The sequence below is a fragment of the Aquarana catesbeiana genome, linkage group LG05 (genome assembly GCF_042186555.1).
Source record: "Aquarana catesbeiana isolate 2022-GZ linkage group LG05, ASM4218655v1, whole genome shotgun sequence".
Taxonomy (NCBI): Eukaryota; Metazoa; Chordata; class Amphibia; order Anura; family Ranidae; genus Aquarana; species Aquarana catesbeiana.
In genome coordinates this window covers 155234107-155522464 of record NC_133328.1, presented here as the reverse complement: position 1 = coordinate 155522464, position 288358 = coordinate 155234107, and positions in this window count along the sequence as shown.

Here is a 288358-nt window from a genome sequence, read left to right as displayed (position 1 = left end):
AAAGTCATCCATATCGCTATGAACAAAACGCATTACAAATCGCAGGAGCACTTGTGGATCAGCAGGGCACAGACTCATTGGTGATCTACCTGTCACCTGCCGGAGGTCGACGCAATAGACCATACATTCTGAACAGAAACTGGTATATAAGGGTTGTGTACAGATAAGTGTATATATAACCCCAAATGTTTAGTGCTGCAACCAATAGGGGAATCCCCAGAACCACCAAAGAGCGGGAAGAAGGCAAAAATGTTATTGGAAAGGAGCCTCTTGATGGGCGGCCTTAAACCTAACAAATTATAAACAGCAATACTTAGTATTGCAAAAATATAAGCGAAGAAATATAGTAAAGATTTGAGGTGGAAATGAGGACAAGCCACTAGTAAACCAGAAGGGGGGCGTGACTTACATAAACTGTATCAAAGATTTAGAAGTCACATGCCAAAAGGGGTAGGCCCCCTTCCTAGATGAACATCAGCCGCATAAAGCCGACCCAAAAATTGCCCAGACCATAATAACAAATATCCTCAATCCTACATCCCAGGCAGCTCAAGAGTAACAGACATAGCATAAATACTAACAAGGAAGGGAACCATGATACTGCCTAAGTATGTGGCAAAATAGGTAAAAGTAAAAGCTGGTACATATGCCAAAATGCAGTCCCACCAACAACCAGAGCAGTTTAGACATTACCTCATACCAAGCCCCCTTATATGCCAACAAGATGGCCACCAAAACAAGGCTCCACCTTACGACTGCTGATGCCAACTTCCAGCATCAGCTTGTAGCAAGTGGGTATGCCTCTGAGCATGCGCGACAATAGGAGCAGCGCATGCCCAAAGGTGGACGGGCGGGGTCAAGACACAGTGGCATACAAGCAAGCTAAACCGGCTTAAACTGGAAGTGATACATGGGATGCGTGCCATCAAACATCCACCCATAGACACCACAGCGAAACCAACAACATCTGCCCAGCCTACAGCCACAAAAAATAAATCAATCAGCACACATTCCAACACATAAACCAAACCTCATTCATACAAATTTAAGATTGTGTGTTCTTCTTTTTTATGGGGTTGTGTTTGTCTCTATTTTTTTTCTTTTTTCTTGTTTAAGTATATATATATATATATATATATATATATATATATATATATATATATATATATATATATATATATATATATACTTAATAAAAAATGTATATATAGTTGATTTACTAAATGAATTGAGAAACTTCAGTTACCCAAGCAAACCTATGTAATCTTCACTAGGGATGAGCCGAACACCCCCCGGTTCGGTTCGCACCAGAACCTGTGAACGGACCGAAAATTCGCACAAACGTTAGAACCTCATTGACGTCTATGGGACTCGAACGTCCGAAATCAAAAGTGCTAATTTTAAAGGCTAATTTGCATGGTATTGTCCTAAAAGGGTTTGGGGACCCGGGTCCTGCCCCAGTGGACATATATCAATGCAAAAAAGAGTTTTAAAAATGGCCGTTTCAGTGATTTTAATGATGCTTAAAGTAAGAAAAAAAAAAAAGTGAAATATTCCTTTAAATATCGTACCTGGGGGGTGTCTATAGTATGCCTGTAAAGTGGCGCGTGTTTCCCGTGCTTAGAACAGTCCCTGCACAAAATGATATTTTTAAAGGAATAAAAGTCATTTAAAACTGCTTGCGGTTTTAATGTAATGTTGGGTCCTGGCAATATGGATGAAAATCATTGAGACAAATGGCATGAGTACCCCCCAGTCCATTACAAGATGTGGTGCAATTTGGATTCCATATCATTTGGTTGGGAGACCCCACTTCACTGCCTATTGGCAATACAAGCTTTACTGACTCATGAGACATATGTTTGTATGAGTCCAACTGTTCTGGTAAGCCTGCAATGCTTCTACGCGGGGGACCCATTATACCTGTGTCACTTCTTTACCAGCTATCCACGTGGTGAACAACACTATCATGTCTATGGGACTTTTACCCTTTTTCAAAATCTTGTTTTTATAGATGCCTATTAGAGTATCTCACATCAATATTTGTGATATATGCAGTCATTTGTGTTTTTTGTGTATGCATTTTTTTGTGTATGCATTTTTTTAAATTTAAAAATCTTTGTAATTTAAGTTAGCGCTACACTATATATGCACTTCTACATTTGTTTTGCTGTCTGTGCTCCTCTTCAGAAGATTTCACCTCACTTTTTGTCCCAATGACAAATGTTTTTTGAAAATTTGGGGCTTTTAGTGAAAAAAGGATTGGTGATAAAGCATCAGTGGAAAGGAGAAACGTTTTTCCCATATTAACTCTTACAGAAGAGAATGTCCCTTCCTAGGGGTAGATTTCATCTCACTTCCTGTTGTCTCCTTCCGTTTGCAAGTAAGAGTCGTTTGTAAGTTAGATGTTTGAAAGTAGGGGCCTGCCCTATATACTCAGAAGAAATTTGGGCCTTAGGTGTTGGTGTTGCCACAACACTGTAAGCCCTCACAGGGCCCTGCTGTGAAATATTAGATCAAGAATTGTAATTGCATGCCCCTTTTGAACAGGGGCAGAAAAATTGGGCCTTTGGTGATGGTAGTGGTGGTGCTGGTGCCACAACATTGTAAGTCCTCACAGTTACTCTTGGTGGGCGCAGAAACGGGCCCTGCTGTGAAATATTAGATCAAGAATTTTAATTACTCGCCCCTGTTAAACAGGGGCTGAAAAATTGGCCTTAGGCACTGGTGCCACAATACTGCAACCCCTCACAGATACTCTAGTTGGAGCACAGGAACTAGCCCTGCTGCAAATAATTGCATCAAAAATTGTAATTACACGCCCCTGTTAAACAGGGACTGAAAAATTGGGCCTTAGGCACTGGTGGCGGCGCCCAGAACCAAAAATGTTCTTACAAGCTATCAGCATGATCATTGAGGAGGAAGAGGATAATTACTCAGCATAACAGGATAGTCACTCAGCATCAGCATAGGCAGTCTTTGAAGGGATCTGACATTTAAAAAAAAATTATTTGGTTACATCAGCATCAGGTGCTTGGTAGCTGGTGCTGAGCCAAGACTGATTCATTTTTATGAAGGTCAGTCGATCGACCAAGTCAGTGGACAGACGCACCCTGTGATCGGTTACAAAGCCTCCAGCAGCACTGAATGTGCGTTCTGAAAGAACGCTGGATGCAGGACAGGCCAGTAGCTCAGTTGCATACTGTGCAAGCTCTGGCCAGTGATCCATTCTCAAGACCCAGTAACCCAGAGGATTTTCGGTGGGAAAGGTGTCCAAGTCAGATCTTGCCCCTACATATTCCTGCACCATGTAAAACAGATGCTGGCGATGGTTGCTGGAACCGATCATACCTTGGGGCTGCAGACTAAAAAATTGTCTGAACGCATCGGTCAGACGGCCACCTTCTCCACCGTTCCTTCTTTGACTGACCGAAGCCTCAGCAACACGTTGTCCAGGAACAGGAGTTTGTAACCTCCCAGTCTCTGGGAACGCGTTGCACAGACCTTTCTACAAGGCCTCCCGAAGATGTTTCATCCTCTGCTCCCTCTGCGATGGCAAGATAAGGTCCGCAACCTTACCCTTGTAACATGAATCAAGGAGGGTTGCCAACCAGTATTGATCCCTCTCCTTGATACCACGAATACAAGGATCCTTCCGCAGGCTTTGCAGGATCAGGGAGGCCATGCAACATAGGTTTGCTGAGGCATTCTGTCAGGAGTCCTCTGGGTCACTAAGGACGACATGATCCGCAGCCACCTCCTCCCAGCCACGTACAAGTCCATGGGTTTCTTGGGACTGTAAATGATCCCTTAAAGACTGCTGCTGATGCTGAGTGCCAGGCTCCACCTCCATGCTGACACAATCCTCCTCCTCCTCCTTGTCCTCTTCCTGTGTGATCGGCGGGCACGCAGGAACACTGTCTGGATATTATTATTATTCCACACAGCGTGTGCTCCAACAGGTGGACAAGGGGGACAGTGTCACTGATGCATGCACTGTCACTGCTCACCATCCTCGTGGCCTACTCAAATGGTGACAGGACAGTGCATGCATCTCTGATCATGGCCCACTGGCGTGGGGAAAAAAATACAAGCTCCCCTGACCCTGTCCTGGTGCCATAGTCGCACAGGTACTCATTGATGGCCCTCTCCTGCGTGTGCAGCCGCTGCAGCATGGCCAACGTTGAGTTCAACCTGGTGGGCATGTCACAAATTAGGCGGGTCTTGGGCAGGTTAAATTCCTTTTGGAGGTCTTCCAGCCGAGCACTGGCATTATATGACCGGCGGAAATGCACACAGACTTTCCTGGCCTGCCTCAGGACATCCTGTACCTGCCCAAGAACCACTGCACCACCAAGTTAAGGACGTGAGCCAAACAGGGCACATGAGTAATTTGTCCCTGTCGGAGGGCAGAGAGGAGGTTGGTGCCATTGTCGCAAACCACCATTCCTGCCTTAGTTTGGTGTGGCATCAACCACCTCTGAACTTGCCCCTGCAGAGCTGACAGAACCTCTGCCCCAGTGTGGCTCCTGTCTCCCAAGCACACCAGCTCAAGCACCGCATGGCAACTTTTGGCCTGCGTACTTGCGTAGCCCCTTGAATGCCTACGGAGCACTGCTGGTTCCGAGGACAAAGCACAGGAAGAGGCCATGGAGGAAGAAGAAGAGGAGGGGTGGAGGAGAGAGGTGTGTCAGAATCACCAGTTGTGGTATTTTGGAGGCGTGGTGGCGGAACAACCTCCAACATTACTGCACCTTGTCCTGCATCCTTCCCAGCTTCCCAATGCGCCTTGAAACTTAGGTAACATCCCTGTCCATGCCTGCTGGACCATGAGTCAGCGATAATATGCACCTTACCGCTGACCTCTCTGTCCAGCGAGGCCAAGACATTGCCTTCCACATGCCGGTAGAGAGCCAGAATCGCCTTCCATGAGAAAAAGTGGCGTTTGGGAACCTGCCACTGAGGAACTGCACATTCCAAAAACTCACGGAAGGGGGCAGAGTCTACCAATTGAAAAGGTAGCAGTTGAAGTGCTAGCAATTTTGCCAAGCTAGCAGTCAACCGCTGGGCATGTGGATAGCTGGGAACGAACTTCTTTCTGCGGTGCAGCAGCTGGGGCAGGGAAATTTGCTTGGTTTGCCTGGTCTGGTCAGTGCAGGTCTCAGAGAGGACTGAAGGTATAGTGGGGTTGGAGATCCCAGCTGATGAGGAGCAAGGAGAGGTCCTCTTTGTTCTTTGGTATGGGTCTTTTAGGTATGCTTGCCAACGAACTGCATGGCAGGTCAACATATGTCTATTCAAGCATGTGGTGCCCAAGCAGGAGATATTTTGGCCACGTGAGATACGCTTGAGACATATGTTGCAAATAGCAGCGGTGCGATCTGATGCACTCATCTCAAAAAAGGCCCACACCACAGAACTATTGGAATAACACACAGAGACAGCAGCGCCCTGCACATGCGGAACTCTGAGGTGTGATGCAGTCAGTGTGCTGCTCTTAGGCTGGCCCCTGGAGGGCATCCTGCCTCATTGGTGATGTGCCTCCTCTTCCTCTCTCCTATCAGGCACCCACGTTGAGTCAGTGACCTCATCATCCCCTCCCTCCTCATCACTGGAACAAACCTGGCAGTATGCTGCAGCAGGGGGAACATGACTGCCAGATTGCTGTCCTTCTTGGGCACCCCTCTGTCTGTGCTCATGTTACTGCCTTCATCTAGCTCAGTATCATCATCAGAGCCTTCAAAATGCTGGGCATCCTCCTGGAGCATATACCCAACACTGTGGTCAAACAGTTTGAGGGACTCCTCAGGAGGACATGGTGGGGCTAGGGAAGGAGTCACTGATGCCATTGAGGCGAGGGAAGAGGCCGCGTTGGCAGCTGCTTTGCCAGACAAAGTACCCTGAGCCTGGGTGAGAGAGGATGAGGAGGATGAGGACGGCTTGGTCATCCACTCGACCAAGTCTTCCACATGTTGCGGCTCAACACGGCCAGCAGCCGAAAAAAAGGCCAAGCGTGTCCCACGGCCACGTGCTGATGAGAATGCACCGTGTCCATGACCAGCATTGTTGTCTCTAGCCACTTCCCGCCCGCCAACCATCATAAGACGTCCTGGGCTTTGGGCGGGTATATCTGAATGATGCCTGTAGTTACAGACATCATTCAGATATTGCCAGTTTCAGCCGGCGAATCTCTACACCATAGGAATGATCATAGCGGCCGTTACGCCGCTTGATCGTTCCTATGGGAGGCGAGAGGGGACGTCCCCCCTCCCGCCGCCCTCCGGTGCTTGTTCCGATTCACCGTTACGATCGGTGAGGTGGAGAGCGGATCCGCCAGCGCCGGATGTATATCATAGAGATTTCCAGCAGACTCGGAGGCCGGGCGCGATGTTATGACGTCACGCCCGGCCTCTCCATTCAAAAAGACGGCGCCGCTTCGGCTGGGAAGTGGTGATAGTTTTATTTTATTTTTTATTTCAGGCTTCCCAGCCTAGTGGTGAGATATAGGGTCTTATTGACCCCATATCTCACTATTAAGAGCACCTTGTAATAGGAATAAAAGTGATCACATTTTTTTTTTTCAAAAAAGTGTCAAAATAAAAAAAAGAAAATATAATTAACAATAAGAAAAAAAAAAATTTAAAGCGCCGCTGTCCCCGTATGCTCGCACACAGAAGCGAACGCATATGTAAGTCCCACCCACATATGAAAACGGTGTTCAAACCATACATGTGAGGTATCGCCGTGAACGTTGGAGCGAGAGCAATCATTTTGTCCCTAGACCTCTTCTGTAACTCAAAACATGTAACCAGTAAAAAAATTTCAAGCGTTGCCTATGGGGATTTTTAAGTACCGAACATTGGCGCCATTCCACGAGCGTGTGCAATTTTGAAGCATGACATGTTAGGTATCTATTTACTCGGAGTAACTTCATCTTTCACAAAATGCAAAAACATTGGGCTAACTTTACTGTTTTGGTTTTTTTAAAACACAAAACTGTTTTTTTCCCCCCAAAAAAGCGTTCAAAAAATTCCTGCGCAAATACTGTGTGAGATAAAAAGTTGCAACAACCGCCATTGTATTTTCTTGGGTCTTTGCTAAAAAAACATATATAATGTTTGGGAGTTCTATGTAATTTTCTAGCAAAAAAATTATGATTTTTGCATGTAGGAGAGAAATGTTAGAATTGGCCTGGTAGGGAAGTGGCTAGACACAGAGCCTGCTTGTCCTCTTTTATTGGCTTGTGACTGTCTGCCATTCCCATATTTTGCATAACCTGAACTTCCGATCACTAAGGTCAGTTCATGCAAGTCTGTGTAAACTATACTTATTGAGGCTCTCCATTAGGATTTGTGCTGCTTATCTATACATTGTGAGGAATGGCATTTATGCTAGGAGAAGATACAGACCGCGAGATAAGGACTGCCTTCCAGAGTGATACACCCCAAGTCTTTAACCAGGATGATGAAATTAAAAATAAGTTTAAAGAACATAAAAACTGCTGGTTAAACACCTCAATAGACGATGAGATGTATCAGCCCTGGAGACGTATATCTCACACCGAATAGTGCCCAGAGGCCTAAGGGATAGAATTATACCCGCCGAACATCTACACACTGATCCTTTCTTACTCAAATGGAAGGAACTTTGTGTGAATCATGGCCTAGCAGTTATGAGGTTGATTGTGGAGGAGGAAAGAATTCAGCTAAATTTACTTCAGGAACAGATTGAGGAAAGTGCACAAGGTTTGGAAATGTTTAACCACTTGCCACCCGCCATATAGCAGAATGACGTCGGCAAAGTGGTTTCAATATCCTGACTGGACGTCATATGACGTCCTCAGGATATTGAGCCGCTGCGCGCCCCCGGGGGCGTGCATCGCGGTGATCGTTGTTGCGGGGTGTCAGTCTGACACCCCGCAACACCGATCTAGGTAAAGAGTCTCTGACGGAGACTCTTTACCACGTGATCAGCCATGTCCAATCACGGCTGATCACGATGTAAATAGGAAGAGCCGGTGATCGGCTTTTCCTCACTCGCGTCTGACAGATGCGAGTAGAGGAGAGCCGATCGGCTGCTCTCCTGACAGGGGGGGTCTGTGCTGATTGTTTATCAGCACAGCCCCCCCTCAGATCCTACCCAGGACCACCAGGGAAGCCGCCCAGGACCACCAGGGAAGCCGCCAAGGACCACCAGGGAAACCAGCCACACTGGAACACCAGGTATGCCCCCTAGACCCCCAGGGAAATAATGATCCTTGCAAAGGCAGCTGCCAATCAATGCCCAGGCAGCTGCCAATCAGTGCCCACTCCCATGCCTACCACTGCCAGTGCCACCAGGGATGCCCATCAGTGCCGCGTATCAGTGCCCATCAGTGCCATGTACAGTGCCCATCAGTGCCCATCAGTGCCACGTATCAATGCCCATCAGTGCTGCCTATCAGTGCCCAGCAGTGCCGCCTATCAGTGCCCATCAGTTCCACCCATAAGAACCCATCTGTGCAGCCTTTCAGTGCCCATAGGTGTTGCCTAACAGTGCCCATCAGTGCCCACCAGTGCCACCCAGTGCCACCCATAAGTGCCCATCAGTGCCGCCTATCAATGCCCATCAGTGCTGCATATCAGTGCCACCCATCAGTGCCGCCTACCAGTGCCCATCAGTGCCGCATATCAGTGCCCATCGTCAGTGCCCGTCAGTGCCCGCTCATTGGTGCCACCTCATTGCTGCCGCCTTATCAGTGCCCGTCAGTGCCGCCTTATCAGTGCCCATCAGTGAAGGAGAAAACTTACTTATTTACAAAATTTTTAAACAAAAACAAAAGCAAAACTTTTATTTTTTTCAGGATTTTCGGTCTTTTTTTATCTGTTTCGCAAAAAATAAAAACCGCAAAGGTGATCAAATACCACCAAAAGAAAGTTCTATTTGTGGGAACAAAATGATAAAAATTTAGTTTGGGTACAGTGTTGGATGACCGCGCAATTGTCATTCAAACTGCGACAGCACTGAAAGCTGAAAATTGGTCTGGGCAGGAAGGTGTCTAAGTGCCCTGTATTGAAGTGGTTAAGGATAAGGAAGAATTCATCAAACAGAATGATAACTTGAAAAAGGAAATTGAGAAAGTCCAACTTAACCTTAACATAACCAAACAAAGCATATTTAAACGAGACACACTCGACTTTGAGAAAGATGAGGCCTTTGACCTGACAATCCGACGTGGACGTAGCAGATCAAAAAGTCGAGGACGGGGTCAACAATCTAGACAGGGCAGACATAAATCCCAAAGTGATTCAGAAGACGAGACAGCTAAAACAGTGACTTTTTTAGACCAGGAGGGGCCGGAGCCGATCAACCATCAGGCACCGTCCCCTATAATCAAACCTGCTGCAAAAACCAACAAACAGTCAAAAACAACCAAAGAAAGGACAAGCACCAGGAGTCAAAAACGAAAGTGACACAGCCATCACAACCACTGACTACCCACCCAAAGATTGAAATGAAGGTAGTAAATCTGTCCGACTTTGAGACGACCCCTGACCATATAAACCTGCTACAGAAAGGCCTGTCCTTCTCACCTGTTTCCAATATGGATGAATTTACGGTTTACATAGTACTGTTTCTGAGGAAAGTCTTTCTAAAATCTTTGTACACAGATAGTGACACCTCTACAGAAACAACTTTATCTTCCAACACCGAAGACCAACAGGTACTTGATATCCTGAACTCTCTTCTTCAAGAGAATGAAGGATTAACCCAAAGGGAAGCCCCGATTAGAAGGAAGGCCAACCTACGAATCCGGTCCCAGAAAATGGCCCCTCTTTCTAAGAATAAATGGCTACAAATCTTCCTAGAATTAGTTCAGACTGACCTCGAGAAGATCAACTGGTCCCAAAAGTTTACTGACAATCTAACTATTGATGAACGACAAGCACTTAATGACCTTCAGAAAAATCGTAACATCATTATTAAAAAGAGTGACAAAGGTGGTAACGTGGTTTTGCTGAATCAGCAATACTACGAACAAGAAGTAAAGCGTTTATTGAGTGACAAATCCACCTATAGGAAACTTGATAGTAACCCGTTCCCTCACCTTGTCAGGGAACTAAATACCAAACTGACGTGGGCCTAAGACGAGGGCCTGCTGACACAACGTGAATTTGAACATCTCTTTGTTCGGGAGTTCAATGTACCTACCTTCTACATCATTCCTAAGATTCATAAGAACCTACACAATCCACCAGGAAGGCCGATAGTATCAGCATGCCAAGGCCCATTAGAGAAAGTGGGTAGGTACTTGGACTCCCTGTTGAAAGACATGGTCACTAATCTAAAATCCTATGTACAGGACACTCGACATGTCCTGGCTAGGATTTCTGAACTGGCAACTCTGGAACAGCTTGTTGAAGTCCTATTGGTCGGGATCGATGTTGAGTCCCTGTATACTTCGATTCCACATGCCTGTGGAATCAATGCTGTTAAGAACTTCCTGGAACAATGCTATCCAGAATCAGGACCACAGAATGAATTTCTACTTGAAATACTGGACTTTGCACTACTTAACAACTACTTTCAATTCCTGACCACTTACTACCAGCAAATTCTGGGGACCTCCATGGGGGCAGCATGGGCTCCGGCCTACGCTTGCCTCCATCTTGGTCTCTGGGAAGAGGAGGACGTTTACCCTTCGCCCATGTACCGCGGCCACGCTCACACCTGGCTGCGGTACATCGATGATGTCTGTATGATCTGGACAGGCACTACTGATGATTTGCATACCTTTATGACTAAACACCAATCAACGCAATATAAGGTTGACTTATGACTTTGACCGGACCAGCTTGCCCTTTCTCGATCTATTGATCACGTTCCAAAATGGCCGCCTATCCACCTGCACGTTCCGTAAAGAAACGTCTGCAAACACCCTTTTAAGTGCCACCAGCCACCGTCCACACTGGCTAAAGAATGGTATTCCGGTGGGGCAATTCTTATGAATAAAAAGAAACTGCACTAAGACCAGTGATTACAGAAGAGAATCTCTAGAACTCTATGCGAGGTTCCGCGAACACGGTTACTCGCATAGACAAATTAGAAAAGCGAGACAAAAAGCAGCAGCTAGGGATCGTGACAGCTTACTGGTGCTACATCCACTTGACTCCACTGTTTCCAAACGGACAGCATGTGACCAAACCAGGATAATCACCACTTTTGGCCCCCAATGGATGGAGGTTCGCTCCATCCTAGAAAAAGACTGGGGGGTTCTTACCAACTCACCAGCGTTGCTCAATATAGTTGGCACTTCACCCAAGTTGGTAGCCCGACGGGCAAAAAACCTGGGAGACATGCTGGTTAAATCTGAGTTTACTAAAACTTCAGACTCTACTTGGCTAGCTGATTACCCACGAAGTAGAGGGATGTTTCCCTGCAATAAATGCCAGATCTGCCCTCTAGTACATAGAACAGCTACTTTTTCTGATTCCCTGGGACGAAAACATTACAAAATACGAGATCTGATCAATTGCTCTACGTCCAGAGTTATGTATATGATAACCTGCCCTTGCCAAAAAATCTATGTGGGAAAGACAAAGAGGCCTCTTAAAGTACGTATCGGTGAGCACTTAAGAGAGATCAAAGACAGGGAAAAAATTCCCTACAAACCACTAGCCAAACACTTTGCATTGAAACATGGCAGAAGTACTAAGGGAATGCAGGTTAAGGGCATATACGCGCTAAAGCTATCTAGTCGACGAGGCGACTTTGATCGAGTGCTCCTACAAAAAGAGAAGTGGTTGGTGTACCGATTAAAGTCCCTCATCCCCCTAGGCCTAAACACTGAATTGAATTTATAGGCCTTTTTAGAAAGTTAGACTCAATGACTATTTATCTGGAAAGTGATCTCATCCATAAACATAAAAGATCTCCATTTGATTAAATCATGCGAACACATTAGCGTAGGTTGGAGTCTGAAATATTGAACTAATGATTTCAACCCCTTAAAAGTGATTCTATGTCTTAATGTTGTTCCTACTGCTCCGCAGTACTGTCCTCTCTCTGTGACCCTATGTACTTCCCCCCCCCCCTCCCCTAGATAGGCAGTAACCAGTACTCGTTTTTTACATCTCTCCATATATAATGCATATTATGCAAAATGATCTGCAAAGGACTCTATAGAGCTGCAGATGTATCGGTTAATTTCATGTTTTTGTTTTATCTGAATTTGAAGGTAATTGTCAATTACGAGTGGACCGTATGCTTTAGAGTGCTTTATAGCTAGAGACAATGTTTACTGTTGAATTACACAGCTGATTGGATACACGGCTGTCAAAGCACATAATATAAAGGTGTGCGCCAGCCTCACCAATCACACGTCCAGGATGAAGCTATGCTAATAAGCTACATCGAAACGCGTTGACGTCATCAACGGCGCCGTCACGATCCATCGAGCAGGTTGTGATTGGCGAGTGGAACCGCTGAGAGGAACCAAGTGAGTGGAACAGCTGAGAGGCACCAGCCGAACGCCAAAGCACATGCGGACATTGATCCGAGCTATCTTGGTGAACGGGAAGGAGCTAGGCGCTTACACATCACCAGTTACCCGTTAAATGTCTTGATTGCTATAGTTAGCAGCCGGCACTCTGCCGCTTTACATGCCCGTTGGATCCCGTCACTTATCCAGAGGACCCGATTCCAGATTAGCCTCCCAGATCTACGAAGGGCGGTAATGTATGAGCGATCCTAGAAAGCATTCACTTTGCTAAATGCATATACCTACATGCTATGATATACCGCCCTCATTGCTGCAAAATACACCGGTTTAAAGCATAATTTATATGCCTGCATTCAGTGCCTAACTTAAGAGGCTGCCCAAGTTTGCCACGAACTGTGATGTTTATCTTTCTCAGCATATTATCATCAGATCACCTTGAATAATCAGCGCCTTTGATATCTTATGCTCCGATCACCAACTTTTGAATGCATTCATAGTCTTACCGCTGTTGAACATCTCAAGCTTGTGTCCACGTTAACCGCCCACCCACCATCAGCGGGCTGCTAGGCAACCACCCCCGGCGACCACCATTAGTTCCCTCTCCTATTCCCTGCCCGCTCCCACCATATGCTCCTCGGCAGCATATTTTATCCAACATTTACTATATCATATGGCTGCAACACTATTGGGTGATTGCCTTAGACTAATTTGATCTATTAGCTGCCGAGTAGCATATTAAGTCCGGACCGTGTTGGTGCTGTTGTATGTGTGTATGTTTTACCTTTTAATTTTTGTCTTGTCTTTAGCATTACTATTTGATATTTGATGTCCTTTCCATTACCCACACTGTTAGCATCACCTTGATTGCCTCAATATACTCTATGGATTTTAACATTGTTTAATAAAGTGGTAATTTTATGATACTATTCTTAGGTCACTTATTGCTGACGTAATCGCTTTCCCACTTGATATCCTTTATATCGAGAGTCCCCTCCCCGTTCCTTCCCCCTTTTCCATGTATTTCTATATTGGTCATGGGTTACAGCAATAACACCCCAATCGGTGCGTGATCAGATATTGATCAGTCCATCGACTGAGCAATTGTCTACACAGAACCTGCCTTTTGTCCCTTTCCCCCATTCCCATATTTTGCATATCTGAATGATGCCTGTAGTTACAGACATCATTCAGATATTGCCAGTTTCAGCCGGCGAATCTTTACACCATAGGAATGATCATAGCGGCCGTTCCGCCGCTTGATCGTTCCTATGGGAGGTGAGAGGGGACATCCCCCCCTCCTGCCGCCCTCCGGTGCTTGTTCCGACTCACCGTTACGATCGGTGAGGTGGAGAGCGGATCCGCCAGCGCCGGATGTATATCATAGAGATTTCCGGCGGACTCTATGATCATCGGAGGCCGGGCCCGATGTTATGACGTCACGCCCGGTCTCTCCATTCAAAAAAATTGCGCCGCTTCGGCTGGGAAGCAGTGATCGTTTTATTTATTTTTTTTATTTCAGGCTTCCCAGCCTAGTGGTGAGATATAGGGTCTTATTGACCCCATATCTCACTATTAAGAGCACCTTGTAATAGGAATAAAAGTGATCGATTTTTTTTTTTTTTCAAAAAAGTGTCAAAATAAAAAAAGAAAATATAATTAACAATAAGAAAAAAAAAAATGTAAAGCGCCGCTGTTCCCGTGTGCTCGCACGCAGAAGCGAACGCATATGTAAGTCCCACCCACATATGAAAACGGTGTTCAAACCATACATGTGAGGTATCGCCGTGAACGTTGGAGCGAGAGCAATCATTTTGTCCCTAGACCTCTTCTGTAACTCAAAACATGTAACCAGTAAAAAAATTTCAAGCGTTGCCTATGGGGATTTTTAAGTACCGAACATTGGCGCCATTCCACGAGCGTGTGCAATTTTGAAGCGTGACATGTTAGGTATCTATTTACTCGGAGTAACTTCATCTTTCACAAAATGCAAAAACATTGGGCTAACTTTACTGTTTTGGTTTTTTTAAAACACAAAACTGTTTTTTTTCCCCCCAAAAAAGCGTTCAAAAAATTCCTGAGCAAATACTGTGTGAGATAAAAAGTTGCAACAACCGCCATTGTATTCTCTAGGGTCTTTGCTAAAAAAACATATATAATGTTTGGGGGTTCTATGTAATTTTCTAGCAAAAAAATTATGATTTTTACATGTAGGAGAGAAATGTTAGAATTGGCCTGGTAGGGAAGTGGCTAGACACAGAGCCTGCTTGTCCTCTTTTATTGGCTTGTGACTGTCTGCCTCTCCTTGTTGGCCTTCCAGACATACTATTGGTCTGCAGTGAGCTGCACAAAACTGGGATATATATATATATATATATATATATATATATATATATATATATATATATATATATATAAATATATATATATACCGATTATACTGCAGCTAGCAGAATCAACTGCCTGTAGTATTTTTAGTATGATAACCCCTGCACTTGTCTTCAGGTAGCTATACTGTAGGTGAGACTGTGCAGGGTACACAGTACAGTAACTGGAAATACGTCAAGAGCCTACACAAGCACCTGGCTGCAGGTAGCTATACTGTAGGTGAGACTGTGCGAGGTACACAGTACAGTAACTGGAAATACTTCAGTGAGCCTACACAAGCACCTGGCTGCAGGTAGCTATACTGTAGGTGAGACTGTACGGGGTACACAGTACATTAACTGGAAATACTTCAATGAGCCTACACAAGCACCTGGCTGCAGGTAGCTTTACTGTAGGTGAGACTGTGCAGGGTACACAGTACAGTAGCTGGAAACACTTCAATGTTCAATGAGCCTACACAAGCACCTGGCTGCAGGTTGCTATACTGTAGGTGAGACTGTGCAGGGTACACAGTACAGTAGCTGGAAATACTTCAATGAGCCTACACAAGCACCTGGCTGCAGGTAGCTTTACTGTAGGTAAGACTGTGCAGGGTACACAGTACAGTAGCTGGAAATATTTCAATGAGCCTACACAAGCACCTGGCTGCAGGTTGCTATACTGTAGGTGAGACTGTGCAGGGTACACAGTACAGTAGCTGGAAATACTTCAATGAGCCTACACAAGCACCTGGCTGCCGGTTGCTATACTGTAGGTGAGACTGTGCAAGGTACACAGTACAGTAGCCGGAAATACTTCAATGAGCCTACACAAGCACCTGGCTGCAGGTTGCTATACTGTAGGAGAGACTGTGCAGGGTACACAGTACAGTAGCCGGAAATATTTCAATGAGCCTACACAAGCACCTGGCTGCAGGTAGCTTTACTGTAGGTGAGACTGTGCAGGGTACATAGTACAGTAGCTGGAAATACTTCAATGAGCCTACACAAGCACCTGGCTGCAGGTTGCTATACTGTAGCTGAGACTGTGCAGGGTACACAGTACAGTAGCTGAAAATACTTCAATGAGCCTACACAAGCACCTGGCTGCAGGTTGCTATACTGTAGGTGAGACTGTGCAGGGTACACAGTGCAGTAGTTGTAAATACTTCAATGAGCCTACACAAGCACCTGGCTGCAGGTTGCTATACTGTAGGTGAGACTGTGAAGGGTACACAGTACAGTAGCTGGAAATACTTCAATGAGCCTACACAAGCACCTGGCTGCAGATTGCTATACTGTAGGTGAGACTGTGCAGGGTACACAGTACAGTAGCTGAAAATACTTCAATGAGCCTACACAAGCACCTGGCTGCAGGTTGCTATACTGTAGGTGAGACTGTGCAGGGTACACAGTGCAGTAGCTGTAAATACTTCAATGAGCCTACACAAGCATTTGGCTGCAGGTTGCTATACTGTAGGTGAGACTGTGCAGGGTACACAGTACGGTAGTTGGAAATACTTCAATGAGCCTACACAAGCACCTGGTTGCAGGTTGCTATACTGTAGGTGAGACTGTGCAGGGTACACAGTACAGTAGCTGGAAATATTTCAATGAGCCTACACAAGCACCTGGCTGCAGGTTGCTATACTGTAGGTGAGACTGTGCAGGGTACACAGTACAGTAGCTGGAAATACTTCAATGAGCCTACACAAGCACCTGGCTGCAGGTTGCTATACTGTAGGTGAGACTGTGCAAGGTACACAGTACAGTAGCCGGAAATACTTCAATGAGCCTACACAAGCACCTGGCTGCAGGTTGCTATACTGTAGGAGAGACTGTGCAGGGTACACAGTACAGTAGCCGGAAATATTTCAATGAGCCTACACAAGCACCTGGCTGCAGGTAGCTTTACTGTAGGTGAGACTGTGCAGGGTACATAGTACAGTAGCTGGAAATACTTCAATGAGCCTACACAAGCACCTGGCTGCAGGTTGCTATACTGTAGCTGAGACTGTGCAGGGTACACAGTACAGTAGCTGAAAATACTTCAATGAGCCTACACAAGCACCTGGCTGCAGGTTGCTATACTGTAGGTGAGACTGTGCAGGGTACACAGTGCAGTAGTTGTAAATACTTCAATGAGCCTACACAAGCACCTGGCTGCAGGTTGCTATACTGTAGGTGAGACTGTGAAGGGTACACAGTACAGTAGCTGGAAATACTTCAATGAGCCTACACAAGCACCTGGCTGCAGATTGCTATACTGTAGGTGAGACTGTGCAGGGTACACAGTACAGTAGCTGAAAATACTTCAATGAGCCTACACAAGCACCTGGCTGCAGGTTGCTATACTGTAGGTGAGACTGTGCAGGGTACACAGTGCAGTAGCTGTAAATACTTCAATGAGCCTACACAAGCATTTGGCTGCAGGTTGCTATACTGTAGGTGAGACTGTGCAGGGTACACAGTACGGTAGTTGGAAATACTTCAATGAGCCTACACAAGCACCTGGTTGCAGGTTGCTATACTGTAGGTGAGACTGTGCAGGGTACACAGTACAGTAACTGGAAATACTTAAATGAGCCTACACAAGCACCTGGCTGCAGGTTGCTATACTGTAGGTGAGACTGTGCAGGGTACACAGTACAGTAGCTGGGAATACTTCAGTGAGCCTACACAAGCACCTGGCTGCAGGTTGCTATACTGTAGGTGAGACTGTGCAGGGTACACAGTACAGTAGCTGGAAATACTTCAATGAGCCTACACAAGCACCTGACTGCAGGTTGCTATACTGTAGGTGAGACTGTGCGAGGTACACAGTACAGTAACTGGAAATACTTCAGTGAGCCTACACAAGCACCTGGCTGCAGGTAGCTATACTGTAGGTGAGACTGTACGGGGTACACAGTACATTAACTGGAAATACTTCAATGAGCCTACACAAGCACCTGGCTGCAGGTAGCTTTACTGTAGGTGAGACTGTGCAGGGTACACAGTACAGTAGCTGGAAACACTTCAATGTTCAATGAGCCTACACAAGCACCTGGCTGCAGGTTGCTATACTGTAGGTGAGACTGTGCAGGGTACACAGTACAGTAGCTGGAAATACTTCAATGAGCCTACACAAGCACCTGGCTGCAGGTAGCTTTACTGTAGGTAAGACTGTGCAGGGTACACAGTACAGTAGCTGGAAATATTTCAATGAGCCTACACAAGCACCTGGCTATACTGTAGGTGAGACTGTGCAGGGTACACAGTACAGTAGCTGGAAATACTTCAATGAGCCTACACAAGCACCTGGCTGCCGGTTGCTATACTGTAGGTGAGACTGTGCAAGGTACACAGTACAGTAGCCGGAAATACTTCAATGAGCCTACACAAGCACCTGGCTGCAGGTTGCTATACTGTAGGAGAGACTGTGCAGGGTACACAGTACAGTAGCTGGAAATATTTCAATGAGCCTACACAAGCACCTGGCTGCAGGTAGCTTTACTGTAGGTGAGACTGTGCAGGGTACATAGTACAGTAGCTGGAAATACTTCAATGAGCCTACACAAGCACCTGGCTGCAGGTTGCTATACTGTAGCTGAGACTGTGCAGGGTACACAGTACAGTAGCTGAAAATACTTCAATGAGCCTACACAAGCACCTGGCTGCAGGTTGCTATACTGTAGGTGAGACTGTGCAGGGTACACAGTGCAGTAGTTGTAAATACTTCAATGAGCCTACACAAGCACCTGGCTGCAGGTTGCTATACTGTAGGTGAGACTGTGAAGGGTACACAGTACAGTAGCTGGAAATACTTCAATGAGCCTACACAAGCACCTGGCTGCAGATTGCTATACTGTAGGTGAGACTGTGCAGGGTACACAGTACAGTAGCTGAAAATACTTCAATGAGACTACACAAGCACCTGGCTGCAGGTTGCTATACTGTAGGTGAGACTGTGCAGGGTACACAGTGCAGTAGCTGTAAATACTTCAATGAGCCTACACAAGCATTTGGCTGCAGGTTGCTATACTGTAGGTGAGACTGTGCAGGGTACACAGTACGGTAGTTGGAAATACTTCAATGAGCCTACACAAGCACCTGGTTGCAGGTTGCTATACTGTAGGTGAGACTGTGCAGGGTACACAGTACAGTAGCTGGAAATATTTCAATGAGCCTACACAAGCACCTGTCGGCAGGTTGCTATACTGTAGGTGAGACTGTGCAGGGTACACAGTACAGTAGCTGGAAATACTTCAATGAGCCTACACAAGCACCTGGCTGCAGGTTGCTATACTGTAGGTGAGACTGTGCAAGGTACACAGTACAGTAGCCGGAAATACTTCAATGAGCCTACACAAGCACCTGGCTGCAGGTTGCTATACTGTAGGAGAGACTGTGCAGGGTACACAGTACAGTAGCCGGAAATATTTCAATGAGCCTACACAAGCACCTGGCTGCAGGTAGCTTTACTGTAGGTGAGACTGTGCAGGGTACATAGTACAGTAGCTGGAAATACTTCAATGAGCCTACACAAGCACCTGGCTGCAGGTTGCTATACTGTAGCTGAGACTGTGCAGGGTACACAGTACAGTAGCTGAAAATACTTCAATGAGCCTACACAAGCACCTGGCTGCAGGTTGCTATACTGTAGGTGAGACTGTGCAGGGTACACAGTGCAGTAGTTGTAAATACTTCAATGAGCCTACACAAGCACCTGGCTGCAGGTTGCTATACTGTAGGTGAGACTGTGAAGGGTACACAGTACAGTAGCTGGAAATACTTCAATGAGCCTACACAAGCACCTGGCTGCAGATTGCTATACTGTAGGTGAGACTGTGCAGGGTACACAGTACAGTAGCTGAAAATACTTCAATGAGCCTACACAAGCACCTGGCTGCAGGTTGCTATACTGTAGGTGAGACTGTGCAGGGTACACAGTGCAGTAGCTGTAAATACTTCAATGAGCCTACACAAGCATTTGGCTGCAGGTTGCTATACTGTAGGTGAGACTGTGCAGGGTACACAGTACGGTAGTTGGAAATACTTCAATGAGCCTACACAAGCACCTGGTTGCAGGTTGCTATAATGTAGGTGAGACTGTGCAGGGTACACAGTACAGTAACTGGAAATACTTAAATGAGCCTACACAAGCACCTGGCTGCAGGTTGCTATACTGTAGGTGAGACTGTGCAGGGTACACAGTACAGTAGCTGGGAATACTTCAGTGAGCCTACACAAGCACCTGGCTGCAGGTTGCTATACTGTAGGTGAGACTGTGCAGGGTACACAGTACAGTAGCTGGAAATACTTCAATGAGCCTACGCAAGCACCTGACTGCAGGTTGCTATACTGTAGGTGAGACTGTGCAGGTACACAGTACAGTAGCTGAAATAATTCAATGAGCCTACGCAAGCACCTGGCTGTAGGTTGCTATAATGTAGGCGAGACTGTGCAGGGTACACAGTACAGTAGCTGGAAATACTTCAATGAGCCTACACAAGCACCTGGCTGCAGGTTGCTATACTGTAGGTGAGACTGTGCAGGGTACACAGTACAGTAGCTGGAAATACTGTAAAAACACCTGCCTGCCTGTCAGTATATTAGGAAGAGAAGAGCAGGATCTAGCTAAACTGAATATAGTGTGTGTGTATATATATATATATATATATATATATATATATATATATACAACACCTGGGATGCATATATATACACAATACACTGTAACTGCAGCTGACTCGACCTGCCTACTCTAAGTTAAATCAAATAACACTGTCTGTCTCTCTCTCTCTATCTCTCTATCTGAACGCCGGAACACACTACACAGGGCCGCCGTGCAGGCGGCCTTATATAGTGTGGGGCGTGTATTAAACCCCCTGAGCCATAATTGGCCAAAGCCTCCTTGGCTTTGGCCAATTACGGCTCTCTGTTCAGACGGCGCTGTGATTGGCCAAGCAAGCAGGTCATAGTGCATGCTTGGCCAATCATCAGCCAGCAATGCACTGCGATGCCGCAGTGAATTATGGGTGGTGACGCGCCACTCAATTTGGCGCGAACGGCCCATATCGTGAATGACCGAACACACGATGTTCGAGTCGAACATGGGTTCGACTCGAACACGAAGCTCATCCCTAATCTTCACTTGATTGGGTAACTTATTTAGTAAATCATCTCAAAGGCTATAAGCCATGCTTTAAGAGCTACTAGTTCACCTACTGTATGTGCATCCCTTCATATCACTTTGAGAAAATAAGGAATAAATTACCCTTATTTTAAACTATATTCATTATGCAAATTAGGCCAAACAATTCCCTTGTAATATGTATATCAATCTATACTTTATCAACTGCATATTTTATTAGTCATTAGGAAATGATAATGATGATTACACAGCATAATAACTAAATGGTTTGATAAACATTGATAAATTCTTCAAGTAGTTTTAACAAGTATACACTTTGCAGCCTTGGCAACATGTTAAACTTCCCTGCATATTCTTTTATTGCAGCCTAATCAAATGCAAATGCAGCAATTTTCTCTACTGTAATTGATAACAGTAGATTCAATTATGCCTACTGGTTTCCTAATTCATTCTTATTTTTTAATTTACTGCTGGAAACACTCTCTGTGGAGGCCATAATTATTAAGTAGATAAAACTATAAGGGATATTCACTGAACTCATGTGACTCTTATTATCATTTAATCGTATGGGCTTTTCTATGATTACGTTGTTGGTATCGGCATTCAATTTATTGATCATGTTTTTTTTTCTGCTGCATTAAACTTTATAAGCATGCAATAGTTTATTGAGGGAATTGAATGATCAAAGATTAACTTGATATCAGGCTACTGTCAGGAACTGGGTGAAATGGAGTGAACCAGACCTTATCCTGGCTATGACTGAGTTTACTGAGTAGCAGAGTCTAACGGACAGGCAATGTTCATCAGGGGTCAGGGTTTGTATTCGGCTGCTCCTACCATCAGGTTGCTTCCCCAGATATGCTAGATGTAGCATGTGATATTTCCACTATTTGTGTGGAAACAGAAGAGCTGGTGGGAGCACCAACAAGAAATGCTTAATTGTGCCTGGCTGCAAGGGTTTGGAGAAGCAGAGTTTGGCAAATATAGCATACAAGGAGTTGCTGTGCCCAGCTGTAAGAGCTCAGAGGAGCAGGATTTGGCAAATGGAGTATACAGGTGTAGCTGTGCCCAGCTGCAAGAGCATAGAGGAGTAAAGTTTGGCAAACAAAATGCACCAACAGTCTCAGCCGCTATTAGTGACAGGTGGGGCATACCAGCAACAATGCCAGCAACCAGGAGCAACAAATAGAGCACAATAGGAACAGTGTAATTGGCAGCTAAACCTGCAAAGGGATTGCAGTGAAATTGAATAAACATGAGAAGATAGGTAGGGAAGGGTACATGAGGGTTAGATAAGGAATTTGTCTGATCCAGGTGCAAATTAATTTGATTAAGAAAGAATGGTTATTAAGAGCAAGGGTCTCATTTGAGTCAACTGATTAAGGGTTTGGATGTGGTTATCATAATAAAGATATTTCCGTTCCAGCCGGATGTCATGTCCTCTTGTGCAGCTGCTGAATTTTAAAAAAAATGTTTGTGGCTGGAACTCCGCTTTAATTATTTTTCACACTTAATCCCTTTTATTGTAATGTTGCTTATGTCTATTTTGGAAATGTTTTCTAAATAAAGAAGTATTGGGTGGAGCGAAGAGGACTGTTTAGGTAATATTTTGAGATGAGACTGGTGATGTAGCTTGGGCAGAGTTGTGGATTGCTTGGTATGTTGTAGTTATTATTTTGAATTTTATGAGTTAGGTGAGCAGAAGCCAGTGGAAGATTGTAAGAGAGTAACGAGTCTGGCAGCAGATGAGTCTTGCAGAGATGAAAGTTATAAGACTGTAAACTGTAGACGTGACAGAGAGACATACTTTCATCCAAAGTTGCAGAGGATGGAGTGAAGTTTTTGGAGCGATCTCTGGCAGGCTGCACATTGGGCAGCTTTCCTGAATGGCAGAGAACCCAGATATGTGCAAACAAACAGCGATGTGTTGGAACACAATGGATCAATAGACAGCAATCAATAGATGGAGTGCAGGGACTCATAAGCCATCATCTAATGTTTACTCAAAGGGGCCTCTCTGGGATGATTGTTGGTGTTCTGGTCCTTCCCTGTGGTCACCTCTTTCGTCAATGGGATGTTGGGCTGCAGGTGTCCAGAGGAGGGAGGGAAAAGAGCCTCTGATGTCTCCCTTTACATGGGATCTGTGGCTCCCCAGCTAGGACTTTAGCAGTGTGTGCGTCAGTGCCCAGGATGAGTGTCGGGAGCTGGGCAGAAGCCAGTTCCAGGCCAGGCTGGTCCCTGTATTTTTTGTAGGAGGGGAGCACAGTGTCGGCTCATTCCCATACACACCAGCACAACTCTGGCTGCCAGATACGTCTCTGTTCAATGTATAAATAGGGCCCTGTTGTGTCTTCCTAGGGTTAAAATGTTCTCAGTTTAGTCACAATCGGAGAGCTTCTATCAATAATTTGCCGCTTATTAAAATGCTCCAGTGACCGAGCCATGCCGTCTCCACACTCCTCCCCCTCCTTCGTGTTTGCCTGTCCTGTCAGACTGAGACACCCGGCTCCACCCACAATGCTGTTGTCTTCTCCACACCAGAGAGCTGTGTACACAGCAGCCGTGGTTGCGCCCTAGGTGGTAGTGCACCCTAGGCAGCTGCCTAGTTTGAGTAGTGGTAGCACTAGCCCTATTTTTTTATAAAAAAAAAGTTAGTTGCCTCTACTAGGTGTGTATGTAAAGATTATATGCTCAGTTTACTTACAACAGTGATGATTAGTCGGTATACTTTTGCTAAGATTGTCCTGCAAACTGGACACATCTCTGTGCAGATTGAGGTAGAGTGTGTAATACATCACATTCTGGTTGCAGCTGAGATCTGAGATTTGAGATGTGAGAAAGCTCAAAAGTTCCTAAAATGGCAAGCAATTCAGTCAATTTGCGGAAGATGGGGTTCTTGCCATTAACTGTAAGCTATAGGTTGAAAGGGGATCCTCCATCTATACTTTATTTGCAATAGGGCTTAAATAGAGTTAAACAGAAATTTGAACAGAATAGAACAAAATGTCATCTTATGTTTTATCTGCCTGGATAATTTCCTCTTTCAACCTGTAATAATGGAAGCTACAAATAACATCTCTTGAGTTAGTGGATTAGAGTTCCTGGGGCCTAGACCTTTGTGCGCTTTTTCAAGTTTGATAGAGTCATCTTTGGGTTTCTTAAACAATTGGTTGAATAACTAGCTTACCACTAAGTATTTATTTTCTGTGGCATCAGGCAGACCTCTGATTCTAATAATGTTTCTACAGTTTCTGTTCTAGGAATCATCCTGCTAGAATAGTGATGGTGAATAAGGGTTGTGTGCTCAATAAGGATATCATTGTGGGTTTGGATTTTAGCATAAAAATCCAAACCCACAATAAATCGTAGGTTTTTTAATTCTTCTTTGTCCTTCACCTAAACTTTTTTCAGATCAGCAATTTATAAACGTGTTCCAATCTTGTCAAAGTAATTTGCTATATGCAAGGATTTAATGTAGGATTCTATATGCCATTTTTTATGTGTGCTATGTGAGCTGTAGCATTTCTTAAGTGAAAGGAAAGGCAATCTGACCCTGTAGGAAAGGGTGAAGCATTGAGGAGGCAGAGTAGGTAGAAAGCATAAATCAAGCAAAACTGAAAAATATATACATGGCCTTGTACTGTATATATTTTTCAGTTTTGCTTGATTTATGCAAGTTTTTATTTATTTAGCATTTTCTTGTTTCATATGTGATTTTATATGTGATTTATGCAAGTTTTTGGCAGTATTTAGCATTTTCTTGTTTATATGTCATTTATGGCAACACTGTTCACATTATATGGTCACTAATTTGCACCTTTTTGTAAGTTATGCCCAACAACATATATTTTAGCGTTGCACTTTTTTTTACACATTTATTCTGTGCCTCATATCTGGGTTATAGCGTTCAGCTGCTGCATGCTGTTTTTTTACCAAGTACGGATATTACCCCCTTTTTTAATTTTTTTTCTTTAACACTGATGTACAGCGGTTTACCTGCTCCTCACCTGACCTCAATCTTCACTTCTTCCTCAGGATTCCTGCAGCTGGCTGGTACTGCTGGTGGTTACTGCTGACAGGTGCTGGTACTGCTGGCTGGTACTGCTAGTGGGTACTATTGGCTGGTACTGGTACTGCTGGCTGGTACTGGTACTGCTGACTGGTACTGCAGGCTAGTACTGCTGGCGGTACTGGTACTGCTGGCTGGTACTGGTACTACTGGTGGGTACTGCTGACTGGTACTGCTGGTGGGTACTGGTACTGCTGGCTGGTACTGGTACTGCTGGTGGGTACTGCTGACTGGTACTGCTGGTGGGTATTGGTACTGCTGGGTGGTACTGGTACTGATGACTGGTACTGCTGGTGGGTACTGGTACTGCTGGTGGGTACTGCTGGCTGGTACTGGTACTGCTGGTTTATACTGCTGGCTGGTACTGATGACTGGTATGGATGGTGGGTACTGGTACTGCTGGCAGGTACTTCTGGCTGATACTACTGGTTTATACTGCTGGCTGGTACTGATGACTGGTACAGATGGTGGGTACTGGTACTGCTGGCGGGTACTTCTGGCTGGTACTGGTACTGCTGGTTTATACTGCTGGCTGGTACTGATGACTGGTATGGATGGTGAGTACTGGTACTGCTGGCGGGTAATTCTGGTGGGTACTGGTACTGATGACTGGTACTACTGGCTGGTACTGGTACTGCTGGTTGGTACTGGTACTGTTGGCTGGTACTGGTACTGCTGGCTGGTACTGGTACTGATAGTAGTGGCTGGTACTGATACTAGTGGCTGGTACTGCTGACTGCTGTCCCAGATTGCGGGTTCCTGTGTCCCGACCCGCCATCCCCGAGCATAATTGTGACAGAAGCATGCAGTTGCACTAGAGAACAGAGCCAATGCTTCCTGTCACAGACGCCATTTAGTATCACTCCGCTTGTGAAGGAGTCGGCGCTATACAGGAAACATCGGCTCTGCTTTCTCTAGCGGCGGCACCATTCTTCGCATTATGTTCGGAGATGGCTTATCCATTTTTTGTCAAAAAATAGCTTAAGACTATATACTGCATATGGTGTATATACATTTCAGTAGAAGAGGATGCCCTTGTTAACATGCCATAATAACCTTATGCTCATCTTTCAACACTCATTGCAGCTTTAGGGATAAAGAAGAAAAAGAATTGCGTCTAATTAGATGATTGAAAATAGCAGGTTTACTAATCTTTGAGACATTAATCCTTTCTAGAAATGAACAAATACTTGCAAGTGAGCTCTGCTGTTTTCCCATCTGCTCTAGTAATTTAATGTTGATATTGGGCCAGCACATATAAAAGGTGGTTCCCCTTTGAACCCATTACCTTAGTTTTAACCCAATGCTAGTGACTGTGTAAAAGAAACATTGGCATTGTTGAACGAAAATTTCAATAGTCTATTAAGAGAGTAGAAACTCACCTTCCCATAACCGCCCCAAATTCCCAAACCATCTATTGGGGCATCATTAGTTTGGAAGAGTCCAGGGCAAGCAGCAAACTAGTTTTTTGTGAGGGGGCACACAGTTTTTTAAATCCCCCCCCCCCCGCATCCTCTTAAAGCATCTGCTTGATGCTAGACAGCACATAAAATAGTATTAACATATCAGTAAGGGGTCTCATACAATTGTATCACCCTCTGCACCTATCATGTTGAGCTGGCATCAATAGGGAGGGGAGCTTGCATTTATGACTAAAACATTAGAAAAGCCAAAAAATCTGTAGATTGGGAAATCAAACATGATTCAACCTACAATGTATATCCCCAGCTGCAAGACAGATCGGTCAACCATTTTTTAAACTAAAACGTCTTTTTGCCAAGATTTTGAAGCAATTCTGCCTTTTTTGAGTTCTATCATCCTTGCAAACATTTCCCTGTGTAATTCAACCTTGTCTCATTGTGAAGTTTCCTTCCTTAGTATTAACCACTTGGCACCTACGCTATAGCCGAAAGATGGGTACAGCGTGGGCTTAAAATTCTGAGAAGGCATACATGGACGTCTTCCCGTTCTTGCGCTGCCCAGAGGGTGCACGTGGCCAATGCACTCTGTGATCGCCAAGTCCTTGGAACTCGGTTGATCCTCGAATTGAGTTAAAGGGCCAATGACAGCTGATCGCAGAAGTAAACAGAATTCCGTTATCAGCTTTTTTTTTCTTCACGCTGACGTTGACCGTCTTCTGTTAAAGGAACATCGGTCCCCTTAGTGCCCATCAGTGCTGCTAATAAGTGCCCTCCAGTGCTGCTAATATGAAAAATTGCATAAGAGTATTTTAATTTGCATATTTTGCAACCAGTGTGTGAACATTTTGTTTCCTTTTCATGTTTTCCAGGCTCTCTGTTTGATCTCTGATGATAATGCCCATTTACTGAATTCAATAGCTTAAGCTGCATTTTACACGTTTAAAACTCATCAGTAGTAACCTATCCTCAGATAGTTCAGTCTGCGGTTAAAATTGGAAGTAGCTTTCAGGCTGTCTCCGCTGTACTGTCTGGTTTATTAACTTATAGTGCTTTGTAAACAAGGATTTTTAAGGAATAGTAGTAAAAAAAATTAAATTAAATCAATAACCGATAATTGTTTTGCTCATTCTTCTTGAGTTGTTTGCTGTAAAACCTTTGCAAGAAATTATCTTACATTTCTGTTATTTTCAGTTTGTTAGTTATACTATTTTTTCTATTTGTCTTATCTTATTTGATGAAAAGGTAAGCCTTATATGTTTCTAATGTTTATATATGCATATAATAATAGTAACAGATAAATATATATACACACACAAGTAAAGGGGAATACCAAGATCATAAACAGAGCCAGGCCAGGGTCGTCAACGGGAGGTCAGCAGCTGGGGAAGGGAAACAAATAGGACAATGAGAGGATGGATGGATCACAGGAGGGACGGGTCAGATACAAGGCTCAGGGTCCAGGGTTCAGGTAACAGACAGGGAACAGGATAAACAGGTCCCAAGGGTCAGGTTACAGGTTCAGGAATCAGGTTTCAGGATCAGAGTAACAGGATGCAGGCTGCAGGTCATGGCTCAAAGACAACACCAAGGCAAGATGTGTGTGCACTTGCCAGGTATTTATACTGCAGCTGCTAATTAAAGTCAGGTGATGCCTGTCTGCAAAGGGTAATACCTGCTCCATACTGCCAGGATCCCTCCGCTGGTGGACGCCAGTACTGCGGCCCAAAGGTGATGAAATACCAGCAGAAAAAGCTCTCCCGATAGCTCCAAACTGCCAGGAGACACCTGCTGGTGGACCTCAGTACTGCACACCAAATGATCGATATTACCAGCGGAGGGGAACTTTCCTGACAGTATCCCCCCTCGAAGGAGCGACCTCTGCACACTCCAACTAGCCTTTGCTGGGGAAAGTCCATGGCGTCCAGCCGGGCAGTGGGCACTTCAAGCTGGGCAGCGGGCACTTCAAGCAGGGCAGCAGACAGTGGCACATCAGGCTGGGTAGCGGACAGGAACACACCAGGCTGGGCAGCAGACATGAACACATCAGGCTGGGCAGCAGACAGGGACACATCAGGCTGGGCAGCAGACAGGAACACATCAGGCTGGGCAGTGGACAGGAACACACCAAGCTGGGCAGCGGACAGGAACACACCAAGCTGGGCAGCGGACAGGAACACACCAAGCTGGGCAGCGGACAGGAACACATCAGGCTGGGCAGCAGACAGGAACACACCAAGCTGGGCAGCGGACGGGAACACATCAGGCTGGGCAGGGGACAGAAACACGTCAGGCTGGGCAGCAGACAAGAACATATCAGGCTGGGCAGCGGACAGGAACACACCAAGCTAGGCAGCGGACGGGAACACATCAGGTTGGGCAGCGGACAGGAACACGTCAGGCTGGGCAGCAGACAAGAACATATCAGGCTGGGCAGCAGACAGGAACACATCAGGCTGGGCAGCAGACAGGAACACATTAGGCTGGGCAGTGGACAGGAACACACCAAGCTGGGCAGCGGACAGGAACACACCAAGCTGGGCAGTGGACAGAACACACCAAGCTGGGCTGCGGACAGAAACACACCAAGCTGGGCAGCGGACAGGAACACATCAGGCTGGGCAGCAGACAGGAACACACCAAGCTGGGCAGCAGACAGGAACACGTCAGACTGGGCAGCGGACAGGAACACGTCAGGCTGGGCAGCAGACAGGAACACATCAGGCTGGGCAGCAGACAGGAACACACCAAGCTGGGCAGCAGACAGGAACACACCAAGCTGGGCAGCGGACAGGAACACGTCAGGCTGGGCAGCGGACAGGAACACATCAGGCTGGGCAGCAGAAAGGAACAGGTCAGGCTGGGCAGCGGATAGGAACACGTCAGGCTGGACAGCAGACAGTAGCACGTCAGGCTGAGCAGCTGACAGGAACACATCAGGCTGGGCAGCGGACAGGAACACATCAGGCTGGGCAGCAGACAGGAACACACCAAGCTAGGCAGCGGACAGGAACACATCAAGTTGGGCAGCAGACAGGAACACATCAGGCTGGGCAGCGGACAGGAACACATCAGGCTAGGCAGCGGACAGGAACACATCAAGCTGGGCAGCGGACAGGAAGACATCAGGCTGGGCAGCAGACAGGAACACATCAGGCTGGGCAGCGGACAGGAACACATCAGACTGGGCAGCGGACAGGAAGACATCAGGCTGGGCAGCGGACAGGAACACATCAGGCTGGGCAGCAGATTCCAGGTCATCGAGCTGAGCAGCAGGAATTGAGACATCAGATTGGAAAGCGGGCACATCAGGCTGGGAAGCAGGAACGTTAGGCTGGAAAGCAGGCACATCAGGCTGGAAGGTGGGCACATCAGGCTGGAAAGCGGGCACATCAGGCTGGAAAGCGGACAGGAACACGCCAGGCTGGGCAGCGGACAGGAACACATCAGGCTGGGCAGCGGACAGGAACATGTCAGGCTGGGCTGCGGACAGGAACACATCAGGCTGGGCAGTGGACAGAAACACATCAAGCTGGGCAGCAGACAGGAACACATCAGGCTGGGCAGCGGACAGGAACACATCAGGCTGGGCAGTGGACAGGAACACATCAAGCTTGGCCGCGGACAGGAGCACAGCAGGCTGGGCAGTGGACAGGAACACATCAGGCTGGGCAGCAGATTTCAGGTTGTTGAGCTGAGCAGCAGGCAATGAGACATCAGATTGGAAAGCGGGCACATCAGGCTGGGAAGCAGGCACATCAGGCTGGAAAGCAGGCACATCAGGCTGGAAAGCAGGCACATCAGGCTGGAAAGTGGGCACATCAGACTGGAAGGTGGGCACATCAGGCTGGAAAGCGGGCACATCAGGCTGGAAGGCGGGCACATCAGACTGGAAGGTAGGCACTGGCTCTTCAGGCTGGAACACTGGCACCTCTGGCTGGAACACTGGTGGCACCTCCAGCTGGAACACTGGCACCTCCAGCTCGAAAACCGGCACCTCTGGGTGGAACACCGGCACCTCTGGCTGGAACCCTGGCACCTCAGGCTGGAACCCTGGTGCTTCAGGCTGGAACTCTGGCACTTCAGGTTGGAAGGTGGGTACCAGGACATCAGGCTGGAAAGCGGACATCAGGACATCGGACTGGATAAAAGGCACTGGGACATCAGACTGGGTAGGAAGCACTGGGACGTCAGACTGAGTAGCAAGCACTGGGACGTCAGACTGGGTAGCAAGCACTGGGACGTCAAACTGGGTAGCAAGCACTGGGACGTCAGACTTAGTAGCAAGCACTGGGATGTCAGACTGGATTGGATTAGCTGGTGCGGAGGCAGGTTGGGTTACTGGCAGGATCAAATGGGTAGGAAAGAATTTCCATCTCTTTTTAGATTTAGCTACTGGAGTCCTATAGGTAACTGCAGGACTGTAGGTAGGGAATGAAGCAGACTGGAGAGGAGGGTTGGAATATGGCAGGGGGGAGGTAACAGTAGCTGGGAGAAGTTCTTGAGGGATTGCAGGCAGCCGAGAAGAGGCAGGTGGGTTAAAAGCAGGATAGGTGCAGGGAGTAGAAACTGGGTATTGATATTTGGTTGGAAGCAAGGTGTACTGAGCTGCGACTGAGGTTGTCATGGGTGAAGGGGAAGAAGGCCTTTGGGCTGTCAGGTGTCTGATGGCAGAGGTGGTTGGTAGTGGATTGGCTGGGGCTGATTGCAGCATATCAGACCATGCTAGAAGTATTGGTTGCACAAATTGTAGTTTACATTCTGCCTGTCTGATCAGAGACTGAACAGACTCAACGCACTCTGTGATCATTTGTTGTGAGCAGGATGAATAGTGTTCACAAAAGTATGTGGGATCATCCTCCAAAAGCCATACCAGGTATACAACTTGATTAATATTAAAAGGTGGAGAAAAGTCATCACGGCCTTTGGGAATACTGGGCAGGGCCAGCTCTGTACATATGCGAATTAAAGGCTGCACATCCCCAAATAGCAAGCAACCCTGATCCACCAGAGAGTGAGCTAAATGCATGATTTCAAACAACTGGTCACTCGTCCACTCCTTAAGTGTCTGGCGGAGGTATTCCCCACTCTCAGACGCGAGCAGAGCATAGTAACTAATCACATCCAAATTAATTTTACCTGAAGTAAACAGAACCTAGATGGTTCCTCTGTGCAGCCACTTCTGGTCAGGAATGGCCTTGGTATTCTGTCATGTAACAGGTGTGACCAGAGCTGTGTGGACAGCAACAGAGAAACAAACACAGGTAAGGTGGAAATATGTGATTTATTAAAGATAAATGAATAAATATAAATACAACCACCTCCTATATCACTCAGTACACAACAAACAATACCAAACAGAAACCCACAAACAATAATAGTAACAGATATATATATATACAAGTAAAGGGGAATACCAAGATCATAAACAGAGCCAAGCCAGGGTCGTCAATGGGAGGTCAGCAGCTGGGGGAGGTAAACAAACAGGACAATGAGAGGATGGATGGATCACAGGAGGGACGAATCAGATACAAGGCTCAGGGTCCAGGTAACAGACAGGGAACAGGATAAACAGGTTCCAAGGGTCAGGTTACAGGATCAGATTAACAGGATGCAGGTCAGGGCTCAAGGACAACACCAAGCCAAGATGTGTGTGCACTTGCCGGGTATTTATACTGCAGCTGCTAAATAAAGTCAGGTGACGCCTGTCTGCAAAGGGTAATACCTGTTCCATACTGCCAGAATCCCTCCGCTGGTGGACGCCAGTACTCGGGCCCAAAGGTGATAAAATACCAGCAGGAAAAAGCTCTGCCGACAGCTCCAAACTGCCAGGAGACACCTGCTGGTGGACCTCAGTACCGCATGCCAAACGATCAATATTACCAGCAGAGGGGACCTTTCCTGACAGATCTGCAGTCACTTATGAATAAAAAATGTGCACATACAGTAGCTAATCATGGCCAGTCACATGTAATGGCTCATGGAGTGATCACATGACTGCCTGCATCCGGGACTGATCACTCACATGTGATCGCTGCATGATCGATTGCATGGGAGTGGCTGCAATTAGATGTGAGAGTCAGCAGTCAGCAATCAGCTCCACCTGGCCACACCTGCTGGGAGGGTACTTAAATTTCACTTCCTCTATAGCTTCACGCGATCAGAATTTCCATCAGAAAAAACTTGGATGGTTTTTCCAATGGAATTCTGCTCAAGCTTGCCTTGCATACACACGGCACACAAAAGTTCTCTGAACTTTCGACCGTCAAGAACGTGGTGATGTACAACACTACGACGAGCCGAGACAATGAAGTTCAATGCTTCCGAGCATGCGTCGAATTGTTTCCGAGCATACGTCGAATTGTTTCCGAGCATACGTCGTTTTTTGCGCGTCCGAATTGCATACAGATGATTGCATTTTCGAATAGGAACTTTTCCCAACCGAAAAATAGAGAACATGCTCCCAATCTTTTGCTGGCTGGAATTCCGTCAGCAAAAGACCAATGGAGCATACACACGGTTGCATTTTCTGACAAAAAGTTCTCATCTGAGTTTTGCTGGTGGCATTTCCGATCATGTGTACACGGCCATGTGTAGCATAAGGGGTTGCAGGGGTCAAAATCTCAACCCTGCCCCTAGCTCCAGGGGGCCCCTGCAGCCTCCCTGTCATATTATCAAATCCTCCACAAAGTCCAGCTCAGATCTGCCCTAGAGCCCCACAGCCATGCTCCAGTACTGGGCTTCCACTTTGCCTTCCACAGTCCACACCCCTCTGTTCTCATTGGTTGGGGAAAAGCTGTGAGTCATTTCCTGAATTGAGAGGAGCATGGGGTGAGAACAGCCCAGGATGGGAAAGTGTCTGTGCTGTGTGCTGGTAACATGGAATGATAACCGGCGCTCAGCAAGTTAAGAGAAGGAGAGTACCGCCCTGTAGCCACAATGGGACCAATGTCACTGGTGAGGTAAGACACCGCTCAGTGTCATCTAGTCACTAGTTTGGATTCTCTGTAACCCCCTCCCACCTGGGGATGTCCGCTTACCACACTTCCCTGACAACTGGGGAAAAGACCTTTCCCCAACACCTGCCAACACTAACAAAGAAACCTTCAGAAATTGCTAAAACAAATCCCTTAACACCTCCTGAGGGGCCCCTGAGGTGCTGCAGGCTCCAGAGTTCATGTCACGTGGCTTTGCCCCCCCAGATCTAAGTTTTCCCCTCCGCCCTGGATGCTATGCCCACTGCTGAGCTTCTTTCCCATTACAGCACTCTATATTGCTCCTCCTTCGCAGGGCTGAAATCACATTCCTTTACAACATAGCCAGTCAGCCATGATCTGCACAGGGTGTATTTTCCTACTGCAACTACACTGCCGTTTCGACCAGGGGATTTCACAGGTCAGAACAGCAAAATAAAAGCCAGATACACCCTGTGAAGTCTGTGAAGTGTGTAAAAGAATGTGATTTCAGCCCTGTGAATTTTGGGGGGGGGTTGAGCTGTATACAGTGCTGGAATGGGAAAGAAGCTCTGCCAAACCCCCGCCGGGGGTCCCTGTCCTCTGATTCCCCAGCAGTGATCCCGTCCTCTGATTCTCCAGGGGTGATCTCTGTCCTCTAATGTAAGGAGGAACTCTGGGAACTCTAAACTCTTAAGCCACTTTGAGTATCTTGGCGTGCAGTGGGTGTATCTACACACACGGTGGAAGTGGTGGGTGGTAGTTGGGGGGGCCCAGGTCAACTTTTGCATCGGGGCCCACAAGCTTCATCTCAATATGTTTTTATTTTAAAACAGCTCAAGATATAGTCAAAACATTAAGATGGCCCAACAAAGGCCCAGATAATGGTTTTACATACAAACATGAGCATAATTTAGTTATAATCAGCAACACGGAACATCTCATGGATCAGTGAAACTTAAATCTTACAGTGGATTGGGTCAAAGTGTATTCAGATCTTGTACTATGCATTGGCTGGGATAAGTAGTGAACTTTCTGAAAAGTAGTACCTGCAGATAAAGGGGGATCACCTGACCCAGGCACCCCTAATGGGATCTTCCTGTGCCCCAGCAGGGTCCCCCCCCGCTCCCCCTCATCTTTGGCTACGCCCCACCCTAGAGCTGAACAAGGATGACCCCTGTTTGTCACAGATAGAGTGTCACTTGTCCAGACAGATTTTTATTGTTGCCAAATTAGCTCATAAAAAATCAACCACTGTTAAGACCTTTTGTCTAACTGTACCTAAAAAGATTATAGAAAAAGAGGGGAAAGAAAGGAGAGAGAGGAATAGGATGGGAGAGGGGGAGGGGAAGTGACGGAGACACATGCTTGACTTTAGCTGGAATTTACAGGTGTGTCATGGGGAACCCCAGCCTCTAAGGGTATTCCACAATATGCTGCCCAAGGTGACCACATGGATTCAAATTTGTGGGGCGTGTCTGACAGGATGCTGGCTAATTTTTCTTGGGTCATTATCCATGAAATCTTGCGCTGTATAGCTAGAAAGGATACCTTTGGTTGTTTCCAAGCTCTGGCTATGGTGAGTTTCGCACCAGTGAGCATGAAGTGGATCAACTTACGGTTAGATTTAGAGATATGGGGGATATGGGCATTTAGAAGGGCTACCGATGCAGACCCGGGGACTTCGCATTTAGTGACTTTGTAAATTAGGTTAAAGAATTTCTTCCAGATTGGTCTGATTCTAGGGCATTCCCACCAGATGTGTACCATCGATCCCAGGAGTTGGCAGCCCCTGAAACAACTGGGGTCGGCTGTGGGGTAAATAGCTGCGAGTCTGGTGGGGGTCATGTACCACCTCATGAGAACTTTTAAATTCGCTTCTATTAGTGAAGTGTTTATAATGCCTTGAAAGGCTCTAGAGCACGCCATCTGCCAGGTCCCCAGGTCCCACTCATGTTGGAGGTCAGCCTCCCAGGCCGTCATATAAGTAGATTTCTCTGTCAGAAGGGTGAGTGACGAGTAGATGATTGATATGCCACCCCTCTGCCCCATGGCCTGTCCACACCAGAGCTCATATTCTGTAAATTTGGGGGGGAGTGGTTTATCCACCCAGAGTTTGCGTAGAAAGTGTGAGATCTGTCCGAATCTGAATTTCTCCAAATTTGGGAGATCCAGGGTGTTTATACAATGGCTGAGGGTGAACGGGCCTTTGGCTGTGAAAAAATGACCTATGCGGTAAAGGCCTTTGTCAAGCCACCATTTAAAGGCTTTAATATCTAGTCCAGGAGGGAAGTTTGGGTTATGGAAAATGTGGGCTAGGGGTTTGCTAGGAAGATTGCGGATACCATCCCATAGTTTGAAGAATTGGGAGAGGGAAGGTGACAAAATTGGTGGTCTTTGTTTTTGGGGGCACCAGAGAAGATAATCAAGTGTGTGTAGGGATGTAGCTTGCCTTTCTATCTGGACCCAGTCAGGTTTTTCAAGACTTGTGTATACTGTAGAGAGTTGGGCCAGTCTGGCTGCTAGGAAATATTTGTAGAGATGCGGCAAACCCACTTCCCCCTTTCTTCTATGAAGATATAGAGTGTGTTGGGGAATTCTGTATTCTGAGTTGTCCCATTTCAGGATTTTACTTTGTAAAGATCGCAAGTGGTCTTTTCGGATTGAGATGGGGAGAGATCTAAAAAAGTACAGGATTCTAGGCAAAAGTGTCATTTTAATAGAATTTATTCTACCCATCCAGGAGAGTTCACTTCTAGTCCAGGTTTTCAGGTCTGCTTCCAATTTTTTTTATAAGGGAGGGTAGTTGTTAGCGTAAAGGGATTCTATTCGAGCTGTGAGGGTGACCCCTAGGTATTTGATAGAGTTGGGGCTCCATGTGGATAGTGGAAGGGATATGTTTAGGGCCTGAGATTTAGAATAGTTTACCGAGAGCCCAGAGATTTTAGAGAATTCCGCTAGAGTTTTATGTAGGTTTGGTAGTGAGGTGACGGGAGAGGTCAAGAACAGGAGGATATCATCTGCGAATAATCCGCATTTGTGGGTCCGGTCCCCGCATGTCACCCCCTGAATGTCCTGTTGGATAGATGCAGCTAGGGTCTCTATTGCTATGGCGAATATAATGGGGGAAAGCAGACAGCCTTGTCTAGTACCTCTAGCTATATTAATCGGGGTTGAGTAGTAGCCTTGTAAGCGAATTAGGGCTTTGGGAAGAGAGTATAGGGCTTGCAGCACCCCCATGAAGCGTGGGCCAAAGCCCCACCTTTCGAGGAGAGAAAATATATATGGCCAGGACACGGAGTCAAAAGCCTTTTGTAGGTCAAGGGCCAGGATAAAGCCTTGTTGATTAGGACCCCCCTCCCAATTGGATTGTAGTATGGATATAATGTCCATTGCTCTTCTCACCTGGTCTGGGCCTTGTCTGCCTGGTATAAATCCCACCTGGTCCCTGTGTATATATTTGCTTATAAATTAGGAAAGACGATCTGCTAAAATTTTAGTTAGTATTTTGAGATCATTATTGATAAGAGAAATGGGACGGTAGCTACCAACTTCTTCTGGGTTTTTGTCTGGTTTTGGTATGACCGTAATATATGCGGTATTGAGCTGAGCCTCTAAGGGGTCACCTTGTACTTTGGAGTTGAAAAACTTAGTCATATGCAGGGTGAGAGTGTCTAAAAAGGCTTTGTAATAATGGGACCGATAGGCCATCAGGCCCCGGTGCAGAGCCCGTGCGAAGGCCCTTGATAACCACCGCCACCTCTTCCTCCTGAAAGGGAGCTTCGAGGATGTCTCTAGGGGTTCTAGGGATGGGATATTTATGCCATCTAAGAATTCGGATACCTCGTTCTCAGGTGGCTTTGGGGGGGAGCTATAAAGGTCAGAGTAAAAATTCTGGAAAGCCTCCAATATTTTGGCCGGATTAGCAGTGGGGTCCTGGCCTGCAATGCGTATCTTGGGGAAAGCAAAAATCCGTGGTTTAGGGGAAAGTTTGGCTGCCAGCATTGAGCTGATCTTATCCTTTTGTGTGTAGAAGTTATTACTACTCCAGCGGAGCGATTTTTCTGCTGTCGTTGTGAGGGCGAGATTGAGCTCTAATCGGAGCTTTTCTACTTGGGCTAGCAAAGCTGGGGATGGAGTCTTTTTGTGTTGTGTCTTCATGGTATGACCTCTCCAGGCGCTCTACGTCCGCTTTGTGTTCTCTTTTAGTTTGCGTTGTATGTTGTATAATCCTGACTCTGATGAAGGCTTTGTGCGCTGCCCAAAGGGTCTCAGCGGATGTGCCCTCCACATTATTAATTGAGAAATATTCTCGATGCTCTCTATTTAGTATTGTTTTGTGAATAGGATTAGAAAGGATGGATTCTTTGAGATGTCAATGTCCCCTATTCGCCTTAATATGACTCGAGCGGATATATACCAGCACCAGAGAGTGGTCAGACAGAACCGTGTCTCTGATTTGTGACTTGAGGACTGCTGGGAGAGTGTTTGGGGGGACCAGAATGTGGTCGATCCTTGCACAGGTATTGTGCGGGTGGGAGAAGTGTGTGTAGTCTTTTTTCGAGGGGTTAGATTCTCGCCAGACATCTGCCAGACCCCTCTCATGGAGAAGCTTAGCGATTTTAAGGCTTACCCTGGTGGGTCTGGTAGATTGGGCCGATGGGGGTTTAGATTTGTCTAAACCCTGGTCGAATGCTACATTGGAGTCTCCCCCCCCAGATGACTGTGCCCTCCAATAGGGGGGTAAGGGTGTCTAAGATGAGTCGGAAAAATTTTTCTTGCCCTTTATTGGGACAGTAGTATGAGACTAGTGAGTACAAGTGTCCTCCTATTTTTCCCTTGACTAGGAGGAACCTCCCATCCGGGTCCTTAAGGTCTGAGAGGAATTCAAAATTACAGGATTTGGACAGAAGTATAGCGATGCCTCTGGTCTTATTGTCTGTGTTAGTGAGGTGAAAATGGGGGGTATTGTGAGTGGACAAACTTTGGGTTGTATTGCCTAGGGAAGTGGGTCTCCTGGAGCATAAGAATGCCGAGTTTAAGGGACTTGTAATAGTTAAATATTTTCTTTCTTTTTATGGGGGAATTAAGCCCTTGTACATTATGTTTGGCTATTTTGAGGGAGCTCTGTGTGGGGTCAGCCATGGGACCAAGGATAGGCTTTATACTCGTGTCTCCTGTCACTCACCCTTCGACGTTTTCTGACCGTCAGGTCAAAGTGGTTCCCCATAAGTTTCTTCAGCTTCCAGCAGTTTCCCCTTCTTGTAATGATGATGTGAACTGCAAAAAATAACCATACGATATGCATGTGGGTTAGGTAGGGTTGGGAGATAGGTAGGAGGGTATAGAAAGAGGGAGGAAAGGTCTCTTAGTAAAGAGGAACTGTTCCCGGGGGGGGGAGCCCCCCAAGAACCACTACCTAATTTTGACAGGTAGGGCCTGTTCCGTAAGGAAGCAGGCAACCCGTCCCCCAGAAACCAGCCGGAGTCTGAGGGAGAGGTGTTGACGCATGGGGCCCACCCCAGCCAGGGCGCCCCCGATGAATGAGGAAATTTAGTAAACCGCAGCAACCGGAAACGATAAACTTAGGTTGTGTGGTAATTGCCAGGGACCGGTTTCGAAACACTTGGCCCTCCGCCTTCCCTCCTAAGTGGAGTCAAGGAGGGATGGCCCATAAGTGGATGGTGTAGGGTCCCACCTTCACAGGGGAAAACCCCACCCTTGCTCGTTTAAAAATTTTAAAAGACACATCTGAATAGGAACTTGGTATATAAAGGAGAAGTAGTTCAGTCCCCTGGCCCAGAAAGGATCTGGGTTCAAACTCAGGTGGATCAAAACGAAGTTTGTGTTGTCCCGTCGATGATCAGGGGGGACCGTTGTCTTTAGCCTTCTTGGTCTTCGTCCCATTCCACAGGGGGGATTGGGGGCTGGTAGGGGTCGGTCTCTTGGACGATCCGGGGTTGCTGTGGGAAGTGTCCATAGCTGCTTCATGCGAGATGAAATGTAGACGTAGGAGTAGTCTTTCGCCCTCAGGGAAGTTGGAGAATGAGTTGGAGAATGAGTAATTTTTCCCATTATCCGAGAACTTCACGGCGAAAGGGAAGGCCCACTTGTATTTAATATCCCTTTGTGACAGGGCTAGGAGTAGCGGTTTAAGAGACCGCCTGCGTTGCATAATGGAGGTCTGCATATATTTGGACAGGGTGCCCTTGACACAGCACCTTGGGAGCAGACCGGGCCTGTCTCATTACCTTATCTTTAACTGCGTAGAAGTGGGGTTTAGCGATAATGTCTCTCGGCGTTCTGTCCTTTCTATGGGGTCCTAGAGCTCTGTGGGCCCTGTCCAGCTCCGGGCGCTGTTGTGAGATATTTGGAATCAGGTTCTGGATCACATTTTGTACAGCTGCATGGACGTCATTAATGGATTCAGGGAGGCCTCTAATCCTGATGTTATACCTTCTTGATCGGTTTTCCAAATCATCGATCCTAGACATGGCCACATCTAGTTGATCCTGAAGTGTGTGCAAGTGATCCGAGTTTTGATTGGTATTAGCGATCGTTTGTTCCAGCTTATATTCAATGGCTTCTATTCTAGAGCCAAGATTCTGAAAGTTTGCCTTTAAATCTCCTGTGATCTTAGCAGCAGTTTGGGATAAACCCCTATCAAGGAGCTCTGATAGTTTTTGATATAAGTCAGCTACTGAGAAGGCCGGTGCTGCAACCAGGGGATCAGCATGGAGTGTGTCTGCATGTCTGGCCGTGTTAGGCCCCATGGGAGAGAGGGCAAAGTTCCCCATGGAGCGGTGTAGCAGCGATTCTGTGGAGGCTGGGGACGGAGTCAGGGCTTGTGGGTTACTCACATGAGTCAGGGGGGTGTATGGTAAAGTAGGGGGGTTGATCGATGGCCTCCCATTTGCTGAGTCCTCAGCGCTGTGGACATTAGGTTTCAGTGCGGCCGCCATTTTAGATCCGCCTGCCGGATCAATAACGTTAAATTCCGGGCCAAGGTTCCTCCGTACTGCGGTACCAGGCATAGTGGGGGTTCCGGATTGTTCGGGGATGCTGCGGTGCTCTATAGTACCGTTCCCGGAGCGCTGTGTGCGGATTTATGAGCGCCGCTGAGCTGGGGTGGTGAGGAGCTCCTGGCTTAAGCCGCCATCTTCCAGGCTCTGCACATGCACCTGTCAGGGCCCACAAGCTTCAAGCTACGCCTCTGTACACAGCATAAGTGTTTTGGCTACTCCTGCCTTGTTCCCTGTTTGCTGTGTTGCTGCCAGACTCTGTTGCAATTTACCCTTGATCTTGCCCTGTATCCAGTACCCTGTTGCCTTGTTCCTTTCTCAGTAGGGATGAGCCGAACACCCCCCTGTTCAGTTCGCACCAGAACATGCGAACAGGCAAAAAATTTGTTCGAACACACGAACACCGTCAAAGTCTATGGGACTCAAACATGAATAATCAAAAGTGCTAATTTTAAAGGCTTATATGCAAGTTATTGTCATAAAAAGTGTTTGGGGACCTGGGTCCTGCACCAGGGGACATGGATCAATGCAAAAAAAAGTTTTAAAAACGGCCGTTTTTTCGGGAGCAGTGATTTTAATAATGCTTAAAGTGAAACAATAAAAGTGTAATATTTCTTTAAAAATTTCATACCTGGGGGGTGTCATAGTATGCCTGTAAAGGGGCGCATGTTTCCCGTGTTTAGAACAGTCTGATAGCAAAATGACATTTCAAAGGAAAAAAGTCATTTAAAACTACTTGCGGCTATTAATGAATTGTCACCTGTTACGTAACCGGGTGACCCCACCCCCTCTGATGTCACGGGGAAACCCATAGGGAAGTCCCCGTCAAGTCCCCGTGCGTCAGAGGGGGTGGGGCCACTGGGTGGCACCGCCCTACATTATTTAAGAAGTGTCAGAAGACGAGAAGCGTCACACAGCGGGAGCCTTCCATCATGGATGCGGAGCAACCCGAGAAAGAAGAAGGGAAGAAGACGCAGCGGAGGAAGATGCCGGACGAGAACACCAGAGCAAGAAGCAGAGGATCGGAGGAAGAATCAGAGGAAGAAGAAGATGGAGGAAGAAACCGAAGGAAGATAGAAGAAAGAAGATAGAAGAAAGAAGATGGAAAGAAGACTTTAAATAAAGGAATTGTCAAAAACTGTCTCTTGTCATTTTTAAGTTTTTTTACACTTTTTTTGTGAAATGGTAGGGATACTTTTTGTACCCCCTTACCATTGCACACGGGGGGGTGGGATCTGGGGGTCCCCTTGTTAAAGGGGCTTCCAGATTCTGATAAGCCCCCTGTCCACAGACCCCCACAACCACCAGGCAAGGGTTGTGGGGATGAGGCCCTTGTCCCCATCAACATAGGGACAAGGTGCATTGGGGGGGACCCCAAAGCACCCTCCCAATGTTGAGGGCATGTGGCCTGGTATGGTTTAGGAGGGGGGTGCTCTCTCGTCCCCCCCTCTTTTCCTACGGCCTGCCAGGTTGCGTGCTTGGATAAGGGTTTGGTATGGATTTTGAGGGGGACCCCCACGCCATTTTTTTTTTAAATTTTAGCGCGGGGGTTCCCCTTAATATCCATACCAGACCTGAAGGGCCTGGTATGGAATTTAGGGGGTCCCCCACGCCATTTTTTTTTAAATTTTGGTTTGGGGTTCCCCTGTGGGGAAATCCCATGCCGTTTTTATCAATGAACTTCTATGTGTATTGTCAGACCAACAATTCATTAATAGCCGCATGTAGTTTTTAAATGACTTTTTTTCCTTTGAAAAAAATGTTGCTGTCAGACTGTTCTAAACACGGGAAACATGCGCCCCTTTACATGCATACTATAGACACCCCCCAGGTACGAAATTTAAAGGAATATTACACTTTTATTGTTTCACTTTAAGCATTATTAAAATCGCTGCTCCCGAAAAAACGGCCGTTTTTAAAACTTTTTGTTGCATTGATCCATGTCCCCTGGGGCAGGACCCAGGTCCCCAAACACTTTTTATGATAATACCATGCATATAAGCCTTTAAAATTAGCACTTTTGATTTCTCCCATAGACTTTTAAAGGCTTTTGAATTTGCCGCGAACACCCCAAATGGTTCGCTGTTCGGCGAACAGGCGAGCAGCCGACATGAGTTTGACTCAAACTCAAAGCTCATCCTTATTTCTCGGCCTTGTTTTCCTTCTTCCCATCAGCTCCCCCAGTTGTCTCCCTGCCCTGTATATTTCCTGCGTATATATTTGTATATTTATTAGTTGTTAAGTTTCTGCATTTTGGTTGTTCAGTTTTGATTTTCATGTGTTCTCATGTTTATTGCTGTTGGTGTGTGATTATTGTTCACTGTAAATAAAACTAATTTCAAACATACACATACATGGCCTGGTCCCAGTTTCTGTGTGTAGCTACATACAATGCCTTGAAAAATTATTCATACCCCTTGAAATTTTCCACATTTTGTCATGTTACAATCACAAATGTAAATGTATTTTATTGGGATTTTATGTGATAGACCAACACAAAGTGGAACATAATTGTGAAGTGGAAGGAAAATGATAAATGGTTTTCAAAATTTCTTACAAATAAAATACTATTTTGGTTGCAATATGACAAAATGTGGAAAATTTCAAGGGGTATGAATACTTATTCAAGGCACTGTATATCTGGTCTCCCAGCTGCTGAGTCCTGACAGCAGGTCTGAATGCACCCTAATGGGACACAATGGGAAAATAATTTCAAAACCAACTTTTATGAGGCCAAAAAATAAAACACTTTCACCTAGTTAATTTAATTGTTTTCAATTTCAAATATAAAAAAAATATTATCACACAGAGAAAAAAAAACAATATATGCATCCATTTTATTTTTGTCTGCCTTATTTTTTTCTTGCTGCAATCTGCTTCATTTGTACTATTATTGATAATACTCTTGCCTACACATGATGTTCATTACAAGATTTATTAACAGCATGTATAAAATTTTAATATGCTATCAGTACAGTTTTATGATGAGTCTTTACACTGCATTTAAGATTGGCAAGAGATACTGTAAAAAAAAAAAAAATTGCCTGGAAAATTAACTTTGTTTAAAGACTCCTTAGGTTTAGGTAATTACACACATTTTTTAAAGAATGTGTTAAACCACTTCAGCCCCAGAAGGATTTGGCCCCTTAATGACCAGGCCATTTTTTGTGATACGGCACTGCGTCGCTTTAAGTGACAATTGCGCAGTCGTGCGACACTGTACCCAAACAAGATTAATATCTTTTTTTTACCCACAAATAGAGCTTTCTTTTGGTTGTATTTGATCACTTCTGCAGTTTTTATTTTCTGCACTATAAACAATTTTGAAAAAAAAGCAATATTTGTTACTTTTTTGCTATAATAAATATCCCCCATAAAAATATAAAGAAAAAAAAATGTCATCCTCAGTTGAGGCTGATAGGTATTCTTCTACATATTTTTGGTAAAGAAATTTTTTTTTTTAGCGGGACTGCGACACTTTGCGGCAGACAGATAGGACACTTTTGACACTTTTTTGGGACATTGACATTTACTGTATACCGCAATCAGAGCTAAAAATAGCCACTGATTACTGTATAAATGTCATTGGCAGGGAATGGGTTAACACTAGGGGGCGATCAAGGGGTTAAATGTGTGTCCTAGGGAGTAATTCTAACTGTGGGGTTATGGGACTGCCTGGAGGAGGAGACCAATCGCTGTTCATACTTAGTATGAACAGCAGGTCGGTCTCCTCTCACCTGACAGAACGCAGATCTGTCTGTTTACATTGACAGATCTCATTCTGTCTCTCTCAGGAGCGATCGTGGGTACCTGGCAGACATAGCGGGCATCGGCTCCTTCGTCTAATACGCCCCCTAGTGGTCTTAAAACGGCCGACGTACTGCTATGGCAATTTGCCCAGGGGAGCCAACCTGCTGCAGTATAACTGCAGCGACTGGTCCTCAAGTGGTTGAAAAAGGTTTGATCTAACACAAATGTCTGATAAACATATTGTAAACGTTGTTTTTATAGTGTTTATGTGAAAGAATGTCAATCGTATGAATGATGTTTACAAAAAAGAGCTTAATATTCACTAAAATATACCGTAAAATTTTTGGTGAAAATTTTTAGGACTAAAGCTGCGTACACACGAGAGGAATGTCCAAAAGAAAAAGTCAGATGGAAGCTTTTCATCGTATATTCTGATCGTGTGTGTGCCTCATATGACTTTTTTTTTCGAAAATTCTGACGGATCTAGAAATAGAGCATGTTCTAAATATTTCCGACGGAACCAATTCCTATCGGGAAAAACGCTCGTCTGTATGCTGTTCCGACAGACCAAAAACGAAGTATGCTCTGAAGCAAGTACGAGACGGAAGCTATTGGCTATTGAACTTCCTTTTTTCTAGTCCCGTCGTACGTGCTGTACGTCACCGCATTCTGGACGGTCGGACTTTGGTTTGAACGTGTGTAGGCAAGACCGCTTGAATGGAATTTCGTCGGAGTTCCGTCGGAGAAGGGCGGCCCTTCAACACTTTCTCGATTCTGTGGGTGGTGGTGCATATCCGTTCTTAGTTGGTGGAGTGATTTGTCTGGTTAATTCTGATATAGGGCAGCACATTGGTGTAGTGGGTAGCACTCTCGCCTAGCAGTAAAAAGGGTTGCTGGTTCGAATCCCAACCATGACACTACCTGCCTGGAGTTTGCATGTTCTCCCTGTGCCTGCGTGGGTTTCCTCTGGGTACTCCAGTTTCCTCCCACACTCCAAAGACATGCTGGTAGGTTAATTGGCTTCTGTCCAAAATTGGCCATAGTATATGAATGTGAGTTGGGGACCTTGAATTGTGGGCTCCTTGACGGTAGGGACCGATGTGAGTGTGTGATGTATGTGTGGAGCACTGTGTAAATTGACAGCGCTATATGGGTACCTTGAGACACAATGTACAGGGATAGGGACAATTGTAGACACACACACTCAGGTTGAACTGGATGGACTGGTGTCTTTATTCAACCTTACTAACCATGTAACTATGCTGGGCACTGATCAGACTGCATTTGATGGGCACTGGCAAAGATCATTGGATGGGCACTGTTAAGGCTGCATTTGATGGACACTGAGGAGTGAGCGACCCGGGGCTGGGCCACACTTTGCACAATCAATACAGGCAGCCTGGAAAGAGGGGCCCCGGGTTGGCAAGCTCAGCACTCCTGGCATCGCTCTGCACAGACCAGCACATGTGTGCAGACACCTTGGGGCAGGAGGGGCCCCACACATTGGAGCCTGCATAGAAACATAGTGCAGGAGGGGCCCCCAGACCTCAGAAAGACCCTACATAGTGCAGAAAGGGTCTCCTGTCATTGCAACTTGTTTTAGAAATTCTGTGCGAGGGAACCATTATCACACATTGTGGTGTTTTGTTTTTGTTAGTATAGCATACAGGTTAAATTATTTCGTTGTTACATCTGTTCTATATTTATTTGTTTAATGCATATGAATTTTGGAGGTGTCCATGCAAACAGGCACTTTACAATAAATGTTGCACTTTATTTGTTAAAAAAAGGAGTACGGTATATATACGTATACATACACATACACACACACACACACACACACAGTTTTTTATTTTTAAGGTGTGGGGGATCTTGGGTGAGTTCCCAAATTTTTTTTCACAGGATTTGACCCCTGGGTAAAGGACTATAAAGAGATAAAATAGCATGACACTTTACATGGACTTTTCCCTGTTGTTGTATTTTCAATAGCAGAGACAGTCCAATGTCTCTAAAAAAATTTGGAATTTCCAAAAGAAAGGTGGGATTTTTTTTTTTTTTTAAAAGTCTGCTCCTTAACAACCAGCTATTCACAGCTAGGGATGAGCCTGCGGTTGTTCGTTTGTTCTAAAATGAACCGAACATATGGGGCGTTTGCGGGAAAATCGAGTGCCGCGGAACGCCTCATAATGCACTGTAAGATCGCAGTGCATTGCTGTATGATGATTGGCCAAAGCATACACCTGACCTGCCAAAGGCCAATCATGGCTCAGCGGGACTAAGTCCACGCCCCACACTATATAAGGCCCTTATCCAAGCATGCAACCTGGCAGGCTGCAGGAAAAAGGGGGGGAGACTAGAGTGTGCCCCCCTCCTGAACCGTACCGGGCCACATGCCCTCAGCATGTGGAGGGTGCTTTGGGGTCCCCCCAAAGCACCTTGTCCCCATGTTGATGGGGACAAGGGCCTCACCCCATCAACCCTTGCCCGGTGGTTGTGTGGGTCTGCGGGTGGGGGGGCTTATCAGAATCTGGAAGCCCCCTTTAACAAGGCAGCCCCCAGATCCTGGCCCCCCTTATGTGATTGGGTAGGGGTACATTGTACCCCTACCCATTCACCAAAAAAGTGTCAAAAACGACAGAAGACAGTTTTTGACAATTTCATTTATTAAAAAAAGAAAAAAGGTGTCCCGCAATGTCCATCCATCTTCAATCATGGTGCCGATGGTCCCAAAACCACCCCCCAAAAAAACAGAAAAACTCCACCTCCATGGAAGGCGTCCAGTTGACTGCAGTCTTTTTGTGGTTACAGCTGTTATATAGCCACGGGTGGGGCCACCCGGTGATGTAAATGGGTAGTCCTGCCCCTTCTGATGTCATGCGATGTCAGAGGGTGCGGGGTCACCCGTTTACATCACCGTGTGGCCCCGCCCTTGGCTATATAACAGCTGTCAAAGCGAAAAAGAGGGCAGTTGGCAGGGCGCCTCCCATGGTGCGAACCGAATCGGGGGGTGTTCGGCTCATCCCTATTCACAGCCTGTGTTAAGGATGCTGGCTACCGCCTGCGGTAAATTGCTGCAGGCTTTCACTACTAAAATATCACATGACTTCATAAAATAATTAATGCAGTATTTTACTAGCGTTTTTCAGTAAATGCCCAAAAACTTTTTGAAAAATACCAAGATACCGCTTTGTGAATGGAGCCCAATATGACTGTTGTGGCGGTGATTAAGGAGACTGTGACTGGTGTGGCGGAGATTAGGAACACTGTGAGTGGAATGTGGTGATTAGGGACACTGTGAGTGCCATGGGGACAAGATGCTTGGCCAGCAGAAACCCTCATCATGTCAAGGGCATGTGACCTGGTATGGTTAAGGGGACATACTTAGATCAGGTATGGATTTTGGGGGGAGGCAATGCTTTTTTTCTTGATTTTTGCATTGTGTTTCATGTAAAATCCATACCAGATGCCAATAACTATTCAAAGGATCTGAGGAGTAGCGGAGGAGTATGGAAGCATTCAGCGGACCCTCCTTCAGATATAATTTCCAAACTATTTTTAAATTTCCCTATGATCACATGCTACAATCTAAGGGCTAATTCACACTAATACCTTTATCTGATTTTCTTGTGCATTTGTAAAATGCAGCTCAATGCATAGAAACATAAAAAAATTATTGTTCTTTATGATTCTTATTCACACCATAATGGTACGTTGCATTGGATTGCATTGCAATGCTGAGTTACATGTATGCATTTTAACACAACACAATGCATGTAAAAGCATGTAAATGCTTGTCAACGCAACACAAGTAAAGGAAAAAAAAATTGTCTTGTGATTATTTTGTCCTCTTATGCCCCGTACACACGGTCGGATTTTCCGTTGGAAAATGTTCGATGGGAGCTTGTTGTCGGAAATTCCGACCATGTGTAGGCTCCATCGGACATTTTCCATCGGAATTTCTGTCACACAAAATTTGAGATCTGGATCTCAAATTTTCCGACAACAAAATCTGTTGTCGTAAATTCCAGTCGTGTGTACACAATTCAGACGCACAAATCAAGCAAAAGAGCCGCACTGGCTATTGAACTTCCTTTTTCTTGGCTCGTCATACGTGTTGTACATCACTGCGTTCTTGACGTTCAGAATTTCCGTCAAGATTTGTGTGACCGTGTGTATGCAAGACAAGTTTGAGCCAACATCCGTCGGAAAAAATCTATGGATTTTGTTGTCGGAATGTCCGATCGTGTGTACGGGGCATTAGACGCATCCATACCAGCAGCCATCTTTAGGGAAGTAGAGAGTGGGAAAGAGGAGTGTGTTTTCAGAAGTTGCAGAAGAACAGGTGCTTTCTGAGGATAGGCAGCATGTCAGGACTTAGGCCCCTTTCACACTGGGGCGGTTTGCAGGAGTTATTGCGCTAAAAATAGCGCCTGCAAACCAACCTAAAACTGCCGCTACTGTTTCTCCAGTGTGAAAGCCCGAGGGCTTTCACACTGGAGAGGTGCGCTGGCAGGAGAGAAAAAAAACTCCTGCAAACAGCATCTTTGGAGCCGTGAAGGAGAGGTGAATGCACCTCTGAAATCAATGGGGCAGCGCGGCTATACCGCAGGCATAGCGCCGCTGTAGCGGCGCTATGCAAGCGGTTTTAACCCTTTTTTGGCCGCACCGCTAGCGGCCAAATACCGCCACTAAAACGGCGCTAAAAATAGCGCCGTTTTACCGCCGATGCCCCCACCGCCCCAGTGTGAAAGGGGCCTTAGGCTCGATTCACGTCTATGCATGTTGCTTTTGAGCGTTTCTGCAGTGTTTTTTGTGGTGCTTGCCACGTTTTGAGCAGTGTTTTACGGAGTTTTTGCCGCGTTTTGCGTTTTTTTTTTTTTACAGTTTTTTTTAGACTGTATACAGTCTAAAAAAAAAAAAAACGCCAAAAATGCAAAACGCTGCAAAAACGCGGCAAAAGCGCTGTAAAAACACTGCAAAAATGATGTACTTGCGTTTTTGATGCTGGTCCATTGAATTCTATTACATGCAAAATGCTGCATTTTGCATGAAAAAAAGTCCCTGACCCTTTCCAAAAACGCAGAGGTACAAAAATGCATTGATGTGAACATGTTCCATAGGAACCCATGTTAAAAAATTCCCATGCATTTCTGCAAAATGCATCAAAAAACGCGTTAGTGTGAACGGAGCCTAATTGGGCACAGCAATCAAGCAAGCAAAAACAATCTAGCAAGCTAAAACTGGTGAGCACTGTATATATTCCTTCCCATGTCTGACCATTTGCCATACGTTTTGATCAATAGTGCAGAAACATTCTGTAGATATTAGGTTTAAATTAGGGTTAGTATTAGGGTTATGGTTGAATTAGGGTTTGTGTTAGGGTTAATTTATGGTTAGTGTCTGAAATCTATCCTTAAACTGGGAACAGCAATCAAGTTCAATGCAAGTTGCCATTGCTATGTAAACTGTGTGTATTTCTCCCTATGCCTATATAGGAACTTAAAAAACAAACTATTTTATGTAATTTTTTTTATTAATTTTATATATATCCATTTTGTAATACAAACAAAAAGGTGGTACATGGCCGTTCTTAGTTGGTGGAGCGATTAGTCTGGTTAATTCCGATAGCGGGCTTGAATGGAGGAGAAGATTCGGATGCCGCACACCGGATGTAGTCAAAAAATTTTCACTTTATTGAAAAAATAGGATCATCAAAATAACAAGACTGTCATGCAGAAAGTACAGATAAGCTGACGCGTTTCGCACTCAGGACTGAGTGCGAAACGCGTCAGCTTATCTGTACTTTCTGCATGACAGTCTTGTTATTTTGATGATCCCATTTTTTCAATAAAGTGAAAATTTTTTGACTACATCCGGTGTGCGGCATCCGAATCTTCTCCTCCATTCAAGCCTGCTTTGCCTAGCATTCAGCCAGCACCTGGAGCTCTTCTGCTCTGAAACTTCTACTTACACCTGGGTCAGTGTCAGCCTGAGCGGTGGAAATATTTTAATTCCGATAGCGAACGAGACTCCTCCATGCTAACTAGTTACGTGATCCCCGGTGTCCTGAAAAATTGTATGTTAGTGCAAATAAAAAAGTATCACAGACAGTACTCAATTTTCTCTAAAACAAATTACAAATTAAAATCCACTGAAATGTATAGAATCTATTTTGTACATTGTGCCACAAATATATTTTTAATCGATAACATACTGTCAGAATATCAGAGATTTATTTTTTTGTATCCCCAAAAAGAAAAAATTCTGCCAGGGTGCTTGACCAACGGGGGATATGAAGTACCCTGTTTCCCCGAAAATAAGACCTAGCGTGAGTGTCGGTGATGGCTGCAATATAAGCCCTACCCCCCAAATAAGCCCTACCCTGTTTCCCCGAAAATAAGCCCTACCCTGAAAATAAGACCTACAAGGACTTTAACTAGGGCTTATTTGGGGGGTAGGGCTTATATTGCAGTCATCACCGACAATCACGCTAGGTCTTATTTTCGGGGAAACAGGGTAGGTATGATGACAGGCATGAAAAAGAGAGACTCAGTCCTGCAAACAGACAGATAGATCTGCCTATGAAATAGTGCATTCACACAAATATAATAAATTAGCACAACAAGCTTGAATTATTCTATTTAAATAGACAGATAGACTGTGGCAGCCCTGACCACATCCAGGCAATGTAGACCAATTTACTTTTCCTGTTTTGGGGCAGGACAGAGGGAATGAAGAACAATGCCATCCTTAGGATCTAGAAAGTGGTGATCAACTAGTGTCCGAGGAGTTTGGTCCACTGGCTAGTGGTCTCTGGTGTAGCTCAAGGTGTCCACTGGAAAAGAAAGGAGGGAAGCAGGAGAGTCCTCATAGTGTACTTAGTTGGTTCTAAAAGGATAATCTGTTTAGATTAGGGATAAACAAAAGTTCAACTCGAACGTTGGGTGTTCGTCCATTCGCTGAACAGCGAACATTATGGGGCGTTCGCGGAAAATTTGAGCGTTGCGGAATGCCCCATAATGCACTGCGAGATTTGGGGGTAGGGCTTATATTGCAGTCATCACCGATAATCTCGCTAGGTCTTATTTTCGGGGAAACAGGGTAGGTATGATGACAGGCATGAAAAAGAGAGACTCAGTCCTGCAAACAGACAAATAGATCTGCCTATGAAATAGTGCATTCACACAAATATAATAAATTAGCACAACAAGCTTGAATTATTCTATTTAAATAGACAGATAGACTGTGGCAGCCCTGACCACATCCAGGCAATGTAGACCAATTTACTTTTCCTGTTTTGGGGCAGGACAGAGGGAATGAAGAACAATGCCATCCTTAGGATCTAGAAAGTGGTGATCAACTAGTGTCCGAGGAGTTTGGTCCACTGGCTAGTGGTCTCTGGTGTAGCTCAAGGTGTCCACTGGAAAAGAAAGGAGGGAAGCAGGAGAGTCCTCATAGTGTACTTAGTTGGTTCTAAAAGGATAATCTGTTTAGATTAGGGATAAACAAAAGTTCAACTCGAACGTCGGGTGTTCGTCCATTCGCTGAACAGCGAACATTATGGGGCATTCGCGGAAAATTTGAGCGTTGCGGAATGCCCCATAATGCACTACGAGATCGCAGTGTGCCGTTCTAGTCCAGTTGTGATAGCTCAGAACAAACACCAGGCAGGCTGTATATAAGTTCAACCAGGAATATCCTTTATTGCAAAATACAGCCTTTTATACACTCAAAGTGGAGGTGCAGACCTCCTGCTCATATTACTCTAACAATACAGCTGTAACCTAATTAACCTAATTAACATGAGCTAATTAACTAATCCCTTTAGACAGCCTAGATGACTCAGACATGACCATTAGGCCAGACTGGTCGTCTTGTAGTTCAGAAAATCCAATCAACATTATCACAATCAACATAGACTCTTCTTCACACCATAGCAGAGTTAATTAACACAAATAACAATGGGGATCTAATGACTCTTAGATCACATAGTAGACTTATTTACAATACACATTTTAGCAGACAATAGACAGACAGGTGTTGGAATTTACATCAGCATCTCCTAACAGTATCTGTCCCAGCATTATGAATCAGCCACTATTCCAATATGGCAAATCCAGGGTCCCCAGAGTCTGTGTGTCCTGGGGGACCAGGACCCGAATCCACAGTAATACCACCTCAAGGGTCCCCAGGCATACAGCTCACAAAGAGCACCGTTCCCCCAAATGCAAGGGCCCCCGATCGATCGGCAAGAGGCTAGCATACAGTCCCCTCCAAAAGTCTCTTTCCCGGCTAGGTCTGTCACACAGTGCATTGCTGTATGATGATTGGCCAAAGCATGGACCTGACCTGCATGCTTTGGCCAATCACAGTGCGCTTTGCTGAGAAAGCCATAATTGGACAAAGGCTCAGAGGTACCATGAGCCATGGCCACGGCTCTGTCAACGCCCCACACTATATAAGGCTGCTTACAGAGTGGCCGTATCTAGTGTTGTTGGCGTGGACAGAGAGATAGCTTGAGTTAGATAAGGCAGGCAGGTTATTCAGTTAGTGGCAGTGTATTTGATATATATATATATATACTCTGCATTTAGCATAGACTATATATTTAGTGTTTACTCTATATTCAGTCAGTGCAGGCAGTGTATTAATATATATTGTGATATTGGGGGTGTTTAGCTCAAGTGATAGATGCTCTTTTTGTGCAGTGAGTCCACGTCAGACAGGTGTTATGGTTAAGGGCCGGGTAGCCCATGTTTATTAAATGAAAAAAACCAAAGCAAAGGTCCATTCAGGATTCCCACACAGGGGTTCAAACTTCTCTTCAGCACTCAAATAAAAATATACCGAGCCACCTGGCTCTCTTGTCAACAGTTCCTCTGCTTACTCTTAACAGACTTGATTCTTTCCAGCCCCCTGGACTCACTGGCTTCCATAGTCTTCCCGACCCTCAAGGCTGGTCAACCTTTCCCAGTCCCTGGGCAAAGAATCCCCCTTACATAGGCCGCAGTCTCTCACAGGGCAGACAGCTTTCCAGACACAGGTCTTCACACAGCAACAGCAGTAGCAAGCTGCTCACACTCCACCTTCTGCTCTCAACAGCCCCTCGTTATATGGGCCGTGTGCACCTGGGCACACAACCTGCTGGCTATCCACAAGAACCGGACACAGGGTTGGAAATCTTGTCCCACCCAAGACTCTAGGGGATCTCCAAACTACAGAGCCCCATCCGGAAATAGCAAGATCCGGAGAAAGCTGCCAGAGCAGTCTTCTCCATTTCAAATCTACGCTCTGTAGCACTGCAGTCTGCCGATATGCAGACTCTGTGTCCATTTTTGCTCCATTTCCATAGGGACAGGGACTCTCACTATTACAATATATACAGTCTACTATAATATATACCCTGCATCCAGTGTAGCCTATTTCTACAGTGCATTCCATGGTATACTGTTTCTAATACACTTCAGGTGGTGTACACAGTATCTAATACAGTGTGTACAGTATCTACTACACTTCTGGTGGTGTAAACAGTATACAATACAGTGCAGCCATTGTTCAGTTTCTAATACAGTGCAGACGGTGTACACAGTATCTAATACAGTTTGTACAGTTTCTAATACACTTCTGGTGGTGTACACAGTATATAATACAGTGCAGCCATTGTACAGTTGCTAATACAGTGCAGGCAGTGTACACAGTATCTAATACAGTGTGTACAGTTTCTACTACTCTTCTGGTGGTGTACACAGCATATAATACAGTGCAGCCATTGTACAGTTTCTAATACAGTGCAGGCAGTGTACACAGTATCTAATACCGTGTGTACAGTTTCTAATAGACGTCAGGCGGTGTATTTATATATATATATATATATATATATATATATATATATATATATACAGTCTAGTATGTGTATATATATATATATATATATATATATATATATATATATATATATATATATATATACTCTGCATTCAGTGTAGCCTATATATACAGTGCATTTGAGGTGTATACTTTCTAATACAGTTCAGGCGGTGTACACAGTATCTAATACAGTGTGTACAGTTTCTACGATACTTCTGGTGGTGTACACAGTATACAATACAGTGCAGCCCTTGTACAGTTTATAATACAGTGCAGGCGGTGTACACAGTATCTAATACAGTGTGTACAGTTTCTACTACACTTCTGGTGGTGTACACAGTACACAATACAGTGCAGCTGTTGCACACTTTCTAATACACTTCAGGCGGTGTACTCAGTATCTAATACAGTGTAGTGTGGTGTTGCAAAACAAAAAATACATCATGTCCAGGAGGCCAGCAAGGAGAGGCAGATGCTCACAGGCCACTAAAAGAGGGCAAGCAGCCTCTGTGTCTACAGTCATCAGTGGTGGTCATGGACATGGTGCATCCTCTGCAGGTGGCCGTGGGGCACGTTTGTCCTTTTTGCTGCTGTTGGCCATCTTATTGAGCCACAACATGCAGAAGAGTTGGTGGAGTGGATAACAAAGCCGTCCTCATCCTCCTCATCCTCTGTCACCCAGGCTCAGAGTAATTTGCCTTCCAACGCAGCTGCCAAAGCGGCCTATTCCACTGGCTCCTTGTCACTGCTTCTGTAGCCCCACCATCATGCACGGAGGAGTCCCCAGAAATATTCAACCACAGTGTCAGTTATATGCTGCTGGAGGATGTGCAGCGATTTGAAGGCTCCGATGTTGGTTCACAGGTTGAGGAAGGGAGTAACATGAGCCTAGAGAGAGGGGGTGCCACAGAAGGACAATAAAACTGGCAATCATGTTCCCCCAGCTGCAGCATACTAAGTTTGCTCCAGTGACGGAGAGGGAGGGGATGATGAGGTCGCTGACTGTACTTGGATGTTTGAGAGAAGAGAGGAGGAAAATGAGGAGGAGGCATAACTTCAACGAGGCAGGATGTCCTCTAGGGGGCAGCTTAAGGGCAGCCACCCTATTGCATCTCACTGCAAAGCTCTGCAGGTGCAGGGCACTGCTGACTCCCCGCTGATTTTTAAAAGTTCTTTGGTGTGGGTCTTTTTCGACACGTGTGCAGCAGATCACACTGTTGCTGTTTGCAACCTATGTCTGAAGCAGATCAAGCATGGCCAGAACAGCAGCCACTTGGGCACCACATGCTTGACCAGACATATGACGACCTGCCATGCAGTCCGTTGGCAACAGCACTCAAAAGACCCACATCAAAGAAAAAGGTGCACTTCTCCTTGCTCCTCATCTGGGATCTCTAACCATACTTTACCTCCAGTCCTCTAAAAAACCTGCACTGATAGGAATGAAGGTATAGCAATAGGTGTCCCAAGTACATGCAGCCAATCTGCTAGCAGTACACCACCAATTGATTTTAGCAGGCAAATTTCCCTACCCCAGTTGTTAAACCATAAAAAGAAATTTGGTCCCAGCCATCCACATGCTCAGCGTCTAAATACTTGGCCAAATTGCTAACACTGAGACTGCTGCCTTTTCAGCTGGTAGACTCTGCCCCCTTTCGTGAATTTGTGGAATGTGTTGTACCTCAGTGGCAGGTTCCAAAGCACCATTTCTTTTTACGTAAGGCCATTCCGGCTCTCTACCGACATGTGGAAGGCAATGTTTTGGCCTCGTTGGACAGGGCGGTCAACAGTAAGGTTCATATTACCGCTGACTCATGGTCCAGCAAGCATGGGCAGGGACGTTACCTTTCCTTCATGGGTAACCTCTGGGTAAGTCTGCTGGCAGCCAGGAAGGATGCAGGACAGGGTTCAGTGTTGTTGGAGCTTGTGCCGCCACCACACCTCCTCCTCTTCTTCTTCTTCTATGGCCACTTCTGCAGATTTGCCCTCTGAACAAGCGGTGCTCTGTAAGCTTTCAAGGGGCTACACAAGCAGTCAGACTAAAAGATGCCATGCAGTGCTTGAGTTGGTCTGCCTAGGGGGACAGGAGCCACACTGGGGCAGAGATTCTGTCAGCTCTGCAGAAGGTAGTTGATGCCATGCCAGCTTCAGCCAGAAATGGTTGTATGCAACAATGGCACCAACCTGGGACACTTGATCCATGTTTGGCACACGTCCTGAAATTGGTGGTGCAGCGGTTCTTAAGTAGGTACCCATGCTTTCAAGATCTCTTGAAGCAGGCTAGAAAATCTGTGGTCATACAATGCCAGTGCTCAGCCGGCTGACATTCAAAGGGCATGCAACCTGCCCACCAACAGCCTCATTTGTGATATGCCCACCAGGTGGAACTCAATGTTGGCAGCAGAGGGCCATCAATGTTTACCTGTGTGAGTATAGTAATCTAGGATTACCTGTAGGTCGAAGTGGTCTGTAAGGGTTTACAACCACTTTAATATCCATACCAAACCTGAAGGGCCTGGTATGGATTGGGGGGGGGGGCATCCACGCCATTTTTTTTGTATTTTTGGTATTTTTATCTATATTGCGACAATACATTACAGCTGCGAGCAGTTTTAAGTGTCATTTTTTACTTTTAGAAATGTCATTTTGCTGTGGCACTGTTATAAACATGGGAAAGATGTGCTACTTTACAGGCATACTAAGGACACCCCCATTCACGATAATTAAAGGAATATTTCATTTTTTTATTGTTTCTCTTTAAACATTATTAAAATCACTGCTCCTGAAAAACGGCTGTTTTTAAAACTTTTTTTTGATACATGTCCCCTGGAGCAGGACCCGGGTCCCCAAACACTTTTTGTGTCAATAACTTGCATATAAGCCTTTAAAATTAACATTTTTTATTTTTCATGTTTACGTCCCATAGGCTTTAATGGCGTTCGCACAAATTTTTTGCCTGTTCACATGTTCTGCTGCAACCGAACTGGGGGGGGGGGGTTTTCGGCTCATCCCTATTTTAAATATGGTTCAGTAATGCAAAAAAAGAAAAAAACTGAAATATTACTTACAACTGCTGATTCTGCAGTGGTCCTGGGGTGTGGAATCACGCAACCTTCCCAGAGAAAACTGTAGAAAACTGAGTCTCCCTGTAGAATGAAGGTGGTTGCTCTTGGTGCCACGGTTGTCTCGATCTTGGGTCCTCTGTGGCATAGTTTTGCACAGCCTATTGCATTAGGGTGTGCACCTCAAAGCTCAAACACACTAAAACATAGTAAACTGTGTTTACTATGCTTCAGTTTGTGAATGAACACAGTAAGTGAGTGAGTGTGTTCACTGTGTGTTCATTTAGAAAAGGAAGGGGTCAGTAAATGACATATTCACTAGTCTTTCTCCCCCACTCTCCATCCTGAAACATCCGATGCAGCAGCCAAAGGGAGAGGAGGAAAGGGAGAAGCCTGATCAGTAGGGGGAGTCGGCACTACCCAGAGTGATCAGGGTGTGCCAAGGCATACCTGGCACACCCCCTGAGCATGTCTATGCTCTGTGGGTTCTCAGGTGGTTGTGTAAAATCTATATTTTTACTGATGGCTTCTAAACCCTCTATACATTGTATTTCTTAGTACTGTTAGATCCACTGTACGCAATCAATTAATACTTATGCTTTGACTAGTCATATTTTTCTTAAAAGTATATTTTACTACACTTAAAAGGTACATTTTTAATTTATATGGCTTTCAATATACCTTGTGATACGGACACTATATTTAAAGTGGTTGTAAAGGTGAAAAAAATCACTTCCAGCCCTTCTGTACCACGCTATAACACACTGGGGGTTATTTACTAAAGGAAAATCCATTTTGCACTGCAAGTGCACTTGAATGTAAAGTCGCTGTAGATCCGAGGGGGACATGCAAAGAAAATAAAAAACAGCATTTTAGCTTGCACATGATTGGATGATAAAATCAGCAGAGCTTCCACTCATTTCAGATCTACCCCTTAGATTTAGAGCAACTGCACTTGGAAGTGCACTTTCAGTGCACTTTCAAGTGCACTTGCAGTGCAAAGTGGATTTGCCTTTCATAAATGACCCCATCTGTGTACATGTTAGTGTAAAAGGATGCCTGCAATTACCTTATCTCAGATCTCTCTGGTCACGCTCTCCAACCTCCTCCTCCGATCTTAGGGCTACAGTGGGAGGGGCCGAGATCCCCTTTGACATCAGCCGTGAAGGTCACGTGACTGCTGTGCTGGCCGCTCAGCCCCTTTCTGCTATGGCCCTTAGATGGGGGAGGAGAGTGGCACATGACCGGCCAGAAGAGATCTGAGATAGTGTAAAACAAAGGTTTGTAATTACCTTAACATATACACAGTGTTTTTTAGCTTGATAAAAGAGAGGGGCTGGCAACAATCTTCATTTAACTTTACTGCCAGCTACTGATAGCAGCAGGAGCTGAGGGGAGGGGGAGCTCACACACAAGAGCTGACAGGCAGGGGGAGAGGGGGAGAGAGGAGAGCAGCGGAATTACGGGGGCACGTAAACACCACAGTAATCAGGGATCAGCAGTCATGATTACCGTGGTCAGCACACAGAGGGGGACACAGGAATAGGTAGGATCAATTAGTTTTATTTACAGCTTAGGAAGGGGCAGATTAGACAGCACAAGCACTGTGCTGTTTAATCTGCTATAAGGGAACAGGATCACTTTTTTTTTTAGAGTTACAACCACTTTAAGGCTTATTCTAAGGTATATTTTTATCTACGTGACTCTATCAACTTGTACTTGCAGACACCAATGTTATCACCCTGAATTGAGGAAGTGGCAATTTAAAGCCACAAAACACATTTTTATGTTGAAACAAAGAAATGAAATGCTCATTAAAACCAGATGACTCTAACCTATTCTTAGACATATTACTATAGATACCTCTGCCAACTGGACCACTGAAGGGCTTTTTTGCAATCTCCACTGAAGGTCAAATTTATATAAGCAACTTTCTAATGAAAAGTCTTGATTGTTTATTGCAGGTCAAGAGGTTTCTGAAATAGAGTGGATAAGGTAGAAACATGTCCCCTAAGGGTACTCAGGGCCAGATGCTGGCCAAGACCAGACTGAAGAAAGGATGCAATATGATAGATGTGATAGAGTACCCTCCTGTCATCACGCCACGTGCAACTGTTAATCTTGAGTTGGATTTTCTTGCTCTGAATAAGGTGAGGATAACATAGTCAGGTTTATCCCTATCCTTTAGGACTTGGGTTTCAACAGCCATGACATTGAAGTCAGTGACTAGGAGGCAGGATGGAATAGGGGGTGGGGCATTTGGCCAGTGATTCTGGTCTGTTTGGAAGAGACCAGGGTTTGTTTGCCAGAAGTCTGAGTATATCTACATCCCGTGTCCTTTTGGGCCAATTTGATGTTATGTGAAATCACTGGAACCCTTCCTGTTCATGCAGTTATGGGAGGTTCTTCATCAGAATAAAGGCATAAACCAGCTTGAACTGAGTCCAAGGATCAGAGCATCTACTGTGAAGGCTAGAGGATCCCAGGATGTACACATTCTGGTTTTCCCCACCTTTGACATAGATTTTGAAGGATCTCTAGGTGCAGAATCAACTTCTCCAGGTCAAAGCATTGATGGCTTATGAGTAAGCCCCTTCATTTGGAACGCATTAGAGGAGAGATGCCAATGGTGGGGACACCCATAGTGATTGTTGACGTCAAATAAATTGGAATCTGTGTGATCTCTTTGGTGTGCAGAGAGTTCCTTTCCTCTCTTCACGTGATGGAGAGTGGACTGCTCAATGATCATCTGCACCTAGCACAGAGGACACAGCCTCTTTTAAGAGGCTGTTGATTTGGAAGATGGTAGCTCAATGGTTTTAATGACCTTCACCTGGATAGGGTCAGATAGTGTCAGACCCAAGGTGGATAGTGGTCTGCTAACCGCTTGTGTAATGCCATTAATTCTTTACAACTACCTAAATAAAAGTCTTCCAGTTTCCCCCTTATAGATTGAATTAACCATTTAGGCATCATTTACATGGCCACTTCACCCACAGTCCTTTAATGGGCCGTGTCTTTTATTTTATTTTATTTAAAGATGTTATTTATTGATTTGCAAATTATACAAATACAAAATAATAAAGCTCCTATAAACCTTTCAGTCCGTGTCCTGTGTAGCTAAAAATACACATTCATGAAGTAATGAAGCCCAGTTGTATAGTACAAAATCAGAGATATCAAGACAGAGTGTGGTTAATGAAAACATGGTGTATCTGGAATCCAGTGTTAAACAGATTGCTCATCCCTATTTGACAGCCGTGCAGGTAGGTTGCCCCAAATGGTGGCCCTGAATGCACACTGCCTGCGTTTAGGTCCACTCTGCATGGCTTTCAAATTGTGCAGGTGTGTCTGTATAGTCGCTGCTTTCCCACTTGGAGGGTCCAGCCATTTAAAGATACATCCCATTCATGGGTAAGTGCCCATTTGAATGAAGCATTTGAATTCCTCAATGACAATTTGGCCCTTTGAATCCTAATGGAATGCTCTGTTTGTGTATTTGCATGGATTGTGTTTTGGTGGGGAGGGAATACATGCTGTTACTAGTGTACTCTAGGGCTTGCAAATTTTAAAACAACAATGTTGCACCTGTTTTCTTACACAGTTTTTGGGTGCTTCAGTCATCATTGCCATCACACTATATTTGTGTTCTTTAAAAAAGGCCAGACCTCCCACAAATACACTTGATCATCATCATTTTGATTGAAACACCCAACTATAATTTACCATTCAAATTAACCAAAAATCCGAATGGTTCACATAATTTAGCCAGACACAAATATGAAACTTTGGATAATTTTCCTTAGTAAATAATTTAAAGTGGAGTTCCACCCAAAAATGGAACTTCCACTTTTTGGAATCCTCCCCCCCTCCGGTGTCACATTTGGCACCTTTCAGGGGGGAGGAGGGAGCAGATACCTGTCTAATACAGGTAATTGCTCCCACTTCCTGGCATAGATCACCTACGCCACTTCCGGCGCCTACGCTCTCCTCCACCGCTGTGTTCTGTGAGACACAGAACACAGCAGGGACCCGAGAGGATGCGCAGAGCGACTCGCGCATGCGCAGTAGGGAACCAGGAAGTGAAGCCGCACAGCTTCACTTCTTTATTCCCTTACTGAGGATGGCGGCGGCAGCAGCCGAGAGCCGAAGGACGGATCGGCTTCGGCTGCCAACATCGCGGGCTCCCTGGACAGGTAAGTGTCCATATATTAAAAGTCAGCAGCTGCAGTATTTGTAGCTGCTGGCTTTTAATATTTTTTTTTCAGCAAACCTCCGCTTTAACAAGTACAATGTTTTTATAAGTTTGTGTCAAATTGGGTTCTCAGTATCTGAAAAACAGATCATAATTTAGGTCACATACACTACATTACCAAAAGTATTGTGACACCTGCCTTTACACGCACATGAACTTTAATGGCATCCCAGTCTTAGTCCATAGGGTTCAATATTGAGTTGGCCCACCCTTTGCAGGTATAACAGCTTCAACTCTTCTGGGGAGGCTGTCCACAAAGTTTATGAGTGTGACTATGGAAATGTTTGACCATTCTTCCAAAAGTGCATTTGTGAGGTCAGGCACTGAGGATGAGAAGGCCTGGCTCGCAGTCTCCACTCTAATTCATCCCAAAGGTGTTCTATCGGGTTGAGGTCAGGACTCTGTGCAGGTCAGTCAAGTTCCTCCACCCCAAAGTCACTCACCTATGTCTTTATGGACCTTGCTTTGTTCACTCGTCCAAATCATTTGGTGGAGGGGGGATTATGGTGTGGGGTCGTTTTTCAGGAGTTGGGCTTGGCCCCTTAGTTCCAGTGAAGGTACCTCTTCAGGCATCAGCATACCAAGACATTTTGGACAATTTCATGCTCCCAACTTTGTGGGAACAGTTTGGGGATGGCCCCTTCCTGTTCCAACATGACTGCGCAGCAGTGCACAAACAAGGTCCATAAAGACATGGATAAGCGAGTCCTGACCTCAACCCGATAGCACACCTTTGGGATGAATTTGAGCGGAGACTGCGAGCCGGGCCTTTTCGTCCATATCAGTGCCTGACCTCACAAATGCACTTCTGGAATAATGGTCAAACATTCCCATAGACACACTCCTAAACTTTGTGGAAAGCTTTCCCAGAAGAGTTGAAGCTGTTATAGCTGCAAAGGGTGGACCAACTCAATATTGTCTAAGTCTGGGATGCCATTAAAGTTCATGTGTGTGTAAAGGCAGGCGTCCCAATATAGTGTATTTTAAAGAACCATCGTCAAAAAAAAGTGGAGAAAACAGAAAATACCAAAAATACAATCTGCTTGTTCTTTATGTTGATGTCTAAACTCCGGGCTAAACTCCATCGGCATTTCCGACGGAAAGATTTAGAACATGTTCTATATCTGAGTCCGTCGGAAATGCCGACAGAAAAAGTCCGATGGGGCATACACACGGTCAGAATGTCCAACCAAAAGCTCCCATCTGACTTTTTCTGTTGGGAAGTCCGGCCGTGTGTACGCGGCATTAGAAAAAAAAAAGTAAAAAAATGGCATCCTTTACCAAAAAAGTTGTATGGTATAATCTCACTCTTGCAGATCATATGGTTTACTTATACTATTAGAAACTATTTCACACAATATCAATAAGCTCTTAATATCAGTTTTATTTTCTCAAAAAGCATACACATGCTGATTTTATCCTTGACTGTCATGTGCTTGTAAAAATAAGTTAAGGTTACTGAAGCCTAATGTGAGCAAGAAGTTCATCCCCGGATGTTTTTTGAGGCTTCAAGGACATCGCTAAACACTGGCAGCTTTTATTTGTGTATAAATCATTAAAAAGTATTTGATTCTGTTTACAGGAAAAGCAAACTTTTAATTAATGCTTTATACATTCATACAGTATGAAACAGGAAAAATCAATAGCAATTCCATATTACTAATATAATATGATTATGTTTTTATTTTGCCAAGCAAAGAGAGCCAACTTGTTTATGATGTATGCAATGTTTAATGAAAATAGTAGCTGAAGTGTATCAATATTTCTTGCCAATAAATACTTTTAAATGAAACGCAGCAGGCCAGTCATTTCACATTATCACTGTGGACAATTACTAGCAGACATTAAAATGCTCTGTATTTCTAGGGCAGAGATTAACAAATATTGGCAACTACTGACTAAGAACAAAAATAAAGGCTAAAAAAACTTTAGACAGAATTTAAATATATTGCAGCTTACAGATGTGTAACGGATTTCATTGTCATCTCTTAGCTTTTCCCTTTATTTTCAACTAGTGATTAAGCCAGTAATACACTTTCTAGTTAACTATTCTGGATGGAGGAGTAATAGGGACACCTTTGGACAGCAATATTGTCAAGAGGGTAGTGTTATGCCGCGTACACACGATCGGACTTTACGGCAGACTTTGTCCGGCGTACTTTTCGACGGACATTACGACAGACTTTCCGAATGAACGGACTTGCCTACACACAATCAACCAAAGTCCGACGGATTCGTACGTGATGACGTACGACCGGACTAAAACAAGGAAGTTCATAGCCAGTAGCCAATAGCTGCCCTAGCATTGGTTTTTGTCCATCGGACTAGCATACAGACAAGCAGACTTTTCGACCGGACTCGAGTCCGTCGGACAGATTTGAAACATGTTTCAAATCTAAGTCCATCAAATTTTTGAGAAAACAAAGTCCGCTGGAGCCCACACACGATCGAGTTGTCCGACGAAATCCAGTACGCCGGACCAAGTATGCCGTAAAGTCCGATCGTGTGTACGTGGCATTAGATGCACTAGCAGATTTAGAAGTACTTAATAAATGAAAATCGAACTCCAGCTAACACTTTCTAGGCAGTTACAGCAACTGTTTTGTTTTTCTTTTAGAATATAGGTTTAGCATAAATAGCTAAAAGCTGACCATTCTGAGCACCCCTGTCAGTGTTAAATGGTTTGTCTCAACCTCCTAACTGCCACTATAGCTGGACGGTTTAGTCTGTTAAAGGGAGTTAAAACATAAAAGACTTACTGGCTGGATCAACACAAGAAAATAATGGGAAAAAGCCTAAAAAATAAAACAAATCCTACTATTACATCTTAAATTTAGTAAGCTACAATATACAGTAATACATTTTTGGTTTTGGGTTTAGTACCACTTTAAATATGAATTTTGGGTTCTGTCATCTTTCAGTTGTCTGACTGTAATTCACATACTATCTAATAATGTAAATAGATCAGGTAACGGGTAAAAGCAAAGAGTACAGGAAAGGGGCATATACCAGAACTGCATGTTGTATGATTTTTTTTTTTGTTTGTTTCTCAAAGATTTTATTAAAGGTTTTCACGCACAATACAGTAAATGATTCCATAGACATCACTGCAAGTAAGCCAATGCATACAAATACAGATCAAAACAAAGTATATAGTAACAACTCCACCCATAGCCTATATGATTATTAAGATCCGAGGGAGTTATCCTGCTCCTGCGGCATGTGATTAGCTATTCCCAGAACTATTCCCCTTCATGTAAGTTTATAGTAGAGAATAACCACAAACTGTCTAATATTTAAGAACAAGGTATATAGAAGCACCATTGGTTAGGTCGCATGAGGTATCCAAAAGGGGTGTGGGAGCAAATGTCAGTCAACACTTTTTTAAAAATATGTAAATATGGAGCTCACAAATAAGAATATACGTGCAAGGATGTAAATATAAATAGGTGTAAATTATGATAAACAAAACAAAGTCCAAATGAAGCGACCAAAAGTGTTTGAATCCACAGTGAAGAGGAACCACAAATGCTGCAAAGCTTTTCAGGTGCAGAAAACCACAAATGCTCCAAAGCTTTTCAGGTGCAAATCAACACCCCCTTATGTGTCCCCACTCACCAGATCCCGTTGACCCCCAGCTTTGCAGTCTAGGAGTCACTTCAAACTTAGTAATAGTATCCAAAGGTGTTCAGGAGTGATGATATACATGTCAGATCAAGAGGATTCTTAATGAAGGTTCTCAGCACCAGGCACCCAAAAAGATAAGAAAATGGAACTGATAGTGAAAGTACTGTTAAAAGGATTTATTCCACAAGAGAATGGGTACTTACAAAATTTTAGGTTGAAACAGGCATGTAAAATGGCGTTGTGGATGTGTCAGGACACCACTCGCGGCGTGCATTCCACAGACAAGGAAATGCATTCCACGGAACCGGAAATGACGTCAGTGCCGCCATAACGCGTTTCGCCCTCCCACAAAGTCAATGGGAATGAAAATAATTTGTTCCGCATTGACTACAATGGAATGCAATACTGCATGCGGCCAGAGGTGGGGGGGCGCCGGAGAGCATCGGAAACGGCCGGAAAGGCCCAAGGACACCTCGGCTGACCTCGGCAAACCTAGGAAAGACTCCATTCCCGAGGTTTGCCAAGGTCAGCCGAGCTGCCCTCGGGCCTTTCCGTGCATTTCCGAACAGCGCCGATCAGCTCCGGTGCCCCCCACCTCAGGCCAAATGTGTTACTGCACACACTTTGACCTGAATCATGCTCATTTTGCAAGACAAGACTCGCAAACTGAGTTACGATTTTAAAAATACAGTGCTCGTATTGCGAAATGCTCGTTAACCGCGTTACTCGCAATCGGAGGTTCCACTGTAAACCCTTACAACACACTTTTTGCAACAGGTAAGCCTATAATAAGGCTTACCTGTAGCTACCCTGGATATCTCCTAAACCATCCCCTGTATTTGCATGTGCCAACGTCATTGGCACATGTGCACTGAAGCAAACTGAAGCAATGGCACGTACATGCCGTTGCTTCAGTTAGAATGTGCCGTTACCGGTGGCTCCTGCACACATGCGCGGGAGTGACCTCATCGCGGCTCTGGCCAATCACAGTGCCGGAGCCCGCAATACCCAGAAGTAACTCCAGGAGTGATGTTGCCAGCCGGAGCAGTGAACGAGGACCACTGTGGGAGCTTCGATCTAAGCTAAGTAATACATAATGAGCTAGTATGCTATGCATACTAGCTCATTAAGCCTTTGTCTTGCAGGGTTTTTTTTTTTGCAAGGGTTTACAACCACTTTAAATAGCTATATAACTAATATACATGTGTAGCACAAATGCCATAAATAACCAGAAAATATATCCTGTGATACAAAGGTAATTAATAAATGTTCAAAAACAATAATAATATAATATAATAAAGTGCTTGTGCTCCGTGTATTGCACAAAGATCCTTAATAATGTAGTATCCTGTGATACAAGGGTAATGTGTCCAAAAATATATATAAATAAAGTGCACGTGCTCCGTGTATTGCACAAAAATCCTTAATGATAATATTTCAAAAATTCATTATGATGGGCAGGGACGAGGGAGGGGATGCCTGCATGCCTGTGACGGATGCCCGAGGGGTGTTTGCTGTAACAGCGGGACCCTGTATACCACGATCCGAGGCCTGAGATGGAGTCTGCAAGGCCACCTGTTGGGTGCGGAACATTGCTGATATACTCCCGCTCAGCTGGGCGGACTGGTCCATCTGCAATCGCGAGGTCGATGTGCCTCTCCCTGTTATTATCGATCTCCTAGATCAGCCATCTCCCGGTTATGGTAGCTCAAGTTTAGGCTCTGGATGTCGGAGCTCCCGTGCTAAGCTGCCATTGCGCTCTGACGCTCGGCCACACCCCCTGTTGTATGATTTTTATCCTGACATATCCATAAATATTACATCTGTTATTTCAGCTTTAACCACTTGCTTATTGGGCACCTAAACCCCCTCCTGCCCAGACCAATTTTGAGATTTTAGCGCTCTCACTCTTTGAATGGCAATTGCACTGTCATACAACACTGTACCCAAATGAAATTTTTATAATTTTTTTCCCACAAATAGAGCTTTCTTTTGGTGGTATTTGATCACCTCTGGGTTTTTTATCTTTTGTTAAAAAAATTTAAAAAGACCGAATTTCTTTAAAAAAAATACAAAACCGTTTTATACTTTGTTAATAAATTTTGCAAACAGGTAATTTTTCTCCTTCATTGATGTACGCTGATGAGGCTGCACTGATGGGCACTGATAGGCTGCACTGATGGGCACCGATAGGCTGCATTGATGGGCACTGATAAGGCGGCACTGATGGGCACTAATAGGTGGCACTGATGGGCACTAATAGGTGGCACTGGTGGGCACTGATGAGGTGGCACTGGGCACTGAGAGGTGGCATTGGTGGGCACTGAGAGGTGGCACTGATGGGTGGTACTGATGGGTGGCATTGATGGGTGGCACTGATGGGCAGCACTGAAGGGCATTGATAGGTGGCACTGAAGGGCACTAATAGGTGGCACTGATAGGTGGCAGTGATGGGCACTGATAGGTGGCAGTGATGGGCACTGATGGGTGGCAGTGATGGGCACTGATCGGCACTGGTAGGTGACACTGCTAGGTGGCACTGATGAGCCACTGATTGGCACCACTGGTGGGCATTGACAGGTGGCACTCATGGGCATTGATAGGTGGCACTGATTGCTGGAACTGGTGGGCACTGATTTGTGGCACTGTGGGCACTGGCAGGTGGTACTGGTGGGCACAGATGAGGCCGCTTCGCCTCTTCCTCTTCGGGACCAATGTCCCTTGCACAGAAGCCGGTGATCATCTTTTTTTTCTCCTCACTGTTACAGAAATCACCGTCTCAGACCGTACTCAGGAAACAAGGTAATATTTATTGCATATGCAAGAGAAATGAATTGCATTACATGTTCATGCAGTCATCGTCATTTCTAAGGAAAATACTGTGGTACATGTCTTTTTTTATAATCCCTGGACACCCCCCTTTCCTGTCTTAAAACATGCCCAGTCTCATGTATTTTCAACTTTATTCTGGACACAACAGGAAAGGTGGAAGTGTCTGTTACAGACTTTATCTTCATCTAACAATGGTTACAGGATACTGACTTGAAAACTCCCCAAGCCAACGCAAAAATACAGGATATATTAAAAAAACTGCAAATCTAAGCTTCTTATATTTCTGAGTCTATATATTGCTGAGTCTATATTATCACTATAGTTTATTTCTAAGCCATGATAAACAAAATGGCGTCTTTCATAACTGACATTTAAAGTATAATTTCTCTAACATCTCCCCCTTTTATACTCATAATGTCAATAATTCAAATATCCAGGTTCTTTTATTTTACCAGGTATTATCATTTAGACAGATAAGTCTTTAGCGAGTGTTGTAAATTCATCATCAGGTTCCGAGTATAGTTCCGTGTCACTCTGGAGGAGCATAGTTTTTGTTAAAGATGTGTCAATCAGTCTTTGAAGAATTCCCCTAATACAGGGAATGCAGCAACATCCACACAATGTAAGAACTGCGGCTGCCATGACAATAGAGATAAGCAAACTTTTTACAAGATCACCCCATTTACCAAACCATTTTTCAAAGAGTCTCATCAGGGGGTTCTCTACACCAGAGTTCTCAGCTAATTCTTCGGATAGCATTTGTAGGCCTTGTAAGGCTTTGGTGATACTTCCATCAGGTGCCGTATTGTTTGGAATAAAAGTGCAGCAGAAGGTGCCGAACATTTTGCATACCCCGCCCCTTTCTGCCAGCAACATATCCAACGCTATACGGTTCTGCCACGCTGTCAAAGAGGTGGCGTCCAATTGTGCTGCTATACCTTTGATAGCATCTCTGGTGTAATTCACAAACCTCTGCTGGTTGTAGTAGATATAGTTTATCCAGTGGACGTTCTTTTTGGGCTGGACTCATATGGAGAGTGAGGTGAGTCCTGCTGTTATTTGATTCTGCGCTTTAATGTCATCTGGAACTCCTTGTGGAACACCTATTTCGTCTATATAAACTCGGTTGTCAAATGAGCCTTGTGGTGTTTCTTGCTTAATTCGTTTAAAAAAGTATTTACCTGGTAGTTTCATTGATTCATCACTCATAGGAACTATATAAAAGGGAAACAGCAATCGGGTAAGGGCACAACTACCCTCCCATCTAGGTGGCAGTCTGGGCCTTAGTCTCTTATCTCCACACAGACACCAAACATCAGCCAATTGCCGTTTCTGTTCCTGAAACCATTTTAGTTCATACTTAATGTCTGTAGTAAGGGTTGTAGTTGCACAGTATTCAGGGGATAGGGTGCCAACATTTGTACCATTACTGTCATTGTTAGAAAAACAAGTAAAATTTCCTGGTATGGCTTGTACTGATGGGGGTATACTTTGCATTTTAATCTTAGGGTAGCTCTTTTTCTCATTTACACATTCTGACCCAGTTATATTTTATGAAAACATTCTTATTATACAAGTCAAGTTTATTTCCTCTTCAGGGAGAGGAACGGTGGCTAGTTGTGGAATATAATAAGGTTTATCATACAACATTTCATACGGTGTTAGTCCTTTAGCAGTAGGGGTAATTCTTATACTCAACAATGCCATTGGCAAACACTAAACCCATTTATTTTTCCCTGTTTCTTCCAACAATTTTCTTAGTTTACTCTTTAGGGTACCATTGTCTTTCCACTGTGCCCACAGATTGTGGGTAGTAGACACTGTTTTTTTTAGGTCAATATTGTACCATTTACCAATTTGTTGTATTATTCAGTTTACAAAATGGGAGCCGTTGTCACTGTAAATCACAGAGGGGATCCCATGAAGTGGAATCACCTCTTTAATAAGTACTTTGGCTACTGACTGCCCATTTGGGTGTGTCATAGGAAAAGCTTCCACCCACTTTATAAACAACAATAATCTTAAAATCCATGCATATCGTGTGAAAGGGATAAGAGGGTTGTGGGAAATGACCTCTTAAGGGTCCTAGGGCACCTTGAGCATGGTATCTGTTACAAAGCGGACATGTGAGGCAAAAGTTTCTAGAGTCGTTCGTAAACCCATATGTTGTGAACACCTTGTTGATCACCTGTACCATCCCTCCTTTTGAGATATGGGCTTGCCCATGGCTCAATAACGCAGCATATCTAAATAGTGATGTAGGTAAGATGGGTTTACCTTCTGTACATGTGTATATACCATTGACCAGCGTTGCCCCTTTAGATAACCACTTTTGTTTATCAACTGCCGATGATGTTTTCTGCATTTCCGATAACCATGTTTTATCAATAGCTTTCCGTACCTCATCATTTTCTTGGGGACCTGTATAGTATACGTGTGTTTTTTGCTGTCCTGTAGCAGCTTCCCTTGTGGTCTTGTCTGTTAGTGCATTCCCTAGAGTAATTGGATCTGTTCCCTTTCTGTGTGCTGTACATTTACAAATAGCCACTTGTGTTGGTTTTTGTACATTTTCTAGAAGGACAAGGATATGATCGCTATGTGAGATTGGTTTACCTGTGGACGTAATCATACCCCTATTTTTCCATTGCTGGGCAAATATGTGTATAGTAAAAAAAGCGTATTGGCTGTCTGTATAAATATTTATTTTCTTCCCTTCCCCTAGACTACAGGCCCTGAATAGGGCAATAATTTCAGCTTGTTGTGTAGAGTAGGAACTGGGAAGGGGTCTGGCTTAAATGACCTGGCCATGTGTTACTACAGCATATGCCGTTTGATTTACCCCTTTATCATCCTTTTTACAAAACCCATCAACACAAAAGGTAATGTCAGCATCTGGAAAGGGAATATCAGTGAGATCCTTCCTAGGGAGTACCCGTTCATCAATTTGTGCTATACAATCATGTGGATCCCCATCACTAGGTGTTGGTCACAGTGTGGCTGGGTTCAATGTGGTACACCTTTCGATTGTAATGTGCGGCTGTCCCAGAAGAGTAGTCATACATGATAGATGCCTGGCTGGAGATAAATAGGAGATTTTATCTTGTAGTATGATTACTGAAATGGCATGTGGGACTTTAAGTACCAGGGGGTGGAACAGTACTATCAGTGCAGAGGACTGTATGGCCAATGAGGCTGCTACTACAGCTTGTACACAGTGGGGTAAACTCCGGGCTACTGGATCTAATTTAGTTGAATAGAATGCAATTGGTTTGTGCTTGTCCCCATAAACCTGTGTAAGAACAGTAGTCATGTACCCTTCCTTACAATCTACAGTCTGATAAAAGGTTTTACTGTAATTGGGAAGGCTAAACATAGAGGAACCCACAATGAGGTGCTTTACATTCGTAAATGCATCCTCTGCTTGCACATTCCACTGAATGGAATCTTTTGCAGCCATTAGTGAACCATAGATGAGATCAGAAAGAGGCTCCACCTCCGTAGCATAATTTGCTATCCATGCTCTACAGAAATTTGCCATGCCAAGAAATGACATTATTTCTTTTTTGGTATGTGGTTTGGGGACTTGAAGGTTGGCCTCTTTTCGGATCTCATGCAAAAGTCTACCTTCTTGAGATAAAATGTAACCCAGGTATTTCACCTTTTCCTTCCACAGTTGTAATTTGTCTTTGCTGACCTTTTGACCTTGGTCTGCGAGGAAATGCATCAGAACCATGGTAATTTTACATACATTTCTACCAGAATGTCATCCACATACAAGAGAATTTAACTCCCACTGGGAGGTACAAACTGAGACAAATTATTGGACATTCTTTGTGAGAAGGTAGTTGGACTTTCACAATATCCCTGGGATAACCTAGTGTATGTGTACCTTTTTTTTTTCTCGTGTACATAAATGCAAACCAGAACTGACTGTCTTTATGTAAGGGAATGGAAAAGAAGGATTACTGTTATCGATAACAGAAAATACCTTGTTCTCTGGGTAGAGCTTGTTCAGGAGAACATGCATGTCTGGGACCACAGGGGCCCTCGGTAATACGGCCCTATTGACTGCCTGTAAATCCTGCACGAGTCTCCACCCATCTTTACCTCCCTTATGCTTCCTATACTTCTGAATCCCTCTGGATTTTAGTTTCTCATCTGTCAGTTGGACCCAGTTCATGATAAGTTCTCCTAACTCAGGCCATGATACCTTGGGATTCTGGGTGAGCGAAACACAAGGTACAGTATCCTGCCTGTATATTTGCAGAATAGTCTGTGGTAGGAGACAGTAGCCACGCTATTTCCTTCCTTATCACAGTCCGGGCTTTTTAAGAACACTTCAGTTTTAGTGAGACTCATTAACTGTTTCTCATAGGACTTATCAGGCCCAGAGGTCTTTCTGTAGTACATGGTGCAATAGAGGTTTGTCTGGACCTTATATCTTTTCCTCACAGACTTTTCGTCAATTATTTCTGCCAGTGTTTTGGGTATATTTAATCCCTCAGTTTGCAAATTCCAGGCTGTACCAGTATCAGGGCTCATTATCCACGGCTGTGATTTGTTTTTCACACAGCCGATGGGCTTTGAGACCTCCCTCCACTGGTACGACAGAAATATCAAGAGCGTGCAACATGTCTCTACCCAACAAATTAACAGGACATTTAGTCAAAATTACAATTTTACACTAAGCCTATTTACCTGTCTGTGGATCTTCCACAGTAAGGCCTTCAGACATGACCTCCTGGTGCATCAACCCATTTTGCAGATTTTACATATACTACACCTTTTTCTTTACCTTTTTCATATCCAGCGGGTGTATTAGGGTCCTACAAGCCCCAGTATCACAGAGAAATGTTAGCCATCTACCCTTCACAACCAAGGTTATTTCTGACTTGACTTTAGCATGCAAACAAGTTTCAACAGTGCACACATCCAAAATCTCATCATTTTCTTCTGTATCTCTCTCTCTGCAGACATACCAACATCTTCTAGTCATGCTTCTTCCTCTCTGTTTGACCTACATTCTTTTGCCAAATGACCCTCCCCCTCCCCCCGTTTCTCCCCCCCCCTTCCCCTCCCCCCCTCCCTTTTCTTCCCCCCCCCTTCCCTCCTCTTCCCTTCCCCTTCTCCCTTCCCTTCCCCCTTCCCCCCCCTCCCCCCCCCTTTCCTTGCCCTACCCTTTCCCCCTCTCCTTCCCCCCCCCTGTCTTTTCCCCCCCCTTTCTTTCTGTCCTTTCACTTTCTCTCCCCCCCCTTTTCCCTCCCTTCCCCTCCCTTCCTCCTTCTCCCCCTCCCCCCGTTTCTCTCCCCCCCTTCCCCTCCCCCCTTCCCTTTTCTTTCCCCCCCTTCCCTCCTCTTCCCTTCCCCTTCTCCCTTCCCTTCCCTTCCCCCTTCCCCCCCCCCCCTTCCCCCCCCCTTTCCTTGCCCTACCCTTTCCCCCTCTCCTTTCCCCCCCCCTGTCTTTTTCCCCCCCTTTCTTTCTGTCCTTTCACTTTCTACCTATTTCCTTCACACTCCCTTGGTCCCTTTCCTGCACACGTTTCCAATCTTAGAGGCACACTAATGGCACCCCCTTACCTTATCCTCCTTCTTATTGATTTCCCAGTACATACCCTTTTATCTTACCATCCCATTTATCCATTCAGAGGCTGTTTAGTCATCCCCTGTGTCCGCCACGAGGGGAATCGTTTGGGGCCATGTACACCCACCGGGAGCCTTAGAACGGGTGAGCTCATTCTTTTCCTATCTAAATTGTATATAATTGTGTAATATTCTCTCTAAATGTTTGTGCTGCATTAACAATGTTACTATGAAAAAAATTTTCTGTGTGTTATACTCATTACAATTATCATATGTTGCACCACAGATATTGCTCTCCTGAAGAAGCGGTAAAACCGCGAAACCGGTCGAGAATTCAAGCTCTATTTGTGTCTACTAACACTATGGGTTGTAATCCAATTGGTTGTATTGACTGCTTCCTTTTTTATACTACAACTGTTATGTGATATTGTTACAATCTTTTAATTATGTTTTCTATTAAAATGGAATTTTTATACTACCTTATTGCTCTCTTTCTCTACCTTTATGTACTGTAATTTTCACTTTATCAGTACCGCAATAGTCCCCCCCCCTCCCCCCTCTTTAGGGGTTGTTGTTTCCGTTATGGGGTATTGAGATGCAGGCCGACAGAGGCAGCCAACTGCGACCGCTCTCTACCTCATTCACAGTATTATCGTAATAGTCACTTGGGATGATGGTACTTTTATCTGGTCATTTACCTTTTTGATTTGAACGCTCCTCCTTCCTTACTGTTCTTTCATTGTAACTTCACTAACTTGTAGAGAGCATTTACAGAATTACAAGGAGACTGAGTTCTCCTGACTGTTCTTTCATTGTTACTTAACACTTCACTAATTTGTAGAGAGCATTTACAGAATTACAAGGAGACTGAGTTCTCCTGACTGTTCTTTCATCCTATCAAAACATTTAATATTTCAGTCATTGATCCAAGGGTATTTATGTGCCTGCTCAGGATTAATACAACATATGAGGCTGGCATGAACACTGCGGGTCCGCCAAATGTCCTCTGTTTGTTACCTGGAAATCTATCAGTCCACACCCTTTTATCAACGGGGCTTCTTTAGGTTTTTTTTGTCTGGGAGTATTTTTGATCCACGGGAATTTTTGCAGTTTACAAGGCTGTCAAACTGACAAATTTCCTTTATCTGCACCCGGATATTAGTATGGGACCATACCCCTATATCAAATGACAATTAACCAGAAGAAACAAACAAGAACACACAAGAGAGAACACCCGCAGTGCTCGACTGCCACCAGGTCGCCCTGAGCGCGTCTTCCCAAAACGCGGGCTAGTCACTAGGTCTGCCCATCCAGGATGGCCACAGATGGATCTATACGGGGAATACGTATAGACCACTTATTTCCCCTCAACAAGAGTAAAGCAGATAGGACAGAAACAGATAAACATTCGATCAATCTCTATATTGTATGTATGTATTCAAATCCCTTATTCATCAAATTCCTAATCAAGTCTAACACAAAAGGTTAATAATAAAATAAAAATAAAAATCTTACCTTGTCCCGAGAGCGGTCTCTTGTGCTGATCCGGTAAGTCGCTGCCCGGGAGGCACTAGTTCAGTGGACCGGCCTCTTTTTAATGTCTAATTTAAGACGGAGGACTTACAGTTTTGCCATACGGCCATCGGTCACTGAGTTGGTCCAGTGCGTCTCGGGGAAATTGGACTTCCGGCTTTTCGAAGGACCAAATTTTTACAGAAATCACAGTCTCAGACCGTCCTCAGGAAACAAGGTAATATTTATTGCATATGCAAGAGAAATTAATTGCATTACATGTTCATGCAGTCATCGTCATTTCTAAGGAAAATACTGTGGTACATGTCTTTTTTATAAGCCCTGGACACCCCCCTTTCCTGTCTTAAAACATGCCCAGTCTCATGTATTTTAAACTTTATTCTGGACACAACAGGAAAGGTGGAAGTGTCTGTTACAGACTTTATCTTCATCTAACAATGGTTACAGGATACTGACTTGACTTGAAAACTCCCCATACAAAAATACAGGATATATTCAAAAAACTGCAAATCTAAGCTTCTTATATTGCTGAGTCTATATATTGCTGAGTCTATATTATCACTATAGTTTATTTCTAAGCCATGATAAACAAAATGGCTGTCAGCTGATCACATGGTAAGGGGCCAGGATCTTATTGACTCGGCAATCACAGTGCGCCCTGTAGGGGTCGCACGGGGAGTGTGCAAAGGGTAGAACATCTATTGACGGCCTCCCGGCAAAGTAGATTTGCGCTGTAGCCATCATTCAGGTATAGCATGGATCTAAAGGGGTTAACATAGATTCCATGTTGTTGTTATTTGCTTTCTTTATTTTCTGAGCTACATAGAAATTTTCAATAAGTATAATCTTTTTAGAAGGTTCTTATGTTATTTTACCAAACCTTGATGGATGACCATACTAGGTGTAATAATTTTTGGAAGAATGTTGTAAACCAGTTTTAAATCAGATCTTTTATGATGTTCACATTAGAAATCAATCTCTGTAAATTATATCCCATTATAATTTAATGTAAATATACACCAGAATTCTTAGGGTAACTTTTTTTATTAGATTTTTTTTTTAATTTTATAAAACAGTAGAGGACAATATTCCAAAGATAGAAAAAAACAGAACAAACAGAACACAAAACAAGTACACTGAGTGCACACAAGAGTCAATATGCAGAACACATTAAACAATAGTGTTGGGTGAACAGCAATGATTAAGCAATGATTAAGCACTTTGTGTGAAACGCGTCTGCTGAACAGTGTGGATCCCTCGTGTGTCATGTTTGTTAACCTTTGATTCTACAATAAACCAACAAATTTTTCTTCATCTCTGGATGTGCCGCTTTTTCTCTTTGTTGCAACAGTTTGGGCTGAAACAAAAGTTTGGCCCAAACATCGCCTGTTCAACGAACACCCGAATTTGCGGGGCGGTCGCGAGATGTTCACCCACTGAGTGCCCCACAATGCACTGCACACTGCATAGTGCATTCTAGGTCTCTAACTGGATGAAAGGTTGCACCTGACCGCTGGCCAGGTGCAAGGATTTGCCAATTAAGGCACAGAGCACTGTCTGGACTGGAAAAGGGATAATTACTTTGTCCAATCATGGCTCAGTGCTCATGGTCCCACCCCACACTATAAAATGTTCCTTCCCATAGGAACCTTTTGCAGTGTGTTGTTGGAGTGGAGATAGATAGAGAAGGGCTCAGTTTGCTACAAGCGAGTTAGCATGTTCACTTATTGTAACTCTGAGTGTAGAGTGTTAAAGTAGTGTGAGTATAGTGTGTCAGTATAGTGTAGTGTCAGTGTAGTGTGTTAGTGTAGTGCAGTGTTTAACACAGCATTACATAACATTTAGTGCTGTATATAGTGCTGTATAGCCCCTTCTTTTTTTGGGTTGGTGCATGTTTCTTTAATTTTTTTTAGTCTTTTTTTGTCCCCTGCCTGCCCCCCTTTTTTAATTGTCTGCCGCAATTTTTCTGAATGTGATGCTGGTTTTCCCCCTTTTTAATTTTTTTTATAGATTTTGCATTTCTGTCAGCGTCAGTCCTCAATTTAAAGCACACCAAACACGTTTCATTCAATAAATTGCATCCAATCAGACATTTTCCACAGGCATTTTCCACATGGTCCATCCTCAGGCAGGGCACATTTGTCTTCATTTAGTGATGTTGCCCGTGCTATCCAGCCACAGCATGCAGAGAAGGTGATAGACTGGCTTACTAAACCATCCTCATCCGCCTAATCCTCTAAAACCCAAACTGAGACCAGTGAGCAGTCCACTGCAGCTGTCAGAGTGGCTTATTCTGCCTCCTTGTCCACAGATAATCCTGCCATAGCCCCAGGATCATGCATGGAGGAGTCAGCTGAATTATTTGAACACAGCATCAGCCACTTGCTTCTTGATGCTGCACAGGCATTACTTAATTCTGATGTTGGTTCTGAGGTTGAGGAAGGACGTGACCTGAGCCTAGAGAGAGAGGAGAACACTGATAAACAACAAACTGGCAGTTATGTCCCCTTCCCCTTCCTTACCCTCATTTCTTATATTAATATATATGTTCCCTCAGCGGCAGCATGTTGCCAAGTTGCCACCAGTGATGATGAGAATGGAGGGGATGATGATGATGAGGTCACTGACTAAAAAAAAATGTAATCTTGGCCTGAGTGTACTATAATTTGGCTTCTTCACATAAGGCTTACTCACTGTGGTGCTAAAATTAGTTATTTCCATCCAAAGTCTGCCAAAGAGACACCATCATTTAATTTATCCATAAAATTTAGAATCTTGTTCCGAGTGCACTAAATTGTGGCCTCACCATGCAGACTGGCTCCCCAAGCCGTTGTTTACAAAAGAAAGCTTGCAGGGAAAATCAATTTTTTCTTTACATATGTCAGTTTTGCTGCAGCAGGTTCTATACATGATACAGATGCTCCACTTTACAGGCAGACTAAGGAGATCTGTCAGGAAATGTTCCATCCGCTGGTAATACCTGTTATTTGGCATGCAGTACTGAGGTCCACCAGCAGGTGTCTCCTGGCAGTTTGGAACTGTCAGGAGAGCTTTTCCCTGTTAATAGTATATCATCTTTGGGCTGCAGTACTGGCGTCCACCAGCGGATGGATCCTGGCAGTGTGGAGCAGACAGTACCGCCTACAATCAGGTGTCACTTGAGGCCAATCACAGGCCTATAAATACCAGGCAAACATTCACATGTTTGCCTTGATTTCTTCATTGCCTCCTGACCTGCTAGTGATCTGATCCTGTGCCCTGAACCTGAACCTGATCCTGTCTCCCTGTCTCGGACCCTATCCTGTCCCACCTGTTACCTTGCATCCCTGCCTGCGGTCTGACCCATCCATCCTCTCCCTGTCCTGTGTTCCATACCCCATCTGCTGACCTCCCTGTGTATGACCTTGGCCTGGCTTACGTTTATGTCTCTGGAACATCCCCTGTCCATCTGCTGATCTGCTGTGTATGACCCTGGCCTGGCTATTGTTTATGATCCTGGTATTTCCCATTTATTGCACTTATCTGTCTGTTGTTATTTGTGGGTCTCTGTCTGTGGTTGGTTATTGCACTGTGACATATTGGAGTTGGTTGTATTATATCACTCACTTTCTTTAATAAATTATTATATTTTCACGTATATACGTTTGGGTGTCCTCTGTCGCAGATCACACGGTTCTGGTCACACCGGTTCATGACAGTAAATCAAGGCCATCTCTGACCAGAAGTGACTGCGCAGAGGAACCATTGTAGTGCTATTAAAATGCAATCAGAAACAGTTGTTCTCCATTCCTCACTGGTGTTGGAGGATAACAATTACTGTCGTCTGGTATTGAAAGAGTGGGCCAGGGATCAGCTCCTGGAGTGTATCCGTCTGGCCTATTCTCTGGTTGATCAGGGTAGATTTCTGTTTGAAAACGTTCAGCCCCTGATACAGGTGTGTGCTGAGCTAGCCTTGTCTAGCAGTCCTAAAGGAAGTGATGATTTTTCTCCCCCCTTCAGTAGTGATCAGGTGGAGTCTCTGGTGTGGCTGTTGGAGGATGATGCTGGATACTTTCTGGAGCATTATTCAGCTTGTCCTAAACAGGTGCTAGTGGATTGTATAGATTCGGTGCAGTCCCTGGTTAGACAGGCAGTATGTGAAACCACGTTTGTTCAACCTGTACTACAGGCATGGTCAGACTTATTATCTCCAGCTTCGGTCAGCTCTGCACAACCCAGACCTGCTATTAGACACCTGCCTGCCCAGGAGTCTTTTTTCCCTTCACCCATGGCAACCTCCGTTTCGGCCCAATATACCCTGCTTCCCACCAAATATCGATACCCTGTCCCTACCCGCTGCACCTATCCTGCATTCAACTCAATTTCCTCTTCTCAGCTGTCCACAAACCCACAGGAACTTCCTCCAGCTACTGTTACCTCTTCTCTGCCATATTCCAATCCTCCTTTCCAGTCTGTTGCACCCCTCACCTACAGAGCTTCAGTGGCTAAGCCAAAGAAAAAACTAAAGTTTTTTCCAACCAAGACAATCCTGCCAGTAACCCAACCTGCCTCCGCACCAGCTAATCTAACCCATACCATCATGCCAGTGTCCAATCCTGCCTCCCCGCCAGCTGATCTGTCCAAGCCTGATGTGTTCCTGTGTGCCACCCAGCCTGATGTTCCGATGCCTGCTGATGTGCAAGCACCTGTGCCCACTGTCCAGTCTGAAGTTCCAGTACCAGCTGCCCGGTTTGAAGTTCCAGTACCTGCTATCCAGTCCGATGTACCTGCTGTTCAGCCTGTTGTGCCAGTACCTGCTGTTCCGCCTGATGTGCCAGCACCTGTGCCCACTGTCCAGTCTGAAGTTCCAGTACCAGCTGCCCGGTTTGAAGTTCCAGTACCTGCTATTCAGTCCACTGCACCTGCTGTTCTGCCTGATGTGCCAGCACCTGTGCCCACCGTCCAGTCTGAAGTTCCAGTACCAGCTGCCCGGTTTGAAGTTCCAGTACCTGCTATCCAGTCCGATGTACCTGCTGTTCAGCCTATTGTGCCAGTACCTGCTGTTCTGCCTGATGTGCCAGCACCTGTGCCCACTGTCCAGTCTGAAGTTCCAGTACCAGCTGCCCGGTTTGAAGTTCCAGTACCTGCTATCCAGTCCGATGTACCTGCTGTTCAGCCTATTGTGCCAGTACCTGCTGTTCCGCCTGATGTGCCAGCACCTGTGCCACTGTCCAGTCTGAAGTTCCAGTACCAGCTGCCCGGTTTGAAGTTCCAGTACCTGCTATCCAGTCCGATGTACCTGCTGTTCAGCCTATTGTGCCAGTACCTGCTGTTCTGCCTGATGTGTAAGCACCTGTGCCCACTGTCCAGTCTGAAGTTCCAGTACCAGCTGCCCGGTTTGAAGTTCCAGTACCTGCTATCCAGTCGATGTACCTGATGTTCAGCCTGTTGTGCCAGTACCTGCTGTTCTGCCTGATGTGCCAGCACCTGTGCCCACTGTCCAATCTGAAGTTCCAGTACCGGCTGAAAGGTTTGAAGTTCCAGTACCTGCTATCCAGTCCGATGCACCTGCTGTTCAGCCTGTTGTGCCTGATGTGCCAGAGCCTGCTGCCCAGTCTAAAGTTCCAGTACCGGCTGCCCGGTTTGAAGTTCCAGTACCTGCTATCCAGTTCGATGTGCCTGCTGTTCAGCTTGTTGTGCCAGCACCTGCTGTTCTGCCTGATGTGCCTACTGCCCAGTCTGAAGTTCTAGTACCTGTTGCCTGGCCTGATGTCTCGGTGCCAGCCCTCCAGCCTGATGTCCCGATGCCAGCCCTCCAGCCTGATGTCCTAGTGCCAGCCCTCCAGCCTGATGTCCCGGTGCCGGCCCTCCAGCCTGATGTCCCGGTGCCAGCCCTCCAGCCTGATGTCCCGGTGCCAGCCCTCCAGCCTGATGTCTTGGTGCCAGCCCTCCAGCCTGATGTCTCGGTGCCAGCCCTCCAGCCTGATGTCTCGGTGCCAGCCCTCCAGCCTGATGTCTCGGTGCCAGCCCTCCAGCCTGATGTCTCGGTGCCAGCCCTCCAGCCTGATGTCTCGGTGCTAGCCCTCCAGCCTGATGTCTCGGTGCTAGCCCTCCAGCCTGATGTCTCGGTGCCAGCCCTCCAGCCTGATGTCTCGGTGTCTGCCCTCCAGCCTGATGTCTCGGTGTCTGCCCTCCAGCCTGATGTCTCGGTGTCTGCCCTCCAGCCTGATGTCTCGGTGTCTGCCCTCCAGCCTGATGTCTCGGTGTCTGCCCTCCAGCCTGATGTCTCGGTGTCTGCCCTCCAGCCTGATGTCTCGGTGTCTGCCCTCCAGCCTGATGTCTCGGTGTCTGCCCTCCAGCCTGATGTCTCGGTGTCTGCCCTCCAGCCTGATGTCTCGGTGTCTGCCCTCCAGCCTGATGTCTCGGTGTCTGCTCTCCAGCTTGATGAGCCGCTGCCCAGCTTAATGAGCCCGCTGCCCAGCTTGATGAACCTGCTGCTCAGCTTGAAGTGCCCATGCCTGCTGCCCAGCTTGAAGTGCTCATGCCTGCTGTGCCACCACCTGTTCTGCCTGTTGTGCCACCATCTGTTGTTCTGCTTGATGCCATAGACTATGGACAATTACAACCAATTGGAGCGTCCAGGGGCCGCTCCTTTGAGGGGGGGTACTGTTAGGAAATAACATCTTAATGATGAAAGTATGTGGCGCTCATCTAGGTGTACCATTCACAATGGTGAATCAACTGCAAAGTAGCCAGAAAAAACTGAGTACTACCTTATTACATCAAATATATGTTGCCTATAAGTGATACAGCAACACATACATACTACGAGGGAGTAAGTACAACCAATGTGTCTGTTATATTCACATAAATGATATGCTGCAGTGCATACTCCAACCTTCTCATGTGAAGGAGTAACTAAACAAATCTCAAGTGTTTGAATACTAGTGGTTGGTCTGGATTAACCGTAACTAAAAATCACCTGTGTAAAATATTTCTAAAACTTAGTGAGTAAAAAATGGTCACAAAATTAGTATTGATGGTGAAAATGTTGACATAAATAAATCACACTTCATAAATAAATACAATGTGCATAATAATCCACACTATTAAGTGATCAAGTGTAAAACAAAGTGACAAAAATATGCATATGAAAATGTGATCCTATAAAAATGAAGCACACTTTAATACCCCTCCCACTTAATCAAAAGGCTATAAAAATAGAAATGATAAAATCAAAAACCAATCGTGAAAAATATAAGTGATCAAGTCCAGAAATAAATGTTGCTTCATGCAATGCGACTCTTGATATCCATATAAAATCGTAGCATGCCAGTAAGGTGATTTTGTGCTGAATTCTTTCACTTCACAAATTGGTGCAACACACAAGTGTTTCCCCCAGCCTCTCACCTCAAATAGCGGCCCCCAATGGGCCAAATCAAGCAGATGGTAAATGCTTAAGTGCAGGGTCCAGAAGCTGTTCACCTCCTCCAACAGGTATATGTGGGTCAGGCTTTCTATACTGGGCACCACCGCTCACATAGACCCCAAAAATGACAATGAGAAGGAGATGCTCCCATAGTGAAGTATTTCAAATACACGTTTATTTAAAAAATGTAGTAACTTACAGTTCCAAATCAAAAATGACAGCAGAAACCCTGCTTATTTTGATAAAGTCACGTGCTGTGACGCAACGCTTCAGGGTAGGAGGAGCCAGGTGCCGACGCTTCCCGGGGACGGCCGAACCCGGAAGCTCCTTTCGTTTCTGCTGTCATTTTTGATTTGGAACTGTAAGTTACTACATTTTTTAAATAAACGTGTATTTGAAATACTTCACTATGGGAGCATCTCCTTCTCATTGTCATTTTTGGGGTCTATGTGAGCGGTGGTGCCCAGTATAGAAAGCCTGACCCACGTATACCTGTTGGAGGAGGTGAACAGCTTCTGGACCCTGCACTTAAGCATTTACCATCTGCTTGATTTGGCCCATTGGGGGCCGCTATTTGAGGTGAGAGGCTGGGGGAAACACTTGTGTGTTGCACCAATTTGTGAAGTGAAAGAATTCAGCACAAAGTCACCTTACTGGCATGCTACGATTTTATATGGATATCAAGAGTCGCATTGCATGAAGCAACATTTATTTCTGGACTTGATCACTTATATTTTTCACGATTGGTTTTTGATTTTATCATTTCTAATTTTATAGCCTTTTGATTAAGTGGGAGGGGTATTAAAGTGTGCTTCATTTTTATAGGATCACATTTTCATATGCATATTTTTGTCACTTTGTTTTACACTTGATCACTTAATAGTGTGGATTATTATGCACATTGTATTTATTTATGAAGTGTAATTTTTTTATGTCAACATTTTCACCATCAACACTAATTTTGTGACCATTTTTTACTCACTAAGTTTTAGAAATATTTTACACAGGTGATTTTTAGTTACGGTTAATCCAGACCAACCACTAGTATTCAAACACTTGAGATTTGTTTAGTTACTCCTTCACATGAGAAGGTTGGAGTATGCACTGCAGCATATCATTTATGTGAATATAACAGACACATTGGATATACTTACTCCCTCGTAGTATGTATGTGTTGCTGTATCACTTATAGGCAACATATATTTGATGTAATAAGGTAGTACTCAGTTTTTTCTGGCTACTTTGCAGTTGATTCACCATTGTGAATGGTACACCTAGATGAGCGCCACATACTTTCATCATTAAGACGTTATACACTAGGGTGGGTGAGGACACCCCTTATGTTGGCAGCTGGTCTAATTTTGTTACCATTGTCCATTAAGCTGTGGAATTGTGGTTTTGCGCACTTGTTCTTTGCTATTTTACTGTTAGGAAATGTTCCATCCGCTGGTAATACCTGCTATTTGGCATGCAGTACTGAGGTCCACCAGCAGGTGTCTCCTGGCAGTTTGGAACTGTCAGGAGAGCTTTTCCCTGTTAATAGGATATCATCTTTGGGCCGCAGTACTGGCGTCCACCAGCGGATGGATCCTGGCAGTGTGGAGCAGACAGTACCTCCTACAATCAGGTGTCACTTGAGGCCAATCACAGGTCTATAAATACCCGGCAAACATTCACATGTTTGCCTTGATTTCTTCATTGCCTCCTGACCTGCTAGTGATCTGATCCTGTGCCCTGAACCTGATCCTGTCTCCCTGTCTCGGACCCTATCCTGTCCCACCTGTTACCTTGCATCCCTGCCTACGGTCTGACCCATCCATCCTCTCCCTGTGTTCCATACCCCATCTGCTGACCTCCCTGTGTATGACCTTGGCCTGGCTTACGTTTATGTCTCTGGAACATCCCCTGTCCATCTGCTGATCTGCTGTGTATGACCCTGGCCTGGCTATTGTTTATGATCCTGGTATTTCCCATTTATTGCACTTATCTGTCTGTTGTTATTTGTGGGTCTCTGTCTGTGGTTGGTTATTGCACTGTGTCATATTGGAGTTGGTTGTATTATATTACTCACTTTCTTTAATAAATTATTATATTTTCACGTATATACGTTTGGGTGTCCTCTGTCACAGATCACACGGTTCTGGTCACACCGGTTCATGACAAGATCCCTGAAGAACTATATTTATAGGAATATTTCATTTTTATTGATTCACTTTAAGCATCATTAAAGTCACTGCTCCTTTAAAAACTATCTTATAAAAAAAAAATAATTTGCATTGATGTGCCCCAGAGCAGTACCCGGGCCCCTATACCCTTTTTTTATGGCCAATAACTTGCATATAAGCTTTCAAAATGGGCACTTTTGATTTTTCAAGTTCAGGTCCCATAGATGAAGGTTCAGAGTTCGGGTCCAAACTTTTGGATTGTTCGAGAGTTCTGGCACGAACTCTATTAAACAGAGTATAATATAATAGAGTATAATATAATAGAGTTTGGCCCAACTCTATTAAACATTCATTCAGAAGCCAAAAAAAAGTATTTTGGGAACATATAAGACACATATTTAGGCAGCAGTCAATAGGCATCTTGTGCACAGAAAAAGGAACAGGCTAAGTACATAGTCAACAATTTCACTGCAGTGTTTATGAAGAAATGTGCCCTGGAGCTGACATACTGTACTTGAATTGCATCATTTGCGTACAATCATTGGTGCAGCAAGGGCTAGGAGGCAGGAAATTTTCTGCTGTGATATACACATTACACATTACCAAAAAATGGTCTATTTTAAAAATCTTTTAAAAGATTTATGACAAACTCATGGTGCTGCTTTTTTCAGGAACTGTGAGGGCTTACAGTGTTGTGACACCACCACCATCACCCAAGGCCCAATTTTTCTTCCCCTGTTTAACAGGGCCATGTAATTACAATCTTTGATATAATATTTCACAGCAGGGCCCGTTTCTGCCCCCAACAAGAGTAACTGTGAGGGCTTACAGTGTTCTGGTACCACCAACACCTAAGGCTCAGTTTTTCTACAGAGTATATAGGGAAGGCCGTATAGTATATATACTGCTGTTCAGAGTATATAGTGCCTGGGGGACCCTTTATTTTGCTTTTGGTGTGGGGTTTCCCTTAATATCCATACCAGACCTGAAGGTCCTGGTATGGATTTTGGGGGGGACAGCCACTGCATTTTTTTTTTGTTATTTTTGGTATTTTTATCTATATTGCCGGGATCCGACAATACATTACAGCCGTGAGCAGTTTTACATGATATTTTTTCCTTTAGAAATGCTGTGGCATGTTATAAACATGGGAAAGATGTGCTACTCTACAGGCATACTAAGGACACCTCCAGGCACGATATTTAAAGGAATATTTCATTTTCACTTTAAGCATTATTAAAATCACTACTCCCATAAAAAAGGGTGTTTTTAAAACTTTTTTTTTGCATTGATACATGTCCCCTGGGACAGTATGCGGGTTCCCAAACACTTTTTATGGCAATAACTTGCATATAAGCTTTTAAAATGAGCACTTTTGATTTTTCAAGCTCGTGTTCCATAGACTTTAACGGTGTTCGCACAAATTTTTTGCATGTTCGCGTGTTCTGCTGCAAACCGAACCGGGGGGTGTTCGTCTCATACCTACTTCTGTCTAACCTTTGCTTTCTGCCTACCAAGACTCCTGCCTGAACTTAACTACACTCTCATCTCCAGTATAGTTTACCACCTCCTTGTTGCCTACCAAGACTGTCTGGCTTCTCTCTGCTTGCCATCTGCCAAGACCCCTGCTTGATCCCGACTGTGCTCTTGTCTCCTGTCTTTTCTAGGTATGCATCCTTCTTTGCTACTCCCTAATAGGGCATTTCCAGGGGCCATGACCTGGTGCCAGTTGCAGCAAAGTGTTCCAGGGATCACTAGGGTTTCCAGCCTATTTCCACCAAAGAGAGATCTGGTGAAGATTAAGCACCATGGGAGGACCCACATCACTTGCCAGAGGGTATTGTAATAATATTTACTTAGCAAAGTGAATTTTCACTTTCCAGAGTGAATGTTAGTGAATAAGGTGAAACACTTTCAATGTCCAGTCATGTGAGAGGAAAAGTAAAAAAAAAACAAAAAAAAAACACAAGACATTTGTAAAATATGATTGGGTATTTAAAGTGAACACAGCATCACATTAGTCACTAACATTCACTTTTATAAGTCAACAGCTTCTAATCCTTTACTAAATCAACTTCATAGTAACTGTTCACAAAACATTTTATACAAGATAAACAGCCACTAGTATATAATTGAAGATCTGTAAATTTGTTTTGAGTATCAATACCAAACACAATGTAGCCAGAGCTCGAAGAATTTAGCCTAGGAGTTTGATGAGTTAGAGTATTCAACAGTATTTAACAGAAGACACTTTAGATGGAACATTATATATGTCGGGTATCTTACCATACAATCAAGAAATCTGCAAACTCAAAATAGTAATGAAAACACTAAACAGTAGTAATGAAACAAACACATTAAAAATGTTTTTAAACAAATAAATAAAGATCAATTATTAAACAAAAAAATAAATGGTTCTTCTCTTTCACCCAAGTTACACATGTCTTACCAATTCCTGTACAGGTCAGCAGTGATGTTCTACATATTGCAGTTCAGGGGGAAATGGTGCAATGTAAAGAGGGATAAAGGCACTATATCAGAGTGCCCATTTATTCACAATGCTTAGATACAGCACTTTTAACTCTAGAGGGCAAATCTTATGAGTCTGGGTAAGTGATCTTCAACCAGGTGAGCAGCCCTTCACATTCACCTGGGTAGGAGTATAAAACCACACAGCTTCTCCCGAAGACCTAACACTGTAGGGAGCCCTTTCCCAAGTGCTACCAGGGTACTCTAGTTCCAGTGAGGTGACCCTTTATCCTTGGGCCTTGGATCCCTCCAGTCATTTGTCTGTAATACTAGATCTACTCTGGACTTTACTTAGAGAGGTGATGTTTTTGAGGCTAAATGCGGGTAGTTTCTTGTGTCCTGAACTATTTTACTGAAGCAGTATTCTCAGCTATACTCTTTGTTTTATAGAATCTTATAGAGGTTATGTTATGTAGCCACACATCAGCCTAATTGAGTCACAGATATTCCTGTGAAAAGTCCATAACTGTGCAGCTTTTAGTATTATTCTGCAGTGTATGCATGCTCTTTGCCATCCTGAATCTGTTTTGCATCATTGCTTCTAACTTTGCACCTGTTTAATAAACTGCAGGTTACAGTTACTCTCTGTTTTATTATTTAGTGGAGACTTATAAAGATAATGCCCAAGTAATCTAGATATAACACTGTAAACTGTGTTTAGGTTTAATGTGTATGCCAATATAGCCCCATACACAGGGGTCGAATGCCGGCCAACATCAGTCAGTTCAATAAAAACCGTCCAACATTCGGCCCATGTGTATGGCACCCTGTTCGACAGAAGCCGGCCATTAGGCCAGCTTCTGTAGGATGAGCATTCTGGAAAACCAGTAGTTTACCAGCTCCTGATCAGCCCTCTCAGCCAATGGCTGACAGTGCTGATCGGAGTGTTCTGGCAGGGGGTTCATCCCCCTGTCAGAGCACTGGCAGGGGGTTCATCTCCCTGTCAGAGTACAACAGCTCAGAGAGAGGATTGCTGTACTAATGTTGGATTGTTAGTACAGCTGCTTCGACAGGAGCTGACAGTTTTTTTTCATTCAACCCGCCAACTAATAGTGAGTACAAGGGTTATGAAAGTGGACCTATAATCCTGTCCTCTGTTACTATATACTATTTCAAGACACATTGCAAATAGGCTCTCGGAGATGAGCAGAAATGAACACGCAAATGTACACTTTTTGAAGACGAAATCAGATGGCACAAAAATATGCACATGGCAATATTGATATATGAAAATAATGAAAGTAATAATAATATGAAGATGACATCTAAGAAGTGTGTAGTTAAAGTGTTCCTAATCCCTAAAAGCTTATTCAGACCTATACGTTTTTTTCCTAAACTTGCACTACTCAGAAAAAAGGAAGCTGAACCTGAAGCAGCTCTATTTCCAAACAAAATGCCTTTGTTTGAAAATAGAGCTGCTTCAGCATTGGTGCTGATGTTCTTTTTGCTCTGCGCCCCAAAGCTCCTATAGGCAGATGTTTGGGTGCACTTTTCATGGGGTATAGAAGCAGATTTTATCACAACAGCTCCGTACAGTTTTCAGCCTATAGGTCTGAACAAAGCCTAATACTTTTCCTACATGCTGAGTTCTCTCTTTATCTCTTATTGTAATCTTGTTTAGAGCCCAAAGATGTGACTGATGAAGACAGTGATATCTTTAGTCTCTGAACAAGATTACAACTAGAGATAATAACCAAAGTCACTTTTTTTTGATTATTCAATAAATTTGAGTGAGGAGTACAGCATTAAGTACAAAATGCAGTACCCAAAGCAAGAAGGAGCAAAGAGGTCATCACTTTCTTCTGTTCTGCCCCCCCCCACACACACATGAATTTTCATGCTGTTATTTGTCCTTGCATTTACTTCAGACATTTTTTTTAATGAAAGTAGAACCCCATCCTACTTAGCTAAAATTACATTTCAAAATCATTATACAGGTGGTCCCCTGGTTACAAACAAGATAGGGTCTGTAAGTTTGTTCTTAAGTTGAATCTGTTTGTAAGTCAGAACGGGTACATTTTTTTAAGTGTAGCTCCAGCCCAAAAAAATGTGTTTAAGCTTTTTGGATAGCATAGGGAAGGGTTAACACCCCTGTAACGTTTGTTTTACTGTCTGTGCCCCTGTTCAGAAGATTTCACCTCACTTTCTGTCCCAATGACAATTGGATTTTACAAATTTTGGGTTGTTGTGGAAACAAGCCTTGGTGATAAAGCAGCAATGGAGACACCTTTTTCCCATGATAACTTATACAGGAGTGAATTTCCCTTCCTGGGGTAGATTTCCTCTCACTTCCTGTTGTCTCCCTCCGTTTGTAAGTAGGAGTCATTTGTAAGTCAGATGTTTGTAACTAGGGGACCGCCTGGTAATTGTAATGGTAGGAAAAAAAAACATACTTACCAGTCTATGAAAGCCTGCATTGTCTCTCTTGCAACCACAGTTCTCCTTTGCCAATCTGCTCCCTTGCCACCACCTTGAAATGAGATCCTGTAGATCCAGTGAGAGCTCACACTGAAACACCTGGGATGTGAGATAGACATTCCAGGAGGTGGCGAGCGGCTGGACCCGTGTAATCCTTGCTTGGTGAGAATTCAGAAAGTACAACTCTACAAGATTAATAAAGAGCACCATAGAGAGCCTGAGCCAGCCGCTCACACCCCTTGCACAGCCCAGTGTGCCAGTGAGTGTTAAAAGCAGAGCAAAAAGCAGTGACTGACTGCTCACCAAAGACAGAGAACTGAGCAATCAGTGGTCTTTGATTGCTCAGTTCTCAGTCTTAGAGGTGGCGGGGGACAGTTACAGCATCAGACTGATGCTGCATCATACCTAGAGTATGATTGTTTGTTATTTTGAAACCCCACATTTATCTTTTAAAGTACTTTTGTCTTATTAAAGGTTCTCCTGTGCACAATTCAAAGTCTTTTAAAAGACCTAAGCCAACATTAAAATAAATGATGCATTAGGCTTGGTTCACATGTTTGCATGTTGGAATAGTGCGTCAAATTGTGAACTTTCCTGACACTAATGCCCTGTACACACGATCGGACATTGATCGGACATTCCGACAACAAAATCCATGGATTTTTTCCGACGGATGTTGGCTCAAACTTGTCTTGCATACACACAGCCACACAAAGTTGTTGGAAAATCCGATCGTTCTAAACGCGGTGATGTAAAACACGTACGTCGGGACTATAAATGGAGCAGTAGCCAATAGCTTTTGTCTCTTAATTTATTCTGAGCATGCGCGGCACTTTGTGCGTCAGATTTGTGTACACACGATCAGAGTTTAACCGATCAGATTTTGTTGTCGGAAAATTTTATTGCCTGCTCTCAAACTTTGTGTGTCAGAAATTCCGAAGGAAAAAATCCGATGGAGCCCACACATGATCGGAATTTCCGACAACAAGCTCCGATTGCACATTTTCCGTCGGAAAATCCGACCGTGTGTACAGGGCATAACAGAAATGCGCTGCCCTTTAGCAGACACTCAGCAGTTCCATTAATTGTTAATGGCACCCCTAGACATCTGCAAACATGCATGTTTTTGAGAGCTTCAAACCTCATGGTGCTACAGCATACTATCAGTGGGAAAACTGCTATCCTTAAAGCGGGGGTCCACCTATCTATCGTTTTTTTTTTTTTTGAGTTCATTCACAAACTTTTCTTCTCAGCATTACATACTCACATATTGTGTGTAATATGTCCGCCTGTGTCAGATTTCGTCGGAAAGAATAACTTATATTATTCACTGCAGGCGGTTTCCATCTTCATTGTGGGTATTTGAAGCCCACAAGCATTTATTTCCTGGATGTGGTGAATGCTGTGCTCCCAGCATTCACCGCTCGTTCCCGCACATGCTCAGTGGCATCCTGGGAAGTGAGAGACTAGCTCCCAGGAGTCTGGGAGAGGCTAGAAACACGCCTACTCCCACGGGAGGAGAACCGGGAAATGCAAAGAAGAATAGAAAAATAAAAGGTAATTACGGCGATTTACATTTTTTTAAACGGCATGTCAGCATCTAGGCAAGGAAGAGAATACATACAGATATTGTTCAAAATTTGGGTGGAACCCCGCTTTAATAATAACATGGCATTCTAAGATTTTTAGCCAATAACACCACCAGTGGAGGCTACTACATCTACCTCAATTAAAAAAAAAAAAAAGAAAAATTGTATCTATAATTATATACATTTTGGCAACAGAATTATTTTTGTCTGTTATCACTACTACTGAAGCTCACTAAAACATTACAATTTACCAATACTCAGTCTTTTCATTCAGTACATTCAGTGCAGCTTTTTCCATAATCTACTGTACCTACTCCACACTGAACTTAAAAGAGAAGTACAGCCAAAGCTCATTTAGCTGTACTTCTCCTGTAGCACACAGGAGCGCAGATCGTTCTGCACTACTGTGACCCATTTTCAGCAGACAGAGGGCTGAAGCCTGCTGTCGGCTGACATCACAGAACCAATCCAAGCTTGGGAAAGATTGCAACCATATGGCTGCGATCTGCCCACATTTCTGTACTGGAACCTGGCTCAGCCTATCACTAAGCTGCTGAGAGCCTGAGCTGGCCGCTCCCACACCCTCCCCAGCTCAGCGCAGGAAAGCGGGGGGGGGGGGGGGAGCAGAGAGACAGTCACCAGCTCTTTGGGAGCTCTGAGAACCGACCGATCAGTGGTTTTGATCTCTCAGTTCTCAGCTTTAGAGCTGGCAGGAAAGAGATGCAGCATTGGATCAATGTTGCATCCACCTAGGTAATTATGATTAAAAAAAGAAATTCACATACTTCTCTTTTAAGAGCTTTTTTTTGTTTTACACCTCCTTAAACAACAAATTACATCCCTTATATTAACATAACATTTTTAGAGAACCCCAAATACTATCTTGTCACTGATTTACCAATTTAATATGCCCCCCTGTACCACCTAGGAAAAGATCAATGACAATTATTTGAAAAAAATAGAGAACTTCAAACCCCTCTAGAGCGTGAACAAGCATGTCCCATGGATCAGTAAGGGCTATGACATTTGTAAACAGAGGCTACATTTTGAATCCAGCACTCTGTTTCCTCTCACACACAGTACAGATGTGAGAGGAAACAGTGTTTCCAGAGTCTGATTGCAGCAGCAATTTTTTGCCCCTGATCGCTAGTCACAGTATTCCTGAATCACTTCCACATCAGTACAGAGCAGCAAGCTGCAGTGTTCCTGAACCCTTGCCACACCAGTCCCAGTGGCACAGGACCAGTTGTCAGGAAAACTGTTTTTATGCCCATACTCAAAGAAATGTGCATTGCTTGTGGAACTAAGAACAGTGCAGAGAATAAGGGCCGTGCACGCATCTACATGTGTATGTGCACGTGTGCATTAGAGTGCTCATATTCATGTTTGAATAGACTTTGGCACCCGGTGGCCTGTATAAATCACTACAAGACTCAGGATCATTGCTGAGTGGTCATCAGCTCAGCTTTGTCAGTGACTTGATCCTGTGCTTATGTCTGCCTTCTGACTAGGCTTGTTTCAGTCCGCTTGCTCCTGGAACTCTGTTGCTTACTCCAGCTGGTGACTCAACCCTGCCTCCTGCCTGCTGTTTTGGTACCTTATCTTTTTATCAGATACCGAACTTGGCCTGCCTCTAACTCCTCCTGGTTCCTGATTCTGTACCTCTGCCATCTGGTTATTGCCATCTTCTGTCCACCTGACCACGTATTGGGGATCTCTCATTTGACAGCTGCCTGTTTGCCTGCTGCACAGTCTTCTATTCCACATTTACCACATTTACCACAAGCACCCACTCTGTGCCCTTTTATACCCTGTCATCAACCCCGGGGGGAAATAGGACAAGAGGTGTAAGGGAAGTCCTCTCCTCAACTTGGCATCAACCAGTTTAAGCCAGAAACTGTTCCTGATTACTAGCCATGCCAGCCCAAGTTTCAGGTGACCAGTTTAGCCAGTCACAGTGTCCTTGATTACCACTGCACCATTGTCAGACCAGTGCAGCCAGGAACATTGTCCCTGGTTCTTGCCACACCATTCACAGTGTCACCAGACCAGTGCCGCCAGCCACAGTGTTCCTGATGGCTAGCCACATCAGTAGCAAACACAAAAAGGAACACTGCTCTGATCAGTGAAGCCCACTATGAAAGGTTTGAGAAATGGCAGAACCAAATTCAAGTGGTCCAAGGCTCAGGATGTCGTTTCTACATCCAAAAAGTGTATCCTGAATGATGAAATGAAAGAGTCGAAAATACTGGAAGTTCCATCTGCTATCTTTATTTAGTTATGACCAGGTTAAAAATCACACCTAACGCGTTTTGACACAAGCCTTGTTCACAGCATTGCCAAAAATGACAGACACAACATATATATACACATTGGATAAAAAATAGAGTCCACTCCCACCAATCAAGTGATGTCATAAATTAGAATAAATGAAAAACACCAGTGTAGGTGTGTGATTACTGGGAAGTGCAACTCATATCATAACAGTTTTCTTTTGATATACTAGATAAAAAATGGATCTAAAGAATGGGAGATATGATAGATTTGTAATAAATATAATGCAGGAACAAATATACATTGTTCAGTATAAATTATCAAAAATATTTTTTCTACTGTAAGAAAAGGTCCACATCATATTTAAAATTCATTACCATTGGTATTCTGGTATTAAGGTTTAGGATCCACCAAACTTCTCGTTCGAGAAGCCTAAGACATATTCACAGGAGTTTAATTCCGTTAAAAACATTATATTAAAACATCTCCCCAATAAGCATTCCAAAAAAATGAATGAATCTTGCTCCACTGGCAAAAGTTTTGCCATATGCGATTATATTAACTGCGGGACCAATAACGTAGTGTATTCAATAGAATGTACTTTCTACAATTTACAGTATGTAGGGTGTACCACGAGATCCTTGAGAACAAGAATTAGTGAGCACTATCACGGTGCATCATACGTATCCATGTCAACCTTTGTGTTTTATGGGTTAGAAAATGTTAAAAATCTGCCTGGGGTGGTGATTTACACCATAGGCTTCTCGAACGAGAAGTCTGGTGGATCTTTAGCCTTCATACCAGAATACCAATGGGTATGAATTTGAAATATGATGTGAACCTTTTCTTACGGTAGAAAAAATATTTTTGATAATTTATACTAAACAATGTATATTTGTTCTTACATTATATTTATTACAAATCTATCGTATCTCCCTTTCTTTAGATCCATTTTTATCCAATATATCAAAAGAAAAATGTTGTGAAATGAGTTGCACTTTCCAGGAATCACACACCTACACTGGTTTTAAATTATTCCCATTTATCACATCACTTGATTGGTGGGAGTGGACTCTATTTTTTTATCCAATGTGTATATATATATGTTGTGCCTGTCATTTGTGGCAATGCTGTGAACAAGGCTTGTGCCAAAAAGCATTAGCTGTCATTTTTAACCTGGTCATGACTAGGGATGAGCTTCGTGTTCGAGTCGAACCCATGTTCGACTCGAACATCGGCTGTTCGATCGTTCGCCGAATTGCGAACGTTATGGGCCGTTCGCGCTAAATTCGTGTGGCGCGTCACGGCCCATAATTCACTGCGGCATCGCAGTGCATTGCTGGCTGATGATTGGCCAAGCATGCACTATGACCCGCATGCTTGGCCAATCACAGCGCTGTCAGTAGAGAGAGCTGTAATTGGCCAAAGCCAGGGTGGCTTTGGCCAATTACGGCTCAGGGCATTTAGTACACACCCCACACTATATAAGGCCGCCTGCACGGCGGCCCTGTGTAGTGTGTGTTCCGGTGTGCTGAGAGATAGAGAGAGAGAGAGACAGTGTCATTTGATTTGAGTTAGATAGATTAGGCAGAACAGTCAGTCAGTTAGCTGCACTTACAGTGTATTGTGTATATATATGCATCCCAGGTGTTGCATATATATATATACACTGTATTCAGTTTAGCTAGATCCGTTCCTGTTATCTTCTATCTAGACTATTTACATTTAATGCAGTGCGTCCTGCTCACAGTGTTCAGCTAGATCCGTTCCTGTTATCTTCTAGACTATTTACATTTAGTGCAGTGCGTCCTGCTCACAGTGTTCAGCTAGATCCGTTCCTGCTATTTACATTTAGTGCAGTGCGTCCTGCTCACAGTGTTCAGCTAGATCCGTTCCTGTTAAATTCCTACTGACCGGCAGGCTTGTCTGGTTACAGTATATAAAGCTACCTGAAGAAAATTACAGGTGTTCTATTTGATCCTATTAGTACCACGGTCAGGCAGCTAGACTATTTACATTTAGTACAGTGTGTCCTGCTCACAGTGTTCAGCTAGATCCGTTCCTGTTATCTTCCTACTGACAGGCAGGCTTGTCTGGTTACAGTATATAAAGCTACCTGAAGAAAATTACAGGTGTTCTATTTGATCCTATTAGTACCACGGTCAGGCAGCTAGACTATTTACATTTAGTACAGTGCGTCCTGCTCACAGTGTACAGCTAGATCCGTTCCTGTTATCTTCCTACTGACAGGCAGGCTTGTCTGGTTACAGTATATAAAGCTACCTGAAGAAAATTACAGGTGTTCTATTTGATCCTATTAGTACCACGGTCAGGCAGCTAGACTATTTACATTTAGTACAGTGCGTCCTGCTCACAGTGTTCAGCTAGATCCGTTCCTGTTATCTTCCTACTGACAGGCAGGCTTGTCTGGTTACAGTATATAAAGCTACCTGAAGAAAATTACAGGTGTTCTATTTGATCCTATTAGTACCACGGTCAGGCAGCTAGACTATTTACATTTAGTACAGTGCGTCCTGCTCACAGTGTACAGCTAGATCCGTTCCTGTTATCTTCCTACTGACAGGCAGGCTTGTCTGGTTACAGTATATAAAGCTACCTGAAGAAAATTACAGGTGTTCTATTTGATCCTATTAGTACCACGGTCAGGCAGCTAGACTATTTACATTTAGTACAGTGCGTCCTGCTCACAGTGTTCAGCTAGATCCGTTCCTGTTATCTTCCTACTGACAGGCAGGCTTGTCTGGTTACAGTATATAAAGCTACTTGAAGAAAATTACAGGTGTTCTATCCCAGCTTAGTGCAGCTACAGGCCATTAGTATGTCTGGAAGGCCAAGAAGGAGAGGCAGACAGTCACAAGCCAATAAGAGAGGGCAAGCAGGCTCTGTGTCTAGTGCTGGTCGTGGAGACGGTGCATCCTCATCAGCACGTGGCCATGGGACACGCTTGGCCTTTTTTTCGGCAGCTGGCCATGTTGAGCCGCAACATGCGGAAGACTTGGTCGAGTGGATGACCAAGCCGTCCTCATCCTCCTCATCCTCTCTCACCCATGCCCAGGGTGCTTTGTCTGGCAAAGCAGCGGCCTCTTCCCTCAGCTCAATGTCATCAGTGACTCCTTCCCTAGCTCCACCATGTCCTCATGAGGATTCCCTCGAACTGTTTGACCACAGTGTTGGGTACATGCTCCAGGAGGATGCCCAGCGTTTGGAAGGCTCTGATGACGATACTGAGCTCGATGAAGGCAGTAACATGAGCGCGGACAGAGGGGGTGCCCAAGAAGGACAGCAATCTGGCAGTCATGCTCCCCCTGCTGCAGCATACTGCCAGGTTTGCTCCAGTGATGAGGAGGGAGGGGATGATGAGGTCACTGACTCAACGTGGGTGCCTGATAGGAGAGAGGAGGAGGAGGAGGAGGAGGAGGAGGAGGAGGAGGAGGCGGCAGCACATCACCAACGAGGCAGGATGCCCTCCAGGGGCCAGCCTAAGGGCAGCACATTGACTGCATCACACCCCAAAGCTCCACATGTGCAGGGCGCTGCAGTCTCTGCGCGTTATTCAAAAAGTTCTTTGGTGTGGGCCTTTTTTGAGACGAGTGCATCAGATCGCACCGCTGCTATTTGCAACATATGTCTCAAGCGTATCTCGCGTGGCCAAAATATCTCCCGCTTGGGTACCACATGCTTGACCAGACATATGTTGACCTGCCATGCAGTTCGTTGGCAAGCGTATCTAAAAGACCCACACCAAAGAACAAAGAGGATCTCTCCTTGCTCCTCATCAGCTGAGATTTCCAACCCCACTAGACCTTCAGTCCTCTCTGAGACCTGCAGTGAGAGGAATGAAGGTGTAGAATTAGGTGTGTCACAGCCAAGTACTTGTGGGCAATCTGCTTTTGGTACACCGACGTCAGATTGTACCAGGCAAATTTCCCTGCCCCAGCTGCTGCACCGCCGAAAGAAGTTTGCTCCCAGCCATCCACATGCCCAGCGGTTGAATGCTAGCTTGGCAAAATTGCTAGCACTTCAACTGCTGCCTTTTCAGTTGGTAGACTCTGCCCCCTTCCGTGAGTTTGTGGAATGTGCGGTTCCTCAGTGGCAGGTACCCAAACGCCACTTTTTCTCACGGAAGGCGATTCCGGCTCTCTACCGGCATGTGGAAGGCAATGTCCATGCCTCGCTGGACAGGGCGGTCAGCGGTAAGGTGCATATTACCGCTGACTCATGGTCCAGCAGGCATGGACAGGGACGTTACCTAAGTTTCACGGCGCATTGGGTGACTCTGCTGGCAGCTGGGAAGGATGCAGGACAAGGTGCAGTAGTGTTGGAGGTTGTTCCGCCACCACGCCTCCAAAATGCTGATTGTGACACACCTCTCTCCTCCACCCCCTCCTCTTCTTCTTCCTCCATGGCCTCTTCCTCGGAACCAGCGGTGCTCCGTAGGCGTTCAAGGGGCTACGCAAGTACGCAGGCCAAAAGATGCCATGCGGTGCTTGAGCTGGTGTGCTTGGGGGACAGGAGCCACACTGGGGCAGAGGTTCTGTCAGCTCTGCAGGGGCAGGTTCAGAGGTGGTTGACGCCACGCCAACTTAAGGCAGGAATGGTGGTTTGCGACAATGGCACCAACCTCCTCTCTGCCCTCCGACAGGGACAAATGACCCATGTGCCCTGTTTGGCTCACGTCCTTAACTTGGTGGTGCAGCGGTTCTTGGGCAGGTACCCGGGCTTACAGGATGTCCTGAGGCAGGCCAGGAAAGTCTGTGTGCATTTCCGCCGGTCATATAATGCCAGTGCTCGGCTGACGGACCTCCAAAAGGAGTTTAACCTGCCCAAGAACCGCCTAATCTGTGACATGCCCACCAGGTGGAACTCAACGTTGGCCATGCTGCAGCGGCTGCACACGCAGCAGAGGGCCATCAATGAGTACCTGTGCGACTATGGCACCAGGACAGGGTCAGGGGAGCTTGGTTTTTTTTCCCCACGCCAGTGGGCCATGATCAGGGATGCATGCACTGTCCTGTCACCATTCGAGGAGGCCACGAGGATGGTGAGCAGTGACAGTGCATGCATCAGTGACACTGTCCCCCTTGTCCACCTGTTGGAGCACACGCTGCGTGGAATAATGGACAGGGCACTTGAGGCAGAACAGAGGCAGGAAGAGGAGGACTTCCTTAGCTCTCAAGGCCCCCTTTATCCAGACAGTGTTCCTGCGTGCCCGCCGATCACACAGGAAGAGGACGAGGAGGAAGAGGAGGAGGAGGAAGATTGTGTCAGTATGGAGGTGGAGCCTGGCACTCAGCATCAGCAGCAGTCTTTAAGGGATCAGTCCCAAGAAACACATGGACTTGTACGTGGCTGGGAGGAGGTGGCTGCGGACCATGTCGTTCTTAGTGACCCAGAGGACTCCGGACCGAATGCCTCAGCAAACCTACGCTGCATGGCCTCCCTGATCCTGCAAAGCCTGCGTAAGGATCCTCGTATTCGTGGTATCAAGGAGAAGGACCAATACTGGCTGGCAACCCTCCTTGATCCACGTTACAAGGGTAAGGTTGCGGACCTTATCTTGCCATCGCAGAGGGAGCAGAGGATGAAACATCTTCGGGAGGCCTTGCAGAAAGGTCTGTGCAACGCGTTCCCAGAGACTGGGAGGTTACAAACTCCTGTTTCTGGACAACGTGTTGCTGAGGCTTCGGTCAGTCAAAGAAGGAGCGGTGGAGAAGGTGGCCGTCTGACCGATGCGTTCAGACAATTTTTTGGTCCGCAGCCCCAAGGTATGATCGGTTCCAGCAACCATCGCCAGCGTCTGTTTTACATGGTGCAGGAATACCTAGGGGCAAGATCAGACTTGGACACCTTTCCCACCGAAAATCCTCTGGGTTACTGGGTCTTGAGGATGGATCACTGGCCAGAGCTTGCACAGTATGCAATTGAGCTACTGGCCTGTCCTGCATCCAGCGTTCTTTCGGAACGCACATTCAGTGCTGCTGGAGGCGTGGTAACCGATCACAGGGTGCGTCTGTCCACCGACTCGGTCGATCGGCTGACCTTCATAAAAATGAATGAGTCTTGGATCACCACCAGCTACCAAGCACCTGATGCTGATGTAACCGAATAATTTTTTTTGAAATCTCAGATCCCTTCAAAGACTGCCTATGCTGATGCTGAGTGACTATCCCTGAGTAATTATCCTCTTCCTCCTCAATCATCACGCTGATAGCTTGTAAGAACATTTTTGGTTCTGGGCGCCACCACCAGTGCCTAAGGCACAATTTTTCAGCCCCTGTTTAACAGGGGCGTGTAATTACAATTTTTGATGTAATACTTTGCAGCAGGGCTCGTTCCTGCATTCCAACTAGAGTGTCTGTGAGGGGTTGCAGTGTTGTGGCACCAGCACCAGTGCCTAAGGCCCAATTTTTCTGCCCCTGTCTAACAGGGGCGTGTAATTACAATTTTTGATGCAATACTTTGCAGCAGGGCTCGTTCCTGCGTTCCAACTAGAGTGTCTGTGAGGGGTTGCAGTGTTGTGGCACCAGCACCAGTGCCTAAGGCCCAATTTTTCTGCCCCTGTCTAACAGGGGCGTGTAATTACAATTTTTGAAGCAATAATTTGCAGCAGGGCTCGTTCCTGCGTTCCAACTAGAGTGTCTGTGAGGGGTTGCAGTGTTGTGGCACCAGCACCAGTGCCTAAGGCCTAATTTTTCAGCTCCTGTTCAACAGGGGCATGTAATTACAATTCTTGATCTAATATTTCACAGCAGGGCCCTGTGAGGGCTTACAGTGTTGTGGCCACAGCAACACCTAAGGCCCAAATTTCTGCTGAGTATATAGGGCAGGACCCTACTTTCAAACATCTAACTTACAAACGACTCCTACTTGCAAACGGAAGGAGACAACAGGAAGTGAGATGAAATCTACCCCTAGGAAGGGAAATTCTCTCCTGTAAGAGTTAATATGGGAAAACAAGTTCTCCTTTCCACTGATGCTTTCCAATCCTTGTTCCACAAAAAAACCCAAATTTTCAAAAAACATTTTTCATTGGGACAAAAAAGTGAGGTGAAATCTTCTGAAGAGGAGGAAAGACAGCAAAACAAATGTCACAGGGGTGATAACCCTTCCCTATGTTTTCCAAAAAGCTTAGAAAAGATTTTTTGGCTGGAGCTAAACACGTTAAAAATGTTCAAAATTACAAACAGATTCTACTTAACAACAAACCTACAGTCCCTGTCTTGTTTGCACCGCCTGTATACTGCTGTTCAGAGTATATAGGGCCTGGTGGCCCCACACCTTTCCTTATTTTAATTTGGGTGCGGGGTTCCCCTTAATATCCATACAAGACCCAAAGGGACTGGTAATGGACTGGGGGGTACCCATGCCGTTTGTCTCACTGATTTTCATCCATATTGCCATGACCCGACATGACATTAAACCCGCAAGCAGTTTTAAATGAGATTTTTTCCTTTAAAAATGACATTTGGTGCAGGGACTGTTCTAAACATGGGAAACACGCGTCACTTTACAGGCATACTATAGACACCCCCCAGGTACGATATTTAAAGGAATATTTCACTTTTTTTTTTTTACTTTAAGCATCATTAAAATCACTGCTCCCGAAAAAACGGCCGTTTTTAAAAGTTTTTTTTGCATTGATACATGTCCCCTGGGGTAGGACCCGGGTCCCCAAACCCTTTTTAGGACAATACCATGCAAATTAGCCTTTAAAATGAGCACTTTTGATTTCGAACGTTCGAGTCCCATAGACGTCAATGGGGTTCTAACGTTCGTGCGAACTTTCGGTCCGTTCGCGGGTTCTGGTGCGAACCGAACCGGGGGGTGTTCGGCTCATCCCTAGTCATGACTAAATAAAGATCGCAGATGAAACTTCCAGTAGTGCCAACTCTTTTGTTTCATTAGCCACATCAGTCACCTGTGCCACTACACCAGACTAATTATGACTCATCAGTCCAGAGCACCTGCTGCACCCCAGTTCCTATGTTTTCATACATAGGACATGGAAACAACAGGTGTAACATGTTACTTAATCCTAGAACACTACTAGAAATTCAGATTAAAATATCCATATTCTGAATGATCATTCGATTTTCTTTTTTTTTTTTTTTTTTCAAAAATATATATTTTATTGAGGATAAATCTTTGCAGTATTACAGTATCATCATACAATTATTCAAAAATCGTGGAACAGTTGTTATTGTGATTAGAACAAATGTGCCAATGTTTTGGCTATAACAGAAAAACTCTTGTACATATATTACAACTTACGTAGAACAAGCATGTTTTAACTATTAGAATAATAACAATAAATTGACTGTCGAGTAATCATTGTTAGGTATATTGGCATAATTTACATCTTCTGTTACAACCACTGAGGGGAGAAAACCATTCATAGAATAGTAGTGCGGGAATTTGTATGACGATTAAATCCATGTGGGGGGCGTAAAGTTGCTGGCCGGGTGCTCTGTTACGAGGACCCATGCCGCATGCGAAATTGATATAGGTTTTGGGCGGATAGTGAAAAGTATATGGATGGAGGTGTGGGGAGGGGGGAGGTAGGGATAAAGGCGGGAGGTCTAGGTAGTAGAAGGGTGTTTGTCTCCTCAGTCTCCGCCACTCTTAGTGTAAATGTGGAATGATATCGCTTTAGGGTGGAGTGAATTTGGTTTGAAGGACACCTGTTGCCGGAAAGCTAACTAGAGATAATGTTGACATGCGGCCTCCCATACTCGTCCCTTGTTTAGGGGTGGGAGGTCCATGTCGGCTGGGAAAGGAGTGGAAACAAGCGGGGGGTGTGATTGAAGGGACTCTGCAATAAAGGTAGTGAGTATTTATTACACATTAGCAGGTCTTGGTCAGAAGTTAGTTCGTCAATGTCAGGTATCTGTCGGTTGTTCGAAAATGAGTCCAGCATGCCCACGTCTTGGAAAATTTGGCTGGGGGCAGGAGGCGGAGCCTAGCAGAGCAGACATGCATTGTTAGAGCTCCACACCGCTGAGGAGAGAAGAGAAGGACAAAGCGGAGCCTGCAGGCTCAAAAGGTATCCATTTGAACCTTTTTGCCCCAGGGAACAAACTGTGAAAGTTTGGGCAGGAAATATGGTACTGGGAGGAAACCGTGGCAGAAATAAAAATCACCTCACAAAGAGCTCACAGGCACTCACTGCAGCTGAAGCAGCTCCAGTCACCTCACAAGATACAGCATCAGGGCGCTCTCACAGACAGAAAATGTCACAGCAAGACTCTCCATTTGAGTCAGATACAGAACAAATCCTCTCACAAACTTCTCCACAAGCCTCCTCAGTATCCCCAGTAATATTATTACAATTTGAAAAGATGCTTCATAAGGCTTTAAAACAAACCTCAGACCAAATAACAAAAAGCCTAACCAAAGAAATAAGAGAGCTGGGAAACCGCACCGCAGCCTTAGAAATAAAAATGGATGAAATTGAAATTACAACCCAAGAAAATATAACAGAATTGGAACAATTAAAAAAAGAGAATTTAATACTTCAAACTAAGCTCGAAGATTACGAAAATAGAGCCAGACGTTCAAACTTGCGCATAAGGGGAATACCTGAAACTGTGACAGACCTGCAATCTACTATTACTGCTCTATTACAAGAACTAAAGCCAGATATTCCTATTGAACGTTTAGAACTGGACAGAGTACACAGAGCCCTCACAGCCAAAAAGAAAGATGGACCCCCACGTGATATAATCACAAAATTTCATTATTACAGAACGAAAGAACAAATACTAATTGCTGCAAGAGAAAAAAAGGAACTTAATTTTCAAGGACATAATTATCAAATTTTTGCTGACCTATCCCAACTTACTATTACTAAAAGACGATCCATGAAACCCCAACTAATGGAACTGCAACGCCACAACATTATGTATCAATGGGGCTTCCCCTTTTCAGTCAGATTTAACTACCAAGGTACAATTTACAGAAGCAGATCAGCAGATGAACTACAACAAACCCTTTTAAAATTAAATCTGACAGAACCCACAAGCAGCAACTCTCCCACACGCAGAAGAATTACATCATCTTCACCTTCAGGCAGCACCCAGAAAATTTCAGAACAAAATGGGAATCATCATTCTCACAAAAGAGGCCGTTATGCCACATCATCCATGGACCAAGAAGATTCAATGGACTGACATCCTAATTCCTGATATCTCTTCATTTATTATACTAAGAGATGGTTCTCTATAAAAAACCTATATTTATAACTGAATGTAACTGCATTCTGATAGTCACACACTGTGTGGGATCATGTTACATTCCAGTTATATTTCTTATTACTTCTGATTAATATAGCCTTAGAATATATAAGTGAAATAAGGAAATTCATGTTCAGTTATATATTATCAGGTAATAACAATAGATTTATTACTTTTTAGGACAAATATGTTCAATAATCCAGAAGTAATGGAAGCTTTTTCTTTCTTTTCTTAAAACAAATATATTATTACCTAGTAATAGTTCCTAGAATTATGTTTTTGTTTATTTTAATCTGAAGCAATACAACCTCAATTTTATGAGTTAACATATCTAAACAGTTACATATGAATAAAATATGTAATTGTTTACTCTAAAAGGGTTAAAATCCCAAAATAATTCAAACTATCTTCATCAATACCAAAGTTATTAACAGTACCTTTCTAACTGAATTATTTAGCCTAGGGCAAGACTAACCATATACAACCACCCTGGAATAAATAATTTCAACAAAAACTATATTCTGCACTCCAATTAATGAAACATCATTTTGATGTCTTTTGACATAGCACTTCTCTCCTGTAAGTGGAAGATCCGTGTTCCCCCATTAGCCCTCCTCATTCTCCCAACCATATTATGTGGGAGTGTGACGAAGGCACTTATTCCCCTGAGAGAGATATTTATTCTCTTTCACGGGTAAATTGTGATTACTTGCAAAAAATAATTTATACAATGTATCATCTAATCTCATATGTTTTTTGTTTACTCTTTACTCCAGAATTCACTGGTTTCTTTTCTATCTATTCATCTCTTCAGTCCACACAGGTTGATCTGCGCAGTCAGCTCTGCATAACAAAAAGTAAGTCAAAACTATTTGATCTATTGCCATGGCACCACTGAATATACTTTCCCTGAATGTTCAGGGAATAAATGTCCCTCAGAAAAGGACCAAAGCCTTCTGTACTTTCCATAACAAGAAGGCTCACATAGTATGCCTCCAAGAAACACACTTCACCAAAGATTCTACTCCAAAATATATTTCTCCTTTTTATCAACAAATTTACACGGCTTCTGCCTGTACCAAGCAAAGGGGAACTCTAATTGCATTTCACTGATCCACACCATTCACCTTATCATCAGAAATTAAAGACCCAGAAGGTAGATACCTGATACTCATGGGTTATATAATGGATACAGCAATCACAGTGATTTCCTACTACGCTCCTAACAAACAACCTACACCATTCCTCTCACATATATTACAAGTGATTAATACACACAAAATAGGAACAGTGATAATGTGTGGGGATTCGAACCAGGTCCTCCTCCCATTTCTAGATAAATCACCTTTTACACCATCCAAAATAACCTCTAGATTACCTTTTTCTCAACTTCTTTCCAAATACAATCTGGTAGATTCATGGAGAGAAAGTAACCCAATGAAAAAGAAATTCACTTATTTCTCGCACCCTCATCAAACTTTCACCAGAATAGATCATATTTTTCTAACAATAGGAATGATACCAGAAATTATTGCATCAGATATAATTCCGATTCCGTGGTCTGACCATAATGCAGTATACACTACTATAGCCTCAGCCATACCAAAAGCGCATGACCCAACGTGGTACTTACCGGATATAATGCTCAAACACCCACTACATCATTGAACAAGCTTTAAAGGAATACATATCAATTAATAATACAACAGACATCTCCCCAATAACACTGTGGGAAGCTCATAAGCCTGTCTTGCGTGGTACAATACAAAGACAAATGGCACTATTTAAACGGGAACGCAAAAATCTAGTAAAAAAACTAGAACTCAATTTTAATGCAGCCTACATATCATTTCAAGATAATCCATCTCAGAGTACAAAATCTCATCTGGAAAAATCTAGATTGGAATACAATCTATTTCTCACTGAGTCAGTTGATAAATCCCTCAAACGCTCCAAACACAATTTCTACATGAATACAAACAAACCAGGTACATATTTGGCTCGGGCATTAAATTCAACTAACAAATCTTTCAAACCAATACGTTTGAAATTATCAAAAAATGTTTACACTTGTAATCCAGTTAAAATAGTCCATAAATTTCACTCACATCTCGCAACTTTATACAAGACAAACAATGAATTTAATCCTACAGAGGCTGAATCCTTCTTCTCAAAAATAACCTTACCCGAGTTATCTCAGAATCAAAAAAGCAGTTTGGATGAGCCTATAACTATAGATGAAGTTGCTAACGCCATAAAAGACCTAAAACTTAACAAAAGACCAGGCCCAGACGGCTACTCGGCTTTATACTATAAAACATTCTCAGAAATACTCTCTCCCATTCTCACTGAAACTTTTAACAAACTTCTAGATGGACATTCTTTTTGGCAAGAAACACTAATGGCAATTGTTTGTATGATCCCAAAACCCCTTTCTGATCATACTTCCTGTGTGAATTATCGGCCTATCTCTCTGTTAAACTTCGATATTAAATTATTAGCAAAAATAATAGCAAAACGCCTCAATAGCATTATAGGAAAATTAATACATAGAGATCAAGTAGGCTTCATGCCAAATAGACAGGCAGGCGATAATATACGCAGGGCAGTGTTATTGGCACATATTGCTAAAAAACGGAAAATCCCTTTATGTTTTCTATCTCTCGATATTAAGAGGGCATTTGACACAGTATCCTGGCAATATATGCAATATTCATTACAAAAATGGGGTTTTGGACCCCACTTTTTAACATGGATCAAAGCATTATATAATAAACCCAAAGCCTATATAAAATATGCTGGATACAAATCTGAAGCCTTTAATATCGAAAGAGGTACCCGACAGGGTTGCCCATTATCTCCCTTATTATTTGCCCTTATACTCGAACCCATGGCCCAATACATCAGAACAAACCAAACTATAACTGGCATTGAAGTAGGAGGTATTACACACAAATTATGTATATTTGCAGACAATATATTACTTTTTCTATCATCACCACAGGTCTCTGGTCCTAACTTAATACCAGCTCTTGATGGATTTTCAGCCCTATCCGGCCTTATGATTAATCCTAAGAAATGCCTAGTGCTTAATATTTCACTCACAAACATGGAATTGATCCCGGCTAGGGCTGCACTCCCATTCACATGGGCAGAAAAATCAATCCCATATCTTGGAATTCATTTAACAGCATCTCATTCTGACTTATTCTCAACCAATTATCCTCCTGTATTAAGACAGATCACAAATCTAATAAAACAATGGTTGCAACTTCCTTTATCCTGGATAGGGAAGATTAATGCAATCAAAATGACTATTCTACCCAAATTGCTTTATCTATTCAGAGTCCTCCCTATTCCAATTCCTTCCTATTTTTTGAGAATAGTACAAAAAAGAGCAACTTTGTTTATATGGGGCTCTTCTAAACCACGTATACCTATACACACACTACATCTTCCCAAAAATAAAGGAGGCCTGGGATACCCTAATTTTACTAACTACTACAGAGCAGCACATTTGGCCAGTCTGTCCAAATACCATGCAAAACAGGAAATCCCATTATGGTATTTATAGAGGCTTCAGAAAATGACCCTCTATTAATATCAAATTTATTATGACTTGATCCTAAAGACCGCTTTAAAATTCATAATCCCATAACTAAACACTTCTTATCTCTCTGGGATAAACTAAAAACCAAATATCAGTTACAATCTCCACACAATCCTCTCCTTTCTTTTATCAGAAATCCGGCCTTTTATCCGGCATGGATCTACCCAAATTCTTTTAAAGCTTGGACAACATCAGGCATTCAGACACTAAATGACTTCATAGCATCTAAATCATTCCTTTCATTCCCATCGCTTAGAGAAAAATATGATCTACCAAACTCTGAGATATTTAGATATCTCCAAATCAAAAATTTCTATACACCATTCCTAAAGGGGGATACACCATTATCCCAATTATCCATTTTTGAATCAATCTGTACAAAAGATCCATTTGCTAAAGGTACAATTTCATCACTTTATAATCAATTATATGGAGTAGCAAATCTTAATAGACCCTCTTACGTTCAGAGGTGGGAGGAGGACCTGGGACGAACTTTAGAAGACACGGACTGGTCTAACATATGGCTCACATCTAAGTCATCTTCACCCAACATCTTAGCACTGGAGACAAATTATAAAATCCTAACTCGCTGGTACCTTGTACCCGCTAGAGTGGCAAAATATTCACCTAATACCTCAGCTCTTTGTTTTCGAGGATGCCCAGAAAAAGGCACATATTTACACATATGGTGGACGTGCCCAGTAATCCAAACCTTCTGGAAGGAAGTCTTCGTGATTGCATCTAAAATATTTAAAAAAATAATACAACCAGATCCATATTTAACTTTACTTAATCTAAAACCGGAATGGTTAACACTCTCTCAATTCAAACTTATGATCCAACTAATAACGGCTGCAAAACAAACAGTGGCCAAGGCATGGAAATCTCCTACATTGGTACTAGCAGAAACAATTCACAGAATGAATAATACAATGTCCCATGCTAAGATGGTAGCCATCGATCAAAATCAAATTCCAAAATTTGAAAAACTTTGGCATCCTTGGATAAAACAACAGTTCCTGTCAAACTTCAATGACTCTGTCCTGTTGCCATGGTAACAGATTAAATGACTTACAGAGACACCCATTCTAAGGCTTCAAAGAGAACTAAAAAGAATAATAAACTGACGAGCGGGACAACCTTGTGGACCATACCTCTACCTTTCAACCCTTTTTCTTCTTTCTCTTTCCTTTTCTCCACCTTATGATTAAAGCTCATTATCAGAATTTATTTAACCTATATACACTCTACTTGTAAACAATATGTATAGTAGGTATAAATCATTTAAATACCTACAAAAGTAACTAAGGAAATGATATATATCTTTAATTTAGGTTTACGTGAACCCAATGTTTAATATTTGAAATTTCATGATATTTACCTATATAAACCCTACTGTAAAACAATGAGCTTACTTTATAGATCCTTGTAAACTTACTTTATGTATCTTTATAACATTGTATACTCAATAAACTTCTTTTGACAAGGAAAATTTGGCTGGGGAGTCTCGGGAGATGGAAATGAGTTCTTCCATTTCAGCTATTTTGTTAATTTGTTTGAACCATTCTGGGATGGTCGGCGCTTGAGGAGAGCCCCAATGTCTTGGAATGCACATTTTCGCTGCATTAAGTAGGGGTAAGATCAGTGTCTTACGGTAGTATGGAGCTGATAGATCAGAGTGGTGGAAAAGGCATTGGGCTGGGGAATGCTCTAATGTGTAAGTTGATATTGATTTAGTGAGTTCTCGGACTTGCGTCCAGAATGATTGAATTGCTGGGCACGACCACAAAATGTGTAACAATGTACCCGGTTCTCCGTCACATCTCCAACATTTAGTGGGATACGAGGGGGTTAAATTTGTTTAATATGACTGGGGTTCGGTACCAGCGTGTTAGGGTCTTGTAGTTGTTTTCCTGAATGGAAATGTTTAGAGAGCCTTTATGGGCAATCGTAAATATGTGTTCCCATTGATCCTCTGATAGTTCTAATTGTAATTCCCTTTCCCATATTTTAAATGTTTTCCCTTCCTTGGGGGAAGTTTCTGCAAATAGCATTGCATAGATATTGGAGATTAAATGTTGTTGGGGGTTGGATTGGGAGCAAAGGCGTTCGAAAGGAGTAAGTGGTCGTGCAATGGAGGAGTCGCGATTAAGCCCCTGTAGGAAGTGGCGAATTTGAAAGTAGGTCCAGAATGGGAGAGGGTTGTTAGTGGTGGTAGGTGTTAACGCAAGGCGATCTAAGAAAGAATCGTCGCAGAAAAATTGATGCGCTAACATGTTCGGGACTTGCCACTGCTGTGTTAGAAATTGTGCGGACATACCAGGGGGGAAGGCGGGGTTTAGTCTTATAGGGGTTAAGGGACCCGGAGTAGACGAGATGCGTATCTTCTGGCAAGCTTCCCTGAAACATCCGAGGGTCGGATCAACAAGAGGGTGTTCTCTGAGAGTGGAGGGAATATGTTTAGGTGCCAACCAGGGTGTTGATCGCAAAGGCAAATGAGACAATGAGTTTTCCAGTCTGACCCAATCTTTGTACTGGTTGTGTAGTGACCAGTCCACAATTCTGGTAAGGTGGCAGGCCCAGTAGTATTTTTTGAGATCTGGAAAACCAATGCCCCCCCTCGTCTTAGGTCGTGTTAGGAGGTCGTAGGCAATTCTCGGATGTTTTTGTTTCCATAGAAATTCTGTACATAGTCTTTTGTAAGATAGAAAGAATGATGGGGGAAGTTTAATGGGGATGGCTTGTAGGATGTATAAGATACACGGTAGGATGTTCATTTTGATAATTGCCGCACGACCGAACCAGGAAAACTGTGGTTTGTTCCATTTTTTAAGGTCTTCAGATATGGTTTTGAGAATAGGAAGATAATTTTTGGCGAAGAGATCTGATAGGTTCGCTGTAAGGTAGATTCCAAGGTATTTAATTGTTGTGACGCCATTGGAAGGGGAAGTTAGTTTCACGCTGTGTAACTGTCTCTTATGGGATGGTGACATTTAGGGCATGGGATTTGGAGAAGTTTATTTTAAAATTAGAGAAGCGTTGGAAGAGCTGGAAGTTGTTCAATAAATTTGGAACAGAAGTGTGGGGCTCGCTAAGGGAGAGGAGAATGTCCTCAGCAAAAGCTGCCAACTTGTAGGTGCGGCCTGCTATGGGTATTCCTTTAATATTTTCGTTTTTCCTGAGACAGTTTAACCACTTGCCGATATACGTCGGCAGAATGGCACGGGCAGGCAGAATCACGTACCTGTACGTGATCTGCCTCCCGCGGGCGGGGGGTCCTGTCAGACCCCCCCCCGGTGCCAGCGGCGGTCGGCATTTCACTGGGAGCGTTGGGAGGCGAGGGGGAGACCATCCGATCATGTCCCCCCCCTCGCGATCGCTCCCAGCCAATCGGAATCCTCCCCTGCCTGTGTGTAGTTTCACACAGGCAGAGGATGTGATGTCATCTCTCCTCGGCTTGGCAGTTTCCGTTCCAGCGCCGAGGAGAGAAGACATGTAAGTGCACAAAACACAAACACACACAGTAGAACATGCCAGGCACATAAAACACCCCCGACCGCCCCCCCGATCGCCCCCCAACCACCCCCCCCCTGTCACAAACTGACACCAAGCAGTATTTTTTTTTTTTTCTGATTACTGATTGGTGTCAGTTTGTGACAGTTACAGTGATAGGGCAGTGAGTGGTAGCCCCCTTTAGGTCTAGGGTACCCCCCTAACCCCCCCTAATAAAGTTTTAACCCCTTGATCACCCCCTGTCACCAGTGTCACTAAGCGATCATTTTTCTGATCGCTGTATTAGTGTCGCTGGTGACGCTAGTTAGGGAGGTAAATATTTAGGTTCGCTGTCAGCGTTTTATAGCGTCAGGGACCCCCATATACTATCTAATAAATGTTTTAACCCCTTGATTGCCCCCTAGTTAACCCTTTCACCACTGATCACCGTATAACCGTTACGGGTGACGCTGGTTAGTTCGTTTATTTTTTATAGTGTCAGGGCACCCGCCGTTTATTACCGAATAAAGGTTTAGCCCCCTGATCGCCCGGCGGTGATATGCGTCGCCCCAGGCAGCGTCAGATTAGTGCCAGTACTGCTAACACCCACGCACGCAGCATACGCCTCCCTTAGTGGTATAGTATCTGTACGGATCAATATCTGATCCGATCAGATCTATACTAGCGTCCCCAGCAGTTCAGGGTTCCCAAAAACGCAGTGTTAGCAGGATCAGCCCAGATACCCGCTAGCACCTGCGTTTTTCCCCTCCGCCCGGCCCAGCCCAGCCCAGCCCACCCAAGTGCAGTATCGATCGATCACTGTCACTTACAAAACACTAAACAAATAACTGCAGCGTTCGCAGAGTCAGGCCTGATCCCTGCGATCGCTAACAGTTTTCTTGGTAGCGTTTTGGTGAACTGGCAAGCACCAGCCCCAGGCAGCGTCAGGTTAGCGTCAGTACCGCTAACACCCAAGCACGCACCGTACACCTCCCTTAGTGGTATAGTATCTGAACGGATCAATATCTGATCCGATCAGATCTATACTAGCGTCCCCAGCAGTTTAGGGTTCCCAAACACGCAGTGTTAGCGGGATCAGCCCAGATACCTGTTAGCACCTGCGTTTTGCCCCTCCTCCCGGCCCAGCCCACCCAAGTGCAGTATCAATCGATCACTGTCACTTACAAAACACTAAACGCATAACTGCAGCGTTCGCAGAGTCAGGCCTGATCCCTGCGATCGCTAACAGTTTTTTTGGTAGCGTTTTGGTGAACTGGCAAGCACCAGCCCCAGGCAGCGTCAGGTTAGCGCCAGTACCACTAACACCCACGCACGCACCGTACACCTCCCTTAGTGGTATAGTATCTGATCGGATCAATATCTGATCTGATCAGATCTATACTAGCGTCCCCAGCAGTTTAGGGTTCCCACAAACGCAGTGTTAGCGGGATCAGCCCAGATACCTGCTAGCACCTGCGTTTTGCCCCTCCGCCCGGCCCAGCCCACCCAAGTGCAGTATCGATCGATCACTGTCACTTACAAAACACTAAACGCATAACTGCAGCGTTCGCAGAGTCAGGCCTGATCCCTGCGATCGCTAACAGTTTTTTTTGTAGCGTTTTGGTGAACTGGCAAGCACCAGCGGCCTAGTACACCCCGGTCGTAGTCAAACCCGCACTGCAGTAACACTTGGTGAAGTGGCGAGTCCCATAAGTGCAGTTCAAGCTGGTGAGGTGGCAAGCACAAGTAGTGTCCCGCTGCCACCAAAAAGACAAACACAGGCCCGTCGTGCCCATAATGCCCTTCCTGCTGCATTCGCCAATCCTAATTGGGAACCCACCACTTCTGCAGCGCCCGTACTTCCCCCATTCACATCCCCAACCAAATGCAGTCGGCTGCATGAGAGGCATTTTCTTTATGTCCTCCCGAGTACCCCTACCCAACGAACCCCCCCAAAAAAGATGTTGTGTCTGCAGCAAGCGCGGATATAGGCGTGACACCCGCTATTATTGTCTCTCCTGTCCTGACAATCCTGGTCTTTGCATTGGTGAATGTTTTGAACGCTACCATTCACTAGTTTAGTATTAGCGTAGGGTACAGCATTGCACAGACTAGGCACACTTTCACAGGGTCTCCCAAGATGCCATCGCATTTTGAAAGACCCAAACCTGGAACAGGTTACAGTTATAAAAGTTAGTTACAAAAAAAAGTGTAAAAAAAAAAAAAAAACACAAAAATATAAAATAAAAAATAATAGTTGTCGTTTTATTGTTCTCTCTCTCTCTATTCTCTCTATTGTTCTGCTCTTTTTTACTGTATTCTATTCTGCAATGTTTTATTGTTATTATGTTTTATCATGTTTGCTTTTCAGGTCTGCAATTTTTTATACTTTACCGTTTACTGTGCTTTATTGTTAACCATTTTTTTGTCTTCAGGTACGCCATTCACAACTTTGAGTGGTTATACCAGAATGATGCCTGCAGGTTTAGGTATCATCTTGGTATCATTCTTTTCAGCCAGCGGTCGGCTTTCATGTAAAAGCAATCCTAGCGGCTAATTAGCTTCTAGACTGCTTTTACAAGCAGTGGGAGGGAATGCCCCCCCCCCAACGTCTTCCGTGTTTTTCTCTGGCTCTCCTGTCTCAACAGGGAACCTGAGAATGCAGCCGGTGATTCAGCCAGCTGACCATAGAGCTGATCAGAGACCAGAGTGGCTCCAATCATCTCTATGGCCTAAGAAACCGGAAGCTACGAGCATTTTATGACTTAGATTTCGCCGGATGTAAACAGCGCCATTGGGAAATTGGGAAAGCATTTTATCACACCGATCTTGGTGTGGTCAGATGCTTTGAGGGCAGAGGAGAAATCTAGGGTCTAATAGACCCCAATTTTTTCAAAAAAGAGTACCTTTTGCTATTGCTATCATAGGGGATATTTACATTCCCTGAGATAACAATAAAAATGATTAAAAAAAAAAATGAAAGAAACAGTTTTAAAATAAGATAAAAAAAAATAATAATAATAATTATTATGTCCCCCCCCTGCTCTCGCGCTAAGGCGAACGCAAGCGTCGGTCTGGCGTCAAATGTAAACAGCAATTGCACCATGCATGTGAGGTATCACCGCGAACGTCAGATCGAGGGCAGTAATTTTAGCAGTAGACCTCCTCTGTAAATCTAAAGTGGTAACCTGTAAAGGCTTTTAAAGGCTTTTAAAAATGTATTTAGTTTGTCGCCACTGCACGTTTGTGCGCAATTTTAAAGCATGTCATGTTTGGTATCCATGTACTCGGCCTAAGATCATCTTTTTTATTTCATCAAACATTTGGGCAATATAGTGTGTTTTAGTGCATTAAAATTTAAAAAAGTGTGTTTTTTCCCCAAAAAATGCGTTTGAAAAATCGCTGCGCAAATACTGTGTGAAAAAAAAAAATGAAACACCCACCATTTTAATCTGTAGGGCATTTGCTTTAAAAAAATATATAATGTTTGGGGGTTCAAAGTAATTTTCTTGCAAAAAAAAATTATTTTTTTATGTAATCAAAAAGTGTCAGAAAGGGTTTTGTCTTCAAGTGGTTAGAAGAGTGGGTGATGTGTGACATAAGCTTCTAAATGTTGTGCATAAAATGCCAGGACAGTTCAAAACCCCCCCAAATGACCCCATTTTGGAAAGTAGACACCCCAAGCTATTTGCTGAGAGGCATGTCGAGTCCATGGAATATTTTATATTGTGACACAAGTTGCGGGAAAGAGACAATTTTTTATTTTTTTTATTTTTTTTTGTGCAAAGTTGTCACTAAATGATATATTGCTCAAACATGCCATGGGAATATGTGAAATTACACCCCAAAATACATTCTGTTGCTTCTCCTGAGTACGGGGATACCACATGTGTGAGACTTTTTGGGAGCCTAGCCGCGTACGGGACCCCGAAAACCAAGCACCGCCTTCAGGCTTTCTAAGGCCGTAAATTTTTGATTTCACTCTTCACTGCCTATCACAGTTTCGGAGGCCATGGAATGCCCAGGTCGCAAAAAACCCCCCCAAATGACCCCATTTTGGAAAGTAGACACCCCAAGCTATTTGATGAGAGGTATAGTGAGTATTTTGCAGACCTCACTTTTTGTCACAAAGTTTTGAAAATTGAAAAAAGAAAAAAAAAATGTTTTTTCTCGTCTTTCTTTATTTTCAAAAACAAATGAGAGCTACAAAATACTCACCATGCCTCTCAGCAAATAGCTTGGGGTGTCTACTTTCCAAAATGGGATCATTTGGGGGGGTTTGTGCCACCTGGGCATTCCATGGCCTCCGAAACTGTGATAGGCAGTGAAGAGTGAAATCAAAAATTTACACCCTTAGAAATCCTGAAGGCGGTGATTGGTTTTCGGGGCCCCGTACGCGGCTAGGCTCCCAAAAAGTCCCACACATGTGGTATCCCCGTACTCAGGAGAAGTAGCTAAATGTATTTTGGGGTGCAATTCCACATATGCCCATGGCCTGTGTGAGCAATATATCATTTAGTGACAACTTTGTGCAAAAAAAAAAAAAAAAAAAAATTTGTCACTTTCCCGCAACTTGTGTCAAAATATAAAACATTCCATGGACTCAACATGCCTCAAAGCAAATAGCTTGGGGTGTCTACTTTCCAAAATGGGGTCATTTGGGGGGGGGTTTATGCCATCTGGGCATTTTATGGCCTTCAAAACTGTGATAGGTAGTGAGGAGTAAAATCAAAAATGTACGCCCTTAGAAATCCTGAAGGCAGTGATTGGTTTTCGGGGCCCCGTACGCGGCTAGGCTCCCAAAAAGTCCCACACATGTGGTATCCCCATACTCAGGAGAAGCAGCTAAATGTATTTTGGGGTGCAATTCCACATATGCCCATGGCCTGTGTGAGCAATATATCATTTAGTGACAACTTTTTGTAATTTTTTTTTTTTTTTTGTCATTATTCAATCACTTGGGACAAAAAAAATGAATATTCAATGGGCTCAACATGCCTCTCAGCAATTTCCTTGGGGTGTCTACTTTCCAAAATGGGGTCATTTGTGGGGGTTTTGTACTGCCCTGCCATTTTAGCACCTCAAGAAACGACATAGGCAGTCATAAATTAAAGGCTGTGTAAATTCCAGAAAATGTACCCTAGTTTGTAGGCGCTATAACTTTTGCGCAAACCAATAAATATACACTTATTGACATTTTTTTTACCAAAGACATGTGGCCGAATACATTTTGGCCTAAATGTATGACTAAAATTGAGTTTATTGGATTTTTTTTAGAACAAAAAGTAGAAAATATAATTTTTTTTCAAAATTTTCGGTCTTTTTCCGCAAAAAATAGCGCAAAAAATAAAAACGGCAGAGGTGATCAAATACCATCAAAAGAAAGCTCTATTTGTGGGAAGAAAAGGACGCAAATTTCGTTTGGGTACAGCATTGCATGACCGCGCAATTAGCTGTTAAAGCGACGCAGTGCCGAATTGTAAAAAGTGCTCTGGTCAGGAAGGGGGCAAAACCTTCCGGGGCTGAAGTGGTTAAGAGAGGTTCAAGGGTTAGTACAAAAAGAATAGGGGATAGTGGGCAGCCTTGCCTCGTCCCATTGGTTATGGAGAAGGCGCCTTACAGATGGCCATTAATCCGAACTCTGGCGGTGGGTTTCGTGTACAGGGACATGATGGAGTTGAACATACGATTTTGGATACCTAGGTGTCTCAAAACTGCTCCCATATAGTCCCATGCCAGTCTGTCAAATGCCTTCTCCGCGTCCAATGATAGGAAGAATCCCTTGTATTTAGTGGTTGTCATCCAATGGTGGAGGTTTATGGCTTTGATAGTGTTATCTCTTGCCTCTCGACTTGGAATAAAACCAACTTGGTCTTTGTCTATCAAAGATGATAGTAGAGGAAGCAAGCGATTGGCTAGGATTCTGGCAAACAGTTTTATGTCGACATTTAGTAGGGAGATTGGCCTGTAGTTAGTGACTAATGTCAAGTCTTTCCCCTCTTTTGGTATAACTGTGATGTGGGCTTCGAGAAGTCTGTGGAAGGGAAGCGTGGAGGAGGAGAGGGAGTTAAAGGCCTTGAGGAAAGGACCAGTGAGTACCTCTGTGAAGGTTTTAAAGTATACGGCTGTAAATCCGTCTGGGCCGGGACTCTTTCCGGCTTTTAGTTGTTTAATCGCATTTTTCAGTTCGTCTTCTGAAATGGGGTTCTCTAATTGGCGGGCGTCTTCCCTGTCGATGGGTTTAGGACAGTGTTCTTTTAAGAAATTTTTGATAAGGAAGCGTCTAGCGTTGTTTGCAGTAGGGCCGTCTGCTTGCGTTTTGAGATTGTACAAAGTGGAATAGTATGCTTCAAATTGGGAAGCTATGTCTGGGGCTGAGACTTTAGGTCTACCTTGGGAGTCATTGATGGTGTGGATAGAGGAGCGTGCTTTGTTCGTTTGGATGGCTTTGGCTAAGTATTTTCCGTTTTTATTTCCAAATTCATAGAATAATTTCTGTTGTAGAATAAATTTATGTTTTGTTCTGTGGGATAGTTCTGTGAGTAGGCATTCTCTGGTGTGTGTGAGATCTCAATATGTCTGTTGGGCTTGGGTTTGTTTGTGAGCTATCTCTAAAGTATTAATCGTTTGAATCAGGTTTGTGATTTTGGCTTGGTGGGCTTTTTTCCGCGACGTTTTTAGGGCAATGAGTTTTCCTCTCATGACGCATTTGTGGGCCTCCCATTGTGTTAATGGGGCCGTTTCTCTGTTGTCGTTGTCTAGAAAAAAGTTGTGTATGGCTTGTCTAATGTCTTTGATGTCCTCTTCTGAGGTCAATAGAGATGAGTCTAGGCGCCATATCTTCGAAACGGTGTGAAGGTCAGGGAAGGTCAATGTCATTGTAATTGGGTGGTGGTCAGATAGGAGCATTGGTTCGATTGTCGCATGGGAGAGGAAAGGAAGGTCTGTCTGGGAAAGGAAGAGGTAGTTAATTCTGGGATATCTGTTGTGGGGGGCAGAGAAGAATGTGTAGTCTTTTTCGTTTGGATGGAGAGTGCGCCATGTATCATGTAACATAAGGTCTTGAAATTGTAGCTTGATTTGGCGTAGGGTTTTGTATGGCAATGATGTGGTACCTGATGAGGTGTCTTGTATTGGGTATAGAGCTACATTAAAGTCCCCCCCGAGTATGGTTAGGCCAGCCGAGAAACCAGATAAAAGTTGGGAGATCTGTCTGAAGAAGCTGGATTGCGCAGAGTTAGGGCTGTAAATATTGGCCAGGGTTACAGGTCGACCTTGAAACCTGCCTTTTAAAAAGATGTATCTGCCTTCCTTGTCGATAAGCGAATTGGTGAGTTCCCACATTGCGGTTTTGGAGATCAGAGTTGAAACCCCTTTAGTTTTTGTCTGTGGATTGGTAGAGTGGTAGGAATGTGGGAACCAGTGATTCATGAGCTTGGGAATCTTATCTGTGCGGAAATGAGTTTCCTGTAGGAAGACGATATTGGTTTTTAGTTTGTGCATCAAAGAGAGAACTTGGCTGCGTCTCTCTGGGATGTTGAGCCCTTTCACATTTAGGGATGTCACTTTTAGCATGCTATGTGCAGTGCTAGGTTTAGTGTGCGACATACTGTTTAGGGGGGAGAGGCTTTGGGCAAGTGAGAGTGTCTGTTGGTTTTGTCTCTAAATAATCTTAGGTATGGTGAAGAGTGGTTTGTGAGAATATTGGAGCCCTAGGAGGGAGGGTCAAATTAGCGATATTAAGGTGGCGGAGACCGAGGAGACGGGGGTGGGAGTAGGGAAGACTAAGGAGAAGTAGGGAAAAGAAGTGTGACTGGAGAGGGAAGAAGAAGATGTAGAAGAGGTGTAAGGAACTACGTATGAAGGGAGAGAAAGAGAGAGGGAAATGAGAGCAAGGACAATGAAGAAGAGGAAGGGAAGAGGACAAAAAAAAAAAAAATTTAAAATTAAAAGGGAGAAGGGCAAGTGTTCCGGAGGTAAGGAAGGGTTCCAAGACCCCCCTTATAGGGTGTTGTGTTGTCCGGTGTAGGTCAACGGGAAATATGGGTTCCCGTTGTGTGGAGAGGTGAGAGGCGCCGGAAAGAACGGAGTTGATAGGTGAGTGTGGTCCTCTGGCCCTCAGAGGTATGCGGATATTTGGGAGAACGAGCCATTGCAATATAGTAGTTAAGATGAGTGCTAAGATTCAGCCAGGGGGGCGCTTGGTTTTAGTGTGGTATTGCGATATAGAGTAAGGTATCGTCTAACAGATGAGATCGGGGTCATTGGGGACAATGGACTACTTCAACTTATTTTGAGAAGCGTCAACATTGGTGTTGTGAGGATTGAGAGTGGTTGTTCATCGATTCATCGCATAAATGTTCGTTGTGAAACGAGAGAAGTCAGCTGTAAAATTTTAACCTTGTTGCATTAATTTCACGTTTTACAGTTACCATGTGTACCCAACTATGATTGCAACATTTCCCCCCCCCGAATGGACCCCCGGCGTGCGTGGCCAAACCTCGGTCAGTTCGGGAAAGGGTTTCCCGAGAGACTGCTGTAGGAATAGGCCGTTTGCGCCCACCTGATTGTATGCTCATCCGAGACGCCATGAAGTAGGGCTCACCCCTTCAGCGGGGTGTAGGGATCATCCACACACGTCACGGGTCCATCCGGGTTCTTCTGTTTAGCTGTTTAAAGAAAAGTATTATTAACTATGACGGATCTCTGATATAAGAAAATAACACAACACAACAATAAACTATAAAAGGAACCAAGAAAGCCTTTAAATGGGCCTAGTCATTTAGTCATCATATATGCTAAAAGGGGGGGATTTTGCAGTCTCCAATATAGCACATTGACAGTGAGCAATATATAATCATATAATAGTAATAACAATCACCCTTAGCAGGATTAATTACTTTCTTTGGGTTTTAACTCAGCTGGAGACTTTTTGGGTTAACTTTGTGTGTCACCAAGTGTATAGAGTGGACGAGTCCACACAGAAAAAAGGGTTCGTCTGGGGGCTGCTAGGAGATAAAGGGTAGGTATTGGACGGCAATTTAGTGGATGTCCTAATTCGAAGACCTGTTGTTCCCCCTGTTGACTGACTTCAGGAGGGGGTGATGGGGAGTGTGAGCAGATGAAGATGAGCTCTTCATAGTAGGGGGGAGTCAGCTGGAGCTGGGTAAATAGAGAGTGGTTAAAAATGGGCATTGAACCCAAGTTCCATGTGGAATCGCCCTCCCCAGAGAGGGATTTACACTAACATCATTCAGGTTTAATGACCAGTCTTATTGCGGAGGATTTTGAATTCGTATAAAAGGTCCTTATCTTGGAAATGTGCCTTTTGCAATTCCTGGTAGGGAATAGCAATCGATCAAAGGGCTTGAGCCAAGCCTAGATGGGAGTTGGGTGAGGGGGTGGAAGGTGGAGGAGATGTAGAAGAAGTAGAGAGGAGGGGAAGACTTTGTGGAGTACTATGTAGTAGTCTTATAAATTTTTTCCTCTCAGTGCAATCGTGAATTATACTTGCGTGACAATGATCGAGCTGATAGTAGTCTATCCGTGTTGTAGAAGTCACAGTTGGTTGTCTCATAAGAGGGGGATCTGGAGTCGTGGTGGGTTCTTAGTTCTTGCATCGATTCTGTGTTGTGAAGAGAAGTGGGGGGCGATGTCTGAGTGCGAGCATGCCTCAGGCTCCAAGTGGTGGGCATCCGTCAAGATCAAAGTGAGGGGAGGGTATTGAACTAGTCAGTTGGGACATGAAGAAATTCCTCTTAGACATCAGGTTTCTGAATGTAGATAGTTGCGTTGTGGCCGGTTTGATTGCAGAAAATCTTACTGGTTTATGTGTTAGATAACTGGTTTGAGAGCTTCCGGTGTACAATGACAGACGACAGGGAGCCGACTCGTTATTCAGGGCCTCCATGGCGGGGTCGTCTGTGAGCAGGAGATGCCGTGGGGCTATTGTTTGCAGAGTTCCTGGGTCTTGCGGACGTATTGGTCCTGGGCGAGTTGGATCTGCGTCTTCTGATGTGGAATTCATCACGCACTGGGATGGCATCCATGGAATTGGATCTTCTGAGATGAGGAGGTCTAAGAGATCTGTACCAATCAGGTAGCTCAATGCAAGGTATGTTCAGAGTTTCGCAGAATGTGGAGATGTCTTCAGGCACCCTCAGATTGGCAGTACGCTTTGTGCTGAAGCCGAGAGACAAAAGGGGAACTTCCAGCGATACTGAATTCCATTTGTGCGTAGTAAGTCCAGAAGGGGACGCAAATCTCTTCTGTTTTGGAGAGTAATGGGAGATAGATCTTGATAGATTTTTATCTCCATGCCTTGGCATGATAGATTACGACGATCTCTGGCCCTGCGCAGGATTTCTTCTTTCAGCTTGAAATTGACCAAGCAACACACTACATCTCTGGGAGGATCTGTGTCTCTGCCTCTGGGCCTGAGAGCTCTGTGTAAGTGTTCACATTCAATAGGGGTCTCGGGGGGTCTGCCTAGCAGATCCTTGAATACGGCTATAGTTGCCTGGGCAAGTTGGGTATGATCGATTGTCTCTGGCATGCCTCTTACCTGTATGTTGTGCCGTCTGCCACGGTTATCCAGGTCTTCCGTATATTTATACAGGTCTCTGAGCTGAACATTGTGTGCCTGGGAGGAAGTCTGGAGCTGGTAGATGGCATTCTCATTGTGGGCTGTTGATTCCTCTATGTTTTCCATGCGGACCGTCATGGATTGGATGTCTCTCCTGAGGTCTGTGATCGCTGAAGCCAACGTGGCTTTAATGTCTTCTGCTACAGATCTCAAGTCCCCAATGCTTAGGGGCTGTTCTGCCGCCAAATGAGATGTGAGCGATTGCTCCTGGTGTCTGCCAGAGGGGCTGAGGCTGGAGGAGCACACCGTGGAGGAGTAGGCCCGAGATGAAGCCGGGGCCTCGCGTGGCTGCGTCCGGAATATCTCCGGTATGCTGCGGCTCGCCTGAGAGTCGGGTCTCCGCGGGGATCGGGATGGGGATGGGGATGAGTTCCCCTTTGATTTCCCCATGTCAGCGGGTTTGAGTGGCTCTGTTAGGCTGCTTAGAGTACCTCTGAGGACCGGAGCGCAGGGATCAAGCGGCCATCGGAGTCCGGCGCCAAACCACGCCCCTCGATTTTCTGTTCATTACTACACTGCTTTCGAGAACTGACATGGACTGTTCAGATAAAAAATTTACAAGGGACATGTTGGAAAAATGTTCTTGTTAGTCATTATATCATCTATTTTTCATTTAATTAGTACAGTATTTGTCCTATAGAAATCGAATGAACAAGGCCACACATGATCGGAAACAAAAGTATGACCATAGACTGGACAGCTATGTGAAAGTTTTCCTTTGTAATTCAAGAATTTTCATACCATATTATGCATTCTCGTTTTTATCAAGGATCGACTTCATGGAAAAACATGAATGACCATTTATCCAATTTTCTAATAGTGTGTACTAGACTTCAGCATGCATGCACTGATTTGGCTTTCTGCTGTTATTGGCAAGACCCAAAATTATGAACTCCCCTGGAAAAGTGTCAGTTCTTTTCTTTGTGCACTGGAGTTTTGTCATGCTGCTCTTTCCTGAAATAAATAATTTCTGAACTGCATTGGAAACCTGTTAGCTTTTTTTTGTGCACTTGGAGGTCTGGTTTGCTGCTGTCTGTTCTTATGGCCCACTGTGAGCTCCATTGAAAAGATGTCAGTTTCTTTCTTTGTAAACTAGAGTACTCATTTAGCTTTCCGTTCTCTTTGGCAATACCCTTTGTGAACTCCCCTGAAAAAGTATCAGTTCCTTTCTTTGCACATTGGGTTGTTGATCTTTCCTGGTATTATCCACTTTGTGACCTACTCAGAAAAGGATTCAGTTCCATATTTTGTGCAGACCCTAATTAATGATCTCTGTCTCGGCATGACCTACTTTATAAACTTCTCTAAAACAGTGCCAGTTCTGTAAAGTAGCTAGACAATTGTTTGATTGCCACAATGGACAACTGTTGATCTGATAATCCTGTGGATTATTGAGTCTACAAATTGGACTACTGGAGACAAAACATATGTATACCATAGTTTCTCTTGGTTTCATTTCATAATAAAACAATATTGATGACTAAAATTTTTCTTTAAATGAACACAATTTTAAAAAATGTGCATTTTGTGGCACGTTCATCTTTTTTTTTAATAGAAGTGTTTATTTAGATAGATATAAAAAGGTGCATACATAAAGTCACAGCGTTGCAGATGCAGCCGCTACAGTAACAGAAGGAACAGAACAAAAATATTTGAATCTTGTTAGAGGGAAATGCAGACATAGCTTGTCAATCATAAAAACCAATATGTTGGTGTAGTTAAAGTATCAACATTATACCCAATGTTAGGTATTTTCCTAACAAAGAGTGTTGAACAATTAAAAACAAAAACAAAAAAAAACTAAAACCTAGAAAGAACTAAGATTATCTGATTATAGTGTTTATAATTGGTGTAACTCATTTTTTGATGTGGCATTCCACTTTTCAGTACAGATGCCCGAAGTGTATATACAGTTGCAATTAAAAGTATGTGAACCCTTTTGGAATGATATGGATTTCTGCACAAATTGGTCATAAAATGTGATCTGATCTTCATCTAAGTCACAACAATAGACAATCACAGTCTGCTTAAATTATTAACATACAAAGAATTAAATGTTACCATGTTTTTATTGAACACACCATGTAAACATTCACAGTGCTGGTGGAAAAAGTATGTGAACCCCTAGACTAATCAGATCTCCAAGAGCTAATTGGAGTGAGGTGTCAGCCAACTGGAGTCCAATCAATGAGATGAGATTGGAGGTGTTGGTTACAGCTGCCCTGCCCTATAAAAAACACACACCAGTTCTGGGTTTGCTTTTCACAAGAAGCATTGCCTGATGTGAATGATGCCCCGCACAAAAGAGCTCTCAGAAGACCTACGATTAAGAATTGTTGACTTGCATAAAGCTGGAAAGGGTTATAAAAGTATCTCCAAAAGCCTTACTGTTCATCAGTCCACAGTAAGACAAATTGTCTATAAATGGAGAAAGTTCAGCACTGCTGCTACTCTCCCTAGGAGTGGGCGTCCTGTAAAGATGACTGCAAGAGCACAGCGCAGACTGCTCAAAGAGGTGAAGAAGAATCCTAGAGTGTCAGCTAAAGACTTATAAAAAGTCTCTGGCATAGGCTAACATCCCTGTTAGCGAATCTACGATATGTAAAACACTACACAAGAATGGATTTCATGGGAGAATACCACAGAGGAAGCCACTGCTGTCCAAAAAAAACCCATTGCTGCACGTTTACAGTTTGCACAAGAGCACTTGGATATTCCACAGCAGTACCGGCAAAATATTCTGTGGACAGATGAAACCAAAGTTGAGTTGTTTGGAAGAAACACACAACACTATGTGTGGAGAAAAAGAGGCACAGCACACCAACATCAAAACCTCATCCCAACTGTGAAGTATGGTGGTGGGGGCATCATGGTTTGGGGCTGCTTTGCTGCGTCAGGGCCTGGATGGATTGCTATCATCAAAGGAAAAATGAATTCCCAAGTTTATCAAGACATTTTGCAGGAGAACTTAAGGCCATCTGTCCACCAGTTGAAGCTCAACAGAAAATGGGTGTTGCAACAGGACAACAAAAGCATAGAAGTAAATCAACAACAGAATGGCTTAAACAGAAGAAAATACGCCTTCTGGAGTGGCCCAGTCAGAGTCCTGACCTCAACCCGATTGAGATGCTGTGGCATGACCTCAAGAAAGTGATTCACACCAGACATCCCAAGAATATTGCTGAACTGAAACAGTTCTGTAAAGAGGAATGGTCAAGAATTACTCCTGACCATTGTGCGCGTCTGATCTGCAACTACAGGAAACGTTTGGTTATTGCTGCCAAAGGAGGTTCAACCAGTTATTAAATCCAAGGGTTCACATACTTTTTCCACCTGCACTGTGAATGTTTACATGGTCTGTTCAATAAAAACATGGTAACATTTAATTCTTTGTGTGTTATTAGTTTAAGCAGACTGTGATTGTCTATTGTTGTGACTTAGATGAAGATCAGATCACATTTTATGACCAATTTGTGCAGAAATCCATATCATTCCAAAAGGGTTCACATACTTTTTATTGCAACTGTATTTAATCGTATTGTCCAATAGGGTTATAATTCCAGTGATAGTGGTTATAAGAGGTTTCAAAGGAGTAAGTGGTTTCCTCAACGGTCCTTACAGGGGTTGAGAAAAAGGAAATAAGGCCCAGAGTTCTAAATTACATTTCTGTCAGCTCTTTTTGTGAGTGACTAATCCTTAAGTTTGGTATATTCATCAATAGTGATAAAGTGCTGCCAGCATGACCATATTTTCCTGAATTTGGAAGGGGGATCATTCGCTTGATGAATGAGTTCTTCCATTTCTGAAGTTTTCTGTATACGTCTAACCCACTCTGATATGGTCGGAGGGTCTGAGGAACGCCATTTGACAGGTATGCACATATTTGCTGCTTTTCCCATATGAATGGCCAGCAAGCGTAAGTATACAGCTTTCGAAATTGAAGAATAGTGTAGAAGAAATTGGGCTGGCGAGTAGTCTAGGGTGAGAGTGGTGATTTGATTTGTGAGTCTGTGTACTTCTTTCCAAAATGGTTGTATGAGAGGGCATGACCACCATATGTAAAGAAGTGATCCCAAGTCCTTGGCACAGCGCCAGCATTGGGGAGGATGATTGGGCACAATTTTATGTAGTCTTGTACCATCTGGAGAATATTTAGAATGCATTTCCATGTGCAAAGACGTTAACCGCCCCCTTATGAATGTATGTTTAGATATTTTCCCATTCTATCTCTGAGAGATCAATGGACCAGTCTTTCTCCCATTTGTGACTAGCTAGATTTGATGTGGATTCCGTTCCGTTTTTAGGCACTTTGATTCAAAAGGTGTAGTTTGTCGGGACCAATCTGGTGGAGGATGAGATCTTTCGAGGAAGTGTCACAATTAAAAATATGACCATAGTGGGAACTATTGGTTGGCATCCGGGAGGACAATGATGATAGAGGGATGAGGCGGCCTCCACCATATAATTGTTCTGCACGTATATATGGATGTGGCCATGTACCTACTAGAAAAGTTGTGGATATACCTGGGGAGAAGTCTGGGTTTTGACAAAGTGTTGTTATGGGGCCTAGAGTGGATGAAATATTATGTTTGCGACAGGCTTCCTAGAAAGTTACTAACGTGGGATTTATTAATGGGTGGTTCCTGCAAGTTAGTGGGATGTGTTTGGGAGCAATCCAGGGAAGTTGACGTGGGATTTGGGACATAGCATGTTCTAACTGGCCCCACGCCTTGACACCGGAGTGAATGTTCCAGTCTATTACTCTTGCTAATTGGCATGCTCTGTGGTATTTCAGGATGTCTGGAAAGCCTATACCACCTTTTCATTCAGGAATCGTCAGTCTCTGGAAGCTTAATCTTGGACGAGTGGAGCCCCATTTAAAGTCTGTACAGGCTCTTCAGTACATGGAGAAAAAGTTAGATGGTAATTTTATAGGTATGGTTTGTAATAGATATAATATTCTGGAAAGAACATTCTTTTTTATAATCGCAGCTCTACCAAACCAAGAAAAGAGACCAGTGGACCATGATTTCAAGTCACGTTGTATGTTCTGTATTAGCAGAAGAAAGATTTTGTTGTATAGATCTGAGAGTGTAGAACAGGGATATGCAATTAGCTGACCTCCAGCTGTTGCAGAACTACAAGTCCCATGAGGCATAGCAAGACTCTGACAGCCACAAGCATGACACTCAGAGGCAGAGGCATGATGGGACTTGTAGTTTTGCAGCTGGAGGTCCGCTAATTGCATATCCCTGGTGTAGAAGGTAGCTGAATACCAAGGTAGGTAATCGTGTCTCTATTCCACTTGAATGGAAAGTTAGCCTGACATTGTTTAAGTATTTCCTTAGGTAACGTGATGTTTAAAGCATTCGATTTTGAAAAGTTAATTTGCAGACTGGATAGAAGTTTTAAAATCGGCGAGGTCTTTAAGCAAATTGGGGAATGTAACCAGGCACATTCATCTTTATATTAGCTTCTACAGAATTTATGCATAAATGTACAAAGTCCAGCCAAGCAAACAAGTACTAACACTGCTTGACTGCTGCACTTCTATATTGCACAAAATAATAAAAGTCCCTGCACCTAAAATTCCTAATACCCAATATTATACAATTTTAAAGCCCTGATGAAGGGGTCATTAGTAATCCCTGAAACATGTTGGCAGTAAAATCTTGAGGTTGATTTACTAAAACTGGAAAATGCAAAATCTGATGCAGCTGTGCATGGAAACCAATCAGCTTCCAGGTTTTTTGTCAAAGCTTAAGACCCCTTTCACACTGAGGCAGTTTTCAGGCATTATAGCACTAAAAATAGCACCTGTCAAGTGCCTGAAAACTGCCTCTCAATCCTCCCCAGTGTGAAAGCCTGAGTGCTTTCACACTGTGGCAGTGCGGTTGTGGGACGGGAAAAAAAGTCCTGCAAGCAGCGTCTTTGGGGCAGTGTAGGAGCGCTGTATATAGCGCTTCTACACCATCCCTGCCCATTGGAATGAATGGGCAGTGCTTCCGAAGTGCATAAAAGCGCTTCGGAAGTGCCGCAACATGGGCACTTTTAACCCCTTCTTAACCCCTTCTTGGGGGTTAAAAACGCCCAGCGATTGGCCGAAAGCGCCGCTTAAACAGCCCCGCTAACGGACTCGCCACCCCAGTGTGAAAGAAGCCTAATTGAACAAGCTGAAGTTAGAAGCTGATTGGCTACCGTGCACAGCTGCACCAGATTTTGCACTCTCCAGTTTTAGTAAATCAACCCCCTTGTGTCATCCCGATTAAGCCTCCTGGCGGTATTCCCGAGTGTGGCTCAGGGTTAAATTTCAGAACCATTAGCGGTAACCCCGAGCCACTTGCCACTTGCAAGTGGCATTGCAGAATCCTGGTACGGTGTACTTACCTTGTCCCCAGAATCCTGTGATGTTCCACCGCTGTGTCCTCTGCTGGATCATCCGCCTGATGCTCTGTGTGCCAGGCTCCAGGCTCCAACGCATGGGGGCGGAGCTCGGTGGCAAATTCAAAAAGTACAAAAAACATAACACATACAGTACACTGTAATCTTAGAGCCCTTTCACACTGGAGGCGTTTTTCAGACGCTTTAGCGCTAAAAATAGCGCATGTAAAGCGCCTGAAAAAAGCCTCAGCTGCAATCCCAGTGTGAAAGCCCGAGTGAGCTGGCAGGGCATCACAAAAAGTCCTGCAAGCAGCTTCTTTGCGGCGCTGCAGGAGCGGTAAATACATCGCTCCTATAGCGCCTCTGCCTATTGAAATCAATGGGCAGCGCCAACGTACCGCTGGCAAAGCGCCGCTGCAGCGGCATTTTGCGGGCGGTTTTAACCCTTTTTCAGCCGCTAGTGAGGGTTAAAAACCGCTCCGCTAGCGGCCAAATGGCGCCGCTAAAACTACGGTAAAGCGGAGCTAAAAATAGCACCGATTTACCGCCAATGTCCGAGCCCTTTCAGTGTGAAAGGGCTCTTACAGAATACATTACTGTATCAAATCATTTCACTTCCCTTTCGTCCCTAGAGCTTTGTCCAGTGCCCTGCATGCACTTTTATACTATATATACACTGTTCTTTCTGACTGGAAACTTGAGATTGTCCATAGCAACCAAAAAGTGCCCCTTTACTTCAAAAGCAGTTTTAGACCAGTTAGAAAACAGCGATAGTAAATTAGAACACTTGCAGAATTGAGCGATAGTGATTCGAGGGGAAATTCATTTTATTATTATTATATTATTATTATTTTTTATAATTTTTTATAGTTATTTTTTATATTATAATTTTTGATTTCGTGTTTCAAACTTTATCATACAAGGGATGTCTACTAGACTCTTGTTTGGACAGATTTAAGTGTATTATTACTAAGACTTACAGGCCTACAACATACAACGCCAAATTTCTATGCAAAACAATGTACCGCGTTGAGATTCCAAAATTTGACATAATCATACCGCCAGGGAGGTTAACCTCTTGCTTACTGGGCGCTTAAACCCCCCTCCTGCCCAGACCAATTTTTAGCTTTCAGCGCTGTCATGCTACACTGTACTCAAATTAAATTTTTATCATTTTTTCACACAAATGGAGCATTCTTTTGGTGGTATTTAATCATCATTTGGGTTTTTATTTTTTGCTAAACAAACAAAAAAAGGCAGAAATTTTTGAAAAAAAAAACAAAAAATATGTTTCATAGTTTGTTATAAAATTTTGCAAACAGGTAATTTTTCTCCTTCATTGATATTTGCTAATGAGGCTGCACTGATGGGCTGCACTGATGGGCACAGATAAGGTGACACTGATAGGCACAGATAAAACGACACTGATGGGCACTGATAAGACGGCACTGATGGGCCCTGATGGGTGGCACTGATGGGTGGCACTGATGAGTGGCACTGATGGGTGACACTGATAGATGTCACTGATGGGCACTGATAGGTGGCACTGATGGGCACTGGTAGGTGGCACTGATGGGCACTGGTAGGTGGTATTGATAGGCAGCACTGGTAATGACTCACTGATTAGTGATTAATAGGCGGCACTGTGGGCACTGATAGGTGACACTGAGGGCATTGATAAGTGACAATGTGGGCACTGATAGGTGACACTGTGAGCACTGATGGGTGACACTGTGGGCACTGGTAGGTAGTGCTGGTGGGCACTGGTAGGTGACGCTGGTGGGCGGGATCAATGTCCCTCTCTCAGCCATCGGTGATCTGCTTTTTTTTCCTCCTCACGCTACCAGCGTGAGCGTGAGGAGGAAAAATAGCCGATTACCGTCTCTGTTTACTTCACATGATCAGCTGTCATTGGCGGACAGCTGATCACATGGTAAGGGGTCGGGATCAACCCCTTACTACGATCTGTGATCAGGCGAGTCTCATAGACTCGCTGATCAAAGAGCATGCCGCGCACCCTGCAGGGGGCGCGCAGGCCACTTAAGCACGGGAGGACATCCAGGGATGCCCTCCCTGAAAATTAAGTCCGCGCTGTAGCTGTCTTTTGGCTATAGCGCGGACAGCAAGTGGTTAATTAAGGACTAAATCATTTAGGTTTCTGGACTCTACACCAATTGTCATGTTGATGGCCATGTGCTTCTGAACATATTTAATTTTGCCGAAGGTAGTTAGCAAAACACAAATATAACTAGAAAACTGTAGGGGGAGCCATACGGCAACCATTTTTCAATTTTTTATATGAATTACACAATTTAATCAGTTTTTGTTAAACTCTTTGTACAAAATTAGTGATTCATAGGCACGTTGAAGTTGCAACTATTTTGCGGTGCATAATATGCACCTGCATATTTTTTTTCGTCAACTTTCTCATGTCTATTTGATTTATCATTCAAACCATGTGTCTAACATAATTTAAAACTTATCACAGAAGTGTATGTGTAAAGATTATCATATACCAATATTAATTTAAAGCAATGTCCTAGTTATTTGGACAGCTAATCATTACTGAGTAAGACAATTGCTTCCTGCCATGCTGAGAATCATCTGTTCTTTTTATAATTTCTATACTGAAACATTTTAATTATATCGTCTCATTTGCATACAAGTTAATTTGAAAGATCTCAAAGCAAGTCCCAATAGAAAGTATGTCTCAAACAAATCCCTTTTAATGAAAACTGACAATTTGTTTGCCAACTTTAAGCAGACTGGATATATGCTTTGTGGCTTTAACATTCATATATTTAAAAAAAATGTGCTGAGTGGTCAGTTGATGCCCAGTCCTTGGCATATTATTATTGTATCAGTGCAAAGGAACAACAACCAACAAATATTATCTGATTTTAGCTTTGAGCTCATGTATTCATTAGTAGATCTATTTTGATGTCAAACATTCTTTGTAAACTTCTGAAACCATCAGTTTCATACCTAGGAGACATAGTGGAGATTTACTAAAACTGGTGCACACAGAATCTGGGGCAGCTGTGCAAAGTAACCAATCAGCTTCTAGGTTTTAACCCACATTCACATTGGGCTGATTTGGCATGCGATTTGACATGTCAAATCGCATGCCAAATCAGATCCTATTGCCAGCAATGACACCGTCCAAATCGGTGCGACGCCAACTTTGCGGTGCCGCACCAATTCCCAAAACTAGTTCCTGCACTTTTTGCATAAACCCGCACAGATGTCTGTCAAATCGCCCCGAAGTCGGACTGAAATGTCAGTTTGAAATCATGCGAGTTCAGCTGAGCTTGCACACTTTCAAACCTGTCCTCAGCGTGAACGAGGGCTTAGGCCGAGTTCCCACTGGTGCGACACGACAGCTGTCCTACTTTGGATCCGACTTTGCCCTATGTCCGACTTTCAATGAACAGGGATCTGACTTGGATCCCCACCAATAGCAGGCACCGTGTTTGGTATGAATCTTAAGGGGGAACTCCATGCCAAATTTTAAATAAAACACTGGCATGGGTTCCCCCTCCAAGAGCATACCAGGCCCTTGGGTCTGGTATGGATTTTGGGGGGACCCCCACAACATTTTTTTGGTGTAGGGGGTTCCCCTTAAAATCCATACCAGACCCAAGGGCCTGGTGGTATGCTCTTGGAGGGGGAACCCATACCGTTTTTTTTATTTAAAATTTGGCGTGGAGTTCCCTCAAGATCATCAGAGCACAAGTCGCATGCCAAAGTCGGATCATGCAAGACGGCGATCCGACTTTGGGCTGAAGTAGGATCAAAGTCGGACCAAAGTAGTACAGGGAGCATTTTCAAAGTCGGACCGACTTCTGTTGGACCAGTTAAGACAGCATCCATAGGGAAACATTGATTTTCACACGTCGTGCGACATGAGCTCCCAATGTCGGAGCGTTTGTCGCACTGGTGTGAACCCGGCCTTATTGTCAAAGCTTAATTGAACAAGCTGAATTTAAAAGCTGATTGGTTACTATGCACAGCTGCACCAGATTCTGTGTGCACAAATTTTAGTAAATCCCCCCCCCCCCTTTTACAAGGTCAACCTAACTTCCTGAGGCTAGTGCATAAAACTAAATTCCAGTGACTGTAAATAAGTGAAAAAATCTATCCAAAGCACTGTAGTTTGTGAATGCAGACAGTTGGGCGGAACAAGAATTTTGCGGAATTTTGGTAATCTGTGCTATTGCATGTCCTTTGCAAACAAGGGATCATTTGCTCAGTGCTATGTACTGTTTTCTGTGCTCTTTTCCAATTTTGCAATAGAACTGGCAAAAAAACATTTTGAGCAATACAATCATCACAGTGTGGCTCCTGAGAGCATATGGATCCCCCTAACCATTTTTTCATTGTAACCATGCCCTTAGTACAGTGTGAAGTCTTAGTCCTATTAAAGGTGGACTACAAGCAGATTTAAAAAAAAAATCAGGAAATTGTGTATTTATTACAAAAAACAAACAAAAACATCAGCAAGTGTATTTTTAAAAACAGTCAAAGTACCTGAAACTGGCTTAATATCAATCTCCTCTGTACAGTAGAGCTCAGACTGGAAGAGGGAGATACAGCACAAAAATCCAATTAGCTGTGCTTCAATGCTCATGTGTCAATGCTGAGCTGATAGAGCAGTGCATAGGCGTGCACAGGGTGATGTGCCAGGTGTGCACATCCTAATCACTACATGCAGTGCTGATTCCTCCTACTGCCTGGGCGTCCCCCATTTTGGCCGCACATTGGTACTGGCTTCCATCCTCTCCTCTCCTCCCAGCTGCTGCGGGGGATGTGTCAGGATAGAGAGTGGGGGAAGGAGCTAGAAAATATGTAATTTACCAGTGCCTTCCTTTTCTAAATGAAAACTGTGAACACACTCACTAATTCACTGTGTTCATTCATAGCCGAAGCATAGTAAACTGTGTTTACTATGCTTCAGTTTGTGAATGAACAGGAAGCCGCTCAGCACAGAGCATTTCCCATTCATTCACTGCCCTATGCAGCTGAGGCTGTAGAGAAAGGCATGCATGTTTGAGCTATGGGGTGCACACCCTAATGCAATAGGCTGCACACACCTGTGGAGCAGAGTAAAAGGAGCAAATCAGTTTGCTGCTTCTTTTTCACTTTCCATTGAAAAACTCAGGGCAGGAACAAGATCTTGCTGTATTTGGACCACTATCAACAGGCTTTGGGCTTTGGCGATGAGTCTGCTTTGATAACAGTGTGAGAAGCAACTAGCATTTTTGGAAGGGGAGGATAACAATGGTAGCCTACATTTTTTACATGCACAGGTTTCTTTAAAAGACGTTTTTCTACCAAGGGTATGAACACAAGTGCCAAAATCCCTCAAATATATAACTATGAGTGTTGTTAATGACTTCTCCTTGTAAGGCAGTTGGTATTTTAGGTAAAGTGGTCTTTAAACCAATCATAGATATTACCAACGTCCTATACATTTTTATTGTCATAATAACTCAAATGGTTATGATAGACCAGAGAAACAGGAGAACGTCTCTGAACTTGAGTAATTCTGGAGCAGAGCCCTACCTGCAATTATAAGGTAAGTAGGAGTATTGGCATGATATATTTCAGCTCTGGTGGAGGAAGTTCAACACAATAAAATAAATAGGGCTTTTTATTTCCATTTAAGAGATCAGGGGAGAAATGCAATTATGCATCATTAACATTAGCTATGCTGTGCGTATTTAGCTTACACAAAATTATGACCTTTGTAAACAGCTTTTGATTATTCTATGACTTTCAAGTGATGTCTATTGCCTTTGGAGTATTTATTATTCATGGGCTTGCTATGTTTTATTAGGAGTTTGGCTTCCAAATGAGGTCCTTAGAACAGGATCATTTTAATGAGCACCTTTTTAAAACGGCCTCTTTCTTGTTCTTGAACAGAGTTAACACACCGGAAACTATGTATTTGAATTAAAAGACACATCTAAAATGCAGATTGCTTCCATATAAAAGATATTTTATGATACTAAAAGTTGCATGTAGAAGAATATATTACTGTATTTGACTAAATCTTTTAGCTAGAGGATGATTTTTATTTTTATTTTTTTTCTTAAAAGAGGACCTTTCAGTAACTTTAGTAGTCTGTATGAAATTGTTCCTGATACATTTTAAAATACAACAATTGTACATTAAATATAAAAAAGATGTATTACATCATTTAAAGCAGACCTTGAAGTGATTGTAAATGCTCAATTTTTTTTTTAAGTTAAAATAACAAACATGTCATACTTACCTGCTCTGTGTAATGGTTTTACACAGAGCAGCCCCCGTTCCTCCTTTTTTTTGGGTCACCCGCTGGTTCTCCTGCCCCCCCCCCCCCCAAAAAATCCCACCATAGCAAGCCACTTACTATGGGGGCACTGTGATTGACAGCATAGGAGCCAATTGCTCCTGCCGCTGTCCCTGAGCCCATGATACCTGCTCTTGTGCATATTGCTGGATCGAGATTGGGCTCAGGTGGGGGGGCTGCATGCAGAAGATTTTTTTACCTTAATGCAGAGATTGCATTAAGGTAAAAAAACTTCTGCCTTTAGGCTCCATTCACACTTGTGTGATTTATCATGAAACTTTGGACATCAAAGACACATTACAAGTCGCTCCCCATGTTTTCGCATATATATGCAACTTAAAGTTGCAGCAACTTCAAAGTAGTTCATTCGCTACTTTGGTCCGACTTTCATTCAACTTGAGGTCCTTTAGACTTCAATGTTAACCCTCAAAAGTTGCATGAAAGTTTATGTTGGGTCCACTTTAAAATATCACAGCAGCAAAATTGGACCATCTGCCAGGTTTTGTCACTGTCTGCCTTCATGCTGGAGATATCCGCTTTTATAATTAATCCAGGTGGCCATTGTCAAAAATCAATCAATTCCGAACTAGAACAAATAGTGAATACAGTAACATCCACCAGAAACTGGGCAAAAAAAGGACTTCAATAATGTTGGGTACTTCACACTTTTTCAAATGTATCACAATTGATCTTTTTTAAGATATTAGAAACTGATTTTACATAACAGGACTGAGTATTACCAAAATATATTTTTACAATTTTAGTACATCACCCCTTCCCTTTTCACTCTTATGGTGGCTACTATTTGTCTTCCAGATTTGGGAATATATACTTGAAAGATAACACTCAGTGAAGGTAGGGCATGCAGGAACAGCTGGGGCAAAGTGAAACTTATGGTGATATGGTATATACATGCAAGGCTAGTAGGTAATTTATTTGAAACAGCTTTACCATATTCTTTTCAATGTTATTTCCAATTGAAAATGGGCTCCACCCACAACAGAAAAAAAGTCAATAGTCATGCAACTCTGCATGCTGATATCAAACCACCTTGTGACCATAGTGAAAAATAGGCACGTTGACCTTACATTTAAAGAAGAACTCCAGGATAGACAAAGAAATCACCCATTAATACATCCCATACCCAAAAAAAAAAGTATTGCGCTACCTTACTAATCAACTTAAAGTGCAATCATTTACATTAAAATAGTAACTAAAACATATAAAATTCAGTGTAACAATGTAAACAAAAAATCCCCACAAAAAATACAAAGTGCAATAATAGTGTGAACCCAACTAAAAAGTTGCTGCCGTAAAGTTAATTTGTATTGCAAATATCTGTAGGAGGCGTTTCTACCTCCAGTAATTTATTGTAAATAGTAGTGAGGTGATTACCTGTTGTACTAAAGACCGGCATGTGGCACAATTAAATATTGGCATGTGAAAAGCCAGCATGTTTTTTTTTTTTCTATTCAGTGGAGGCGGTGATGAGTCATCAGTTTCTATGACGCAGGCGGCCACCAATAGCCTAGCAACCGATGACTCATCCTTGGCACCACTGAGTAGTAACAAAGAAATGTGGCCATACATGTTTGCTTTAATCACACGCTGATGTTTACTTGTGCCACATGCCGATGTAAAGCAGCATGTCCCGACTCTTTATTTCTGTGTTGTGGCTGGGGATGTGCTCATATACACCATACAAGCACTGATTGCTGTTAGAAAGATCTCAAAGCTGCAGGAGGAGGAATATTTATGACATTGAACTACAGCGGAATACAATGGGTAAAATATATAATTAGGGGCATGTGTCTACAATTTGGTAATGATTACCACTTGCCTACTGGGCACTTTCACCCCCTTCCTGACCAGGCCAATTTTCAGCTTTCAGAGCTGTCGCACTTTGATTGACAATTGCGCGGTCATGCAACACTGTACCCATATGACATTTTTATCAATTTTGTGAGACAGATAGAGCTTCCTTTTGGTGATATTTAATCACCACTGAGTTTTTTATTTTTTGCTAAACAAATGAAATAAAACAGACAATTAAAAAAAAACTATAAAAAAATAAAAATATTCTTAATTTCTGTTTATCTCAAGTCATTTTTCTTCTTCACTAATGTGCGCTGATGAGGCTGCACTGATGTGCACTGATAAAGCTGCACTGATGTGTGCTGATGAGGCTGCACTGATAGGAACTCGAGAGGCTGCACTGATGAGAGCTGGAGAGGCTGCACTGATGGGCGCTGAGAGGCTGCACTGATGGGCACTAAGAGGCTGCACTGATGGGCGGACACTGATGGGAGGCACAGATTGGCATGAATAGGGCTGCACTGATGATCAGTGCCCTGATTATCAGTGTAAATGTCCCCTGTCACAGGATAGCCACTTATTGGCTTTTATTTCCTCACACAGTGACAGCACTGAGGAAAGGAAATATATACGCCCTCACAGAACTTGCAAGTGGTTAAATAAAGTATAAAAGTGCATTAGTTTATCTTCTGTTTTGGCTGGGGAGTCCTCCATAATCCTATAAAGTACTACACCTGTGAATGACAGCATAGCAGCTTAGCTTTCATTCACACTTATAAGGATCCTTGCAGAACTTTTACTTAGTGGGACAATACAGTGAAGCAGTGTGGGACAATATGTTGTGACATGCTTTGACAATATATTGTAAAAACGTGGAACAATATTGTTGTTATATCGTGGGAGATGGCCAGATCCAAAGGGGTACTGGGGTGGGCTGTGCCCCCCACCTCCCACATGAACATTGTGCCTGGCAGCTGAGCTCCTCCCCCATCCCTGCACTCAAGGCAGGGGCAAGGCAGGGGGTTAAAATAACAAAGTCTGCAGAGATTTGACAGTGGCACAGAGGAGAGAGCCAGGGGGAGGTGGGGGCTGCATTGTGTTCTCCCGCTCCTGTCATTACAGCAATCCTCCATACAGCAGATGTCACAGGATTGCTCTTAGATGGCTGCATACTGTTTGTTTAAGACCCCTTTCACACATTTCCTTCTGCCGGGATATTTCCCATCTCCCAGCAGCCCTTGAAGGACATAGAGAGTGGGTAATCAGACTGTGTGTATAGTCCAATCTAGCGATCCTGGGACATCTTCTCTACGGAGGATTACTGTTATGACAGGAGAGAGGAGAAAACAGTACAGCCCACACCTCCCCTTGGCTCTCTCCTCAGTTCCACTGTCACATTTCTCCAGATTTTGTTACATTATTTTACTGCCTTGCCCTGGTCCTGACTGCGGGGATGGTGAGAGAAGCTCAGCAGTCAGACACAGTGTCTATGGGGGGGTATGTGCTAGGGGGAAAATAGGGGGTATTTGTGCTAGGTGGGGGTGGGGGGGATTTTGGCTAAGAGGGTGAATTGGGGGGATTTGAGCCCCTGTACCCTGCTCTGCTGACCCTTGTCGACTACCCTGCTGACTCTTGTCCTCCACCCTGCTGAACCCTGTCTATCACCCTGCTGACTCCTGTCCTCCATCCTGCTGACCTTTGTCCTCCATGCAAATGTCAGGGAGGCATGGGAGGTAGGCAGGGCAAACTACAGGGTGTCAGCGGGGCAGAGGATAGGATCAGTAATTTGTAGGCCATTGTACAAGGGCTATTCATTTTTAGGGCAGCAAACAGGGGTCAGCAGGGGAGTGCACAGGAATTGGTAAGACCTTGTACTGGGAATCAGTAGGGCAGAGGACAGGGGTCATGGTGGCAGGGCAGAAGACAGGGGTCACTGTGGCAGGGCAGAGGGCAGGGGTCACTGTGGCAAGGCAAAGGACAGGGTCGACCACCAGAAGAATAGAGCACATGGGGTTACCGCCAAAAGAATAGATCATAGGGGTGAACGCTGGAAGAATAGAGCACAAGGGTGACCGCTAGAAGAAAAGAGCACAGGGGTCACCGCTGGAAGAACAGAGCACAAGGGTGACTACTGGCAGGAAACTCATCATACCTCCCATCCCTGCATACACATACACAACCTGAGCACAGGCAGCAATATCTCCTTCTCAGTTCCCTTCCACACAATACATAGCTGAAATCCGATTCCCTTATGCACAACTACGATCTGCACTGTGTGTAGCTCATTTTTATGTTGCACTTATGACCTCTGAAATCCCCTGGTCAGAACAGCAGCATGGCTACAGTAACCAGCTACACAAAGTGCAAATCATAGATGTGTATAAGGGAATTCAATTTCAGCTCTGCTCTGTGTGGAAAGGAACCGAGAAGGAGATCTTGCTGCCTGTGCCCGGGCTGTGTAGGAATAGGAGAAAGTCAGGCAAAGTGTCTGGTGTGGAGGTGGGTTGTGGGTTTGAAGCTTTGGGGGGGCACAGCACACACAGCACACCTCAGCACCCCACCAAATCCAGCTATGATCCTCGGTCCAAGCTGTGTCCTTTTCCTCCTATTCCCCTCAGCTGCTTCCTTCAGCTGCCTCCTCCTCCCCTCTCTAACTGTGAGCATAAGGAGGAGGAGCAGTTTGAGAGAAAAAGGTTACAGTCTCCTTGCTGGGAATTCTGGGGCCTATGCAGATATGTCACTGGTTGCTAGACACCAGGCGGTCCTGAGGGCAGAGGCTTTAGGAACCAGGAACAAGGTCTCCAGCTGTATAATCAAATGTATTATGTAGCAGCGCTCAAGTCCATTAATGTAATATAGAAAATAGTCCAATGCTGTATAGTAAAGATGTATAAGTCTATTGTTAGATCTATAGATTGTCCGTGATGGGAGATGGATCTAGAAGCCAGGGGGATCTCTATGAACACAGTACTCAGGGCAGCTTCCTGTTGAGTGAAGTCAACTCTCCATAGCAGTCATAAGAAACAAAGAAAAAGCAACTCTTAAGTATAAGTGTTTATTAAAATATAAAAAGCACACATAAGCACTTACATCTGGGTTAGTGGGTAACAGCTTCCAAAGTGAACTGAATCCGGGTATCGTCAAACATCCGTGTGTGTAAGGCTAAGATGTGAACCTGGCGGATGGCCGCGGACCTCCGCACGGAGATGCCGGCTGCAGTGCGGTAAGGCTGGATAGACACTTCCGCGTTCCAGCAAGGCACACGTGGGTAACGACATCACTCGGGCAGTTCAGATTGACGGGGATCCACTACTAAGACTTACCAGTTAGAGGGTTTTTATAACTGCTCCACAGACTACGTGGTCTACTGTTTAACATGTCCATGTAAATTATTGTACGTTGGACGCACCATTTGTCCTTTGCGACAACGGTTTGGCAAACATCGCCGTTTTATAGAAAAAGGCTGTGACGAACACAGCGTTCCTCGACACTTTCTCGAACACCATCACCAATCTACTACAGGTTTACAGGTATGGGTAATAGAATCCATACCACGCAAACTATCTGAGGCCGAGCGTTTTTCCAAATTATGTGAGCGTGAAACATTTTGGATTTATACTTTAGACACTTTGGCGCCTAATGGGTTAAACGAGGAATTAGAGGTAAATACCATTATATAATATAATTTATAATATATTATATTATAATACATAACATATTTCATAACTGTTCGTATTTTACTCCCATGTACTGAAAATACAACACATGTTGCATAGATGTGTCGTGAGTGACTTTATATCCCCCTTGTATTTTAATTGCTTTTATCATACCTATTATTATTGTATCTATGATGGGCATTATCCACTGTATTTTTATTGAGGGCCCTCTACAATATGATACCATAATTAGATTATCTCACCAATACTTTTTACTTTTTATGCAAATATATTGTTATACATGGTAGATTACTTATTTGCATGTATGACCATTAGATATAGTAACTGATATAGAATAATTTTTTAATTTTTTAACTTTCACCATTGTTCATATATTAATATGTTTTTTCTATCCGTCTATTATTATTATTCTCCTTCTCATTTTTATATGGAATGTCTTGTGATAAGTTTCATTACCAAAACTGTACATTGCATTTTTATCCATGGAGAATTAATCCTTTTTATCGTCATTTATCTTGTATATACTATATACACGCCCCTCTTTCAATTGGCTCGAGCAATTACTTGTCCCTTATGCTGAGCTATTTAAAGCTTCCTTGCTTCCGTCCTAATCACACTTGATAAAGGAGCGCGCATGCCCGTTGTGAGCCTCGCGCATGCTCAGAAACGCGTTTTTAGTGGATCCCCGTCAATCTGAACTGCCGAGTGACGTCATTTCCCACGTGTGCCTTGCTGGAACGCGGAAGTGTCTATCCAGCCTTATCGCACTGCAGCCGGCATCTCCGTGCGGAGGACCGCGGCCATCCGCCCGGTTCACATCTTAGCCTTACACACACGGATGTTTGACGATACCCGGATTCAGTTCACTTTGGAAGCTGTTACCCACTAACCCAGATGTAAGTGCTTATGTGTGCTTTTTATATTTTAATAAACACTTATACTTAAGAGGCGCTTTTTCTTTGTTTCTTAAGGTCTCCAGCTGGGACACAGTATTATTGTAAGTGACCGAGGATTTTGAACCAGCTGTGATGGAGGGCCAATTCACAGGAAGCGTGGGTTACAGATTCTCTTGGGTGCAGCCTTTCAGAGCAACCCAGAGGGGCTGGTATTTTTAGGACACCACCTCCATGGGTGGTACAGTCCGGCAGTCCTTAGCTCAGAAAGCCAGAAATTGAGGGGTGATTGAATCTTCTGACCTTTCTTAACCACTTCCCGCCCGGCCTATAGCAAAATGACGGCTGGGCGGTGGTTCAGTTTCCTGACTGGGCGTCATATGATGTCCTCAGGATAACAGCCAGGGGGCGTGCATCGCGGCGATCTGTTGTCTCAGTGGCTCTTTACTATGTGATCAGCTGTGTCCAATCACGGCTGATCACGATGTAAACAGGAAAAGCCATTGATTGGCTTTTCCTCACTCGCGTCTGACAGACGTGAGTAGAGGAGAGCCAATCGATGGCTCTCTTGACAGGGGGGGTCTGTGCTGATTGTTTATCAGCGCAGCCCACCTGCGGATGCCCACACTAGACCACCAGGGAAGCCGCCAGGACCACCAGGGAAGGGGGCAACATGTGGATGGCCAGGTATGTACCCCATGACCATCCACATGTGCAAATGAATGCCCAATCTGTGCCAATCAGTGCCCACAAATGGGCACTGACTGGCACCATTATGTAACAAATGACATCAGTAATGCCCAGCAATGCCACCCATCAGTGTCATCAGTGCTACCCATCAGTGTCCATCAGTGCCACCTATCAGTGCCCATCAATGCCCATCAGTGCCCACCTATCAGTGCCCATCAGTGCCCATCTGTGCCACCTATCAGTGACACCCATAAGTACCCATCAGTGCCACCCATAAGTACCCATCAGTGCCGCCTACGAGTGCCCATCAGTGCCGCCTATGAGTGCCCATCAGTGCCACCTATGAGTGCCACCTATCAGTGCCCATCAGTGCCACCTATCTGTGCCCATCAGTGCCGCCTATCAGTGCCCATAATCAGTGCCCGTCAGTGCCACCTCATCAGTGCCACCTCATTGGTGCCCATCAGTGCCACCTTATCAGTGCCCGTCAGTGCAGCCATATCAGTGCCCATTATTGAAGAAGAAAACATACTTATTAAAAAAAACTTTTAACATAAACACAGAAAAACGTGTTTTTTTTAAAAAAAATCGGTAATTTTATTTGTTGCGCAAAAAATAAAAATTGCAGGGGTGATCAAATACCACCAAAAGAAAGCTCTATTTGTGGGAACAAAATGATAAAAAATGTGTTTGGGTACAGTGTTGCATGACCGCTCAATTGTCATTCAAATTGCAACAGCATTGAAAGCTGACAATTGGCTCAGGCAGGAAGGTGTCTAAGTGCCTGGTATTGAAGTGGTTAAAATAGCCACTGGGAAGAGAGTCCCGAACAGAAGAAAAATGAGAAAATTTTAACAAAGAAAAGTCTGCAAGGAAGAGTAAATGTCTTTTTTGTCATGTCTTTTCACATCTATTTGTATGGTGGCTTTACTTTCATTGTGTCAGTCCAGGGGAAGATACGCTTTAAACATGTTGTGACAGACTGAATACATAATTTTAACTTTGTTTTGACTGTATCTGACAGCGTACATACTGTATAATATCAGGCTGAATGGCATATAAAAACTATAGTAGATATAGAAAAATCACTTAAAAGCAGGGCTTTTTTTTTAGGGGGAACTTGGTGGAACTCAGTTCCACCACCTCTGGCTCAGACTCTTTGGTGCCTGTTCACCACAATCACTTGTAAACACAGAAATCCACCCACTCTGTCCTCTGTATTCCTCTAGCTTCCAGTGTCAGGAGTATTTAGCGAGAGAAAAAAATCAATGCAATTAAAAATTAAGAACTTTCTACATTCCTTTAAACAGCTTTACAAAACCATTATCTAACATCATATGTGACAGAATCATCAAAAACTGCAAATAAATATGTCACTATAAAACATCATAGTCAAATTAAAGAAGAATTTTAAAATATTTTAAAATCAAATTTAATTTAAAGTAATTCAAATGTAATTAAATCCAATTGGTTAGGAAACAAGTGGGGTTTCATAATACAAACAACAATGTGCAAAATACTGTAGCCTAAAGCAACTAATGACTAGGGATGAGCCGAACACCCCCTGGTTTGGTCTGAACATGCGAACACCGTTAAAGTCTATGGGACACGAATGTGAAAAATCAAAAGTGATAATTTTAAGGGTTAATATGCAAGTTATTGTCATAAAAAGTGTTTGGGGACCTGGGTCCTGCCCCAGGGGACATGTATCAATGCAAAAAAAAGTTTTAAAAAGGGCCGTTTTTTCGGGAGCAGTGATTTTAATAATGCTTAAAGTGAAACAATAAAAGTGAAATATTCCTTTAAATTTCGTACCTGGGGGGTGTCTATAGTATGCCTGTAAAGTGGCATTTTTCCCATGTTTAGAACAGTCCCTGCACAAAATGACATCTCTAAAGGAAAAAAGTCATTTAAAACTACTCGCAGCTATAATGAATTGTCCAGTCCTGGCAATACAGATAAAAGTAATTGAAAAAAAATGGCATGGGACCCCCCCCCAGTCCATTACCAGGCTCTTTGGGTCTGGTATGAATATTAAGGGGAATCCCGAACTAGAATTAAAAAAAAAAATTGCGTGGGGGTCCCCCCAAATTCCATACCAGACCCTTATCCAAGCACGCAACCTGGCAGGCCGCAGAAAAAGAGGGGGGGCGAGAGAGCACCCCCCCTCCTGAACCGTACCAGGCCACATGCCCTCAACATGGGGAGGGTGCTTTGGGGTGGCCCCCCAAAGCACCTTGTCCCCATGTTGATGGGGACAAGGGCCTCATCCCCGCAACCCTTGCCTGGTGGTTGTGGGGGTCTGCAAGGGGACCCCCAGATCCTGCCCCCCATTTGAAATGATAACGGGTACATTGTACCCGTACCATTTCACAAAAAAAGTGTGAAAATGTTAAAGAAAAACAAGACACATCTTGGGACAAGTCCTTTATTAAAAAACGAAGATGAATACGAAGTCCATTCATCTTCTTCTATGGCTCCACAGACGAACTGAGAAATAAAATAAAAAAGATCCACCTCCATGGGAGGAACCCGCCATATGACACTTCAGTGCCAATGACAGAGCTTTTATAACTGAGGGCGGGGCCATGTGGTGATGTACCCGGGTGGCCCTGCCCCCCTCTGATGCACGGGGACTTCCCAATGGCTTTCCTGTGGCGTCAAAGGGGGGTGGGGCCATCCGGGTACGTAAACGGTGGCCCTGCCCCCTCTGATGCCACGGGGAAGCCATTTCAAACAGGGGGGAGGGATCTGGGGGGTCCCCTTGTGAAAGGGAGCTTCCAGATTCTGATAAGCCCCCCGCCCGTAGACCCCCACAATCACTAGACAAGGGTGGTGGGGATGAGGCCCTTGTCCCCATCAACATGGGGGCAAGGTGGTTTGGGGGGCTACCCCAAAGCACCCTCCCCATGTTCAGGGCATGTGGCCTGATACGGTTCAGGAGGGGGGGCGCTCTCTCACCCCCCCTCTTTTCCTGCGGCCTGCCGGGTTGCGTGCTCAGATAAGGGTCTGGTATGGATTTTTGGGGGGACCCCACACCATTTTTTAAAAAATTTTGGCGCGGGGTTCCCCTTAAAATCCATACCAGACCTAAAGGGTCTGGTATGGATTTTGAGGGGGACCCCTATGCCATTTTGAAAAAAAAAAAAATTGGCGCAGGGTTCCCCTTAATATCCATACCAGACCTGAAGGGCCTCTTATGGAATTTGGGGAGACTACCTTGCAATTTAAAAAAAAAAAAAATTTGGTTCAGGGTTACCCTTAATATTCATACCAGACCCAAAGGGCCTGGTAAAGGACTGGGGGGATCCCATGCCATTTTATTCAATGACTTTTATCTGTATTGCCGGGACCCGACAATTCATTATAGCCGAGAGTAGTTTTAAATGACTTTCCTGACGCATCACCATGGCAGCACACACACTGGGTTGTGACTCCGACCCCACAACCTGACAGGATAGGTTAAATATAAAAGTTGAAGGAGAGGCACCCCACCTCATTCTCTTTTTTTATCCTCACCTGACAAGATGGAGGACGGATTCAGCACCCTTACCGCATTCGCCCCACCAGGTTAAGCCTCTTCTGGCTGGAAGTCTCTCCTGTACAGCCTCTAAAGCAGCCTCTATGGAGAGAACCCCAATATGGTGGTCTTGGGGGCCCATTCTGGCATATTACAAGCTTTAAAGAAGCTTAAAGTTACTGCAGTGACCTCCTACCTTTCTTCTATTCCAAGGTATTGTTTTTGACTTTGTTTTTTCCTCTCTTTTTGTTTACAAGGGCTTGGCTGAGCTCTGTAGTTCCACAGCTCGACTTTCATTCCATTATGGCTATTGCATCCTTCTCTGGGCTCTACACAGGGCTGTAGGAAGTGAGGTAGAGCAGTAGGTGATTCTGCCCTTTTTCAATATGGCGCTGGTGCTGATGGAGTGCTTCTGCACATGTGCGGGGATGTCATTTTCATTTTAAAGGCCCACAGCTTGTTTGAATTTTACTGATGGCCACAGACTGCTCAGAAGGATAGTTTCTTTTGTTTATTTCTGCCCTCAGTCTCTGGTAGGCTGCTTTCTTGTTTTTACCTGGTTATTTGCAACTCTGTATGTTTTTCTTGCATTGGATTTGCTATACTGTTTTTTCTCATCAGGTATTACCTTTTCTGTGCACTATTTTCATGGAGGTCACTGCCCAAGCAGACCACCCTCAACATATAAGGTAAGAGGTGCTTAGCATGTTTGGTAAGTATGGAAGAGGAAAAAGAGTGCGTGACCTTTGTAATGCTGCGATTTCTGGCAGCCCTTCCAGGTCAAGTTCATCAATCTCCAGGCATCAAGGTCGTTCAAGCCATACCTCAAGCCATAGGAGATCTGGGAGAAGTTGCTCAAAATCTTCATCTCGCTATCGCCACTCTGGTCACGGCCATTCTCGCCATAGCCGTTCGCAGCATAGCCGCTTGCGCAGGAGGTCCCCTTCTCCCCAAAAAGAGCTATCACACCCGCCCTGCAGCAAACGCTTGCTGGGTGTGCGGAGCTCCAGCTTTTCCAGACAAGTTAGTGTGCCGTGCATGCTTTAATGAAGCAACCAGGGAGAAGGAGTCGGATGCAAGAGAGGTATCTGACCTCATCAGAGTCTGTGCAGGGAATCTATTCTGGAATCATCAGCTCCTGAACCAGACAAGGCGGGCCCAAGCACATCTACTGTAACTCATAATACTCCCATTGCTTCGGATGCAGCTTCTAACAATGATGAATCAGAGATGCCCACAGGATTTGATTTCACCTTAGTGGAACCCTATGACCCTATGGTCAGTTAAGTAGGCCATAGCATGGGAAGAAGCGGAAGTGGCTCCTCCTAAAATACGGAAGTACTTCCCTAATTTGAAAAGAGAGACAGAATCTTTTCCTTTTATAGAGGAGCTGGAAGACCTTATTAGGGATGAATGGGAAAGATCAGATAAGAGATCTAACCTGAATAATAGGTTAGCCAAGCTAAATCCACTGGAGGAGCTGAAGGTGAATTTGCTAATTCATCCACCGGTGGTAGACGCTTCCCTAATGTGACTCGCAAGACACGTAACTATCGCAATAGAGGCTGCAGTCGGAAAAGCGATCTCCGGATAGTCTGCCAATATAGGAGGGAGCTGACCAAGAGAAAATAATTAGTTCTCTTCAAGAACTGAAACTAGCAGGCGATTTTGTAGTGGAGACTTCAGCAGATGTCATTCGTTCTTCTGAGAGGGCTATGCTGGCTTCGTTCATGGCGAGAAAAGCTCTTTGGCTAAAGCCGTGGGTGGCGGATCCAGCATCAAGGGCCAGTTGGTGCAAGATTCCTTACGATGGAGTTAATCTTTTTGGTTGAAAACTGGACTCAGCAACAGGGGGGTTCCCTCTGATAGAAGGCCTAAACCTCAGAAGGGTCCTGCTTTCAAACGCAACCTTCCGGAAAGGTATATGGAAGCGAGATCATATAGGCCAGGGAGAGAGTTCAAGAATCCAAAATCCTCTTTTTGAGGCTTCAAAAACCCAAGACCACCCCATCAGGGGATGACCTGAAGTCTTTTTGAGGGTATGCCCGTCCTGCCTGGGAAGTGGGGCCATTTCCAGCCAACCAGAATTCCTTCTTCGCCAGTCAAGAGGAAGCTACTTCTCAAGTATGTGGCAGATCTGGAAAGGAAGGGGGCAATTCTGGAAGTTCCAATCTCTCAAAGAGAAAGGGGGTACTACTCTCCTCTATTCTTAATAAAGAAGAAAACAAGAGATTTACGCCCTGTGATGGACTTAAAAGGGATCAACAAAGGAATTCAGATTGAAGCCTTCAAAATGTAGAGCCTCCAGTCAATCCTATTAGCCATAAACTTAGGAGACTGGATGCTGTTAGTAGATTGGACGCCTATCTACATGTGCCTATACACCACGCATTTAAAAAATATCTGCGATTTTTCAATCATCGACATTTTCAATTCCAGTGCCTTCCATTCGGCCTCTCCTCTGCTCCCAGAACTTTTACAAAGACTCTTCTTCCAGTGATTGCATTTCTAAGGGAGAAAGGCCTGAGACTTCATCACTATTTGGACAACATTTTACTTCTAGCAGACAGTCAAGATACGCTGATTCATCACCGGGAGATACTGATCAACGCACTTCAGAGTTTTGGGAGGCTGATCAACTGGGAAAAAAGAAATCTTCAACCTACACAGAACATGATCTTTCTATGGAAATCAACACTTTGTCAAACAAAGTCAGTCTACCTCGAGAAAAGATACATCCGTTGATTTGGAAGTTAAAAAGATTAATGACAACAACATTTCTTCTAGCAAGAGTCTGTCTGAGCACATTAGGCTCAACGTCGGCCACTTTCCCGATGATCCAGTGGGCACAGTGGCACATGAGGGTGATGCAATCCTCAAACAATGGAACGGCACATCAATGCTCCAGCCGATTTGCCATTCACCACAGAGTGAAACAGTTGGTTTGGTGGTGGATGAATACAGACAAACTCAAAAGGCAAAGCTACAGTTCACCCAGAACCAGAGGTAATCACATCAGATGGCAGTTAAACAGGATGGGGAGCCCACTATTGGGACCAGGAGGTTCAGGGTCAATGGCAATTTCACGCAGTGGGCATGGTTTTGAATATTCTCGAACTCAGGGCAGTCTTTCAAGCCCTACTAGCGTTTAGCCCATCCGTGAGGGGGAAAAGTGTCCTAATATGGATGGACAACAAAGTGGCGGTAACATACATTCAGAGACGGGGGGTACCAGGAGCAGTACCTTCCTACAGGAGGTTCTCCCCATCCTGGAATGGGCCCAGTTATTCCTAACGGATCTATGGGCAGTGTATGTTCCGGCAGCACAGAACGTTCTAGCCGATCGGTTGAGCAGAGAGTTCCTGTCAAACAACGAATGGTCCCTGAACCATCAAGCATTCAATCTTTTGACTCAAACTTGGGGGACTCCGGAGATCAATCTGGCCGCTACTCCTACAAACACCAAGTGTCAGAGGTTCCTGTCGAGGGCAGCATATCCATCTGCGGAGGGCGTGGATTGCCTTGTCCATCCATGGAACTTTTGTCTGGGGTACATATCCCCACCAACACCTCTAATTGCGAGGTTCCTGTCCAGACACAGGAGGTCGTCATCCTCAGTAATAGCGGTGATCTCTTTCTGGCCCAGGAGGCCTTGGTTCACTACTCTACTACAGCTTAGCGTGGGAGATCCACTACCTCTTCCACTGTCTCAGGATCGGCTTCACCAGGGTCAATTCCTCCATCCAGATCCGGAGAGACTCCATCTAATGGCAGGGATGTTGAGAGAATTCGGTTCCTAGAACAAGACTGTTCCCAGGAAGTCGTTTCAACGCTACTCCAAGCAAGGAACTGTTCAACCAACATTACTTACGGTAGGATATGGGAGAGATTCATGATCATGGCCCAGCAGAATGGATGGGATCCTCTACATCCACAAGCTTAGCAAATCTTGGAGTTTCTTCAAATAGGCTTATCTAAAGGACTCAGTTCAAATACCATAAAAGTTCAGATTTCAGCATTATCCGCAAAAACAGGGTTTGATGGGCCTCACACCCTCTCCTAATCCAGTTTATAAAAGCTTGTGTTAAGATTAGGCCTCCAAGAAGACCGACATTTCCATCATGGGATTTATCAGTAGTCCTGAATACTCTGTCAGGTTCACCCTTTCACCCAGCTGATTCGATTACATTATGGAATTTAACACTGAAATTAACATTTCTTATAGCCATCACATCAGCAAAAAGAGTCTTGGAGATACAGGATTTAATGATTCAGAACCTTATTTGATCTTTTTCCCAATCAAGGTGGTTCTGAAACCTTCAGACAGCTTTACACCAAAGGTGTCATCATCTTTCCACTACAATTAGGAAATCAACCTTCATTCATTTACTGATAAACAAGGGCAACCACATGCCTTGGACATTATGAGCACTATTAGGAAATACCTGACAGCTCCTGTTTCTTTCAGGAAGACCGAAAATCTATTGGTGATTCCTCACAGAGGAAGAAGAGGCCAAATGGCTTTATCTCGAACCATTGCATCTTGGTTGGTCAAGGTTATCAAGAAAGTCTACGACATACAGAATCTGCAGATACCTGGAGACATTAGGGCTCATTTAACAAGGGCAGTGGCAACTTCCTGGGCAGCATATTGCAGGGTGTCACCAGAGACAATCTGCAGGGCAGCAACCTGGTCCTCCAGGCATACATTCATGCCCCAATACAGGGTAGATTCGGCTCAGTTATCAACAGTAGAGTTTGGTAGATTAGTTATTCGGGCCAATTCTACTGCCATATGATGAACTGTGAGTTATTTCCCAGTGTGTGTGCTGCTATGATGCGTCAGGAAAACCGAAAATTGTATACTCACCTTTCTGTAATTTTCCTTTCCTGATGCATCTCCATGGCAGCATACAGCATCCCACCCTTCATTAGGTGATAGTTACAGAGAATGAGGTGGGGTGCTTCTCCTACAACTTTTATAGTTAACCTATCCTGTCAGGTTGTGGGGGCGGAGTCACAACCCAGTGTGTGTGCTGCCATGGAGATGCGTCATGAAAGGAAAATTACGGAAAGGTGAGTATACAATTTTCAGGTTTTTTTACCTTTTAAAAATGTCATTTTGTGCAGGGACTCTTCTAAACATGGGAAAAATGCGCCACTTTACAGGCATACTATAGACATCCCCCCAGGTACGAAATGTAAAGGAATATTGCACTTTTAATATATAATCCTTTAAAATTAGCACTTTTGATTTCTCCCATAGACGTTTAAAGGGTGTTCCGTGGCTTTCGAATTTGCCGTGAACACCCCAAATTGTTCGCTATTCGGTGAACACCCGATGTTCGAGTCAAACTTACGTTCGACTCGAACATCGGGCTCATCCCTACTAATCAATAAGCGCCTTTCATTTTTCTGGTATAAATTATGCATTACATATTGTAGGTGCTCCTTTAAATGCCCATATATTCATTGAAAACAGTAATGTATGGTGGTGGGTGGTACATGTAGGAGAGGGGTGCACAGTATATGGCGATGGATGGTACATGTAGGAGAGGGGTGCAGAGTGTATGGCGTGGGTGGTACATGTAGGAGAGGGGTGTGGAGTGTATGGCGGTGGGTGGTACATGTAGGAGAGGGGTGTGGAGTGTATGGCGGTAGGTGGTACATGTAGGAGAGGAGTGCAGTACAACCTTCTGAGCCACTGTTATACCACCTTGGTGGATCACTTTTCAGAGGGAGTATGGCAGGTCTGGAAAAGCGCTAAAAGAAAAAAATCTCAAACTCATTTCTTACCAAAATCGACAGGGGGTCTCAACAGGGCAGTGTACAGGAGGTCAGCAGGGCACATTACATAAGGGGGGTGCAGAGCACATTATACAGGGCACAAGATAAAAGGCAGCTGCTGAACGGTGTAGAAGTAAATTGTGCATCCCATTGGAACTTAGCTGATCAGCTGTGCCTGTGTTGGGGAAGAGCACAGATAATATATATGCTGAGCAGTTGGGACATTGGGGTCGGCAGAGAGATAGGATGGTCTGATAAGAGGGGGAGTACAGGAGTGAAGGACTGCAGAGAATGGGAGACTAACCCAGTACAATCAGTGGGACTGAGAAGAGCAGAGGATTGGAGCAGCTTTGCAGAGACAGAGGGGAGATATATGACAGGGAGAGTGAGTGGAGAAGCATCTGGAGGGAAGGAGGAGTGAGGTGAGAAATGAAGTTAGAGAAACAGAACAAGTGGAATCAGACTGAGCACAGCAGAGCCACACTGCGAGAGAATGACAGGAGGAATGAACTCTCTCTCAGCTGGAGAGAGAGAGAGAACCTCCGCTCCCCGCACTCACCTTCAGGCTCCTGTTCACTGCGCTCGGGTTCAGCACTGTCAGCTCCACGCCCATCCACTGCATCAGTGATCCACTCCCCGCCTGACAAAGGGTCCTGGTGTCTCCACACTCAACTCCACAACACTGGAAGTGGAAATTGGAAGTGACTCCATGGTGCCTAAAAAGCACCGCCTAGTTGTCCTCCAATTCCCGGCCAATTAAAATAAAGGACAAGAGACAGAGACAAATGAGTGGGGAGTGGGAACACACCCTGAACGTGGGCAAATCAGCTTCCCATAGACCGCTGTGTGCGCCTGGTCACTCTTACAGTGACTTTTTTTTTTTCTTCTTTTTTTTTTAGAACAGCTTGGGGGGGGGCGCCTATGGACGGGCTACCACTGCTCACTTTTGTGTGTTTAGAATGAGCAGTGCAGGTTAGTTGCAGTCATGCGCACTATATTCCGGCATACAGTGGTACCACAAAGAACATATTTAGCCCCCCTTATCTGGATGTCGGATCACAGCTTTAAGAATACATACTTGAATACGTTTTTTTTCTTTCAAACCAGAGTTTCATATCATTTTAAGGTCTCTTTCACACTTGTGGTGCCCTCTGAAAGTGGTCTGCATTCAGATAAATTTGCAGAGGACATTTGACACTCAGTGAGGAGACATTATATCGCACTCCTCGTCGCCTGATTTAACCCTGTAATACCAAACTATTGCACACTATTGCCGTATGGCCTCATTAAATTCAATAGGCTAGGTTGACAAGGTTGTCACTGGCCACTTGTCAGACTCTGCACCCCAATTTAAAAATGCCACAGCCACTAAGCAAAACATCGCAGCTGTGGCACGTGTACAGCCTTGCCTGGTTGTATTGTGACATTTTGGGTGAGTAGCTGGGGGCTGCTAAAGCCACAGCTTAGCCTCATGTTTTTACCACTCCCAAGCTGCTTGTCTGAAAGGGCATTAAGTAATTTCTTTACATTTGTTTTGCCCAAGTACACTGAAGGGCAGAAAAGGTGAGAAATAACAAGTTTCATAAAGCCTGATCCTAGAGCATCCAATGCCCCACTTTTAGTTGCCGTCCATGTTACTTATTTTTCTCCACATTCTGCAATGTCTTGCCACAACCTCCTTTTTTTCCACTGTAATTTTGCTATTTTGTTTAATTACCAGTATGTCTCAAAAGTAAAGGCATGTGTAAACAGTAAAAAATGGGCACTAATAAGTAAAACACACATCTATAGCCACACATCTATAGCCCAGCTACATCTCAACTTCTTAACTTAAGCTCTTTTTTTTTTCAATTATTTTTATTAAAGAATTTTCCAGAGTACAAAACATAGTATAAAATTATACAGATAGTACAAAAAGCATAAGAATACACGTTAAGGTGTTAGGAAACCAAAGTATACAATGTTTAGGTTAATTAGCTCATTTATACCTAGTATACTCCTATAAGTAGTGGGATGGTGTTTTTTTACTTTCCCAAATAATATAGTGCATTCTCATAGAACATTAACATTAGATTAGAAAAGAAGAAGGGGGGGAGGGAAAGGAGGGGGGGGAGTAGGGTGGTGGATGGATAGCAACAATTTTGACATTAACATTTTTCAGTTAGGTAGTGCATGAAGAAAACTGGTATTACTCATATATAAATGTATTCAGAAAGAAATAATGTACACTCGGCACAACACAATCCTTATTCCTTTATAAACCAGTCTGACCATATTTTCCATTGTTTATCAAAGAAAGGACTCTGTTCAGCCCTAATAGCCAGTAGCGATTCATATACATAATTAGTTTGTGTAATTTCAAGAACTTCTGATACGTTGGGTACTGTGTTTGATTTCCAATTTTTGGTTATTAGTGATCTAGCGGCTAATAAGATGTGTGTAACTACTGTGCGAAAACAAGGAGGGAAATTTTCGATACCTAGGTTTAGTAATGCCAACCCAGGGTTTGGTGATATTAGGATTCCTGTGATACGTGAGATACATTTAAATATGCTCTTCCAGAAGCTAGTAAGATGCTTACATGACCAAAACACGTGTAGAATATTTCCCACCTCACCACATTTTCTCCAGCATAGTGGTGAGTTGGAGGGGGAGAATTTAGACAACCTGTATGGTGTGAGGTACCATCTCTGAGCTATTTTTAGGGAGAGTTCCCTATGGTTTACACACCTGGATGCTCTGTATATTGTTCTAAATGCACTTTTCCATTGGGCGTTTGTAAAAGATTCTTCCAAGTCTAGTTCCCATTTATTGAAAGGTGGGATTTTAGTGAAGGTAACCTTATTTTGAAAGAGCTTATAAAAAAGAGATATACCTTTGGGAGTAATAGGAGTTTTTGTATAGAATTGCCACACTATGTCATGTATGTGTATGCGCTGGGACTTTAAAGATTTCAGGAAATGGGCGAGTTGGATGTATTTATAGTGGTCGACTGGAGATAATGTGTACTCCTCAACCAGGGCATCAAATGGTTTAAGTGTGGTGTTGACATATAGGTCGGTTATCAGGGAGATGACTTTAGTGGGCCAGTCTGAGTAGTTGGAGTGTGGAATGGCATGGTTTAGAATTTCTACCGGTATTGGTATATCTGTATTGTTGGGGGAAAGTAAAGTTAGTTTGTGGAGGTCTCTCCATGCCAATAAGGAAGCTTGGATGGTTAATGGGAGTAGTTGTAGGGAGTGCGGTTTCCATATGTCTAGTAATAAAAACAGTCGAAGATCTCGGGTTGGGCTAAGGGCCTGTTCTATACCGCTCCAGAGAATATCTGGGGATGGTGAGATCCAGTATCTAAGTTGAGCAAGCAAAGATGCTTGGTGGTAGTCTTTTATATCAATTAGACCCATTCCACCAACCGATCTATGCTTAACCAAGAAGGCTTTAAAGCATCTAGGTCTTTTAGGTCCCCAAATGTAATGTTTGAGGAGGGAAGTAAGCAAATGGAGGTGGGTGTTTTTAAGTGGGATGGGTAATGTACGGAATACATATAGTATTTGCCTTAGAAGGAGCATTTTAAAAGATGCCAAACGTCCCGACCAGGATAATTCTACTTTGGCTAGACGTTTTGTTTCATTAGTAAGTCTATCAATTAGTGGGATATAATTGGCATCTGCTAGCTTTGAAGGGTCAGCTGTAATTTGTAATCCCAGATAAGGAATACTGATTGAGTTCCATGTATATGGGAATTTTTTTTGGAGATCAAACTGAAGAGAAGGAGGGAGATTCAGACCTAATATCAGGGATTTTGTAAAGTTTACCTTATAGTAAGATACCTGACTGAATTTGTTAAGAATATCATGGGTATTTTGTAAAGATGTGTGTGGTGAGGTTAGGAGGAGAATAATATCATCTGCAAAAAGATTGATATTGTGGGATTTACCTAAAAGGGAGAATCCTGGTGTACCCGGGTGTGCTCTGATTTTTTCGGCCAAAAGTTCTATAAGGAGATTAAATATTGAGGGGGATAGGGGGCACCCCTGCCTGGTACCATTGGTAATAGAAAAGGGGAGAGAGAGTATTAGAAGTGTACACTTGTGCACATGGTGAGGAGTACAGGGCTAAGATTTCAGAGAGGATGGTGCCCGAGAATCCAAATTTTTTAAGTGTTTGGGTCATGTATCCCCAATGGACCCTGTCGAATGCCTTCTCCACATCCAAAGAGAGTAGCAGAGAAGGCACCCGACAGGACCCAGCATAATGGACGACATCAATAACCCTTCTTGTGGCATCAGATGCCTGTCTCCCTTTGGTGAAACCTGCTTGGTCAGGTCTGATAAGGGTCGGCAAGATTGACAAAAGTCTGTGGGCCAGGATTTTGGCATACAGTTTTACATCTGTATTTAATAAGGAAATAGGCCTGAAGTTGGCTGGGGTATTGGGATCCTTACCCAGTTTTGGAATGGTAACTACATATGCTTTGAGCATTTCAGCGGGGAACGAGGCAGAGGACATTGCTTCGGAATATATTTCTTTCAACGAGGGCGAAAGGACCTCATAGAACGTTTTGTAGTAGCTATTTGGTAACCCATCTGGGCCTGGAGATTTACCACTAGGTAGAGTTTTTATGGCCTTTCGGATCTCAGTCTCTGTGACAGGTAAGTTAAGAAATTCTAGTTGTGGTAGTGAGAGAGAGGGGAGTGAAAGATCTGCCAAGAACGTTTGAATGGCATCATCTGAAGGTTGTGGGGTGTTGGAGTCTTCCTTTAAATTGTAAAGTGAGGAGTAATATTCAGCGAAAGTGTTTGCTATTTCTTTCGGGTTGAATATTTTGCTATTATCTGAATTGCAGATCAGAAAGGGTATTTTCATTTGTGTTTTGCGATCTTTTAGTCTCTGGGCCAGAAACTTTCCGGCTCGGTTGCCAGAGAAATAATGATTTAATTTGAGAAATTGGATATGTTTGTCATATTGTTCTAACAACAAGAGCCTGAGATCCAAACGCAGTTCAGTTAATTTATTTGCTGTGAGAGGATTAGGTGAATTTTTGTTTTGGAACTCCAGGAGTCTAATATCTTTTAGGAGAGCGTCTAGTCTTTGTGTCCTCTGCCTCTTTGCCCGCGAACTTATCTGAAGTAAAATGCCTCTGATATATGCCTTATGAGCACACCACATAACAAATGGGTTAGTTACAGAGTGAGCATTAAAAGCAAAATATTCATTTAAGTGTTTGTTTACAAGGGCAACTTGTGAGGGTTGTTGGAATATACGAGGATTGGCTCGCCAAATATAAGCTGGAGCCGATGTGTATCCCTCCTCTACCATAATAGACACCGGAGCATGATCTGACCACGTAATATCATGTATGGCAGAGGAGGAGATCTTTTGTAGCCGGGCTCTGTCCACCAATATTAAGTCTATGCGGGAGTACGAGTTGTGCCTGGAGGAGTGGAAGGTGTAATCACGCTCGTTGGAGTGTTGACACCTCCAGGCATCGTACATCTCTTCAGCATGGAGCATATGTTGGAGTGAGGGTAAAGGGCGCTTAGACTTGGATGTAGTGTCCATCTTGTAGTCTACCACAATGTTGTAGTCCCCACACATTATAACTGCTCCTTTTTAATTGAATTGACCTTATTAAATAACTTTTTCAAGAAGCGAAGTGGGTGTTGGGTGCGTACAGATTAACTATTGTGTACAGGTGGTTGTTGTTGTTGAATTCTCCGACCAGAATCAGGTGGCGTCCCTCAGGGTCTGCGTGGGTCTCCTGCAAGGAGAAGGCCACAGAGTCTCTGATGGCAATTAGAACACCCTTTTGTTTTTTGGAGGCTGAGGCATGAAATATGTGAGGGAATTTGTTGTGTGAGAAGTTGGGGGCTGATGAAGTTGCCCAATGTGTCTCTTGTAAATATAAAATGTCAGAGCGTAGTTTAAGAGCTTCCCTCCAAACTGAGGCTCTTTTAGCGGGGTGATTCAGGCCATGAACATTGAAGGAAATCACTTTAACTGCCATTTGTGGTGTGTGGGGTAGGAAGATAACTGTACCTTAGGAAGTCCAGAGTAGATCTCCAGGATACTTAATTGGTGTTTTGTGAGCGTTGATAAGGAATAAGTTGTCTTCTCATGAATGGTCTTGCGTTCCAACACAAACAAGGTAGGGTAAGGAATGGGAAGTGGAAAAAGTAAAAACCAGAAAGTCAACAAACAAGCATGAAACTGGTGTATTAAAAAGGGAGATTCCATCCGGAATCTGATGGCAGAAATACTGCTCATTACTCAGGGAGGGGAACTTCGTGGACTGTTAGTTCCATATTATATCAGGAATCATGTGGCGTTAGGTAGCTCATTACATTCGAGGCAATCGGGTGTTACTTTTGTTCGGCTTCTTTTTATGCGACATGACCTGCCACTCGTTCTGGTTGTCCAGCCTCGAGGTGGAGGTGGATCTTTCAGGGGTTTGTTCTGGAAGTATATCCAATGCTCGCAGCAGTGCAAGGATGTCTTCCAGATTGGTAATCACTGATGATTTGCCTTCATGAGTAATGATAAGCTTTGTTGTGTATCCCCATCTGTATACGATATTGTGGTTACGCAGTGCTTTAGTCACAGTTATCAATGATTTGCGCTTTTGCATAGTAAACTGTGAGAGATCTGCGAATACTTGAATATTAGAATATTGCTCAGGGGGTTGTGCATTTTTCCTAAAGGCAAGCATGAATTGTTCCTTCACATGGAAAAAATGCACCCGCATCAGAACGTCTCTGGGTATGTTATCTGGGAGATGTGCTGGTTTGGGTAGATGGTGGATCCTATCAATGACTAGCTCCGAAGATGGGACTGATGGTAGATAGGCCGACATAAATTCTTGAGCATAGTGGCGCAGCTGTATAGGCTGAATATTTTCTGGGATACCACGCAGCTTCACGTTGTTTCTACGTGACCTGTCTTCAAGGTCGGTGACCTTCTCTTTAAGCCAGGTCACCTCGTCTGATTGCTCATTGTGGGCATCCACTAGCATGTTGTATGATGTTGCATAGTCACCCATCTTTTTTTCAACGTGATCTACTCTGCCTCCTAACTCCCCCATTTCAACTTTAAAGTTCTGCATACACTCCATCATGTCTGCGTGTAAGGAGCTGTGCAGGGAGATCAGCATGTCTCTTAGTGTTGTGTCTGAGAAAGGCTGGTTGACAGTGGGGAAGGAGTTAATTGAGTCTGCCATCTCCCTCGTGTCTTCCAATGAGCCCTGGCCTGTACTAACCTTGTGGTTGTGTGGGTCAGCAGACATGCAGGGTCTTGATTTAGCTGGGCTGCCGGAGAGCGGAGTGGAAGCGTCAGGGGAGTGATGTTGTGGTCCCGTCCTGGAGCTCGGCTCGGCGTGGCAGAGTGTGAGCCGTCTGATGTGACCGGAGAGCAGCCGGCGGCGCCATCTTGGACAGTGTTGTGGTTCTTAGGGGGGAAGAAATCTCTCAATTTCTTCGGCTGCGATGAGTTTTGTCTTTTCCGGGTCATCTCCCGGGGTAGTGCAGACCATTAGCAGGGTGCTGGTGCTGAGATGTTCGTTCTGGGTCGCCTCGAACTGACCTGATTCCCGATGTTGGAGCGTAGCTAACAAATCAGTTGTCCATACAGCAGCGCGGTAGCCACGCCCCACCAACTTAAGCTCATTTTTTAACCAAAACTATAGACACACACTGCCACTCATTCCAATGGTAACAGCCTTCACCTTATTTTCTCCCATATCTGCACCCCTGACAACCTCACCAACACCCCCTTTCCCCTCTCTAATCAGAACCTCTTCAGTTTCACAGTGTCTTTGTCTTCATGGACATATCCTTCCAAGTATCAAATGATTACTTAAATAAATCTTTGCCACTTTAACAGTTCAATTCTTAATTCTACTACTGCTCACCTCTGACAAAATCTCACACCTGTCCTGCCCCAACCTGACAATTTCTGTCTATAACAGTTTGCTGGATGAACTTGCTCATCTAATTACACACAGAACGAAAAGCAATCTGGAGTTCCAGGGGTCGGAATAGGGGTGGGGGATAGTGGTAAATCTGAAAAGACCAGTGTTCACCATGGAGGGGGGGTAGGGGTGACCCGGGGTAGTCACTGAACTATGAGTCAATGCATTATGTGGAGGGGGGGTGGCACTCGACATTTAAAGCTGACAACAAAAGAAGAGGTTGGGGTGTCACCAAGCTCAAGTGATAGTTAGTTTGTTCTATATGATCTTAAGGATCCGTATGATCTTAAGGAGACCTCATCTTGTAGGTACTGGGAGGGCTCCATTGGTTTTATCGGGAGGGGGAAGGTGTCCAGGAAGATCTGTTGATGGTAGTACTGTAGCGATGAACGGTGACCATTTAAGTCAAAATCTGGGTGTCAGGCAGCATCTGGATAAGCTTGCATCTAGCTCTTCTTTGTCCAGCAGAGATGTTAGGTCTAAAATGACGTCCTGAACCGTCGGTGGGATGGAGGAGGACCACTTTTGAGTATAGAGTGTGTAGATGACATAAAGCAGGTTGACAGCCATGCTTTGTTGCACTGAGGGGATGTTGGTTGGATTGACAATCGATTTGGGATGGGGGTTTCTATGTATCCAAAGAGTAGAAAATGTCTTTAGTTGGAATATGACCGGTGACCTTTGAAGCAAAGTTCTCAACTTGGTTCCAGAAAGAGGAGATGTGAGGGCATAACCAGAGACTGTGAAGCAATGTTGGTCTTTCCTGGCAACACAGAGGGCATTGTTGCTTGGGTTTTTGTTGGGTTGAGGTTAGGAAAGGAATGTATGCACGATGCATTATTTTGAACTGTTGTTCTCTCCTGAACTCGTTGGTGACATATGCACAGGTGGAGTTGCATCTAGTTATGATGCGGTTTACAGCTTCAGGGGAATTGAGGTCAGAGTTCCAAGATTCAACAGAGGTTACTTGCAGGGGTTTGCTGAGGTGTATGTTTAAAAGTTTGAAAATGTCCGAAATCTTGAAACGTTGTTGTTCCAGAAGGTGTCCAGAATAGAGGGGTGAAAGCGTTGGAGTTTGTTTGGGCATAGGCAGGCAGCATGTTGAACAGCTTGATGGATGGCCAGAAAATGGCATGGTGGCAGATCAAAAAGGTCCAGAGTTTGTGAGACGAGTCTGGGTTGGCCCATGGTCAGGTCAAAGAGTTGAGCGAAGTATAGTAGACTCCAATGGGTTCAGGCCTTCAAGGTCAAGTGAGACGTAGTGGAAGAGAAGGAATGGTTTCCCTGGATTGGGAGGTGTTGAGAGACCCATGGGAATAAGTTCAGTTTCCGTCTGACCTCACGCCATGCTATCAGCGTGTCTCCAATTAGCAGATTTTGTTGAAAATGTGGGGGGGGTGGAGTGAATTGGAGAGGTTAGCCCCCCCCTCGCTCTTCGGGAGAAAGAGTTTGTGCAATGAAAAATGGGGGCGTCGTCTCTCCCAGAGAAATTTGGATAAAGTGCTTTGTAAAGTTTGTACATCTTTGTGGCAAAGTAGTAGGGGTATGGGTTGTAGGGGGTACAATAGTCTGGCGAAACTGACCATTTTAAATAAATTACATCTCCTGAAGAGCGAGATGGGGAGGTCCATCTATGTCTCCAGCTCATTTACAATCCTAGATATTAGGATCTAATATGTTAGGTGAAGTTAAGATCGTTTTACCAATTTTTATCCCTAGATAAGAGGTGTGGTGTTTTGCTACAGAAAAAATAGAGGAATTGGCCCATGAGGGGATTTTGTGCTGGAATAGAGAAAGGATCTAGCTTTTTGCAAAGTTTATGCATAGGCCTGAATATTCCCTAAATCTAGTGAAAATGTCTTGGATGAGAGGCATGTCGGAGGCAGGGTCGGATGTGAAGATGAGGATGTCATCTGCAAACAAAGCTGGGTGGAGTTCCTGTTGTTCTATTTGCACTGTGTAGGGAGGGGTGGTGTAGAAGATGTCAAGACAGTGGTTCTAAGACTAGATTGAAGAGAAGTGGGGAGAGGGAACATACAGTTGCAATAAAAAGTATGTGAACCCTTTTGGAATGATATGGATTTCTGCACAAATTGGTCATAAAATGTGATCTGATCTTCATCTAAGTCACAACAATAGACAATCACAGTCTGCTTAAACTAATAACAAACAAAGAATTAAATGTTACCATGTTTTTATTGAACACACCATGTAAACATTCACAGTGCAGGAGGAAAAAGTATGTGAACCCCTAGACTAATGAGATCTCCAAGAGCTAATTGGAGTGAGGTGTCAGCCAACTGGAGTCCAATCAATGAGATGAGATTAGAGGTGTTGGTTACAGCTGCCCTGCCCTATAAAAACACACACCAGTTCTGGGTTTGCTTTTCACACATTTTGCAGGAGAACTTAAGGCCATCTGTCCACCAGCTGAAGCTCAACAGAAGATGGGTGTTGACAAGGACAACTGTGACAGACCTAGCCGGGAGAGAGACTTTTGGAGGGGACTGAATGCCAACCTCTTGCTGATCGACCGTGGGCCCTGGCATTTGGGCCCTGGCATTTGGGGGAATGGTGCTCTTTGTGAGCTGTATGCCTGGGGACCCTTGAGGTGGTATTACTGTGGATTCGGGTCCTGGTCCCCCAGGACACACAGACTCTGGGGACCCTGAATTTGCCATATTAGAAATAGTGGCTGATTTATAATACTGGGACAAATACTGTTAGGAGATGCTGATGTCAATTCCAGCCACCTGTCTGTCTGTTGCCTGCTAGAATGTGTATTGTAAATAAGTCTCTAGTATGGGATCTAAGAGTCATTAGATCCCCATTGTTGTTTGTGTTAATTAACTCTGCTATTGTGATAATGTTGATTGGGTTTTCTGAGCTACAAGACGGCCAGTCTGGCCTAAAGGTCATGTCTGAGTCATCTAGGCTGTCTAAAGGGATTAGTTAATTAGCCCATGTTAATTAGGTTTCTGGTCACAGGTGTATGTTCAGAGTAATATGAGCAGGAGGTATACACCTCTTTTACTGTATAAAAGAGCCTGTATTTTTCAATAAATGAGATTCCTTGGTGAACTTGCATACAGCCTGCCTGGTGTTTGTTCTGAGCTACACAACTGGATTAGAACGGCACATAGCTGTAGTTCTAGTCCCGGAGCATCGGATGACCGAACCATCAGATGTCGCGATCTGTAATCTGATTTTCTAGCCACAGAGGAGTGTCGGGAGAGTGGAACCGAGCGAGCAGGGGCTCGTTACAACAACGACCCAAAGCATAGAAGTAAATCAACAACAGAATGGCTTAAACAGAAGAAAATACGCCTTCTGGAGTGGCCCAGTCAGAGTCCTGACCTCAACCCGATTGAGTTGATTTGGCATGACCTTAAGAAAGCAATTCACACCAGACATCCCAAGAATATTGCTGAACCGAAACAGTTCTGTAAAGAGGAATGGTCAAGAATTACTCCTGACCGTTTTTGCATGTCTGATCTGCAACTACAGGAAACGGGGTGGCAGATGTATGAGGGTCGCCGAAAGGTTTGAGTCAGTGCACATTGAGACCAGGGCCGCACGTCTCCGGAAGGCTGTAACAGAGGGTTTTAGAACAACAACAGTTATCTAACAGAAATAAAGTAGAACAGTTATCCTGAGCAGTCAGACAGAGGTTTTAAGCATGGGGATCCTTGGAGGCTAGGATAAGGATGGATCTTGAACCCGCGGGCTTTGAAAAGCCCCTATTCAGCGATGTTTAGGGGATCCTGGAGTGTTTGAGCAACAAAACCTTTTGGTGGATCCTTGCAGGGGCCATGCTGATCCCTGGGGACCTCAGGGCATCGGATGGTTTCCATGGGGGATAGATCCTTTAGGATGTGGAGGTATGTTTGTAGATAGGGGGCTGCTTCTTCCAGGTGGGTGAAAGACTTTGTCTCATCTGCCTGGTCGGTGAGGCGTAGAATAGCCGGGTAGGCTAGGGTGAATTTAAACTCCTTGAGGTGGAAGGCTGAGCAGAAGGGTTGGAAAGCTTTCCTCTTGTGTGATACTTCTTGCGAATAGTCAGCAAAGATGAGGAGCTCCATCTGAAAGGAGTTGGCGCTGCGGAATGATTTTAAGATGACAACTCAGATCAGTTTAGGTATCTTACAATTATCGGGTGTGGGGAACGTCGGTCATTTAATGGTGCTCCCACACGGGGGTGTGGCGATACCGAGGGCCTCAGGGATGCGAGTGGAACATAACTCTGTTAGTGTTCCAAAGTTGTAGGCTTCTGGGAGGCCTCTGATCCTTAAGTTGTTGTGTCGCAAGTGATTTTCCAGGTCATTCAGCTTCTCCAGTATATATTGCTGGGTCTGAGATGCCTGGTGTGCAGCTGTTTAGGAGCTCTGTGTCTCCACCTCCAGATTTGATAAGTAAGTGGTGTTCCACATCATTGTGCCTGCTTGCCTTTTGTCTGAGCTCCCTCCGGACCTGATCTATCCTTGCAGATACTGCCCTGTCCAACACAGCAGTGATCATGGGGGAGAGCAGGGCTGCCACTGCTTAGGCCATCTTGCTATACTGCTCCTCCGTGGTGACCGGGGTCATTTGTGCAGTGAGGGCTGCGTGTGAGGCAGGGATCATGGAGGTGCCATCGGCCATCTTGACCAGCAGAGGGCTGAGAGCCGTATCAGCCTCCGCTGCATGTGCGGGACCGGGGCTGCCGGAGATCAGGTACCACTCCATCAGGTGTTGTTCCAGAGGCATGTGGGGGGTTTTGGGGGGACCGGCAGTTGTACTTGGTGGTCTGTGGCTGTCCTTATGAGCTGTCCCTGCCGGAGCCAACGTCAGTCGCGCCCGTTACATGTGGCTGCCGGAACCGGAAGTTCCCGTCAGCTTTAAAGCATGCACAGATCACCCCCATAGTTAAAAAGCCCTGACTGGATCACACCAACCTGAAAAAACTTAAGACCTATCTCCTTGGCCCATTTACCACCAAACTTTTAGAACAATTATTCTAAAACCACCTGAGCTCCTACCTCAATGAAAGCAACCTTATTGACCCCTTACAGTTTGCCTATGGCTTCCAGGACTGCACAGAAACTGCCCTACTAAAATTCATTAACAATTTACTAACTGCTAAAACCAATGGCCACTATTCAATACTCTTATTACTAGACCTTTCTGCGGTCTTTGATACCGTTGAGCACCCTTTCCTCTTCAATAAACTCCACTCCCTCTACAAGATTCTGCTCTTTCCTGGTTCTCCTCCTATCTATTACAGCGCTCCCTCAGTGTCACCTACAATTCTGTCTCCTCTTCTCCACCTTGTCTTTCTGTAGGGGTCCCCCAAGGCTCCGTTCTTAGACTCCTCTATCTACAGTGCCTTGAAAAAGTATCCATACCCCTTTTTCCACATTTTGTCATGTTACAACCAAAAACGTAAATGTATTTTATTGGGATTTTATGTGATAGACCAACACAAAGTGGCACATAATTGTAAAGTAGAAAGAAACAATGGTGTATATAATGTGAATATTGGGATTGTGTTATTGATGTTTTATTTTTGAATGATTAACCTTTTTTACTTTTGTTTTTCAGGGTGAGTGCAGGTGGTGACAAAGGGACAGTGTGGAGAAAGTGTATAGGAGTGTTTTTGTTTGTGTAGGGATAGTATATTATAGGGATAGTTTGATGTTTTTTGCTAATGAAGGGTGGGAATGGGTTTTTTGTAAATGTTCTTGTTATCTTTATTGTTGTTGTTGTTGTGAAATGTTTTTGTTATCTTTGTTTGTTATGTACTTTTTGGGGTTTTGGGTTTTGTGGGTGGGTCTTTGGGAGGGAAGTGGGAGGGTTATGTAAATATTGTAAAACTCTGTTTGAAAATGTACTTCTAAAACTATATTTTGTACAAATGTTATTTTATTTTTACATATTTTTTGGATTTATGTTTTCTGTGTATTTTACTTGTGAAATTTTAAATAAAAGAATTAAAAAAAAAAAAAATCTGTCCTGTGTGGTGAGTCAACGCCTGTGTGGCAAACTTCTAAAACAGGGAGATAGGGACTGGGGCAGCACCAGGTTGTACCTAGTTGCTAGATATGGAATCTACGTGTGTAGTAAGCGGTCAAGCTGACCAGGATTTCTTTTCATGTTTCTTTTTGTTTTGCTGTTATATTTTCCACTGCATATAGTATAAATAAACCACACCTTTGTTTTTTTTCACCTACAAACACTGTCTGCTGTGCCTGATTTTGTGTGGTGAACCCATCCAGGGGGTCACACACACCAGCTGCCGAGCTAACCCGCTCACATATCATTGTATGGTAATTGCGATTTGATCATGTCAGTCTAATTCACGTGATTAGGACTTTATCGCACTATTATCACTTTATCCATTTATTATTATACACGTATTGTTTACAGTTTAAGATAGCGTGGCATTTTATAACATTTATACTAGTTTTGCACAAATTTATGGGACGTGATCATTGCCACCAGCTGTCCATATAGTATCACTTTTCAGAGTGGTAGCTCACAAGATTTTTTTACTCAGGATACCTTTGACAGGTATCCTGTTCCCACTTTCGGGAGTCACAGCCGCAGGTATCAACATCACCGCTCGGCTCCCTCCTCCTCCCCTTGTCACTGGGCCAGAAGGAGAGAGGAGCGGAGCCTCGGGCACGCGCAGTAGGGTTCCTGGCATGAAGCCGCAAGGCTACCCTGCCAGGTTCCCTCACCCACAATGGCAGCAGAAGCACCCAACAGCTGATGCAAACATCGCTGGACTCCAGGACAGGTAAGTGTCCTAATCATAAAAACCAGCAGCTGCAGTATGTGTAGCTGCTGGCTTTTCATTTTTGCAGTGGTGGGCGGACATCTGCTTTAATGCATGGAATGCATTTAGATAAAAAAACCTTCTGCCTTTACAACTACTTTAATTAATTCATTAATCTCATTTTACTTTTTGCCTATGCAACCCCTTTAAGAAGCAGTTATTTTTAAACATGAATTCTACTGAATATAACTGCTAAGTGTACATTTTCAGAACTTGCTGACTCCATGAGCTTTGTACCATGACATTTGCTGGTTCATGCAAAACTACAGGCTCCAGCAATGGGTTAGTGATTTATAATGAAGAGGTCTTATTTATGATGTCTTCACCCTGGATACAGTATTATAGAGATGAATACAATTTCACATTTAAAGACAGCATAGGTGTCTAATCCCTGACATGATTGATAATACCGGAATGAATCTCAAGCCAATTGTTCATGATATGGCCTAGTTTTCTTGGCTGAAAACCAAGTATGAATCCAGGCTGTAAGGACAGTAATGTATATGACACACTGTAATCAATAAATACTTTACAGAACGATGAACTGCCTGAGCTGGTGGAAAACCATTTTCGTATCATTGCCTCGTTTAAAAAATATGTATTATGAGCAATGAGAGACAATGATGAAAAGAGACATGAGGATGAGAGAAAAGGACCATCCTGGAGCAAAAGAAGCGCACAGATATAAAGACAGATAAATGCGAATTGCTTCAGCGTCACAGGTTAGTTGTGACCTTGCAGAATAATAAAGGTCATTTTTAGCTGACAGAAGAAAGCAGAGGTGGATTGGGGATGTTATCTAGCATAAACAACTGTGCACTGGTCTTGGAGTTCCCATGGTATGATAAATAAATGGGATTTTGTTGTATGGCAAACAATGGAATACGTTTTGAAGGAGCATTGTTTTGTTCATCTGTAACCATACTATTATATATACAATAGCAGGTGGTAAGTAGCTTATTTTTCCTGCAGAGGCCTTTCATTGTGATGGATCCATACAATAGTTGTTTTTCTTTCTAATTAATCAAATATTACCTAGTGTGTTTTTTTTTTTCTGTATTTTATTTTTAAAGAAGAATTCCAGGCATGGATATTTTATCATAGTTATTACATCTATATCAAACTACAATGAAATCCCAGACCTACTTCCACTATCTCGGCGCTATGTAAGTATCAGGTTTCATAAAATATAGAACTCACAGAAATGCACAGATTACGTATTTACGTTATATGCAAAATATTGTCAGCTGCCGCTTTAATGCCATGCATAACAGTATTATTAAAATAGCAATAACAATAGTACAAAAGTCCAGCTCAAGTGTCTAAAGTCACTACAGCAGTGCTACTGTCATAATAAATTATGATCAGCTTTCATGTGTTAAAACCACACAAGCAAATACAGTTGATAGATGGTGAGAAAAGTCCCAGAAGACACACAGGTGGTGATCCTACTTTAATAGATAACAGTGCACCTCAGAATCCTTGCGTCACACACCCCTTTGGGGTTCACACTCACCAGAGAGATGAACACATCAGGCATTGATATGTTAGTCACAGCTAACCTCAATATCATGGAGGGAGTCACAACTTGTCCTGGGCTCTCCAAAGGTGCTCGAATAGAAGAAAGGCTCATATAGTGTGATATTGTTTTCTCTCACTTTTTAATTGAAATTCCAAGTCAGTACATTCCATCAATTGCCATCCGTCAAAACTGTATAAAAGACTATCTAGGCATACTTAAGCGCTCCGTATGACACAGGAGATAATGAGACTCACGCTATAGGAAGGCAGCGTCCACCGCTTACTTCCTGGTTTGTCTCTTCCTGATCGTGGAACGCACAGGTCATGACTGGCGCGTTTCATCATCAAGACTTCCTCTGAGGAAGGACTTTTCTCACATCTATCAACTGTATTTCCTTGTGTAATTTTAACACATGAAAGCTGATCATAATTCATTATGACAGTAGCGTGCTGTAGTGACTTTAGACACTTGAGCTGGACTTTTGTACTATTGTTATTACTATTTTAATAATAGTTACATCTATCGACCTATGCATACACCATACCTGTGGGATCCTCCTAGAAGTTGGAAATCACTGTAGTAGACACCGGTACTGCAGTGATCTTCTGGGTCCCATGTCAAGCAGCTTCCCTGCTGCATTTTGAACACAGGAGGTTGGCTTTCGGGCACGGGCACCATTCTCAGAATACTACAAGTAATACATTCATTCAATCCATCATAAACACTATATAAATATCCTTATTTTTAAGCGATTATACTTCCGGTAATCGATCGACTTATGCACCTTTGTGTTTTTTTTTTTTTTCCATTTAAAGATTTTTATTGATTTTGAGAGTTGAACAAAAAGGTTAGAATAATAATACACAAATGATAATAAGGGAAAAAGAAAAAAAAAGAAAATATGATAAAACAATAATAATATAAGCATAAAGAAGTATAAAAGAAGCATAAGAGAAGCACTTATCCCGACCAGTCGTATATTGTATCTTCAGGTTATGTATACAGTTGTTTAGGTATAATGATATTTGTCAGTCCATGTTTTCCATAATCTGTCAAATGTTTCACATCTTAGCGAATTAATTGCTATAAGTCGTTCAAAAGTATAGTTTTGTTGGACCTTCCTAGTCACATCCGTTACGTTAAGTGTTGGAGCGTTTTTCCAGTTACTGAGTATTAGGGACCTAGCAACCAATAATATGTGTGTTACTACATGTCTCACAGAGTAAGGGAATCTTTCTAGTCCAATTAGTAGTATAGCTAGTTTGGGGTCTGGGGGTGTTATAACGCCTGTAATTTCCCCTAAAAGTTTAAAGATATTGTTCCAGAAGCTGGTGACGCTAGGGCATTCCCAGAACATATGGAGAAGATGTCCTTTATGTCCACATTCTCTCCAGCATAAGGGTGAGGTGTTGTGAAACATTTTTGAGAGTCTAGAAGGGGTGTATTGCCAGCGGTGGATTATCTTGAGGGATGTTTCCCAGTGTGTGGTGCAGTGTGATACAGTTTGTATGGTCTTAAACGCAAATTGCCATTGTTTGTCGGATATTGAAGTTTTCATGTCTATATCCCACCTAAAGTGTGTTTTGGATTTTTGGAATTTTGTTTTCCCCTGAAGCAAATTATAGTATAGGGATATACCTTTGTTATGGAGTGATCCTCGGCTTAGGTGTTGCCATGCAGGGGTTGGTAGGTGAATATTGTTCCACGGGTGTTTGTGTGTTAGGTGAGCTACACGTAAGCAGGTAAAGAGCATATTGTGTGGCATGTTGTGGTCCTTCATTAAGCAGGCTGCAGATTTTGGTATTTTGTTGTGGTATAAGTCTTGTACATTATTAATCTGTTGAGAAGGGAAGCTTTTCAGGGATATCATTTGTATATTAGCTTCAACCACACTTAATGGGAGATTATAGTCTATTTCTCTATGATCAGTGCTATGCCGAGATAAAAGGAATCTCCAGGCTTTGATTGATATGCTGATAGTGGGGGGCATATTCTTGAGGTTCCAGGGTATCCAACTATCACCTATTAGGATCGACGGTAGGTCTGATATAGGGGCTAATGTTTTTTCAATCTCTACCCACAGTGGTACTTCATTGGGAGAAAACCAGTATTTGAGTTGGTCTAACCTAGTTGCCCACATGTAATCATGAACGTCTATTAGTCCCGCTCCTCCTACTCGTTTGTGAGGAATTAGAGTGGTTTGTGAGCATCTTGCTTTCTTTGTGCCCCACAGGAGTTTCCATTGGAGACTAGAAAGGGATTTGAGATAGTGTTCTGGGATGGTGATCGGGAGTACCCTAAAGGTGTACAGGATTTGGGGGAGGATTAACATTTTAAATGCTGCTAGCCTACCCAACCAAGATATCTCGTGTTTTGCTATGTTGTTGATTTTAGTCGTTAATTTGGTTAAAAGGGGTTTCAAATTAGCATCAATTAGGGATCTGGTATGGTTAGTGAGTGTAATGCCTAGGTATGGTATTCCTTTGGAGCTCCAAGTGTACGGAAGTGATTGTTGTAACGTGTTACAATCTTTGGGGGTCACACCAAGGTCCAGAATGAGAGATTTGGAGCAGTTCACTCTATAGTATGATACGTTCCCAAATGAAGTTAGTATCTCATGTGCTGTGGGGAGTGATGTACACGGATTTGTCAAGAATAATATCACATCATCAGCGAATAAGTTGATAAGGTGTGTGGTAGCTCCAAATTGAAAACCAGTTACGCCTGCACGTGATCTAATGGCCTCCGCCAAGGGTTCGATCATGAGGTTAAAAATCGTCGGGGATAGGGGACATCCCTGGCGAGTTCCGTTTGTTATTTGGAAAGGAGTGGAAAGCATACTGGACGTGTACACCCGGGCCGAGGGACAGGAATACAAGGCCAGAATCGCATTCTGTATATGACCGCTAAAGCCATATTTAGATAAAGTCATTGACATATATTTCCAGTTCACTCTATCAAACGCCTTCTCTGTGTCTATGGAGAGCAGCAGAGAAGGCGTTTTTGTCATTTCGGCATGATGGATGATGTTAATTATTCTCCTCGTAGCATCTGAGGTTTGTCTCCCCCTCACGAAGCCCATCTGGTCTTTTTGGATTAATGATGGAATATAAGTAGTTATTCTTTTGGTAATTAATTTGGCATAGATTTTAATGTCGGAATTTAAAAGAGATATTGGGCGGAAATTGGATGGCGTAGTAGGGTCTTTACCTGGTTTGGGTAGGGTAACTATATACGCTTGTAGCATCTCTGGGGGAAATGTTGCTGTAGTTGCTGCTTTAGTAAAGACTGTTTGTAGGTGCGGTGTGAGGTATGGTTTGAATGTTTTGAAGTATTCGTTGGAAAACCCGTCAGGTCCGGGTGATTTGCCATTTGGCAGTGTTTCTATAGTAGCGGCAATTTCAGCTGTAGTGAATGGAGAGTTTAAGGTAAGGAGTTGGGATTCCGTTAATGTTGGTAATTTTAATTTTTGGAGGAAGTTTTGAATGTTGTCGTGGGTGGGTTGGCATGTGGAAGGGTCGTCTTTAATGTTGTATAGGTTGCTGTAGTAGTCAGCGAACTGATTAGCTATGTCTTGCGGGTTTGTGACTTTATGTTTGAGGGTAGGGTGTAGTAGATGAGCTATTCTCGTTTTGGTTTTTACTGCTTTCAGTCTATTGGCTAAGTATTTGCCTGCTCTATTGGCATTGGCATAGGACTGTAGTTTCAGACGTCTAAGGTGATAGTCATATTGTTGAGATAGGCTATTTCTGAGGTCATCTCTAAGAGCTGATATTTTTTGGGTAAGATTTACAGTAGGTTTTTGTTTATTTTGTTCTTCTAAGGTGTGGATATTTTTTAAGATTGAGTCAATATGGGCATTATGCCTTTTTTTTTCCCTTGCTCCTATTTGTATGAGAATGCCTCTCATGTACGCCTTATGGGCGTTCCATAGGGTGAAGGGGTTTTCAACAGAATCTATATTATTTAGAAAGAATTCTCTGGTATGTTGGGAGATCTTTGTAGAGGTTCGGGGATCTTGTAATAATCTTACATTGCTACGCCAGATGGGTGAGGAGGAGGAGACAACCTGGTCATTGATGGTGATAGTAATAGCAGCATGGTCAGACCATGTTATGTCATGTATCTTCGCACATGAGGTATTCTGTAACAGCCACTTGTCTGTCAAGAATAGGTCAATGCGAGAGTATGAGCAATGCCTGTGGGAGAAAAAGGTATAGTCTCTTGCGTTCGCGTTCATACATCGCCATACATCGTATAGTTCCGCTTGGTATATTGTTTTGCTCAGGTAGGAGGGGCTGTGTGGTTTTGGAGCAGACGTATCCATTTTGGGATCTATAATGAGGTTAAAGTCACCACAGACAATAAGATTTCCGTAGATATGGTTCTGCAGTTTCTTGAAAAGTCTGTTGATGAAGCGGGTTTGATGTGTATTCGGTGCGTATAGGGAGACTAAAGTATACGGTTTTGAGTTGATGTCTCCTGTCAGGATGATGTATCGGCCGTTGGGATCAAGGATAATGTCCTTTTGTTGAAATGAGACAGTGTTCCTTAGTGCTATTAATACTCCAGCTTTTTTCTTCTCTGGTGTACATGCTATATATACATGTGGGTAATCTTTGTGTGAGTAGTTAGGAGCTTTTGTGTCTTGGAAGTGGGTCTCCTGTACACATAAGACGTCTGCTTTGTGTGTTGTTGCCTCCTTCCACATGGAGAGTCTCTTTGCGGGGTGGTTGAAACCCCTAGCATTTATGGATAAGCAATTAATGGGCATTTGAGGGTGGTTGTGGTGTCTGTTGTATTATGAGGAGTGGGTACTCACTGTGGTTGTAGTAGATCAAGTAGGAGATACTGGTGCCGTCTTCTTCTGAATTTGGATGGATGTGCGCTGCTGGATGGCGTGCTTCAAACATATAGTAGAAAAATAAAAACATTGAGAAGAAAAAGAATGTTATTAAACTGTATTTGAATTCAATAAGAAAGGGATCCATAAACTGATCCAAAGGCAGATGTATCTGCTTCAAATAACTGGAGGTGAACAGGGTGATCAATCATGTGACCCCTGTTATCCGGAGAGAATTGAGTTTGCTTAACGTTTGTTCTTTAGTCACTTCCACCAGTAGCTTTCCTTGAGGAGCGTTTGCGGGAGACCACTTGCCAGTCCTCTTGTAATGGGCTAGGTGTAGGGTTTTGGGAAGGCGAGTTGTCTGGGTCAGTTAAGATACCCCACTTGCGTAGTGTTGCTACACCTTCTTCCAGTGTGGATACCATAACTGATACTCCATTGTGGGTAATTGAGAGCTTGGCGGAGTATTTCCACTTATGTAGTATGTGGTGGTTCCTCAAGGCCTTAGTTATGGTCGCGAGGTTGCGACGCTGTTGGAGCGTATGTCTGGACAGGTCTGGGAGGATTTGTATTTCTGCATACTGTGGGTGCCTCTCATCAGCTTTTCTGGATGTGGTGAGAATTTGTTCTTTGATATGGTAGTAATGCACCCGGAGCAACACATCCCTAGGAGTGTTTTCAGGAAGGAATGCAGGTTTGGGTAAACGGTGTATGCGATCCACTATTAGGTCTTGTGCTGATAGGGATGGTAGCAGAGTTGAGAATAATGCCTGTGTGTATGGCAGTAGCTGTGTGGCAGATATGGTTTCTGGGATCCCCCTGATTTTTAGGTTGTTCCTTCTGGAACGGTCTTCCAAATCTGCGACCTTATTTTTTAGCCATGCGATTTCTTCATCATGGTTACCATGGGCATCTACCATTGTGTTGAATGAGGAAGTGAATTCTCCCATTCGCTATTCTATGTGATCCACTCTGCTGCCTAAGGCCTGGACTTCTCTCTGGCAGTGGTTAATGCCAGCAGTCATATCAGCATGCAGGGATGCCTTTAAGGAGAGCAGCATCTCTTTAAGGACTGTGTCTGACACTGGCCTGTCAGAGGTAGGGAATGCTGCTATGGGGTCCTGTGAAATATGCACCGCTGTGTCTGTGGCATTTTGAGGCCTGCTTACCTCCATCTCAGGTTCCGCCAGCGGCCGGTCCGGGGATGTTATCCGCTGTTTTTGTTTGGCTGGGCTCCTGGTGGAGGGGCTCGAGGTGCCAGAGGAAGATCCACTGTTCAGGTGGGAGCTTTGATGAGGTTTTGCTGAACCGGGGCGGCCGTTGTTAGTCACGGCCTGCGGCTCCGTTCGTCTGCCTGAGGTGCCGGCGCCATTTTGTTGGAGCTCGTGCCCTTTGAAAAAGTCCTGCATTTTCTGTAGGTTCTGCGGGTTTTTCCTGTGCCTGGGCATCTCGCCGTGCACAGCGGGTCTCAGTGAGTCCGTGGACGCTCTTTGCGGTTCGGATGGGGTCGGTGGAAGTGGATGAATGTGGATTCTCTCCGGCGGCCGAGCGGAGCTCTCTAGTGAGGCATCCATGCTAGAGGTCGGTCGCCACGCCCCCCCCACCTTTGTGTTAATTATTTCCCAAACATATGTTGCATTCTTAACATTAACATATCAATGTGCCAATCCATGTCCCTAGTTGGATCAATGTTTCTTCAAATGATCGATCGATTACTGTGCAATCCACATGTGCATTCTGATAATTCCACCTACTGCAGTGCTCATCCCACCACCAAGACACAAATATACTCTCACCTCCAGTATTTGACCCAAAAATATTTTAGATCAAATAATGCTTTTACCTTTAAACCGGGTGGGTTTTAGCTACAGGTATTCTCCACAGCAAGAATGCCCTGGGTATTCAATCCACCTCCATCCTTAAGCGTGTCACATTCTTTATTCCAAGGCTCAGACATGTGTCCATGCATGTTTCCATGCACACACAGGCTTTTAGGAGCTGTAAGTGGCATAGGAGTTTTCAAGCTGTAAAAAAGCACAGGGCTAACACGTTCTGAGGACCGGCCTTAGAGCTGTAAAAATGTCTGACGCTGCTAAATGCGGCTTAACGCTGAAAACAGACGTGTTAAGCCCTGTCAAGCGTTTTCTTTTTTTTACATATCAAAATCAATGGTTCCCTATACAAGCGAGCACCCCCCCCCCTGCCCCCGGACCATATCAGGCCACATGCCCTCAACATGGGGGGGTAGGTGCCCCCAGATCCTGGACCCCCACCCTATGTGAATGAGTATGTGGTACATTGTACCCCTACCCATTCACCTAAAAAAAAGTTTCAAAAATAAAAACGGTACACGGGTCTTTGATAAAGTAATTTATTAAAGCAGCTCCGGCGTCTCTTCTCCCTCCGGTAATGTCTTCATCCTCTGGTTTTTCTCCCTCCGATGATGTCTTCTCCTGCCACTGGCTTTCCTCTCTCCGCTGTCTTCTCCCACCACCGGTAATCCTCTCTCCGCTGTCTTCTCCAGCCATCAGTTCTCCTCTCTCCGATGTCTTCTCCCACCTCTGGTTCTCCTCTCTCTGCTGTCTTCTCCCGCCGCCGGTTATCCTCTCTCCTCTGTCTTCCCCCGTCACCGGTTCTCCTCTCTCCTCTGTCTTCTCCCGCTGTCTTCTTCCTCTGTTCTTCCTCCATGTTCTCCCAATGCTCTCTCCCATTGTAATGCTGGTTCCACCGTGTGCCATTACTTATATAGCCATGGGGTGGGGCCACCCGGTGACATCATCCGGAGGCCCCGCTCCTTGTGATGCCACCACTCGTAGCATAATGGGGGGTGACGTTACAAAGAGCGGAGCCCCTGGATGACCTCACCGGGTGGCCCCGCCCCATGGCTATATAAGTAATGGCACACGGTGGACCCAGCATTACAGTTGGGAGAACATCAGAGGAAGAACAGAGGGAGAAGAGAGAGGGGAACCGGCACCTTGAGAAGACAGCGGAGAGAGGAGAATTGGCACCTTGAGAAGACAGCGGAGAGAGGAGAACTGGCCTCAGGAGAAGGCAGCGGAGAGAGGAGAACCGGCGGTGGGAGAAGACAGTGGAGAGAGGAGAACTGGCGTCGGCAGAAGACAGTGGAGAGAGGAGAACTGGCGTCGGCAGAAGACAGTGAAGAGAGAAGACAGCGGAGAGAGGAGAACCTGTGGTGGGAGAAGACAGCGAAGAGAGGAGAACTGCCGGCAGGAGAAAACATTAGCGGAGAGAGGAGAACTGCCTGCGGGAGAAAACATTAATGGAGGGAGAAGAACAGGAGGATGAAGATATCGCCGGAGCTGCTTTAATAAATTACTTTATCAAAAACCTGTGTACTGTTTTTATTTTTGACAGTTATTTGGGGTGGATGGGTAGGGGTACAATATACCCCATACTCATTCACATAAGGTGGGGGGATGGGATCTGGAGCCCCCTTGTTAAAGGGGGCTTCCAGATTCTGGTAAGCCCCCCACCCACGGACCCTGACAACCACCGGCCAGGGTTGTTGGGAAGAAGCCCTTGTCCCCATCAATATGGGGACAAGGTGCTTTGGTGAGGGGGCGCAGTGCCCCCCTGCCCCAATGCATCCACCCCCCATGTTGAGGGCATGTGGCCTGATATGGTCCAGGGGGGCGCTCACTCATCCCCCCCTCCCTGACATGCCAGACTGCATGCTCGGATAAGGGTCTGGTGTAGATTATGGGGGGACCCCACGCAAATTTGTTTGGCGTGAGGTTTCCTCTTAAAATCCATAGCAGACATAATGGTCTGGTATGCTCTTGGGGGGAACCCCATGTCAGTTTTTTTCATTTTGGTGAGGGTTTCCCTTTAATATCCCCAGCGCACAAGCCGCACCACACCGCATCATCATTTTTTCCCCTGCTGTAGCAAATTGGATCCTGCTTTTCTGGGGGGGGGTTTCGCCTTCCTCTGGATCAACTGTGGGTATAGGATTGGGTATATGGGATTGTATGATATTTTTTATTTTATTTATTTATTTTTTATGGTTGAACTGGATGGACTTGTGTCTTTTTTCAACCTGACTAACTATGTAACTATCATGATCCGACTTCTGGTGCGACTTCTATTCAAATCAATGGGCTCTCATTGGGAGCCACTGATTTTGAATAGAGGCAGAGAAACGCTGCTAAAAGCTAGCGCGCCTAAACATGCATTAACGCCAAAGCAAAATGCTACTAAAAGCACATTTTTACAGCCGCTTTTTGCTAGAGTTGGTAGTGGCTCTGCAGCTCGTTTTTTCTAACGCCCTGCGTGCATGAGGCATTAAGATCACTGGTCTCCAGATACTCAGAAAATGGCGGCTCCTAAATTTCAGGGTGTGCAGCTTGACGTCATCAGCCCTGCCCTATTGTCATCAAGTCGCACACCCGGAAGTTTGCAAGCCACCATCTGGAGACCAGAGATCTTAAAGTGGATGTAAACCCGAATTTTTTTTTTTTTTTTATGTCATAATGTAGAGTATAAGATTTCCTATCACTTGAGCCCAGTCTTTCTACAAAGAGTTAATCATCTCTGACCAATCCTCTTTTATTGTTCAGTGAGATAAATCTTGACAAACAGAGAAAAACTTTGTCAAATACTCCCCCTTGCTATGAGTGACAGGTGATTTACATATCTCGTGCACTAGCCTAAGACACATGCATTATTTTTTAATTCCCTCCCACTCCTTTCTTCTGCTGCTCTGCAAGGATTGGATGTTCAACACCTCAGCATAATTGGGCATGCTGAAGTCATGTGGTTACTTTCCTGTCTTTTCACTGAATGTTAGAGATCAAAGCAGAAGTTCAGTGTAAGAAATACACTGGAGAAAAATGCATGTTGACAAGGGGAGTGTAGAGGTGGGCGAGGAGTCTACTGACATCACGACTCCACCCACCGAGCTCCAGACAACAGACCCACCCACAGAATATGCAGTTTTTCGGCTCTCATAACAGAAAGAGGGGAGACATTTGACAGGTAAAGATACATGCAGGAGGCATGTATATCCTTATAGATAACCCCTATGGCAGTAGTTTAGAAAGGATGACATTGGGTTTACATCCACTTTAAGGGAAAAGGAGCCTAAATACAGTAGTGCATCAGTTATGCACTTTTTATTGTGAGTGTTTTAGTGATATTTAATAAATATTGGTGGTAAATGGTTTTGCCCTATGAGAGCCTGTTTTGTCTAAGCCTTGTTGGAAGAAGGGATGTGGCATGAAAAGGTGGAGGTGGATTGAATACCAGGGAGATTCCCGCTGTGGAGAATACCTGTGGCTAAAACCTACCTGGTTTAAAGGGAAAAGCATTATTTGACCTAAAATATTTTTGGGTCAAATACTGAAGGTGAGGGTATTTCTGTATGTTGGTGGTGGGATGATTACTGCACTAGGTGGAATTATCAGAGTGAACATGTGGAATGCACAGTAATCAATCGATCATTTGTAGAAACATTAATCCAACTAAGGACATGGATTGGCACATTGATATGTCATGTTGAGAATTCAATATATGTTTGGGAAATAATTAACACAAAGGTGCATAAATTGATTGATTACCAGAATAAGTGCTTACGGTGAATTGTATGAACGTATTACCAGTGTTCTGGAAATTTTATAGATATGCAACTCCTATCCTCATATTTATTAGTGGTTCCAAATTAATAATAACTACTGCAGCAGGGAACAGACACAAAAGATACAGTCAGCATCTTTCCAAAACAACTGTTCTATTTATTTGATGCAATTGAAGGTTTTTATTCACATGATTACATAGATATCACATTAATATTACAATTGTACTTTTATGGCAACAAGGGGCATAACATAGGCAGGCTAATTCTAATCAGGACTCGAAAGAATGCAACATGTAATCAAGACATTATTAGTGCTGTGTGCACAGTGAGTGCAGAGTGCAATACATAAGCAAACCATACAAAAATAGGATACAGTTTTTTACAGAATTTACTAATTTGCTTTACAATCTCCCCTCTTTTAATCAATATTCTACATTTTGATCACTAACCATACCACCTATCACCCTTAACCTTCACACGCTTAGGTGGAGGTAGTCCCGGCCAAAGAGGCAAACTCCATTGGGGAGAATATAATAGCTGAGTAGCTTTATCGTTACAAAATTACATTTTATTGTGACTAAAACTTACATAAAAACAAATGATTGATAAGAAATATTTACGGGGGCGTGATCTGGCCGGGACCCAAGATGGCTGCTTAAGCTGAAAGCTCCTGCATGCTGAGGACCTAAGTTTGCTTCTTTGGGGACTTACTGTACGATCTTCATTCCAGCATGGGTAAGTCGAACAGGAGTGCCTCTGGAGGAAGACTGGAACACAGCTCGGACTGGATTAAATCTCAAGCCAATTGTTCATGATATGGCCTAGTTTTGATATGACACACTGTAATCAATAAATACTTTACAGAACGATGAGCTGCCTGAGCTGGTGGAAAACCATTTTCGTATCATTGCCTCGTTTAAAAAATATGTATTATGAGCAATGAGAGACAATGATGGAAAGAGACACGGGGATGAGAGAAAAGGACCATCCTGGAGCAAAAGAAGCACACAGATATAAAGACAGATAAATGCGAATTGCTTCAGCGTCACAGGTTAGTTGTGACCTTGCAGAATAATAAAGGTCGTTTTTAGCTGACAGAAGAAAGCAGAGGTGGATTGGGGATGTTATCTAGTATAAACAACTGTGCACTGGGCTTGGAGTTCCCATGGTATGATAAATAAATGGGATTTTGTTGTATGGCAAAACAATGGAATACGTTTTGAAGGAGCATTGTTTTGTTCATCTGTAACCATACTATTATATTATTATTATATTATATTATACAATAGCAGGTGGTAAGAGGCTTATTTTTCCTGCAGTGGCCTTTCACTGTGATGGATCCATACAATAGCTGTTTTTCTTTCTAATGAATCAATTATTACCTAGTGTGTTTTTTTTTTGGATTTTTTTCTTAAAGAAGAATTCCAAGTATGGATATTTTATCATAGTTACATCTGCGGACCAATGTAATTATGCATACACCATACCTGTGGGATCCTCCTAGAAGTTGGAAATCACTGTAGTAGACACCGGTACTGCAGTGATCTCTGCTAGCTTCTGGGTCCCATGTCAAGCGGCTTCCCTGCTGCATTTTGAACACAGGAGGTTGGCTGTTGGGCATGGGCACCATTCCGAGAATACTACAAGTAACACATTAATTCAATCCATCATAAACACTATATAAATGTCCTTATTTTTAAGTGATTATACTTCTGCTAATCAATCGACTTATGCACCTTTGTGTTAATTATTTCCCGAACATATGTTGCATTCTCAACATGTACTGTACTGTACTTGTACTGTATGCATTGTGACATCACCTGGGACAGACGAGAAGAGAGGAAGGACCGGCGGGGAGCAGCGAGCCGTTAGCGGTATTATTAGAGGCATTGGGTGAGTGAAACTGAGACACCAGGGCCGTCATCGGAGGGAGGGGGGGCGAGTACAGATGTATGGTGCCCGGGCCCCAACATGACCGCAGGAAGGCCCATGATACTCTCCTGGTCCCCCCACCCCCCAGTGTCCCCTCCGTGTGCTTTCCCTCTAGTGTCCCCCTGTGTGCTCCCTCTCTCTCTCTCTAGTATCCCCCTGTGTACTCCCTCCAGTGTCCCCCTGTGTGCTCTCTCTCCAGTGTCCCCTGTGTGCTCCCTCCAGTGTCCCCTTGTGTGCTCCCTCCAGTGTCCCCCTGTGTGCTCCCTCCAATGTCTCCCTGTGTGCTCCCTCCAGTGTCCCCCTGTATGCTCTCCCTCCAGTGTCCCCCTGTGTGCTCTCCCTCCAGTGTCCCCCTGCGTGCTCTCCCTCCAGTGTCTCCCTGCATGCTCTCCCTCTAGTGTTCCCCTGTGTGCTCCCTCCAGTGTCTCTCTGTGTGCTCCCTCCAGTGTTTCCCTGTATGCTCCCCCTCCAGTTTCCCCTTGTGTGCTCTCCCTCCAGTGTCCCCCTGTGTGCTCTCCCCCCAGTGTCCCCCTGTGTGCTCTCCCTCCAGTGTCCCCCTGCGTGCTCCCCCTCCAGTGTCCCCCTGCGTGCTCCCCCTCCAGTGTCCCCCTGCGTGCTTCCCCTCCAGAGTCCCCCCGCTTGCTCTCCCTCCCAGTGTCCCCCCGTGTGCTCTCCCTCCCCAGTGTCCCCCCGCGTGCTCTCCCTTCCCAGTGTCCCCCCGCGTGCTCTCCCTCCCCAGTGTCCCCCCGCGTGCTCTCCCTCCCCAGTGCCCCCCATTGTGCTCCTCCCCCCAGTGTCCCCCTGTGTACTCTCCCCCCCAGTGTCCCCCTGTGTGCTCTCCCCCCCAGTGTCCCCCCTGTGTGCTCTCACCCCCAGTGTCCCCCTGTGTGCTCTCCCCCACCCAGTGTCCCCCTGTGTGCTCCCCCCCCGTGTCTCCCTATGCAGGTGTGGCTTGAGTGTGGGTGGGGACAGAGGGGGCCCCATGATCTTCTATTGCCCGGGGGCTCCATGAGTTGTCAGTCCGCCCTGTTAACATATTGATGTGCCAATCCATGTCCTTAGTTGAATCAATGTTTCTTCAAATGATCAATCGATTACTGTGCGATCCACGTGTGCATTCTGATAATTCCACCTACTGCAGTGCTCATTCCAACAAAAAGATACAGATATACTCTCACCTCCAGTATTTGACCCCAAAAATAATTTAGGTCAAATAACGCTTTTCCCTTTAAACCGGGTGGGTTTTAGCTACAGGTATTCTCCACAGCAAGAATCCCCTGGGTATTCAATCCACCTCCATCCTTAATCGTGCCACATTCTTTCTTCCAAGGCTCAGACATGTGTCCATGCATTCTTCCAAGGCTCAGAAATGTGTCCATGCATGTTTTCATGCACACACAGGCTTTTAGGAGCTGTAAGTGGCATAGGAGTTTTCAAGCTGTAAGAAAAAAAAAAAAACAGGGCCAGCGCGTTCTGAGGACCGGCCTTAGAGCTGTAAAAATGTCTGACGCTGGTAAAATCTGCTAAATGCAACTTAACACTGAAAACAGCCGCGTTAGGCCTTGTCAAGCGTTTCTTTTTTTTTACATGTCAAAATCAATGGTTCCCTATATGAGCGAGCACCCCCCCCCGGACCATACCAGGCCACATGCCCTCAACAAGGAGGGGGGGTGGATGCTTTGGGGCAGGGGTCCCCCAGATCCTGGCCCCACACCCTATGTAAATGAGTACATTGTACCCCTACCCATTCACCTAAAAAAAAAGTGTCAAAAATAAAAAAAGTACAAGGGTCTTTGATAAAGTAATTTATTAAAGCAGCTCCGACGTCTCTTCTCCTTCCGATTTCTTCTCCATCTGGCAATGTCTTCATCCTCTGGTTCTTCTCCCTCCGCTGATGTCTTCTCCTACCACGGCTCTCCTCTCTCCGCTGTCTTCTCCTGCCGCCGGTTCTCCTTTCTCCGCTGTCTTCTCTTGCCGCTGGTTCTCCTCTCTCCACTGTCTTCTCCCGCCGCCGATTCTCCTCTCTCTGCTGTCTTCTCCCGCCGCTGGTTCTCCTCTCTCTGCTGTCTTCTCCCGTCGCCGGTTCTCCTCTCTCTGCTGTCTTCTTCCGCCGCTGATTCTCCTCTCTCTGCTGTCTTCTCCTGCTGCCGGTTCTCCTCACTCCTCTGTCTTCTCCCGTCGCTGGCAGGAGAACTGCTGGCAGGAGAAAACATTAGCAGAGGGAGAAGAACAGGAGGATGAAGACATCACCGAAGGCAGAAGAAATCAGAAGGAGAAGAGACGCCACAGCTGCTTTAATAAATTTCTTTATCAAAAACCTGTGTATTGTTTTTATTTTTGACACTTATTTGGGGTGAATGGGTAGGGGTACAATGTACAAATTCAGGACTGTTCTAACTATCGGTCTACAGTTTATCTTTTTATGGTGATTACAAAACGGTAACCTTACTGCTTGCCTCACTAATTCCACACTTTTGGGTTACCCATCCTCTTTTTCTATTGAGATCTCCCTTATGCCAATTCTTCCAAAGTCCTCTTTATTGCAGAAGCATGTGAATCTTTTCCACACCTTCGTACCCCCCAGCAGCAGTACCCATATTGTATCTGCTGAACCCCCAGCCTATACCTTCTATTACCACCTCTGGTATCTTCTTTTATACACAGCTTGTGAATTTCACAAGCTCTCTTCCACTTCTTTTTATCGTCTTGCCTTTTCCTAAACGTATTCTAATTCCCCCCCCCCCCCCCCCGTTTATTATTTATTTATTTATTTTTTAGGTAACCTTAATCCCCCCTCTGACCTGCTGCTCTTTCAATCTGATACCTTGAGCATCCGAAGGCTCTCTTACATATCTAGAGGGAATCCAGGAAAGGAAAACATTTGAACTAAGAATGATACTTCTTTTTGACACGAAGAATAATGGCCTGAATTTAGATATTGGTTTCCTTACACATTATGCTAAAGTTTTACGACCGCTCTGTGACTAGTATCCCCCCCTGCATTCCCCCCTAGCTCTCCCTCTGTCTTATCTCACTAACTCTGCTGCTATCTTTATTACCATTGATTTGTTTGTGTTTGGTTTTCTCTTTTTTTTTTTTTTTTTTTCTTCTTCTTCTTTAACATTCTGCTTAAAAATTTGTGAATCAGTACTGCTTGGACCTTGAAGAAGGGGACATACCCCGAAAGCTTGTCCTGAAAAATTGTATGTTAGTGCAAATAAAAAAAGTATCACGGACAGTACTCAATTTTCTATATCTAGAGGGCTAACATGTACACTCTCAACCGGCTTGAGCTATGCGGAAGAGTTTGAATAACAAATCGCCTCTGGCATTAAAATGCATTCTTGCTCACACAAGTCCTTACAAGAACTACTACATACCCGCTCTATCTTACTGGAGGAACTGGGGAAACGCACAAGACCCCATTATGTGCTCCCTAAGAAGGTGTTCTATGAGCACAGTAATAAAAGTGGAAAACATCTGGCACATGCAAAGCAAGCTTCGAGAGCTTCCCCTCTTGCCTAATCTAATTTCTTTAGATCAGGTGGGATTTATACCAGGTAGAGAAGCCAGGGACAACACGATTCGACCGTTGAACCTCCACCACTGGCTGACCTCATCCAGGACCCCGGGCTTTCTCCTATCGCTGGATGTAGAGAAGGTGTTCGACAGGGTGGCCTGGGACTACATGCAAGAAGTTCTGAAAGTGATCGGACTACAATCACGCATGATGGCCCATATCTTAGCACTGTATACCACTCTTTCCGTGAGATACGAGTTAATGGACAAATGTCGAACGCCTTCACCATTAGCAATGGGACTTGGCAGGGATGCCCCTTATCACCCTTGATATTCGTTTTCTTAATGGTCTAAGATTGAACCCTGACATTAACCACTTCAGCCCCGGAAGATTTTACCCCCTTAATGACCAGAGTATTTTTTTACGATACGCCACTGCGTCACTTTAACTGACAATTGCGCAGTCGTGCAACGTTGTACCCAAACAAAATTGACATCCCCCCCCCCCCACAAATAGAGCTTTCATTTGGTGGTATTTGATCACTTCTGCGTTTTTTATTTTTTGCGCTATAAACAAAAAAAGACCGACAATTTTGGAAAAAAAGCAATATTTTTTACTCTTTGCTATAATAAATATCCCCAAAAAATATATATAAAAAAAAATTCTTCCTCAGTTTAGGCTGATATATATTCTTCTATATGTTTTTGGTAAAAAAAAAATCGCAATAATCGTATATCGATTGGTTTGCGCAAAAGTTATAGCGTCTACAAAGTAGGGGATAGATTTATGGCATTTTTATTATTATTATTTTTTTTTTTACTACTAATGGCAGTGATCTGCGATTTTTATCAGGACTGCAAAATTGTGGCGGACAGATGGGACACTTTTGACACTATTTTGGGACCATTGACATTTATACAGCAAACAGAGCTAAAAATAGCTACTGATTACTGTATAAATGTCACTGGCAGGGAAGGGGTTAACACTAGGGGGTGCTCAAGGGGTTAACTGTGTGTTCCCTGGGTGTGTTCTAACTGCAGGGGGGATGGGCTCACTGGAACATGACAGAGATCACTGTTCACGATGACAGGGAACAGAAGAACCCTGTCATGTCACTAGGCAGAACAGGGTAATGCCTGGTTTACATAGGCATTTTGCCGTTCTGCCTCTCCTCGCCGCGACCGCGGGCCACCATCGTGCGCGCGCCTGCTAGCCGGCTTCAACGGAGGGATGTACAGGTACACCCATTTGCCCAGCCATGCCATTGTGCTAACATAAATCGTCGTGCGGCGGTCGGCAAGCGATTAAGGGACTCCAAATAGGAGGTAGGGAGTTTGAGGCTGCTGCGTTTGCGGACGACATCCTTCTTTCCCTGAGGTCGCCTTGCATTACTTTACCAAATTTACTGAAAGACATAGACCACTTTGGTATCCTGTCAAACCTCAAAATCAATTATACAAAATCGCAGGCAATAAATATCTCCCTTACGATGCAGGAGGTAGAGCGTTGTCAGAGTTCCTTTCCATTCCCATGGAAAAAAGACGCAATGACTTATTTAGGAATCCAGGTTACAACCAAACTACCAGACCTATACAAACGTAACTTTCAAATGGCATTGAACAAGGCCCAATCAGACCTGGAGGACTGGGCAGCAGTGGCAGCTGGTAAAGTTTTAGGATGGGGGGGCGCCAGACTCCACTCCTCTTTTTTGACCCCTCACACTTCTCTTAAGCCTCACCCCTTATATAATCCACCCACTCCGTCCACTGTATTCCACTAGCTTCCAGTGTCAGGAGTATTTAGCGAGAGAAAAAAATCAATGCAATGAAAAATTAAGAAATTTCTACATTGCTTTAAACAGCTTTACAAAACCATGATCTAACATCATATGTGATAGAATCATCAAAGACTGCAAATAAAAATGCCACTATAAAACATCATTTTCAAATTAAAGAAGAAATGTAAAATATTTTTAAAATCAAATTTAATTTAAAGTAATTAAAATTTTATTAAATCCAATTGGTTAGGAAACAAGTGGGGTTTCATAATACAAACAGCAATGTGCAAAATACTGTAGCCCATAGCAACTAATCAATAAGTGCCTTTCATTTTTCTGGTATAAATTATGCATTACATATTGTAGGTGAGCCTTTAACCACTTGCCAACCGGGCCATAGGCGAAAGACGGCTACAGCGCGGTCGGCTTATTCTGGGAGGGCGTCCATGGACATCCTCCCAGAATGTTGCTCTCGTGCGCCCCCTGGGGTGCGCTCCCGCAAACATCCATAACCGCCGGGTCCAGAAAACCCGGTGCATCACAGATCGCGGTAAATGGCCACTTGTAGCGGCTGTTTACCACGTGATCGCTCCGTCAAATGACGGATCGATCACTTGTAAACAAACCGGCGTCATGTCATGACGCCGGTTCCTCCCTCCTCTCTCTGTACCAATCTGTACAGTGCGAGAGGTGAAGGGGAGAGAGGGAGAGATCATTTTTAGCAGCGCTGTGGGCTGGATCTATAGTGCCCACAGCGCTGCTCTGTACCCATACTGTGCAACACTCTGCAATAATGTGCAATACTCTGCAGTACTCTGCAATAATGTGCAATACTCTGCCAATACTCTGCAATACTGTGCAATACTCTGCCAATACTCTGCAATACCCTGCAATACCCTGCAATACTCTGCAATACCCTGCAATACTCTGCCAATACTCGCCAATACTCTGCCAATACTCTGCCAATACTCTGCAATAAATTTTAACAGAAACAAAGATTTTTTTTTTTACTGAATTTTCAGTATTTTTTGATTTATAGCGCAAAAAATAAAAAACCCAGTGGTGATTAAATACCACCAAAAGAAAGCTCTATTTGTATGAAAAAAAAGGACAAAAATGTCATATGGGTACAGTGTTGCATGACTGAGTAATTGTCATTCAAAATGTGAGAGCACCAAAACCTGAAAATTGGTCTGGTTAGGAAGGGGGTTTAAGTGCCCAGTTGTCAGTTGGTTAAATGCCCATATATTAATTGGTAACAGTAATGTATGGCGGTGGGTGGTACATGCAGGAGAGGGGTGCAGAGTCTATGGCGGTGGGTGGTACATGTAGGAGAGGGGTGTGGAGTGTATGGCAGTGGGTGGTTCATGTAGGAGAGGGGTGCAGAGTGTATGGCAGTGGGTGGTACATGTAGAAGAGGAGTGCGGAGTGTATGGCGGTGTTTGGTACATGTAGGAGAGGAGTGCGGAGTGTATGGTGGTGGGTGGTACATGTAGGTGAGGAGTGCAGTACCACCATTTGAGCCACTGTTATACTACTATGGTGGATCCCTTTTGAGAGGGAGCATGACAGATCTGGAAAAGCTCTAAAAGAAAAAAATCTCATACTAATTTCTTACCAAAATCGACACATTATACAGGGCACAAGATAAAAGGCAGCTGCTGAACGGTGTAGAAGTAAATTGTGCATCCCATTGGAACTTAGCTGATCAGCTGTGCCTGTGTTGGGGAAGAGCGCAGATAATATATATGCTGAGCAGTTGGGACATTGGGGTCGGCAGAGAGATAGGATGGTCTGATAAGAAGGGGAGTACAGGAGTGAGGGACTGCAGAGAATGGGAGACTAACTCAGTACAATCAGTGGGACTGAGAAGAGCAGAGGATTGGAGCAGCTTTGCAGAGACAGAGGGGAGATATATGACAGGGAGAGTGAGTGGAGAAGCATCTGGAGGGAGGGGGGAGTGAGGTGAGAATCTAAGTTAGAGAAACAGAACAAGTGGAGTCAGGCTGAGCACAGCAGAGCCACACTGCGAGAGAATGACAGGAGGAATGAACTCTCAGTTGGAGAGAGAGAGAGAGAACCTCCGATCCCCGCACTCACCTTCAGGCTTGTTCACTGCGCTCGGGCTCAGCACTGTCAGCTCCGCGCCCATCCACTACATCAGTGATCTGCTCCCCGCCTGACAAAGGGTCCTGGTGTCTCCACACTCAACTCCACAACACTGGAAGTGGAAATTGGAAGTGACGCCATGGCGCCAAAAAAGCACCACCTAGTTGACCTCCGGTCCCGGCTAATTAAAATAAAGGACAGGAGCCAGAGACAAATGAGTGGGGAGTGGGAGTGTTTTTGGGCGCAGAGCTTGTGCCCCGAACAAGCCCTGAACGCGGGCAAATCAGCTTCCCAGCTTGCAATCAGCTGTATGCAAGCTGGGAAGCTCCCATAGACTGCTGTGTGTCCAGCACCTGGTCACTCTAAAAGTGACTTTTTTTTTTAAATGGGCGGACAGCCACTGCTGGGCAGGCTTAAATGTTTTATGGTTTGGTCGATCAGCTTTGCTTAAAATGATCATCCTCCCACATTTCTTGTATTTAATGCAAACCATTCCAATTCACCTGCCGGCATCCTTCTTTGTGACCTACTAAAAGGCTTGCTTGTTATTCATCTGAAGAAAACTCCCCACCACGTATCAAGCATGCCCAACTTACACGCTCAAATACTAAGGGGGAATTGGATTACCTGACTTTCATAAATCTTATTTAGCCTATGACCTTACAAGAATTGTGGATTGGAACATTCACGAAATCAGGAAACACTGGGTATCTTTAGAAAACCCATTCACACAATTCCCAATTCATACTCTTCCCTGGATACTCCCTCGACATTGGCTATGGGAGATCCTGCCAGATCCACTCATTCAAACCTCTTTAGTGGCCTTCACACAGGCGGCAAAATCTAAGGCTTTTTCCGCTTCCATGGGGTCTTTAACCACGTTAAAAGTAAGCCCTGTTTCCCCCCCGGGCAACACAAGCTTGTTTCTGGGTCGTGAGTGGCCTCACAAAGATGTACTTGCACATTACTTTTTTCTGAAGGATAACCCCCGCTCATATGAGAACTTAACCATTATGTCTCTCACTAACTATTTTCCTTTCTGGACATATAGACAGATACAACACTTATTCTCTGCACAGGCCTCAACAGCAACGTGGACCACTTACACCATTCAAATCCTTATGTACACGAACATCGCCACAAAGACACCTAATATCCTCCATATATGCCTTGCTTCTAGAAGATTCTCATGCGATCCTGGACACATAATGCGGGATAAGGATCTTCAGATTTCCTTCTCTGATGATGAGTAGGATACCATCCAAAAATACACACACAAGGGCTCTCTTAATGTAACCATCCAGGAAAACTGCTACAAAGTTGAAACCCGATGGTATAGAACCCCATCTCGCCTCCACAAATTCTCCCCATCTATACCAAATACATGCTGGAGATGTGTGAAAGCAGAAGGGACTATGCTCCACATCTGGTGGAATTGTGAATCTCTTCAACCTTTCTGGAAAGAAGTACATGACATCATTACACAGGTTACCACATGTACTCTAGACTATACTCCAGTTCAATTTCTCTTACACCATACGACACTATCTAAAAAAGATTACCACAAATCCTTGACTTTGCACTTGGTAAATGCAGCAAGACTTTGTATTCCAGTGCATTGGTGATCTAAAAGCATTCCGACTGCCAGAGAATGGTTTACTAGACTTTCTAAAATAGAGGAGATGGAGAAACTTGTCTACATTTTCCAAGAACTAATACAAAAATTTACAAGTACGTGGGCATGTTGGGCCCACTTTAAAAGTACTGAGCATTTTTAACTCTATGATTCTTAGATAAGAGATTGTCACAAAGATTGAGACAGCCCAAACCGAGCCGACAGACAGGAAAAGGGGAGTGGGTACAGCCCTTTCCACGACCATACTCTTATTATCCACTTGCCGACCACTGTACGCCAATATATGTCGGCACAATGGCAACAGTGGGCAAATGGGTGTACCTGTACATCCCCTTTAAGTTAGCAGGCGAGCGTGCCCGCTGTGTACAGTGTGACTGTGCCCACGGGTCTCCTGGCGATCGTGTCACAGAGCCTCAGAATGGGGAAGGGCCTATGTAAAGAAGGCATTTCCCCATTCTGGCTTCTGTCATGACAGAGATCACTGCTCCCTGTCATCAGGAGCAGTGATCGCTGTCATGGGACTTGAAGCCCACCCCCCCCACAGTTAGATCTCCCTAGGACACACTTAACCCCTTCATCGCCCCTAGTGGTTAACCCCTTCACTGCCAGTGTCATTTACACAGTAATCAGTGCATTTTTATAGCACTGATTGCTGTATGGCCCCTTTCACACAAGCAGCTGTTCTGCCGCTGTTAAAAGCATGTTTTGTTATTTTGAATTTCAGAGAATCCTGTGTTTAGCTGCGTTTGGGACATTCTTGCCATTTCTGATGTGCTTCCTGTTTTTCTTTCCTTGTTGCCGCTGCTATCTGCAGGAGAAATAGTACACTGTGATTACCTGCAGTTATGTGCAGATAGCTGCAGATAGCTGCGCTAAATCGTCTACTTTATTTTTTCTATCTGCACAAAACCGCATGTAACAAAACCGCCACTAAACGCATTGTGTGAATGGGGCCATAGGAAAGCTTTGTGTGCATTTAGCTGTGGTAGATAACTTTATTGCCCCGTACACACGGTCGGATTTTCCGACGAAAAATATGCGATCGGGGCGCGTTGTCGGAAATTCCGACCGTGTGTGGGCTCCATCGGACATTTTCCATTGGATTTTCCGACACACAAAGTTTGAGAGCAGGCTATAAAATTTTCCGACAAAATCCGATCGCGTCAATTCCGACCGTGTGTGGACAATTCCGAAGCACAAAGTGCCATGCATGCTCAGAAGAAATTCCGAGATGGAACAGCTCGGTCTGGTAAAATTAGCGTTCGGAATGGATATAGCACTTTCGTCAGGCTGCAATGTTTAAAATTGTTTAATGCAGCGCACTCTCTTCTTCTTTATAATGTGAGAAGAATGAAGTTGTTTTGCTGCTCATATTCACACAGAGTTCTCTACAAACTTCTTTTTTTATTATTTATCATGATTTCATAAATATATTTTGATTTGTCACATCAGACAAAAAAGCAATATGTTTATATTTTTGGGTTTGTATTTTTTTCAAGCCTGATCGTGTTTTTTTTATTTATTTATTTTTTTTTTTACTCCAGAATATTTTTGGGTGTGTTTTGTGTGTCAAGTTACCACAACACCATTATTAGCTTGTATTAATTAATCTCAAGGAGATTGCTTGGTGTTGGTGTCTCTTGTTAATTTCACATAGTATTTTTGAAATGTACCTGCCTCCTCACAAACAAACTGTCCTTTTTGAAGGAAAACACACATAGGCAATCATAATTGAAACAAAAATTCCTTTATTAAGGGATCCGAACCAAACAAAGAGGGAGGCAACGCTGGAGAAACAGCAGAAATTGGTGAAGCCTTTGGCCCCCAGAGCAGACATCAGATATTTCCAGGCAAAATTGGTGGCCTGAGGAGTCCGAATATAAGGGAGTGCAGTTTGGTCCAGAAGTCCAAGAGATCCTGAACAGCAGCAGATGACATGTATGTCCCCAGGCTGTGGTCATACAAGAGCCTGCATCTTTTGTCAGACCAGACTGAACCCAGGCCATCACTCTCTGGTCTTCCTTCCATGCTTCCTTCCACGCTGTGGCTCTGGTGGTGGAGTTGTGGCAAGAGGAGGAGGATGGTCCAACTCACACAGGTAGGTTTTGGGTGTGATTTCGCCCCTCACCCCCTTAGTTACGACTTTAAAGAAGGTCCTTACACATGAGGCGTCGGCCCTCCTGCATGCCCTGCAGTTTTGTGCCAGCCATGCAGGTAAAGGCCTCTTCAGGAGTGGGTAAGGCTCTGAGGGATGCAGAAGCCTCCTTAATCAGCCTGAGCGCTGAATCCTGCAGTGACTTCCCTTCCTGGGTCTTTTGGTTGGAAGGCAGAGGGGAGGAACCTGCAATTCGGTCAGGCTCCTACTGGGCCCGGCCTTCTCCTGGCTGCCACTTAGGCCCGTCTCTTCCTGGCTGCCACTTAGCCCCACCTCCTCTTGGCTGACACTTACCCCCGCCTCCTCCTGTGTGCCACATTCCAGAGCCTCGTCCTGGCTGAGGTCTTTCTGTGTATGAAAAACGGACATAGTTTTAGTTTTTTCTTCATCAATCACACACAATTTTCACCTCATGACTGTTGCTAATTGAAAGTTAACAAATATATCAGACTATCATTCTGAGCCCAGCATTTTTCATTCTTGTCCCAATTATTTTTGCCCACTACTGTCTATTGATATGTAAAACACTTTATGAAATCAGCAATTAGTGATCAATAATAACATCTAATAAACATAATTTATTTATTGACCCAAAATCTGTAGAACAATGCTAAACCTGGCTCCAGCTGGGCTCCTCCATTTCTTCCTGGCTGGAAGTCCCAGGTTGGACATCAGAAGCCTCAGCTGGGGTGGAAGATAGGGTGGAAGGAAGAGTGGAAGAAAGGGTTGAGAGGGATTTCCTGACTCCAGTCTGGTCTGACAGAAAATAAAGTCTCTCATAGTACCACAGCCTGGGGACATAAACGTCATCTGCTGCAGCTCCGGATCTCTGGGAATCCATGACCTTCTTGCCCTCCCTAAGATAAGTACTCCTCAGGCCACCAATTTTGGCTTTTAAATAGGGGATGGTTGCCGTGGGGACCACCGGCTTCACCAACTCCAGCAGTTTCTCCAGAGCTGCCTGCCTCTTTTGTTTATTGTTGTATTGGGGGTGTTTTATTTGCCATAAACAGGGCAGCTCCCTGTATTTGTCTATGAACAGGGGCAGGAAGTTGTGGTCATTGAAGCCATCCATTTTATCTGCAAGACACAACACAAGACAAACCCTAATGTCATGCAAAACTCTCCTAATCTTGTTACAATATAGGCCTCAATCTAGAAACAGTATAGGCCCAAGCTTAGATCTTACCTTCGTTATCACGATTGGCGCCTCCGATACTCCTTCCTCCGCTCACAGATCGTACGTACTACGTGGTGGAACTAGTCACCACAACAGGTGAGTGTCTGCGACCACAGGTTCAGGTAGGAGATGGATGCTGGCAGATTTATAATACATGTTTTTTTTTTTTTTTCATTTATTTTTGTAGGTGATCGTGATGTTGTGGATCCAAGGTCATTTCAGCAGTGAGAGTGCCCAGATCCTGATCAGGGAGATCATGGGGTGTAATAGGGACTTGGAAAACATCCAGAAAAACATCAATGAGGTTAAAAACAAAATGAAGAACATCATTGATGTTTTAGGGAGAGTTTAAAAGACCTCCAAATCCCTGACTCTTTGGTGGTATTTTTAATGGAAGAATTTGTTAAATTTTTTGACATTTTATAGAAAAGCCAAATTTTGAAGATGCACACAGTGTGTCAGCAGTTGCTATCTGCCATCACGGGAGATCAAATGTAGGCGTTTTGGGGGTGCAACCCCTTCCTCAATAATAAGGTAGCTGTGAGCTGATAGCAGCTAGCACATGTTGACATTATGCAATTTGTGTGCATCTTCAAAATTTGGCTTTTCCAGGGGTGACTTCACCCCATCTGAACGCAATATCAAACACAGTTTCAAAATACTCATGTCCGATATTGCCTTCAATTTCTACAAAAGTTGAACTTTGTAAGTTTCAGATTTGTGTATTTCTTGTTGGTTTGAAACATGTTTTACCTTAAATGGACATTTCTACTTTTATTAATGTAGACCCAAAAAATTGTTATACAACAAACACGTTGGTTTGTTTTAAAAACCTTTTATAAATGCACATGTGATTGTGCTGGTATTAAAAAGATTGATACTCAAGAATGTGTGGATTATTGTTTCAATGCTCCTTAAATTTTGTGGTGGTAAAATTGTGGTTTTCAGTGAAAATGGTGGTTATTTCCTAAGGGCAAATCCACTTTGCACTACAAGTGCAGTTTCAGTGCAGTCTCAAGTGCACTTGTAGTGCAAAGTAGATTTTCCTTTAGTAAATAAAACCCAACGGTGCTTTTTTATGTTACACAATCACGCCATTTTCAGGACTCCACACATTTCTATCATGGTCAGCTAAAAGAAACACAAGCAGTAAATGTTACCAAAGATTTTAGTAGTTAAAAATGCTTTTTTTAATTTGAAAAATGTATCATACGTTGTCTGGCATATTGATGGCCCCCCTACCCACAAAGTATTCAAGGTAGCTAAGACGGACCTCGCGGGCACTCAGGGGGGGCAAGCCAGGACGGCCAGCCTCAAGCGCCGTCAGGGTTGTTTCAGTTCCAGGAATTCCGGCCTCAGGCCCAACTGAGGCAGCATAGTTGGCAGAATTTTTCCTTAAAAAGTTGTGGAGAACACAGCACGCCAGGATGATATGATTCAGTTTATACTCCGCCATGTGTATGGGTGTAAGAAATAGGCGGAACCATCTGGCCATGATTCCAAATGTGTTCTCCACCACTCTTCTGGCTCTGGCCAGCCGGTAATTAAAAACCCTCTGGTCCGGGGTGAGGGTCCTCATAGGGAATGGCCGCATAAGGTGGTCCCCCAGCGCAAATGCTTCATCCGCAACGAAGATGAATGGGAGTCCTTCCACATTGTCTTCTGGAGGTGGCAAGTCCAAGCTGCCAGTCTGGAGACGTCTGTAGAACTCCGTCTGGGTAATGACTCCACCATCGGACATCCGGCCATTCTTTCCCACGTTCACATACAGGAACTCATAAGTAGCCGACACCACCACCAACATCACAATACTATTGAACCCCTTGTAATTGTAATAGTATGACCCTGAGTTGGGTGGTGGGACGATGTGGATGTGTTTCCCATCAAATGCCCCTCCGTAGTTAGGAAAGTCCCACCGCTGGGCAAAGTGGGAGGCCACAGTCTGCCATTCCTGTGGCGTGGAAGGAAACTGTGGAGTCAAACATGAAAAGAAAATTAATCATTTTGCACATAAACATGGAAAGCAGATTAGACACAAACATTCTTGGCCAACATCAGTATAAAAGTTATTTTAGGGAGTATTTAAAGACAAAGGTATAAGGTCCACCTATCAGATTCCCCCCCTCTCATGGGCCATTTGCTAAATTGTATGGGGGGGGATATGTTTGGGACAGGTAACCCTCTCCACTTCATTGAGAGATGAATGCCTTAATAATGTGTATTACTTTGGCCAGCCCCTCCTTACTTTACACTATTGGCAGCCCACTGGACAGGTAAGAAGTGTCATAATACAAATATAAAAATACACACTGTACAAATGGACGCACATTTTTACATTCTGCTATTACCTATCAGGATAATAATAGGATACAAAAACTTTAAACAGTACCATTTGTAAGTATTCAGCCAGGCCCTTGCACTACATGCTTTGGGGAATTCATTCATAAATATGACCACTAAAGAGGTGGGTATAGTGTGTATGGGTTTGCCAAAGTCAGCAGATAGATGATTGGTATCAGCTGAGTTAGCAGTTGGGGGGAGGGAGGGTTCCAAATGATTTTGGGACACAAAAAAAAGCCTCTGGCACTCTGCCAGAATTTCAAACACACATCACAAATTTCTACATTTTAGGGGGTTTTTAGGGTAAAGCACTACTATGGAGCTGACAAAATACCTTGTTAATTGAGTAGACGAGGTGAATATAGGCCCAGGAGAGCATGCTGGGGAAGTTAGTAAAGGCAAATATGTATGAAGGACAAAAAAAAAAAAACATAAAATTCCAGCATGTATCAGGATAAAGGGGACATTCACAGCATATTACAATCATGGTAACTAGGGAATGAGGAAAGAAATACAATATATTAACAAACATTCTATACAATAAAATGTGATGTTAAAGGATAAATCCTACCTTAATATACTCCTTCTGCAGGACCTGGATGATGGCAGAACAGGTCTCCAGGATAATGATCTCCAGAGCCTGGGGGGAGATGCCTGTCGAGAACTTAAGGTCCTGCAGACTTCTCCCCTTCGCCAAGTACCGCAGGGTGGCAACTAGCCTCTGCTCCGGAGTGATGGCTTGCCTCATGAAGGTATCCTGCCTGCTGATATAGGGGGTCAGCAAAGCCAACAAACTGTGAAATACGGGGTCCGTCATCAGGAGAAAGTTCCTAAAATCATCAGGATTATTCTCATGGTTCTCACGGAGCAAAGGCATGTGACAGAACTGGTCACACTGGAGCAACCAATTCTTGGTCCATGAACTCCTCCCTACCCTGTTCATGGACTGGACTTGTGTCAAGGTAAGGACCCCAACACCAAGCCCCCGCACAGCACGAACTCTACGAGGAGTATGTATATGCAACATGGCTAGAAAACGGTCGGCTGCTCAGAATGAAGTAACAGAATGCACTGAAGAACAGCAAGGCTTGTGAAGAGCGACCTGAAAAACAGTAGCGAACGAACAAGAACACAATGACAGAGTCACGCGTAACTTGCTGCACGCACTGAAGACCAGATACAAACCCACAAGCACAAACTGAACAGCAGAAAACGATCTGAAAACCACGAGTCTGAAAAAGCGCGAATCGTTTCACACCAAACCTTTACTAACACAAGATTAGCAAACGGAGCCCAAAGGGTGCCGCGCTTGGTTCTGAACTGCCCTTTTATAGTCTCATCGTACGTGGTGTACGTGACCGTGTTCCTGGCGATCGGAAATTCCGACAACTTTGTGCGACCGTGTGTATGCAAAACAAGTTTGAGCCAACATCCGTCGGAAAAAATCCATGGATTTTGTTGTCGGAATGTCCGATCAATGTCCGACCATGTGTATGGGGCATATCTGTCCGCAGCTAAAAGCACAATTCTATCCGACCCATGTGAAAGGGGGCTTTAAATGACAATTGTCCCAAAATAGTGTCAAAAGTGTCCGATGTGCCCACCATAATGTCGCAGTCCCAATAAAAATCGCAGATTGCCGCCATTACTAATAAAAAAAAAAAAATGAAAAATGCCATAAATCAATATACACTTATTGCTATTTTTTTACCCAAAATATGTAGAATACATATCGGCCTAAATCGAGGAAAAAAATAGTTTTTTTATATATTTTTGGGGGATATTTATTATAGCAAAAAGTAAAAAATAATGCTTTTTTTTCCAAATTGTCGCTCTTTTTTTGTTTATAGCGCAAAAAATAAAAACCGCAGAGGTGATCAAATACCACCAAAAGAAAGATCTATTTGTGAGAAAAACGGGACATTCATTGTGTTTGGGTGCAACGTTGCACGACCGTGCAATTGTCAGTTAAAGTGACTCAGTGCTGAATTGCAAAAAGTGCTCTGGTCAGGAAGGGGGTAAAATCTTCCGGGGTTGAAGCGGTTATCCCCCTCCCCTCTAGCCCTTCTCTCTTCTCTGAAATACCCCCCACTCCCCCCCCCTTCATTTTACTTGTATTTTCTGGTTCCTTTTTTTTTACTATACCCTTGTATAAGAATTCCATTGAACCTTATGAACAACGCATAGTGGGATTTACAGGAATTTGCATAGCGATACAAATGAGCTCTGAATTTTCTTGCTTAACAAAAATTTTGGAACTATAGGAGCCAATAGGTTGCAAACCCATGCAAATCAATAACCAAAAAACAAATAAACTACAATTAACTGTGTGTTGTAGTGTAAAAACACCTAACCGTGAAAAGGAACAAATATCATCAATTACATATCATAAATCACCATAGTGAATAAACAAAACAAAAAAAAATCTTCATTTGAATTATAAAAATAAATAAAAATTGTGAAGTCCATGTATAAATCCCACACGTGATTAAACATCCTGAGTGAGTATAGGAAAGGTTCCTCTCCACCAGCATGCAGACACACATTGCACTCACCAGCATAATTGACCCCTATTACTTTTTTTTTTTTTTTCCACTCAGCAAGATTATTTATCTGGGAATCGTTTTTCAGTTATCAGTACTTCCAACTTCTTCCCATTCCTGCTTCTCATCATCGTGGTAGTGCTGATTGTATTTCATTGACTTTCTCTAACCAATCCTTCATAGCGGGTCTTTCTGTTCTTCTCCAATATTTGGGTATCAAGCTTTTGGCCGCATCCAAAAGATGCGGCAGTAACGTTCTCAGATAGGCTTTATTAGGCATTTCACTCAGGTGAAATAGGCAGACCCAGGGGTCATCTGGGGTATTGATCCCTGTTATGTCTTTAATAAAGCCCCTCACCTCTGTCCAGAATATTTTTATTATCGGGCATTGCCACCAGATATGGGTCATTGATCCCGACTCCTTGCACCCCCTCCAGCAGTATTGTGGGGGTCCGTTCTGGAATTTGTTCAGGCGATCTGGAGTCAAGTACATCCTGATTAGGCATCTATAATTTAACTCCAGGATTTTACTGTTGACTGATGTGGCTGTTACTCTGCTTAGGATCAATGACCCCTCTGGGGGAGTAAGCTCCCTCCCCAACTCCTTCTCCCACTTCTTTATAAAAGAGGGGGTTTCCGTGTTCCCTAGTCCTATCAGTAATCTATATGTCTGGGAGAACCCCCCTTCCTGTCTTTATCCAGGCACATTTTCTCTAGTGGGCGTAGGTTTCCCTTTGATCTAATTGGTTTTGGGAGGGATCTAATAAACTGACTCAGTTGGCTGTACCGCCAGGTATTTATTACCAGCAAACTTTTTTTTTCCTTTAATTCCTGATATGTGCATATTTTGTTCTGTTGCATGACATCTTTTAACTGTATGTTTTCATCTAATAGCCATCTCCCGAACCACTCCCCTCTCCCTGGTGCAAAGTATGCTGAATCCTTAAGTGACATTAAAGGGGAATTGTATCGCCAGTGCTCCCTCTTGTGAACCTTGTCCCATATCTTTAGTGCGTGTTTAGTGATCTCGTGCGTTTCTGAACTGAATTCTCTTAAGTGTGGGGGTATGCAAATTATTCTATTCAACCTAGCATTACTAATCTCCCTCTCCATTTTCACCCAGTGTTTATCTGCTTTATTTTTTGCCCAGTCAATTACTCTAGCTAGAGCTAGAGCTTCATAGTATTTACACACATCTGGTGCTCCACATCCCCCGTGGCCCTTCGCTTTTGTCAATTGTGTAAATTTTAAACGTGGTGCTTTTCCTCTCCAGATAAACCTTAGAAAAATTGATTGCAGTTTTCTTAAGTATGCCTGTGGAAGTGCCACTGGCAACATTTGCATTATGTAGGTGATTTTTGGCAATACAACCATTTTATATATATTTATTCTCCCTCCCCAAGATAATTGTCCTAGGTGAATTCTACTAAGTTCTTGCTTAATCTTGTTAAGAAGTGGTATGAAGTTGGCGTGGAAAAGCGTCTCGTATGAGGTTGTAATCTTAATCCCTAGGTAGTTTAGCTCCTTTTGCCCCCATAAAAAGGGGAAGTGCTTCTGATATGAATGATCTCTGGGTTTGCTGGTGTTAAAGGTTAGTGTCTCCGATTTGTTTGGGTTTATTTTAAAGTTAGAAAGCTTGCCATACTCTAACAGAATTGACATTATGTTCGGGAGGGATATCCTTGGGCGCGATATGTATAAGAGGATATCATCCGCAAATGCGGCTAGTTTGTGTTGATCTTTTCCTATCGTTACCCCACTAATATCTGGGCACCGCCTGATCTTTTCTAGTAGGGGCTCTAGGGCTAATACGAACAAGACGGGGGAGAGCGGACACCCCTGTCTTGTCCCATTATACATATCGAACGGCTCTGAAAGGACTCCATTTGTTCTTACTCTAGCAGTGGGTCCCGAGTACAGTGCCCCTATTCTTCTACGTATCTTGATCCCGAAACCCATCTCCTCTAATGTGCCCATCATGAAGTCCCAGTCTACCCTATCAAACGCTTTTTCAGCGTCTATTGACAAGAGTAGACTTGGGACTCTGCTTTTCTTCAGCTGCTGCACCGCCAGGAGGGTCTTGATACTATTATCCCTGCCTTGTCGGCCTGACACAAACCCGACCTGATCTGGGTGCACTATCCTTTCTATTATGGGTTTTAGTCGATCCACGATTACTTTAGCATAAATTTTCGTGACGACGTTTAGGAGAGAGATCGGCCTGTAGCTTGAGCATACTGTGTTGTCTTTACCTTCCTTTGGGATGACTGCTATTATGGCTTCTAAAGCTTCCTTTCTCATTTCTCCTTTTTCCCCAGAGTCATTCATATAGGAGCACATTTTTGGTATTAGGAGATCCTGGTATTTTTTGTAGTAAAGCACCGTCAGTCCATCCGGACCTGGGCTTTTTCCCATTTGCAACCCTTTGAGCGCTTTCCTCACTTCAAGTTCCATGTATGGGGCTTCCAAGGTAACTTGTTCATTTTCTGAAAGATTAGACAGGCCACTATCTTCTAAGTATTTTTTAATTTTCCCTTGCTTTTCTACCCTCTCTTCAGTGCTAATGTTTTTATTTATAGCATACAGTCCCCCGTAGAACTCCTGGAAAGTCCTAGCAATGTCTTTATCTTTATAGGCCGTCTCGCCTGATTTAGTTCTTATTTTGTCGATATAATTATTATTTTTCTTTTTACTTAGGACCCTAGCCAGGAGCCTCCCGGGTCTGTTGCCTCCTATATATCTTTCTTTCTTTACCCGGTTATATACCTTGCGGTTGTCTATTTCTATGAGCTCTCGCATGGCCTCTCTTTTTTTATGTAATTCTACCAATGTCTCCTTTTCTCCCGTTTGCTTATGTCATTGTTCCAGCTCCTGAATACTTTTCTGTATGGCTAATCTTTCCTTGGCCTCCTTTTTCTTCCTTTCTGAGCCCGCTTTTATTAAAATGCCTCTAATAAAAACTTTTTGGGCCTCCCATACTACAGCTTCTGAAGTTTCCTCAACCGAATTAGTTTTAAAGTAGAATTCTAGTCCTTCCTTAATGCGCTGGTCTATATCTCTGTCATGCAATAAATCCTCGTTTAATCTCCAGCTACTGGAAGGCTGGCTTCCTTTAACTGATTTCCACAGAAGACTTACTGGCGCATGGTCGGAAAATCTAATCATCCCTATTCTTGTGGCTTCTACCTCGTCTACATACCTGTATTCCACCAAGAAAAAATCTAACCTAGAGTACATCGAGTGTACGTGGGAGTAGTAGGAATAATCTCTATTATTCGGGTGCTGCAACCTCCAAATGTCTAACAGTTAGTATTGGTGCAGCTTCCTTTTGAGTTTATTCATCCATATCCCTCCGGTCCCACGGACACACGACGTACTGTCTTTCCCTGGGTCAAGGCATATATTAAAATCTCCTGCAATGATGGTCCTCCCCCTTTTAAAGCTTTCCAGTTTTGAAAGGATGCCCATTAGGTACCCCCCGGGGTTGATGTTTGGGCAGTAGATGTTTGCCAGCGTGCATTCCACCCCATTAAGTTTGCCCCTGAGGAATAGAAACCGTCCCTCCGGGTCAATCATTCTTTCATCTGAACCAAACCTAATGTTTTTGGCAAAGCCTATCGCTATTCTTTTTGAACTCTTAACTGGGGTATCCCCATATTCCCAGTTTGGGAAGTCCCTCGAGCGTATTCTTTGATTCCTACCCACGAGGAAGTGCGTCTCCTGCAGGAAGACTACCTCTGCCTTGAGGAGCCTCAACTCCCCTACTATGTTTGCGCGCTTCACGGGAGAGTTGATACCCCTCATGTTGTATGAGATTAAGTTTATCCCAGCCATCCTATTGACGCACCTCCTCGTAGGCTGAATCTCTTTTTTAAGTCTGGAGAGCGGGGAGCAGTGTCACGCTTATCGGTCATACCCTCACCCCCCACCCCCTCGTCCCCCTCCTGTCGTCCCCCCCACCTCCCCCCTCCCTCTCCCCCCCCCTTTGGGGTAACGGACCTTCTCCTGGCCCTTTTAACCGTGGCCCCACTAACTCCTCCTGGCCCCCCGGTTTTCCCCCTAGAGGTTGAGCTCGGGGGTACCATCCTTGGATCTGCCCACTTTCACCAGGGCACCCGACTCCCCCCCTCCTGCCCACTCCCTCTCACCGCCCCCCCAGAACCCCCGACCGCCCACCCTCCCCCCCGCCATTCTCACTCCCCCCTCTTTTTTTTTTTCCTCCTTTCTTTCTTCGTCCCTTCTTTCTCTCCTTTCTTTCTTTTTTTCTTTTTATTTGTGAGCATATTACAGTCTTGTGTCTCCTGTTTACGGTCGCCTCATATTGGTAACTGGCTTCCAGGCAGGTATCCCCTCCCTGTTCTCTTGGGTTTCGGATTTTTCCCACCACCCCGGAATTTCCACCAGTGGCACTTCCAAGCGTTGGCAGAATTTTTGTGTCTCTTCTGGGAACCTAAGTGTCGCAGAGCGGCCCTCCTTGTGTCCAGTCAGACATGCCGGGAAGCCCCATGAGTATTGGACGTCATTTGCTTTGAGATGGGCTAGAAGTGGCTTGAGAGTTCTTCTCCTGGCTAGAGTCTCTGCAGATAAATCTGGGAAGATCTGTAGGTTTTCCTCTCCGTATTTCACTTGTTGATTTGCTCTTATGCTTGATTTGATCTTTTCTTTGTCTTGGAAATTGTGAAATCGGACAATTACATCTCGTGGGGCATCTCCCCTGATCTCCACTGGCTTCCTTATCCTGTGGGCCCGATCTAACTTGATCTTAGGTCTATTTTCAGTTGGATCCAGGCGATCTCCAAAAATTTGATCTATTATTTCTTGGAGGTTTTCTTTCCCCCCTTCCTTCTCGGGCAGACCTCTTATCCGCAGGTTCTTCCTCCTGTTACGGTTCTCCTGGTCTTCCAATCTGTACCGGAGGTTCCTTTGTTCTCTTTGGATATCTTCTATTTGCTGATTGAGGACTTTTATCTCCGTTCCCTGGGTGTCTGTTGTTGTTTCCAACTCTTCCACTCTTTTTAATGTATGGCCCATGTCCTGTCGGATTGCTCTGATCTCGCTTTTAATAATTGCTTCTAGTCTTGCGAACATTTCTGCCATCTCCCTTTTTGTTGCTATTTGATTGTCTTCCTGGGGGGCCACTGCGATCTCTGCCCTTGTCTCCATACTTAAAGTATTGGTATCCGTCTCCGCTAGCTGTCTTCGTGTACTGACTTTGGGTAAGGGTTCAGGGGTTTTGCATTTAGGACCGCCAGCCTTCCCTGGGCTCCCTTTATTCCCATCTTGGACCATATATTTCCTTATAGCGCCCGGGCTCACGCTTGTTCTATTACTACTAGCCGTATTGGCCGCTGCCGCTTTCCCTCCCCTTCCCTTCATTATGCTGTTAACCCTGGGGCTCCTGCGGGGTAAGTATATAGGTGACCTTTTGGTGTAATCCCCTGCGAGTTGATGTAATATGTATTCTACCCTTCTCCAGTACACTTTGCAGTCGCCGAGGGGTTGCTTTCTTCTGGAGTCCCTGCCCCCTCGGGTCGGGTATTTTCCGTATGCCCCTGATCTTTCTGGGGGTAGCTCTTACTCCCTGTGTCGGGGCAGTACCCTTACTATAATTTTAAGTCCTAGAGAGGAGAGAGCAGCAGACCCCGGAAGAAGTAGATGAGGGAGGCGGGAGTGATCAGGTGGAGAGGGGGGGAGACCCCCCGACTTGGTGACCCTCCAGTAGGCAATTCTACAAGTCTTGCCGATCAGCTGCCTTCAGCTACTACAATATTAACAAGTCCCGTTCTCAGTTATCTTCAGGGGTGCGTTTTATGTATGAGCTGACCGCACTGACATGACACAAAGATTGCAAAACCTGTACACTTTTAAACTGCCTGGGACAGATTAGCTTTGGTTACAGCTTATGAGAACCCGTTCTATCCAACATATCCTTCGTATCTTACCTATGACTGTGAAACTAACTACACATGTTTTATCGCTGATTGAGATCAATGTGAGTCATAGAAAAGTAATAGCCTTCAACAGTGGAGATAGTTTGCATTAGCATATTAACAAAGTTATAAGATTATTTTACAAGGTTTTAGTCTTTGGTTCCCAGTCCCCTGCAGAGAAGGGGGATCTCACAAGTTATTTGAGATAAGAAGGAAGGCACTTACCCCCTCAGTCGCATTCAAACGGTCTTACCGAGCTCTTTTTTTTTTTTTTTTTCTTGTGTCAGCTGCTTCTACGAGCGGTGCAGCCCTTCAGTTCGGTTCTCTCCCAGCTTGGCTGCCGTCCACTTCCTTTGCCTCCCGGCGTGCCAGCGCTTGCCCGGGGTGCTTTTAGTGCGGCTGGGGGGTTCGTGGCCGATATCCTATGGGGGATTAGCGGAGCTTTTGCGGCACGGCGAGGGTCATCGGGCTCCGGGGCTCCCGGTTCCAGCACGGGGGGGGGGCGGGCGAATCTACCGAGGGGACAGGGTTGCTCTCAGCCGCACGCCGGAGCTGGAGGAGGAGACGTCCGGCATCCTGGGATCAGCAGCCGGTCCAGTCAGCCACCCACATCCGGCTCCTCCCTCTACTGGACCCCTATTACAGGGAGTCAAATTAGGCATATAGGAAAATCCAAGATGTGGTACATGAGGTCACAGGAATGAATCCAAACCACTGCTGTCATCCATTCAGTATTTATATAGATGGCATATTCAAGGCTCCAGTTTTGCCATATAGTGAGGGAGAGGAAAAAACACTCTCATGGTGCAGTAATTCAAATAATTTATTTAAAAATAAGGTTATATTGCACTTACATCAAAAAAGACAAGGATCAGAATATATTGTAGAGGAATCACCGGTTAGTTCTCCACCTGCATTCCAGCTGATCAGAAATAACCTATCTCAAACATGACCCAACCCCTGAATACGAAACAGCATCGGGTCGTAAGTATAACATGTTTGTTATTTTTAAACAAAAATGAAAATGAGACTTTACAATCACTTTAACAACCCACAAGTCACCTGGCTTTAGTTTATGAGATCCTTTCAAACTGTTAGGATCTGGAATTGGGCAAAAAACAAATAAAAGAGTTTGTCAAAAACCTTAAAAGATCAGCAACATTCTCTGCGAGAGCCACATTTGGGACTAAATACATTCAGACAATAGTTTTCTAGTTTCTGACATCCTCTTAGTTACTCTACTTTTTCCACTACATTGTAGACAGTGGGGGGGGGGGGGGGGAATAAAACCTCAAAACTTCTTGTGAGAACTGTACCAAAAAATGAGTTCCTCTGTTACTCTCTCTAGCTTCTGGGACTCTGTACTTACAAACTACTTCTGATAACACTTTTTACTTTGGCCTTTACAGTAGCATTAGCCACTGACCAAACTTCTGGCCTTCCAGAAACAGAAATACAGAGAAAGTCCATACTCGTAAGCAGGGGCATTGCTAGGTCTACAAAAGATCTGGGGCTAGAGCCCATAGCAGTGAAGTAAAGAGAGTCATACGTTTGGGCGGGCATACACATGTATATAATATACGTGTGTGTGTATATTATATGTATAAAATATTGTTACATATCTGAGTGCGGATCCCATGGTTTGTTATTATTGATTGGGTCTCCAGAGCCCTCCTTGTTACATCAGGGTCCCCCAGAGAGCCCCCCTCATTACATCAGGGTCCCCAGAGGCCCCCTCATTACATCAGGGTCCCCAGAGAACCTCCCTACTTACACCATGGTCCCAGAAAGCCTATCCTTACATCAGGGTCCCCAGAGAGCCTCCCCTTACATCAGGGTGCCCAGAGAGCCTCCCCCTACATTAGGGTCACCAGAGAGCCCCCCCCCTTACTTCAGAGTCTTCAGAGAGCTGCCCCCCTCTAACATCAAGGTCCCCAGAGTTGTTCCTCCTCTAACATTAAATATAAGCCTCCTAAAGGACATGTGGACTGTGGACATAGTACAGGGCTGTGGACATGGCAGAGGAGATGACATGGGCTGCAGACATGGTACAGGAGATCATGAGCTGTGGACATTGTACAGAAGATCATGGGCTGTGGAGAGAGAAGCATGAATCGTTTCTTTTACTAGCTAGCAGGTGCCTACTTACTGCAACTGTTGAAGCACAGTGTGTCTGTGTAAGGCTCGGCAGTGGCTGCAGGCATGGATTAGTTCACTTCTTCAGCCTTCAGTTTGCAATCTATGGATAACCCAACCCTCTGAGTATGGGCGCTGCACTCCAAAGCATATCACTCCACCAGGCATGAGTTCTAATGGAGTGTGCGGCTGCTCTTGTAAAAAAAAAAAATCCCAGAGTGCACCGCTGCACCCGGTAAGAGACTCGGGGCTATGGACCCCAGATTCGGGGCTATAGCCCCAGAAGCCATTCCATAGCGATGCCACTGCTCGTAAGATCCTGACTTTGGCATTTGGATATACAGTATTTTTTTGTAATCTCATTTTATTAGTAATGGCGGTGATCTGCAATTTTTATCAGGACTGTGACATTGTAGCGGACAGATTGGACACTTTTGACAATATTTTGGGACCATTGACATTTAAATAGCTATCAGAGCTAAAAATAGCCACTGATTACTGTGCAAATGTCACTGGCAGGGAAGGGGTTAAACACTAGAGGGCGATCAAGGGGTTAAATGTGTTATGTCAGCGTGTTTTAACTGTAGGGGGATGGGCTACCTAGGACATGACAGAGATCACTGCCTCCGATGACAGGGAGCAGTAGATCCCTGTCATGTCACTAGGCAGAACAGGGAAATGCCTTGTTTAAATAGGCATTTCCCCGTTCTACCTCTCCTCGTCGTGATTGCGGGCCACTGGCGGACATCGAGTCCACGGACCTGTGGGCACACAGCGAGTGCGCATGCCCTCTAGCCCGGGATTATGAAGGGACGTACAGGTACACCCTTTTGCGCACCCGTGCCATTCTGCCGACGTACATCGGAGTGCGGCGGTCGGGAATCGGTTAAAGGCACTGTTTCCACTATCAAATTACATTTTATTTGTGTTACTTTATACTATGTACACGTTTAAATGTCACCTTCATTTTACCAGGTTTGGAAAACAGATTCAAGTATTTGTGATCACATTGGTTATCAGTAGATTAAATTAAGCCGGCACATAATGTTATTAGTGTTTTGTCTAAAAAACTGAAATTAGCATGGGTGTCCTTCCTGCTTATCATTGATCTCTCATCCAGCACATTCCTTTTTGCATGAGAAAGAAAAATAGGAGGGGGTCACGTCTGCACAGTTCTAACACACAATAGATGTAGGACTAAAAGTTCCAGCAATCACACAATTATCTTTCTAAAATTGCTTACATTTTTTCCATTCTTTACCCAACACATGCATATCATTCTCTCACTTTCTTTTAACTCTCTTTTATGCTCTCTTCAAAATTTCCCTGCTTAAATTAGTATTACCTCCTTAAATTCTGCGTTCCCGGAGGAATTGGCACCCCTTAGGGCGCAGGGGACTTTACTATCTATCACTCTGTTTTACGCATATAAAGCGATTCTTTTTATTAGAAGAAAGCTGAGACACCCTCATTGACCTATTGGAAGACTCTAATCAATAAGGCATTGCAATTCTATAAAGCCACATACCAAAATAGAGGTTGTCCCAAAAAATTTCAGAAGGTATGGCATGGTTGGATGTCTGACTCATCTACACTTACTTGAGGCTGACATACATAAGCATAAGTCAAGCTGATTCCTTCTAGTGAGGAACGGAGATGATATCCGACTGTGTTAGCATGGTGGATACTCCAACATCAATCCGGTTGAGGCCGGTGATGTCAGTATGTTAACATTGCCGTGGGGCTCCAGTAAACATGGTATTGTCATGCTGAAATTATCTTAGGTTGTTTCTCAAATGCACGTGTCTTTATATTCTTGCACAGGTATTGCACTTGGGGAGGGGGTTAGGGGATGCTAAAGGCGGTTTTTGTAGCCTGTTTCTTCAATATCTGGCTATGCCAGTAAAAGTATTATATTTTTCTGGTTTCTGGTATCTTGGATACCCCACTTTGTATGTGTTTCTATATGAAAAAAATTAATAAAGGGCGCATGCGCGAGGCTTAACATGGAGGACGCTTCCTCTTAGAGCTCCGCATTCCCCGCCGCAGACTCGGGGCCGAACGAAGCATCCAGACCGTCTGAACGAGCCAGAAACCCGGTGATCCTCTCCCGCAACTCCCGAGCCACAACCGGGATGGTTTTAACGGGACATAGAGGCAAAAATAAGTCCAAGCCGATCAACGAAGCCCTGGCCCGCGCCTCTTCCAAGATGGCGGCGAAAGCCCTCGCCAAACAACACGCTGCATCCCCAGCTAAATCAGAATGGGCAGACAGTGAGGAGGAAGAGGACACAGAGCCTGTATACAGTGGTTCTCCCACCCCACCACAAGCAGGTATGTCTCAGCCTGATTTTCTGAAACATATGGAGAAGATGTTAAACAGGGCCTTAAAAGCTACATCTGACCAAATAACTAATAGACTGTCACGGGAGATAAGGGAACTAGGTCAGCGCACAGCAGATTTGGAAACCAGGGTAGATGATATAGAACTCACTATACAAGAGCATGCCCAGGAACAGGCTGCCCTCCGAGAGGAAAATGCCATATTACTCTCGCGTTTGGAGGACGCCGAGAATCGTTCACGCAGATCCAATCTACGCCTCCGGGGTATCCCTGAAGTGGTCGATGATATACAATCTTTCACCACTGCCCTCTTCCAGGAAGTCTGCCCCTCCATACCTATTGGAATTTGACAGGATACACAGGGCGCTTACTCGCCGCCAACAAGACAGCCCTCCACGGGACATAATAATCAAATTACACTTTTTCCGTACAAAAGAGCAACTGCTCACAGCTGCCCGGAACAAGGACGCTCTCCAGTTTCAAGACCACAACTACCAACTTTTCTCTGACCTGGCACCCCTTACCATTGCCAAAAGGCGAGCCATGAAGCCGCAATTACAAATCCTGATACAGCATCAAATAAAATACACCTGGCGATTCCCCTTCTCCCTTCAGTTTACGTATCAGGGGCAGCAACACTCCTCCGCCTCCCCAGAATCACTCCAACGACTTCTTGAATCACTTCATCTGTCGCCCCCTCCACACCAATCCGAGACTTCATTACTGTGTACTCCAGCCCGTTCATCAACCCATCCATACACCACCACTCCAAAGCGGAACCAATCAGGCCCCTCCTCGATCCGAAAAGGAACCCCATCTTGTCAAGCAAACCTTTTTGATCCGAAAGCTCACACATCTCGCTGAACAAAATTTGATCGTCCATGGCTTTCCTTTAACACCGCTTGAGAACTCCTGGTCACATATTTGATATCACGCTGATTGGAAACAGATGTGGTTTTATCCAGTCTCCGTGTTATAGGAGTTGGTGCTCCTATAAGTACTCCCATCGATACGGAACACACCAAATACGACGCCCTTATTTCCATTTTGGGGCGTATATATATTTTGGATACATTCCTTTTGATATGTTCCGCTCGGCCATGTTTTTTCTTCCCCTTTTTTTATTTTTTTTTTAGTTCACACAAGCCTTTCAAAGGAACCTTTAGGCTCTGATATTGATAATCTCTAAATGTTGTGTTATGATTTCTTTTTGTTTTTTTTTTTCAATCGTTCATCTTCTCCCTTAATTCTTTAGTTCAGTTTTTGAATAAGCTAACTACAAAATCTGTAATAATACTGATAAGAAGACCCTCTCTAAATTTTTGCATTTCCCATAGTGTTTCTGATTACAACTGTGCCAACAGTCTCTTTCTTCCCACCCTCATTCCTCTCCCTTCCTTCCTTCCCTCCCACCCCCCTAGACCTCCCTCACCCACCCAATTCTCCCCCTCCCCCTTTTTCCTCTTTCCTCCCTACCCCCTCCCAACCTCCCTCTCATGTTCCCTTTCTTTTTCTGACTTATTGGCACTGAGCTATCCCACTTAGTGGGACTATTACCTGTAAAGTATAAGAGAATACAATGTCAAGCCATTAACGTTAACTGTTTATATTGATTGACTATTACAGTTCTTTATCTTGTCCCGGTCTGCGGCGGGGAACTGTCACTGCTCCCCCCTGTAAGATGCACGCACTCCCTCTCCAGCTGGCTGGTTTGCGGGCATCTACCTTTTGGGCTAAAAAGTCCAATGCACCAAGTGCTATTACACTAGGTGGCCTTATACACAAAGACCAAGTAGGATTCATTCCAAAACGTCAGGCCAGCGACAACATCCGACGCGTGATTGTACTCCAACATCTAGCCTGAACACGCCAAATCCCTATGCATCTTCTCTCTCTCGATATTCGTAAGGCGTTTGACACTGTCTCTTGGCCTTACCTTAACTATGTACTACAGAAATGGGGATTTGGCCCCAATTTTCTACAATGGGTTAATTCCCTTTATAAACAGCCACAAGCATACGTCAAATATTTGGGATATCGCTCGGACTGTTTTCAGATCCAACGAGGTACAAGACAAGGGTGTCCCCTTTCCCCCCTTGTATTTGCATTAGCGATAGAACCTCTAGCCGCCCTTCTTAGGACAAATCCTAATATTAAAGGCCTAGATATAGCCTCCACATCACACAAATTATGTCTATTCGCCGACGACGCATTACTATTTGTCACCTCCCCACGAACCACACTTCCGAACCTTATCAATCTTTTAGACAAATTTGGCCTAATATCAGGATTGGAGGTTAATCAGTCCAAATCAAAGGCTCTCAATGTATCTCTTCCACAGTCAGAGTTAGAACATCTACGGGAATTCTTCCCCTTCACCTGGTCTCCATCCTCTATAGCTTATCTTGGTATCAAACTAACTAGTGACCCGGCCCATTTATTTAGAGTCAACTACCTCCCTATGTTAAAACACCTAGCAGCCCTGTTAGAATCATGGCGTCCGTTATGTATCTCTTGGCTAGGCCGGATGGTGGCTGTAAAGATGTCTCTGCTTCCAAAACTGCTTTATTTATATAGAGTCCTCCCGACTCCTATTCCCTCATACTATCACCGAATTATCCAGACACGAGTGTCCAAATATATATGGGGGCCCACTAGACCTAGAGTTTCAAAATCTGTACTACTTCGTAGTAAACTCAAGGGGGGTTAGGTCTGCCTAACTTTTTGGGATATTATCACGCTGCCCAGCTGGCCCAGATTACATTATATCATGCTCAAAATGAAATCCCACTCTGGGTCAGCTTGGAGGCCATCGACCTTCATCCTCTCAAAATATCTAATCTATTATGGTTACCCCCCTCGACTCGTGGTCCAATAACTAACTCCATAACCAGACACTCCCTTAAATTATGGGATAAGCTCCGAGGTCCATTTAAGCTGCAATCTCCTCATTCCCCGTTACTTTCCTATCTGGGTCATCCGAAATTTTACCCGGCCCAAGTTAACCCAAGCTCATTCCAATTCTGGCTTAGGGCGGGACTATATCGCATTTGTGATTTTGTTTCTGGATCCACTATAAAGTCGTTCTCTTCACTACAAAACCAAACTGACATTTCTCCTACAGAAATCTTCAGATATCTACAGATAACCCATTTTATCCAGTCAACGATAGGCACTCATACCTCACTAGATGACCTAACCACTTTTGAAGGGATCTGCAACTCTGACCCTCACGCCCCTGGTTTAATCTCCCTTTTATACGCTCATTTGACCTCTCCCCCAACCAGCCTACCCTCTTATGCTGCGCAGTGGTCCAAAGATCTCACATTAGATCTTGATGCAGAGGACTGGTCTGATATCTGGTCCAATACGAAAATATCATCCCAAAATGTAATTGCTCAAGAGGCTAATTACAAAGTACTCATGAGATGGTACCTGGTTCCTGCCAGGATCTCCAAATTTCTCCCAAATTATGCAGCTACTTGTTTCCGTGGCTGTAACGAGCAGGGTACCCATATACATATATGGTGGACATGCTCAATAGTACAGGAATTTTGGGCTGCGATATTCCAAATGGCCTCCATCCTATTTCAACATCGCATTAAACCTGACCTGTCTATAGCACTATTGAACCTTATTCCAACAGATTTCACCAGATCCCAGACCCGCCTCCTCCTTCAGCTAACAACAGCAGCTAAACAGATGATTGCTAGGTCCTGGAAAACCCCAAAACTCGCTCTAGCTGAGGTCAAAAATAGGGTCACTCAAGCTATGATCCACAGTAAAATAGAAGCAACGATCCTTGATAGGATTCCCCAACATCTTAAAATTTGGAGCCCTTGGACTGAACATTTTCTACCCCCAGACTTTGATAAGCGCCTTCTAAAAACTTAATCAGATCATATAAACTCTAGATAGACACAATGGCGCTTTGGGGGCTCGTGCGTCCCCCACGACCATTCCTCCCCTCTCCTCCCCTTCCTCTAATCCCTCTTCATCTCTTCGGTGCCTACCACTCTCTTTGCTCTTTCTTTTCTACTTTCCATTCTTCTTATGGTTATATAAATGGTAATATTAGATACAGATGGCAAAACGTTATTCAGATCTCGATTCTGTACAAGTTCGCAGTAGTACTTTCATAGCGAATGTATAAATCTTTGGACATTGCTTTTGCTTTCTCCTTGGTGTTTAGTTTTCTAGTTGTAAAGGAAACAGTTATATAGAGTCCGCAGCCATCTCTGCGAAAATTAAGTCTCCGGACTTTCGGTTTACGGCATAACCCCGAAACTTGATGTATTTTTGATGACGCAGAGGAAAAATATGTATAAATCTCATTGTCAAATGTTGCACAAATATTGCCTATTGAACTTTATGTTTTCTTTCCAATAAAAAATTTTTGAACGAAAAAATTAATAAAAATAGTTTTCAAAAAAAAAATTCTGTGTTCCCCATTTTGTTCCCTGATATCCCTTGCATCCCATGTACTGAAATCCCCAAAAATATGTTATTCCTATGCAGTTTCACGCTCATTTCTCTGTTTTGGCTTTTTCTCATGTTTTAGACTTTACTAGTTTTAGTGCATAATGCATCACACAATTTAGCCCTCATGCACACAGGCTGTTAAAATAACGTTATGAAAACGCCAGTATCTTTGCAGTGATTTTTTTTAACTTTTTTCAGCTTTTTTCAGCGTTTTTGCAATAGCGTATTTTAGCGTTTTTGAGTGTTTTTCCGCGTTAGCGTTTTTTTTTTTTTCCAATTTTTTTTTTTTTTTTCAATGGATCAAAAACGCTAAAAAACGTTGGTGAATGACGTTTTTGAGCGTTTTTGAGCGTTTTTACAGCTGAAAAACGTCTTTCAGAACCCACTGGTCCTGGGTTTTTTTTACAGCTTAAAAACGCCTATGCCACTTGCAGCTCAAAAACGCCTAGGTGGGCATGCAGCCATAGACTAACATAGACAGGCCTTTTTAAGCTGCAAAAAAAGCTCAAAAAAGCAGCTGTAAAAATGTCCGTGTGCATGAGGATTTAACATCCAAATTTCCCTTTATGTCTAGTGTTAATTTGTCTGTCACCCTTGAGCCATCCTGATCACATAGATAGCTGTTCCTCTAGCTGTTTAATCAGCACGATTCTTAGTCCCTGTGGACTTGGTAACCCTGTAACCCACTGTGGATCCCTGTTCCTTTTACCCATTTAAGGACTCAGTATAGGTGGAACCGCACCTTTGGTTCATATATTTTTTAGTACTCCTCTTGGGCTGGGTATTTTTGAGGGTCTCCTATCCTTTATTCCTTTACTTAATTTAATGCCCATAATGACTGGCCAGTCTTTTTCTCTCCTCTACTTGTGCCAAAACCCTCTTGCCTCTAAACTACTATTACAGACTTGGTAACCCGTTAACAGCACTATTCTTCCAATTCTTATCTATACTGCAATAGACAGTGACAAAATAACATATAACCACCAATCAATACAGTTAGATTAAGGGGATTAAAATAGGTACCATTTGTCCCGAAAATGCCTTACCAATCAAGGAAGTCTGATAACTCAAATGTAAGCAAAGGACTTACCTCAGCCGGCCGATTTTCATAAATTCCCAGATCATCTCAAGCTCCTTGTTTTCGGATTCTCAGGATCACCTGTAAATTCCCTCCTAGTCCAAGCTCGCCAACTATTCTGAAAATTTTATAGATAGGCAACTTCTATCCTCATATTGATTAGTGGTTCCAAATTAGTAATAACTACTGCAGTAGTGAACAGATACAAAAGATATGCTCAGCATCCTTCCAAAATAACTGTTCTGTTTATTTGACACGATTGAAGGTTTTTATACACATGATTACATAGGTATCACATTAATATTACAATTGTACTTTAACATGGGGCATAACATAGGCAGGCTAATTCTAATCAGGACTCGAAAGAATTCAACATGTAATCAAAACATTAATAGTGTTTTGATTAGCAAACGGGATGGTAAGTTTTATCTCTCAGCCTTTACTTTCCTCTTTTGTATTTCAAGATGGATCCTGTACTGATACTTTGATTTCTAGCTCCATCATGTCAAGTCGACTCAGCAGACCATCAACCAGCTCCATGGTCTAGGGTTCAGGTTCCACTCTGTACTGACAAGATGCTCTCGAATCTAGCTTTTAGCTACAAACTACGGTTTAACAGATTGGCAAGGCTACCACCTAGGCTTCTATCCTCCCTTTCCCTGTGTTCTATTAGGGGCTTGGGGTGATTGTGACCGGATAAACACACTTGTTGCAGGTACATACAAAGATAGAATACAGTTTTATACAGAATTTAAAAATTCCTTTACACTTGTAGTATTCTCAGAATGGTGCCTGCATCCAACAGCCAACCTCCTGTGTTCATAATGCAGCAGGGAAGCCGCTTGGCAAGGGTCCCAAAAGCTAGCGGACATCACTGCAGTATCAGTGGCTACTACAGTGATTTCCAACGTCTAGGAGAAATTGCCAGAGTATAATTGCTTAAAAATAAGGACATTTATATAGTGTTTAATTTGGGTTGAATGAACTTATTGCTATTACTGCATGGGGACATATATAAAATGAGTAAGAACAATTGTTCAAAACATTAGAACACTTTTTGGTTATATTGCACACATTTTTTGTTTTATATTTTATTTTTGCGTATTATTATATACTGTAAAGTGTGGATTTTACATTGAATCATATTAATAGTAGTGTTCAGCACAGCACTTAGATATTGTTTTTAGTCTGATGTATATGTGGGAATGCATATATTGTTGGCTGCAGTCCAATTTGTATTATTTTATGCACGCAGGGGAGCTAGACATAATTGCGCTGAAGTTTATAGATTTAAATACAAGTAATAAGTGAGGCTTTAACCACATAACCAATCAACATCAAGAGAATACAAATGAAGTGCATATAACAATGTATATGGAAAATCATGAACAATCACACTCACTGCAATCAGTGAACATCAAAAACTGCGTATAAAGTCCAAAATATCTATCCATTAGACATGGGAAAACTATCTGGGTTTACAATTCTTTGACATAAACTTGTAAGGATAAAAAAAATGTAAGCTATGTGACAAGTTGAGAAAGTTGTAGATCATTGGTAGTGCCAAACAGTGCATTTACTCTGCCCCAGAAGTATGTTTTTGGGCTTTTTCTGCCCACTTCTATTTAAAAGTAACACAAGTTCACAAATGAAAATCTTCCCACGCAGGGGTTCTCACCATCAATACGACAAACGAACAATATTTTGCCTCCTGGCTCACTTTGCAGCTTTACTGCTCAGGCCTCATGCCTAGGTCCTCCACAATCCCAGTGTGCTCATTCACAAAATGCTGTACCTTTGTCAGCTTCTTATCCTGCAATCCCCAGCTGCTACATCTCTCACAGGCTCGGGCCTCTGTCTGTCCTGACCTGACCTGACCTGACCTGACCTGGACAGTGCAGTGCAGTGCAGTGCAGTGCAGTGCAGTGCAGCGTGCACCTCTCACAGTTCCCTTCACACACTGACCCCCTCGGGAGGGTGGGGCACTGACCTTTAGCTCTGTATCTAACATAAACCCAACACACACCTGCATCATTAGTGTGCCTGCTTCCTAGAAAATCTGACCCAGACTGCCATATTAAACAGTGGCACAGGTTTGTCTTTCTCTGGTTTCAGTACTGGGTCACTGCCTGGGAACAAGCATAAAGCTGATTGTTTTTTGTTAATTTTGACAGAACTCCTAATCTACATACTTTTTATAATACAATTTATAATAAAAATGGGAATGTAAAGTATTCTTCACATTTTGAACTGTGACATTGACTCTAAAAAAATAGATTTCCAGTCATTCAGCAAAGGAGGGATGATGTACAGTAATTGTGTATCTGATCAGACTTACTGTGCAAAACTTCTCCATTTCTGTACATCTAAACTCTAAAAGTAAAGTTAATTTCAACACAGTATTTTAATAGCTGCTTTACTTGGTCCAATAAAGATTGTGCAGCCACCTCTATGAATAGGTGCTGTTAGATCAGTGATTCTCAAACTGTGTACCGTGGCACACTAGTGATACGTGTAAGATTTGCAGGGGTGCCATGGGAGTTTTGAAAAATATTTAAAATTGCTAGCATTTTGAAACCTTGAACATATTGAAAAATTAAATTGTAAATCAATGTTGCAAAAGTTAAAAAAATAACATATATAACAATACAATCTCTGTCAGTCTGTCATTCATTGGTTCCTTTCGTAACATGAGGCTTGTGCGAGATCTCAGGAGAACTCGATCGCTCAAATTATATTATAATAATAGAGACCGTTCCATTCCAACTTTGATGCTTATAAATAAAGTTTGTTAATTGTTTAGCGATGAAAATACAGTATCTCACAAAAGTGAGTACACTTCTCACATTTTTGTAAATATTTTATTATATCTTTTCATATGACAACACTGAAGAAATTACACTGTGAGTGTAGTGTAGAGTGTAGTGAGTGTACAGCTTGTATAACAGTGTAAATTTGCTGTCCCCTCAAAATAACTCAACACACAGCCATTAATGTCTAAACTGCTGGCAAAAAAGTGAGTACACCTCTAAGTGAAAATGTCCAAATTGGGCCCAATTAGCCATTTTACCTCTCCGGTGTCATGTGACTCATTAGTGTTACAAGGTTTCAGATGTGAATGTGGAGAAGGTGTTAAATTTGGTGTTATCGCTCTCACTCTCTCATACTGGTCACTGGAAGTTCAACATGGCACCTCATGGCAAAGAACTCTCTGAGGATTTGAAAAAAAGAAATTTTGCTCTACATAAAGATGGCCTAGGCCAGTGATGGCGAACCCTGGCACCCCAGATGTTTTGGAACTACATTTCCCATGATGCTCATGCACTCTGCAGTGTAGTTGAGCATCATGGGAAATGTAGTTCCAAAACATCTGGGGTGCCAAGGTTCGCCATCACTGGCCTAGGCTATAAGACGATTACCAAGATCCTAAAACTGAGCTGCAGCACAGTGGCCAAGACCATACAGCGGTTTAACAGGACAGGTTCCACTCAGAACAGGCCTCGCCATGGTTAACCAAAGAAGTTGAGTGCACGTGCTCAGTGTCATATCCAGAGGTTGTCTTTGGGAAATAGACGTATGAGTGCTGCCAGCATTGCTGCAGAGGTTGAAGGGGTTGGGGATCAGCCTGTCAGTGCTCTGACCATACGCCACACACTGCATCAAATTGGTCTGCATGGTTGTCGTCCCAGAAGAAAGCCTCTTCTAAAGATGATGTACAAGAAATCCCACAAACAGTTTGCTGAAGACAGGCAGACTAAGGACGTGGATTAAGTAAGAGTAAGAAGTAGTGATGCCACTCCAGGCATGTTAGTGTCTCAAATGAACACTCACCCCACTCACAGCTTCAGGTGCAGGCTCTGCAATCGTATGGACAATCAAAGAAAGTAGCTGAATGGCCACACTCCGAATACACACCTTTTATTCATGGCAAAACAATGTTAAAAAATCCAAAACTGTCACATCATGGTTATAGTTGGTACAGAAGAAAAGGCTAACGTGTTTCACATCATTGTAGATGCTTAATCATAGCTAGTAACCATAATCAGACTGGAGATTAGGGATGAGCCGAACACCCCCCGGTTCGGTTCGCATCAGAACATGCGAACAGGCAAAAAATTTGTGCGAACACCGTTAAAGTCTATGGGGCATGAATAATCAAAAGTGCTAATTTTAAAGGCTTATATGCAAGTTATTGTCATAAAAAAGTGTTTGGGGATCTGGGTCCTGCCCCAGGGGACATGTATCAATGCAAAAAGAAGTTTTAAAACGGCCGTTTTTTCGGGAGCAGTGATTTTAATAATGCTTAAAGTGAAACAATAAAAGTGTAATATTCCTTTAAATTTCGTGCCTGGAGGGTGTCTATAGTATGCCGGTCCGACAATACACATCAAAGTTAATTGATAAAAACAGCATGGGATTTCCACACAGGGGAACCCCGAACCAAAATAAAAAAAAAATGGTGTGAGAGTCCCCCTAAATTCCATACCAGGCCCTTCAGGTCTGGTATGGATATTAAGGGGAACCCCGCACCAAAAATTAAAAAAAAATGGAGTGGGGGTCCCCCTCAAAATCCATACCAGACCCTTCAGGTCTGGTATGGATTTTAAGGGGAACCCAGCGCCAACATTTTTAAAAAATTGCGTGGGGTCCCCCCAAAAATCCATGCCAGACCCTTATCCAAACACGCAACCTGGCAGGCCGCAGGAGGAGAGGGGGAACGAGAGAGCGCCCCCCCCTCCTGAACCGTACCAGGCCACATGCTCTCAACATTGGGAGGGTGCTTTGAGGTAGCCCCCAAAGCACCTTGTCCCCATGTTGTTGGGTAGAAGGGCCTCATCCCCACAACCCTTGCCCGGTGGTTGTGGGGGTCTGCGCGCGGGGGGATTATCAGAATCTGGAATCCCCCTTTAACAAGGGGACCCCCAGATCCCAGCCCCTCTGTGTGAATTGGTAATGGGGTACAAATGTACCCCTACCATTTCACAAAAAAAGTGTCAAAAAGGTTAAAAAAATACAAGAGATGGTTTTTGACAAGTCCTTTATTAATTTCTTCTTCTTTTGGCTTCTTCTTCCATCTTCTTTCTTCTGGTGTTCTTTCGGTGTTCTTCTTCTTCCTCCATCTTCTTCTTCATCTTCCTCCAGGCTTCTTCTCCGCTCCGTCCGCACGATCAGCCTCAGTGGGAGTCTTCAGCCATGTGCAGCTTCGCTTCTTCTGACACTTCTTATATAACGAAGGGCGGGGCTACCTGGTGAACCTGCCCTCCTCTGACGCACGGGGAATTCACGGGACTTCCCTGTGGCTTTCCCCGTGTTGTCAGAGGGGGGCGTGGTCACCCCTTTTTTGTTTAAGAACAAATGTTCTCAGCTGCATAAGGAGTTTAGACAGCTGGGGGGGCGGGGGACAGCAGCACACTGGTCTCCCTAATTACATAGTTACATAGTAAGTGAGGTTGAAAACAGACACAAGTCCATCAAGTCCAATCTATGTGCGTGATTTTGTGTCAGTATTACATTTTATATCCCTATATGTTGTGGTCGTTCAGGTGCTTATCTAATAGTTTTTTGAAACTATCAATGCTCCCCGCTGAAACCACCACCTGTGGAAAGGAATTCCACATCCTTGCAGCTCTTACAGTAAAGAACCCTCTACGCAGTTTAAGGTTAAACCTCTTTTTTCTAATTTTAATGAGTGGCCACATGTCTTATTAAACTCCCTTCTGCGGAAAAGTTTTATCCTTATTGTGGGGTCACCAGTATGGTATTTGTAAATTGAAATAATATTCCCTCTCAAGCATCTCTTCTCCAGAGAGAATAAGTTCAGTATTCGTAACCTTTCTTCATAACTCCATTCCCTTTTTGTTTTGTTGCCCTTCTCTGCACTCGCTCCATTTCCAGCACATCCTTCCTGAGGACTGGTTCCCAGAACTGGACAGCATACTCTAAATGAGGCCGGACCAGAGTCTTGTAGAGTGGGAGAATTATCACCTTATCTCTTGAGTTAATCCCCTTCTTAATGCATGCCAATATTCTGTTTGCCTTGTTAGCAGCAGCTGGGCATTGCCTGCCATTGCTGAGCCTATCATCTACTAGGACCCCCAGGTCCTTTTCCATGCTTGATTCCCCCATAGGTTCTCCCCCCCAATGAGTAGATTGCATTCATATTTTGGCCACCCAAATGCATTATTTTACATTTTTCCACATTAAACCTCATTTGCCATGTAGTTGCCCATCCCATTAATTTGTTCAAATCTCCTCTCAAGGTTTCCACATCCTGCGGAGAAGTTATTGCCCTGCTTAGCTTAATATTGTCTGCATTTTTCATTACTAAAATCTTGTATATAGTCCCTTATCATCCCCTCCAAGAGCTTGCATACTATTGATGTTAGGCTACCTGGTCTGTAATTCCCAGGGGTGTATTTTGGCCCTTTTTTTAAATATTGGTGCTACATTGGCTTTTCTCCAATCAGCTGGTACCATTCCAGTCAGTAGACTGTCAGTAAAAATTATTAGGAAGAATGGTCTGGCAATTACTTAACTGAGTTCGCTAAGGACCCTCGGGTGCAAGCCATCTGGTCCCGGTAACTTATTAATGTTAAGTTTTTCAAGTCTATTTCTAATTCTGTCCTCTGTTAGCCATGAGGGTGCTTCCTGTGATGTGTCATGAGGATAAACACTGCAGTTTTAGTTACTGAAGCCCCCCGATTCCCTCGTGAAGACTGAGGAGAAGAATAAATTCAATACCTTTGTCATCTCACCATCCTTTGTATCTCCGAAAAACAAGCGCGCAACCATTAATTAATCAGTGAAGATGATTAAACACAACCATACAAACTCATATAAAGATATATATAGTATTGTGCAAAAGTGATACAATAAAGTTAAAAAATGCTACCAAAAAATGCTACCTAAAAACGCCCATGTGAACAGTGGTGTGCACCATCAACCTGTTACAAGGACCTAAAACAAAAGTACTCTGATATATACAAAATCCATTAAGGTGAGTGTATCTGAGTGATCAAAAATATATAAGCAAAGTCCATAAAAATGACAATGTGAGTATGGAAAAACTCAGTAATCAGAAGAGATGGGAATGAGATGTTCTTGCAGTCCAAAAACTTGTGATATTACTGCCGCGTACCAGATCAGTTGGACCTCAAATTATAGAGATCATGGGAGCCTGTTGCATCAGCCTGCCATCATTGAAGTCCTCCACCTGTCTTTCAATCCAGGGATCGTGATTACAATCACCCTCAACGACCAAAGCTAACTCCTCTCTCCTTTTGGAATCCACACACAGGAACAGTTATAATCACCCTTGATTCAGATCTCTTCTCATGGATGATCTCAGCGGTTAACACTCAAGGGAGATAAGAAAAAAGCTCCATAGTGCAGATAAACTTCGAAAAGGCATTTTTTATTCCAAAAAATTTCACAGCAGCTCACAGCAATTTAAAAAACTTCGGTAAAACTTCACAGCAAATGTTCACAGCAAGCTAGCAATCTAGCAATCATAAAAACGAAAACAGGAACGGTTGAAAAACGAATGAAGCAACAGCTCAGGATCAAACCAAATAGCTGGATAAAACGTGATAACGTCAGAATTAGCTGCTCCACCCAATGCATTTCTCCATAGAAGGCATCAACTGGGAACGGAGGCAAACCATCCTTTGTAACCATATTCCCTTCCTCATTCTTTATGGGGCCTATATGGTCTGTCCTCCCTCTTTTACTGTTTATATACTTAACCACTGTTTATAGATTTACCCCCTTCCTGACCAGAGCGCTTTCACTGCAAAAAGAGCTTTCTTTTGATGGTATTTGATCACCTCTGCTGTTTTTATTTTTTGCGCTATAAACGGAAGTAGACCGAAAATTTTGAAAAAAAATGATATTTTCTACTTTTTGTTATAAGAAAAATCCAATAAACTCAATTGTAGTCATACATTTAGGCCAAAATGTATTCGGCCACATGTCTTTGGTAAAAAAAATGTCAATAAGTGTATATTTATTGGTTTGCGCAAAAGTTATAGCGCCTACAAACTAGGGTACATTTTCTGGAATTTACACAGCCTTTAATTTATGACTGCCTATGTCATTTCTTTGAGTAGCTAAAATGGCAGGGCAGTACAAAACCCCCACAAATGACCCCATTTTGGAAAGTAGACACCCCAAGGAAATTGCTGAGAGGCATGTTGAGCCCATTGAATATTAATTCTTTTTGTCCCAAGTGATTGAATAATGACAAAAAAAAAAAAAAAAAATTACAAAAAGTTGTCACTAAATGATATATTGCTCACACAGGCCATGGGCATATGTGGAATTGCACCCCAAAATATATTCAGCTGCTTCTCCTGAGTACAGGGATACCACATGTGTGGGACTTTTTGGGAGCCTAGCCGCGTACGGGGCCCCGAAAACCAATCACTGCCTTTAGGATTTCTAAGGGCGTACATTTTTGATTTTACTCCTCACTACCTATCACAGTTTTGAAGGCCACAAAATGCCCAGATGGCATAAACCCCCCCCCCCAAATGACCCAATTTAGGAAAGTAGACACCCCAAGCTATTTGCTTTGAGGCATGTTGAGTCCATGGAATATTTTATATTTTGACACAAAATGCGGGAAAGTGACATTTTTTTTTTTGCACAAAGTTGTCACTAAATGATATATTGCTCACACAGGCCATGGGCATATGTTGAATTGCACCCCAAAATACATTTAGCTGCTTCTCCTGAGTATGGGGATACCACATGTGTGGGACTTTTTAGGAGCCTAGCCGCGTACGGGGCCCCGAAAACCAATCACCGCCTTTAGGATTTCTAAGGGTGTAAATTTTTGATTTCACTCTTCACTGCCTATCACAGTTTCGGAGGCCATGGAATGCCCAGGTGGCACAACCCCCCCCCAAATGACCCCATTTTGGAAAGTAGACACCCCAAGCTATTTGCTGACAGGCATGGTGAGTATTTTGCAGCTCTCATTTGTTTTTGAAAATAAAGAAAGACAAGAAAAAAAAAATTTTTTTTCTTTTTTCAATTTTCAAAACTTTGTGACAAAAAGTGAGGTCTCCAAAATACTCACTATACCTCTCAGCAAATAGCTTGGAGTGTCTACTTTCCAAAATGGGGTCATTTGGGGGGGTTTGTGCCACCTGGGCATTCCATGGCCTCCGAAACTGTGATAGGCAGTGAAGAGTGAAATCAAAAATGTATGCCCTTAGAAAGCCTGAAGGCGGTGCTTGGTTTTCTGGGTCCCGTACGAGGCTAGGCTCCAAAAAAGTCTCACACATGTGGTATCCCCATACTCAGGAGAAGCAACAAAATGTATTTTGGGGTGTAATTTCACATATTCCCATGGCATGTTTGAGCAATATATCATTTAGTGACAACTTTGTGCAAAAAAAAAATTGTTTCTTTCCCGCAACTTGTGTCACAATATAAAATATTCCATGGACTCGACATGCCTCTCAGCAAATAGCTTGGGGTGTCTACTTTCCAAAATGGGGTCATTTGGGGGGGTTTTGAACTGTCCTAGCATTTTATGTACAACATTTAGAAGCTTATGTCACACATCACCCACTCTTCTAACCACTTGAAGACAAAGCCCTTTCTGACACTTTTTGTTTACATGAAAAAATTATTTTTTTTTGCAAGAAAATTACTTTGAACCCCCAAACATTATATATTTTTTTAAAGCAAATGCCCTACAGATTAAAATGGTGGGTGTTTCATTTTTTTTTTCACACAGTATTTGCGCAGCGTTTTTTCAAATGCATTTTTTGGGGAAAAAACACACTTTTTTAAATTTTAATGCACTAAAACACACTATATTGCCCAAATGTTTGATGAAATAAAAAAGATGATCTTAGGCCGAGTACATGGATACCAAACATGACATGCTTTAAAATTGCGCACAAACGTGCAGTGGCAACAAAATAAATACATTTTTAAAAGCCTTTAAAAGCCTTTACAGGTTACCACTTTAGATTTACAGAGGAGGTCTACTGCTAAAATTACTGCCCTTGATCTGACCTTCACGGTGATACCTCACATGCATGGTGCAATTGCTGTTTACATTTGACGCCAGACCGACGCTTGCGTTCACCTTAGTGCGAGAACAGGGGGGGGACAGGGGTGTTTTTATTTTTTTTATTTTTTTATTTACTATTTTTTTGCTTTTTATCTTATTTTTAAACTGTTCCTTTCATTTTTTTTTTAAATCATTTTTATTGTTATCTCAGGGAATGTAAATATCCCCTATGATAGCAATAGGTAATGACAGGTACTCTTTTTGAAAAAATTGGGGTCTATTAGACCTTAGATTTCTCCTCTGCCCTCAAAGCATCTGACCACACCAAGATCGGTGTGATAAAATTCTTCCCCAATTTCCCAATGGCGCTGTTTACATCCGGCGAAATCTAAGTCATAAAATGCTCGTAGCTTCCGGTCTCTTAGGCCATAGAGATGTTTGGAGCCACTCTGGAATCTGATCAGCTCTATGGTCAGCTGGCTGAATCACCGGCTGCATTCTCAGGTTCCCTGTTGAGACAGGAGAGCCAGAGAAAAACACGGAAGACGGTAGGGGAGGGGGGGCATTCCCTCCCACTGCTTGTAAAAGCAGTCTAGAGGCTAATTAGCCGACAGGATTGCTTTTACATGAAAGCCGACCACTGGCTGAAAAGAATGATACCAGGATGATACCTAAACCTGCAGGCATCATTCTGGTATAACCACTCAAAGTCGTGAATGGCGTACCTGAAGACAAAAAAATGGTTAACAATAAAGCACAGTAAACGGTAAAGTATAAAAAATTGCATACCTGAAAAGCAAACATGATAAAACATAATAACAATAAAACATTGCAGAATAGAATACAGTAAAAAAGAGCAGAACAATAGAGAGAGAATAGAGAGAGAGAGAACAATAAAACAACACTATTTTTTTTACACTTTTTTTGTAACTAACTTTTATAACTGTAACCAATTCCAGGTTCGGGTCTCTCAAAATGCGATGGCATCTTGGGAGACCCTGTGAAAGTTTGCCTAGTCTGTGCAATGCTGTACCCTACGCTAATACTCAACTAGTGAATGGTAGCGTTCAAAACATTCACCAATGCAAAGACCAGGATTGTCAGGACAGGAGGGACAATAATAGCGGGTGTCATGCCTATATCTGCGCTTGCTGCAGACACGACATCTTTTTTGGGGGGTTCGTTGGGTAGGGGTACTCGGGAGGACATAAAGAAAATGCCTCTCGTGCAGCCGACTTCATTTGGTTGGGGATGTGAATGGGGGAAGTACGGGCGCTGCAGAAGTGGTGGTTTCCCAATTAGGATTGGCGAATGCAGCAGGAAGGGCATTATGGGCACGACGGGCCTGTTGTCTTCTTCTTGGTGGCAGCGGGACACTACTTGTGCTTGCCACCTCACCAGCTTGAACTGCACTTATGGGACTCGCCACGTCACCAAGTGTTACTGCAGTGCTGGTTTGACTACGACCAGGGTGTACTAGGCCGCTGGTGCTTGGCAGTTCACCAAAACGCTACCAAAAAAAAACTGTTAGCGATCGCAGGGATCAGGCCTGACTCTGCGAACGCTGCATTTATGCGTTTAGTGTTTTGTAAGTGACAGTGATCGATCGATACTGCACTTGGGTGGGCTGGGCTGGGTCGGGTGGAGGAGCAAAACGCAGGTGCTAGCAGGTATCTGGGCTGATCCCGCTAACACTGCGTTTTTGGGAACCCTAAACTGCTGGGGATGCTAGTATAGATCTGATCGGATCAGATATTGATCCGTTCAGATACTATACCACTAAGGGAGGCGTATGCTGCGTGCGTGGGTGTTAGCGGTACTGTCGCTAACCTGACGCTGCTTGGGGCTAGTGTTTGCCAGTTCACCAAAACGCTACCAAAAAACTGTTAGCGATCGCAGGGATCAGGCCTGACTCTGCGAACGCTGCAGTTATGCGTTTAGTGTTTTGTAAGTGACAGTGATCGATCGATACTGCACTTGGGTGGGCTGGGCTGGGCGGAGGGGCAAAATGCAGGTGCTAGCAGGTATCTGGGCTGATCCCGCTAACACTGCATTTTTAGGATCCCTAAACTGCTGGGGACGCTAGTATAGATCTGATCGGATCAGATATTGATCCGTTCAGATACTATACCACTAAGGGAGGCGTATGCTGCGTGCGTGGGTGTTAGCGGTACTGGCGCTAATCTGACGCTGCCTGGGGCGACGCATATCACCGCCGGGCGATCAGGGGGCTAAACCTTTATTCGGTAATAAACGGCGGGTAAATAAAGTGAAAGATATTCCTGCGCTACCCAGTTGGAAAAAGAAAAGAGGAATAGGTAAAAAAGATGAGAGCTGTGGAAGATCTATGCAACTGGACAGCTGCACACACCATAAAAGGGCCAAGCATGAACCCAAAAAAGCAAAGCAGAAGAGGGAAGGGTGCTGCGCTAACCAGAAAAGAGTGCTATAGATCTCCGTATGTGGTCATTTCCTATGTGCTAATACCCAACAGCACATAGAATCGCATAAATAAATAAAAATAACAAGGTCGCAGAAAAAAATCGCATAGGTTGGTGTTGGTTGCTAAAAACCTTGTGAAGTGTAAAAATGCTAAAATGTATTAATAATCCAGGGAAGTGATGTAAATAAACTGGTTGCGAACAGTACAACGTAAATATGTCTACACATAGAATCGCATAAATAAATAAAAATAACAAGGTCGCAGAAAAAAATCGCATAGGTTGGTGTTGGTTGCTAAAAACCTTGTGAAGTGTAAAAATGCTAAAATGTGATAATAATCCAGGGAAGTGATGTAAATAAACTGGTTGTGAACAGTACAACGTAAATATATCTAAAAATCATACAATGCATATATATAATCAATAGTGCAAAAAACCATATAATAAAGTGCTAGTGCTCAGGTGATCTGAGTGTAATTATTCAGACAAATTCGAACAAAGCATAAAGTGAATAAATAAATAAAATATTATATTATAAAATATATATATATATATATATATATATATATATATATATATATATATATATATACAATACATATATAAAGGGGGAAAAAATTCCTATATTAAATCTTATTGTTTATTAGTCTATTTTATTTTTAAACAATAAGATTTAATATAGGAATTTTTTCCCCCTTTTTATATGTATTGTTTATATATATATATATATATATATATATATATATATATATATATATATATATATTTTATATTTTAAGTAACTTAGTTCTTTTAAATTATTTTAATGATTTTTATTTATTAAATAAATATCTTTATTAATTTTTTAATATATTTCTTATGTACTTTAACTGGCAGCCTTTTATTACCTGTCAGCGCGCTCAGCAAGATTAAATTATTTCTACATGCTATATCACTAAAACGGACAGCAGTTCAGCATGATTAAACTATCTGTAATATAAATAGTTTTTACATAATATACCATCGAAAATGGATCTCCTTCCATAGGACTAGGCTGTATCCATGTGTAGCTACATATCACCATGGAAACATACAGCTAACCGGATATCCTCCTACTTAATCTTAGCCTTTACTAACCAAAAAGATGGCCGCGCACATGAGATACCTAAAAATGGCCGGCGCGGCTACAAGAAAATGGCCGCCCATTAATCTCTATGGGAGAGACTATTTAAGACCACAATGAGCCTATTTTGTTTATCCCCTGAAGAAGTCACGTGATTGGTGACGTCATGCGTAGGGACGGAATAGGCTTGTTCATACTGCTGGAAGCATTACGAGCTCGCTGCTCGTAGGAGATAGGCATTTGATCTGTGTACTGCTCAATCTGAGTACTTTTTACCTATGTTTTTGAATAAAGCAACCCCCCTGTTCAAAACATACTTCACTATATGGTATCTTTGTCCTGCATATCCACTTTCTTATATACATCTGAGTTGTGGAGGAGGAGCTAGGACCCGCACTGGTCTAGGACCCCAGCTAGGACCATAGCTATATACATCCAGCTGCCATAAGGATCTTGGAACGCTGGCAAGCGTGGACATAGGGACGTGATTGAGGCTCAAGATCCTGCGCTTTTAGCGACTATCTCTGCGGTTGACCTAGCACTGCTAGGTAAGGGGCCATTACCCACACTAGTGTATGTTGCACCAAGAGGACACAGAGTGTATTGCATCCCAAAACACCTCTCTGCTGTTTTTTTGAGCACTGTTGTCTGTGCACTTCTATAAGACTTTTTTTTTTTTGCACATTTTTTTTTGCTGGATTACTGGCATGTCATTTATTACCTTTGGACATCTAGCACTCTAAATCACTGTATTGAGGCATTTGAATATCAATTTTGGTCACTATTCACTGCAAAATTGATTTATAATATTTTATTTATTTATTCACTTTATGCTTTGTTCGAATTTGTCTGAATAATTACACTCAGATCACCTGAGCACTAGCACTTTATTATATGGTTTTTTGCACTATTGATTATATATATGCATTGTATGATTTTTAGATATATTTACGTTGTACTGTTCACAACCAGTTTATTTACATCACTTCCCTGGATTATTATCACATTTTAGCATTTTTACACTTCACAAGGTTTTTAGCAACCAACACCAACCTATGCGATTTTTCTCTGCGACTTTGTTACTTTTATTTATTTATGCGATTCTATGTGTAGACATATTTACATTGTACTGTTCACAACCAGTTTATTTACATCACTTCCCTGGATTATTAATACATTTTAGCATTTTTACACTTCACAAGGTTTTTAGCAACCAACGCCAACCTATGCGATTTTTTTCTGTGACCTTGTTATTTTTATTTATTTATGCGATTCTATGTGCTGTTGGGTATTAGCACATAGGAAATGACCACATATGGAGATCTATAGCACTCTTTTCTGGTTAGCGCAGCACCCCTCCCTCTTCTAATAAACGGCGGGTGCCCTGACACTATAAAAAATAAACAAACTAACCAGCGTCACCCGTAACAGTTATACGGTGATCACTGGTGAAAGGGTTAACTAGGGGGCAATCAAGGGATTAAAACATTTATTAGATAGTATATGGGGGGTCCCTGTCGCTATAAAACGCTGATGGCGAACCTAAATATTTAGCTCCCTAACTAGCGTCACCAGTGACACTAATACAGCGATCAGAAAAATGATCGCTTAGCGACACTGGCGATGGGGGGTGATCAAGGGGTTAAAACTTTATTAGGGGGGGTTAGGGGGGTATCCTAGACCTAAAGGGGGCTAACCCTAACTGCCCTAACACAGTAACTGTCACAAACTGACACCATGCAGTAATCAGAAAAAAAAAAAAAACTGCTTGGTGTCAGTGTGATGGGGGGAGGGGTGATTGGGGGGGGATCGGGGGGCGATACAGCAGCAAAGGAAGATTCTCATTGGCTGGGAGCGATCATGAGGGGGGCCACGAATGGATTGTCTCCCCCTCACCTCTCAACGCTCCCAGTCACAAGCCGATCGGACCCCCCGCCCGCGGGAGGCAGATCACGTACGGGTACATGATTCTGCCTGCCCGTGCCATTCTGCCGACGTATATCGGCGTGAGGCGGTCGGCAAGTGGTTAAAGAACTTCTTGGGATTTTTTTTGCTCTCTTCCACTATGTGTCTTTCGTGTTCTATTTTAGCTGCCCTAATTGCACCCTTACATTTCTTGTTGCATTCTTTGTAAAGTTTGAATGCTGATGATGATCCCTCAGCCTTGTATTTTTTGAAGGTCTTCTCCTTTGCTTTTATATGCATTTTTACATTGGAGTTAAACCACCCAGGATTTTTATTCGCTCTTTTAAATTTATTTCCCAATGGGATGCACTGGCTAATGCCCTTATTTAATATGCTCTTAAAGCAAACCCATCTCTCCTCCGTGTTCTTTGTACCTAAGATTTTATCCCAATTAATATCTTCTAGCAAGGTTCCTAGTTTAGGGAAGTTGGATTTTTTGAAATTCAGTGTCTTTGTATTCTCCTTATATGTTTCCTATTTGTGTGATTTATACTGAAGCTAATTGACCTGTGATCGCTGTTTCCTATATTGCCCCGTATTTCCACATGCATGATCAGGTCTGTATTGTTGGTAATCAGTAGGTCTAGTAATGCTTTGTTTCTAGTTGTCCTGCAAGACATTTAGGAACTGGCGAGCCTTAGACGATTGCGCGGTTCCTTCCACGGATGTGGAAATACGGGACAATTTAGGAAACAGCGATCACAGGTCAATTAGCTTCAGTATAAATCACACAAATAGGAAACATATAAGGGGGATACAAAGACACTGGGAAATAAATTTAAAAGAGAGAATAAAAGTCCTGGGTGGTTTAACTCCAATGTAAAAATGCATATAAAAGCAAAGGAGAAGACCTTCAAAAAATACAAGGCTGAGGGATCATCATCAGCATTCAAACTTTACAAAGAATGCAACAAGAAATGTAAGGGTGCAATTAGGGCAGCTACAATAGAACACGAAAGACACACAGTGGAGGAGAGCAAAAAAAATCCCCAAAAATTCTTTAGGTATATAAACAGTAAAAGAGGGAGGACAGACCATATTGGCCCCATAAAGAATGAGGAAGGGAATCTGGTTACAAAGGATGGTGAGATGACGAAGGTATTTATTTATTCTTCTCCTCAGTCTTCACAAGGGAATCAGGGGGGTTCAGTAACCAAAACTGCAGTGTTTATCCTCATGACACATCACAGGAAGCAGCTAACAGAAGACAGAATTAGAAATGAACTTGAAAAACTAAACATTAATAAGTCACCGGGACCAGATGGCTTGCACCCAAGGGTCCTTAGGGAACTCAGTCAAGTAATTGCCAGACCATTGTTCCTAATAATTTTTACTGACAGTCTACTGACTGAAATGGTAGCAGCTGATTGGAGAAAAGCCAATGTAGCACCAATATTTAAAAAAGGGCCAAAATACATCCCTGGGAATTACAGACCAGTTAGCCTGACATTAATAGTATGCAAGCTCTTGGAGGGGATGATAAGGGACTATATACAAGATTTTAGTAATGAAAACGGTATCATTAGCAGTAATCAGCATGGATTCATGAAGAATTGTTCTTGACAAACCAATCTATTAACCTTCTATGAGGAGGTGAGCTGCCATCTAGATAAAGGGAGGCCCATAGACGTTGTGTATCTGGATTTTGCAAAAGCATTTAATACAGTTCCCCATAAATGTTTACTGTACAAAGTAAGTGTCATGGTTATGCAATAGAGTTTGTCTTTCAGCTCACCTCTCACCATTTGTTCTTTAGAGACCAGCCACTCACACCTGACTGCTTTTATAATCTCTCCTCTAAGCACGGCTCCACCCCAGCTCCTATCAGAGAACTCTATATTAACCTGTGCACTGCAGGCCAGCCCCGCTTATCAACATTGTGCATTTGGCTTCCTGTTTCCTGCTTGCCGTGTGCTCTACGTTTGTCTCTGTTACCGACCTTGGCATGTTCTCAACTATTCCTGTCTGCTCGTGACCCTGACCTTTTGGCATGTCCCCGACTATCCCTGTTTACCTGTGACCCTGAACCTTTGGTGTGCACTCTGTTGTCCTTGTCTGCTAGTTGCCCCAACCTTGGCTTATTCCCTTACTATCCCTATCCTCCTGTTGCCTACTGTGGGCGTGAGCTAGGGGACCCTGGGGGTCGCAACCTGGAGCCAGTTGCAGCCCAGTCCATCCTCACCATTAGAGGCTCTGGTGAACACCTGCTGGCTTTTAGACTCCGTGCCCTAGGGAATCTTATGCTCTAACCCCCGGTGGGATCCATGTTGATGTTCCAGCAGCCCTGCCTTCCTTTATCACCCAGACTCCCATCCGCAGCAGTCAGCCGTAGGGTACACTACCTTGCAGTGCACTCCTGATCCCAATGGTGTGCATCTGTCACCTGGCCTCAGGTGGCCTGACAGTAAGGTCCGTTGGCATGGACCATAGGGTGAGTACATGGTTTGAAAACTGGCTACAAGAGTGAGTTCAGAAGGTAGTAATAAATGGGGAGTACTCGGAATGGACTAGATTGTTTTACAAGGAAAGGGTTTACATATACTTTAAAGGTAATCAATGGTTGACTCATATACATTTTGTATTTATTTTTATGTTTAGGACTAAAACATAAAATAAAAATATATTTTAATTCAATACAATAAAAACAATATTGCACTGAAATATTCAAATACATAAATTATAGCCAGCTGGTGGAGCTCCAGAGTCTATAGACTGAAAGCTTTTTTTTTGTGTATTAAGATGAGAATGTAATTTGATCAGAAAGTATTCAAAAGCAGCTGAAGGATCCAGAGGAATGGACTCCCAGCTGTCATTCATAACTGTATGAATTTTCTAAACAAAAGAATGAGTCAACAAGTGAACAGCTACTTCACAGTTTCCATATTATTCTCTGAAAAAAAAAGATGTTACAGAAATATCCTAATAACCATTTATTTTTAAACTAAAAAAAAATGTATAATACTGGTAATTATCAAAATGATCAAAAATAAGTATCCATTTATGAGCTTATAACAAAAAATAAATACATAAACACTTTTCTTTACCCTTTTTGATGCCAAATTTGTTTTTTTTGTTTTTTCATTTTTTGTTTACATGTTAATCAAAATCATTTTAGTCCTGAAGCATAAAACCCCAAAAACTTTATATTTTCTGAAAGCAGACACACTAGAGAATAAAATAGTAGCAGTTCCAATATAAAAGATGAGGTTGTACCAAGTAAATAGCTGCCAAATATGTCAAACCTCATGAAATGGCAATAAACTTCATTTTTCTATATTTTCCATATGAAAGGCAGTTTAGATTTAGCCATGAATAATGAGCCTAGAATTATTGATCTCATTGGAATGTGTATGTGGTGGTGAGGGGCTCCAAAATTTTTTTTTTTGGGGGGGTAAGTGCTAACTTTCATTTATTACACTTTTTTTCATTTTTTTGTTTTTGTTTTGGGAATGTCATAGAGGACATAAAGTCCTGTATGTGAGGATTTTTGGTGAGGGGTTCTCTTTAATGAGACACCAGAGGGCTATCACAGCAATAATTAACATGGATCTGGGCCCCCTGGGTCCCGATCCTTAGCATGAGACCCAGGGCTGTCACCGACAGCTTGGTCTTAGTGCCGAGAGCATGCGGCACTTCCAGCACAAACAGAGGAACACATATATGCGAAGCCCAAGAAAGATTAAAGCCCACTTCCTGGATGCCACATATATAAAAAAAAGTAAAATGAAGTATTGAACACGTCACCATTTTTCTAGGTAAATATATTTCTAAAGGTGCTATTGACATGAAATGTCAGTAACAACCCATGCAATCCATACATACAAAGAAACCAAAAAAAAAAAGCTCAGAAATGAAGTTATGTGTAATAAAATGAAATAATACAGGGAAAAAGTGTGAACACGCTTACTGAATTTTATTTAATACTTTGTACAAAATCCTTTGTAATGACAGCTTCAAGACACTTCCTGTATAGAGAAACTAGCTGCATGCATTGTTCAGGTGTGATTTTGGCCCATCCTCCGACTCCGACACAAACAATCTTCAGATCTTGAAGATTCTGTGGGCCTCTTCTATAAACTCTTATCTTTAGTTCTTTCCATAGATTTTCTTATGGATTCAAGTCAGGTGATTGACTGGGCCATTCTATCAGCTTTATTTATTTTCCTTTAAACCATTTGAGAGTTTCTTTGGCTTTGTCTTGCTGAAATGTCCACCCTTGTTTCATCTTCATCATCCTGGTAGATGGCAGCAGATTTTTATCAAGAATGTCTTGGTACATTTGTACATTCATCCTTCCTTTAGTGATATGACGTTTGCCAGTATCATATGCTGAAAAACAGCCCCACAGCATGTTCCCACCTCCAAACTTCACTGTTGGTATGATGCTTTTGGGGTGATGTGCAGTGTCATTTGACCGCAAAACATGGTGTGTACTATGGCATCCAAAGTGTTCAATCGTGGTCTCATCTGACCAGACTATATTCTCCCAGTATTTCACAGGCTTGTCTAAATGTTGTGCAAATTTCGACAAGCTTCAACATGCTTTTTTTTCAGCAATGGAGTCTTGCGTAGTGAGCGTGCATACAGGCCATGGCAGTTGAGTGCATTACTTATTGTTTTTTTTTAAACAATTGTACCTGCTAATTCTGAAGCTCTCCACAAGTGGTACTTGGCTCTTGGACAACTCTTCTGATAATTCTTTTTACTCCTCTGTCAAAAATCTTGCGAGGAGCACTTGGTCGTGGCCGGTTTATGATGGTGAAATTATGTTCTTTCCACTTCCTGAATATGGCCCCAACAGTGATCACTGGAACATTCAGAAGTTTAGAAATCCTCCTGTAACCAATGGTTTGCAACAATAAGGTTGCAAAGGTCTTGAGAGAGCGCTTTGCTTTTACCCATCATGAGATGTTTCTTGTGTGACACCTTGGTAATGAGACCCCTTTTTATAGACCATCAGCTGAGACTGAACCAGCTGATATTAATTTGCACTGACAAGGGGCAGGATTGCTTTCTAATTACTGATAGATTTCAGCTGGTGTCTTGGCTTTCCATGCCTTTTTTACACCTCCCTTTCTTCATATGTTCAGTAATTTTACCTTGTGGCATTTCATTTTATTACACATAACTTAATTTCTGAGCTTATTTGTTTTGGTTTCTTTGTATGTATGGAATGCATGGATTATTACCAACATGTGGTGACATTTTCATATCAATAGCACCTTTAGAAATATATTTACCTAGAAAAATGGTGACATGTGCTATAATTATTTTACCCGCTGTATGTGATTCGATCATAGAGGGGTTAAGTTCATCCCTAATGGGCAGGTGTTTTACTACAAGAATAGAGAGGCCGAAGTTGATACAGTAGGGAAAAAATTGCCATAAGTAGAACAATTTCAAAAAGCAAGGCCAAGCCCAATTTTACAAAAAATAAAGAACACAGTATTCGGTTTTACCTTAAGATTTAGGCTACTGCAGAGAATACAGCAGCAAACAATTGGCCAACTGGATAGTTTTAATCAAAGATAATAGGCCTAGCTAGAGCATGCCTAACTTTTATCTATGGGGATAGGGGGTGTGATGAAGTTTAAGTGCACATTGCTCTTGCACTGTTTTTTCTTTCAAATGATGCAGCTGCATGCTGTAAACAAAAGGCTGCTACAAGGTCAATAGCAAGTGATTACTTCACACTGAGCACCCCAAACTTAAAGGGGTTGTAAAGGTATTTTTTTTTTTTTTTTTAAATAACAAACATGTTATACTTACCTTCACTGTGCAGCTCGTTCTGCACAGAGTGGCCCCGAACCTGGTCTTCTGGGGTCCCTCGGCGGCTGTTTCAGCTCCTCCCCGCAAGCATTTACCACCTTAATGCGAGCTCCCTCGCATGGTGGTGAGTGCTTGCGGGCGCGCTCCCGTGATACAGCCGGCGGCTATAGCCGCTCGCTGTATCACTCGGCCCCGCCCCCCGGCGCGCCGCGTCATCTGATGTGATTGACAGCAGCGCGAGCCAATGGCTGCGCTGCTTTCAATCCATCCACTGCAGCCAATCAGCGACCAGGCTGAGCTGCAATGAAGATGACGAGGACGAACAGCGAAGATTCGAGGCGTCAGGTAAGTAAAACGGGGGGGCTGGGGGCGGCAGTACTGTCAAAAGTTTTTTCACCTTAATGCATAGAATGCATTAAGGTGAAAAAATTTTTACCTTTACAACCCCTTTAAAAAAAATTCCTATGAAAGTAAAGAAAATTCCACAAAATAAATGAAAAACCCAAAATACCACTGAAACTAAAGCCTATTTTTTAAGAGAAGCTTTGCAGCATAAACTAAGTTTAACCTAAAAAAAAGCCTTACAATGATACCTGGAGATGTCATTCAGCACTAATGTTTTTTTGTCATTCGGAATGTTGACAGGCATCATTCATCATGATTGATGTGGATCTGAATAGCTGAATAACTGGACAATGTGGATGATGATGGATGTATATTATAGATTGTTTTTATTTTTTAATAAAGGACTTGTTAAAAAGTTTGGTTTAAATATTAACTTTTTTTGTGGCTTAATATTATGTGTCATTTACCATGTGGCCATGGTTGTGGGAAAGAGGCCCTTGTCCTCATTAACATAGGGACAAGGTGCTTTGCCAAGGGGGCCCCCATTGCAAGGTACCCCCCCATGTTTATGGTCTTGTATGGTTCAGAAGGGGGGGAACACACTCATCCCCCCTTTACTGGCCAACGAGACTACTTGCTTAACCACTTAACAACCGGCCCACAGCCAAATGAAGGCTACAGGGCGGTTGCTTAACTCTGGGAGGGCATACAATGACATCCTGCCAGAATTCCGCTCTTGGCGCCCCCTGGGGCGCGCACCCGACAACATTCGTGACCACCGGGTCCAGAGGACCTGGCGCATCACGGATCCCGGTAAATGGCCACTAATCGCGCCCGTTTACCATGTGATCGCTCCGTCAAATGACGGAGCGATCACATGTAAACAAACCGGCGTCATCTCATGACGCCGGTTCCTCTCCTCCCCTCTCTGTACCGATCGGTACAGTGTGAGCGGAGAGGGGGAGGGATCAGATGGCAGCAGCGCTGTGGGCTGGATCTGTAGTGCCCACAGTGCTGCTCTGTGACAACTTCCATCCATCCATCCATCCATGCTCAGCCATCCCTCAATGCTCTGCAATACCCTGCACTACTCTGCAATGCTATACAATACTGTGCAATACTCCGCAATACCCCACAATACTGTGAAATACTCTTCAATACCCCACAATACTGTGCAATACTCTGCAATACTCTGCAATACCCCACAATACTGTGCAATACTCTGCAATACCCCACAATACTCTGCAATACCCCGCAATACTCTGCAATACCCCACAATACTGTGCAATACTCTGCAAAACCCCGCAATACTCTGCAATACCCCACAATACTGTGCAATACTCTGCAATACCCCAAAATACTCTGCAATACCCCGCAATACTCTGCAATACCCCACAATACTCTGCAATACTCTGCAATACCCCACAATACTCTGCAATATCCTGCAATACCCTGCAATACTCTGCAATACCCCGCAATACTCTGCCATACCCTGCAATACTCTGCCATACCCTGCATTACCCTGCCATACCCAGCCATACCCAGCCATACTCTGCAGTACTTGGTGATACCCAGACATACTCTGCCATACCCAGCCATACCCAGCCATGCTCAGCCATACTCGGCAATACCCTGCCATACCCTGGCATACTCTGCAATACCCCGCAATACTCGGCAATACTCTGCCATACCCCGCAATACTCTGCCATACCCTGCCATACCCAGCTATACTCTGCAATACCCAGCCATACTCTGCAATACTCGGTGATACCCAGCCATACTCTGCCATACCCAGTCATACTCGGCGATACCCTGCAATACCCTGCCATACTCAGCCATACCCTGCCATACTCAGCCATGCCCTGCCATACTCAACCATACCCAACCATACCCAGCCATGCTGAGCCATACCCAGCCATGCTCAGCCATACTCAGCTGTACTCGGCCTCTGTATGTGGCCAGGCTGTGGAAGTCTCACGCATGTGGTATCACCGTTCTCAGGAGGAGTAGGAGAATCTATTTTGGGGTGTCATTTTTGGTATGTACATGCTATGTGTTAGAAATATTGTATAAATGGACAACTTTGTGTTAAAAAAAAATGTGTATTAACCACTTCCCGCCCGCCGGGCATCATAAGACATCCTTGACTTTGTGCGGGGATATCTGAATGATGGGTGCAGCTACAGGCATCATTAAGATATAAGAACGATCATAGTGGCTGTTCCACTGCTTGATCGTTCTTACGGGAGGCGAGAGGGGGCATCCCCCCCCGCTTCCCAACCTAGAGGTGAGATGTGGGGTCTTATTGACCCCATATCTCACTGTAAAGAGGACCTGTCATGCCATATTCCTCACTGCGATCGGTAGAGCGAGAGCAATAAATTTGGTCCTGTACGTCCTCTGTAACTCAAAACATGTAACCAGTAAAAAAATTTTAAAGCGTCGCCTATGGGGATTTTTAAGTAGCGAAGTTTGGCGCCATTCCACAAGCGTGTGCAATTTTGAAAGATGCCATGTTGGGTATCTATTTACTCGGCGTAACTTCATCTTTCACATTATGCAAAAACATTGGGCTAACTTTACTATTTTGTTTTTTTTTAAAGTACAAAACTGTCTTTTTTCCCAAAAAAAGTGTTGGAAAAATTGCTGCGCAAATACCGCGTGAGATAAAAAGTTGCAATGAGCGCCAGTGTATTCTCTAGGATCTTTGCTAAAAAATATATATATAATGTTTTGGGGTTCTATGTAATTTTCTAGCAAATAAATGATGATTTTTACATGTAGGAGAGAAATGTCAGAATTGGCCTGGGTGCTCCAGAACGCCTGAAGGTGCTCCATGCATGTTGGGTCTCTGTATGTGGCCACGCTGTGTAAAAGTCTCACACATGTGGTATCGCCATACTCAGGAGTAATATCATAATATGTTTTGGGGTGTAATTTGTGGTATGCATATGCTGTGTGTGAGAAATAACCTGCTAATATGACAAAACGAAAAAAAAAAACCTTGATTTTGCAAAGAATTGTGGGAAAAAATGCCAACTTCAAAAAACTCACCATGCATCTTTCTAAATACGTGGAATGTCTTCTTTCCAAAAAGGGGTCATTGGGGGGGGGGGGGGTGTATTTGTACTTTTCTGGCATGTTAGGGTCTCAAGAAATTAGATAGGCCGTCATTACTTCAGATGTGATCAATTTTCAGATATTGGCACCATAGTTTTTGGACTCTATAACTTTCACAAAGACCAAATAATATCCACCGATTTGGGTTATTTTTACCAAAGATATGTAGCGGTGCAAATTTTGGCCAAAATATATGAAGAAAAATTACTAATTTGCAAAATGTTATAACAGAAACAAAGAAAAATGCATTTTTTTACAGATTTTTGGTCTTTTTTCTTTTATAGCGCAAAAAATAAAGAACCCATTGGTGATTAAATACCACTAAAAGAAAGCTCTATTTGTGTGAAAAAAAGGGCAAAAATTTCATATAAATACATTGTTGCATGACTGAATAATTGTCATTCAAAATGTTAGAGCACCAAAAGCTGAAAATTGGTCTAGTTATTAAGCGGGTTTAAGTGCCCAGTAGTCAAGTGGTTAAATATTGGTCTGCTACACTATATAGTTTTTTTTTGTTCTTGCTTTTTTTGCATGGATTCCCCCATAACATGTATTCTAGACATGATAGTCTAATATAGAACTTAGGGGGAACCTACCTTTTTTTTCTTGTTTTTTTTTTTGTACAGTCCTCCTTGACATCCTTACCAGACTCTCATCTAGTATATCTTTTTAGGGGGGGGGGTCCCTCATTAACATCTATACCTGACCCTCAGGATAAGGGTCTAGTATAAATTAAGGGAATCGTAGGCCTCTTTGTTTGCAAACAGAATGAAGCAGCTGGGAGCTTTCATTTTGCTGGCAATTTAAACACACTTTTTTCTTTGTAAACGCCAGTTTTGCTGCAGTAGGTAGTATAGATGCACTATTTCACAGGCAGGTTAATAACATCCTTCAGGCATGTTATTTAACGGAATGTAGCTTTTTTTTTCTTTGTTGCATGAAGCCCAGGTGCACATTGATGCGATTTGGCATGGGATTTGACATCGGCTATTGACGAAAATAGCACCGTTCGAATCGGTGCGATGCCGACTTTGCAGCGCCGCACCGATTCCTAAAAGTAGTTTCTATACTACTTTTGGTGACTTCAGGTGCAATTTCAATAGACATCTGTGCAGGAACCTACACAGGTGTCTCTGAAATCGCCCCTGAAGTCGGACTGACATGTGGGTATGAAATTGTGTGAGTTCAGCTGAACTCGCACAATTTCAATCTCGCAGCAGTGTGAACCTAGGCTTGAAGCTATATTAAAACTGCTGCTTCCCACCAATTAGATTTTTTTTTAAACTTTGTTTGCTTTGGTACATGTTTATCAGTGTAGTGGCTAGCACCCATTTGTTTGACAACCTCTTGCCTATTAGCCTAGAGAATGGCTATTAATGTCTTTTAAAAAGTTCTGCTCCCTCTGGAGCTGCACAGTTCTACGGTCCTTATTGCAACAGACCACCACAAAGGTGTTTCAAATAACAGGTGTACCTATAACACTGACTGTGCATCCTATTTGCCGAACTCCCAGAGGTCAAAAAGTTGGCACATACACTTTTTAGTGCCATCCAGTGGGCAATAGCCCTTAAAGTGGAAGTCCAGGCTAAAACTAAAATCCCTGCATCTATAGCCACCAACATTCTAACACTAACCTCTCTAGCCCTGAAAAAAAACTTTTCTGCAGGCAATCTGACCCAATCTCCAGCGGCGGAAGCTCTGCAGAGGACACGGCCGACAATGGCTATGAAATGAATGGGAAGTGACATCACCCATTGAGTTACTATGGGACTTATCCTCTGCACCCGCCTACACAACGAAGCCACGGCTGACAGCTCAGCATGGGATCGCCTGCAGAAAAGGCATGTATACTGATTTTTTTCTTTTCGGGGCTAGAGAGGTTAATGTTAGAATGCTGGTGGCTATAGATGCAGGGATTTTAGTTTTAGCATGGACTTCCACTTTAATTGGTGGTCCCCCTCGGTACCTTGGTCACAAGTGCTTCTCCATATGGATCAGATTGATGGAGAGGGTGCACATACTGTACTCTCATGAACTCCATGCATATTTTTGATCGTAAATGGGAATATTGGTCAGATTACTAAGTATATACTATGTTTATGAGTTTCCTTTTTTCCTTTTTCTCATTTGTAATGCTCACTATACTCGATGTCTCTTAATGAGATACATCAAGCACTAATGATGCAATACCGTTTCTTTATTTTGGTTACTTATGTTTTATTTTTCCTTTTATTTTGTTTTTTTAATCTTTCTTAAAGTTGTATTGAGAGATGTAAATCTGTATATTCCTACCTTGTCTCTCGGTTGTAGGTTTGGGGCCACTCTATACAAAACGAGCTGCACAGTACAGGTAAGTATAACATGTTTGTTATTTAAAAAAAAAAAAAAAAATTCCTTTGCAACCCCTTTAAGTTAAAGTGATTAAAGCTGAACTCTAGTCAGATATAATACACACAGATACAGTAAATGTAGCTGTGTAGTCATTATTACATCATTAAATGTATTAACGTATGCAGGGATTGAGTGTGAGAGAAAAAAACAGCAGACAAGGCCTTCTGATTAGACATGTGCAGAGCAAAAAACTGTATTTAGTTTCATTTTGGATCAGTTTGTTAAGATACTAATTTTGTTTTATTGTATTCGTAACTTAATTTTTTTCAGTTTTGTTTTGTTTATTCGTTTTAAACCAGATTCAAGTTTATCCAATGGGTTCAAAGTATTTGAATCAAATTTGAATCGAAAATATTGAATCAATCCAAATTCATTGTGAAAAATAGCTGGTTATTCTATTCGAATTTTGAATTTCGGAGGACGGTTATATTCTTTCTCTTTTATTCTATTCTATTTTAATCTATTCGTTTTTTCTAGTCTATTTTCTTTTCTATTCTATTCTTTTATTTTCTATTCTATTCCATTTCTTTATTTTCTGTTCTGTTCTATTCTTTTACTTTCTATTTTATTTCTATTATTTTCCATTCTAGTTTAGTCTATTCTTTTTTTTTCTATTCTATTCTTTTTGAAATTCAAATTTTTGTCAACACAGGGCTCTGGCTCTGGGCTGTGATTGGACACAGCAGATCAGCAGGTCCTAGCAATGAATCATTGGCCAGCACCTGCTGACAAAATCCTGCTGTGTGTAATCACACACATGCCCTGAACGCAGAATAAGGCAGCAATGTATAAGTACATTGCTGTGCCTGTAGAAGCCGCCCATCTGCAGTACGATGCGGGTAGGCAGTTCTAAAGTGGTTAAGAGGATTTTTACATTACATGCCAATATATCATATACTTTCCTGAACTGCTTGATCATTGAAAAATTAAGTTTACATTTTTTCCTGTATATAAGTATGTGGGGGGGGGCAACTCAAAAATAGTAGAACTTCTGAGTTTAAGATAGTACAGCAGATGCAAGGCCTTACTTACCATCATCATGTTCTCTCCGAACAAGCAGCAATAAATCAGTCTGGCTGCTCCAGAAAGGGACTTTTATATCTTTAGAAAGGTTTATATCAATGACTATAAGTGTCTTGCAGACAAAAACAAATGGGTCCCTGATGGGTAATTCATCTTGTATGTCCTTGCATTTTAATTTGCCTAACAATATATTTTTCAAAACTGCATTTTTTGCTGCTATTGTATCTTATATCAGGTATAAGCTGTAATTCCTGGAAAGTAATAGGCTATGTATTCTACCATTGCTTGGTTTAATATTTAAATACTTTAAAAAGGTATAAAAAAAAACCCCTAACGATGAACATCTCTTATTTGCTTCCAAGAGGTACCACTAACCAAACACTGCAATGAAGACCAAGGAACTCTCCAAACAAGTAAGGAACAATGTTGTTGAGAAGTACAAGTCAGGGTTAGGTTAACAAAAAATATCCAAATCGTTGATGATCCCTAGGAGCCCCATCAAATCTATCATAACCAAATGGAAAGAACATGGCACAACAGCAAACCTGCCAAGAGACGGCCGCACACCAAAACTCACAGACTGGACAAGGAGGGCATTAATCAGAGAGGCAGCACAGAGACCTAAGATAACCCTGGAGGAGCTGCAGAGTTCCACAGCAGAGACTGGAGTATCTTTACATAGGACTACAATAAGCCATAATCTCCATAGAGTTGGGCTTTATGGCAGAGTGGCCAGAAGAAAGCCATTACTTTCAGCAAAAAACAAAATGGCATGTTTTGAGTTTGCGAAAAGGCATGTGGGAGACTCCCAAAATGTATGGAGGAAGATGCTCTGGTCTGATGAGACTAAAATTGAACTTTTTGGCCATCAAAGAAAACGCTATGTCTAGCAAAAACCCAACACATCACATCACCCAAAGAACACCATCCCCACAGTGAAACATAGTGGTGGCAGCATCATGCCGTGGGGATGTTTTTCAGCAGTCGGGACTGGAAAACTGGTCAGAGTTGAGGGAAAGATGGATGGTGATAAATACAGGGATATTCTGGAGCTGTGATAGCTGAAAAAGGTGGCTCTATAAAGTATTGACTTAAGGGGAGTGAATAGTTATGCACATTGACTTTTTCTGTTATTTTTGTCCTATTTGTTGTTTGCTTCACAATAAAAAAAAAAACATCTTCAAAGTTGTGGGCATGTTCTGTAAATTACATGATGCAAATCCTCAATCAATCCAATGCCAAGAGAGATGAATATGAATTTGCAAGGCACTGTATATATATATATATATATATATATATATATATATATATATATATATATATATATATATATATAGAGAGAGAGAGAGATATATAGATATATATATATATAGATATCTATCTATCTATCTATCTATCTATCTATCTATCTATCTATCTATCTATCTATATCTATATATATATATGTATATATATATCTATATATATATATAAATCTATATATATATAGATATATATATATATATAGATATATATATACATATATATATATATAATTTTTGTACAAATTACTAACCATCATGCTTTCACTGATGCTTGCAATATCCTCCATCCAATCAATTTGTTTATGGTCTATGAGTTTTCTCTGTGCATGTGTATGTGTGTGTGTGGGTGTGCGCGCGTATACAAGTTTGTGTTTTTCTGTTATTTGCTGTATTGTAATTCATAAGAGTATTCTTAATGATTTTAATGCTTCTATTCCGTTTTTTATTTATATCCTTAATTAGTTAGGCAGTCACATATCCCCATTTGCCCAGCTTTCTCCATAAAAATGTCAATATATATGAATATAGCTGTGGGACTCTAGGACCCAGGAGCGATGTCTCCTGTGCTTATAAGCCCTTTTCCAACATGGCCCCCGTTAGGCCTGAAGAGGGAGCGTATGCTCCGCAAACGCGTTGCCTATTGGTTCTCCTCTATCCAGAAGTGACAGCATCCCTCAGCTTCCTCTGCGTGTGTTCCAGACCCAGGAAGTGTCTGCGATCACCGGCGCAGCCCGCTCTGAGCCCCCAGCAAGCAGCCCCAAGAATGCATCGACTTCACGGATGTCTGGCAAATTGTGCCTAAATGCCTAAATGCAATTAGGTTGGTGGGTTCACATTGGGTCTGGCGCAAGCTCCGACTTATTTCCTATGTGTGTAACTAAAATGAACCAATCAGATTTCCCTGTTTATTTTGACATAAAACAAGAATTTGATTAACTGCTGTGGGATTTAATTGCAATAGAGTGCTATATTTCTTCTTTTCAGTTTTAATGACTCAGAACCAAAAGTTTCTCATGATAATGAGTTATAGATTTAAAATGTATCTATAGCCTAAACCTTTTGTTGTTGTTATGGATAGAGTATGGTAAGGGTTTGGAAGAAATTACCCAGGCCCTGCTCTCTCTAAGGTTGAGAACCACTGTTCTAAAAGAAACACTTACCCATGGAAAAGAGTCTGGTGTCGACTAAAGATAAATAGCTACAAATATCAAGAGTACCTCGCAGTATTTGAGAAAGCAAAGATGACCAAATTGTAATCTATGAGCCATTCAGCAGTCTGTAATCTGATCTCTCCAGCTATTTGAATATAACAGTACTGGTTTAGGGGCCTGTGGAAGGCAGTCTTCAGCATACTTATCTACATACATTCTCTGATCTGTCTCCCTCACTCTGATGCCTGGTACACAAAAACTGAGGAGCTCAAGAGGAGGTCTCTGCACTAACTATGCAATGTTAGTACAGCAATCGCCCCGCTGACCTATTGTGTTCTAACAGGGAGAGCGCCCCCCTCCCAGAACACACTGGTCAGTGCTTGCAGCCATTGGCTGCCGATCGGCAGATGTTTTTCTGGCGTGCCTGTTCTACATAAGCTGGACATTTGGCCAGCTTCTGTCAGACTGACTGCGTACACTGGCTGCGCACACATGGGCTGAATGTCAGCTGGTTTCTGTTGAACCGTTGATACCAGCCGATATTCGGCCTGTGATTACCAAGTTTGACTCTCACACTACCACACACTGTGTTACACTCTGTCTTTGTCCACTGCTGCTATCTGTCTACTTGGGAGACTTCCATTTAGTCCTGGGTACAACCTCATCCCTCTTCAATGGTCTCCCCCTTTGAACATACCTGTCACAAATCTGTGAAGATTTCCTTCCTTACCACCTCCAAGTATCTTTCTGCTGCTTGTGGGACTACATTTCTGGCAAGTTCTGTGATCTCTCAGTTCTGATATTAAATTTTGCACTGTTTTACTGTACAACAGTTTTGTTTATTTTCAATTTCAGCACATTTGGTATTTTTACACTGAGTTTATGTCTTTTTATGGCTTGTTCTCTTAATCAACATCTCTGGTGCAGATCATCCCTTACACTCTCTTCTGTACATTTAGCTGTCCACCATTATCTCCTACACTAGCTCTGGTTCAGCTCGGGTGTCCATCTTGCCTATGCTGCATGATGCTCTCTAATGTCTTTTTCTTGTCTCTGACACTTGGCATTTGTTCCTTGGTTTGGCTTCATATTTCGCTTATGTCCATTTTGTATGTGCAAATTTAATGCTGTTCCTTTGTGTTTTCTGTTTGAAAATTTGCTAGCCATTTTATTTAGGCTGATCATTTGACCTGTGATGAGGGCATCACATGTGCGTAGTAACAATTGCAATTATTTTTGGCTCACCTTTCAGTATCACCTTATGTTTTGTATTATACTCCTCTTATGCCTTGCTGAGAAAGGGCCCGTTTTTGTCTGGGTATGTGTCTACTACACGTGGTGAGGGGCTACAGGGTTTAACAGCAGACTTGTTTTCTCAGAATCTTATTAAATTCTGTTCTGGGTCTTGGAGCCTGGATGCTTCATAGAGCTTAGGGTGGGAATAAGGGAAGCCTCCATTCCTATTCTATGGTCTTTGCCTGCCTTCAAGCTGTTTACATTGCTGAATAAAAGTGCAGTAAACGAAGTAGAGGCACAGGTTGTAACTTAATGCAAGGTATGTAGTCAGCTTTGTGACATTTAAATAGTGAAGTGGAAGGTCCATTCTATTGAAAAAGTTTATTATACCAATGAGACCTTTGTTAATGAGTCACTGTAAGTTGGGGAATAGTGATATATTCCTTGAAAACATACCGGTGAACAGGATAGAATGTTTCCCTTTTGCGAAATGTACAAGATACAATACTAATTAATTTACCCGCAGTGCCCAGAAAAAAATAGTAAACAGCTACTGCTCATGGTGCCTGAACGCCATTTAAAATATGCTGATATAATATGCACATTACTATCATACTTTATGGAGCAAACAATTGCACGGTTTATCTAGGTTCTCCTCACTTATTAGTGTACTTATTTTTCCTAAGACACAAATTATGCATCAGCAAGAATGAACATTTAAAATTATACAAGACTTTTGCCATCTTAAAAAATGTGCTGATGCTGCAAGTTTGGGAATTGTTTGATTATAAATATTCATTTTCATGGAGATCAGTAAGCTTCCTGTATTTAGAACACGAGAAGCTATATTTACGGGGGGGGATTTGATGTAAATGTATAACACTCAGGCACATTTAGCATATATATATATATTTATCTAGATATATATATATATATATATATATATATATATATATATATATATATATATATATATAGATAGATATAGATATCTTATTATCTAGATATATACAGTCAGGTCCATCAATATTGGGACATCGACACATTTCTCATCTTTTTGGCTCTATACACCCCCCACAATGGATTTGAAATGAAACGAACAAGATGTGCTTTAACTGCAGACTTTCAGCTTTAATTTGAGGGTATTTACATCCAAATCAGGTGAACGGTGCAGGAATTACAACAGTTTGTATATGTGCCTCCCACTTTTTAAGGGACCAAAAGTAATGGGACAATTGGCTGCTCAGCTGTTCCATGGCCAGGTGTGTGTTATTCCCTCATTATCCCATTTACAAGGAACATATAAAAGGTCCAGAGTTCATTTCAAGTGTGCTATTTGCATTTGGAATCTGTTGCTGTCAACTCTCAATATGAGATCCAAAGAGCTGTCACTATCAGTGAAGCAAGCCATCATTAGGCTGAAAAAACAAAACAAACCCATCAGAGAGATAGCAAAAACATTAGGTGTGGCCAAATCAACTGTTTGGAACATCCTTAAAAAGAAAGAATGCACCGGTGAGCTCAACAACACCAAAAGACCCGGAAGACCACGGAAAACAACTGTGGTGGATGACCTAAGAATTCTTTCCCCGGTGAAGAAAACACCCTTCACAACAGTTGGTCAGCTCAAGAACACTCTCCAGGAGGTAGGTGTATGTGTGTCAAAGTCAACCATCAAGAGAAGACTTCACCAGAGTGAATACAGAGGGTTCACCACAAGATGTAAACCATTGGTGAGCCTCAAAAACAGGAAGGCCAGATTAGAGTTTGCCAAACAACATCTAAAAAAGCCTTCACGCGTGAGGTGAACCATTTTAGGTATAGGTAGATTGATAATTTTGATAATATTTGAGCGACTTTTCTTGCAGTATCCCTCGCACAGTATGCGCTCATCAGGGGTGCGAGATGGAATACTGGTATTTCTCAGTCTACCTAACAGACATGGTCCATCCTCAAGGCCTAATAAATGCACTAAAGTTAACTACTAATTTTCCTTAACTTTTATTTACAGTTCTCTTTTCCGATATGTTATGAGCTTGAGTATGAGTATTCCTATTTGTAATATATCGCAAATACGTCTACGATACTGTTTTTCAATGCGCACTATACTTTGTTTATTGTACTTCTGATCGACACAACTTTGTTGATTGTACTTTATGAGAATTGTTATTGTACCATCTATTGCTTTATCAATAAAAATTATTTGAAACAAAAAAAAGCCTTCACAGTTCTGGAACAACATTCTATGGACAGATGAGTCCAAGATCAACTTGTACCAGAGTGATGGGAAGTGAAGAGTATGGAGAAGGAAAGGAACGGCTCATGATCCAAAGCATACCACCTCATCAGTGAAGCATGGTGGTGGTAGTGTCATGGCGTGGGCATTTATGGCTGCCAATGGAACTGGTTCTCTTGTGTTTATTGATGATGTGACTTCTGACAAAAGCAGCAGGATGAATTCTGAAGTTTTTCGGGCAATATTATCTGCTCATATTCAGCAAAATGCTTCAGAACTCATTGGACGGCACTTCACAGTTCAGATGGACAATGACCCGAAGCATACTGCGAAAGCAACCAAAGAGTTTTTTAAGGAAAAGAAGTGGAATGTTATGCAATGGCCAAGTCAATCACCTGACCTGAATCCGATTGAGCATGCATTTCACTTGCTGAAGACAAAACTGAAGGGAAAATGCCCCAAGAACAAGCAGGAACTGAAGACAGTTGCAGTAGAAGCCTGGCAGAGCATTACCAGGGATGAAACCCAGCGTCTGGTGATGTCTATGCGTTGCAGACTTCAGGCTGTAATTGACTGCAAAGGATTTGCAACCAAGTATTAAAAAGTGAAAGTTCAAGATAGAACATGAAAGACACATAGCGGAGGAGAGCAAAAAAAATCCCAAGAAATTCTTTAAGTATGTAAACAGTAAAAAAGTGAGGACAGACCATATTGGCCCCATAAAGAATGAGGAAGGACATCTGGTTACAAAGGATGGGGAGATGGCGAAGGTATTGCATTTATTCTTCTCCTCAGTCTTCACGAGTGAATCGGGGGGCTTCAGTAACCAAAACTGCAGTATTTATCCTCATGACACAACACAGGAAGCACCTCCATGGTTAACAGAGGACAGAATTAAAATTAGACTTGAGAAACTTAACATTAATAAATCACCGGGACCAGATAGCTTGCATCCGAGGGTACTTAGGGAACTCAGTCAAGTGATTGCCAGACCGTTGTTCCTAATTTTTACTGACAGTCTACTGACTGGAATGGTACCAGCTGATTGGAAAAAAAGCCAATGTAGCACCAATATTTAAAAAGGGCCCAAAATACATCCCTGAGAATTACAGACCAGTTAGCCTAACATCAATAGTACGTAAACTCTTGGAGGGGATGATAAGGGACTATATACAAGATTTTAGTAATGAGAACGGTATCATTAGCAGTAATCAGCATGGATTCATGAAGAATCGTTCTTGCCAAACAAATCTACTAACCTTCTATGAGGGGGTGAGCTGTCATCTAGATAAAGGAAGGACCGTAGACGTGGTGTATTTGGATTTTGCAAAAGCATTTGACACAGTTTCCCATAAACAAATTAAGGTCCGTTGGCATGGACCATAGGGTGAGTACATGGATTGAAAACTGTCTACAAGGGCGAGTTCAGAGGGTGGTGATAAATGGGGAGTACTCGGAATGGTCAGGGGTGGGTAGTGGGGTTCCCCAGGGTTCTGTGCTGGGACCGATCCTATTTAATTTGTTCATAAACGACCTGGAGGATGGGATAAACAGTTCAATCTCTGTATTTGCAGACGATACTAAGCTAAGCAGGGCAATAACTTCTCCGCAGGATGTGGACACCTTGTAAGAAGATCTGAACAAATTAATGGGGTGGGCAACTACATGGCAAATGAGGTTCAATGTAGAAAAATGTAAAAAATGCATTTGGGTGGCAAAAATATGAATGCAATCTATACACTGGGGGGAGAACCTCTGGGGGAATCTAGGATAGAAAAGGACCTGGGGGTCCCAGTAGATGATAGGCTCAGCAATGGCATGCAATGCAAAGCTGCTGATAACAAAGCAAACAGAATATTGGCATGCATTAAAAAGGGGATCAACTCCAGAGATAAAATGTTGTTCCGCCACCATGCCCCCAAAATTCTACTAGTGGTGATTCTGCCACACCTCTCTCCTCCACCCCCTCCTCTTCTTCTTCCTCCATGGCCTCTTCCTGTGCTGATTTGTCCTTGAAACCAGCGGTGCTCTGTAGGCGTTCAAGGGGCTACGCAAGCACGCAGGCAAAAAAATGCCATGCAGTACTTGAGCTGGTGTGCTAGGGGGACAGGAGCCACACTGGGGCAGAGATTCTGTCAGCTCTGCAGAGGCAGGTTCAGAGGTGGTTGACGCCACGCCAGCTTAAGCCAGGTATGGTGGTTTACGACAATGGCACCAACCTCATCTCTGCCCTCCGACAGGGACAACTGACCCATGTGCCCTGTTTGGCTCATGTCCTTAACTTGTTGGTGCAGCGGTTCTTGGGCAGGTACCCGGGGTTACAGGATGTCCTGAGGAAGGCCAGGAAAGTCTGTGTGCATTTCCACAGGTCATATAATGCCAGTGCTCGGCTGGCTGACCTCCAAAAGGAATCTAACCTGCCCAAGAACTGCCTAATCTGTGACATGCCCACCAGGTGGAACTCAATGTTGGCCATTCTGCAGCGGCTGCACACGCAGCAGAGGGCCATCAATGAGTACCTATGCGACTATGGCACCAGGACAGGGTCAGAGGACCACCTTGTTTTTTTTTTTACCTACGCCAGTGGGCTATGATCATAGATGCATGGACTGTCCTGTCACCATTTGAGGAGGCCACGAGGATAGTGAGCAGTGACAGTGCATGCATCAGTGACACTGTCCCTCTTGTCCACCTGTTGGAGCACACACTGCGTGGAATAATGGACAGGGCTCTTGAGGCAGAACAGAGGGAGGAAGAGGAGGACTTCCTTACCTCTCAAGGCTCCCTTTATCCATACAGTGTTCCTGCGTGCCAGCACAAGGAAAGGAAGAGGAGGAGGATTGTGTCAGCATGGAGGTGGAGCCTGGCACTCAGTATCAGCAGCAGTCTTCAAGGGATCATTTACAGTCCGAAGAAACCCATGGACTTGTACATGGCTGGGAGGAGGTGGCTGCAGATCATGTCGTCCTTAGTGACCCAGAGGACTCTGGGCCGAATGCTTCAGCAAACCTACGCTGCATGGCCTCCCTGATCCTGCAAAGCCTGCGGAAGGATCCTCGTATTCATGGTATCAAGGGGAGGGATGATTACTGGCTGGCAACCCTCCTTGATCCACGTTACAAGGGTAAGGTTGTGGACCTTATCTTGCCGTCGAAGAGGGAGCAGAGGATGAAATATCTTCGGGAGGCCTTGCAGAAAGGTTTGTGCAACGCGTTTCCAGAGCCTGGGAGGTTACAATTTCCTGGTCCTCCTGGACAACATGTTGCTGAGGCTTCGGTCAGTCACAGAAGGAGCGGTGGAGAAGGTGGCCGTCTGACCGATGCGTTCAGACAATTTTTTAGTCCGCAGCCCCAAGGTCTGATTGGTTCCAGCAACCATCGCCAGCATCTGATTCACATGGTGCAGGATTACCTAGGGGCAAGATCAGACTCGGACACCTTTCCCACCGAAAATCCTCTGGGTTACTGGTTCTTGAGGATGGATCACTGGCCAGAGCTTGCACAGTATGCAATTGAGCTACTGACCTTCATAAAAATGAGTCAGTCTTGGATCACCAGCTACCAAGTACCTGATGCTGATGTAACCGATTGTTTTTTTTTTTTTAATGTGAGATCCCTTCAAGACTGCCTATGCTGATGCTGAGTGACTATCTTGTTATGCTGAGTCACAATCCTCTTCTTCCTCAATTTTCATGCCGATAGCTTGTAAGAACATTTTTGGTTCTGGGCACCGCCACCAGTGGTCAAGGCCCAATTTTTCTGCCCCTGTTTAACAGGGGTGTGTAATTGCAATTTTTGATTCAATACTTTGCAGCAGGGCTCATTCCTATGCTCCAATTATAGTATCTGCGAGGGGTTGCAGTGTTGTGGCACCAGCACCAGTGCCCAAGGCCCAATTTTTCAGCCCCTGTTTAACAGGGGCGTATAATTACAATTTTTGATGCAATACTTTGCAGCAGAACTCATTCCTGTGCTCCCACTATAGCATCTGTGAGGGGTTGCAGTGTTGTGGCAATTTTTCTGCCCCTGTTTAACAGGGGCGTGTAATTACAATTTTTGATGCAATACTTTGCAGCAGAGCTCATTCCTGCGCTCCAACTAGAGTATCTGTGAGGGGTTGCAGTGTTGTGGCACCAGCACCAGTGCCCAAGGCCCAATTTTTCAGCCCCTGTTTAACAGGGGCGTGTAATTACAATTTTTGATGGAATACTTTGCAGCAAGGGCTCATTCCTGCACTCCAACTAGAGTATCTCTGGGGGGTTGCAGTGTTGTGGCACCAGCACCAGTGCCCAAGGCCCAAATTTTAATTGTAATTACAATTCTTGATATAATATTTCACAGCAGGGCCCGTTCCAGCGCCCACCAAGAGTAACTATGAGGACTTACAGTTGTTGTGGCAACACCAACACCTAAGGCCCCAATTTCTGCAGAGTATATAGGGCAGACCCCTACTTTCAAACATCCAACTTACAAACGACTCCTACTTGCAAACGTAAGGTGACAACAGGAAGTGAGATTAAATCTACCCCTAGGAAGGGAAATTCTCTCCTGTAAGAGTTAATATGGAAAAAACGTGTCTCCTCTTCACTGATGCTTTATCATCAATTCTTGTTTCACTAAAAACCCCAAATTTTCAAAAAACATTTATCATTGGGACAGAAAGTGAGGTGAAATCTTCTGAAGAGGTGCACAGACAGCAAAACAAATGTTACAGGGCTGATAACCCTTCCCTATGTTTTCCAAAAAGCTTAAAAATAGATTTTTTGGCTGGAGCTACACCTTAAAAATGTACCAGTTCTAAATTACAAACAGATTCTACTTAACAACAAACCTACAGTCCCTTTCTTGTTTGCACCGCCTGTATACTGCTGTTCAGAATATATAGGGCCTGAGGGCCCCATGCCTTTCCTTTTTTAATTTGGGTGCGGGGTTCCCCTTAATATCCATACAAGACCCAAAGGGCTGGGTAATGGACTGGGGGGTGGGGGGGGGGGTGCCCATGCCGTTTGTCTCACTGATTTTCATCTATATAGCCAGGACCCTACATTACATTAAAGCCACAAGCAGTTTTAAATGACTTTTATTCCTTTAAAAATGTCATTTTGTGCAGGGACTGTTCTAAGCACGGGAAACATGCACCACTTTACAGGCACACTATAGACACCTCCCAGGTATGTTATTTAAAGGAATCTTTCACTTTTTTTTTTTTTTACTTTAAGCATCATTAAAATTACTGCTCCCGAAAAAATGGCCGTTTTTAAAACTTTTTTTTGCATTGATAAATGTCCCCTGGGGTAAGACCCGGGTCCCCAAACCTTTTCTAGGACAATAACTTGCATATTAGCCTTTAAAATTAGCACTTTTGATTTTGAACGTTGAAGTCCCATAGACTTTAATGGGGTTCTAAAGTTTGCGCAAACTTTCGGTCCATTTGCAGGTTCTGGTGCGAACTGAACCGGGGGGTGTTTGGCTCATCCCCATTGACCAACATCAGCAGATGACATGGCTCCCCAAATCATCACGGACTGTGGAAAACTTTGCATTTAATTTGGAAATCAAGGTCCCAGAGTCTGGCGGAAGAGTGGAGAGGCACAGAATCCAAGTTACATGAGGTCCAGTAGAAATGTGCAATTTGTTGTTTAACGAATTTCAACAAATTCGTTAATTCGGAAATATCTGAATTACCGAAAACCTGTTTATCAAATTTTTCCGAATATTCGTACATTCGTAAATTCGTACATTCGCACATTCTTAAATTCGTACATTTGTAAACTTGTAAACTCGTACATTTGTATATTTGTACATTCGTAAATTTAGAAATATGAAATAATAATTAACTTATAATAACTTAACTATTACTAACTATTAAATTATAGGTATTAGAGTTTCCTTTCTGGCTGTTAGTGAACGTAACAAATACAAATTTTTCTGACGTTACAAACTATCCGAAATAACGAATGGAACGTAATGAATTAATAATAATAAATAACAATAATAATAATGATAAAAACTTTTCATTATTATTATTATTTATTATTAATTTGTTCTGTTTAATTTGTTTAGATGCTGCATTCATTATTTCGAATAATTCGTAACTTTGGATAAATTCATGTTCATTATGTTCACTATCAGCCAAATTTAAAAGGAAATTCCAATCCCTATAATTAAATAGTTAGTTATTATTTCAGATTTTCGAATTTTCTGATTTTTCGAATTGCAAATTTCCAAATTTTCTAATTTACGAATGCACGAATGTATGAATTTACGAATTTAGGAATTTTTGAAATTATGAATTTACAAATTTACGAATTTTCAAATGTGCGAATTTATGAATTTACGAATGTACAAATTTACGAATGTACGAATTTACGAATTGTGATCATAACGAATGACCCGAAAAACTAAAAAAAAAAAACGAATGAAACTAAGTTTAAAACAAATTTTTGGCAATGCACATGTCTAAGGTCCAGTGTGAAGTTTTCACAGTAAGTGATGATTTGGGGAGCCATGTCCTCTGCTAGTGTTGGTCCACTGTGTTTTATCAACTCCAAAGTCAGTGCAGCCCTCTACCAGGAAATTCTAGAGCACTTCATGCTTCCCTCTGCTGACCAGCTTTATGGATATGCCGATTTCATTTTCCAGCAGGACTTGGCACTTGCCCACTCTGCAAAAAGTACCAATACCTGGTCTAATGATCATGTTATCACTGTGTTTGATTGGCCAGCAAACTTGCCTGACCTAAACCCTATAGAGAATCTGTGGGGTATTGTCAAGAGGAAGATGAGAGACACCAGACCCAACAATGCAGTCGAGCTAAAGATTGCTATCAAAGCAACCTGGGCTTCTACAACACCTCAGCAGTGCCACATCCTGATCACCTCCATGCCACGCCACATTGATGCGGTAATTCATGCAAAATATTGGTATAGTGCATACTATACTGTACATGGACATACTTTTCAGTAAGCCAACATTTTTGTATTAAAAATCCTTTTTTTTGTTGGTCTTATGTAATATTCTAATTTTCTGAGATACTGAATTTTGGGTTTTCACTAGCTATAAGCCATAATCATCGAAATTAAAAAAAAGAAATGCTTGAAATATACCACTCTGTGTGCAATGCATATATATAAAATATATGAATTTCACTTGAATTGAATTACTGATGCACCTGTATTTACACACACTATATTACCAAAAATATTCCGAAGCCTGCCTTTACACATACATTAACTTTATTGGCATGTCCATAAGGTTTAGGAGTGCGTCTATGGGAATGTTTGACCATTCTTCCAGAAGCACATTTGTGAGGTCAGGCACTGATGTTGGATGAGACAGCCTGGCTCACAGTCTCTGCTCTGATTCATCCCAAAGGTGTTCTATCAGATTGAGGTCCGGACTCTGTGCAGGCCAGTCACATTCCTCCACGCCAAACTCGCTCATACATATCTTTATGGACTTTGTTTGTGCACTGGTGCACAGTCATGTTGGGACAGGAAGGGGCCATCCCCAAACTGTTCCCACAAGTTGGAAGCATGAAATAGTCCAAAATGTCTTTGCATGCTGACGCCTTAAGAGTTTCCTTCACTTTGAACTAAGGCGCCAAGCCCAAACCCTGAAAAATAACTCCACACCATAATCCCCACTCTGCCAAATGCACAAAGCAAGGTCCCTAAAGACATGGATGAGCAAATTTGAGGTGGAGGAACTTGACTGGCCTGCACTTCCACCCATTAGAACACCTTTGGGATGAATTAAAGCGGAGACTGCGAGCTCCCTCCAGGCAAACCTACCCTTAATTTATCCACTGCTATACTGTATATGCTTAGACTTGGAGACTCTCAAAAATAAGGGGTTAAGACCACGGTACACAGAGGAGCCTTGAACATAGGCACTGCAGCTTACACATATATTTGAAAATGTGTGCAACTAAAACCTCGGTTTTTAAGGTGAATTGTTAGACAGGTTCAATTTGTTTTTTTATCCAGGCTAACTAATAAGTGTGCTGTTAAATTATGGTTTGTGTTGCACCAGACTTTGCACTTGTAAATCTTTACACTTTGCATAGTAAATCCCCCCCCCCCCCCCCCATTGGCAGCTAACGTGCAGGTTTAGTCAGTGCCTGGATGATTGGCAGCAGGATATAAAAAAACACAATTGCAAGCTAAGGATGCATCTGGCAGAAGGGGAAGAGGGGCTAGGTTAGCATAGCATGGGATGGGAAGCAAAAAGGGCACTTTGCTTGACAAAATGATCAAGGCTACTGCATAGTGGTGTTGAAGGTTTTCTGTTCTGCAGATGATATTTAGACAATATTGTCTAATTTATTTATTTATTTATTTTTATATTTGGTTACTAGGAAAATGTAACAATGATATATATACAGTAACTTTTGCATATACAGTATGCACAGAGCCATTCATTCTCTTTTCTTTTTTGCTTATATATAAATGTTATTGTTGCTGTTAAAATGGTGTACAGTGAGTCTCTTTGTTATATCACTTTGAATGTTATCATTGCCTTTTGCACTTCAGTCTCCCTCTCCTGAGTCCTGGTTTAGCACCCTCACACTGGAGTTTATGCCAAATATGTCATCTTTTCCCAGGGTATTTTCTCTATGTGTTTATTCTTCCTATTCCATGAAAGTAACAATGGGAACTTGCAGTAAAAATACAAGAAGCTACATTACATTTTTTTTCTTTACGTGACATACTCTATGTTCACCTTTATTTTACTATTTTTTCATAATTTATTATTTATTATTTATTATGTTATTTTGGACTCACTAGCTTTTTCTAATATTTTTGGTTAATGTGTGTGATTTAATACCAAAAGGGTCCCTGGCCAAACTAAAATGGCTACTCAACTAACCCTATCCTGGGTTTGTTAGGCAGTAATGCACAGTGGCAGGTTACAGCAACATCAGTGGAAAAGCAGAGAATGCTTTTTTATGTTTAGCCCTCCCACAAAACTCTAAATCAGGGTAAACTATAGAGAAAAGCAATTATGTAAAATATAACATAAAATATGATTAGGGTAAATGTAAATGAATACATAGATCTAAATGAAAGAGTACTGAGCTAGCATTTCTAGACAAGTTGGTGTGTTATTAAAAACATTCCTTTTTAAAATACAAAAGCTTTGTGTAAATGTACCTGCTAAACAGTGCAGTAAAGATTTTATTACACACCACTCCACAAAGCAAAGAGCAAATGTCACATGCTACTGATTTATTGGTGGGTACAATTTACTGGACTTTGCACATTTATTCAGCTTCTCACACTACTCGATTGGTAGAGACAGCATATTTGATTTTGCTACCCATTGGTGAATCAGCTTTACTTTGACTTACATACAGATCTAGAAAAAATAATAGCAGTTTAACCACTTCAGCCCGGAAGGATTTGCCCCCTTCCTGACCAGAGCACTTTTTGCGATTCAGCACTGCGTCGCTTTAACTGACAATTGCGTGGTCGTGCGACGTTGTACCCAAACAAAATTGACGTCCTTTTTTCCCCACAAATAGTGCTTTCTTTTGGTGGTATTTGATCGCCTCTGCGGTTATTTTTTGCGCTATAAACAAAAATAGATGCGACAATTTTGAAAAAAAAAGCAATATTTTTTACTTTTTGCTATAATAAATATCCCCCCAAAAATATATAAAAAAATTTTTTCTTTCCTCAGTTTAGGCCGATATGTATTCTTCTACATATTTTTGGTAAAATTTATAGTGTCTGCAAAATAGGGGATAGTTTTATGGCATTTTTATTATTATTTTTTTTTATTAGTAATGGCGGTGATCTGCAATTTTTATCGTGACTGCGACATTATGGCGAACACATCGGACACTTTTTGACACTATTTTGGGACCATTGTCATTTATACAGTGCTCATTGCTATAACAATGCACTGATTACTGTGTAAATGACACTGGCAGTGAAGGGGTTAACCACTAGGGGGCGGTGAAGGGGTTAGGTGTGTCCTAGGGAATGATTCTAACTGTGGGGGGATGGGCTTCAACACACATGACAGAGATCACTGCTCTCGATGACAGAGAGCAGTGATCTCTATCATGACACTAGGCAGAATGGGGAAATGCTTTGTTTACAAAGGCTTCTCTCCGTTCTACCTCTCTGTGACATGATTGCGGGCACCCGGCAGACATCGAGTCCGCGGGTCCCGCGGTCATGGTCACGGAGAACGTGGCAGATGCGCACGCCCGCAGTGCCACTTCTTAAAGGGACGTACCTGTACGCCCTTTTGCCCACCCGTGCCATTCTGCCAACGTATATCGTTGTGCAGCAGTCAAGAAGCAGTTAAAAAAGGTTGCTTTTTAATAAAAATGTATGGACCGTGTGGTATTGGAGGATATTTGATCCTCTTTAAAGTAGTTCTAAAGACGAATGCCCTTAATGCCTTGCATCTTACACAAGAGCCACGGTAAAGGTAAAACAAACTCACTAACTGTTCCTCCTACCTGAGTCCTGTCAGCGATCCAGCACTGTCCCTTTGGCAGCTCTTCTCCCTTCACTGACTTTACAGGAGACACAGACAGTAGCTGGCGCTATGTGTAGTCAGTCAAATCTTGTGAGGAGTGAGTGGGGGCATGGCCGAGCCACAAAGTGTGTGTCTATGAATGCACACAGCTTGGTCCAAGAAGTGTGCCCGCACTGGTGCCCCTATAGCACATAGCTTGCTATGGGGGCACCCCCATTTCAAGCCATGTTTGTCAATGTTGGAGTATGGAAAAACACAATGCATTTTAACAATTTTTTTACAAACTAGAGGGCAAAATGTATTACTGAAATAAAAAAAAAAATTAAGAAAAGCTTGAGCTGGGTTTAAGATTCCGGCTTCTTTTTTCATCTGCAATGGAAGTACGATGAAGGGAAGGCCTGTTGCTTATATAAGGCACATGTTCCAGATGCCAGCTGGAGAGCTGGCTTTATTGCCAGGTTTGAGCCATTTAACACTCTAAACATAGGCTGGCAACAACTTCCCAACTAGTGTGAGAAAACAGAGAATGACAGGAGGAGGAGAGATTAGTGAGAGAAGCAAGAAATCTGGGACACCGGATGATTTCCTAAAAGTGAAGGTAACCTGTGTTTATACATCTAATTATGCACTGATGAATTAATACAATAATAGGAATTTCTCCTGCAAATAATTGGATGTTTGAAGTAAATACTGATTCAGGAAGCCAGAAAAATACAGAATGTTTAGTTGGAGTAAAAGAGATATGCAGAGAAAGACTGCATCTTTTTGGATGAGTTTCAGATATAAATTTTAGCTATCTGCATTTAGCTAGAAACTTCCACTCCCCCTATAATTTTAAAGTGATCCTACGGTCAGCACAAAATTAGGTTTTGTTTTTATCAGCTTTCCTTGTGTTCTGTGTAGCCAAGTCTCAGTCCTCTCCAGGCTTAATGGTGACCTCCAGAGTTAGGGACAGCTAACATCCTTCTGTGTAGAGTGGGTTATGAGGCATGGTGAGTGCAATGTAAGGTAGATTAATGGACGCCAGACACTTGAATGCAAAGAGATTTATTTTCTCTTAAACATAACTGTGAGAGAGAGGGTTAGGGCCAGGACACCCTTTAGTAGTTGCAATGTTAATTAGCAGACACCGAGACTTCTATAGGTAGACAGCCATGCAGGGAAAGGCACCCAGCTGGACACCACGTCTGCATGTGTAGAAATGCTGTCTCCTATGGCAAGAATCTTGAACAGTTTCTAACAAAGGTTGTAATGAACTCTTTCACTTCCTCCACAATCTCCTTTTTAGATCTTCACTCAACTGAGCTCCCAGTCTATCACTTAGACCTGCTGATCCACTGCCACTGGATCTCCTGAGCTCTTCCAATCTTCTCACTGAGTATCTTCCTCAAGCATCACCCCCGCGTCCCTGCTGGGTCCCTAGCTTGGCACTCACAGATACCCTTCAAGCTTCACCCCACTGGCCTGCTCGGTCCTTTGCTTGGCACACAGTAATACTCTGCAAGCGTCACCTCCACTGGCTGGGTCCCTGGCTTGACATCTGCTGAAGTTTCCCAATCATTCACCATCCCCGGTTGGTGATAATACTGATCAAGTACTTGCTTCAGCTACTCACAGTGGTCCCTGGTAACAAGGCGGATGCTCCCTTAGTGGCAACTACCTCTACCTCCGACCAGGACAGGTTCTCCGGGCGGCAGAACCGTCACTTCTGGTTGGACTGCAAGCCGTGGTCCTAACCCTATGCTGCTCTCTTGCTTCTGGATAGGCCCTTAGATGGTCTAGCAGCCAGATGCCTCCGGGATAGGCCTCAGGTCTCTGGCCTAGCAGCCCGGGGCAACACGACACACGTCCACCCAGACAGCTGTCCAGGTGGCAAAGAACCCCAATCACCTGACTCCACCCAAATAAATAGGCTCTCCCAGCAAGCCAAGGGACCTAAGAAAATCCCTGCCTGTTGTCTGAGATACCCCATTCATTCCTAATCTGTCCTTGCAATGTCTTTGTCTTATCTATTGTCACCAGATACCCGGCCACCTAGCAACAGAAGAGAGAAGTGCAGCAATTCCAGAATTACGGTGAAATCAATTGACCTCCTAGCAATTAGCCAAGGCAACTATCACTTGGCAGATAAATTTAAGAGCAACCCTGCCTAAAGGGTTATACATCCAGATAAAAGCAATCCTCTGTCAATCTCAAACAATCCCATTAATTTACAATTGTATGTATTGATTGTTTTTTAAATAAAACCATTAAACCCTATTTTTACTCACCTCCCATCATTTGACCCTCCGCAGCCCCACCTTCAAAATGAAACACGATGATCACTGCAATCTAGGTCCTCTGACTGCCGTTCCTTCTTATCATCATTGCGCTGTTGGTATCATCAGGATCCTAGAAGAGCCCAATCGATAGACTATACTTTCAGCCCATGGGAAGCCTCCATGTCAACATAAAGGGATGTCGCACTTGAAGTAAGACCCTCACACTCTGTGCAGAGGAAATTGACCCAGGACCACTTGTGTCATGTAACAGTTGATTCAAGTGAAAAGTTTTGTATTTTGTTTTTAATCTAAATGGGGGGGGGGGGGGGCTAAAGAGGAGTGGGATAGGTAAAGTTCAGTAAATGGGCACTCTGGCTGGAACCAATCTGAGAACATCAAGTGTTGCTGAATGGAGCTATGTATGTATGTACGTATGTAACATGTCAATTGGCTGTATGGACACACATTAACGTAGACAGCAACACCACTTCTGTGCAGCCTATTCTTCAGGTTTGCGATTGGTGCTGAGGGGGAACAGAAGCATTGTATAGATTAAAAACCCTCAATTTCTTAAGCCCAGTATACACATACTGAAATTTGGCTAGTTCAGCAGGAATTAGGCAAATCTGAGTATACAGTATGTGTACTGCTGTCTGTTCAACAAAAGCTGATTATTAGACTAGCTTCTGTCAAATGGTCATGCTGGACAACCAGCCTTTGATCAGCCAATTGCTGCAACACTGATCAATGTATTCTGGCATGGGGTGAACCCTTGCTGTCAGAATACAATAGTGCAACAGGGGGGATCCCTGCATTCATATAGTTTGTTTGGATGTGGGTATTCATTTTTCTTTTTTTTTTCCAACCAACTGGTTCAGCGAAAAAAAAAAAAAAAAAGTGTCCATGTATGCAGCTTAAGTTTTTAAAACAATGTTAAAAGCTTCCACTTTATTGTGACCTTGAATTCAATTGGGCTTTAAAGTGGTTCTAAGGTTCTCAAGGTTTTTTTAACCTTCATGCATTCTGTGCATGAAGGTATAAAACCTTTTCTATGCAGCAGTCCCCCAGCCCACCCCCTTATTACTTATCTGAGCCTCACTGCAATCCATCAATGTGCAGGAGAGCCTCAGCTCTCTGGGGACTCTCCATCCTCACTGGCTTGAGACAGCAGTGAGAGCCACTGGATACCGCTGCTGTCAATCACAGCCAGTGAGCAGTCTCCTCAATCAGGAGAGAGGGGCCAAGCCACGACTCTGTGTGTGAATGGACACTCAGTGCAGCGACTCAGGAGCGAACCTGCTTGGGTGCTCTGGGGGCATTCGCAGGGGGGAAAGGCCAGGAGCGCTGGCGGAGGACCCAAGAAGAGAAGGATCGAGGCTGTTCTGTGCAAAACCTAGGGCCGGCCCTACCATGGGTCCCACTGGGTCCAATGGGCCCAGGAGGCACTTTGAGAGGGGCGGCAGAGGCAGCTCTCTAATTAAAAATATGTGCTTTTTTACATCTAACCCTGAAATGTCCATTACTAACAACCATTTGCTATAAAAATCCTGAGGCTATAACTGCTCCGCCTCTCTACTGCCTCCTCAGCCAATGGAAACACAGTGTAACCATAACCCGTCCCCTTCCCCAGCGTGCCTTGTTTGACTGCAGAGCAGGAGATGCTGACTGCTGGAGGACAGGGAGGAGTGTACACAGCCTGATAGAAGGTGAGCCGGCTAAACTAAACATATTCTTGTCAGTGCTTACCCAGGTGAGCAGGGGGGAGGTTGTGTTTCCTCCAGCAGGGCTTCTCCTGTGCCTGAGGATGTTAGATCGACTTTCTGTGTGAGGAGCAGTGCACTGCTTCTGAAGGAAGGACATGTTCTGAATGTCTCCCCCAATCTCTGCTACACCGAGTCCCTATTCATTACCTGTTGTCATTCGGAGGAAGCTGAATGTTGCACTGCTGAGCTTGGCCTCGGATCAGGCAGCAGGGCAGGTCTGGGTGCGTACCTGTGCAGTGACATCATGGCACATATCAAGCATGGCTTTTATTCACAATCCACTACTGCCCAATCTGAGGCCAACCACAGCAGTTCACTATTCCGTTGGCTTTAGGACTGCACATGCATAGTTGCCAACATTGTAAAAAAATTTTTAGGGATTACTTTTTTGTCTGTAGGCGGAGTTTTATTAGGGGTTAGGGGTGGGGCATGCATTTGTAGGTGTGGCATAGGTGGGGAGAAAAAATGCAGCTTGGTTTAAACTAAATAATAGGCACGGCTTAAATGGGGTTTGGTTAGAGTCAGAGATGAAAGAGGGATGGAGGGAGAAGGAAGAGACGACGCAGAGAGAAGGAAGAGAGGAATGGAGGGAGAAATAAAGGGAGAAAGAGAGGGAGAGAGAAAGAAACAGATAGGGAGGGAAGGAGAGAGAAAAATAGTTAGGGAGGGGAGATAGGGAGGGAAGGTTGTTGTAATATGTTGGCCAATTTATGTATAATATTGTATTGGAGTGCTGACCAGAAATTCAGTTGCATTGTCCAACTGAATTTTAACATAGCAAGGGAACAAGCTGAAGACTCTTTGATGTGTTAATCATATGCAAGTCTATTTGAACATTTCAAAGGGTGTTCAGGTGGTATACACATATCTAAAGAGGACTTGTTGATGTTGATATGCGGGAGTGCAAATTGGGGTGGTTTATGACTACAGCTGTTCACGGCTGGGGGTTGTTGTCTGTCTGAAAGACTAAAGTCCTGAATTGAAAGGCCAATCAAATTGCTCAGCCATTCAATGCCTGGTGAATATAACACGGCATTCAGTCTATAGGTTAGTAAGTGAGGCTTGTGTGTGTAAGTTAGGCTTGTCTGTGTAGGGGAGGCTTGTCTGTGCATGGCTGGGAAGACTGAATAATATGGGTCTCTGAATTATATTTCCTCTGTCGGATTTCTTTGTCATCTGTGGACTTTGGACTTTGTTCTGTGTTGGAAGTCAATAAAGTGCATCTCTCTGGAAGAATTGGGTTGCTGCGGAAGAGTACTTACATCATCATCATTATAATAATAACCTAAATATTAATTATATATTATATCACTACAAAGGTGAGAGAGGAGGAAAGAGAGAAGGAGAGAAAGAAAGAAGGAAAGAAGACAAGAAAGAAAGAAAGGGAAGAAAGCCAAATCGCGACGGTTGGCAACTATGCAGTGTACGGTGATCAGCAGGGTGCAGGGTAGTGTGCGGAGGTTAGTAGGTTGCAGGGCAGTGTACGGAGGTCAGCAGGTTGCAGGGCAGGGTACAGAGGTCAGCAGGTTGCAGGGAAGTGTACAGAGGTCAGCAGGTTGCAGGGAAGTGTACAGAGGTCAGCAGGTTGCAGAGCAGTCTATAGAGGACAGCAGGTTGCAGGGAAGTGTACGGAGGTCAGCAGGCTGCAGGGCAGTGTACGGAAGTCAGCAGGTTGTAGGGCAGTGTACAGAGGTCAGCAGGTTGCAGGGCAGTGTACGGAGGTCAGCAGGTTGCACGGCAGTGTATGGAGGTCAGCAGGTTGCAGGGCATTGTACAGAGGTCAACGGGTTGCAGGGCATTGTACAGAGGTCAGCAGGTTGCAGGGCAGTGTACGGAGGTCAGCAGGTTGCATGGGCAGTGTACGGAGGTCAGCAGGTTGCAGGGCAGTGTACAGAGGTCAGCAGGTTGCAGGGCAGTGTACGGAGGTCAGCAGGTTGTAGGGCAGTGTACGGAGGTCAGCAGGTTGCAGGACAGTGTACGGAGGTCAGCAGGTTGCAGGACAGTATACGGAGGTCAGTAGGTTGCAGGGCAGTGTACGGAGGTCAGCAAGTTGTAGGACAGTGTAAGGAGGTCAGCAGGTTGCAGGGCAGTGTACAGAGGTCAGCAGGTTGCAGGGCAGTGTACAGAGGTCAGCAGGTTGCAGGGCAGTGTACAGAGGTCAGTAGGTTGTAGGGCAGTGTACATCAGCAGTGTTAACATGTGTGCCAGTGTCACTGTGACCCTTGTTCTCCATTTTTAGAGCAACATCACAGCTAGGTCAGGGTTTAGGAACAGTGAGGAGGCAGCACATACCTGGTCCTGCTGGCCAACTGAGTTCCGCTCACCATCCGCAGGCTGTATATACAGCCTTCTACTGCTCCCAGCAGCTCCTACTCCACAGCGTCCCCAACATACAGTCAGCATGGGGGGGGGGGGGATGACAGAGCGGCCTGGGGCCAGGACAAAAGCCAATTTTTGGGACAATTGCCGGGGACAAAAATTGGGACATTGGTCTGATTTTTGGTATTGTTCCGGCAAATTCTGGAGTATTGGCAAGTATGCACATGCGAAGTTCAGAGCCTGAAACAAGTTGTTTTTAAAAAGCCTTTTCCCGCCAGCTGCCTACCACACCAAACACTAAGGGGAAAAGGTGTGTGTAAGGGGGCACTGATCGAAGGTGACATTCTGGGGGCTCTGCCGTAGGGTGCCACTCTTGGGGGCTCTGCCGTAGGGTGCCACTCTTGGGGGCTCTGCCGTAGGGTGCCACTCTTGGGGGCTCTGCTGTAGGGTGCTACTATTGGGGGCTCTACCATAGGGGGGACTCTGCGGACTGTGATGTACTGTATAGGGAGAATGTTGGGACTTTGATGTAAGGGAGGATACTGATATGAGTGTGACACTCATCCGGACTGCTGTACTCTGTATGTTTTGTTTAGTACTTACTCCTGACCCACATACTCTGTACATTATAATGTACATAGACCTGACCAAGGTGTTCATTATCTCAACAGTTGCTGGTTTTAATTAAGTTCTTCTGTAAAGTAGCCACAATAAGACAAAAATATCCCTTTTTTTGTGCATAAAAACATAAATAATGGAAACATTTATTTTAAAAACAAATGCTTTGACTGAGATTTATTTGTGTCTGTGAGATTATCAGTTGCAACACAGTAATTCGATTTTTATTGGTACAAGGACTGTGGTATGTTTGCATTGTATACAGCAGATGCAGATTCTAGTCAATTATCCTTTAAAACTCTCCCACTGGCCGTGCCCATTGTTTGCCATAGTGCGCTAGGTGTTCCACAGGTCATCATCCCCCTGGTGGGAGTCCCAGTGCATTATTTTGCCCAGGGGCCCATGATGCTGTTAAAGTGGCACTGCCCATGATAGGCTCCTGGTGCCTTTACTGGGTCACCAGCTTTAAGTCTCCTGCCACTCTGCATGTCACAGAGTTTGAGCTATTTGGTGCGTCAAATAGATAGCTGGGTTTTCCAGGGATTGACCACTTTGCTCACCCACCCGGCCGGCACCTCTCCCTCCTCCCAGCCAGGTGAGGGAATGCATCGCTCAGCTGGGATTGCCGCCCGCATGACCAGCTACAGACAGCCTCCAGGGAGGGCAGACGAAGGAAGGAGGCGGAACCACAGCCACCACAAGCACTGTGACCGGAACTTACCTCACCCGCCGCCCGCCGGGCACACTGCTGGAGTGGACAGACAACAGGGACAAACGCGCCGCCACCACATTATTAGAGCCAACCAGGCCAGCCAGAGAGCAATCATCCCTGCTGAACTGTCTGCAGGTCACAGGGGAGTCCCGATCTGGACACCCTGTCCTCTCTTCCTTTTAGACTGCATGTGGCCATGGAGATCGCTGGGCTGCGGAATTGATTGTAAATTGTAAAGTTGACTGTAAATGTCATGTGTTGGGCTCTGGGGGGCTCCCTATTATACCTGGTTGATTGAGGGCAGGTTCACACCAGCACACAGTCTAAGGGCTAAGGCACACTGTGTGTGCTTTTCCCAGGCAGCAGGTGAGCACACTACCCTTGCATGCTGCATGTGGGTGCCAATGTACTGTTAATGGGACCCCAAATGCAGATTGCAAATGCAGTGTGTTTACAGGCACAATGTCGCATGGTACCACAGTACTTTGCGGTTTGGTGCAGTGTGTTTTTAAAAGTGGTGCAAACACTACTTTTTCTGTAGTCTGTTACTTTTTCCAGCCCATTCAAATGAAAGGACTGTCAAAGTGCTCCCCATGGGAAAGTCTGTGTTCCCTTGTGATCCTTGTATGAACTGACCCTTAACCTAGGTTCACACTTCTATGTTTAGTGCAGGCCATGTTTGCGTGCACTGATATCATGATATAAAAATAATGGCTATGGGGGCCTTTTGGTGGGTGTGATTTTTTTGGGGGGGGGTAAATGTGACATGTTTGTTATTTTAAAAAGTGCCTTTAACCATTTTAAGGACCGGAAGGATTTTCCCCCTTAATAACCAGGCCATTTTTGATATACGGCACTGCGTCGCTTTAACTGACAGTTGCGCGGTTGTGTGGTGCTGTACCCAAACAAAATTGATGTCCTTTTTTCCTCACAATTAGAGCTTTTTTGGTGGTATTTGATTACCTCTGTGGTTTTTATTTTTTGCGTTATAAACAAAGAGCTACAATTTTGAAAAAAAAACAAAACATTTTTTTTAACTTTTTATTATAATACATATTAAAAAATATATATATAAAAAAACACATCATTATTCATCAGTTTAGGCTGATATATATTCTTCTACATGTTTTTGGTAACAAAAAAAATGCAATAGGCGTATATATGGATTGGTTTGCACAAGAGTTATCATGTCTACAAACTATGGGAAAGATTTAGGGACTTTTTTTTTTTATTGTTTTTACTGGTGATGGCAGTGATCTGTGATTTTTATCAGGACTGCAACATTGCGGCAGACAAATCTGACCCCAAATGACACTTTTTGGGTACCAGTGACATTATTACATTGATCAGTGCTATAAAAATGCACTGATTACTGTATTAATGACACTGGCAGGGAAGGGGTTAACACAAGGGGGCGATCAAGGGGTTAAGTGTGCTTCCTAGGTGTGTTCTAACTGTAGGGGGATGGACTCACTGGAACATGACAGAGATCACTGTTCCCGATCACTGGGAACAGAAGATCCCCTTGTCAGAACGGGGATCCGCTTGTTTACACTGGCAGATCCCAGTTCTGCCTCCGTACTAAGGGATCGCGGGTTACCGGCGGACATCAAGTCTGTGTGACCCGCGAGAGCACACCGGCGGCGGCGTGCGCCCGCCCGTCCAAGCCGCCGCACAGGTACGGTGATGCGTAGCGATGCCAAGCTGCCACAGTAAATGTGCGTGAGCTGGTCGGCAAGTGGTAAATATCACTTTCATTAATTATATAATCTGTTCATAGTAGTCTGTAGTCTGTAGTCTACCAACTGCCTACACCTCAGAAGCCTGAAATGTTAATCTCCTGGGACAGGAAAACTGTACATGTTAACTTTAAATTTAGGTGTATGTAACACTTAAAGCGGAATTCCACCCATTTAAAAGTCAGCAGCTAGAAAAAGTGTAGCTGCTGACTTTTAATAATCAGACACTCACCTGTCCCACAGTCCAGCAATGCAGGCGCACGAAGCCCTGCTCCTCTCCCCCTCTTCTCCGCGGCGCCGGCATTGCAAATGTGGCTTCACAGCCGGGCGTGCACTGCGCATGTGCGAGCCACGCTGCATGTTTTGAATGGCTGGGCAATCTTCTGGGACCTGTGACATGTCCCAGAAGATTGCAAGGAGAGGTAAACTTCCTTCCAGCGCCGCGACGCCAGGGGAGGAAGTGGGAGCTGAGTGCCTGTCAAATCGGGGTACCTGCTACCCCCCCCCCCCCCCCCCCGAAAAAAATGACATTCCAAATGGGGCGTGTCAGAGGGTCACAGTACTTAAAGCAGTAGTTCCATTTTTGTGTGGAACTCCACTTTAATTATGGACTTATTTGCTTGCTTTTAGTCTGTTTAATATACAATTGGAAACATTTTTCTATCCGTTTAATTAATGCAAAAGCAAAAAAGAAATTCAAAGCTACGCTTTGTCTTCTCCACACTTCCTAAATTAACACAAAGAGTCTGTTAAGCTCTCCTAGTTATTATCTTAGACAACAGAACGATTAGCCTTTTTGTTGTAGAAATCTAGTGGGTATGGCTGAGTAGCTTAGCAAAAGACAACTGGACAAGGCTGAGTTGGTCTGCATTTACACCTGGGCAGAGCATATTCCTGATGATTTTGAAGTGTTTTTTTCAACTGTGCATACAAGTGTGAACAGGGACTATTAGAAAGAATTGTATTCTGCATGTTGAGTGCAGTCAGGTGTAGGGAAATTAACTATTAAGCGTTCAAGTGTGAACAGGACCTTAATCTACAAAATTGCGGTGTATGATCACACCACAACAGGATTTAAGAGCTAAGTACATTTCTGGCAGATTAACTGGCATCTTTCTGTACTTGCAGGGATGTTAAAGGAATAAAACAGGGGAAATGTGCATGTATTGCAGACATTTTGTGCATATTGTTTTTACTTTGACATACACTTTAATCCTTAAAGTGTTACTAAACCCAGGACCCTGCATTCACTATATCTGATCTCCCACAGTACACAGAGCATGGAAATGCAATAATTTTAGTAAATATAAACTGCTAAATACCTTTTTCATCAGCGGTATATAGCAGTCTTGTGACTTCTATCAGTGCCTGGTTAACCACTTCCCGCCCGGCCTATAGCAGATTGACGGCCAGGCGGTGGTTCAGTTATCCTGACTGGGCGTCATATGGCGTCCAGTAGGATAACAGCCACTGTGCGCGTGGGGGCGCGCATCACGGCGATCGGTGGAGCGGTGTGTCAATCTGACACACCGCTCCACCGATCTTGGTAGATCTTGGAGTCTCCGTTGGAGGCTCTTTACCACGTGATCAGCCGTGTCCAATCACGGCTGATCACGATGTCAATAGGAAAAGCCATTGATCAGCTTTTCCTCTCTCGCGTCTGACAGACGCAAGTGAGGAGAGCCAATCGGCGGCTCTCCTGACAGGGGGTGTCTGCACTGATTATTTATCAGTGCAGCCCCCCCCTCGGATCCCACACTAGACCACCAGGGAAGCCGCCAGGACCACCAGGGAAGGGGGCAACATGTGGATGGCCAGGTATGTACCCCATGGCCATCCACAAGTGCAAATTATGCCCAATCTGTGCCAATCAGTGCCCACAAATGGGCATTGACTGGCACCATTAGATATCAGTGATGCACAGCAATGCCATCCATCAGTGTCATCAGTGCCACCAATCAGTATCATCAGTGCCACCCATCAGTGTCCATCGGTGCCACCTATCAGTGCCCATCAGTGCCCATCTGTGCCACCCATCAGTGCCACCCATCAGTGCCACCCATAAGTACCCATCAGTGCCACCCATAAGTACCCATCAATGCCACCTACAAGTGCCCATCAGTGCCGCCTATGAGTGCCCATCAGTGCCGCATACCAGTGCCACCTATCAGTGCTCATCAGTGCCACCTATCAGTGCCCATCAGTGCCGCCTATCAGTGCCCATCATCAGTGCCTGTCAGTCCCACCTCATCAGTGCCACCTGATTGGTGCCACCTCATCGGTGCCCATCAGTGCCGCCTTATCAGTGCCCGTCAGTGCAGCCATATCAGTGCCCATCACTGAAGAAAACTTACTTATTTACAAAAATTTTTAACAGAAACAAAGAAAAACTTGTTTTTTTTTCAAAATTTTTGGTCTTTTTTTATTTGTTGCTCAAAAAATTAAAACCACAGAGGTGATCAAATACCACCAAAAGAACGCTCTATTTGTGGGTACAAAATGATAAAAAATTTGTTTGGGTACAGTGTTGTATGACCGCGCAAATGTCATTCAAATTGCAACAGTGCTGAAAGCTGAAAATTGGCCTGGACAGGAAGGTGTCTAAGTGCCTGGTATTGAAGTGGTTAAAGCTTGTAGGAGGAATTTCCATTTTCCCACAGTTGTCCTATCAGGATGCAGGACCCCTGACCCTCTGTCTGGACAGTGCTGATTAGCCCTGTGTTGATAACATGCACTCTCCCAAGAAAAAAAAAAAAACTCTCTAGCAATACACACCAAACAAAGCATGTGAAGCCTGACTCCAGTAACTACCCTGTTTCCCCGAAAATAAGACCTAGCGTGATTGTCAGTGATGGCTGCAATATAAGCCCTACCCCCCAAATAAGCCCTACCCTGTTTCCCCAAAAATAAGCCCTACCCTGAAAATAAGACCTACAAGGACTTTAACTAGGGCTTATTTGGGGGGTAGGGCTTATATTGCAGCCATCACCGACAGTCACGCTAGGTCTTATTTTCGGGGAAACAGGGTATGTCTTATCCGGACATGTTTTGGTGTCAGTGGAAGGAGAGGAGGATCTGTGCATACAGGATCAAACAGCCTTTTTACACAATGCAGAGTATTAACCCATTCCACAGTGAGTATAAACAAGCATGCTTTACTGCATATACAAACTGTTTTTACTGTTGTGGGTTTAGTAATACTTTAACTTCGTCAACACCTATCCTTACTCTTAAAATGTACTCTCTTAATTAACACTTAACGCCTCCCTTCCCTCTAACCCTTACCAAATCCTTACATTTGACCCTTCAACACCTAATCTTAAGACTAAATTTAACTTAAAGAGACTATGCCACTTTGCCCATTTATAACTCCTATAGGCCTCTTGCTGTCTCTCATGCACCTCTGTATTAAAGGGGTGGATTTACTAAAGGCAAAGACTGTGTACTTTGCAAGTGCGGTTGCACTGTTTTTCCCAGAGCTTAGTAAATGTGGTAAAGCTATGCTGATTTCCTTCATTCAATCACATCCAAGCTAAAATGCAAGTTTTTTTCCTTGCACCTGATTGGCTATTCTTTACAAAGCAAAGCTTTACCACATTTAGTAAGCTCTGGGGAAAATTAGTGCAACTGCACTTTCAGAGCACACAGTCTAGTTGCCTTTAGAAAATCCACCCCAAATTGGCAGCTCAACTAAAAGCAATCATATTCAAATATTATTTTAAAGTAAACTGTGCTCAAAAAATATGGAGAATAGGAAAAGGGTTAAAGAGGAAAGTTATAGAGTCTACAAGCTATGGTACCAGTCAATGAAAATTGATCACACCAGATGTGCTGATGTCTCATTTCTTGAGACACTAACAAGCCAGGAAAGTACAAATACCCCCAAATGAACCCTTTTTGGAAAGTAGACATTCCAAGGTATTTAGTAAGAGGCATAGTGAGGTTTTTTGAAGTTGTCCCACAATTCTTTTCAAATTAAAGATTTATAAAAAAAAAATCACAAAATTGTCATATTACCAAGTTATTTCTCACACACTGTGTAGGCATACTTGCAACTGACACCCCAAAATACATTCTGCTACTCCTCCTAAGTATGGTGATATGTGTGAAACTTTTACACAGCCTGGCCATATACAGAGGCCCAACATGCACGTAGCACCTCCAGGCATTCTAGAAGCATAAATTACACATATAATTTCCTTACATCCTATCATACTTTTGAAGGCCCTTGAGCACTAGGACAATGAAAATGTCCACAAAATCACCCCGTTTTGGAAAGGAAGCACCCCAACGTATATACTATGAGGCATAATGAATCTTTTGAACATGTCATTTTTTTCCACAAGTTTTTGGAAAATGTAGAAAGAAAATGAAAACGCATTTTTTTTTTTTACACAAAGTTGTCAATTTATAAGATATTTCTAACACACAGCATGTACATAGCAACAATTACAGCCCAAAATACATTCTTCTACTACTTCTGAGTATGGCGATACCACATCTGTGAGACTTTTACACAGCCTGGCCACATACAGAGGCCCAACATTCAGGGGGCACCGCTAGGTGCTCTAGGGACATAAAATTACAAATCAAATTTCCTGACTACCTATTACACTTTTGTGAGGCACTGTAGGGCACTGATGTGGCATAAATGAGCACTGATGTGGCATGGATGAGCACTGATGTGGCACAGATGAGCATTGATGTGGCGCAGATGAGCACGGATGAGACATGGATGTGGCATGAATGACCATGGATGAGGCCAGATGTTGCATTGATGTGGCATAGATGAGGCACGGATGAGGCACGGATGAGGCATGGATGAGGCATTGATGTGGCATGGATGAGGCATTGATGTGGCACGGATGAGGCATGGATGTGGCATGGATGAGGCATAAATGTGGCATGGATGAGGCATTGATGTTGCACAGATGAGGCATTGATGTGGCACGGATGAGGCATGGATGTGGCATGGATGAGGCACGGATGAGCACTGATATGGCATAGATAGGAATGGATGAGGCATGGATGAGGCACATATGGGCATGAATGAGGCACTGATGAGGCATGGATGATGCACAGATGGGCATAATTGAGGCAGAGTTGGGCATAAATGAGGCACAGATGAGGCATGAATAAGGCACATATGGGCATGATTGAGGCACAGATGAGACATAAATGAGGCACAGATGAGGCATGAATGAGGCACATATGGGCATGAATGATGTACAGATGAGGCATGAATGAGGCACATATGGGCATGAATGAGGCACATATGGGCATGGATGAGGCACGGATGAGGCATTGTGAGGCATTGATGTGTCACAGATGAGGCATTGATGTGGCACAGATGAGGCATTGATGTGGCACGGATGAGGCTTGGATGTGGCATGGATTAGGCACGGATGAGCACTGATGTGGCATAGATAGGAATGGATGAGGCATGGATGAGGCACATATGGGCATGAATAAGGCACTGATGAGGCATGGATGAGGCACAGATGGGCATAATTGAGGCAGAGTTGAGCATAAATGAGGCACAGATGAGGCATGAATGAGGCACATATGGGCATGAATGAGGCACATAAGGACATGAATGAGGCACAGATAAGACATGAATGAGGCACAGATGAGGCATGAATGAGGCACATATGGGCATGAATGAGGTACAGATGAGGCATGAATGAGGCGCATATGGGCATGAATGAGGCACATATGGGCATGAATGAGGCACATATGGGCATGAATGAGGCACAGATGAGACATGAATGAGGCATGAATAAGGCACATATGGGCATGAATGAGGTACAGATGAGGCATGAATGAGGCACATATGGGCATGAATGAGGCATGAATGAGGCACATATGGGCATGAATGAGGCAAAGATGGGCTAGAATGAGGCATGGATGAGGCAGGGGTGAGTGCTGCTGCAGTCTTCATCCTCTCCTTGCACACTGTACCGATCGGTATGTACAGCGTGCAAGGAGAGGAGAGAACTGAACCGGACATGCCCCGGTTTGTTGACAAGTGATGCAACCAAACAGTGTCAAAATTGATTGCTTATACAGCGTAAAAAACACTGGCACTGAACTGTTATGGCGACAGTATGTTAAAAAAAAAAAAAAAAGAATGTATAACATTTTTTTTTTTAATTAAATGTTAATATACTGGCACCAGAGCAAGTGCAGTGTCACTGTTGTGACCTTGTACTGCTGTGGCGGTGATCATGTATAATGGCTGGCTGCTCTGATATCACTGTAAGTCAGTGCCACCAGCCATTGTCTCTGATCACTGTCACAGCAGTACAATGTCACCAGACCAGTGCTATTAGTCAGTGTCCCTAATCATTGCCACACCAGCCACAGTGTCTCTGATCACTGCTACATAAGTCATATTGTTCTTATTAGCGCCACACCAGTCACAGTGTCCCCGATCACTGCCACATCACTCTCAGGATCCCTAATTACCACAACACCAGTCCTAGTTTCCCTAATCACCTCCACAGCAGTCCCAGTGTCCCTGATCACCTCCACACCAGTCCCAGTGTCCCTAATCACCTCCACACCAGTCACAGTGTCCCTGATCACCACCACACCAAAATACTTTTTCATTTTCTTTTCTGCATTTTCCAAAAACTTGTGGCAATTTTTTTTTTAAAAGACTCACTATGCCTTTCAGAAAATACCTTTGAGTGTTTGCTTTAAAAAAATGGGGTCGTTTTTAGTTGTTTCTACTATCCTAGTGCTCCAGGGCCTCCAAAAATGTGATAAGTAGTCAGGAAATTAGATGTGTAATTTATGACTCTGCAATACCTGAGGTGCTCCTTGGATTTCAAGCCTTTTATGCATCTGGACTGTGAAAAATTCTCACACATGTGATATCCCCATACTCAGGAGGAGTAACAGAATGTGTTTTGTGATGTCATTGTAAGTATGCGTATGCTGTGTGTGAGAAATAATTTGTTAAAATGACAAAGTTGTGAAATACATTATTTATTTAATTTCTTAATTTTCCAAAAACATTGTGGGGGTATTTATACTGTTATGGCATTCTGGGGCCTCACAAAATATACACTGATTTGGGGTATTTTTACCAAAAAAATGTAGCAGAAAGCATTTTGGCTTAAATTTATGAACTGAGATTATTGATTTTCAATATTTTTAAGAAGAAACTAAGAAAATGTTTTTTTTTTCAAATGTGTTAGTCTTTTTTCATTTATAAAACTAAATTTAGTTGGGGGTAGTGTCCAGCCCCCATGCCATTTGTTGTTTATTCCTGTGCCTTTTAGCCTAGGAAATGGCCATTCTGGAATTAACCTTCATCTCCTATTGATTTCAAAGGGGGGTTTAGATTAGGCACTGAAACTAGTAACATTTGCTGGATTTGACCCAAACCAAACCCAGGTACATTTGGCTGATCCCTATTCATGACTGACAGGGTGCTCAGCCTTTTCACCCAGCAGCAGAATTCAGCAACTGCACAAATCATTTGGTGAAGGGGGGATTATGGTGTGGGGTTGTTTTTCAGAAGTTGGACTTGGCCCCTTAGTTCCAATGAAGGGAACTCTTAAGGCGACAGCAAACTAAGACATTTTGCACAATTTCATGCTGCCAACTTTGTGGGAACAGTTTGGGGATGGCGTCTTCCTGTTCCATCATGACTGCGCACTAGTGCACAAACAAGGTCCATAAAGACATGGATGAGCGAGTTTGGAGTGGGAGAACTTGACTGGCTTGCACAGAGTCCTGACCTCAACCAATAGAACTCCTTTGAGATGAATTAGAGTGGACATTGCGAGTCAGGCCTTCTTGTCCACATCAGTCTAAAACGAGCAATTTCTGTTTTACAAAATGAGGCAATGTTGCTAACTTTTTTCTTCATAAAATATTTAATAAATGTAGCACTAACTAACGGTGGAGCTGCTGATTTGTTGCAGGCTGTTTCCGTTACCTTTTTTTTTTTACCTGTGATTTCACCAACACCGGGTCTAGGGTCCCGTTGAGCTTACTATCAGACAATGTAGGCACCAGTCACTTGAATATTTTTTTGCAATGCTTTAATGGGATATAACTAGAAGAAGTAGCAGGAAAGAGGTAGAAGAAGAGTTGCAGGGAAGTTCAAATACCTTTTCTTGGTGTAGCACTGAATAATTGGAATTTTAGGGATGAATATATTTTCCTTTCAAAGTTAAATCTTTGCCCGCCCGGATAGGTCTCTCTCACCAACCTAGCAGCCGGTACGCAGCACGAACAAAAAGTCCCTGCCACAGACTTGAGTGAAACAAAACCCGTACGATCCTCTGCCACAGGATGTAGTGGTTTTCGATGAACAGCAAACACAGTACCAGAACCTTTAAGCCGACCCGGCAGTACTTGTGCGGTAGGATAGTTTAGGATACGTCCTCCAATCGAGTCACCAGGCCCTTCTCAAGACCAGCCTTGCATAGTCCCTTCCAAAATGGGTCCTCCCCTGGATCTTCCCGATTGTCTGGCTTCTTCCCACAGGACAGACAGCACAGGACCATCCCAACGATAGCAGGCCCCAGACAGGCTTCTGGGTCCACCTGCACGGCTGCAGCTCCGTAACCCTCCAGGCCGGAGGGCTACGAGATAGCACTCACTGACACATACCTCTAGGCCAGGAGGGCCACGAGGCAAAAAGCTCCCCGAAACATGGCGTCTGCCCCATAAATACCCTCTCCCAGAATGCAACCCAGAGGACCACCTCCGCCGAGTTATCTCTGGGACAGAAGAGCACTCATTCACGTCAGCATGTTGCCTTTCCAACACCGACCCATGGTGACAACAACACCCACAGGCACAGTGTGAAACTACACGCAACACAGCCAAACTGGAACAGAGGCCAAATCTGACAATAAAATAAATCCGAACTATGTACAAAACATTTGACCCACTAAATTTACCTATAAGCGGTAGATTGAAAAATCTACCAGTGCTACATACTCCCCCCACTATAATAGACGTTGTCCTCAACCTCTGTCAAAATACAACTCTCAAGCCTGAGAGTAGGTATTTGAACTTAGAACTTGGATGAGAAAGAGGAAAAGACAGTATAGAAATGTCACAGTTTTAACATTTAGACAATGACATATTCACATCAGCAAAATAAATCACGTTAGACATGTCACAAAACCCCCACTATCTATCTAGCTGAAAAGCCTAACAGCTTGATAGGAAAGCTAGTTGTTCCTGAAAGAAACAAAGTTAGACACACACAAAATATGTACAGTAGCATCACTAACATTTCAGGAGCAAAGCCTCATTCCACAAAAGAATGACACTCTCTTCCCACATATTTTCCTCTAATAAACTGAAGTAACTTGAAAAGTCCATCCCTATCTCGGGGTATATTATATATTTTTCAGTAAAAGAAACTTTGGTTATCACAGAATAGGGATGAGCCGAACACCCCCCTGTTCGGTTCACACCAGAACATGTGAACAGGAAAAAAATTTGTTTGAACACGCGAACACCGTTAAAGTCTATGGGACACGAACATGAATAATCAAAAGTGCTAATTTTAAAGGCTTATATGCAAGTTATTGTCATAAAAAGTGTTTGGGGACCTGGATCCTGCCCCAGGGGACATGGATCAATGCAAAAAAAAGTTTTAACCACTTGCCGACCGCCTCACGCATATATACGTGAGCAGGTCGGCACGGGCAGGCAAAATCACGTACCTGATACGTGATGCCTTCCCGCGGGCGGGGGGTCCGATTGGACCCCCCCCCGGTGCCCTGAGTGGTCGGCTCTTGTTCGCGGGCGATTAGGGGTCAGGGGGAGGCCATCCATTGATGGCCACCCCCTCCCGATCGCTCCCACGAATCAAATGCTTCCTCTCCCTCTGTAATGTAAACAGAGGGAGAGGAAGTGATGTAATCTCTCCTGGAGCCGGTCTTTTTGATCCGACGCCGAGGAGAGAAGACATCCAAGTAAGTGCACCAACACCACACGCTCAGTAGAACACGCAGGCACACTTTTCACCCCCCTGTCACCCCCCGATCACCCCCCTGTACCCCCTGTCACTCTGACACCAATAGCAGTGTTTTTTTTTTTTTTTGCATTGGTGTCAGTTTGTCAGTTATAAGTGTTAGGGCAGTTAGGTTAGCCCCCTTTAGGTCTAGGGTACCCCCCCTTAGGTCCAGGGTACCCCCTAACCCCCCCTAATAAAAGTTAACCCCTTGATTACCCCCGTCACCAGTGTCGCTAAGCGATCGTTTTTCTGATCGCTGTATTAGTGACACAGGTGACGCTAGTTTAGGGAGGTAAGTATATAGGTTCGCTGTCAGTGTTTTATAGCGACAGGGACCCCCATATACTACCTGCTAAAGGTTTTAACCCCCTGATTGCCCCCTAGTTAACCCTTTCACCAGCAATCACCGTATAAGTGTTACGGGTGACGCTGGTTAGATAGTTTGTTTTTTGTAGTTTATTACAGTTTATTACAGTTTATTATAGTTTTAGGGCACCCGCCGTTTATTACCTTATAAAGGTTTAACCCCCTAATTGCCCGGCGGCGATAGAAGTTAAGTTTTTAGGATCAGATAAGGTCTGCGTCGCCCCAGGCAGCGTCAGGTTAGCGCCAGTACCGCTAAAACCCACGCACGCAGCATACACCTCCCTTAGTGCTATAGTATCTGAACGGATCGATATCTGATCCGATCAGATCTATACTCCCCAGCAGTTTAGGGTTCCCTGAAACGCAGTGTTAGCGGGATCAGCCCAGATACCTGCTAGCACCTGCGTTTTGCTCCTCGGCCCAGCCCAGCCCAGCCCACCCAAGTGCAGTATCGATCGATTACTGACACTTACAAAACACTAAGCACACATAACTGCAGCGGTCGCAGAGTCAGGCCTGATCCCTGCGATCGCTAACAGTTTTTTGGTAGCGTTTTGAATCAGTCGCTGACAGTCGGGAGCTTTTTTGCCTGTGAGTCTCACTAGTGTACCCCTAAATTTAGAGGCCAAAATGGCAAATCGAAGGTACACTAGTGAAGAGGCCTACAGGATTCTGAGCATGACAGATAGTGAAGAGGAAGTCACTCATCTGTCAAGTTCAGGCTCAGAATACGATCCTGTAGAGGACAGCGGCTCCATGACAGATAGCTCTGACGACGGAGTTGTGGTCCCTGCTAAGGTCAGGCGTACCAGACCCCGAACTTATGCTGTCCTTGAAGTGCAAGAACCGCAGGGCTCTCGTATGGAGCAGAGAGGTACTAGCGCCGCTACTCCTTCTGGTGAACTGGCAAGCACCAGCGGCCTAGTACACCCTGGTCGTACATCCAGCACTGCAGTATCACGTGGTGACGTGGCGAGTCCCATAAGTGCAGTTCAAGCTGGCGAGGTGGCAAGCACTAGTAGTGTCCCGCTGCCACCAAGAAGACGAACACAGGCCCGTCGTGCCCATAGTGCCCTTCCTGCTGCATTGGCCAATCCGAATTGGGTACCCACCACTTCTGCAGCACCCGTACTTCCCCCTTTCACTGGCCAACCCGGAATTCAGGTGGAAACAGTTGACTTTACGCCACTGGATTTTTATTCGCTGTTTTTCACCGAAGATCTCTATAGATCTATTGTGGACCAAAGCAATTTATACGCTGGTCAATACATCGCCACTATGCCCCAGTCCACCCTTGCCAGAGATTAGAGACCAATTACGGTCTCCGAATTTAAGATCTTTCTGGGCCTTTCCCTCCTCATGGGGTTGAATAAAAAGAGTGAGTTGCGGTCATATTGGTCCACTGACCCAATTTACCATTCACCCTTGTTCTCTGCTTCCATGGCCAGGGCACGATACGAGCAGATTTTGCGGTTCATGCACTTCAACGACAATGAACTCTGTCGTCCTCGTGGAGACCCTGAATACGATCGGCTCTACAAAATTCGGCCCCTCGTAAACCACTTCAACCAAAGTTTTGCAGACTTGTTTACCCCCCATCAAGTTGTCTGCGTTGATGAGTCCCTGGTTAAATTTTCTGGCCGCTTGTCATTCAAACAGTACCTTCCCAGCAAGCGTGCCAGATACGGGGTCAAGATGTATAAGCTCTGTGACAGGGCCACAGGCTATACATGTAGATTTATGGTTTACGAGGGAAAAGATAGTCACGTAGAGCCGACAAACTGCCCTGACTACATAGGAAGCGCTGGCAAGATAGTGTGGGACTTGGTGTCACCCTTATTCGGAAAGGGGTACCACTTGTACGTGGACAATTATTATACGAGCGTGCCACTTTTTAGCCACCTTTTTGATCATCAGATTGGAGCATGTGGCACCGTGCGACCTAATCGCCGGGGCTTTCCCCAGCGGCTTGTAGATTCCCGTCTTAGGCTGGGGGAGAGAGCCTGCTTGAAGTATAATAATTTGCTCGCTATGAAGTGGAGGCATAAGAAGAATGTTTTCGTTCTCACCTCCCTTCATGCAGACACGATGGTCCAAATTCCTACGGCGACTGGTGTTGTGGAGAAACCCCTCTGTGTCCACGAATATAACCTTAATATGGGAGGGGTGGACCTCAACGACCAGTTGTTGGCGCCGTACCTAATTGCCCGTAAGGCCAGACGCTGGTACAAAAAAGTGTCTGTTTATTTATTTCAATTGGCTTTGCTGAATGCTTATGTGCTATACAGAGCTTCAGGACGGACTGGATCCTTCCTTAAATTCCAGGAAGAGATCGTCAGAGCCCTTCTGTATCCAGACGGTGCTCCACCTCACCTTCCCCAACCAAATGCAGTAAGCCGGCTGCATGAGAGGCATTTTCTTTATGCCCTCCCGAGTACCCCTACCCAACGAACCCCCCAAAAAAGATGTCGTGTCTGCAGCAAGCGCGGATTTAGGCGTGACACCCGGTATTGTTGTCCCCTCTGTCCTGGCAATCCTGGTCTTTGCATTGGTGAATGTTTTGAACGCTACCATACACTAGTGGAGTATTAGCGTAGGGTACAGCACTGCACAGACTAGGCACACTTCCACAGGGTCTCCCAAGATGCTGTCGCATTTTGAGAGACCCAAACCTGGTACCAGTTAAAAAAGTTAAAGTTACAAAAAAAAGTGTAAAAAAAACAAAAAAAAGTAAAAAAAAGAAAAAAACACAAAAAAAATATAAAATAAAAAAACCAAAAATAGTTGTTGTTTTATTGTTCTCTCTCTATTCTCTCTCTATTCTCTCTCTATTGTTCTGCATTCTATACTGCAATGTTTTATTGTTATGTTTTTATCATGTTTGCTTTATAGGTATGCAATTTTTTTATACTTTGTTTTTTTTATTGTTAACCACCTTTGTGTTTTCAGGTACGCCATTCAGCTGCAGAGCGGATTTATTTATCTTGACAGCAACAGCGTTTGCTCCCACGATACATAAAGCCGCGACTCCAGCGCTGTCGGAGGTGATTTCACCACCACAGTTACATACTTCAGCATATATGCCGAAGCGTGGGGGCAGCAGTGGGTGGAGGAGCGATTTGCTCCTGCCTTTTGCGGGAGGATGCCCCCATGCTTCGGCATATATATTTTTTAGGTAGGCACAGGTTGCGTTAAATGTTTTATTTTTTACTATGTTTTTTTTGTATTTTGCTTTGCAGGTATGGTAAGTATTACTGTTATACTGTAATGTTACTTTGTTTTTTTGTTAACCATCATTTGCTTAGCAGGTACGCCATTCAGCTGCAGAGCGGATTTATTTATCTTGACAGCAACAGCGTTTGCTCCCACGATACATAAAGCCGCGACTCCAGCGCTGTCGGAGGTGATTTCACCACCACAGTTACATACTTCAGCATATATGCCGAAGCGTGGGGGCAGCAGTGGGTGGAGGAGCGATTTGCTCCTGCCTTTTGCGGGAGGATGCCCCCATGCTTCGGCATATATATTTTTTAGGTAGGCACAGGTTGCGTTAAATGTTTTATTTTTTACTATGTTTTTTTTGTATTTTGCTTTGCAGGTATGGTAAGTATTACTGTTATACTGTAATGTTACTTTGTTTTTTTGTTAACCATCATTTGCTTAGCAGGTACACCATTCAGCTGCAGAGCGGATTTATTTATCTTGACAGCAACAGCGTTTGCTCCCACGATACATAAAGCCGCGACTCCAGCGCTGTCGGAGGTGATTTCACCACCACAGTTACATACTTCAGCATATATGCCGAAGCGTGGGGGCAGCAGTGGGTGGAGGAGCGATTTGCTCCTGCCTTTTGCGGGAGGATGCCCCCATGCTTCGGCATATATATACGGTGCATGTATGCCCATCATTAGAAGTGGGTGGATGAAGGGAGGTATTCTAATGGTGGGCATACCCACCGATCAATATCTTTTGTTCGTTCAGCCCACAGGCTGCATGAAAAAAAAGTTTACAATGTATGCCCAACAAGGACCAGCAACGTACTGGTATGTTGCTGGACTTTGAGTGGTTATACCAGAATGATGCCTGCAGGTTTAGGTATCATCTTGGTATCATTCTTTTCAGCCAGTGGTCGGCTTTCTTGTAAAAGCAATCCTAGCGGCTAATTAGCCTCTAGACTGCTTTTACAAGCAGTGGGAGGGAATGCCCCCCCCCCCACACCGTCGTCCATGTTTTTCTCTGGCTCTCCTGTCCCAACAGGGAACTTGAGAATGCAGCCGGTGATTCAGCCAGCTGACCATAGAGCTGATCAGAGACCAGAATGGCTCCAAACATCTCTATGGCCTAAGAAACTGGAAGCTACAAGCATTTCATGACTTAGATTTCGCCGGATGTAAACAGCGCCATTGGGAAATTGGGAAAGCATTTTATGACACCGATCTTGGTGTGGTCAGATGCTTTGAGGGCAGAGGAGAGATCTAGGGTCTAATAGACCCCAATTTTTTCTAAAAAGAGTACCTGTCACTACCTATTGCTATCATGGGGGATATTTACATTCCCTGAGATAACAATAAAAATGATAAAAAAAAAATAAAAATGAAAGGAACAGTTTAAAAATAAGATAAAAAAGCAAAAAAAATAATTAAAAAAAAAAAAAAAAAAAAAAAGCACCCCTGCCCCCCCCTGCTCTCGCACAAAGGCGAACGCAAGCGTCGGTCTGGCGTCATATGTAAACAGCAATTGCACCATGCATGTGAGGTATCACCGCGAAGGTCAGATCGAGGGCAGTAATTTTAGCAGTAGACCTCCTCTGTAAATCTAAAGTGGTAACCTGTAAAGGCTTTTAAGGGCTTTTAAAAATGTATTTAGTTTGTCGCCACTGCACGTTTGTGCGCAATTTTAAAGCATGTCATGTTTGGTATCCATGTACTCGGCCTAAGATCATCTTTTTTATTTCATCAAACATTTTGACAAAATAGTGTGTTTTAGTGTATTAAAATTTAAAAAAGTGTGTTTTTTCCCCAAAAAATGCGTTTGAAAAATCGCTGCGCAAATACTGTGTGAAAAAAAAAAATGAAACACCCACCATTTTAATCTGTAGGGCATTTGCTTTAAAAAAATATATAATGTCTGAGGGTTCAAAGTAATTTTTTTGCAAAAAAAAATAATTTTTTCATGTAAACAATAAGTGTCAGAAAGGGCTTTGTCTTCAAGTGGTTAGAAGAGTGGTCGATGTGTGACATAAGCTTCTAAATGTTGTGCATAAAATGCCAGGACAGTTCAAAACCCCCCCAAATGACCCCATTTTGGAAAGTAGACACCCCAAGCTATTTGCTGAGAGGCATGTCGAGTCCATTGAATATTTTATATTGTGACACAAGTTGCGGGAAAAAGACAAATTTTTTTTTTTTTTTTTTTTTTTTTGCACAAAGTTGTCACTAAATGATATATTGCTCAAACATGCCATGGGAATATGTGAAATTGCACCCCAAAATACATTCTGTTGCTTCTCCTGAGTACGGGGATACCACATGTGTGAGACTTTTTGGGAGCCTAGCCACGTACGGGACCCCGAAAACCAAGCCCCGCCTTCAGGCTTTCTAAGGGCGTAAATTTTTGATTTCACTCTTCACTGCCTATCACAGTTTCGGAGGCCATGGAATGCCCAGATGGCACAACCCCCCCCAAATGACCCCATTTTGGAAAACAGACACCCAAAGCTATTTGCTGAGAGGTATAGTGAGTATTTTGCAGACCTCACTTTTTGTCACAAAGTTTTGAAAATTGAAAAAAGAAAAAAAAAATACGTTTTTCTTGCCTTTCTTCATTTTCAAAAACAAATGAGAGCTGCAAAATACTCACCATGCCTCTCAGCAAATAGCTTGGGGTGTCTACTTTCCAAAATGGGGTCATTTGGGGGGGTTTTGTGCCATCTTGGCATTTTATGGCCTTCAAAAGTGTGATCGGTAGTGAGGAGTAAAATCAAAAATGTATGCCCTTAGAAATCCTGAAGGCGGTGCTTGGTTTTCGGGGCCCCGTACGCGGCTAGGCTCCCAAAAAGTCCCACACATGTGGTATCCCCGTACTCAGGAGAAGCAGCAGAATATATTTTGGGGTGTAATTCCACATATGCCCATGGCATGTTTGAACAATATATCATTTAGTGACAACTTTGTGCAAAAAAAAATAAAAAAAAAAAAAAATTGTCACTTTCCCGCAACTTGTGTCAAAATATAAAATATTCCATGGACTCAACATGCCTCTCAGCAAATAGCTTGGGGTGTCTACTTTCCAAAATGGGGTCAATTGGGGGGGGTTTGTGCCATCTGGGCATTTTATGGCCTTCAAAAATGTGATAGGTAGTGGGGAGTGAAATTACAACTTTACACCCTTAGAAATCCTGAAGGCGGTGCTGGGTTTTCGGGGCCCCGTACGCAGCTAGGCTCCCAAAAAGTCCCACACATGTGGTATCCCCGTACTCAGGAGAATCAGCAGAATGTATTTTGGGGTGCAATTCCACATATGCCCATGGCCTGTGTGAGCAATATATCATTTAGTGACAACTTTGTGCAAAAAAAAAAAAAAATTCTCACATTCCCGCAACTTGTGTCAAAAAATAAAATATTCCATGGACTCAACATGCCTCTCAGCAAATAGCTTGGGGTGTCTACTTTCCAAAATGGGGTCATTTGGGGGGCTTTTGTGCCATCTTGGCATTTTATGGCCTTCAAAACTGTGATAGGTAGTGAGAAGTGAAATCAAAAATTTATGCCCTTAGAAATCCTGAAGGCGGTGCTTGGTTTTCGGGGCCCCGTACGCGGCTAGGCTCCCAAAAAGTCCCACACATGTGGTATCCCCGTACTCAGGAGAAGCAGCAGAATATATTTTGGGGTGCAATTCCACATATGCCCATGGCATGTTTGAGCAATATATCATTTAGTGACAACTTTGTGCAAAAAAAAAAAAAAAAAAAAAAAAATTGTCACTTTCCAGCAACTTGTGTCAAAATACAAAATATTCCATGGACTCAACATGCCTCTCAGCAAATAGCTTGGGGTGTCTACTTTCCAAAATGGGGTCATTTGGGGGGGTTTTGTGCCATCTTGGCATTTTATGGCCTTCAAAACTCTGATAGGTAGTGAGGAGTGAAATGAAAAATTTATGCCCTTAGAAATCCTAAAGGCGGTGATTGGTTTTCGGGGCCCCGTACGCGGCTAGGCTCCCAAAAAGTCCCACACATGTGGTATCCCCATACTCAGGAGAAGCAGCTAAATGTATTTTGGGGTACAATTCCACATATGCCCATGGCCTGTGTGAGCAATATATCATTTAGTGACAACTTTGTGCAAAAAAAAAAAAAATTGTCACATTCCCACAACTTGTGTCAAAAAATAAAATATTCCATGGACTCAACATACCTCTCAGCAAATAGCTTGGGGTGTCTACTTTCCAAAATGGGGTCATTTGGGGGTGTTTTGTGCCATCTTGGCATTTTATGGCCTTCAAAACTGTGATAGGTAGTGAGGAGTGTAATCAAAAATCTATGCCCTTAGAAATCCTGAAGGCGGTGCTTGGTTCTCGGGGCCCCATACGCGGCTAGGCTCCCAAAAAGTCCCACACATGTGGTATCCCCGTACTCAGGAGAAGCAGCTGAATGTATTTTGGGGTGCAATTCCACATATGCCCATGGCCTGTGTGAGCAATATATCATTTAGTGACAACTTTTTGTAAATTTTTTTTTTTTTTTTTTTTTTTTGTCATTATTCAATCACCTGGGACAAAAAAAATAAATATTCAATGGGTTCAACATGCCTCTCAGCAATTTCCTTGGGGTGTCTACTTTCCAAAATGGGGTCATTTGGGGGGGTTTTGTACTGCCCTGCCATTTTAGCACCTCAAGAAATGACATAGGCAGTCATAAACTAAAAGCTGTGTAAATTCCAGAAAATGTACCCTAGTTTGTAGGCGCTATAACTTTTGCGCAAACCAATAAATATACGCTTATTGACTTTTTTTTTACCAAAGACATGTGGCCGAATACATTTTGGCCTAAATGTATGACTAAAATTGAGTTTATTGGATTTTTTTTATAACAAAAAGTAGAAAATATCATTTTTTTTCAAAATTTTCGGTCTTTTTCCGTTTATAGCGCAAAAAATAAAAATGGCAGAGGTGATCAAATACCATCAAAAGAAAGCTCTATTTGTGGGAAGAAAAGGACGCAAATTTCGTTTGGGTACACCATTGCATGACCGCGCAATTAGCAGTTAAAGAGACGCAGTGCCAAATTGTAAAAAGTGCTCTGGTCAGGAAGGGGGTAAATCCTTCCGGGGCTGAAGTGGTTAAAAACGGACGTTATTTCGGGAGCTGTGATTTTAATAATGCTTAAAGTCAAACAATAAAAGTTTAATATCCCTTTAAATTTTGTACTTTGGGGGTGTCTATAGTATGCCGTGTTTAGAACAGTCTGACAGCAAAATGACATTTCAAAGGAAAAAAAGTCATTTAAAACTACTTGCGGCTATTAATGCATTGCCCGTCTGACAATACACATAGAAGTTCATTGATAAAAACGGCATGGGAATTCCCCACAGGGGAACCCCGAACCAAAATTAGAAAAAAAAAAAAATGACGTGGGGGTCCCCCTAAATTCCATACCAGATCCTTCAGGTCTGATATGGATATTAAGGGGAACCCCGGCCAAAATTAAAAAAAAAATGACATGGGGGATCCCCCTAAATTCCATACCAGACCCTTCAGGTATGGTATGGATTTTAAGGGGAACCCCGCGCCAAAATTAAAGAAAAAAAACAGCGTTGGGTCCCCCCAAAAATCCATACCAGACCCTTATCTGAGCACACAACCTGGCAGGCCGCAGGAAAAGAGGGGGGGACGAGAGAGTGGCCCCCCCCTCCTGAACCGTACCAGGCCACATGCCCTCAACATTAGGAGGGTGCTTTGGGGTAGCCCCCCCAAAACACCTTGTCCCCATGTTGATGAGGACAAGGGCCTCATCCCCACAACCCTGGCCGGTGGTTATGGGGGTCTGCGGGCGGGGGGGCTTATCGGAATCTGGAAGCCCCCTTTAACAAGGGGACCCCCAGATCCCGGCCCTGCCCCCTGTGTGAAATGGTAACCTACCATTTCACTAAAAACCTGTCAAAAATGTTTAAAATGACAAGAGACAGTTTTTGACAATTCCTTTATTTAAATGCTTCTTCTTTGTTCTTTTTTCTATCTTCTATCTTCCTTCGGTTTCTTCCTCCATCTTCTTCTTCTTCTTCTCGTTCTTCTGGTTCTTCTGGCTCTTCTGGTTCTTCCTCCGGTGTTCTCGTCCAGCATCTCCTCCGCGGCGTCTTCTTCCCTTCTTCTCCTCGGGCCGCTCCGCATCCATGGCATGGAGGGAGGCTCCCGCTCTTCTCTTCATCTTCTTCTCTTCTTCATCTTCTTCTCTTCTTCATCTTCTTCTCCGGGCCGCTCCGCATCCATGGTGGCATGGAGGGAGGCTCCCGCTGTGTGACGCTTCTCCTCTTCTGACGGTTCTTAAATAATGGGGGGCGGGGCCACCCGGTGACTCCGCCCCCTCTTACGCACGGTGACTTGACGGGACTTCCCTGTGGCATCACGGGGAATGCCACAGGGAAGTCCCGTTATGACCTGAAAGGCCTGGTATGGAATTTAGGGGGACCCCCCAGGCCATTTTTTTTTTAAATTTTGGTTCAGGGTTCCCCTCTGGGGAAATCCCATGCCGTTTTTATCAATGAACTTTTATGTGTATTGTCGGACTGACAATTCATTAATAGCCACAAGTAGTTTTAAATGGCTTTTTTTCCTTTGAAATGTCATTTTGCTGTCAGACTGTTCTAAACATGGGAAACATGCGCCCCTTTACAGGCATACTATAGACACCCCCCAGCTACGAAATTTAAAGGGATATTACACTTTTATTGTTTCACTTTAAGCATTATTAAAATCACTGCTACCGAAAAAACGGCCGTTTTTAAAACTTTTTTTTGCATTGATACATGTCCCCTGGGGCAGGACCCAGGTCCCCAAACACTTTTTAAGACAATACCATGCATATAAGCCTTTAAAATTAGCACTTTTGATTTCTCCCATAGACTTTTAAAGGATATTCCGCGGCATTCGAATTTGCCGTGAACACCCCAAATTGTTCGCTGTTCGGCAACTTGCGAACAGTCGATGTTCGAGTCGAACTCAAGCAACTCGAAGCTTATCCCTATCACAGAAGTCTTTGGATATAAAAGCGCTGAGGTAAAAAAAACCTCTTGACCACGGAGATCTCTAAACACTAACACTATCTGGCTATATACCCCAAAGTTCTCTTTTCTTTTTAAAAGAGTAGAAGACAACAGTTCCTTTGCATAGTCACCAATAAAACCGGGATCTGGTAATGTCAGTTTCTTCCCTAGTTTATCCACGGTAGTGATAAAGTACACAATGTCATCTTTTCCAGGTCTGCAAATTACCACCTTGTCAGCATAGATGTGTCGACCATAGTTCCAATGCAGCAAACATCCATTGAAGCGTTCATCCATGGCAACAGAATACCCAGCTTTCCGGAAAGGTTTTGGTACTGACAAATAGTCCCAAACAGCTTCACGGTACCATTGTTCCCGGTTGGCCTCAATTTCCTGCATAATTTCCTGAGTAACATAGGGAAATTCCAGACCATATTCCGTGGCAACTCGTTTGGTGAGCACTCTCTGTAAATGGGCAAGTCTAGGCAAAGTTCTATTTTTCCCCAAACCAGGAGGCACACAAGAATTCGGTGATTTACGCACCGTAGATCCGACGGGTGTCGGCTCAAACATAAGCAAACTAGCAACTTTAGACAATGTCTCTTTGATGTCTTCCCAGAATTCAGGGCTGTCCATTCTGAGAAAGTTAGGGCAGAAGCAACATCTTCAGCCTGGGCCCACAATAGCTCCTGTGACATAGTCTCAAACAAATCATCATCACCGGAGATCTCTTACATAGAATCTATCTCCGAGTCTCTCAACTTTTCTGCTGGCAAATATTTACAGAGTCCCAGATATGTTCCCCTTTGATCTCTCACCCGTTCCTGATGTGGACTTCTCCGGATCCATATATTCCTCCCGCTCTGGTTCAGGTAGTCTCTGGGGTAGGCCTCGACCACGGCCGCGGGAAACCTTCACATATCCCACCTTCCTCTGGACAGGTGTAACGGGGATATGTGTGGTAGAAGTAGAAATGAAGGTGATGTCTGCTGATGAAGCAGCAATAGTGACATCTCCCTCTGAAACACTCTCAGTAGCAGACGAGGTCAGGGCCTGTTGCTCTCCAACAGCAATGGTAGCAGCTTCCACTGTGGCGGTACCAGTAGCCCAGTCCACACGATAAGCACGGGGCGACATTGTAGGTTGCTCCACTGTGAACAAATATTCTCTGCACTGCAAACATCGAACAAATGGATGGAGATGTATGGCCAGTCCATCACACTTGTGGCAAAGCATGCCCAGCCCTTCGATATCTCCAACTGTGTATAGTACGAACCGCCCCTGCGGCTTTAAACGAATGCCGGTATCTGTAAGCAGGGTTCCGGTCAGCATAGCACCCGCAGCGGTACTTGTAGGGAACATCCCTACGATGGTACCAAT